The sequence below is a fragment of the Capricornis sumatraensis genome, chromosome 23 (assembly GCF_032405125.1).
Source record: "Capricornis sumatraensis isolate serow.1 chromosome 23, serow.2, whole genome shotgun sequence".
Classification (NCBI taxonomy): domain Eukaryota; kingdom Metazoa; phylum Chordata; class Mammalia; order Artiodactyla; family Bovidae; genus Capricornis; species Capricornis sumatraensis.
Genome location: NC_091091.1, coordinates 35,016,562 through 35,304,919, shown reverse-complemented (window position 1 = coordinate 35,304,919; position 288,358 = coordinate 35,016,562). Strand labels below are relative to the sequence as shown.

Sequence of the window (288,358 nt, the reverse complement as noted above, 5' to 3'; positions counted from 1 at the left end):
AAGTGTGTGTTGTATATAGACAATGCGTAGTTTTCTACTGAAACACAAATTCATCTCTACACAATTTATGTAGGCTTGTCAGACTGGCTGAAAGGGCAGAGGGGCTGTCTCCATGGTAGGTGGGTGGTAAGGAGGAAGATGGGTAAGAGTCAGCCAAGGATAGACTGATGGTTTTTCTCAAAGTTTTGAAAAGGTCAAGATGCACACTGAGCTTTCTCTGCAGTCCTTTTGTGCTGGCCTGGCTCGACCCGCTAGAATAAGTCCATCCAGCTTGCCCTCCCAGGTCACAACCTGCGCTCTCTTTTTTTCTGTTTCAGTCATTAAAGTTTACCTGCCCCTTATTCCATTTCCTGAGACCCCCCACAACCCGCCAAGCTACACTTTGTTCTCTTAGGTAGTCTGAATATTTTTACAGGGGCCTGTCTTTATCATTGTGTGTCCCTCCTGGCATAGCTGTCCCCTGTCCGATGGGGCTCTGGCCCTCTTCTGAGCCGGCCTCCCCTGGGTATCCCTGCCCTTTGGATCTGTCACTTTGTCTTCCTCCCTCAAATCCGGTCAGACGCTTAGAAAGGACTGAATAAGAAAATCTCATTAGGGTGCATTTTCATAATTACCGCATCCCTGGGGCTACGCACTGTGATAGCTGCTCAAAAGCTTAGGTGGCTCAATAGCTTAGGTAGGAGTTCATGGTCTGCTGGAGAGACAGCCGTGTAAATACTCATTATGGTACAGTGCGCTCAGTGCGATGGCGAGGTATGTGCGTCGCAAGCTATGATTACAGAAGGAGAGGTTAGCTCAGCTTGAGCTGGGTCTGAAGCACCAGCGAGATTTTGCTGGGGGAAAAGGACTAACCCAGGAGCTGCCCCCCGCCTCCCCCGCCTCTCCTGGCCAGCCATGTGGAAGGCCACTCTTCCCCTCCGCTCTTTGGGCTCTGCATCTGCCCAGGCAAGGACAAAGTGTCTTTGGCACCAGTGGGATTCCAGTAAGCAGAATCATCTGGGGTAAAAGAAATGCCAGGAACGCAAAATTTCCTCTTCCACTTGTGCCTTAGAGTGTGTGCGCATTCAGTCACTGTGTCCGACTCTTTGAGACTCTATTGACTATAGCCCGCCAGGCTTCTCTGTCCATGGGATTTCCCAGGGAAGAATACTGGAGTGGGTTACCATTTCCTCCTCCAGGGGATCTTCCCAACCCAGGGATCAAACTCACGTCTGCTGCATGTCCTGCTTTGGCAGGTGGGTTCTTTACCACTGTGCCACTTGGGAGGCCCTAACGTGTGTGTGCCTGTGTGTAAATATGAGTTGGAAACTGGGAGTAAATGACAACTATTTTTAAAATTTCTTAATTAGGCTATTGGATAGATTTAGAAGTTTAGATCTCTGGAATTTTATAACACACACACAAATGTGACTAAACCTTGAGATCTGATTTTAAGGTTTAAAATGATCCTCTAAGAGCACTTAGTTACCCTCCAGGCCCACCTGCCTATTCCTCAAGGACGCCCTTCAGACTGATCTATCTGCATAAAGCTGGGGGCCATCTCTGGGCATCTGCTTAGAAGTAAGTGCTCAGTGGGGCCCCACCGGCTGGAAGGAGTCCACAAGCCATCCTCCCAAGAATGTAAAAGAGCTTATTTCTGAGGTCCAGGAGATTTTCCTGTGCTGCCTTCAGTCCTGAGAAGTGAAGGTCTGTGAGGGAGTCCCTGCTAACTAAGGAAGCTGTCCCAGAAGGGATCAAGCCAGGAACGTGTTTGGAAAAGAGCACAGTTAATCCCCATTACCACCAAATCAGACCTGGAACAGCTACTTGATCTATTAATAAACAGTGTGGCCACCCTCCTTATCTTAGCCGAGCACAATTTCCCATCACTTTGCAGAGCAACCTCTTTTAGAGTAACTGACATTCAGTGGGAGCCAGATTTATCGGGCGGGCTGACCCTGGCTCAGAGTAGGGATTCGGGTCTCAGACATTCTGTGTTTGAGTTTTAGCTACTGCTGGGAAGGGTTTTCATTGAGGCACACTGTTAATTGTCCTTGTTGGTTTGCTTATATGGCTGGAGTTGTGAAGATTGAAAGTAAACAGTAGGCAAATGCCCGAGAAGGGGTGGGAGGGATGATGTTTCATGGTTCATGTTGTATGGAAAGTAGATTTGGTTTCTTTTAATATTGAAGTTTTCATGCTTGCTGTTTTTCATTTGAGTTTTCCCTGGTCTTGCTATATCCATAAGGACCCTGGGAGAAAGGAGATAAATGAGGAACTTTCAGGTAGATAAGTACTGTGATTCAAAGGCTGCTGGAAGCCATTCTTTCCTAAAGATGTCTCTGCATTCTTGCTCACTGAACAGAGAGCCCTTTGAGGTTCCAAGAAGCCCTATGAAAACATGTTACTAAAGAAAGGTCTTTCTTCATGGTGCAGTTTATAGGATTAATTATTGAGAATTATTCTAAAGGAATGGAAGAAAAAGCAGGTATGTTTGATTACAGAATGGAGATTCTGAAAACATCTAACCATCGGAAAGTGATTTGTTCAGAGAGGCCACCAGAAGGCCCAGAGTTCAGCCAGAGCAGCCAGCCCAATGGCTTTTCAGAAGATAAGAGTCTAACAGACACAAATATCTCTTTTCTGTTTCTTCTGGCTTTCCATACCACACACACTCTGATACAAGGATGGACATCTTTATTGCTGCCGTACCTAGAATTATCCTGTGAGCCTGACACCAGTGATGAGAAGACCACTAATCTCTCACAATCCTCCAAGCAGGAGTGAGGTCAGTGGCCTTGACAGGTCACTTCACCCAGGGCTCTGAAGATGGGAGTGAAGGGTAAGGGCAGGACTGGGCTTCAAGCTCGAGCCTCGTATGGCCCTTTCACTATCTCAGTGACCTTGGGCAATGTCCTGCAGCTCATATGAAAGCAGAGATTTTTCTTCTCAGGGTTATTAAGGTTCAGCTGAGATCACTGATGTAAACTGCCCTGTACAGTATCTTGGGCATTGTAGGTAATCAAAAAATGTTTACTGGACTTTTTAATGGAGAGAGCCTATGTATGTAGTTAATTTTCAGCCCCTGTGAAATTATAGTAAACATAAATCCTGCCATTTAAAGCAAGGAAATCAATGTTCTTTGAGAGGGAGGGGTAGAATCTATTGGCTTCTCATTATGTTTCCTACTTTTCATTATATTCCAGACTTTTCTTGCCGAGTTTGCTACCTGCTGGCTGGTCATTATTATATAGTATACACATGTGAACAAAAAATTCAAGCAGCATGTGAGGATATTCAATGAAATGAGCTTCCTGTGACCCCACTTACACTCTGCAGAGGTAGCCAATGTTGTTTCTTTCATCTCCTTCCACAAATTTTTCTTGCACGTACATGCCTATGCATCTTGTTTACTCATATGAGAGCAACCCAGACACACTCTTCTACACCTTGTTTTTTCAATAACTTGACATCACATAATATTGGTTAACACAGAGCTAGATTATTTGGAAGATCATGGGCAAAATGGGAGGAGAGCTGGTGATTCCAGACCAAGAGTGTGTTTGGTTTAAGAATCTAGGACTTGAGCACCTTTAAAGCTGCAAGGGATTTAATTATATTCCTTTGGCTTCTTGTCTGTTCCCCCTGGAGGACCTTCTGGGTTAATTATGGGTCCCAGGGACACTTGGCAGGCAGGCTGCTACATCGCTGTTCCACAGAGGTAATTAATCATCCAGCCCGAACCAGGAGAGAATGCTTCATCTCGTGTCCTCATTACCAAGAGCTTCAGGAGAAGGAAAATTTTCTTACAAAATGGAGCCACATGTGATTTCTTTTAGAATCATATAGCAGGTGATAATAAAGGTGTTTCCATATTGCGTTTCCTATTGTAAAATAGGAGAAAGGAGTATGTGTGATGTATGTGTGTGTGTGTTGAGGGTGGGGCGTAAGTCACTTGACTCTTTGGGGTCATCTGTTGATAATTTCGGAGAAGGCAATGGCACCCCACTCCAGTCCTCTTGCCTGGAAAATCCCATGGATGGAGGAGCCTGGAAGGCTGCAGTCCATGGAGTCGCTGAGGGTCAGACATGACTGAGTGACTTCACTTTCACTTTTTACTTTCATGCATTGGAGAAGGAAACAGCAACCCACTCCAGTGTTCTTGCCTGGAGAATCCCAGGGACGGGGGAGCCTGGTGGGCTGCCATCTATGGGGTCGCAGAGAGTCAAACACGACTGAAGTGACTTAGCAGCAGCAGTTGATAATTTGGAAGTTTTATTCAAAGGGATACTATGTGTCTACTTATTTCCCTTCTTTCCATTGTCCTGCCTTCTTTAAATACTGTAAAATTCTAGTTAGAAGTCAGTTCTTTACACCTTAAACTTATACAGTGCTGTGTGTTGATTATATCTCAATAAAACTGGAAGGAAAAAAATCCTAGTTTGAAGATTTATTTATGGTATCTGTTTCAGTGGTACTCAACTGGAGGCAGTTTTGTTCTCCAGGGAACATTTGGCAATGTCTGAAGATATTTTTAAACAATTTATTTTTATTCTTGGTTGCACTGGGTCTTTGTTGCTGTGTGTGGACTTTCCTAGTTGCCATGAGTTGGGGGATAGTCTCTGGTTGCTATGCTTGGGCTTCTCATTGCAGTGGCCTCTCTTTTAGAGAGCATGGGCTACAGTTGCCCGAGGCACGTGAAATCTTCCCAGATCAGGGATCAAACCTATGTCCCTTGCCTTGGCAGGCAGATTCTTACCCACTCTACCACTTGGGAGTCCTGAAGACATTTTTGGTTGTCACAGCTCAGGGGCAGATGCTGCTGGCATTCAGGAGGCAGAGTCCAGGGATGTTTGTTGCTTTACATCCTACAAGGCATAGGCATCCCTACGACAAAAGAATTATTGTACTCCAAATGTCAGTGATGTTGAGGTTGAGGAATTCTAGCTGATTCATCTAGAGTCCAGCACACTCTCTGCAGGATATCAATTTTCTTGTTTTTGTATATTTCTTAGGACCTCAAACATCCTTCCAGCTGTTAGATTCTCAGACTTTCTTCAGATCAGTAGATAAAAGTATCCACACGGAACAGTTCACTTGCTCCTAACAAACACTAATGGCAAGAATTAACCCACTGGTCAAGGTATTCATAGATGAGGCCTCTCACTTGCCGTAGTGTCCCCAACCCCAGCGTCCTACTCCGCAGTAGTAGGAGTTCAGCAGACAGCTGTTGAATGGATGAGATTCTGTGATGCTTTGGCATTAGCTGGTGAGCTTGCAGCAGTGATGTGAGCAGAAATCTGGTACCAGCATATACTTTGCTTCATGGTAACTGTGACTACCATGACAGCTCCATGTCCACATGGCAGCTTTCCTTAACGAAGCTCCCCATTTCCCCTGTATTTTCCTGCTGCATCTGTGACGAGCAGTTCCAAGCAGTGCAAGCCATGACAGGAGAAATTTATATGTATCTGGCATCTGCAGAAGCAGCTAGTGTGTAATGAACTCAGCCTTGGAGATCTGCATAAAGACCACTCAGGCAGAGGATCATTTGTTCTTGGAGCTTTAAGGGACTTAATTTTACCTTGGATTCCCAAATCATTGACATGATTGAAATAGGAGGATTGCTGGTGTGGCAAGTTTACATGACCTTAATAGCATGTATGTTCAAGATGAAGTCCGTCAATAGGAAGACAAGTGATTATACTTAAGAAAACATCCCTTATAAGTTTAGGAGGTGGTGGTCCCTACATAAGAAACTCAGAAAAATATATTTACATTGACTTTGTTTCTTTTTTCTTTGGGGTGCTGTGGGGAAGTGTTTTCTTCTTTCTTTCTCTCTACTAATTTTGGACCCCTATCTATGGCAAACCATACTCTAACTAAAGAGTATCAGCTGGAGCTGGAGAAATAATTTTAATTCTGGGCATAAATGATGGAAGGATCACTTTCTTTATGTGGAGGGACATGGCAGATGATGACGAAAGAGTCTATGTTTTCTCCACTTGCTGCGTGCTAAGTTGCTTCAGTCCTGTCCGACCCTTTGCAACCCAATGGACTGTAGCCCGCCAGGCTCCTCTGTCCAAGGGATTCCCCAGGCAAGAATACTAGAGTGGGTTGCCATGCCCTCCTCCAGGGGATCTTCCCGACCCTAGGATCTACCCTGCATCTCTTATGTCTCCTCCATTGGCAGGTGGGTTCTTTACCACTAGCGCCACCTGGGAAGCCCTTTCTCTGTTTATTGGAGAGCTGTTCTCCTGGTCTGGAGGACTTCAGCAGACAACCTAAGGCAGGAAAGAGTGACTCCAGGGGTGGATGTAACTGCTTTATCCTTACACCACCTTTTTGTAGAAATCCTTGATTGTTCTGGTTGGTAAGTAGAGGGAGAAATAGGAACTTTTGTGACCTGGCTCCATGATGGCGGCTCCATATCACGATGGGAGTCGAATGTGACTGCTCTGTCCTGTGTACCTAACTCTTAAGACGAATGTCAAGGGCAATCTATAACATGCTCATTGTATTTATGCTTTTTTCCACATTGTATTGAGTTGGTCAAAAAGTTGGTTTGGGTTTTTCCATGACATCTTATGGGGAAATCTGAACTAATTTTTTGATCAATGCAATATCTCTGTTCACATTTTCCTTTTTCTTAGTATGCAAATGAAAGAATTCAGAAGTCTATTTGGTTGAAAATTGAAATTTATTGTTCAGAAGAAATGTTTTCTTTTGGATGGGTGAACTTCAATTTTAACCTTAAGTAGCCCCCAAACTCCAGGATTTAAATCTGTTATTCATAGGGAACTCTGCTCAATGTGATGTGGCAGCCTGGATGGGAGGGGCATTTGGGGAGAATGGATGCATGTGTATGTATGGGTGAGGCCCTTTGCTGACCACCTGAAACTATCACAACATTGTTAATTGGCTATACTCCAATACAAAATAAAGCGTTTAATAAAAATAAACAGTACTGTAGGTTTCTTCTAGAAAGGAAAGGCCACGGTGAGAGCTGAGGTCAGGAAGGACCCCTCTGCACTTTGTCCTCCTTGGAGGACTGACTTGTGTGTGAGCACTGGGTGGTTTTACCCACTGTGCTAAGTGAAAGAAGAGCAAGTCAGCCTCAAGGTTAGCCTGGGTCGCTTATCAGGGAGGAGGTGTTATGAGGAAATACGTGTCTTTTCAGGAATGTAACTTGGTTTTTATTTTGTTTTACTAAATGTGTTCTTACTAGGAAAAAAGCAGAAGATTCCTGAATTCCCAGGCTTGTCCCTTTCTTGCAGCTGATTTTTGCTGGGAAAGAATTGAAGGAAGAGGGTTGAATACTAATCCTAGGTGTGTTTGTGAAAACTAATGGTGTTTGGCTAGCTAATTAGGAGGAAAGGGCAATGCTCCCTAAGTAGAGCAACTAAGATGCCTGGAATTTTCTTTCTTGGCTCTCTCTCCCAACTCCCTTGGCCCTCAGCCTGTCTGGGAAATCTTTTTGCCTTTTTTCCCCTGCATCAAATAAGAAAGTCCATGCTTCCATTAAAGCTAGTAAGTTTATTAAGAACAATATTATATTAAACACAAGTAACTTTTCAAAGTGTTGAAAGTTTAGATGTGCTATCAGCTTTGGGCTTTGTGATTTTCTTTTCTTTTCCTTCTTTATTTAAGAATATGCAAAAGTCGATGTTGAAATAACTTCTGCCCTCATGGCATTAAAAGGGAATAGAAAAGGAGGTGGGAGAAGGAAGAAGAGAAAGAGAATACGAAGTGTTTTTTTTTGAAAAATATGAAGTTTTTTTTTTGATCAGAAGGATGACAATACTTCTATATATATTATAAAGACATAATGTGGGGTCAGTTTATTTACTTATTGCAGTGAATGGATAATTATCTTAAGGCTTTTCCTTAGTTTTCTTATTTTTTGAAAATGAGAAACTTTTATTTTAAAATGATTCACAAACTATGTTGGTATTGAGTTTAGCAGTTCCCTAACAGTTTACACGTTCTCTCACCCTAAGACCCAGAATCCTATTCCGAGAGAAATAAGAATATACGTCCAAGTTTACAATACCATAAATAGATAGCCAATGGGAATTTGCTGTATGACCCAGGGAACTCAAACAGGGGCTCTGTGACAGGCTGAAGGATGGGGTGGGGAGGAAGATGGGAGGGAGGGGACGTGGGTGTATCTAATGACTATTGATATATGACAGAAAAACACAAAATTCTGTAAAGCAGTTATCCTTCAATTAAAAAATTAAAAAAAGAATATATGTCCAACAGAAGATTTGCATGTAAATATCTGTAGCTGCTTTATTCAAAATAACCCCACAATGTAAACAATCTAACCGTCAACATGTGAGTGGACACATTGTTGTATTTCTAAAACATAGAATTCTACTGAGTGTTATAACAAAATATACTGGTACACTCAGGAAGGGAAATGAATCTCCTGCTGTGCAACAGAGTTCTTTAGTTTTCTGAATCTGTAAATAGTTTACATGAAATAATCTGTTCTGGACTTGTGTGCAAGCTTCAGCAAAACAAAACAAACCAACCCATTCTGAGCGTGTGTGATCCCAAGATAGAAGAGGGGTCGTTTACAGCCTTCTGTGGCTCTGCCTTCTTGGTTACAGTCGAAGGACAGCTCAGCATGAGCCATGCCTGGATGCGTTCAGGTCTGACTTAGGGATCTTTCGGTAACATTAGTCACAAGGACGTCAACCCTCCAGAGTTTCCAAAGCTTTTTCAAGTGCAGCTTTCCACTTGAGGTGTCAGGAGCACTGGTTTCTTCCAATGCTGGCGGTTGACAGTCCATTTTTGAAAGGCTTCATGTGACTGGAGACCCAGAAGTGTTATAGCACAAAGAGCCCCAGGCTCCATGTCCACAGACCTGCATTGTAGGCTCAGGTTGATTAGTTGTCTCGTCTGCAGTAAGTCATTTTTGCTGTTATTGTTGTTCAGTCACTAAGTTGTGTTTGACCCTTTGCCACCCCAAGGACTGCAGCACGCCAGGCTTCCCTGTCCTCCACTGTCTCCTGGAGTTTGTTCAGACTCATGTCCATTGAGTCCATGACGCTATCTAACCATCTCGTCCTCTGCTCTCCCCCTCTCCTTTTGCCTTCAATCTTTCCCAGCATCAGGGTCTTTTCCAATGAGTCAGCTCTTCACATCAGCTGGCCAAGGTGTTGGAGCCTTAGCATCAACCCTTCCAATGAATATTCAGGGTTGATTTCCTTTAGGACTGACTGGTCACCAATTAACTTACTTCCGTGAACTTTAGTTTTTCCTTATCTGTAAAGTGAGATGTGAAGTCGGAGGTTCCAAATGGCTGATTTCACCATCTAGATGAAGCTAATTAAAAAACCAGCTCCAGCCCTGTGATGAATAAACAGGAAGAGAAGGCACTCAATCCCAGATAAATAGCATCAGAGGGGGCCACTTCAGAGGATGCTGTTTGGGGAAGAATGTTCCAGAAAGTAAAATGTTGGTGAGGTCTAATATATTTATTGAGATTCGTCTCTAGGTGTTTTTGGGAGAGGATTTTCGAGTTCAAGTCCATGTGTAGGCCCCATGCACACAGCGCCTTCAGAATGCAGTTAACACAGAGTAGGTCCAAGTCAGTATTTCCTTTTGGTCTCGATTGAGCCGCTTTTAAGCTGTCACTCCGTCCACTGTGCGTGTTTTTTAAGTACAAAGACACGTTTTCTGTAACAGTGATATTTATTACTTACTCTCTTTGCACTGAGAGAAAGATGAGTGTGAATTCCTCACTTCTTTTTATTATTCTTTTATCGAAAGGAGGAAGTTTTCTTAAAAGCTGCCCCTTAAAGGGAAGCAATCTTGTTGAATGAAGCTGGCTGAAAGTTGTTTAGTGTTACCAAAAAAAGACTAACACAAATGAAAAGGCTGCACTTTAAGTAAATGCCAGTGGTAGGAAATGTGGGGTTAGGAGCCTTGTAATCCCCTTCATTGGGTAAGAAAAACATTGAGGTTTGGCTTCTTGACAAGGCCTGTTTTCTATTTTCCCTGTCCCTTCATCTTGTGCTTAGTGTTTATTTCTTTGGATGTGTGGTTTACTGCCAGATCATTATTGTGTACTTAAAAATTACTGTCCCTTGGGGACCTAGTTGCTTCCTAACAGAATAACAGTTTTGTAACATCTCCCAAAATACAGGGATTTTAGTGGGATCTTGGGCTTTCCATACGAAGGGGATTAGCCTGTATGACTGGGCTGTCCAAAAGATTCACTCAGGTTTTTCTGTACCATCTTATGCAAAAATCTAAATGAATTTTTTGGCCAACGCAATAGTTCCGGAATGGAAACCTGCCCTTCTGCCGTTCTTGGCAAGTAACGCGTGTGCCCCAGAAAGAGGCCAGCACGATAGGAATTGACTTCCTGCTTCCCAGGCATTTTCTTATACCAGTGTCCCCTCTTCCTTAGTAAATCTTGAGTCTTTCCAGGTTGCTCAGTGGTAATGACTCCTCCTGCCAATGCAGGAGATTTGGGTTCAATCCTTGGGTTGAGAAGATCCGCTGGAGGAGGAAAAGGCAACCCACTCGACTATTCTTGTCTGGGAAATCCCATGGACAGAGGAGTCTGGCAGGCTATAGTCTATGGGGTCGCGAAAGAGTCAGACACAACCTAGAGAAAAACGAACAAAACCCCATATAATATCAATGACAATTTTGTTGAGCAGATCCAACTTAGCCCTGAGAAGCCCCAAATATTCCTGTATCATTGACCAGCCCCTACCAGCTTGTTCCAGGTATTGCTAAGACTTCACACTAGTGGCATCTGAGTGTGAGCTGTCATCTACTTAACTTTTATCCACTTAGCATGTGTGTCTTAGCCATGTGTTGACAGTAAACTGGAAAACTCAACCAAGAGAGCCAGCATGGCACTGGGGAGCCTGGCAAACAGAAGGTAGCTTTGGCTAAATGTAGCCAGTCTGAGTGTAGCCCATAATACACGGCAGTCTTTCTGTTTCTTAATTTCCTATCTTATGCATTTATTATGTTGGTTTTGGGCTTCCCAAGTGGCACTAGCAGTAAAGAACACGCCTGCGAATGAAAGAGACAGAAGAGACATGAGTTCAGTCCCTGGATTGGGAAGATGCCCTGGAGAAGTGTACGGCACACATGCCAGTATTCTTGCCCGGAGAATCCCATGGACAGATGAGCCTGTGAGGCTACAGGGGGTCTCAAAGAGTCAGACACGACTGAAGCGACTTAGCACGTGTGCATGGTGGGTTTGAAAACCACTGTATACCTCTATGCTGTAATTTTTAGGTCTTATGAAGGAACCACTGTAACTTTTAACTATAGCATAAGTACGCTTTGTAATGAGATTTTTCTTTTCATTCTCAAGGACACACTGAAAATCTTCCTGATGTTCCTTGGACTCCAGTCTCTCTACCCTTTGCTCTTGTTCTGTGCTCTAGGCTCACCTCTATAACTGCATCAGTGATTCATTTGACTTCTGCTTGGAGTTGGGTCCAGCCTGTGAGGGGCTCTGGCAGGGCATCTGAGAGTGGGAGGAGAGTGTGGTTGGGGTTTGTTCCCCTGACTCCTTCCCTGCCAGGTCACCATTGGCTGGCTGTCCCTCTATTAATGGCATGAGCACCTGCCAGGTAGCCCTCCCCATTCAGCTAACCACTTCAGATTCTAGTATCTCCTCTACTCCTCACCTCTGTTGGCCGAAGATAAGTAATAATAGCTCTACAGCTAGCTAGCCTCATGTGGTGCATGTTCTTTGCAGATTTACCTAAACCCTTCCCACACCTTTGTAAATACCCACTTTGCTCAATTCTTTTCGAATGATCCAGTCTGAATATTCCACCTGTTTCCTGCCAAGACCCTGCCTTTCCTGATCCTAAGAGTGGTATGTGTAACTGTGAAACTCGAGTCTACCCTAAGCTTTCCTTGTGGCTTCTTCAGTGGTTCCAACATTCAGTTCAGTTCAGTCGCTCAGTTATGTCCGACTCTTTGCAACCCCATGAATTGCAGCACACCAGGCCTCCCTGTTGCAACATCATCACCATGTAAATTGAACATTAAAAGATAGGGAATATACCCAGTTCCTATAAAAATCCATTATATATCAACAGAAGAGCTCATGGTAAGTTGAAATGGAGTGACTGCAAGCAAGACAATCAGCAAAAGAAAATTTTGCAAAACTCTCAGTGAAACCAATTTCTAAGGAGAGGCTGGACAGCAGTATTCATTGCCTTGCTTGTGACAGCTGGAAGTAAGGTGACTTCTGTTACAAGTTGTTCTCGTGGCAAGTGAACACATGGTGCCTTGTGGCAGAAAGAGATACCTTCTAGAGACGACAGACACCAAATGAAATAGGAATAGCTTGATATTATCATAATCATTGGCTGGCCTTTTTCAGACCTACTTTCCTGCAAGTATGAGCTCATAGATCAACTTTAAGTGGGACATGTCAGAATGTCTTTAGAATTTTAAGGAATGAGTGAAAGGTGAGCAAATATTTCAGAGGCTCACTTATTCTAGTGAAATAGTGGAATTCAGATACTTGGTATGCAAATGGGGACCCACATATTTCTTTCTGGAAAGCCAAAGTGTGTATTCTGTCAAGATCGCACATTAATACAATTCTGATAGTTGACAAAGCTCTGTAAGTGACTCCACTTCTGGATGGATATGTTGGCAGTTGAACCAGTGAGAGGAATGGACAGGAAGTCCAGTGGGTATCCTTGACCTGGGTCAACAGGCAGTTCTTGCTCAAGTAAATGTGTGTGTGTGTATGTGTGTGCGTGTGTGTGTCCCCGTGTATGTGTGAGTGCACATGGTAAGGATGGCAGTATGTCTAGTTACTTTTTGCTAAGGTTTTATGGAACCTGAAGATTGCATTATTTTAGGAGTCCTCCTTAGGTAAAATAATGAAAAATTTGACTACAAACTTAGGTATAAAGATGAATGTTTAGGAAGAGAAAACAAATCACAAGAAATGTCAAATTTCTTTCCTAAAAGTAACAGATATCAAATATCATGCAATACAGAGCAAAAGGCAGTTAAGTAGTAAGCAGCAGACAAGTTTTCCAATATAATTAACAAAAGTGGATTTACCATGAAGTGAATGACACTTAAGCTACAAAGTGATATAACTTTGTAATACTTCTCTCCCTACATTGTAGATGGCATACTCTTTGATTGCTTCTTCACTTAACAACAATTTTATAATATTTTCTGTATAGGGAAAAGAAAAATGCTTTTTCTTTTTAGCATACCTTATTAAAATTTAATTTTTGTATTGCTAGCAGGAATACATGAAACAAGCAATTTTGCACAGTTATACTTGCTGCTATAGTTTTGGGCCTATAAATACCAGAATTTTGATCATTTTGATTTCACATAGTGTCTACTTGAAAATGTATGGTGCATTTGTAATTATATCTGTTTCATTATCAAGTATATTTATGGTAGGAGAGAACTTTGGTGTTGATGAGAACTGAATCTCTGCTTCTGATTTTACATGTCTGGTGGTTGGAAGGTTTTTTCCATAGACCTTTGTGCATTTGAAATCTTGTTTCTCCTCTAGTGGCCGCATAATTCTTGTGTTGGATGCTGTGAGACACATTCTTATCACATGACCTCTGGTCTCATGTCTTTATGTCATGACACTGAGTCAGTGTTGTACGTGATAGGAGTGTCCATGGTAGTCAATTTTACACTGCCGTGACAGCTAGCAATAATGTAACAATACACAGAGGTGACTGTGAACCCCATCAATATATTCCACAAAGCCCCAAACTAAATGTTGACTAACTCAACTTCTCCTTAGCCAGATTCTTAAAATATACTCTGTACCACTTCAACACTGACCTGCAAGAAGGGAAGTCAAAATGAAAAGAAGAGAGTCTTCAAGGATTCTGATTGAAATATCTTCGTGTGTGTATGTGTGTGTGCGTGCACACCCATGTGCAGAAATTTAACAGACTTATGGCCAAAAATATGAGGGTTCTTCCCAGGACTTTGAAAGGTCCCTGCAAGTGAGAGTCTTTGTAGCTTAAGTGTCATTCGCCTCATGGTAAATCCATGTTTTGTTAATTGGAAAACTTGTCTGCTGCCTCACTCAGGCATTAAGACACTGACGCTGGATTTTGTCGCTAACTAGAGGAGACTTTTAGGATGGGTAGATTTTATTCCTTTATTTTGTTCCTTCCTTTGTTCCTTCCCCCTTCCCTCTTTCCATTCCTCCCCACCTTTCTTCAAATGTTGAGGGAGACTAAGTACTTCTTTTTAAAATTAACTCATTCACTTTTGTTTCATACTTTCCACTTTTTCCTCTACTCTTTCTTGACCTCCTCCATCTCCAGAAATACAGTATTTATTTTCATGTGCATTGCTGCTGCCTCTAATTACCAGTTGCATGTGGTTTTGGGGTCCCGTGAAAGGAGGGTCTCTCCATATTGCCTTGACAAGGAGCTATTTGTGGCAGAAGGTACCTGCAGAGAGGACATGACAGGTAGGAGAAAGCACTTTCAGGGTAATGCTCCCTGTTAGACCAAGAAGTTTTGTGATGGCTTCAGAGGGTATAGCTACTTGACGGTCACGTGACAGTCCTGGGCCAGTGCCTGTTGGGGTGGTTTTGTTTCAGAATGTGTGCCAATAGTTGGACCACTTTATCTAGAGATAGCTCAGCCTGCACTTTACCCTTGCATCCTTCTTGCGGTGGTTCCTCTATTAAAATGCTGTTTTCCATATGGTTAAGAAGCTTTTAATCAGATTTCCCATCACCAAGACTTTTGAGTTGTCCATATTTTGCCTTCACCGCTTTCTGATGATAAAAGACCTGCCACCAAAATGGGCTTTGAAAAGTAGCGATTAGCAAAATAGTTTAGTGAAACAGTGAAAACTCTGTGGGATATTATGGCCTCTGACTGCACTGTCCAGATGGTAGCCACTAACTGCACATGGCTCTTGAGCTCTGTTGAAGGGGTAGTATGTTGGGCTAAATACATTTTGATATATTGGTTTAAATAAAATAATTATCACAGTTAATTTCACTTGTTTCCTTTTACATTTAAAAATAATTTTACTTATTTATTTATTTTTGGGTCTGCTGGGTCTTTGTTGCTGCATGGGCTTTCTTTAGTTGCAGAGAGTGAGGGCTGTTCTCCAGCAGTGGTGTGCAGACTTCTCCCTGCCATGGCTTCTCATGTAGCAGAGTATGGACTCCAGGGCACGCAGGCTTCAGTCGTTGCCGTTCCTGGGTTTTAGAGAGCAGGCTCAGTAGATGTGGTGCCCAGGCTTAATTGCTCTGTGGCATTCGGGATCTTCCTGCACCAGGGATTGAACCCATGTCTCCTGAATTGACAGGCGGATTCTTTACCACTGAGCCACCCGGGAAGCCCCTTTTACTTTTGTAACGTAGTTACTGAACAAATTTAAATGACTCATGTGGTTCGCACTGTATTTCTACTGACAGTGCTGCTCTCTAATAGGCCATTCTGTGTGACTGAGAATTTATTACTGGTCCCTTACCGACTTATTGGAAGTCCGGGGAGAGGTTGTTTTGGCTTCCCACAGGATTGGGCAGGGTTTTTAATTTTTTTTAAGCTGAACTAAACTCTGAAACATAATGAATCAGAGGAGTAGGCCATTCTCTTTATAGTAATTGAGTTAATAGGATAACGAAACCCCCTTGGGGAACGTAGCAAGTTAAACAACAAAGCAAGTTCTCTGCTTTTCACAAAATATTTCCCCCAAAGGTTATCTCTTATAACCTTACCTTTCCCTATCGTAACTGAGCAACTGTGCTGGGTGTCTCTAGCCTCAAGCTTCATCACATTGGCGTTTAGAAAGAGAATAGTTTTTCCCTCCTTTAGATGACAAGCCACACTTCGTGTACTCCTCCTGTGAAAAGGATCCCTTGGGATCTGTCACTGCCTGTTGTTTGCGGCTCCAGCATATTGGAACATGCATTGACTTGTCAACTTTTCACCAGTAAACATTTGTGGTGATAATAACTCATAGTTAGGATTATCCACTGATAAGGGTGTACCAGAAAACTCTGACAATCATTTGGTACTGATGCTACTAATACAATGCAGTTTATGTAACTTGGATGACAGAGTGAATCTTGGAAAGAGAACAGATCTCTTCTTTCCTAGAAGTGTCTTATGCCTAAATCAATTCAGTTCCCGAAGTTTTCCTAACCCTTTGAATTTGCTGAACTTACTTTTATGTCATTTTCCATCCCCTTATCTAATTATAGATTGTTATTTTGTACGTAGTAGATACTCAACAGATTTTGGTTGATTGATTTTCAGATTCTGAGGGTGACATCAAGAAGGAGTGTAGTCTTGTACTTTGAATTTGACTTGGTGATTTTTAAATGGATCCAATTCTTCATGGTAAGAATGATGACTGTCTTTTATTAGAGGTTTCAGGGTAATACCCAATGAAATGTATTAACAAATAATTTGATCCGCACCCCCATCCGTCTACCCACAACCCGGCCCTTGCACTGAAGATTTCTGCACATAAAACATCTCATAACATTTCAAACTTCGTGTTACACTTGCTGGTGTTAAGGTTCCCTGCATAAATTACAACGATGTCTTAAACAATTGTTTTTGGAAGATGCAGTGGCTTCACATCTGCTTTATCTTGGCACTAAGTCTTAAAGGGGTTGCTTTTGTTCCTGTGCCTATCTTGTACCCAGACTTTCTCATCCAGAGTCTGAGTAAACTTTTGTTGAAAGACTTCTTCCATTTTCTTTCTGTCTGTCTTCTGTATTTGCTTTCCCCAAACCATCTCTAGTTCGCCCCCTTTTCCATTATCCTTATTCAACAGGTTCAACCTCTGCAAAAAAGAAAAGTTTTTTTTTTTTTAAAGAATATTTCCTCCCATTTCAGCTATTCAAAATCTGTCTTACCCTCTTAATATATACCCTTCCTGGTGGTGACCCATCCCCTCAGGGACCCGGGGCATTAACATCTGACTTTGGAATATAAGATGATGTCCAGCATCATCTTATATTCCACTTGTTGGCTTTGCATCCTAATTTGCATGCTCAGTTGCTCAGTCATGTCAGACTCTTTGTGACCCCATGGACGGTAGCCCACCAGGCTCCTCTGTCCATGGAAATCTCCAAGCAAGAATACTGGAGGGGGTTGCCATTTCCTTCTCCAGGGGATCTTCCTGACCCAGAGATCGAACCTGCGTCTCCTGTGGTTCCCCTGCAGGTGGATTTTTTACCACTGAGCCACCAGGGAAGTCCCTAATTTAAAGTCAATTTATTTACCAACAAATTGCGTTCATTTTATTTTATAGCTTATGTGGTAACTGCTTTAAACACAGCTCAGACTGGTTGGCTCTAGTCAAATCAGAATTCTGCCTGTCTTGTTTTAGCATTTTAAAAAATTCCCCATGTTCTTACCTAGAAGTCTTAAGCATGCGCACACCTACCCCTTTATCTGCAGTGGTGTAAGTACGTCTCTCCCTGGAGGTCATGGCATGAACCAGATACTTCTCAGCTGATTCTGAGCTGCTTCTGCACGTGTTTAGTTTAAGAACTAGACCTGACACTAATTACAAAGAAAGGCAATATCAAACTTTTGTTTCTTATTGCCTCGCTTGTTTAAGTATTTCATTTTGTTTAAAGTATTTTGGTGAGGATACAAATTTTTGGCACAATTACCCAGTTTTTTAAAAAAGTCTTAAGACTGGTATACAGGAAAGGAATTACAAAGCAGCTTTTCCACTTCAGCAGATGAACTATTCATGAGTGTGTCTTTGAGAACCAGAATTCACTGAAATTGGACTTGACTCCTTATTAGGGTCAATGATCCACTAAATCGTTATCCTTGGAAACAATCTGTGGATTCTCTTTGTGGAAATAGCCTTTAACAAAGTGTACTTTCACATTCCCAGGCATGCCAGAAAAAAAAGACACTGGCCCCCACTCAGGAAGGGAGAGACTGATTTGCCCTGCTTGTTAAGTTACTTTTTTTTCTTTTCAGAATGACCAAAGGGAGGCTTTGCCTATGAATCACTTTATTGAAAATGGTATGAAAAATAAATGAGCTAGAAGCAATTTAAAGGAAAGCCTGAAACTGGGCATTAGGACAGCTCTGCCAATTTCATGCATTGGAGAAGGAAATAGTAACCCACTCCAGTGTTCTTGCCTAGAGAATCCCAGGGACGGGGGAGCCTGGTGGGCTGCCATCTATGGGGTCACACAGAGTTGGACACGACTGAAGCGACTTAGCAGCAGCAGAGGCAGCCTATAGGTAATGCATAATCTAAATTCTAGTTTAGTAGCTGGCCAAAGCACATTCACAGATAATCCCCGTTCATGAAAATATTCTACTGAGAAGAACTCTAAGGTACTTTTTTGCAGTTTATGTTGCCATGATTTAAGCTCTTGTTACTCCAAGGTACTCCAGAGATGCAATGTTAGAAGCGATAGAGTATGTGTGGCGGGGAGAAGCAGGGAAGGAGAGAGAAATTGTTTAAACCACTGAGTAACTACAAAAGCCAAACCACAGAAATGCCAAGTACAGGTGGCATTTGGCAGCCTGAATGTAGGCTCACAGATAGAATTCATGTCTTTCAAAAGTTGGTCCCAGATCCCCTGGGGAGGGGAATGGCAACCCATTCCAGTGTTTTTCCTTGGAGAATCCCATGGACAGAGGAGCCTGGCGGGCTACAATTCATGGAGTTGCACAGAGTTGGACATGACTGTGCATACACATATGCATTCATTGCTAATTTTAGAAAAATACAAAACTACAGTGAAGTATCACTCTCACAGATCCAAAAAAAAAAAAAAAAGTTGGTCCTTGCTGATGCTAACCACACCAAGAAGACATTTGTGTCTCATGGGAGCAAAAGTCAAATATTTTTTAATGGCATTCCTGGGCAAGTAAGTGTACACTGTGCTTACTATTTCTACAAAGAAAATCCACAGATTTCTCTAGGGGTAAAGATTTAGCGGGTACACTGACTCTAAAAAGGAGTCAAGCTCACTCTAGTGAAAAGGTGAGCAACTCTTGTGCAAGAACTGGCTCTCCAGCAGAGGGCAGCACTGGACACGCCCCTCTGCTTGGCACCTCTGCGCTCTGTTCTAAAGAGTGAACTGATAAAACCCCTTTAATTCAATACTTTATTCTCACAGTTCAGTTCAGTTCAGTCACTCAGTCGTGTCTGACTCTTTGCAACCCCGTGGACTCTAGCACCTCAGGCCTCCCTGTCTATCACCAACTCTGAGAGCTTGCTCAAACTCATGTCCATCGAGTCGGTGATGTCATCCAACCATCTCATCCTCTGTTGTTCCCTTCTCCTCCTGCCTTCAATCTTTTCCAGCATCAGGGTCTTTTCCAATGAGTCAGTTCTTCACATCAGGTGGCCAAAGTATTAGCCAAAGTATGAAGTTTCAGCTTCAGCATCAGTCCTTCCAATGAGTGTTCAGGACTGATCTCCTCTAGGATGGACTGGTTGGATCTCCTTGCAGTCCAAGGGACTCTCAAGAGTCTTCTCCAACACTACAGTTCAAAAGCATTAATTCTTCAGCGCTCAGCTTTCTTTATAGTCCAACTCTCACATCCATACATGACTACTGGAAAAACCATAGGTTTGACTAGACAGACCTTTGTTGGGAAAGTAATGTCTCTGCTTTTTAATATGCTTTCTAGGTTGGTTTAGAGTGCTTCCCTGGTGGCTCAGACGGTAAAGCATCTGCCTGCAATGCCGGAGACCCAGGTTCGATTCCTGGGTCAGGAGGATCCCCTGGAGAGGGAAATGGCAATCCACTCCAGCACTCTTGCCTGGAAAATCCCACGGACGGAGGAGCCTGATAGGCTATAGTTCATGGGGTCGCAAAGAGTCGGACATGACTGAGTGACTTCACTTTCACTTTTCACTTTCACTAGGTTGGTCATAGCTTTTTTCCCAAGGAGCAAGCGTCTTTCAATTTCATTGCTGCAGTCACCATCTGCAGTGATTTTGGAGCCCCCAAAATAAAGTCTACTCTCACAGTACATAATGTAAATTAAGATCAAACTCAACCAGCACTTATAGCATGTATAATGTGTAAGGCACAGACCAGGTACTTTGGAGTCAAAAAAGATGATTAAACCCTAAATGGCATAGGCGTTTCAAAGGACAGTTTCTTGCAGTCTTTAAGCTTGAGAGACAGACAGCGTATACTGGGATCCTGAGGCTGCCATTGTAGGTGATGGAACCTCAGGGAAAGTTTTTTCATCTTGATTAGTCCTTGGTTTCTCATCTGTAAAATGGGTACAATAATACCTGCCACTTCATCCACTACTAGTTAAAACACAGACCTACTGGAAGACACATATATAGACAAGCAATTCTGGAAGGCAAAGCAGTTAGACAACTTGCTGTAGCAGCAGAAGGTAGTGTGATAAATGTAGTCAGGGATTGGACTGAAGGGATAGCTTCAAGGGAGAAGTGGTCTTTAAGCTGAGCATTGAAGGCAAGTAAAATTCTTGTGATCATTGGGTGGAAAGTGTGTCTGTGAGGGAGGGAGTATGAAGGATGAACAGAAGGAGCATAGATCATTTTGTTTTATTTCTAAGTTTGTAAACTCATAATACTGTATTTCACAAAGGCTATTCTGCGGATAACTATTGTTTCATTCAGTATAAATTATATATAATATAGTTTCTCTGTTAGTGTTTACAAATATCTAAATTAGTTTATTTAGCTACTCCTGAAATCCATATATTTAAAAGCAATGGTATCTATATAATTTCTATTAAAAAAATCAAGAAATAATTAAATATTATTTTTAAGAACAAATGGCTTAAGAGTTGCTAAATGCCTGGTAAGTGAAAGTGAATTTTAATTGGTAGAGTTGACTTCTTATTTATATGAAAACTTCTAGGGATATTAAATGTTGTATCATTATGAAGTGTTTTTATTCTTACTCATATGTTGTTTAATGTATAGTCATGATAGACTTTTGGGTAAAGATAAGAAACGTAGAAAACATTGATGATAAAATACAAGTGAATCACTTTTGTAATTAACACCTATTTAAATTCTGCAAAGTCTGTGATCTTTACCATGTTCATGCATTTCACTCATCTAAGTAAAATTCTGCTGTAAATCACTGGACTACCTATGTTTCAAAAGTCAATGTTTGAGAAGGATAATTAATTAATGATTATCTGCAATTTATTTTTTTGCTTACTAGCAGTAAAGATTTTCCTCACTTATAACATGGTATTTAGAGAGAAAAGCTTGGAAATAACAGGCTGAAATCTTTCTAGCTTACCATTAAAGAATAAATTAATAATAAAATAATAAAAGTAGTAAAAGTTGAATGTTTAAGTTTAAATATTAGAATTCTAAGCATCTACCTGATCATGTTGCCATATACAAAGTTAAAATTCATTGTACCTTTGTTCCTCAGCATGTTTTTGAAGATTTCCATAATAAAAAAATTTAACAAAATAGTATAATGAACCTCACATGTCCATCACCCAGTTTCAGTTAGCAACACTCTGCCATTGTTGTTTGATCTAAATTTCCACCCCCTGTATTATTGTTTTAGTTACTTTTTAAAGGTGTAATTGGCATACATTGAAATATGGAGATCTTACCTCTAAGATTTTTTAAAATGGATATATCCGTGTAATTCCTATCACAATACTGAACATTTCCACATCCCCAGGTATTCTTGTGTCTTCTGTCAGTGATTTTCTTACCCCTAAACAACCATAGTTCTAAATAGGTTTGCCCCTTCTGGCACTTCATGTAAAGGATTTGTACTCTTTTTGTATAGAGCATTTTTTGCTCAGTATAAGGTCTATATGATTCACGCATGTCCTTGTATGTAGAAGCAGTCATTCCATTTTACTGCTAAATATAGTATTCCACTATACAGCTATACCACAATTTGTTTATTCATGCTATCAATGGAGATTTGATTTTTTTATATGACTTTTCACTAATATGATTAAATCTTCTATGAAAATACTCCAAAAAGTCTTTTGTGGATTTTTTTTTTTTTTCATTTCCTTTGAATAAGGATCTACATGTGGAATTGCTGGGCCAAGGGGAGGTGTATGTTTAACTTTATCAGAAAATGACAACCCTTTTCCTGCAGTTGTTGTACCACGTTATATTCTCACTAGCAACCTATTAGAGTTTCGGATGTTTTATGTCATCAACATTTAGTATTTTAAATGTATTTGGTAAAGAGGCCTCTTATTGTGATTTTAGTTTGCATTTCCCTGATAACTAATTATTTGAGAACTTTTTTCATGTGCTTAATGGGTATTTGCATATCTTTCTTTGTGAAGTGCCAGTCAGGTTTTTTCCCCCCCCCACTATTAAATTGTGTTGTCTCCTTACTGAGTTGCAGTACTTTCTAAAAATATCTTCTGAATACAAGTTCTTTGTCTACTTTATGTTTCACAAGTGTTTTTTCCCCTAGCCTGAGATTTGCCTGTTTATTTTAACAGTCCCTTCTAATGAGCAGAATTTTTAATTTCAATGAAGTTTAATTTATCAATTGTTATGGTTTGTGTTTTTTTTTTTTTTTGTATCCTATCTATTCAAGAAATCTTTGCCTAATGCAAGGGAAGAAAAGTACTCTATGTTTTCTCTTAAAAGCTTTATAGGTTTGGATTTAGGTTTACATCTGCCATTCAACTCAAAATAAACTTGTGTGAACTGTGAGGGAGGGATTGAGGTTTAATTTTTTCCCACATGGATAGCCAATTGTTCCAGTTGTTGAGAAGTCTCCTTTCCTGGTTGCATTGCCTTGGGACCTTTGTAGAAAATCTATTGATCATTTAAGTTTTACATTTACAATTTTATTTGTCAGTTATACCTCAGTAAAGCTGGAAAAAGAAAAAAAATGCATTAACTTGGTAGGATTCTTTGGTAGAATTAAGAATATAATCACTAAAATAAAATTTTGCTTCAGTACACTACCACAAGCAGTATTTTTGACATTGATTCAACCAAGATATAAAGCAGTTTCATTACTATTAGGATTTCTTGTATTGCCCTTTTATAACAGATATAACTGTTTTTTAAAGTTTATTTTTTACTTCTAATGAGTACTACTATAATTCTAAATAATGTGCTGTGCTTAGTCGCTCAGTCATGTCTGACTCTTTGTGACCCCATGGACTGTAGCCCACCAGGCTCTTCTGTCCATGGGGATTCTCCAGGCAAGAATACTAGAGTGGGTTGCCATGCCCTCCTCTAGGGGATCTTCCCAACCTGGGGATCACACCCAGGTCTCCTGCATTGCAGGTCGACTCTTTCCTGTCTGAGCCATAATCCTGAGTAATATGTTAGCATTTGCATTTCTTTCAACAATGTCTCTTAAACTAGGAACCTTATTACTCACATCTAGAGTTTTATCAGTTTTAATTCTACTGTTGATTGTCATTATAACTCTAAATTATATACTGCTATATTTTATCTGAGTTTAGATACTATCTCCTGACTCCTTATGATGTAAAAGAAGGAAATTCCCAGTCCTTCACCTCACTTTTCTTCTCTTACCCACTTTTTCTGCCTTCTCACTACTCTCCTCTATACCTTACTTTTACATTGTCAAGGTTTATAATATTGTAAACCTTCTAACTTTCAGGCATTCCTGTTTACTATAGGTTGATTTTGAATTCTGAAAAACCAATAGAAAGCATTTATAACAATGAAATTATATAAATATTCTTCACTGCAAAGCAAGTATGTGATTGGACCTGTAGAGAAGGAATTCTTTGGGGCACTAATTCTGTTTTTTTGGAGAAGACTCTTGAGAGTCCCTTGGACTGCAAGGAGATCCAACCAGTCCATTCTGAAGGAGATCAACCCTGGGATTTCTTTGGAAGGAATGATGCTAAAGCTGAAACTCCAGTACTTTGGCCACCTCATGAGAAGAGTTGACTCATTGGAAAAGACTCTGATGCTGAGAGGGATTGGGGGCAGGGGGAGAAGGGGACAACAGAGGATGAGATGGCTGGATGGCATCACTGACTTGATGGACGTGAGTCTGAGTGAACTCCGGGAGATGGTGATGAACAGGGAGGCCTGGCGTGCTGCGATTCATGGGGTCGCAAAGAGTCGGACACAACTGAGCGACTGAACTGAACTGAACTGAATTCTGTTTTGCTCTAAGAGGATGTTCAAGGATCATCAAAGGCTCCTTTTCCATAATCTTTTTTTTGCGCAAACTTATGATACTTTAGTTGCACCTTGATTTTCTGTTTTATTCTTGCTAAGTGAAATGAATATCATCACTAAAATTCTCCATTTTCTTGATTACACTAACTTGTTGAATGAGATTTACTTTCTTGGAGGTGTTTTCCTGGACTCCTGACCATGTTCTAACCATGTTTCTAGACCTATTGCAAAGCTGTCATTGTAGGATTCCATTCCCTCCCCTGGCCTACCAACACCACCATCATTTTATTCTTAAACGAATTCTACATTTTCTTGAAACCTATAGTTTTATGTTTGAGGATACATTTTTCCTTTGGAGTCAAACTTCTTTTCAGTTAGGATCCGTGGGAGGTAAATGGGATCCTTGCATATCTAAAAATGCCTTATTTTGCCCACGTGCTTGATTGACCTGGTATATATATGCAGATTCAAAGCCACGTTTTCCCCAAAACTTTAAAGATTTTTGTTCCACTGTCTTCTGAAATTCAGAATGTCTGCCAAGTCTGATGGCAGCTTGAGTCCTTATCCTTTCTTGGTAACCTGATTTGGACTCTGATAGCTCTAAAAGCATCTTCTTTATATCTTCAGAGGTTTGAAATTCTACCGAGATATGTCTCGTTATTTATCTTCCTCATCCTGTTCAGAACCTGGTTTGCCCATGCAATATGAAGACCTTGTGTCTTTCTTTGGGTCTGGGGAATTTTTTTGTATTATTTTTTCCCCTCTTGTCTGTATTATCTTTCTGAGATTTCTATTAAGTGAATACTGGGCATCCTTCATCTCTCTTAATTCTTCTTTCATATTTTCAATCTCCCTTATATTTTGTTCTATGTTCTTGGAAATCTTCTGAAAGTTTTCTCCTCGCCTGCCTATTGAATTTCTTTTCATTGTCACAATCATTTTTAATTTCCCCAAATTCTCTTTTTTTTTTTCCAATTGCTCCTTTAATCTTTTCCCATTTTTATTTTATGGATACAGTGTGTTCTCAAATACCTCAGAGGATATGAATTGGATTTGAATTTTTATTTAGGTCCTCGTCTGTTGTATGAATTATTTATATTCTCTAGAATCATGTGGTTATATTTTCATCTTGGTGCTATTTTGTGCCGTGCATTTTCCTCAAATGTCTAGTGAATCTTAGTTGTTTCTTCATAGGTATTAATAAATTAATAGAGGGTTAATAAGGAAATTTCTATTTGGGAATTAATTTTTCCCTGTTTTTTCTTGCTGGTGTCATTTTCTTCTCTAGTTTCATATTCTGCATTGCCTCTGTGCAAGAGATCTCTACAATATAGTCTTCAATACATTTAGTAATATACTGATCTAACATAACGTTTACTTTCAAGTCCGTATCATATACCAAATGAAATGGCATATCAACCTTTTAAAACCCCTAGAAAGAGTATGGAATTTTACATCAACATGGAAAGGTTTTCAGATCTAAGTTTAAAAATTAATAATGTCAGGAATTGCTGAATTACTAAAATTGAAAATTAGGGCCGTCTACATGAATGAGGTTTATTAGACTGACGATGTGTGGGTTTTCATTTTCATAGCAAATGGCACTCTCACTTTCAGCCTTGTTCTGTTCCTAGGGTATCATGGTTTAGACGCTCAGGAACTTGATGTCTGATTCGTTGTTTGGAGCGTTCACACACGCCCTGTGTGAAGCCTGCGCCTCCTGGCGTGTTCGCTCTGTGCTTCCCTCCCTCCCTCCCACTCTCTGGCATTTCCTGGTACTGCCTCGGAGGGCTGAGTGGGCTGGCCGGGGCTGGCTCTCGCCTCCGGGCGGTCCTGCTGCACAGGACAGCTGTCTGGGAAGTCCAGTGCCAGCTCCCAGGACTCAGCACCTCACTGCTCAGGAGCATGTGCCTCTGGGCACAAGAGGCCTCGCAGGCGGCCAGATTCCAGTTCTTTCCAGTTTGAACATTTTAGCACTGTAGTCATTGTTCATGTCCCTGACTCAGGCCAGTTTTAGAAGTACCATTTAAATTTTGTTAAAAAGCCACCTCAGAGTGACCTCACCTGAACTCGTGATTAGGGGGGCAGGGAAGAACCTAGGCTGTGTAGACTGAAAAGAAACGGTCTCGTCTGCAAATCCCTCCTCTTCAGTTTCCCTCCAGAGTGGTCTGGGTCACGGGTGTGAAAGATTCAGATTATTGCAGATTCTTGCTTCTTATTGAACCCAAACTGGATGAGAAGGCCTCAGCCCAGCTCTAGGGCTTAATGACAGTGGAGGAAAAGATCTATTCATGATCAGCTGTGAACTGAATTGTGTTCTCCCCATATTCATACTGTGACGCCCTACCCTCACCCCCCACATGACCTCAGAATGTAAGTGAATTTGGAGATAGCGCCTTTGAAGATGTCATTAGGGACTTCTCTGGTGGTTAGGAATCCCCCTGCCAATATAGGAGACACAGGTTCAATTCGTGGTCCTGGAAGGTCTCACATGCGGTGGGGCAGCTAAGCCCGTGCACCACTACTGAAGCCTGCGCTCTAGAGCCTGGGAGCTGTAGTAAGAGAAGGCACCGCAATAAGAATCCCATGTGCTACAGCTAGGGAGTCATCCCTGCTCGCTTGCTGCAACTAGAGAGAACCCTCAGTTCAGTTCAGTTCAATTCAGTGGCTAAGTCGTGTCCAACTCTTTGCAACCCCATGGACTGCAGCACACCAGGCTTCCCTGTCCTTCAGTATCTCCTGGAGCTTGCTCAAACTCATGTCCATTGTGTTGGTGATGCCATCCAACCATCTCATCCTCTGTCATCCCCTTCTCCTGCCTTCAATCTTTCCCACCATTAGGGTCTTTTCCAATGAGTCAGTTCAATGAGAGAGCCTTCACAAAGCAACAAAGACCAGTGCAGCAGCAAAAAAAAAAAAAGATGTCATTAAATTAAAATGAGGTTGTTAAGGTGGGCCCTCATCTAATATGACTGGTGTCCTTATAAGAAGAGGACATTGGGACACAGAGAAAGAGAGAAAGACACACACAAGACATATGCACACACAGCTAACCCTGTGGGGGCACAGCAAGAAGGTGGCTGGCTGCAGGCAAAGGAGAGAGGCCTCAAAAGCCAAACCTTGAGCTTGAACTTCCAGCCTCCAGAACCATGGGAAAATAAATCTCTGTTGAAGTCACCCTAGTCTGATATTTTTTTTGTGACAGCTCTCAGAAACTAATACAGAATGTTTAGTCAATAAATCCTGATTCTTTCCCTGCTGCCCTCAGGGCCAGAGGAAGCAGGAATTCACTGGGGCCTGGGTAAGTGGTCCTGATCACTCGATTCTGAACCTGTGTATTTAACTTTATGACACGACTGCTGTCTAAGAACGGTTTTGACTAGACTTGCTGAATTCTGAACTCTTTGGTATATCAAACTTGGATGGAGACCTGGTGAAAGAAATCAGAGAGACTGTAATTAGGAGAGTTTCACAGGTGTGCAAGAGTAACACTGTGTAGGATGTTAGCTGAGATGTGCTGATAAGGGCTTAGTTGACACAAGCTGCAGCAATACAAATCTGGATGTGCTGGTTTGCCAAAGAGGCTGACACCCCAGTAAGACCTTGACTTCAGATATTAAAATTGGAAGTTCCTTGGTTCTACTGTACAGAGCTTCACATATGGAAACCTTTCTTTAAATTTTATTTATTTCCCCCTCTCTCTTCAATGCCATTATATTATTGTTGGCATTTCTAGCAGCAGAATTCTTTAATCTGAAAAACTAGAATCCTGATGGACCTCGTTCTGACCTAAGTTTCAGGCTGTGGATTTTACATCATGCATTCACCCTCTCTGTGTCTCAGTTTTCTTTACCTAAAAAGAGAGATAATTACAGCTCCCCACTTCACTTGATTATGATATTCTAGGCATCAATTTTGAGAAAGAGAGTAAATTTCAGAAAGACCTTTTCCCCCATTCAACTTGGACAAGAGAAAGTGATGTAGCCTCTTTGAACCTCAGTTTCCTCATCTATAAAATGGGCACAGTAATACTTAAAAGAGTATTGTGAGTATTCACTGAGAACATTCAGAAACCACCTTGTGTTAATCCTTGCATATTTTAAGAGCTCAATAAGTGTTAGCCATTGATGATGACTTGATGATGACGTTACTAACAAGAGGTGATTTCACTGCTCTGATGTGCTCCTGACATATTATTATTCTGGCTCATGAAAGGAGCATCTACCTTAACACTTAGGTTGGTTGAAACTGTCTAACATGGGAGGTATAGGATTTAAGAGAAGGTATGGGCTTCCCTGGTGGCTCATTCATGAAAGAAGCTGCCTGCAATGTGGGAGACCTGGGTTCGATCCCTGGGTTGGGAAGATCTCCTGGAAAGGGAATAGCTACCCACTCCGGTATTCTTGCCTGGAGAATTCCATGGACAGAGGAGCCTGGCAGGCTATAGTCAGTGGGGTCGCAAAAGAGTTGGACATAACTGAGCAACTAACACTTTCACTTTTCACGTGGAGATATAACTGTAGAATGAGGTCTTATTCCTTTAACCTACAAGTGCTAAAACCTCAGTATGTGCCATAAAGTAGCCTTTCTCTAACTTTAACATGCACATAAATTCCCTAGAGATCTCGTTAGAAGGCAGATTCTAATCCAGTAAGTGGGAGCGGAGCTGGATGTTGAGATAGATTCTGCATTTCTAACCAGTTCCCAGGTGATGGCGAGGCTGCCGCTCCAGGTCAGGTTTGAGCAGAAAAACAGTGGAATCACCCCAATCTGTCAATTCCAATTCCAATTATTTTATCAACCAATTATTATTTTCTATTGCTTTACATTAAAATTCAGAACAATTTCATTTTTAATCTTAAATTGGCAGGGCTCACAAGGGCCTCTGTACCAAGACCTGTTTCAGGGAATGCTTTGTCTAGTGATTTAATTCGCCATTTGATATAAAATGAATATAGGGCAAGTTGACCTGCTGGAGCTTATCTATCAGAGGGAATACATGTGGCTACGACATCTGTGATAAAGCTGACACAATTCCTCTATGAGGTTGCTTCCCATTGCTAATGTTAGTACTTTCAGTGTGGGAAGAAACGCTCAAGGAGTGTGCATGACATCTGTATTTTGTATAATTTATCAGGTGGCCACATTTTAAGAACTATGTGATGCTTGTCCGAAAAGGGAAGAAACAGGATCATTTTCTGTAGCCACAACTGTGAGGTACAGTGACTTGTATTAATATTATTAAATTACTGATTTTTCTTTCCTGAAAACACATTTGACCATCACTTCTGGGGAAGCTGTAACGGTGGTCAAATCTCACGTCTTTTTCAAGATGGAAGAAGAAACTGAGTTACCCTAACTTTACCAAGTGGTCATTATTGGGTTTATTTTATGCTTTTTGTAAAGGAAATAATCCCTTTTCACTCATTGTGACTTTTGTCCTTTGGGAAGCGGGAATGACTCCGAAGTTCTGATGACTTCAGTGTGCTTCCCTAATTTAAAGCCATGTCGGAGGGGCTCCATCCCCAACTCCTCGGTCAAGTTGAATTAACCCCAAGCTGGAGCACTGGAAACTGCTCTTTGCAAATATTACTGTTACCATTTAGAAATATGTACACTACCTAACTTTTCTTTTGAGAAAAAACTATCCACCTATAAAAAAGAAAAATTGCCTTGACAAAAACAGTTCTGGTTTGACTAATCATTTTGTTTCTTTAAGTGATGAGTGTATGCAAGGTGGACCCTTGATGAGCCAACATTGTACTGTGGATACATATCTATGTTTATGCGCTGTTAGAACAGAAGGCACTGTATATAGAAATGTTGCTTTGAAGCAATATTTGCAAAACATGCAAACTTCTGTATCTGTATTTGGAAAAATAAAACAGGTTTTTGTTGCTAAAAAAAAAAAAAGAAAAAAATTGGCAGGGCTCCTCTTTCCCATCCCTGGCCTTGCTAACACTTACTTTTTTAAAAAAAACAAAAAACAAAATGAGAGTAACAACAGTGACAATGACTAATGTTTATATGGAGGTTACTATATACACCAGGAACTGTTTACTGAAATTCTTACGACACCTCATAGGGTAGGTGCTTTAATTATCTCCATTTTATAGGTGAGAAAGCTGGGGTACATATAGGTAAGATAATCTGTTTCGATACTTACCTAGTGCATGACAACTAGGATTATTTTAGGAGTCTATTTAAATACTGGAGAAGGGAATGGCAACCCACTCCAGTATCCTTGCCTGGAGAATGCCACGGACTGAGAAGCCCATGGCAGGCTATAGTCCATGGGCTCAAAACAGAGTCAGACACGGCTGAGTAACGAAAGATGTAATGTAATGTTATTTGAAGGATTCCTTTGTAAATCAGAGGCTCTAGAGATAGCCGGCATCGTTCAGTCTAATTCATCAGTTTTTGTTGCTCACACTATAGTTTCATCACATTTTACAAAAAGTGGAGCCCACCTTCCTGGAGCCAGTGACGGTGATATTTATCCAGGATGCACTCCCAGGCTGACTGCAGAGGCTGTTATCCTGATGAGTACTAGAGCGGCCCTGGGGCTGGACCCCACGCAGTGAGCTCAGCTGTAGCTGGCTAAGTAACAAGATTTTAAGAATGAAGATCACAGCAAGCCGGATGGATCCTGCTTCCATCCTAATTTGAGGGTAAATTCAAATTTTATCAAGCAAACATTGTTTTCTATGGATTTGCACTCAACTTCAGAAAGGTTTTATTTTTCATCTTAAATTAACAGGGCTCTGGCTGCTTTCCTGTCCCTGGCCTCTCAGTTTAGTATTTTTAAAATGTTGAGAACAAGAGTAAGATCACTACTTCATCTGTGAGCCTGCCGCCAGAACTGCGGGCAGTTCCCGGAAGAGTGGTAACAAACAGACCCGGGCACGTTCCTGAATGAGGACAGGGATGTGTCTGTTAGGAGCTGTGCGCTCTGCAGTCTGGGGACAGTGCTTACTCTGGAGAATGTGACTCAGAGCCCATGGTTGCCCGTAACCCTGGCTGGGCCAGTCACTGATTCTGCAACCTGGGATCAGTCCTAGATTTTCATGGTCTTTTTTTACCTCCTTCCTAACGTGAAAGAAATGGACAGAATGGGAATTTTTCAAAGCATATGTTTTTAGCTATGAAATCCTTTTTCAAACAAAAGTTCGTCTGGAAGCCCAGGAAATAAATTAGATGAGCTGAAATTTCTCTGGTGGAAGTTGGGGCAGAGCCAGAGTCAGCCCTATGTTTTCTAATCCCTCACCAGTCCCCAAGAAGCCTCATTATTAAAGCTACTGGACTAATGATGATCTGCAGGCTCCCTCTAGCTTCCGTACTGTCTGTCCCTGTGTTCTCAGGGGAACAGGGCTTGGAGTATCAGAAGGCTACCATTGGGGAGAGGCATTTGACGGCTAAAGGCAATTTTGTCGTTGACCCCAATGGTTGATTACTGTGTTACTGTGCAGTCTCCTAGTTGTGTCCAACTCTTTGCGACCCCATGGACTACAACACGCCAGGCCTCTGTCCCTCACCATCTGCCAAAGTTTGCCCAAGTTCATGTCCATTACATTGGTGATGCCATCAGCCATCTCATTCTTAAAGTGGAAGTGGCTGGTTATTAGGAAACCTAGAAAGGTTTAAGTAGGCATCCTCAGTGTTATTTTGAAAGATTTAAATGCATTTTTTTTTTTTTTTTGCTCTGTCATTAAACATACCTTAAACTAGACTTATCCTCTTTCCTTTGGAACAGAGGAGAAAGATTTTTGTTTTCTTTTGGTTTTTGATATTTGACTAGGTTTATAGTGGTGTGAGGTGTGATGTATGTAGTTAGAGACTAGTCCAGCTCCCTTTGCCAAAGTAAACAAATGATTTTAGAAGAGATGAAAATTGAAAGTGGGCAGAAACAAACCATTAAGATTTTCGAATGTCGATGGGAGGACTTCCTTGGTGGCCCAATGGTTAAGACTTTGCCTTTCAATACAGGGAGTGTGGATTCAATCCCTGGCTAGGGAGCTATGATCCCACATGACTCTTGGCCAAAACACGAAAACAGAGAACAGAAGCATAAAACAGTAAAAAATACAATAAAGACTTTAAAAATAGTCTCCATCAAAGAAAATCTTAAAAAAAAAAAAAAGTCAATAGAAAAGCCTTTGGAATTATTGGCTTCCATGAGACCATACATAAATGATCGCTTTCCTTAAAGATTAGATATGAATGCTTTGCTGTCAGTGAATTGTTAACTAGACAGGGAAGTACAGAATGTTAAGTTGAATTTAGAGTTTCCCAAATTATACTGGAGATTTGAATCAGAGACAGTGGTTTGAAGTATTATTCTCATTCTCTTTAAAATGTGGCATATTCTCTTCTCACCAACTTTGAATAAAGCTTCCAAAGAGAATACAGCTTTCAAACTGGTTGCTAGTGGTACACCCTGAAAGATGCAGGTGGGACAGATGATGTGGTAACATCTCCAGGGCAAGTATTCTAGGTGTTTATCCATTTTCCTACCCTCTAACAACAAAAAATCCCGTATAAAATGTAGCCGGCTGTGTATAGCACAGTCAGTAAATAGCCTTCTTTCTCTAGAGGTGAAGCTGCAAGTGGAATGTTTTGCCATCACAATGGTCATATGTCACTTGTGAGACAAATGATAATTAACGTGAAAATTATAAAAATCCAGACTATGGTCAATCATGATTTAACTTAATGTTTGGTGCTCCTATAATGAGACAAAAGTAGAATCTCCTCATTTTGCAGTAATTTTTTTTTTTTCATTTTAGACTGTATCATTGCAACTTTTTCAAAGGCACAGAAAGACTGGAATCCCCCAGTTCCTGCAGTTTATTTGTATCAAACGAGACAGAAAAGAGAAATGCCTAGTATTTTGGCAGAGAGTAAGGAATATTTTTTAATCCCCTCTAGGCAAGGCAATGGCACCCCACTCCAGTACTCTCGCCTGGAAAATCCCATGGGTGGAAGAGCCTGGTAGGCTACAGTCCGTGGGGTTGTGGAGAGTCAGACACGACTGAGTGACTTCATTTTCACTTTTCACTTTCATGCATTGGAGAAAGAAATGGCAACCCACTCCAGTATTCTTGCCTGGAGAATCCCAGGGACCGAGGAGCCTGGTGGGCTGCCATCTATGGGGTCGCACAGAGTCGGACACGACTGACGCGACTTAGCAGCAGCAGCAGCAGCAGCAGGCTAGCCCCATAGGCTGGGTGAGACTGAGAGTGAGGGCAGATGAATAGACAAAAGTGGGAGAGGAGGGAAATAGCAAATCCATGGCTGTGCGCTTCTTGGCTGTGGAAAAGGCGGTGTAGAAAGTGTCTGATGACAACCACTAAGCACATTCTGCTTTGAGTTAGTTCCTCTTTATTTGAAAAGGTTCACACAAACAACATTGATACTGCTTAATTACACAGAGTGATGTGGATAAGGCTCAAGGATATTGCGGTTTAGCCTCTTGATCGCACCTCACTCTAACACAGTAATGAACAGGTGGACCTGAGTTCAAGTCCCTGTCCCCCTGACCACAAGCTGCAACTTTGAGAAAAATTGCTTTCTCTCTAGGCATAGTCTTTGCATATGTTAAAGAAAGGCTGATAATACCCTTCTTCCCAGCACTTACCTACTAAGGCTGTTATGAGGAAACACAACACTTAAGAATGCTTATCTTAGTCCCTGGTACAGAGTAACTGCTTGAAAAACATTAGTCCAGTATTAGTCCCATTTGGGAGCGCTGGTAGCAAATATTAAGGGTCAGCATCCAGCAGTGATGAGGATAACGTTGAATTCAGGTGATGGGTTCCCATGTACCAGCTACCCTATTTCCATCCAGCTTATTGTTTGATGTGGGGAGTCCAGTTTTTTGAAATTTCATTTAAAGTCCTTTTTGGCAAGTATTGGCCAAAAAAGAGGAAAGGAAAAGAAAGAAAAAAATGAAGGAAGAAGGAAGAAAGAAAAAGAAAAGAAAAAGAGTTGATAGAAATGTTGGGTGGCCCTGTTATCTCTTAACTTTTCTGATGTAGATAGAGCAGGTATTATTCGCCCATTGAACAGATTTAGAAGTTAGTTTGGTGACTGGCCTAGGATCACTGGTGAGTTACAATAGGGCCAGAACAAGAAAGGAGTTGGGTCTATCACAGACTTAAATGAACTTAGGGTTGCTGGATGGAAGGATGGGGAAAAGAGACAGTTAAGGAGTTTGGGATGGACCTGTAAAAATGGATAACCAACAAGGATCTACTTACAGCACGTGAAACTCTGTTCAGTGCTGTGTGGCAGCCTAGATGAGAGGGGAGGTTGGGCGAGAATGGATTTATGTGTATGTATGGCTGAATGCCCGCGCTGTTCACCTAATGTTATTAATTGGCTATAACCTAATACAAAATAAAAAGTTAAGAAGTGGGGTCTAAAGTAAGTGTCAGATGGCAACTCCAATATGAGCGTGGAACACTGTTGTACACAGTGGGCATGAGGTTGGGGAAGCAGTTTGCCATGATGGTGGTCCCTTCACTGCAGCCTTTGCAGAGACAGGTACTAGCCACTGACTAGGTCTCTTTGTGAAGGAGACGAATAGTGAAGAACCTCATGAAAACATCATGTGATTCAGAAAAACGACTCTTCTGAAATCAATCTCCGTATAGTCTTCAGTATTTAGGCTTTTGCAAAAAGCAGTAGCAGACTTCAATGTATTCTTACTTTTTATATTGCTAAATTTATGTTTTGGATTACCCCTACCATTGTCTCAGGCATGGAGATGGCCTTGACACCTTTGATTAAATGATTTGCCTGAACTGTTTAATATTCTTGAGGAAGTTTTAGCATCCTGGCCATGTTCTCTGACTCAGACTGCTTGTGTCCAGGTCCAAGCTGCATCGCTTATTAGTGGAATGACCTTGGGCAATTTCTTTAACTTCTCTCTGTGGCAGCTGCCTCATCTTTCTGAGGGAGATGGTAATGGTACCTGCCCCAGAGGGTTATTAGAACTCAATGAGAGATTCTTTGCTCAATACATGCAGAGAGTGAGCCCCATGTAAATGTCAGCTGTGAATTATAATAAGGCTGTTCTATTTGCAGTTTATGAAGCTGAGATACATCACATCCATATGTTATGGGCATTGTTATTATCTTAGTAAAGTCTATAAAACTTCATTTCCAGTCACAAAAATAATGACATGGGATCCACTTGGAAATCATCGGCAGAAACTGGCTCGAGTAGCACAGAGATCATTGTATGCCAGAAAGACCATACAAATCCGGATGAAGCCACCATCAGATTGCTTTCTGTTTAAGTGGTGGTGAACTACAAGTTCTTTTAGTTCTTTGGGTTTTTTTTTTTTTTTTTTGCATTTGCCAAATGAAATTTGGTTCCGCCTTTAAAGTCAAAGCTGTCCAAGAAAGGTCACAAAGTGAGGATCACACTTTCACTCCGGAACCCTTCTGCAGAAACTTAGAATCAGGCTGTGCACAACTGAAAAGGAAAAATAGGTTAGAATACCTCAGAGCGGTTTCCCATGTACATTTCCCCACACAAGAGGTTCTAACTCAGACCACGTCCAAGTTCAGTTCAAAACATAAGTGGTAGCATGGACTTTCCAAACTCAGTAAACGAAGTGACCGTGTCTCCCCCAGTAAGTGCAGCGTTCTCCATTGTCCTCGTAGACACAGCCTGGCGCCAGTGCCGCTTCAGCAAGAAACTTCGGCCAACTCCTTACACCCTGCCGGTCCCAGCTCTGTGGGAAGTTGGGTTACGGTGGGTTGCACCATTGCCCCTGCCCCCTTGAAATCCACCCCAGAAACTACGGCTTCGGAGGAACCTCCCTGACACCCTGAAGGTCTTCGTGTTGAGCTTCCTCTCCTCAGCCCACATCATCCACCTGGAACTGGTCTTGGGTTCAGAGGAGATGTTGTCAAAGAAGGACTTGGACGTGTTGTAGTAGCAGCGGGGCCCCAAGTGGTCCTCCTCAGCAGTGGCCTCTTCACTCTGGGTCACCACGTCCAGGTCCTTCTCTTCCCCTTTCTCAGCTTTGTCATCTTGAAAATTCAGTTTCTTTTTAAATTCCTTGTCCAGCTCTTCTCGGCTGAACTGGGCATTTGCCCTCTCAAAATCAAAGTCGCCTTCAAACTTGATTGTGTTTTCCTTGATGTTAGTTGGACAGCTTTGCCCTCTGGAGCGGTTCCTTGTTCGTCTGTTCCCTGAGCGCCTCCTCTGAGGTCTTCTGTTCTCTGTTGTTCACCGGCCGTTGAGTTTGCACAGCTGCCTCTGAGCTATATCGGTGGCGGCCTTGCTGCTGGTGGGGCTGGGCGCCTGTTGAGCTGCATGCCCACGGTGCCCTCGCCAGGTAACAGCTTCCTAGAGTTCAAGTTATCAAGAGATCCAGTCTGGACGGCCTGCTCCACCATGGGGCTCTTGCCAACTAAGACAGACGGAAATCTGGCTCCTAAACCGAAGGAGGCCAGCATACTGCTGGCTAAGCAGGGAGCTGCCCACCAGCTGGCTGTAGGGTGGCTTCCCTCGGAAGGGGCTGTAAGGCACCTGGAAGGAGGAGCCCAACCCAAGCCCAGGGAAGATCGAAGGACAGCAGGATCCTGAGGGAGTGTGTGCTGAGCTTTCGGAGGTTCACACACAGTAATATCTTTGACATCACTTCCCCGGAAGATGATGCACTCATAAATCTCCTCTCCAGGGGGGTGGCAGGCCTATCTGTGGGACGGTCTTCAGTACCAAAGTTCCTCGCTTTGGCGAGCGCCGTGGTGGCATTGTCCCAGTCAATGGTGTAGAGGATGCCCTTGTAGCGGATCTGTGCCTTGGAGATGATGCTGATCTTGCTGCCCAGGTTCGGGGTGCCCGAGGAGCCGCTCATGGCGGTGGTCACCTGGCCGGGCCCGGCCCACTTGCCTTTGCATGGTGGCCTCGTCACCCTCTCCTCGCGGCCTCGATGCCGCCTTACTGGCACTCGAGGGCCTGCCTGGGGACCAGGGGGCCTCTTTTAGTTCTTGACATTGTTCTTTCTCATGGAGTCACGTAGCTGAGCTTGGGTTGGGGCAATTATCTGGGCGTATAACCAAATAACATTGGAACACAAGTTCAAGGGAAATGACAAATCAGTTTTAACTTTTTTCTTCCTGTGCTTTTCTCATTAGGGTCTAGAGGGGTCTTCTTCCTTATTGAATATGACCTTTTGAGAAATTTAGTTTCCATCTTTCCCAATAGAATCATTCTTCTTAGGGAATTAAATTTGCTTCAAGTTTCTGCCTCTTCTGCTCAGTTTAAAAGACGAGGCCAGGGCCCTGTGGGTGTTTTGTTATTGATGTCTGCTATTTTTTACTCTCAGCTCTGTCGTTAAATTGTATTATGGTAGGCGGCATCTCCTAGGCCCGGTCTTTTAACATCATTTGCCTTAAGATGTGTTATTTGCCTAGGAACACGCAGTATCTATGTTGCAAGCTTAGCATCACTGGGGACCAGACTTGCAAACAGAACCAGGCACTGAGGCCTATGGTAGCCACCCAGATAACAGGACTGCACGTTGCTGGTCAGAATTCTCCTCCTTGTACATTCTGTGTGGCCTTGGCAAGTTTCTGAATTCCTCTGGCTCTAAGATTGCTCTTTGATCTCTACATTCCTTGCTAGCCTTCTGCTTCATTAGTACAGTTCCCAAACTCAGTTTTGTGGTCAGTTAATCTTTGTGTTGGGGTTGGACATTCTCTCATCGAATAAATTTAGAAAATGCATCTTACTTTATTTTTCTCTCAAAGAGTTACAAGGCACACATGCTTATCAAGGTCTCTGAGAAGCTCCCTGTTGAACAATGCTTAATGAAGCATTTCTCAAATATAGGTGAATATGTAATTTTTTTCTTGATTAATTTTGGTTTCCTGGGAAGACTTCTGAAGAGCATCATTTGGGAAAGATTTCTGCTGCAGCTTTCTCAGGTGATTAGTTATGTAAGGTAAAGAACACAGAGCAGTGTCTCTGATTTTAGAATGACAGTGTAAGTGTAACATTGCCTTTTAATTGGAAGATAGTTGTGTAAACAGTTTTTAAGCAATAGGTGTCTGCATTCTGATAAACTGCCAGAGTATCTCTGTTCAGCTAACAGAAGTCAAATTTGGAGGCCCACAACCAGGAAGGAACTACTTTATTGGTTAACTCTTCAAAAAGTCAAAGTTTCCAGGTCGAATCATGTCCCATCCCCTCTTGGGGCTGTCCTGCCTTATAAAAGGCAGGGAAACCAGGCAAGTAGCTACAATCCTGTTTTAGCCTCAGAAAAGTGCTACAGCACTACACGTGGCTTCTTTTCCTCCCTTTCATTTAAAATCAGTTAGGGATTATAATATGAGATTTCAAAGAAATAGGAAAAACTAGCTTTCATTAGAATTGAAATGAAAACTAATGAGAAAAAAAATGCAGCTATAAAAGACTTCTGTTCTATCCTTATGGTAACAATCCTGAAACACTAACACAAAAAGCATTAGGGCTAAACTCCGAAATCAGTCACGAGCATGCTGGGCATTAGGCGTAATCAGAAGATTTCAGTAAATGCAACTGGCCTTTTGGCAGCAGCTAACATATGACAGCTCTGCAAATGCCAAGCATTTTATCAACGAGTGGTCCAGTTGTGATCTTTTGCCTGGCGCCTGGTGCTTTGGCCAAGTCAGGAGGATGTTATCAGGGGTACAGAGTTCCAGGCAGTGGCCTGGACTCGAGGAAGGGAGGGTGGGGTGACCCCAGAGTATGGCCCAAAGCCATTTCAAAACAAATCAAAAAACCCACCTAGACAGAGAAGAAAGTAAGCTGAGAATGTTCAATTAATCAAGCTTTATATTTAAACAATGTGATCATGTAGTCTTTCCTTTTCATTGGGTAGATTATGTGCCTTATGTTAAATTACTATTTCAGAATGGGTGCTGGAGTTTGTGTCTCTTGCGGGAATTAAATGATCTGTTCTCACATTTAAAACAATTATGCCAGTTTCCTTCTACATCTTAGCCTATAAATGCATCTGATGCTGGGGATATTTGTCCTAAGTATCTTTTCCCATTTAAACTGTCTTCATAACATTTCTAATTTGCAAAAGCCTTGGTGTTCAAAAATAATTGGGAGAAACATTGGACTGTGGGTGATGGGTAATCCAGCCCTGCATCAGGGCATTACTGACTACTAAAGGAAAAAAATGCCTCTTTCCTGAACCTTACCGGATGGGGCCATTGTTTTCAGACAGACTTTACCTAATACAAAAGGACTCAAAGTCCATGACTGGCCTCAGACCAGCATTTTGTCTGGGAACAACATTCAAAGCCATGATGAACAACCAGGCTGATAGTAAAAGGAGCCTCCCCAAGTTGGAGTATTTTTGTTAAATCCTAGTACAAAAAAAAAAGTACTAAAAGCCCATCTGGTGAGATGATAATTCATTAAGTGAAAAGAGGAGCAGAAGGCTTGGGAAAATCGATCTTTTTCTTTCTTTGTCTCCTGTGTTTGAGTTATTGTGCAATCACAGTGATATAAATCTGGATTCAGAGTGGCGGAAAACCCGTGGAACGTTCCGGGCATGTTTTAATAGTGTCTTTGCAGCAAGGATGGTGTTCTGCATCTGTGATGTCCGTGAACTGATGTGCTGTTTGGAGTGGTCTTTAGAATTAGCACAGGAGACAGAGTGGGGAGGGTCAGGAGATGAGGACTCTGTGCTGGAGGAAGGAGCTAGACTCCAGGAAACTCCTCATTCTTCCTGAGCTGCTGTGACACACCCTCGGGGTGGCACACCCTCCCTGGAGTCCAGCTCAGCCCACAGACTCGTGGAAGGAGAACCAGGGCCCAGGCCTCCCCTTTGAGGAGTGGATGCAGCGCTTCCGCGTGTCAGCCACCTCGGGAAGAAAAGCTGAAGCCTTAGAGCTTTGTGCACGTGGCCTGGGAACCCACTGAGCTCATGGACCCACATCACATCCTCGAAGACCACCGAGGTTTGGCTGTCTTTTTCATAAACTTGGCATGTGAGCTGTCTGGGGTAGGCTGTGCATTTAAAGATGACGAGAGCTGCGGGGACTTTTCCATTGGTTAAAATAGTTTGTGCACTTGTTATATTAACCCTTGAGGTTAATACAAACACATGCTTGTATAATATGCATATGTTATAGACTAACATGCTTATGTGCTGAGCTAAGCTGGTTCAGTCATGTCCGACTCTTTGCAACCCTAGGGACTATAGCCCTCCAGGCTCCTCTGTCCATGAGATTCTCCAGATAAGATTAGTGGAGCGGGTTGCCATTTCCTTGATCTTCCTGACCCAGGGATTGAACCTGAGTCTCTCATGTCTCCTGCATTGGCAGGCAGGTTTCTTACCACCGCAGGTGGGTTCTTCACCACTATTGAAGCAAATTTATAAATAGTATTCTTTACTACTCTTTAAACATTTACAAATATCATTAGATGGGATTTTAAAAAATGGATATGACTTATGTAGCAGGAGTCCAGCTCCATTAAGTCAAATTTGGGTGGGTTGGTCTGTTGGAGCACATTGGGGGTCCCGAGTGACTGTGAGTGAGACTCTGTGACCTGCATTTCTGCTTATGTATTCTTTTCCTCATATCCCCCATCTCCATGCCAGTATATCTGTGTGAACATAGCTTTGAGGTGAATTCCCCCATCTCCTTATGCTATGTTGTTTTTGTCTGCGTAGATTGGGTACATCAGACACTTTGTTTGAGCTAGGTGTTGGCTTAAAAATATTCACAACCTAAAAGCTGAGAGTTTTGTTTTATTCAATGGAAATTTTTAAGACTTCAATACCAGGAGACAGCATCTCAAGTAACCCTGAGAGAACTTCTCTGAGGAGGCAAGAGGAAGAACCAAGTTACATAGAAGTTTTGCAACAAAAAGCAGGTAGTCTGAACGTGAAAAACTGTTGCTAATTAAAGAAAACTAGATATCCCAGCTTAAGGAATTTAGCACATTTATTTGTATGGGAAGGTACAAGAGTCTGAAATCATTCCTTTCATGTGCACCTCAGCTATCTGGAACCAGTAGCCTATGTTTTTCACAACCTGAGCTCCCTTGGGGCTCACCATAGGGAGTGGCTGCAGTCTGATGGCTTCTAGATGGCAGGTATTCTCCTTCCTGAGTGCCCTTTGGGCTCACCAACTCACATTGGAGGGCTATAATCACTGATGACTGTGACATCCTCATTTACTGATGTGGCAGGAAATATTCCATTTTCACAGGGATGCTGTCCCTAGGATGCTTCCCCTACAGTTGTGCTGTATGTGACAGTTGGTACCCTGGGGAGAATGGCTTCAGGAGGGACCCAGCTCCCCTGCTTAGCATCCCCAGGGACCCACAGCCAACGCCACAGCTTCCGAGGCATCCCAAGGTGATCTTTCTGGCTGCTGTATTGAAACCAGCAGACCATATCAAGTCATGCTGATTCTTTTGATACTAGACCTTAGAGCAAGTGATCGTAACTTCTTTTGGTTTCTGGAGAGAGGACTATCAGGTAATCAATCCCATGTAAGGCAGAAATGCTGTGTACCTCCCACCTCTACTTTGGAAGACTCTGCTCTTCTCTGTTTACCAGGACCTCCGGTGAGCTCGAGTTTGCCTTTCTGTAGGACTAGGGAGCCAAGGCATGCACCACTTCACATGTGCACACTCGCCGAGAGGTACAAAGGAATTGAATGTTGGCATGCTCTGTAACTGATGAATAATTCATGAGGGCTTTCTGTGCCATAAGATTTCCTCCTGTAAATGAACATTATTTTGAAAGACAATACTGACTGAAAAATCTGGAAATGTGGCATCATGTTCTTTAATGATCTGCCTTCAACATTTACTGGGAAGGCAGAAGTTGACAAACATCCAAATAATTAAACTGAAAGCTGACAGTGGCCCTGGGTGGGCAGGAAGCCAGCAACTTAGTCACAGCTTCTTCCCCAGTTCATTCTAAAGTGTGACATCACCTGATGTTTACAGAAGGCCTCTGGATTCTTTGATACTCTCTGGGCTTTCTTTGAAGATAGAATCTGAATGTTAATGATAACACTGTACATATTAATTAGCATTAACAGAGTACTGATATTTAGAGTTGGAAACTATGATTCGATGGCTTTTCTTAACTGAAACGGGTTTTAGAGATAAAACTAGACTGTCTCAAGATGTCTATATTTCTCTATTTGAATAAATTTGAAACCTTCTGTTTTCCTTGCACTGTAAAAAGGGTAGGTTTTAATTTTGATTTCCAGGAAAGATAAGGAAGGTTTTGGAAAATCTTACATGACAGAGAGATTATAAACAGAGTAAGTTTATAGCAGAGTAAGTCATGTCAGATTATATTTTTAGTGGTCACCAGAAAGAAAAAGAAAATTTTCTTTTCAAAGAATTTCATTTTTTCTTTTTTCAATTTTTCCTGCTCCCCTCCTTTCCATGGTATATTTTTAATGCATTTGGAATCTTTCCACTTGCTACTGGCTGGAATCTATGGAGAGTGTATCCCCAGAACCCTCAACAGTTGACTTGAATCTCAGTTATAATTAAATTGGAAGTTGACAAATTATTCTGAGGCTTAAAAAGAGGCACACATTATGTTCCTAACAAGGAGTTTCACTACTCTGCTTTGTTTTAAAAGTACTCTCCATAGAGAATATTGACAATATTTTTAGTGACTCTTTTTAAAAATAGAAGGGTGTTTTGAAAGGATATCTAATAAACGTGTTTGACTATGCTTAAATTTGGTATTTTACCTGGTAGCTGGGTTCTGATGCTTTAAAACAACCAGGTTTTAAGCTCCTCATCCATCCCTCTGTAATGAGTGCATCACCCTGGTCTCTCCTGGAACATCTTGAAAGCATTAGCTACTTAGAGGACTGTTGATATAAGACTTTGATACAGCGATTTACTATCTTCTACACTAAAGGATATGCTGAGAGCTAGTGTTTGCATACAATTAACAGTCATTTAGGCATCTGAGCCACCCAGCCTCTCTTTTATATTAAAATCTGACTGCTGACACATACTTCTCCATCACTAACATACTTCAAAGGTTGGGGTGAGCGTAAGGATATTAATTCAGAATATTGAGATTTAACAAGACAGCTCTAAATGCAATGCATTTCCAAAAAGGGGGAGGGAAACGCAGTGTGTTGACTGGTGCTCCTTTTAGATTCCCTGTGAGACAGTGGAGTGCTGGGCAGGTTTTACTGCGTCAAGTGAAAAAGTGAAAGTGTTAGTCACTCCGTTGTATTCCACTCTTTGCGACCCCCATGGACTATAGCCCACCAGGCTTCTCTGTCCATGAAATTCTCCAGCAAGAATACTGGAGTGGGTAGCCATTCCCTTCTCCAGGGTATCTTCCCAACCCAAGGATTGAACCCAGCCTCCTGCATTGCAGGCAGACTCTACCATTTGAGCCGACAGGGAAGCCCATTTTCTGCTTTAAGAGGTAATCAATAGCTGCCATAATGAATGAGCTCTGTCTGGTCGCTAGCCAGTGGGTCTATTAGAGCATGACATTGCCAGAGATGTGCCCGAGCAGTAGGAGCAGGCCCAGGAGCTCTGAGTGTTGTTTGTATAAAGCTCTCAGTGACAAACAGGGCCCTGAGGATTCCTGTCTGAGTCCCACCTCCCCCACAGTCACTGTTGACAGGCTCCCTGGGCTTGTGATCACACCTCATACTTCAAAGATCTGAGTGGAATAGAAACTCCCTGAGCCTGGTATTACTTTTCTTTATAATACTTTGCAGGGGACCCATACCCCACGTGAGGCATGAATGGAAGTGGCAGAAATACAAGGTGAAGTGGGGCACACAGTGCTCCTGGGAAAATCTCAAGGTGTTAGCAGAGTGGTATTATTTAGTGGAAACACATCGCTATGGATTATTTTTATATTGTTTTTTAATTGTAAAGTATTTATTCATTTGTATTTTTAATTTTTGGCCATGCCCTGTTGGGATGGGGGACCTTAGTTCCCCACCCAGGGATTGAACCTGTGCCCTCTACATTGGGAGCTTGGAGTCTTGCCACTGGACCACCAGGAAAGTCCCTCCATGGACTCTTTTTAAATGGTCCCTTTGGTCTCTTTTTCATATATACTGTGTAGTTCAAATGCACATACAGATTGATGGATTTCATTAGTCGCTTCACTTTGGAGGCTCCTGGCCTCACCCATGTCTTCACTTTCTTTTTTTGGCTTTAAAGGCACTCTCACCATAACAGTCTGCCTCTAATTGGCAGTTTCATCAGGTAGGATCTGCAGATATGTCATAGAGCCCTCTCCTGGCTTGGCATCAGAGTGGCCCGTTAACCTTCTGTTTGTCATCATTAATTTACTAGGCATCTTTCAGCAGGTGGCAGGCACTGTGCTAGGTATTGTTCAGAACAAATCTCTGTCATTTAGAATTTGTAGTCTTGGAAGTACCCCTGGCAGGTGTGTGCCAAAGATGTGCTGGGCAGCTAACCAGCATGAAAAGTTAGTAAGGACCAGGGCCAGGTAGAATATCAGTATTGGACTATAAAAATGTAAGAAGATGTAGTTACCTAAGGGATGTAAATTAGGGTAGCCAGTATGAAAAACAGCATGGAGGGTCCTTAAAAAACTAAAAATACCACTACCATATGATCCAGCAATCCCACTTCTGAGCATATATCTGGAAATGATGAAAAACTCTAATTTGAAAAGATACTGGCACCCCAGTGTTCATAGCAGCACTATTTACAGTTGCCAAAACCTGGAAGCAACCTAAGTGTCCATCAATAGATAAAAGGATAAAAAAGACAGAGAATGAGATGGTTGGATGGCATCACTGACTCGATGGACGTGAGTTTGAGCAAGCTCTGGGAGTTGGTGATGGGCAGGGAAGCCTGGCGTACTGCAGTCCATGGAGTCACAAAGAGTCAGACACAACTGAGTGACTGAACTGATACACACACACACACACATACACAATGAAGTGTTACTCGGTCATTAAAAAGAATGAAGTTTTGCCGTTTGCATTGATATGAGTGAACCTAGAGATTATCATGGGCTTCCTAATTGGTGCAGTGGTGAAAAACCTGCCTGCCATTATAGGAGATGCAAGAGACTCAGGTTCAATCCCTGAGTCTGGAAGATCTGCTGGAGTAGGAAATGGCAACCCACTCTAGCCTTCTTGCCTGGAAAATTCTATGGACAGAGGAGCCTGGTGGGCTACAGTCCACGGGGTCACAAAGAGTAGGACGTGACTAAGCATAAAAGCAGATATTATCATACTAAGTGAAATAAGTCAGAAAGAGAAAGACGAATACCATATGATGTCACTGATAAAAAATGATGCAGAATGAATTTGTTTACAAAACAAAAACCTACTCACAGACATAGAAAACAAACTTATGGTTACCAAAGAGGGAAGCGTAGGCAGGGACAAATTAGGAATATGAGATTAACATATACACACTACTATATATAAAGTAGATAAACAACAAGGATTTACTGTATAGCACAGGGAACTATTTTCATTATCTTAACCTGTAATTGAAAAAATCTGAAGAAATATATATTTGTAAGTGAATCACTTTGCTGTACACCTGGAAGTAACATATCTTTATAAATCAAGTATATTTCAATTTTTTAAAAAAGAAGATGTAGTCACCTAAAGTGGTTAGGATGGTAGCCAGGAAAGCCCCCAGGGGCTCCTTGGGATATAAATGACCCCACTGATTTCATCAGGGCGCAATCTGACCACAGGTCACCTCTCACCTTGACTCCAGCATTGGATCAGTATGGCTCTGGTCCTCAGGAATCATCTTTACCCCCCACTCCTCACTGCCAGGGCCCCAAGGATTGGGGATTTATTTTCCTCTTGCTAAAATGGCTATTCTTTGGTGAATTTCAGAGTTATTTTTTCCTAATGTAAATATATGATTTGGGACCTGTAAAAGGAAACTGTGTTCCTTCTGGACACAACGTTAAGTTCTTGAGCTCTAGAAACAGTGAGATTTTGTTCACATCATGGCTTTGATACCTACTAGCCAAGTAACCATGGGAAAGTGTCTGCATTTCTCCAAACCTCAGTTTCCGCATCTATAAAATGGAGCTAATAGGGCAACCTGCTTTATGAGATTGTGAGATTAAATGAGGATGTTTATAAAACCCAAGGCATGGTGTCTAATTTGTAATAATGAATGGGTTCTAGCATTAGCAATTATGGCACCAACTGAGTAATTCAGCTGCTTCCAAATTATTTTTATTGTTAAATAGTGCTTTGAAATCCATAGGCCTTGATTCTAGTTTGGTTATTTTATTTTTATGTGTGTGTTTTATTTATTTTAAATTATACAAACATACAAGCGTAAGCTTTCACTGTCAAAATTTCAAATACTTTATGAAAGACAAACCTAGGCGGTAACTACTATTATCAGTTTTATTTATTCATTTTATTTTCACCAAGGTAGTGCATATTTCTAGTTTTGAAAGTCAAATAGTATCTTCTGTCAAGAATGGGAGACAAAGGAGTAAGAGGCAAAGATTCTGGAGTTTTTCTGGCCTGATTTCCTAATGTGATCAAAACTGACATTTCTATTAACAGAATGTGGCTCTTTGAAGTGGGATTTTTGACTGTCTTATTTTTCATCTTTATTGGTGAGGGCCAGTCTCCTGCAGAGAGAAGAAATGGAGGGGGTGTAGATGATGACTCTTTGCCATAAAGACATCATCCCATCTTCCTGTTCACGTCATCTTGTTCATCTCATCCTCATCCTTTATCCCGGCCTTCAGTGGCACTTGGTACCTCCAGCACCAGCCTTTCCTGGATTGCCCCCAGAGTTGTCCCCACTGCAGGCTAAGTTTCAGCTTCTCCTCCTTCTTTTCTTATGTCATCCATTCACTTTCCAGCTTCCAAACTGGAAGCTTCCAAACTGGAAGCTTCCAAACATCTGTCTGCTGATGTCGCTCCTCTCTTGTTCTTCCTGGGGTTCTGTGAAGGCACAGAGATAAACACATGTTCCCAGAACCATGTTGAACCAGAAGCTCAAAGTTTCTGTAGATTTTCCCACTCAGTTAATATCTTGTACTCTAATTATCTCACATATATTTAATCTTCTTGAAGAGAATTATGAGTTCATTGGTATTAGAACTGTGATTTTTATATCTTTCAGAAATCTCAGTAATGAATACATGGTGTGTGCTCACTAAATTCTTTTAATTGAGATAACACTGATATATAACACTGTACAAGTTTCACATGTGCAATATTACAATTTGACTTCCAAATACACTATAGTATGGTGTATATGTGTGTGTGCTTAGTCACATCCAGCTCTTTGCAGCCCCATGGACTGTAGCCTGCCAGGCTCCTCTGTCCATGGGATTTTACAGACCATAGTACTGGAGTGGGTTGCCATTCCCTTCTCCAGGGGATCTTCCCAACCCAGGGATCAAACTCGCGTCTCTTCCATTTCTAGCATTGACAGACATATTCTCTGCCACCAGCACCGCCATATCTCATCTTTTTTATTCATTCATCTGTTGATGGGCACTTAGGTTGTTTCATATCTTGGCTATTAAAATAATCCTGCAATAAACATAGGGATGCATATATCATTTTGAATTAGTATTTTTATATTTCTGGAAAATGCCCAGAAGTGGAATAGTTTTGATTGTATGATAATTCTATTTTTAATTTTTTGAGAAATCTCCATTCTATTTTCCATAGTGGCTGTACCAATTCACATTCCTATCAACAGTGTATGAAGATTTCCTTTTCTCAGCAGTCTCTCCAACACTTATTATTTCTTGTCTTTTGATAGTAGCCCTTCTAATGAGTGTAAATTGATGTCTCCTTCTGGTTTTGATTTGTATTTCCCTGATGTTAGCGATTCATTTTCCTGTTGGCCATTTATATGTCTTCTTTGGAAAAATGTCTATCCAGATCCTCTTTATTTTTTAATCCATTTGTTTGTTTTTGTTGTTGAGTTGCATGAGTTCTTTATAGTCACTAAATTCTGGTTGAGTAGTTGATTGCTTTTCATATTTGGCTAAAAAATGACATCATATATACTACCATTATTAGTGTGGTCCCATGAAAACCATGCCACTAAAAATATTGCAACTTTTTCTTTTTTGCTTTTAAGATTCCAAGGAATAATAAGTAGCTGTAAGTGTGATCAGACAGAATACTCTTGTATCAATTATCTATTGTTGCTTCATAAGCCATTCCAAAATTTGGAAACTTCAAGCGGTAATCATCCATCATTTTCCATGAGTCTGCAGGGTTGGCAGGGGGTCAGCTCTTTCTGCTGAATCAGGGGGTAATTTGGCAGGCCAACATGTTTGGAGGTAGCTCTGCTCTGTGCATTGCTCATCCTCCTCTTGGGACCAGCAGACTATCCCAGTCATGCCCTCATCACACTGAAGCAGAAGGACAAAGAGCAAATAGAGACATGCTTGACCTCTTTGAACCTAAGCTCAGAAACAGCACGTGGTTGCTTTTGTCCTCTTTATTCTGTAGGCCAGAGCAAGCTACATGGTCAAAGTGGGAGGGCACTGCAAAATAACATGGTAAAAGGCAACACAAGGGAGGAAGATAAATTAGGGCCCCTGAGGCAACCTATCTGGCCTTCTAGGCAGTAGCAGCAGCTCTGGCATGAATGGACACTTATTGAGACTCACAGAAATAAAAGTCTTATGTCCAGCTAACCTTGCCAGGCTTTCATTTGGATTTAAGGAAAGAGAATTCTAACCCTCAAGGACTTTACTAGCCATACTTGAGAAAATGATCTACAGATGGAATTAATGAATGAAGTGGGTATAGAGCAAAAAGCTAAGCAATGGAAGATTTTAACACTTTGTATGTGACTAGCCTAAAGCAAACTTTTGCTGTGGAGGATAAGATAGTAAATATTTTAGCTTTTGTCAGCTGAGTGATCTCTGTTGCAGCCATTCAACTATAGTTACAACACAGAAATAGCTATAGACAATACGCAAATGGATAGACATGACTGTGTCCCAGCAAATCTGTATTTATAATACAAAACCAGACTTCAGGCATTAGTTTAAAGACCACTGGACTGGAATATTGAAAGAAATAAGAAAGGATCAGTTGTGGAAGACTTGTTGAAAAAGGAGTAATAGTGAAGATTAATTTAGCTCAACAAAATTTGTTTTTAATATGAAGTAAGAAAAAACTTATAGTCATTCAACAGGTAGATTTTCAGTTCAGTTCAGTTCAGTTCAGTCGCTCAGTAGTGTCTGACTCTTTGTGACCCCATGGACTGCAACACGTGAGGTTTCCCTGTCCATCACCAACTCCTAGAGCTTGCTCAAACTCAGGTCCATTGAGTAGGTGATGCCATCCAACCATCTCATCCTCTGTCATCCCCTTCTCCTCCCACCTTCAATCTTTCCCAGCCTCAGGGTCTTTTCCAATGAGTCACTTCTTCGCATCAGGTGGCCAAAGTATTGAAGTTTTAGCTTCAGCATCAGTCTTTCCAACGAATATTCAGGACCGATTTCCTTTAGGATTGATTGGTTTGATCTCCTTGTAGTCCAAGGGACTCTCAAGAGTCTTCTCCAACACCGCAGTTCAAAAGCATCAATTCTTCAGCGCTCAGCTTTCTTTATAGTCCAACTCTCACATCCATACATGACTACTGGAAAAACCATAGCTTTGACTAGATGGACCTTTGTTTGCAGAGTAATGTCTCTGCTTTTTAATATGCTGTCTAGGTTTGTCATAGCTTTTCTTCCAAGGAGCAAGTGTCTTTTTTCTTCCAAGAAGCAAGTAAGGTAGATTTTACCACAGGTTAATGTGGTCCAGTCAGAATGAGAACTCATCACTCTTTAATAGTATTTCTTGCTACAAATGATTTCTGCTTCTGAATGCCTATTTGAAAACATGTTTATTAAGAATGTTAATATTTTTGTTTCGTTGGTGGATGAGGAAGAAAGCATTTGAAAATAAAATGAAATAACTAATTAAAGTGATTTGATTTTATGCCACTAAAAAAGTTGCGTTTGACTAATGTGACCTAGATTTGTATAAAGGAACCAGAGGGATTGATATGAATGATTTATTTTTAACTTTTAAGAAACAGTTTGCAGGAACTTTCCAGGTAGTCCAGTGGCTAAGACACAGAACTCCCAAAGCAGGGGGCCTGGGTTTGATCCCTGGTCAAGGAACTAGATCCCACATGTCACGACTAAGTGTTTGCAAGCCACAACCAAGACCCAGCACAACCAAATAAATAAATAATTAAAATAAAAATAAAGGTTTTTTTTTTAAAGGAAACAATATGCAGGATTCAAGTGGATATTTTTCCACCTCAATTGTATTTCACTTAGATTTTCCTTAGCAATCATTATGCTCCCCTCATATTTGAAGATAGAAAAAAGCCCAGAATACTATTAGAAAATAAAGATTTTTTTTGCTTAGAATCTTTAATACCTGTTTATTCATTTACCATTAGTATTTATGACTATTGTACCTGAGGGTAGCATAAAATTAAAACAAATTCCTGGTAGGTTTTAAGAACATCATTTGAAGTCCCCTGAGTTTCTTGGAAAAATGCAATTTTTCCCAGGTAGCATAATCATATAAATCCACTCTCACTGTTATTTATTATTATCTCACATTGCCCTGTTTTAATTGGAGTATGATTTCTTTATAATATTGTGCTAGTTTCTGCTGTGTGGTGGTGTGAATCGGTTATATGTATACATATATCTGCTCCCTCTGGAAACTCCCACCCTCCCATCCCACCCCTCTAGGTCATCACAGAGCACTTAGCTAGGCTCCCTGTGTTATACAGCAGCTTCCCACTAGCTATCTGTTTTACACATGGTAGTATATATATGGCAATGCTACTCTCAATTTGTCTCACCCTCACCTTCCCACAGTGTGTCCGTGAGTCCAGACTCTACCTCCGCATTTATATTTCTGCCCTACAAATTGGTCCAACAGTACCATTTTCCTAGATTCCATATATATGCATTAATATGCAATATTTGTTTTTCTCTTTCTGACTTCACTCTCTGTGATAGACTCCAGGTTCATCCACATCACTACAACTGACTCAATTCCCTTCCTTTTTATGGCTGAGTAATATTTCAGTATATATATGTACCACATTTTCTTTGGCCATTCCTTGTCAGTGGACATCTAGGTTGCTTCCATGCCCTGCCTGTTGTAAATAGTGCTTCAGTGAAAACTGGAGTACATGTGTCTTTCTGAATTATAGTTTTCTCAGGGTATAGCCCAGCAGTGGGATTTCTGGGTCTTACATTGTCTTTTAATTTGTTATATCCTTTACATTTTCTTGAGATGTTCTCTTTTCTCTGGTTAATTTCCTTTCTTACTGTTGTTTTCACACACACACAGAGAGGCACAGATCTAGACCTTGATCTTGGAGGTGGTTACATGGACACATGAAAAAATTCACTAACTGAGCCGAATGCTTGAAATTTGTGAATGTTACTCATGTAAGACAAATGTCAGTTAAAATGTTAACATTAAAAATCATAGTAATAGATTTGAATAACATGGGGGGAAGTTTTGATAAGCCAAAGTTATAAATTGTATATGAAATATGATCTGGCATAAATTCATAGGAAGAAAATTGAAAGAAAGTATACTGAAGAATAAGTGATTTCCAAATGGTAAAACTGTGTTAGTAATAGTTTTCAGTGTCTGTCTTCCAAAGTTTCTCTAATGAAGTATATTCCTTCTATAACAGAAAAGTTGAAGTGGTAAAAAGTATAACTAAGGAGATATTTGAGATAACTTGAACTTCGATCATGAATCCGTTTTGATATGTTGGGAAGGAAAATAGCCATTTAGAGACAGGCAAATTCAGGAGTTGTAGGCTTAGAGGAAGCTTCATGGAGAAGACCTCAGAGGGGCTGAGACAGCATTTAGGGAAGGTCACAGTGGGAAGCAAGAGTGGGGTGGACAGCTGACCTTGCGTGATGTTGCCTTTGGCCTGTGTTCCTCAGTCTGTGTTGGCTGACTGTGTTTCTGTCCTCTTCATGGATTCTGTGGTGGCTCAGCTGGTAAAGAATCCACCTTCTATGCGGGAGACCTGGGCTTGATCCCTGGGTTGGGACGATCCCCTGGAGAAGGGAAAGGCTACCCACTCCCGTATTCTGGCCTGGGGACACAACTGAGCAACTTTCACTTTCATGCTTTCAAGTGTATAATTGCTTTATTTTTAACGCTTAACATGTTGATCTTTTAAGCCATCATTTGTAATTCTTATTCCTAAAAAGCTCATTTCCTATCCTTTATAGTCTTCCGGCATTACCGTTTGCTCTGTTTTCTATCTTGAGACTTCCTGCCCTTCCCCACCCTCCCCTCCCCTCTGCTTCTCCATGTGCCAATGTGAGTTTAAAAATTGTGCCAAGGCATTCTCTCCTCTGGAAAAAATAAATAAATAAAAGAACCCCTGAAACACACGCACACACACACACACACACACACACACACACACACACACACACACAGCTCCAAATGATCCATCTGCTGAAGACATCCGCCACTCGCTTCATCCTGGTGTAGGCTATTTTTGTTTGCTATGTCTTGCAAGTTCCTATATTGAAATCTTTTAAAGAGCACTTTGGTTTCCATCAAAAAATGAAAAACAAACAAACCAAAAAACCTATTGCCAGGCTGGGTGCAAAGAAATGCTCGATAAGTGCTGATATAATTGCCTTTTTACAGATCATGGTTTATGCCACGTGTAGGTTTTTCCATGCACATTTTTACTGATGGGTACACATTTATAATCAGGAAGTCCATTGTAGAAGGAGTCATATTCTTTACAATCCAATGTTTTTCTGAATCTGTTCTCTGTATCTTCTTACGTGAGTTTAATTACTACATTTTCAAATTCTCCCTGATGAATTGAATGATGGAGTGAAATGTTTTGTAAGTACTTTTTTTAAAACTGCTTCTCTTCTTTTCTTGGCAGGGTAAGCAATAGCATTATGCTCTTACTGGAAATTTTAGTCAATAAAATGTATGTGACTTTAATTAGAATGCTGGGAAGTACTGCTGAGTTGAATCATTTAGTTAATGCAATGAGCTGAGAGGTTTTGAGCATTTATGTGCAGAGGGTCAGTCTCAGTAAGTTGAATATATATGGGTAATTTTAATATTTTTCCCAGGTAACTTCCATATAGTATTCATTTTAAGGTCCAATGTTCATAAATATCTGTGAAGCGTCTCCCCTGAAACAGACACAGAAATGAGAGAGACCACTTTTGCTCTCAAGGAGTTCACGGTCCAATGAGTTCTTTCATCTTTCATTCATTTCCATGGCCTCAACCCTCACTTTGGTGGATGCTGCCAAAGCCACATCTCTGGCTTTGACTTCTCCCCTGGGAGCCACAGCAGCATGCCCAGTTTCCTACTGGTCACCACTCCATGGATGCTCTGATGACATCTTAAACTCATTACCTCTGAAATTAGTTCATTATCACCTTTTCTACCCAAACTCATTCTCTTCCCCATGTCTCTTTTCTCAATGGCTCGACTTTTTTCCAGTCACTCAAGTTCTAATCTTCGGGGCTTCTAACCAAACCTCTGACATGACAGAGTTACTTCCCCCATACTAAGCATCCACCTCCTTTTATTCTGGTCACTTGTCCATTGGAGTCACTGCCTGTGAACAACGCCCATGCTCAGAGTGACTGGGTGTATGAATCCATGCAAGAGAGCAGTGGCTCAGGGGACACCCTATATTTGTGGGAAGATCGCAGGACGATCTTGTTTTCCTTATCTCAGCCTAGACTGGGTCCTTTCCCTTCCCTTTGTTCTCCTAAATGCTCATGCGTAATTGACTACTTCCCCGTTCCCACTTCTCTTTCTGATTCAGTATTTACAGAGACAGGTAGCTCTTCCAATAGATTCTCTCCCTCAAGCACTGCCCTTTCCAATTTGGCATAGCCTGTAGTTCTCCCATCCTCTAATACCATCCACTTAGGTGGCCCCTGGATCATGGCCTGCCCCAATCAGTGACATGATATCAACACGAGTATGTTGTAAGACTCCAAAAGTAAGTTTTGCATTGCTTTCCATTTCCAAAAGTTCATGAACTGGTGTTTACTGTGGGATAATAGGGGCTTCCCAGGTGGCACTGCTGCTGCTGCTGCTGCTAAGTCACTTCAGTCGTGTCCAACTCTGTGCGACCCCATAGACGGCAGCCCACCAGCCTCCCCCGTCCCTGGGATTCTCTAGGCAAGAACACTGGAGTGGGTTGCCATTTCCTTCGCCTGCCAATGCAAGAGACATAAGAGATGTGGGTTCGATCCCTGGATGGGGAAGATGCCCTGGAGGAAGGTATGCAACTCACTGCAGTATTCTTGCCTGGAGAATCCCATGGACAGAGGAGCCTGGTGGGCTACAGTCCATAGGGTTGCAGAGTTGGACACGACTGAAGCAACTAAGCAGACATAGCATCCTGGGATAATAATGTCAGATGATGATTTATAGCATGCTGGAGAGAAGCTGTGATTTTTGCAGTGGGGGAAATGTGAGAGGCAAAATGTAATGGGGAAACAGGGATGAATCTCAAAAACATGCTGATGCAAAAGAAGCTGGGGGAAAAAGGGTACATACTGGATAGTTGTATTTATATGAAGCTCTAGAATGAGAAAAGTGGTGACAGAAAGCAGAACAGTGGTTGTTCTGATGCCGGGGTGGAGAGTGACTGGGGCAGAGCACAGGGGATTTTCTGAAGAGATGGATGAGTTCTCTATCTTGACAGAGATATGAGTTACAAGGGCAAAAGCATTTGTCAGAACTCATTGATCTATACTTTTTACTGTAGATAAATCTTAATTTCATGAAAGAAACAAAAAATTAAGGGGAAAAATATAGAGTAAAATGCATAGTAGTATGCTGTTGCTGCTGCTGCTAAGTCGCTTCAGTTGTGTCCGACTCTGTGTGACCCCATAGACGGCAGCCCACTAGGCTCCTCTGTCTCTGGGATTCTCCAAGCAAGAACACTGGAGTATGCTACTAGTGATTAAAGATAAATAAATATGTAATGTAGGTATAAAGAAAGCAATGTAAGAGAAAAGTCACGCTCTTGCATTTGTGGCAAGGAAAAAGTGTGGTCAGATTTGCTCTGAAAGTACTGCTGTTGGCATCATACACTGAGTACTCTGAAGATAATGGCTGTTTTGTGGTGGTTCATAACAGAAATTCCATAATTAAAATCTAGTTCTGCAAACAAGAAAGTATGAATCTGGTACGTGAAAACTTCCAGTGCTTCTAAAAGTTTTCTGCCCCATTGCCTTCCTCTGGTACCTGAAATCAATCTCAACTGTTACTGTTTGGTTTAAGTTTGGTGAGTAGGAGGGTTTACATCATAGGCTTGTAATAACTAATACATAGATCCCAGACTGGTAACCATAGGCCACCACAGGCCTGTGAACATGTGCTATTTTTTTTTCTCTTTTTTGGTTGTGGCAGAGATATACAGATAAGTTTTTTTTTTGTAATTACTTGCAAATGTTTGAAATTGGGAGAGTTCACATAAAAATCTGAACACCTGGCAATCCTTGGCTGGCATTCTAAAACAGCAGTAATTGCCTGGATCTGAGTGGTGGCTCCTTCTTTAGGTAGATAACGTACTTTACACACAAGTGTTGTTACAAGTATCACAAGTATAATATCTCAGGACCAACCTACTGCCTCAATTGTTGTTTTAATGTCTATTTTCAGTCCTGTAAGTGTTTGAATATGTAGCCTTTGAATTAACGTGTATAGATCCCCTCCTAAGTATAAGAGACTACTACAGGCTTTAGCAGATACACAAGGGAGATACTATTATTATATCCATTTTACACACAAGGCAACCAAGGTTTAAATAAGTGAAGAACTTACCTGAGGTTGCCCAGCAGAAGCAGCAGAGCCAGGATCTGAGTGAGGTTTTCTTAATCCAGAGGCCATGCATTTACCCATCACGTTGTTCTCCTTTGTTTATTTTTAGCTTTGGTTTCATCCATTATTTAGTACCTACCTCTGGTTGAGTTCTTGTACATTTCCTTATGATTTGTTTTCAGAGTAACCCCTGGTCTCCAAACTCTTGATTCTGCATCCTTAGCAGTGAAAAAAACTTACCAGTTTATGTCTATTATTTACTAATAAATAATACTCTTTTGATCTATGTTAATAGCATATATAGTCTAAAGCATATATATTTTTAAAATGTTAAAAAGTAAGATGTTGTGTGTATATTTATATAGAGAGAATTTTCTTTTTACACCACAATAAATTATCTCTTAGGCATTGCCTACCCTGTTTTGACCAGTACCTGAAACAATGCCTGGACCATGATTCTGCCTGAAGACATCTCTCATGTCAGAAACTCCCAATTTTGTATCCAGTGAATTGTCCCTTCTAGATAAAGGGTGCGGTAGATAGTCACCACATCAGTCCAGATTATGGAGAGAACAAAATTCTCCTTTGTTAGAAAAAGCTATCCGTCTGTAGCCACTGTGCTCTAAAACCTTTTATAGCCCTGAACTTTAAAATAGCCAATGGCATCTTTCATTGCTATTACGGTCTCAGACTGGCCTTTGAGCAGCATGGGTTCTTTTCAGACCTCTAATAGCAACTGTGAGTTTAATCTCAAGAAGTGGAATTCCCCTCCCAGGTCTCAGTTTGTCAGTCTGAGCTGTGGGGGTTCCTTGGCGAGCTTGCCGTCCTCGGCCCTCATGGGACTGCTGCCGTGATTAACAAAACTGTGGTTAAAAAGGACTTGGAGAAAAGCAAGTGCTGAGAGAGGCAGTGCAGGAACGAGTCAGGGAGAAGTGCATTTGTGGGTGTGTTCTAGGAGCTTTCTTAGAGTTCTGCCATTAAAGAATGGCAGTGAGCAGGGCTTGGCAGATAGGTCTGTGCCAGCCATGTTACTTCTCTGAATAAAGCTGTTTATATGTGGATGGGTAGGTTCTACCTTCTAAGACCCTTCTTGTGTTCCCTGAACTTCTTTCCATCAACTTGTGTGACTTGAATAAAGCTTTTCTCTGGAGCATTCTATTTGGATTGTTCTTTTCTGTCTCATTCTAATCCCCTTCTTTTTTTCTTAATTTTGATCTTTGTATTTTGTATTGGGATATATGTGATTAACAATGTAGTGATAGTTTTAGGTTAATAGTGAAGAGACTCAGCCATACATATAAATGTATTCATTGTCCTCTAAACCCTCCTTCCATCCAGGCTGCCACATAACATCAAGCAGAGTTCCATATGCTATACAGTAGGTCCTTGTTGGTGATCCATTTTAAATATAGCAGCGTATGCATGTCCACCCCCAGCTCCCTTAACTGTCCCTTCCCCCCAGAAGCCATAAGTTGGTTTCAGATCGAACATCGCATTCTCCAGAATCCCAAAGCACCAGGCTGACTCAATCTTTCTTTCCCAAGCACTTTCATAACCTCAGAGCATGGCTTTGAGTGCATGATGAGTGAACAGGCTTGACACACACGCCCTGTGGACTCCCTAGAGGGAAAGCCTTTTTGTGTGTATAACTGTTGGGAATGTAACAGAAATGCATAAAGTTGTCCATGTAAACTCTGAACCATAAATCACTTCTCTTTCTGAAACACATTCTTTTAAGACAGAAAATTGAAAGGTACTGCTAACCGCATTTCAAATCTCTAAACCAAATCCCTCCTCCATCTTTTATTTCGCTAACTATATTGGCTCAGGAAGATTTCCTGGAGAATGGAATGACAACCCACTCCAGTATTTTTGCCTGGAGAATCCCATGGACAGAGGAGCCTGGTGGCCTCCACAGTCCATGGGGTTGCAAAGAATCGGACACGAATGAGCAACTAAAACAACTTTCATTTTGTCACATACACTGGGGTGGATTTACCGAGTAGCAGGAGAGTTTGGCATATACATACCCATGTCGCCTGCTAATTTACGTGCTCTCTGAAGGCCCCTGTGGTATTCATCGTTAAGGCAACTAACACCTGGCGTGTCCTATTGGTGGCACTCAGTACATGTTTGTGGAATGAAGATCGCTGCCTTAAACAAAGGATGCAGGAAAGCCTGATGCTGCTTTGCACCAGCAGGCCTCCTGTTATAGTCCTTATGTGTCTCATGTCTGTCTTGTGACCATAAACTCCAGGGAGTTCCTCTTGGAAGTCAAAGTTGAAGTCCAGAGGTGAATGATCTTTAGAAAAAATCTGGTGAGCAAGAGGCACTGATTACAACATAGTCAGGAAATAGACTGTTCGGGAGAAATAGATTGACAGTTTCTAGTAACTTGACAGTGAACATGAGGTTTGCCAGAGTGAGTCGGAGCTACTCTGTGTCGAGATGGATGAATTATGAATACTTCAAACCATGCCGCTGGATCACTCCCCTCTGCAGCTTTCCTCCTGGGAGGGCCCTGGCGGGGAAGCAGAAACAGGCAGGCACCGCACACCTGCTCCAGGGCCAGCACCTCCGTTAGTGGAGCTGCAGGGAAGTGCTGACAGTGAGGTTTCTCGTTCCTATGCTCGGCTATTTATCCCACCGGCAAGGACAGCCTGTCTCCTAATGACCAATCACTGGGACAGCTGCCTCTCAGGCACGTGCCTGTCACCTAGTGCGTCCCAGTCCAGTGGCACTTAGGTAAGCCTTGACCAGCAGGAAAATAACCATATCCTGCATCCACACATGTGGAAACAGAAGTTCTCAGACCACTAAAGAGCTTACTAATGACCATGGTGTGTTTCATCCTAGATATCTGCCTTCTATCCAAGTATGGTATACTTGTATGTCACAGGGATTTCTTATCAAGAATTGTCCAGTTCTATTTATAGGATCCCGAGCAGCTAGTGGGACTGACGGTAAGAACCTGCCTGCCAATGCGAGAGATGTAAGAGACGCAGGTTCAGTCCCTGGGTTTGATCCCCTGGAGAAGGAAATGGTGACCCACTCCAATATTCTTGCCTGGAAAATCCCATGGACAAAGGAGCCTGGCAGGCTACAGTCCACGGAGTTGCAAAGAGTCAGACACGACTAAGCAACTAAGCATGCATGGAGCAGCTAGTATGTGTAGAGTCCTATGTGAAGGAAACAGGATGACCGAGGCAAGACTCCTGCCATCCAGAAGCTTAGCAGCTAACAGGAATAAGACAGTCTACAGGTAATTGTGTTATAGAGCAGGGTATAAAAAAATGCCACAGTAGAGCTGCTTTTGAAGCAAAGACAGGAAGAAATTGATTCTAGCTGGTGGAATTTGGGAAACCTTGATGGAGAAGGTAGCAGTTGAGCTGCATTTTTAAGCACAGGTGGATTTTCAGAAAGATCAGGTGGGAGAAGGTTGAGATATGCCAGGAAAAGAGAAGAAGCACAGAAATAGTTAAAGGTTGGGGAGGATGAGGTGTATTTAGAAGTTTTGGCAATTGAAGGAGACTCCAGCCTGGTGGGCTGGGATCTGTGGTCACTAATGTAGTGCTCTGGTTCTATGAAACAGATGCGTGTGGCAGCCATATGGGCTTTGAGCTCCGGGGATGCGTGTGACCCTTCCCAAGCCGATCCCCATCTGTGGCTGCTTCCGTGAAGGCATTCCAAGCCTGCCTCTCATGGCTGTTTGGAAATCTTGTCTATGAAGTGTATTGTCAGAGGGTAATCTGAGACACTTGCTGTCTGTTAAACTAATTATGCTTCGGTCTGCAGAGTGCCCTGGTGCTCTCAATCCTGAATGCTCAGCAGATTTGATGTAGTATCTGAATTATTAATGGACACGATATGGGAGAGGGGGCTTGGCTGCGTGTTCCGTTTTGAGCAGGTCTCGGACGGGTGGCATTACGGGAAGAGAGGCAGCTGCTTGCAGAGTGATGGACAAAGCAGGTCTTCCAGAGGAGCCCTACCCAGACAGGAGCCTGTGCCAGTATGCTCAGAAAATCACGGCCTGCTTTGGAGGGATGGGTAAGACCCCTTAGGCATGGGGCTTTGTGGAGGCGATGCACAGGGTTGACATTGCCCGCCAGCAGGAGAACTGAACTTAAGACTTGATGGTAGCAGGGAACAGGTATAGCTGCTGGAGCGAGAGACCCTCCAGTGGGTCGAGACATCACCGTCTAGAAGTTCGATGGTGCCCCTTCTTCTGAGTACTCCCACTTAAAACACTGCTGTTTGTCTACTTACTCTGTTCTGCTCAGCAGCAAAGACCATCCTGAAGACTGTGAGCTTCTGCAGGTGTTTTAAGTGGATTTGCTGAGCTCTTGTGTTTGCTCACTTCTGATTAAAACAAAATCCCAAACTGAAAAGCAAGCGATCTCCTTGACACTGATGAAACTGCAGACTGTAAATTCATTGTAAAACTAAATCCCATAAAAATTAGCATTTAAAAAATTTTTATTGGAGTAGAGTTGCTTTACAATATTGTGTTAATTTATGCTATACAGCAAAGTGAATCAGCTACATGTTCACATATATCCTCTCTGCTTTGGATTTCCTTCCCGATGTAATTTTCTCTCTTAAAAATTTTTTTTTCTTATCCAAAAGCAGATAAATTTTACCAGATGATTTAAAGGTGGAGGAGGGACATTTGTCTGGAAAAATATAAAGACTTAAATCATTACATGGAATAAAGTCAGAATTCATTTGCACAAAATTGCTGCAGGGATTAACCTGTGACTGGTGAATTAAGAGTAGTGAAGGCATCTGTCCTCTAAGCACTGTGTAACCCCCAAAGTGCTTGGCTCTGAGGTTGGGGTTCATCTCACTATTGAGGGTCTACAGTGTGTAAAGGCAGAATGCCCAGGGTCTCTCAGGGCTGAGTTGAAGCTCTTGGTTAATTTTGCCACTGACAGTTTCTTTTCATTGCTTATCATAGAAGAAGAGCTTGTTTAGATGCAATGAAACTGTTGCTAGCAGTGTTAGGAATGCCTATCTGATAGGATATGCAGGGCACCCAAACAAATTAGGCATTTGTAGTTAGCATTAGCTTCGAAGTGTAGTGCCTTGTGATGCCTTCTTTTATAACCACATGAACTACCCCAGAAACCACTCCACTCCTTTGTAAATGCTGTGACTGTAATTTGACATGAACTGTGGCAAGAGGCTGATGTTGGTACAGCAGTGGACGACACAGGTCCACTGGTGCTTCTTTAAGGATCTTCTCTATACTGTGTTTTCAAGGCTGTCAGGTGGTTCCACTGAAAAAAATATTTTTAATACTGGAGGTGTGGCCTCTGCTGGGTGTTTACAATGAGCTACATGGAAGAGGTTAAGCTAAGAACTCTAGGCACTGTACAAAGCAGAATGTAGCTCCTGGGTGCCCACTGTCATAGCTGGCCCCAACCCCCAAGCAGCCAGTATCTGAATTCTTCTCTCTCCACCACCTGAAAAATAAGTCAGCATCTCACATTTACATGTAATCAGACTGTCTTTATGAGCAAACCAACCTCTGGTATTCTCATCAGCCTTCTTTATGATTCATCCTGATCTAAAATTCATTAAGTAGATAAAACTTCTTATATATAATCCTTTTATTGAAGAAGAATTTAATTTTTTCCCTTGTATAGTCTATCAGAACATAGCCACTTTTTAACTACATATATACATCCATAAACTTGTCCGAAAATTTAGGAGTGGCCTGACTAGATTCTGCTGGTATAACAGCTAAGCACTGAGATGGAGTCAGTGCTACAGGATTCGTCTTAGTGGGCAATGGTTGACAAATTTAGGGAACAAGAAGGCAGGACAGCTTTGTTATAGAATAGTTATACTTTTGGCATAGAAAGATGCTGGATTTAAAAAATAATAATAATCTGTCTAAAGCCTATGTTTGTGAATCATTAGTATATCCTAGAGCCTATGTTTTGAGTGACTATGTCTGGCTTCTCTATATAAGCATGCATATATGTTTCACAAATGGACCATGTGAACAAACATGTAAGCAGATAGATCTTCTCAGGTTCTCAGTTTGCAAAGAGCAGTCCTATAGGAAACTAACCATAGGAAGAAGGAATTAATGGTTTAGGGCAGAGGTTCTGACACTAGTATGAACATAAAAGAACCTAGTAAGTCTACAGGGCCTCAGGCATCTGTGTTTTAAACAGATTGGTTTAGGAGCCACACTTTGGAAACATTTGATAAAATATCTTAATTGTACAGCCTAAGGCTCTTTGAAATAAACAAGAAATAGAACACATACAGCGTGTTTGTTGTTGTCATTTAGTCACTCAGTCGTGTCTGACTCTTTGTGACCCCAGGCACTGTAACCCTCCAGGCTCCCCTGTCCATGGGATTCTCCAGGCAAGAATACTGGAGTGGGTTGCCATTTCCTCCTCCAGGGGATCTTCCCAACTCAGGGATCGAACCCAGGTCTTGTGTATTGCAGGTGGATTCTTTACTGTCTGAGCCTCCAGGGAAGCCCAAGAATACTGGAATGGGTAGCCAGCCACTTCCTTCTCCAGGGGATCTTCCCAACCCAGGGATTGAATCCACGTCTCCTGCATTACAGGTGGATTCTTTACCACTGAGCCAGCAGGGAAGCACACCCTGTTTTACTTACTTTGAATGCTGTTTTTAGAGGAAGAACCTGGAAGGATTTTTTTCTGGGGGCAATGTTAATATAGAACTTAATTCTCCAAATTTAAGAAGAGAAATTTCACCATGTGACTACAGTACCAGAAGCTTCCACACTTCCACCCTCTGTATCTCTGGCCCTATCTGGATGCCTCTGGGGCAGTCTATCTCTATTTTCACTGTGCTTCCCATTGGCTTAGAATCATTCTAGCAAATTTGAATTCTCTGGTTCTTGAACTCTGTTGCCAAATCCTGCATTAAAGATTGTTATTCAGTTGCTAAGTTGTGTCCAGCTTTTTGAGATCCCATGGACTGCAGCACGCCAGGCTCCTCTATCCTCCACTGTCTCCTGGAGTTTGCTCTCATTCATATCCATTGAGTTGATGATGTTATCTAACCATCTCACCCTCTGCCGCCCCCTTCTCCATTTCAGTCTTTCCCAGCATCAGGAGCTTTTCCAATGAGTCAGTTCTCTGCATCAGGTAGCCAAAGTATCGGAATTTCAGCTTCAGCATCAGTCTTTCCAATGAATATTCAGGGTTGATTTCCTTTAGGATTGACTGGTTTGATCTCCTTGCTGTCCAAGGGACTCACAGAGCCTTCTCCAGTATCACAATTCAAAAACATCAGTTCTTTAGCACTCAGCCTTCTTTATGGTCCAATTCTCACATCCGTACATAACTACTGGAAAAACCGTAGCTTTGAGTATATGGACCTTTGTCAGCAAAGTAATGTCTCTGCTATTTATTATACTGTCTATGTTTGTCATAGGTTTCCTTCCAAGGAGCAAGCGTCTTTTAATTTTGTGGCTGCAGTCACCATCTGCTGTGTGATTTTGGAGCCCCAGAAAATAAAATCTGTCAATGCTTCCACTTTTTCCTTATATCTTTGCCATGAAGTGATGGGTACAGATGCCATGATCTTTTTTCTTTTATGCTGAGTTTTAAGTCAGCTTTTTCACTCTCCTCAATAAAAGAAGCAAATAATTCTTTTCTCTCCTTCATCCCTCTGTAGCTTTATGGAAAGACCTGATGCCTATAATAGAAACAGTTATAGCTTAGGATTCAGACCTGACTCCATCCTGGATGTGCTGTGTTGTCCTGGGAAAGCCAGTTAGCATCCCCAAGGCTTACCTTCTGCACCTTAAAATTAAAGGGCTAGAGAAGTTCCCTGTTTCCTGAATGTTGGTCCTGATCTGGGGAACTTTGAGTAATACTGGGCCTTACCCCCAAAGAATCTCATTTAGAGGTCTGAGCTTGTGCCCCAGTCTCTGTATTTTTCAAAAGTTCTAGAGAAAATTCTTGCATGCAGTGATATTTGTGAACCATTGGAGTAGCTTATCTTTGAAGACCTTTCCAGCTCTATAATTCTATCCTATTTAAAGTGTGTAAGGGTTTTATTGAAAAGAAAGTGCTTTTAGAATATAATATCCCAATGACAGGAGAAGGAGTGTGGTTTTATTCATGCTGACTTGTGACTCTTGTGTGGTATTTCGGTCACATGTGCTTATTAACCCGACTGAGTGGATGTCAAGGGTAAATGCTCATTACCAGTCTTTGTACATTTGCTGCTTTGCACATCAGCAGGCTAATTGTGTGATGCTGCTGCGCGCTTATAACTTTATTAATTCATGCAGCCACCTTCATGGTAATTCTCTCTCATCATGTGATTCTGCTAGAGATTCTGCAGTAGCAGAAAACATGTGAAACAATGTTAAGAATATTACTACCATTGGATTAATGGAAGGAGCCTGAAGGATTTTCATGACACCAGGGGGAGGGGAGGAGTTTCCCAGTAGAAAATGAGAAGGATTATTTACGGTGGCCTGGAGCTAGCTTGGTTGTTAGTTGCAGCTGAAGAACTTTTCTTGAGCTCTCTCCTCCATGAGAGCTGAAACACGAGAGAACTTGGAATTATTATCACGAATTTTTTCTGATATGCCTTTTTTCATTCATATCAATAGATATGCCTTTTCACAGCACTCTTACCAGATGATATTGAATATCCTAGGAATGTCTGTGGGTGAATCCTTTTTGCTACTGAAGCTCTGTCCTTTCTCTTGCTCTGGATATTAATCTGATTTTTAACTATTCATTCATGTCTCAGACTAAAATAGTCTTGAGTTCCTAGTAGTCATCTTTTTTTTTTAACCTGATCATCTGTATATACAGAGCAGTATCTAAGCCCTTGAAGGTAATCACTTAAATACATCTTCCTTAATCTTCTTTGCTGGGCAGTGAGAGGAAAAAAATACAATAAGGAGTCAGAAGAGTTGTGGAGAAGCACAGCTTCTTGGGAGCCCGGTATCTATTTCTCATTTCTTTGCAATTTGTGCCGAGATGCCTTGCTTCCTTGGTTTAAAGGCCCTGGGGAAATTGTGCAACTCGGGGAAAGGCAAAGCCACCTCATCTGAGAAAACCAGCACCAGGGGCTCGTGCAAAAGGAGACTGGTTGTCGAGGATGTGAGTTTCCCTGGGAGCCCCTACCCCGCTCACAGGCGGGCCACTCTCACTCACTTGTTGTATCTACATCCTGACGTCTACTGCACGTTTGAGCACTTGTTGAGCAACCTTGATCCTCTTGGTAAGTAAAAGAGCCCACTCTGGACATGGCTTTGTGTTTTGTGATTGGCATAAGTAGTAAAGTACTGTCTAGAACCATTCTTCCATTATGTATTCTTCAAAGAAACACTATCCTGGATATAGAATGAATGGGGTGAGGGTGGGAGGAATGGAGGATGTAACAGAAGTACAGTCATGGATCTAAATTCTGAGAGTATCTTTGTCCATGATTTTACGATCTCAGTAACAAATATGTCTCTCCAAATTTGGTAGTTTGTTGTAGTTCAGTCACTCAGTCCTGTCCGGCTCTTTGTGACCCCATGAACTGCAGCACGCCAGGCTTCCCTGTCCTTCACTAGCTCCCGGAATTTGCTCAAACTCATGTCCATTGAGTCAGCGATGCCCTCCAACCATCTCATCCTCTGTCGTCCCCTTCTCCTCCTGCCCTCAATCTTTCCCAGCATCAGGGTCTTTTCCAGTGAGGCAGCTCTTTGTACTCTTTGTACTAATAACCATCTCTAACAGGAAGTGTGATGGAAAAGAGGGCTTCCCAGGTGGCACAGTGGTAAAGAATACACCTGCCAAGGTAGGAGATGTGAGAGATGTGGGTTCGATCCCTTGGGTTGGGAAGATCCCCTGGAGTAGGAAATGGTAACCTGCTCCAGTATTCTTGCCTGGAAAATTCCACGGACAGGGGAGACTGGCAGGCTAGAGTCCATGGAGTTGCAAAGAGTTGGAAAAAAAAGATCTCTATTCATATAATATAGGATGAATGGAAAAGAAATAGTCAAGGCAACAGATTACTACTAGTGAAAAAGGACCTAAGTGAAGTTGAAATCTAAATTGTGTTAACTGCCTTAGGTATACTTATGTAATTTGTAAAATAAAATAAAATAAAAATGAAAAAAAAATAATAAAAAAAAATAAAAAGAAAAGAAAAAGAAAGGATGTAAAATGTTGAGACAACTTGTTGAGGCTTCTTTCAGTGAAGCTTATTAAAAGTGGTCACTTATCTATCGGCATGGGAAAGAAGTTGAGAGAGCCCAGTCTGAGGATAAGAGTTATTACACTTAAGAGTTCTCAGACTTGGAAATTATGATTTCTTTATTGAGAAGATGACACTGACCCAACTGCTCACTCCTTGTCAAAATCAGTACTAGAATTCATACAGGAAGTAGAAGGCTATTAGACATGGTCCCTATAAACATGTGAAGATGACCCCAAAGAGCAAGAAAACAGAATATATACCAGATAATTCTTTGCTATAGAGGATGGTACAATTGGATTAAGGCTAGGTCAGGGAAGGGCGTTAACTTATAGTAGGGTGTTCTGTTTTCAATTAATTTTTGAACAGCTTTATTGAGATATTGAGATGCTTTATTGAGATTCTTGTTCCTTGGAAGGAAAGCTGTGACAAACGTAGACAGTGTATTAAAAAGCAGAGGCATCACTTTGCTGACAAAGGTCTATCTAGTCAAAGCTATGGTTTTTCCAGTAGTCATGTATGGATGTGAGGGTTGAACTATAAAGAAGACTGAGCACTGAGGAATTGATGCTTTTGAACTGCAGTGCTGGATAAGACTATTGAGAGTCCCTTGGACTGCAAGGAAATCAAACCAGTCAATCCTAAAGGAAATCAGTCCTGAATATTCACTGGAAGGACTGATGCTGAAGCTGAAGCTCCAGTACTTGGGCCACCTGATGCGAAGAACTGACTCATTGGAAAAGACCCTGATGCTGGGAAAGATTGCGGGCAGGAGGAGAAGGGGATGACAGAGGATGAGATGGTTGGATGGCATCATTGACTCAATGGACACGAGTTTGAGTAAACTCCTGGAGATAGTGAGGGACAGGGAAGCCTGGTGTGCTGCAGTCCATGGGGTTGCAAAGAGTCAGACACGATTGAGTGACTGAACAACAACAAATTAAGATACAATTCATACATCATGCAAATCACCGAGAGGCTGGCTAGGAGATCCGTGCTAAGGCAGGACAGGATACTGGTCTGACAGATGCTGACAGCTCTTTGACACTCTCACTCTTAAACAGTCTTCATTTCACTACTCCAGGCTCATCCTTTTCAGGGGAGCAAGGAGTAGGGATAGGGAAACCATGACTTCTGCCCTCAGGCCTCTTACAAGCCACTCTAAGAGAAGCTGGTTCAGAGCCAGCTGACCACGCATATTGCAGTAGTTTAGGGCTCCTCTCTTAAATATTGGATTCCCGTGCTGGTGGATACCTAAAGTCCCTTTATTGAGTTAAAAAAGTTAATTCATCAATTAGGGGTAAAAAGAAAACATGTAGCTTTCCTCTGGAACTAACAGTTATGAATGAATTTGGTGCTTCTGTTCAGTGACTCTACTAAAAGAGATTCAAATTAAATGTTTCTGGAATGAGCTATTGATGCTCATGAAAGAGATAAGGTCTGGCAGTAGAGAAGGCAGGAAGTCAGGAGGAGACCAGGTAACCTGTGGCTAAAGGAGAGTGTGCTGGACAATGGCTTGTCAGTAGTTTCAATCACAGGGGAACAAGAGAATAGACAGTATCAAAGAGAGCCTGGGTAAAGGAGAATGTAACCTTCTCTAGGGTACTGGTATCTTATTGGGGGCAGATATAAGGAAATCTGGGGAATTCGTTCAGTGTGTGGCTTTGGGATTGGACATTTCAGAATTTGAGTTCCAACTCTTCAACTTATTCAGTGTATTGTTTTTGGGAAATTAATGTCTCCAAGTGACAATTTCCCCATCTGTAAGGTATGCAGAAGAATGCACACTTCACATGATTTGCTATGAGCAGGTCCATCCCCAGAGCATATGCGTTCCTGGGCAAATAGTTTTTGTGGAGATCCTGTTTAAATAAAGAGTTTGAGTCACTCCGAGTCAATGTGTCAGCAGTCCAACCCTGCTCAATCACGGTTAAAAAACACCATGCCAGCCTCAGAGAGTGATTGTTCACCAGATTCCCCTCCTGGAATTGAGCTGACTCCAGGGCCCTGGCTGACTAGAGTGCCTCTAGGCATCTGGTCAACCCCCTGCACGGCATGGGAGGGACACAGAGGAACATCAGAGAGAGCTCCAAAGAGGAGGCTGGACTGCCCTGCCTAGATAGCACTGCTGGCTCCAGCCAAGGCACCAGAAGAGATTTAGATATATTTTTCCTCCTATGTCTTTATTTTTTTTTTAAAAAAAAACCTTTTTATTTTGTATTGGGATATGTGTGTGCACGTGCATTGAGTCATGTCCAGCTCTTTGCGACCCCATGGACTGTAGCCCACCAGGCTCCTCTGTCCATGGAACTTGCCAGGCAAGAATATTGGAGGGAGTTGCTATTTCCTTCTCCAGGGTATCTTCCCAATGTAGGGATCACACCCCTGTCTTTTGCGTCTCCTAAATTGGCAGGCAGGTTCTTTACCAGCTGAGCTACCAGGGAAGCGCCTGTATTGGGATACAGCCAATTAACAATGCAGTGATAGTTTCAGGTGAACAGCGAAGGGACTAAACCATACATATACATTCATATATTCTCTCCCAAATTGCTCTCCCGTCCAGGTTGCCACATAACGTTGAGCAGAGTTCCATGTGCTCTACGGTAGGTTCTTTCTGGTTATCCATTTTTAATGTAGCAGTGTGTACTTGTCTGTCCCAAGCTCCCTAACTATGCCTTTCCTCCATCTTTCCCCCCAACCCACCGACCATAAGTTCATTCTCTAGGGACTTAGTTTTTTTTAAAACATAAGGATGTTTAGTGTTACTATAACAATAATTCCAGTTCCAGTGTTGGTTCTGCAGCTTCATGATGGGGACTTAGACATTTTTGAGGAAGGTAAGGTTTAGGGCCAGGACCTGTGCTTGCCTGAGTCTAAGGGTAGCACTGATTATAAGGATTAAATGAGAACATGCACATCAGAGGTGTTTGCTATAGTGATGCACACAAGCACCCATTAAATTTTAACTATAATAAAAGTACAACGAAATCATTCATTATTTTGAAAGCAATGATTTTTATTGTTTGTCTTCCATGACTGTAAACCAATAGGAGTCCAGTTTCCAGGGCCGCTGGGGCGCAGGAGGATACACACGGCACAGAAAGTGGGGTTCCCAGGAAGCCACTATGTGAATTTGAAGTATCCTGTTTAGGACAGGTGCTTGAAGGAAGCCCCTCCTCCTGAAGGCATCTGTGTTCCTGTGTAAGCAAAGCCCCACAGTGCTCAGGGGCAGCTCCTGGCAGGATACTCAGGGATATTTGGCAGAGGCCTCCTGCAGCTGCCAGAAGGACCTCAAGATGCCGCAACTTCCTGTTTTTGTCTGGTACTCACTCCTGTTTTGAGCTGTGCAGGGCTCCACCTATATGTCTCTCTCCTTTGTCATGCTCAAAACAACCCCTGGAAGTCACTAGAGAAGGAACTGTTTTCCCCATTTCAGAACAGGAAAGGAATTGGCAAGAAACTGGATGTGTAGACAAAGCAAATAGAGAAGTGAATGTAAAAAATAGCTTCTGCGTGTGGATCTGATTGTTATCTCTGATCATGGATGCCATACCACTAGAACCAGGGTCATTCATTGAGGGCCTGCTGTGTGTCCAACATCGTGCCAAGAGCTTTATAACCTTTCCCATTTAACATTCTTAAAAACTCAACAAAGCAAGTACTACTTTCCTTTTCATTTTACAGATAAGGAGAGTGAGGCATATGCAGTTAAGAAACGTGCTAAAAGTCACATAGGTACTAAGTGAAAGCTAGATTTGGACTCAGGTTGGCCTGACACCCAAGTTCATGGTCTTAAACCATGATACTGTAAGGCCTCAATCCGGGAGCTTAAGGTCAGGTCATCCATAGAAATTGCTCATCTTTGGCACACTTTAATTTTGTAAATAATAGTGCTGATGAAGTACTTTAATAACTCAGATCTGAAGATTCTCTTATCAAATAAATTGTTTTTTCAAGGAAAATTAGCAAACATTTCTTTTTCCTAGTTCATGATTACAAGCTCTCTGTATGGGGTTTTCTCATCACCTTCCAGTAGAAACTTAGAGTAAGTTTCTGAATGTGTGTTTCTCTGACCTCCTGAGCTTTTGGGTCCACTACAAATGAAAGAGGCATATTTGGCGCAATTACCTTCTCAGCAAACAAACAAGAAAAGACTGGCACTGTTATCAAAAGCCCTAAGGTTATAATGAAAGGATTCAATGATTATGTTGTCAGCTGAGTCTACATCCCAAAGCAGAAAGTTCTGGACTGAATACCAGTGACCAAAACAGAACTGACAGTCCCCTCCCTGGTAAAGCAGTTCATATCCCCTAAAGTAGAAGGTGAGTTTGCTCTGGTTCAGGGACCTGCTGTGTCCCCCCCTATTATCTTCTGTAGCCCTCCTAGGTCTGTCTTCATTTGTAATGGTCTGTCTCCCTAAGGGGCTTCCCTTGTGGCTCAGCTGGCAAAGAATCTGCCTGCAATGCAGGAGACCTGGGTTCAATCCCTGGGTTGGGAAGATCCCCTGGAGAAGGGAAAGGCTACCCACTCCAGTATTCTGAGATTTACTGTGTCACTGAGAGAACATCATACGTGATTAATACATTGTTGTTTCCTGTTTTGTTATATGTTCATGGCATGTAACTCATGTGGTTCTCTAACTTTCAAGTCCCTTCTCATCCCATTTGCTGTCATCAGTCCCATCCCCGTGGGTCAGACATTGATGTCAAAGGGCCAGGGAAAGGTCTTGGGCACTGTCAAAGGCTAAAAAGGGACTTTGTTGTCCACTGTTTGAGGAGCGTTATCTCCCAAAGCTCCATGGGGCTTTCCTATTGCATCTTCCTGGTGTTATTGAGATACTGTGTTGGAAAAATGTTTTAAATACTTGGCAGACTCAGACTCAATGGTGAAGACCCCTACCCCACCTTAAATCGGAGAGCGGTGTTTGACTTCTGGCCATAAAAAATGTTTCCCAGAAGCTGTGACAAGGAGCAATATCTGGTTCCTCCCATCAGCCCTGCTGTCCTCGCTGCCAGCTGCATGAGTGGCTGTCTGGACGCAAAGCAGTGACAGGCATCCGGCGTTGGCAAGGCGATGCCCTCAGCCATGGTCTTCGTTCCTCCACCACACCCGGCCACCAGGGCCTCATCGTTTGTTGAGGGGAAGTGGTTCCCTAGTCTCTTGAGGTGGGAAATGATAATGAGTGGTTTCTTCTAAATCTTGGGAGGGCATGGAAGGAGAGATTTGGTTTTCAGCTGTTTAATATGTGGTAAATCATTAAACAGGTCTTCCCAGTGGCTCAGCGGTGAAGAGTCTGTCTGTAATGCCAGGGCTGCAGGAGTTCCGTCTGTAATGCAGGTTTGATCCCTGGGTTGGGAAGATCCCCTGGAGGAGGAAATGACAATCCACTCCAGTATTCTTGCCTGGAGGATCCCATGGGCAGAGGAGGCTGGCAGGCGACACAGTCCATGGGGTTGCAAAGAGTCGGACTTGACTGAAGCGACTTAGCATGCATGCAAAGCATTAGACAGCCAGCATGTTTCCATTGATTTATAGTTATCTATAACCCCTGTTAACTTCCCAAGCTCCTGTTCCATTAGTTTAATCATATTTCCCAGAATCAGAATTTCAAGCCCTTGACGGTCAGACCCTGCCTTTCTACCATGTTCAACCATTACCCCACCCCAACAACACTCACAGCACATTCTGTCACAGATGTCTCAAGGGCCTTTTCACCTTGGGTCTCACTGTGTTATGTTCGGCTGCCTGGTGTAGCCTTCCTTGTTCCTCTGACTCTCAGGTGGAGTTTGCGTTAAGCTTTTCCTCCTCTGGGCAGGCTTGTCTTACCTCTTGCCTCATCCTCTCTGTGATATACAGTATCCCATGCATGAACTCTGTGAGAACTCTGTTAGAGCTGCCTGTTTATAGGCCTGTCTTATTTAGTACACTGTGAGGTCCTCTCTGAGAGTGTGGAGGGAGCCACATTTCAATTTTTACTCTATGATAGTAGCTGGCATGGAAAAAGACTGTAAGTGTATGAGTAAAGGAATAAATTGATGCTTGTAGAAATCAAATCACTACGTTAGAATACAGTGGGCTTAAAATTATCCCCTCCCTTCAAGTAGCCAAGGTTGGAAGAAGCAGTTTGGTGCAGTGACCGCAAGTTCTGCGGCTGCGGGGTCAGGCTAACCATTCATTTTAGATGTTGTGACTTAGACGCAATACTTCATGTTTCTGAGCCTTAGTTTTATCACTTGTCAAATGTGGATAATACTACCATATGGCTATAATGGTGTGAGGACTGAAATAAAATAGAAATATGAAAGAAGAGGATAAACTAGCATTAGTAGCTTCTCAAGAACTTTTCCCCTCTTTCCTCTTCTCTCCTGCTCAAATGTGGGAGAAGCAAAAGAAATTCTTAGGTAATAAATGCAATTAGTTTTCCAAGCAAGGCAAGATAACCTGGACCTGGGAGTGGCCAGGGAAATATAAAGTAGGATTTGAGCTGCAAAATAGAAAAGACATACCCAGAGTATGAGCAGAAAGAAAATATTCCAGTGAAATGAGATTGAAAAGAAAAACGAAGACATTTTTCACTTCATTCATGGCCTCTGTCTGCTTGGTCTAGCCTTAATGTTTTGATGTGTTTCTTTGTTTTTATTTATTTAGTTTTTGGGTCTAGGAAAATGGATGAGTAATTTATTTTCACAGGAAGATGTTCCCATCTAATTTGCTTCCTTGAGTAACTGAATATGCTGAAATGCCCCCATTAGTTTTAATTATATGTACTTAAAAACTGATTTTATTTGAAGTCAGAAAATAAGGGAATCTGTTTTATTGTTTAGCATTCAGATATTTTTTCCTGGCTTAAAATTTTTTTTTGATTCTTCCTAAGAGTGGCCTACCTTCATAGAAATCCTTGATTAAGCATCATTTGATCCCAGTGAATCTGGGGTATGACCCAGTGCTTTACATTATAGATGCCTGTTACCTTGGTAAATCAGCCATGAATCTGGAATGGCCCTTGGATGCGTGATGAAGGCAGTCAATAGGAAGGCAGCTGCATAGTCTGCTTACTATTCTTGATGTAGCAGGAGAGTGGTGATTTCTTTCTGTGCTTCCAGAAGGTTCCACACTCAATATGTTGGAGAAATCCTCTGTAGAAGCAGAACTCATGGGCCCTTCAAACTAATATGTGAGAACTCTAGAAGGACTATGGTATGCCTTAGAATTCGAGATGTTTCCTAAATATGGAAATATAATTTTGACGTCAACATCTTCCTACCGGGAGTGGGAAACTGAGGTCCAGAGAAGTAAAATGACTTTTGCCAGTTCTGTTAGATAAGTTAGTGGTAGAATTACATAAAGAACTGTCCTTCTTTCTCTCTGCTTAACACTACAACAGAGAAGACCAATGGGTTATCAAAACTTGTTTTAGTTTAGTTTGAGATTCACCTCATGTGAAACTTTCCTTTGAATCTTCTCAAGATGTCCCTTCTTTGGGGAATATCACACAAATGCCCATTTATGGAAAAGTATTTACACCTTTATGCACTCCTGTGCTTGGCAACCCACTCCAGTATCCTTGTCTGGGAAATCCCATGGGCAGAGGAGCCTGGCATGCTACAACCCATGGGGTCACAAAGAATTGTACACGACTTAGCACTGAACGACAACAGTAACATAATGCTTGGTTATATCTATCTGTCTGCGTATCTCTCTTTGCCAAGTAGTAAGGTTCTTATTTGCAAGAAAATTGTTTTAACAGGCTTTGTTTCTCTAGTATATATTATATGCTGTGCTTGGTGAATAAACATATTTCATACATTGAAAAAATTGATATAATTCACATGCCATAAAAATATACCATTATATCATGTACAATTCTGTGGGTTTTAGTGTATTCACAAAGTTGTGCAAACATCAGTTCAGTTCAGTTCAGTCACTCAGTCATGTCCGACTCTTTGCGACCCCATGAATCGCAACATGCCAGGCCTCCCTGTCCATCACCAACTCCCGGAGTTCACTCAGACTCACGTCCATCAAGTCAGTGATGCCATCCAGCCATCTCATCCTCTGTCGTCCCCTTCTCCTCCTGCCCCCAATCCCTCCCAGCATCAGAGTCTTTTCCAGTGAGTCAACTCTTCGCATGAGGTGGCCAAAGTACTGGAGTTTCAGCTTTAGCATCATTCCTTCCAAAGAAATCCCAGGGCTGATCTCCTTCAGAATGGACTGGTTGGATCTTGCAGTCCAAGGGACTCTCAAGAGTCTTCTCCAACACCACAGTTCAAAAGCATCAATTCTTCGGTGTTCAGCTTTCTTTACAGTCCAACTCTTACATCCATACATGACCACTGGAAAAGCCATAGCCTTGACTAGTCGGACCTTTGTTGGCAAAGTAATGCCTCTGCTTTTCAATATGCTACCTAGGTTGGTCATAACTTTTCTTCCAAGGAGTAAGCATCTTTTAATTTCATGGCTGCAGTCACTATCTGCAGTGATTTGGGAGCCCCAAAAATAAAGTCTGACACTGTTTTCACTGTTTCCCCATCTATTTCCCATGAAGTGATGGGACCAGATGCCATGATCTTCATTTTCTGAATGTTGAGCTTTAAGCCAACTTTTTCACTCTCCACTTTCACTTTCATCAAGAGGCTTTTTAGCTCCTCTTCACTTTCTGCCATAAGGGTAGTGTCATCTTCATAACTGAGGTGATTGATAATTCTCCTGGCAATCTTGATTCAAGCTTGTGCTTCTTCCAGCCCAGCATTTCTCATGATGTACTCTGCATATAAGTTAAATAAGCAGGGTGACAATATACAGCCTTGACGTACTCCTTTTCTTATTTGGAACCAGTCTGTTGTTCCATGTCCAGTTCTAACTGTTGCTTCCTGACCTGCATGTAGGTTTCTCAAGAGGCAGGTTAGGTTGTCTGGTATTCCCATCTCTTTCAGAATTTTCCACAGTTTATTGTGATCCACACAAAGGCTTTGGCATAGTCAATAAAGCAGAAATAGATGTTTTTCTGGAACTCTCTTGCTTTTCCCATGATCCAGCGGATGTTGGCAATTTGATCTCTGGTTCCTCTGCCTTTTCTAAAAACATCACCAGCATCTAATTCCAGAGCATGTTCATCACCCCCCAAAATGACCCTGTAACCATTAGCAGTCACCCCTGTTACCAACACTCCCCAGCCCTTGGGGACTCCTGGTCTATGTTCTGTCTCTGTGGATTTGCCTATTCTGGACATTTCCTATAATTGGAATTACACAGCAAGTGACCTTTTGTATGTGGCTGCTTTCACTTAGCATAATGTTTTCACAGTTCATTGGTGTTATAGCATGTATCACTACTTCATTCCTTTTTTATGGATGAGCAGTATCCCATTGTATGCATATACCAGTGTATTTATTCATCAGCTGATGGACATTTGGGTTGCTTCTGCTCTACGCTATTAAGAATAATGCTGGTATGAACACATGTTTACAACTTTTTGTATGGACAAAAGACATATGTTTTTCATTTTCTTGGAATACCTAAGAGTGGGGTTGCTGGGTCATATGTTATCGCTATTTTTGTTGTTGTTGTTGTTTGTTTGTTTTGGCCATGTCATGCAGCATGCAGGATCTTAGTTTCCTGACCAGGGATCAAACCCGCGCAGCCTGCATTGGGAGCAGAGAGTCTTAACAACTGGACCGCCAGAGAAGTCCCTGTTAACTCTGTGTTTAACTTTTTGAGGAACTGTCAGACTGTTTTCCCCAGTGGGAAAACACTATTTTGCATTAAAATTGCCCTTAATATAATTTAAAATTAAGTCAGAATTTTTCCCCAAATATGAAATAACCAATTTTCTCTAAAGTGAAAAATCTCATTTTTACATTCATACCTGTTTGTACCCTGTACCTTAATCTTCAAAACCTTGTATATCCCTACAATTTTTTAAATGTTTCCTTATGCATTTGGCTGCTCTGGGTCTTAATTGTGGCATGCACAATCTTTAGTTATGTCATAGGAACTGCCAGTTGCTGCACGTGGGACCTAGCTTCTTGATCAGGGATAGAATTCTGGTCCCCCTGCATTGGGAGCACAGAGTCTTAGCCACTGGGCCACCAGGTAAGTTCCCATCCCTGTAACGCAAAGGTCTGCAAACACATTACGTAAAGGAAGGTAGGCTCTTTACTCGATGACATTAGTTAGCTGGTTTTGTTATTCCTCTGCAGGTGCCTTAGGATAGCCTCCGAATTTTGTTTGGTTGCTGTTAAAAGATCTTTCCTCATCCAAGTTCTGTAGCCATAGATAGCAACCGAAATGAATCAGAGGATGTCAGAGATGTTCTGACTCACAATGCCCAGAAGAATCCCATTCACAGAGGTTTGCATGTGGTACAGTGGAAAGGGAGAATTCTCATGACACAAAAGAGGCCCCAGGGATAAAGACGGGAAGAAAATTAAAATGAAATAGTTATTAAATTAAAATAGTTAGAGCCACTGCCAGCAACCAGCTTTCTCCCTTTCTGCCTGGCCCGCCCCAGATCATGCTGTCAGGTCATTGTGACATCACTAGAATGTTCTAGGCTAGTTAGCATTTGCTCTTTGTGCAGGACAGTTCCCAGTTCTGCTTCCTATCACTCTTTTCCCCGAAGTGCTATCACGTGACCCTAGTATGCAACTGCATAGTTTCATCTGTTACCTTTTCCTTGGGCCAGACTTGTCCTCGAAGCAACACTCCAATTCTGTAACCACTTGGTGGCTAGCCCTGTTGCAGGGGTACTGGCTACTTAATAAATAACTGCCCTGTTGTTGAGGTCACCTATTGCTGCAATATTATCATTTGTAGAAATACTATGTGATGTTACTTTTTTTAGTAATACTTCACTTGAACTTGAACTTGCATAGATCATGGTTCAGTTGGTCTATTTTAAGAGTTTAAAGAGGACGCAGGTAGGTACTTTCAACAAATTTCTTGGTTTCCTCTTTTGTCTGGATACCAGGAGTAGTCCGGTTCATTTTCTATCCGTAGCAACTGGTGAGAAGATGCAGAGCTCAATCAGCTTTCTGTAACTCCTCCTGTATTTTGGGAGGACCGTGTTCTATGAATACTTGAAACTTTCTCTATCTTTTTAGCTAAATGGCAAGCATTTTTCAAAATTTTATAGCATTTTCTCAGTATTTCTGATTCCCATCCCTTTCTACCTCCTTTTAAAGTTATTTCAGTACCTGCGCTACTTGTCTTACTAGATTGTAAGCTCAATGAGGGCTTAATCTAGGCATCTTTGATTTATATATCACTGTCAACTTTATGAAGCTTTATGAAGTTTTGTGTATTGTAGATGTTCAGTAAATATTTTTAGCATAATTAGTGAATCAGTGGCAATTTCTTTTCATTCTTCACTGAATGTTGCCCACTTTGCCTTCAATTGTATGATGATATGACTGTTTTTATAGCTTCCTTACTTTTTTCCATGTGTAAATTTAATAGTCAATGAAAGTGAAAGTCAGTCGTATCCGACTCTTTGCGACCCCGTGGACTATACAGTCCATAGAATTCTCCAGGCCAGATGACTGGAGAGGGTAGCCTTTCCTTTCTCCAGGGGATCTTCCCAACCTGGGGATTGAACCCCGGTCTCCAGCACTGCAGGCAGATTCTTTACCAGCTGAGCCACAAGGGAAGCCCAGTAGTCAATGAAGCATGTTGGCAAATGCTCAGCACTCTTAGTATGTTTTATTCAGGAAGGGGAAAATATATTGTGGGATCCAGATCCAATACCAAGGGAAATTTAAATTCTAAATATTTCCCTTCCTGTCCTCCCTCCCATCTCCCCAAACCCCAACAAATCCTATGCATATGCAGAGTGTTTCTATTTTGCTGGGGGATGGTGAGAGGGGAGGAAAGGAATAAAACTACCTTCTATACTGCTTTCAGAAATACAGCCAACGTGGCATATGGTGCATAGTACTAGCACAGTCTTTGGTGGAATGGTAGTGGTAGCAATGTGAAACTATTTAAATTTTTAAAATGAAAGCCCAAGTATATATGGAAATACAGTGGAATAATATTAGAAAATGACTCATTCCTATAGAACTTGATAAATTTCATAAATCACATCCTTCCCCCTAAATTTTAACTGCAGGCTTAAAAGGCACTTAGGGGCCTATTGATTTATGAGGCAGTTCTTAGTTCTGATCCCTGTGACCAGAATTAATCCAAGTAGCCTTGTTTACATATTTAAAGGAAGACGCACTTGAGCACAGTGTGTGTGCATATAAATTCATCGTGTTTGTACAAAACATGATCTAATTAATCACTGGTTCTCTTGAGAAAAAAATCATGCATTCTGTCTGATAGGCAAATTTGGTCTCTTCAGGGTATTGTTCTAGAATCTGTCTCTACCATCTAAAGCAAAGGACTAGAAAGTAATCAGTGGATCAAGACTAATTTTTCTCTCTTTTTATGCATAAAAGTACAGATAACCTAGATTCTCTTTTGTGTTGAAACTCTCCCCACTCCAATCAGACCTGGAGACAAGGATTCAAGGACAAATCATATATTTGAAAGATGATCCCAGGAAGCAATAACAGGGGAGTGAAGCCAGAGAAAGGTGAATATCAAGCTAGTTACCAGTGTGGGCAGCCAAGACTTAATTGATTGGGAACTCTGGTAGACAGTGCAGATATACCCCAGGGATATCCTAGCCAAGGGACAAGGAAGCTAGGGTATTTGTCTACCATCTTCCCATCAGGAAAGCTGCTTCCAGGGGCGTTAACTCACTGCGATGTTTCCAGGAACCAGGTTTGACTTTTAGAAGTGAATGCCAAGGAGACCCCAACATTCAAAAGAAGGAGGAATCAGGGACTTCCCTGGTGGTCCAGTGGTTAAGACTTTGCCTTCCAATGCAAGGGGTGCAGGTTTGATCCCTGATCAGGGAGCTAAGATCCTATATGCCTTGCGGCCCAAACACCAAAACATAAAACAGAAACAGTTTTGTAACAAATTCAATAGAGACTTTAAAAATGGTCCCAATAAAAAATAAAAGGAGGAGGAATGCATATGTGTAAGAACATAGGGAGGACTCATAGGAACCCAGAAAGTGCTGAGCAGGCAGGCCTCGGGAAGCATAGCATTCTAGGCTGCCCCAGGACCGTCATTTCAGTCCCAGTCTCTTCCCTAGCCATTGGCTTCCTCTTTAACTCCTCAGGATTTTGGTATCTGCGTGTCTCTGGGAAGCTTATTGCTGCTTGGTCTTACTTGATCTTTTAATACAATACTGGCTCCTGCCTGGGACTTACTCTGAGTTTAGATCCTCAGAAGTGAAAACCTAATTGACCCAGATCCTCTTTCTCAAGATAAGATATACCTTGCAAGTGCTTGGCCAGCTGAGGTGTGGGTCCCCCTGGTTCATCCAGTGTCCACTTGTGATCCAGTGAGCCACGGCCAAGGCATGAAGTCATATTGCCCAGTGCCCACTCAAAAGAGGGACAGACAAGGAATGGTGAGGGCAAGTAGCCCCAAGGCGCCTCTATCTGTGGGGTTTTCCGGGCAAGAATGCTGGATTGGGTTGCCATTTCCTCCTCCAGGGGAATCTTCCCAACTCAGAGATTGAACCCACATCTCTTGCATCTCCTGCATTGGTAGGTGGATTCTTTACCATTGTGCCATCTGGGAAGCCCTTCCATTAAAAGTTCTACAACATAAAGTTTTTTTCCATTATTCCACAGACTCTTTCTCACCTTGTCAAAGTGTTTTATATTCTATCTATCATCTCACCTGCTAGTAAAGTAATGCTCAAAATTCTCCAAGCCAGGCTTCAGCAATATGTGAACCGTGAACTTCCTGATGTTCAAGCTGGTTTTAGAAAAGCCAGAAGAACCAGAGATCAAATTGCCAACATCTGCTGGATCATGGAAAAAGCAAGAGAGTTCCAGAAAAACATCTATTTCTGCTTTATTGACTATGCCAAAGCCTTTGATTGTGTGGATCACAATAAACTGTGGAAAATTCTGAAAGAGATGGGAATACCAGACCACCTAACCTGCCTCTTGAGAAATCTGTATGCAGGTCAGGAAGCAACAGTTAGAACTGGACATGGAACAACAGACTGGTTCCAAATAGGAAAAGGAGTACGTCAAGGCTGTGTATTGTCACCCTGCTTATTTACTTATATGCAGAGTACATCATGAGAAACACTGGACTGGAAGAAGCACAAGCTGGAATCAAGATTGCCAGGAGAAATATCAGTCACCTCAGATATGCAGATGACACCACCTTTATGGCAGAGAGTGAAGAGGAGCTAAAAAGCCTCTGGATGAAAGTGAAAGAGGAGAGTGAAAAAGTTGGCTTAAAGCTCAACATTCAGAAAACGAAGATCATGGCATCTGGTCCCATCACTTCATGGGAAATAGATGGGGAAACAGTGGAAACAGTGTCAGACTTTATTTTTGGGGGCTCCAAAATCACTGCAGATGGTGACTGCAGCCATGAAATTAAAAGATGCTTACTCCTTGGAAGAAAAGTTATGACCAATCTAGATAGTATATTTAAAAGCAGAGGCATTACTTTGCCAACTAAGGTCCATCTAGTCAAGGCTATGGTTTTTCCTGTGGTCATGTATGGATGTGAGAGTTGGACTGTGAAGAAGGCTGAGCGCCGAAGAATTGACGCATTTGAACTGTGGTGTTGGAGAAGACTCTTGAGAGTCCCTTGGATTGCAAGGAGATCCAACCAGTCCATTCTGAAGGAGATCAGCCCTGGGATTTCTTTGGAAGGAATGATGCTAAAGCTGAAACTCCAGTACTTTGGCCACCTCATGCGAAGAGCTGACTCATTGGAAAAGACTCTGATGCTGGGAGGGACTGGGGGCAGGAGGAGAAGGGGACGACAGAGGATGAGATGGCTGGATGGCATTACAGACTCGATGGACGCGAGTCTGAGTGAACTCTGGGAGTTGGTGATGGACAGGGAGGCCTGGCATGCTGCGATTCACGGTGTCGCAAAGAGTCGGACACGACTGAGCGACTGAACTAAACTGAACTGAACTGAATGTTGTCCTAAATAAAGTAAAATTTTACATTGTTGACATGAAGTTTGACCTTTGGTGTTTAAGCTATGCCCTGCTCATATTGAATGCAAATATAAGAGGACTGAACTCATTTGTGGAATCACTGAAATTGCACAATTTATATTTCATAGATTGTAGAGGCATATGCATTTCAATCTTTCCAGAAGTGTGGGAACTTTGCACTCGACTAGCTCAACTGCTTTTATTTTACTTTTTGGATGCATGCACATTCTAGGGCATGCTAGGTGGCAACCCACCCTAGTATTCTCGCTTGGAAAATCCCATGGACAGAGAAACCTGGCAGGCTATAGTCCATGGGGTCACATAGAATAGGACATGACCGAGCAACTGAGCATGCACGCAGAAATGCTATTCCTTGAAGATGATCAGAGAGGGTGGATGATGGAACTGCATCCTAAAAGACTTGAGAATGTGGATCTGAGTACAACATCTTTCCCTGTCCAGCCAAAGATGAGCCCAACAGGCCAAGATGATGCCATTCACATGCAGACCGTATCATAAGAAGTCCAAAAGCCAATGAAGGATAAAATATCAGGAAAGAAGATCATTTTATAGAGGCAAAATGCAACATCATTTTCTTCTAGAAATGCCAAAGAAGTTGATAGACATTGAGTGCATCTTGACTAAAAAAATGTTTGTGTTTGTGTGTGTGTGTGTGTGTGTAGCTGGGCATAGGGAAAGGGTGACTCTTGTGTGACCTGTGGAAACGAAGACCCAACAAAACAAAGGGAGAGCCCATGGCTTTGGAGTCTGACAAACCTGTTTCCTCAAGTGTAAAGAAAATATTATTTTATCCAGTTGTTAGGAGGATTAAATGAGGTGATAAATGACTGTAAAGAGACCAGAATGGTGGCTGACACATAATAAGCTCCCTGTAAATGGCAACAAAAGTGGTAATTAACTTACAGCTGACTCACACTGTTGTACAGCAGAAACTAACACAACATTGTAAAGCAATTATACACCAATAAAAAATGAAGTTGTAAAAAAAGGAAGAAAAGAAAATTAGTACGAAGTAAGCTTGGCATAGATAACAGTTTCTTGGGGGTTGAGTTTGGGAATTACTATAATTTAACCCCAATAATAAATGTGTTAAAAGAGGGGAAAAGGTGGTACTTAGGAGTAGTTATAAAGGAGATTTCATAAAATGCTACCTGGTTAAGTTCCTTTCAACTTGTTTCTCCCAAAGTGAATTACTGGTTTGCATCTTGGCCATTACTTTCAAGCAGCCACTAAATTGATTTATGTATGCGACTGAATTTACTTTTAATTTACTTGAATGAGATTTCAAAATCAGTCTTTTTGATATGAAAATGAACACTTAGCCAGCATTCTGACCTGCCGTGGTAAGTCAGTGACATATGTGTCTTAGAATTTATCAAATGTCGTATGCCTACTTTGTGACTATCACTGTATGTATTCAGATGTTCACGTGCGATCTCGTCCCTCAGAGAGCCCAGCTTTTGCAAAAATAGACACATAAATGCTTCACTGCAGTGTCATCATATTTGGAGCACTAATGACACACGTGTGCAAATGATCACACAAATGTCATACGTGCGCAATGCTCAGTCTCTCAGTCGTGTCCAACTATTTGTAACCCCAGGGACTATAGTCTGCCAGACTCCCCTATCCATGGAATTTTCCAGGCAAGAATACTAGAGTGGGTTGTCATTTCCTACTCCAGTGGATCTTTGAGACCCAGGGGTCAAAGCTACATCCCCTGCGTTGGCAGGTGGGCTCTTTACCATTGTGCCACCTGGGAAGCCGCACTGGTGACATGAAGTACCAGAAAGAAGAGGGTGTTGCTAGGAAATGCATCCCAGCTTCAGATGATAGTAAATAACCATTTTTCTTTCCCAGTACTGTATTTCTACCTGGAACATATTAGGGAAAAAGAAAAAGCTAATAATATTGGATTGGCCAAGAAGTTTATTTTGGTTTTTCCAGAAGTAGGTATGGAAAGCCCAAACAAACTTTTTGGCCAACTCACTAGTAAATTGTTTGGGGGAAAAAGAGGCTTTTTCCCAAGTACTTCAGGGCTATTTCTGTACTTCTTGTGAGCTTCTCATGTGCCTGAAATTAGGCTAAAATCCATGAAACTCTCTGTACTCTCAAAAGATCCTTTGAATTCCAGTAATCATTTCCGGTACACTTGTAGGAAACTGACTGATTTTTACATTCCCGCTGCAGTTAATATCTATAGTGGATTATTTATGGAAAGTTTTAAATATGCTTCCCTGGTGGATCAGATGCTAAAAAATCTGCCTGCAATGCAGGAGACCTGGGTTCGATCCCTAGATTGGGAAGATCTCCTGGAGAAGGAAATGGCAATCCACTCCAGTATTCTTGCTTGGAGAATCCCGTGGACAGAGAAGCCTGGTAGGCTACAGTCCATGGGGTTGCAAAGAGTCAGACACAACTGAGTGACTAACATGCATTAGTGATTTTTCTTAAGCTGCAATCTGTTGCTTAGATTCACACTCAGAATTGACTTCTGAGAAAGACCACAAAGAAGTTTAGGATACAAATGTAAATTATTTTACTTGAAGAACTCATGGAAAAGAACTTTACTGGGCACCAATTCTGTGAGATTCACCTGGAAAAAATCCTAAGAATTCTCCATTGAAGACGTAAGAGCAGGATCAAGAGGGACCAGACATTTAGGAATTTGTGTCAGACTGCAGGAAACTTTGGAATCGTCACTACCAATAAATTTTCATGAAGATTACAGCGAATGTCATGACAGTTATTATTGCAGCCCACCGAGAAGATGGGCGTTGTTTTTAAGATGGGGCAGCGTGGGCTATAGCTATGTTTGTGAATTACATGTTCAGTCACTTTCAGTGATACAGGCCAGTGTGCTAAGCCAGTCAGTGGTCCTTCATTACTTAAGGAGCTGGTGGTGCAGCTTAAGTCTTAACCAGAAAATCTGAATCTTCAGACCTTGGATGGGAGCAGGTGTATGCATTTAAAGCACCCCTAGTGTTTTTCTCCCTGGAGGTCTGCAGACTGTGCTCTCAGGAGTGTGGAAAAGTATGAAACAAACACTCACAGTGTCATTGTGGACATCAAGCCATTATTATGGGAGGATAAGTCAATCCCAAATTATTTGCGCCACTCAAAAAGCTATTTGTGTGACTGTCATTTTATTCTATTTTGGGGGGAAATATTTGTTGTTGTTGGGTAGTTAAATTGTGTCCAACTCTTTGTGACCCCCTGATTGCAGCATGCTAGACTTCCCTGTTCTTCATATCCCGTGGAGTTTGCTCAAACTCATGTCCATGGAATCGGTGTTGCCACCCAACCATCTCATCCTCTGTTGCCCCCTTCTCTTCCTGCCCTCAATCTTTCTCAACATCAAAGTCTTTTCCAATGAGTCGACTCTTTCTTAAAACAATGAATAAACATAGGCACAAATGGGCACAATCTGGTAAACACTGGACATGCCACACCAACACAATCCAATTTGTAGGAAGGAGGCAGTATGATTGGACACACATCATGGCAGACTTTGAAATGTACCCACGGTCTTTTGAACCTAATCTGTAAAGAAATAGGTAGCTCAGGTCTGAGGCTCTCATCACATCCCTTCAAAGGCTCAGATTCCTTACCGTGGCCTTCTGAACCTTCCATGACCTGCCACTGAGGCCTTAGCTTGAGGCTCTCCCTAATCCTTGTGAACACTGGTCTTGATACCTTCTTGCCCTGTGACTCCGCTTGGAATGATCTTCCCCGCTTTGTTCATTTGGCAGCCCTGTCTTGCCCCTTCATTCCTCCTAGAAGCCACTGCTGACTCCCCCCAGATTGGGCTCAGCACTGCCCTGCGTCCTGTGTACCGGCTTCTGTCTTAGCACCTTCCTAATCATGTTGAGTCCTTGTGCATGAGCATCTGCTTCACCCGATGGTAAGCAACCCCTGAGGAGTGGTTTTCCTGCTATGGTACAGCCAGCCCTGGACCTGCGGTACCATCGATGCCCCATAAATGTCTGCAGTGAGATTGGTAGATGGAAACATTAAGTAGAAAGCAAATAACAAACTCATTCTCAAGTTTTCTTTCAGCCAGATGCTGCTAACAAGAATTTTGAGCACTCTTTTGCCAATGAGTCCAAAGCTTTTGAGGGGGTATCTGGAAGCCTGGGCTCCTGGGGACCACAATGGAGGGGTCTGGAAATTCCTGCCTTGTGGATGCATAAGCCACAGGAAACCCATGACTCTGTAGAGAAGAGAGCAGTGAGGGCGTGGACTCCATCCAGTTGCTTCTTTTCTAGTCTTCACATTTCCCTCTTATTTGGCATGGGCTTCCCAGGTGGTGCCAGTGGTTAAGAAACCTCCTGTCCATACAGGAGACGTAAGAGATGTGGGTTCGATCCCTGGATTGGAAAGATCCCCTGGAGAAGGAAATGGCAACCTGCTCCAGCATTCTTGCCTGGAGAGTCCCTACAACAGAAGAGCCTGGTGGGCTACAGTCCATGGCATTGCAAAGAGGCAGACGCAACGGAATGGACAGCATACAGGCAGGCACCGTGGAAGTGATGTGTACTCTTGAATTTTTGCCAAGAGTGCCTGTGTGCTCACAAAGCTTTTCTCTCCGACAAAATGGTTTCTGTCCTTTGGCCACTTGTGGACAACCCTGCCTTCATTTTGTGAGTGAATGACAAGGCAGCAGTAAGTCAGTTTGAGAGAATAAAACAACAGATGAACCCACGGGTTGGTGTCTATATTATGAAGTCTTATCTCATCTGAGTGGAATGAGATTGAGATAAGTTCTTTGGAAATCTTCTCTAGAAATGATAATAAAAAGTCCTGTCGTCTTATGAGCTGTACAGTTTTTAACCTTTTTCATTTATTTTGCTGCACTTCTTGTAGCTTGAACTAACTATCAAGCACAAAATACTTGCTTCTGTTCTCAAAGCTCTTAACTATTTGGCCCTGAGGCAAGGAGACAAAAACAATTTGGTTTTACTCTGCCACATTCCAAAATAACTGTAGTAATATCCTCTTTGGTTATCTTAAAAGTATAGCGTGGAGGCTTTTATCCCAAAGTAGCAGTGTCTGACTGTTGCGGGGGGGTGGGGGGGGGACCTTAGCTATATGACTGTTATTTAGCAACTAAATGCTGGTGACTCATTCACTTTGACTGTGGTACAGGAAAATTCTTTCCATGGAAAACACAAGAACGGAGGGGGGCAGAAATCTCTCTGAACCACTGTGTAGTATTTTCCTTTGGAAAAGGCTTCTCTGAAAATGAATAGGCACCAGCTGTTACTCTGCTGGCTTGGTCCCCAAAGCTCCTGGAGAGTCTTCCTCAACTGGGCTTTCTGAGCAGTTCATCCACAAAGGTATACAGGTAGGCTCAGAGCCGCAATAAGGGATCAGTTTCGTTAATAAACTAAAATCTTGGGATTAAAAACGGTCACCTGAATAAAAGAGGAATTGAACTCACTGGATTCATTGTACCTGGAATATTTATATGATGATTTGGTTTGGACCAGAAACCTAATGGTGTTTTTACTGTCGCATTCCATTAGGAAGAGAGGGAGATAAATAGAGAGTTCTGTTCCCTTAGCTTTGCACCGAAAACATGAACGCCTTGGGGAGAAGCACCTCAGTGAGGTGCTAATCTCTTTATGCAGCCAAAATATAATAACATAAGTTCACCTGCGAGGCTCACAGCGCCAAACTAATTCTAGCTCGCTGAGTTTCATTTTGCTTGTCAGCATCTCCTCGAGGGTTCTGGGGGGGTTAGGGGTGGGGGAAGGAGACTGTGCGATGCTGGCTGTGAACATTTGGGGGGTTGAAAGAGCTTCTCTTCCTGCTCCTGAGCCCTGCCCAGCCCTGAGGTCGCACTGCTCTCATGCTAGGCTCTTCTTTATGAATGGAGGTTAGAGAAGCCGCTTAAAGGCTCTTCAGCGCTTACTCTCCAGCTGGCCTCTGACTTAGGAAAAACATGACCCTGTGGGGCTGCGATGGGGGTAGGGAGGGCTGTGGGAAAAGTTTGTGTCATAGGAAAGATGACCCAGGGGTTGGAGGGGCCTTTGCCCTTTCTTATAGGCGGAGATGCCCAGGCTTTAAATAGTAAAGCCCTGAATCACAGATGTAGGAATGTCAGCCGCTTGAGCTCTGCCACTGTAAGCCGGCAGAAAACCAGCCCCGCCCGGTGTCATCTCAGCTCTAAACAAGCTCGGAGGCTACGATGAGGCAGGTTGCCTGACTTCATTCTTTTCTGTTACCGCGGCTCTCTTAGACCCAACACGGTACAATATTTGCAGTAAAACAGTCTAATCCTGGCCTGTTCTGGTTCTGAAGGATGCGTGGTCCATCTGCTGTTCTCCCAGAGCAGCAGCATCTGCCTTTGTGTCGCTTGCTCATCACCTCTCTCCCACACCGTGGGGAGCCTGTGAACGATCTGGGTTTGGGAGACAGGTGCTGGAAAGGGGTGGGTAGGCGGCTTGGTGACTCCACCCACTGGAAGTCACCTGCTCCCTGCAGACAGACCTGTGCTTCTGCGGGTCAGAAATTGAAAGCCAGGATCAGGGTTAGCCTGGTGAGGGATGTGGATGTGACTGTTTTCCCTTTGCTTTGTGGGCTGGGAGGGCTCCTCCCTGACACGTAGGGAACCAAAGGGGCTTGTCTAGAAAATGCTAAAGAATTGCGGAGAAGGGGAAAGTCAGAACCCTACCTAACAGGATAAGTCAGATTTTTACTTTGATCCTGGATGAGGGACTGAAGCCTGAAAAAAGCCTCTTCCCAGGCTCCCTTCTCATTGTCCCAGTCTGTTCCCCTCTTCTCTCACCACCCTCCACCCACCCCCGCCCTGTTTCAGGTAAAGAGGGACGAGGGAAGTCAAACATCATTATTCATTTTTCATTATCACTGAGCCTCCAGGACCTTAAAAGTTGAAGGAAATGAACTGGAAGTCGTCATTTGCATTATTTTTCTACTGAGGCTAATTTTATTGATTCAGTTGGTCTGAGAGAAGCTGAATCTGAGATAGCAGCAGTTATAGGAAACTAATAAGCTACCAATCGACTAGTTTGACTTACTGGAACAGTCCCTGGCTGCCCCTCGCCGGCCCACCCACCCCCTCCTGGCAATCATTTATCAGACCCCGGGAGCGGGCCGGGGCTCGGGGATCGTTTTGATGCCGGTTCTGCCGGCGCGAGGAATGCTACGTGGTGTCAGTGACCAGAGCTTAGGACACTGGAATTTTGCATTTGTTACAGCAGCAGCTGTAGCGAGTGGCTGCGCCGGCCGAAGGGCAGCGTCCCCGAGCAGGGCGCGGCCACCACTTGGCGGCGATCGCTGGGGCGGCACCCGAGCTCGGCCCTCGAGATGGGGGCGGGATTTTAGAAAGAAGCCCGGACTCGGCGAGTGGATGGCCGGGCGCTTTCTCGCAGCCTCTGCAGCAGCCGATCTGTCTGCCCAGCGGCGCTCCCACTCCTAGACTTTGTTCCTGTTTCCTCCCGCGCTGCTCGCCAAAGGCATCGGTTACCATGGTGAAAGAGAAAGGTAATTATTAATATCGATCCCTGTGCATGGCTGCAGAAGTTGCACTGGTGCTGCAGGGCTGGGCCACCTGATGGGGGACGATCAATGGAAAGCCAGGCAGACATGTTCTGGGTGTGAGACTCTGTATTGTGAAGTCCGGGTTTGCGTAGAGCAGAGACTTACTTCATTAAGAACCTTTCATTTAACCACGGCGCGTCCCAAGAGCATTCCTATTTCTGGAGTGTTTGCACAGCCGAGCTCCCAGGGCGTGTGTCTCTTTTGATTGCTATTGCATTTGGAATTTTTGGTTGTGTTTGAGACTTGTCTTCCTGCCTTCATCCTAGCCTTCACTCTTCCTCGCTCACCCCCACCCTAATCAATAAATTAATGAAGATGTGTAATGAAAGGGCCCTTCTACCAGGTCTAGGCTGTGTTGGGACCTGCCCAAGCTTAGCTCAAAGTTCCAAGCGGTCCGTCTTTAAGGTTCCAGGTGTGCCTCTCTAATAACCTGTCATTTCAGCAGCATTCCTAATCACTCCTCCAAACACCTTAAAAGATGGGTTACATGTCAAGGGCGGCAAATCGTGTCTTAAGAATGTGAAAAGGGAGAGGATGGTCACGCTTTGCACAGGTGTACCGTATTTATGCTCTGGGCGTGGTCCGAAATGGAAGTTAAACTTTTCAGAATTGAATTGTTATTTAACTTATTCACTTGTCTGGGAAATGTAAAAGAGCACAGCAATGTTTGATTTTAGTTATCCAAGTAATATATAAATATGTCTTATGTTAAGAAAATGCAGTGTCACAGGAGATTAGAGACTGAAAAATGAAATCTCCTTGCCCTTGCCTGGTTCACTTTCATTTCCCCTTTTCTCTTGAGGCAAAATTGTTAATAGTGTATCCTTCAAGAACTTATAGAAGGAATAAGATAGATAGATAGAAGTATTAAAAAAGGATCATTCTCTGATCATTTTTTTCGTGACTCGATTTTTTTCTGTTAATAATATGTCTTCGGGACTTTTTACTACATGATTTGAGAGTGTGAGTAACCACCACTGAATTTTGCATTTTGGTAAGCTTGGATGTATTCTGCCACATTTCCTGACTGTGGACATACTTTTCTCCATAAACACAGATGTCTGCTCTTTGGGCGCTGTCTTCAACATTTCCGTGATTTATCTTTGTCTACTTTCTCTTAAAGCCCCTACAGGGAATAAAGGTGAGGTGAATGCGCTGAACTCAAGCTGATCCCTATTGTTGGAAACTCAATTCAGGTTTATTATACTAGTGGATGAACGGAGGAATAGGATCATGACAGCTAACCATGTTAGGGCCGCACCTCAGCACAAAGAGAAACAGCTTCTGGTCAGTCCATTCTGCTCCTATGTATCTTTCATAAATCGCAGGGTTTAGCTTTGGTTTTACACCGACTCAGGGGTAATCGAATGAAATGATTTAGTGAGAATAAAAGTGCTCCTAATAATATTTCCTCTCTTTTGGGGGTGCTACCAGGAACCCTTAATAAAGACTTTGACATTTAATCAAGGTCAGGTCGCTTCATTTTTACCTCCCCCACAGCTGAAACAAACTGACTCTGATCTCTACTGCTAATGGTTTCGAGTTTGTTTCCCCAATATGAGTAATTTATGAGCAATGGGAAAGGGGCTTGCAAAGGTCACTTCCCAATTCTATCCCCCAGGGGCCCATGGAAGCCCTGGATTTGCTGTTCGCGGTGAATGTTTTATAGGGCAGTAGTCCCCAAATAGCAACTCTTCTTAAGTCATTAGAGACTTCCCAAAGCTTGGATTGCCTGGGCTCACGTTTGCTTTACAAGTCAGTAACCACTTTCTGACTAGAACATTTTGGACAGGCCACCGAGAGGTCACATACTAGTATTATCTAAGCCCTTAGCCACTGATTAAAGGCTGTTCCTTTTCTATTTTGAGGTCCATGTCAGTCTCCACTTCTGCGTCCCAGCTCCCTGATTGCATTGACCTCAGTCAACAGCAGGGAAAGGCAGGGTTTTTGGTGGGTATACAAGGGCTTCAGTGGAAAGAAAGGAATTTCATTAAAGCTTCTAAAGCCAGAAGGGCACAGGAGCGCTTGCAGTCCAGGCATTCATCCTAGACCTGAGAAAACTGGGCTTCAGAAAGGGTTAGTAAATTGCTCAAAATCACACAGCAGGTAAGTGGACTAAGTTCAGGTTTATTAGACTAGTGGGTGGATGGAGAACATAGAGGAGACTCATCCTCTGTGTTCCATCACAGGAGGACATGGCTCAGTGTCTGCATTTATCACCCCCTGGCTCCATCACTAGACAGTGAACCTCTCAGAAGCAGCCCTGTGTCTCTGCCTTTAATTTTTCAGTTCATAGCTTGACACCTGCACATCATAGATTCTCAGAGTTGAAGCAGGTTGGCCCGTTGTCAGAGCTAGATCTGGAACCTGTGGCCTCCTGACCCGGAGACTTTTCCAGTACGCTCTGCTTCCTCTTGCTTCCAGAGAGTTCCAGCTTCTTCCTTCCTCTTGGGGCAGACACGAATCAGCCGGGAGCGAGTGTGTGTCATGGTAGCAACCATCCTGAGGAACACGGGAAGTCTTCTGAAGGGGTGACATAGGTGCCCCGTTGCTCATCACTTGGAGATGGTTTAGGTCACGCTGGTCTGTGCTTCCATTTTCTCTCTTGGGTAAAGTTTCCATGACACTGACAGAAAGAAAGCCTGCTGGCAGATCACAGGTCTGCAAGTGTGGAATGACCTTGGCCGACTGACTTTGACCCTCATTCTCTTTTGTTCTCCCAACCAGGCACCCACCCACTTCCAGTCCCAGACCCTTATTGATCTGGGAATCTTCATGAAATAGTTGTTTCTCTGATGCATTCAAGGGCATCTTAACCTTGCTGTGTCCTGTAACAAAGAAGCAGGAGAGGTTTTTGTGGGTTTATCAGTCAATATCTGTCTTCCTGAATACACTTTCATCTACCTAAGCTCCAGTGGCCTAGTCTACTCATTAAAAACTTTAATTCTTGCTTATGTGTGTCCTAGTGCAAGTTTTAAAAATAAACATGAAAAAAAAAATAAACATGAAGGGGATTTATTATTTCTTAGTGTCAGAGGAAACAAGTATAAGCAAATATTAGAGATTAAGTTGTGTAAACACTCATTTGTTTAAATAATAAGGGAGCTTAGGGTTTGGAAATGGTTTGATCCTTCATGTAAGAAGGATAGAAATTCTGCAGTGAGGGAAGCACATTACAGAAAACAATTCTACAGCTGAGCACATCAATTTTTGTTTGTTGTGTTTCCCGGAAGTTTTCTGCCACTGTTGGATGACCCAACTTGCTTTCAAGGTAGTGAAAAGTGAAAGCGTTAGTTGCTCAGTTGTGTCCAACTCTTTGTGACCCCAAGGACTGTAGCCCACCAGGCTCCTCCATCCATGGAATTCTCCAGGCAGGAACACTGGAGTGGGTTGCCATTTCCTTCTCTGGGAGATCTTCCCAACCCAGGGATTGAACCCATATCTCCTGCATTGTAAGCAGATTCTTTACCATCTGAGCCACCAGGGAAGCTCTTTTAAGTAGAGCAGGACCCAGTGAAACTCATTCTAATTCATCCTTGATGGAGAGATGTTTACCATCCTCCTGACATTCCAGTGTATGGGATGCACACACGCACACACACACACACAATATGGGACACACACACTCACAGAGTATGGGACACAGACACACACACATGGGGCAATCTTGTTTCTTAGCAGCTTCTAAGAACAGTGGTATGCTGGGTCCAAATGTGTCCTACAGACGGGCACCAAAGTAATCCTCGTAGGATGCTGATTTCATCATATTTCCAGGTGAAAAACCTAAATGAGTGACAAGGTAAATTTCAAGACTTCCTGCTAATCATTGAGGATTGTCTCCAAGTCCTTAAATAATCTCCTCCCTACCCTTGTCTAAGCCAAACTTGTTTTATTTTTAATATTATTATTAAACCTGCCAGTTACTGAATGGCAGGCTTTGCATTGACACCTTTACATATATCACCTCTAATCTTTGAGCCCATCAGGGTCAGTGGCACTCCTCCCCTTTAGTAAATGTGAAAGAGGAGGTTCATGGGAGTTTAGCCACTTGCCAGAAATCACTTAGCCAAAAAGTAGAAGAGCTGATTTTCTACCCAGGCCGTTATGGCTGCAGAATCTGCACTAATTGTACCTATGCTCCAACCACCCCCTCCCGCAATTTTTCCCATTTGAATAATCATGGATATATTTTCCATCTCCATCATGGTGTCATTCTGCCCCTCCTGCCCAGTGAGAAATACATATTGTCTCCTTTTGCACATTTGCCCATGACCTAACTCAAGTTCTGCTTCCTTACAATGGCTTTCAAAGGCCCATCCCTTCTGTAAATTCTTCTCGAATTACTCTGAGCACCTAAGTCAACACCAGAGAAATTAAACAACAATCTATCACTTGTACGACTTAAGAAAGAGTGTCCGTCTCTCCCTCAGGAGTTTCTGACTTCATATAAGAGTGTCCGTCTCTCGCTCAGGAGTTGCTTACTTCATATACCATCTTATGAAACAAGCTTTAGTGTTGCCAAGTGTCGCTGCCTCTAACGGTGTCTGTCCTTCCACCCCATCCCCCTCCTCCCAAACACCCACACCCACACAAACACTCCCCACTCAAGAGCGTGCACACAGCCTAATGTAATCGAAACCCTTTTCTGTTCCATCCTCGGGGAAGTCTGAGAACAGATTGCTCTCTGCAGTGTGATAATTCATCATCCATTCAAGTCACCTTCCAGGCCCCCTGTTGGTATAGACTAGCTCCTCCTAGATTAGGTTTCCCAACCCTGCTTCCCAGGTGGATGTTTCATATCCTACCCTGACCTGCTCTTGAAACTGTCTAGGTTGTTCCTTTTTCCTTAACTTGAAAAGCCCTAAATTTTTCAAGGGGATGCCAATGGCAAGAACATTTCCTAAGTAAAGTCTAAAGGGAAACTATTGATTTAAAGAGACACCACAATGCTACAAGCTTCAGAATACATTGTCTGGATTAGCGACTTACACACACATCTCAGTTGTGAAGTTTGCATCTTTAGAGGGAGCGGAGACCCAGTTTTCTCTCCATATTCCACTGGAGAGGGGAAAAAAACCCAAGTGTGAATTTCTCTTACTGTTTTATAAATGAAATAGTACTACTCTCACCAGGAAGTATGACTCTGCCCCACTGGTCTTCAGGACCAAAGGGCTGTCTAGATGGTGGGATTTCTAAGGCTAAGGGAAAGAACTTCACATTTTAAAAAATTACAACAAATCCTTGCCCTCTGCCACCTACTCATTAATGTCTAAAGAAATGCTTATCCAGAGAGAGACGAAAAAGACCTCATTTCCACAATTAGAGTTAAGGCTGACTATGGAAAGACATCTGAGAGAAGGAATGAAGTGAAGTGAGTCACTCAGTCATGTCCGACTCTGCAACCCCATGGACCATACAGTCCATGAAGTTCTCCAGGCCAGAATACTGGAGTGGGTAGCCTTTCCCTTATCCAGAAAGAAGGAATACCTTGACTTAAATTTACCCAGAGCTCTTGAGAGCAATCTTCAGCTGATTGGGCCACTTAGAAGTGATCCTGCCTCTTGCTTCTCTGATGACCTGGTCAGGTGACCAGGGTGGATGAAACAACCAGTACTGCTTCACAGAAACTCTCTTTAAAAGAACAAGAAATTAGCTTTCCAAAGTCCTGCAGAAAAGATGTCCTAAGTGAGACCCAGCCCGCTAAAAGCAAAATCTTGGCACTGATTCTCTGTGAGGAGGGGGCCCCTTGATATCATCATCATATTCACTGCCCCTGGGAGGCAAGCAGGAGGGTCCTCATACTGCTGGCATCTCATATGCCAAAGCCAAAACACTGAGGGTTTTCCTGAGCCAGCATTAGAGCAGCAGAAGACTTTTCAGAAGGTTCAGTGATGGGTGAGTGGTGCAGGATTTCTTCCCATTGTGGTTGAGCCTGCTCTGGGCACACCACAGTAGAAACCAGCCCAGCTTCCTATTTCATTGTGTGTTGGTCTGATGGTGACTCATACCGAGAGGTATGTTTATCCCAAACTGGCAGGAGCTGTGTATTCAAGGGCAAATTTTGTTAGCAGTGGGGGAGGGTGAATATTTGTAGGCATGACCTCTTTTCTCTGAAGCATTGAGTTTGTGTTCACACTGAAATGATTAACGCTATTATGGTCCAGTGTGCCCTGGGGGCACCAGGGCTGAGTTTCTGTGTTCCACTGCAATCAAACAGGCTGAGTTTTTTGAATACTTAGACTTAACCGTGAAGATGCTGGCTTTCTTAAGCTTTCAGAGAAATTACTGTCTAGGGCAGTGGTTCTCAAGTGTTAGCAGACATCAGGGCCACCTGGAGTTTGGTCAGAGAGGGGATTTCTGGACCCTGGTCCCAGTGTTCTAATTTAGTAAATCTGAGGAAGGGCCTGAGGCTTTGCATTTCTAGCAGTTCCCAAGTGATATTGGTGCTCATGGTTCAGGGACCATACTTGGACACTATCACGGTTTCTTGTCCGTAAAATGATCAGCATTCTAGGCAGAGAAGAGAGAACTTTTATATAAGTAGCCTCTCTGCTCCCTCTTGTCAGTTTCATCTTGTTTATAATGCAGATGGCAAAGTCAAGAGCATCGTTTTCATTTTGACTCTCTTGCAGCATAGGATGAAGCTTCGGTTCATAAAATGGAAACCTTCTGTGAGACTTGAGTGATCAGGAGACTGCTATCAGTATATGACACTGGATGTGCAGGGGGTGGGCAGGGTGGGAGCGGGGGGAAGTTACAGGGCACCTTTTCCTGGGAGTGAGTTGGGGCTCAGCTTGGCTTGGGGGAGTCAAGGCACAAATGTGCCATTCTATAACCATCGCTCCCAATTCTGAAGGGTTCTTTGAGCATTTTTACTGGGGTTCATAGACCTCTTTGGAATCCTTTGGTTAGAGACAGTTTCAGGAGCTATTTTGCCTCACAAGAGCTGCAACCATTTAGTTTCTGAGGAGCTAAAATGTGTTATTAAAACCTCAAGCAGTTTTAATAGAGACCATTGCATTGTCTATATTCTGTTGTTGTTGAATCACAGATTGTTCAACAATCTGTATTCACAGTGCTATTTGAAACACTGTGAGGGGAGAAATTTAAGAAAAAATAAAAGAAGCAGAGAATGGTAGAAAAAGATAGCAAGGTTATTTCACACTGGAGTATCTGGAGGGACACGGGAGAGAGGCTACACCCCTCAGAAAAATGGCCGGTGGGCTCCCTGGTCTGTGGAGGGTCCTCTAAGTGGCATGTGGGGCTAGATGAGTGTTGCGGGATTGCTGTGCACCACGTCGGGGAGCCCTGTCTGGACAGCTGCTGGGGAACAGTTTTAGGGCTGACTGGTGGGAATGGTATCTGCTGGACTAGGTTCAGTGATGCTGTTCCTGCTCAGCTAGAAGATATTGTCAGTCCTGCCGTGTGTGAAGCGCCCAGCCTGAAGCAGTGAGCCATAGCAACCAGTGTCTTGAACGCATCACAAATTTATAAAGGTCTACTCTGCAAGGCATTTCGAGGGTAATCTAATACATGGAAAAGGTCCTGCCTTCAGCAGGTTAATGAAATCCCTGTGGTGGGAGGGGTGATGATTGAAAATAAAAGCAACGCAGGGCGATCAGAAGGAGTATAAATGGTATTCTGCTGAGGTTCGAAGGAAGAGTTAGTATTTCAAATGATTCAGAAAAGTCTTTACAGAAAAGGGAGCATTTAAGATTGGCCTTGAAGGGTTCTGTTAATTTCTTCCTGTTAGGAATGGTGTTTAATTCAGTTCAAACCTATTATACAGTGTCTGCTCCATGGTAAGTATTCAGTGAATGTTGAATGAACTGAAAAGTGGATGAAGGATGTGTATGGGTAGAGAGATGGGTATTCTTAAGTGTTTATTCAGAGCCTAATAAGAGATGAGCAATCTGGGTACAGAAACAAAATGCAATTCTTGACCTAAAAGCACTCACATTCTAACAAGGAACATAAACACAAAAATACATAATTATGATACAGTGTGAAATGTATGCAACAAAGAACTCTTTAATGTGGGACTGCAGTGCTGCTGCTGCTGCTGCTAAGTCGCTTCAGTTGTGGCCGACTCTGTGTGACCCCATAGACGGCAGCCCACCAGGCTCCCCTGTCCCTGGGATACTCCAGGCAAGAACACTGGAGTGGGTTGCCATTTCCTTCTCCAATGCATGAAAGTGAAATGTGAAAGTGAAATCACTCAGTCGTGTCCGACTCTTAGTGACCCCATGAACTGCAGCTCACCAGGCTCCTCCATCCATGGGATTTTCCAGGACTGCAGTGCAGGTGGCTGGTTAATTCTCCTGGAAGGTCATGGCAGACTAGGCTTTGAAGGATGAACAGGAGTGCAACAAATGAATAAAGGGGAAATGAGAGAAGGGTTTCCAATTGGCAAAACAGAAGCAGTGAAGGAGATGCAGCCAGCCGAGTTTGGCAGGAACTACCATTAGTCACGAGGTGCTGCAGTAGCCATGGGGAAGGGTAAATGGAGGGCTCTGCAGGTCAGGTTGAGTTGAGGATGGATAGAACCAGAGGCTGTACATTGAGATGCCTCTAAGAATCAGGCAGATAACCTAGATGAGTGGAGATGGGGACAGACAGGACAGCAGGGCCTTCTCTACAGGAAAAACCACCCTATTGCTCTATCCTGGTTCACACAAAACTAGGAACAGAGGGATGTGGGCTACGGGGCCAGACCTTCCAGTTTCCAAGGGTGACTAGAAATAGGGGTTTTTATGTAAGAATCTCCAGATGCTTAATTTGGCAAATGATTCAACTTTCTCTTCAAAAATTCTTCATGTAGGCCAAACAAAACATATCTGTGGGCAAGACTCAGCCAAAGGACCTTCTGATTGTGGTCTGATTGTGGTCTGTGCTCACCAAGCCTACCCACAATAAGAAACACATTTTCACACAAAAAGACTAAAGACTTGTGCCCTTACAACATAGATGGCTAATGAAAGAGTCATGTGAAGCAATACTCAACCTTTACTCTCTGCTCTTTTCTAGTCTCTTCAATTTTTTTTATTATGTGGTTCAGTGGTAAAGAATCCACCTGCCAGTGCAGGAGACTTAAGAGATCTGGGTTCAGTCATTGGCTTGGGAAGATCCCCTGGAGGAGGAAATGGCAACCCACTCTAGTATTCTTGCCCGGGAAATCTCATGGACAGAGGAGCCTGGCGGGCTACAGTCCACGGGGCTGCAAAGCATCAGACCCGACTGAGCTACTAAGCACACAAGTTGGTCATGATTCATTTTGATTCATTGGGTCAAGACCTGAAATTTGAAAACCATTGGTTTAGAACATCTTCATCAAACTACTGTTAGATAAGAACAGAATAAGGTACTTTTAGGGACAAGCATGTTTCCATTCTTGACACTTAAAATAGTGCTTAACAGATTACCTTGAATTTCTTCACTTACAACTAGAAACATTTTGACAGAATGATTTCAGAATCTTTTGGTCATTTTATCCTAAACAGAAGTTGACAAGAATTTGGTGTCATCTTCTGGGGTGCTTGATACAATTAAGAACAGACCTAGCTATTAAATTCAGAGAAAATGCTACGTGGTTGAAGTTCAGCAGAAAGTCCAAAGGAAGCCTCCATTCAGGCCTCATTAGCATCTAAACCTGATATTTCTGGAATGAGTTTTTCATTTAGAAGAATTTCCCCCTATGATTCCACATCACCTCTCTTCTGTGACCATGCTCACCTGGTCGCCTTGCTTGTACATCACAGCCAGGGAGAGGAGAACAAGTTCAGAAGTTGGGCAGTCTGTGAGGTATCATGTCACCCGTTATCAATGCAGCAGCTATTCCCCTCCATTGGTTGGACATCATGTGTTTATATAGCATATGGCAGAAAGTGAAGAGGAACTAAAAAGCCTCTTGATGAAAGTGAAAGAGGAGAGTGAAAAAGTTGGCTTAAAGCTCAACATTCAGAAAACGAAGATCATGGCATCTGGTCCCATTATTTCATGGCAAATAGATGGGGAAACAGTGGAAACAGTGTCAGACTTTATTTTGGGGGGCTCCAAAATCACTGCAGATGGTGATTGCAGCCATGAAATTAAAAGACGCTTACTCCTTGGAAGGAAAGTTATGACCAACCTAGACAGCATATTAAAAAGCAGAGATATTACTTTGCCAACAAAGGTCCGTCTAGTCAAGGCTATGGTTTTTCCAATAGTCATGTATGGATGTGAGAGTTGGACTGTGAAGAGAGCTGAGCACTGAAGAATTAATGCTTTTGAACTGTGGTGTTGGAGAAGACTCTTGAGAGTCCCTTGGACTGCAAGGAGGTCTAACTAGTCTATCCTAAAGGAGATCAGTCCTGAGTGTTCATTGAAAGGACTGATGCTAAAGCTGAAACTCCAATACTTTGGCCACCTCATGCGAAGAGTTGAGTCATTGGAAAAGACTCTGATGCTGGGAGGGATTTGGGGCAGGAGGAGAAGGGGAAGACAGAGGATGAGATGGCTGGATGGCAACACCGACTCGATGGACATGAGTTTGAGTAAACTCCGGGAGTTGGTGATGGACAGGGAGGCCTGGCGTGCTGCGATTCATAGGGTCACAAAGTGTTGGACACGACTGAGCGACTGAACTGAACTGAACTGATGGACCTATCAGAACATCTCAAGAAGCATTAAAATGTAGGGGCTTTGGAGAGAGACCACCTCTCTCTTGGGGCTTCCCATTTGGTGATAGTGGTAAAAAAAAAAAAAAAAAAAGAAAAAGAAAAAATCCACCTGCCAATGCAAGATACGTAAGAGATGTGGGTTTGATCCTTGGGTCAGGAAGATCCCCTGGATGAGGGCATGACAACCCATTCTAGTATTCTTGCCTGGAGAATCCCATGGACAAAGGAGCCTGGGGGGCTACAGTCCATAGGGTCTCAAAGAGTCAGACATGACTGAACGACTTAGCACACATGCACCCCTCTCTTGGAATATCTGAGAGGTGATCTGTCATTGCAAGGCTACTGTGCAGCAGGAAAGGGATGGTCATCCTTTGAATTCCGAGTGTGTCTGCCATCACTCCTATCTTGAGTCAGAGGCATTCCTGCAAGATGCAACAGGACTCAAAAAGAGCTCAGACTATGAAACAAGAGTGCAAGAGAGGCTCCTCGCCATTGAAAGGAGCAGCCATGATGGAGAGACCCCTAGGGAAAGGTCGTGCTTACTATAAAAGCCCCAGGACCACAGGGAGGCAGCACGGATATGATAGCTTTGCAAGACAGGTAGAAAAAAGGCAGCTGACAAACATGAATGAAACAAGCAAGGCCAGAGAGAGAGCAGCAGTCTGCTAGGCCAGAGAGTATCCAATACAATATTACCTGTGCAGTGCCAGACCATTAGGAGCAGGTTTGAAGATGAGATGGGAAGTCCCCTTGTTTTTACAGGACCTCTGTGTTGCTTCCCTGCATTCTCATCCTCACATGGGCAAGCGGCCCTCTCTGGAGTCGTGCAGCTCATGGCCTGCACATCTTCCTTCCCCAGAGGCAGTGATGCTAGGGAACGAATGCTGGGGTTGATAATCAGTTGAATCACGACTCCCCACTTTCCAGAGGATGTAGAGCCAAGCTCTTCACCTGAGTGAGATTCTGTTTCTTTCTTCAGTGAAAATAGCAGAGAACACCCACTTTTCTCTCCGAGTGTGGAGGTTTGATAAGTTATCTGAGAAGTTTGAGCACTGCAAAGAATTATTGGTTAGATCTGCAAAAGAAAAAAAAAATTTCACGATGGATTGTTCATCAGAAACTAGGCTAGTATGAGCTATATGCTCAGTCACTCAGTCATGTCTGATTCTTTGAGACCCTATGGACTGTAGCCCGCCAGGCTGCACTGTCCATGGGATTTTTCAGGCAAGAATATTGGAATGGGTTGCCATTTCCTTCTCCAGGGGATATTCCTGACCCAGAGATCAAACCCACATCTTCTGTGTCTCTTGCACTGCAGGCAGATTCTTTACCCATGGAAATGATGAAATCTAGAAGGAAAAAAAAAGGTACAAGAAAGACACTGTATTCACAGATTGCACTGCAAGTTCTAATACAATGACAATTACATTCTCAACGTGTAAGCAATGATCACAGTTAATTGAAAATGTGGTTCTGCCATATTAGTAAGAACAAGATGTTAATAAGTACTGGCTAAGTTAGTATAAGAATGTAGCAATAAGAATAACAGTAAGACTTTCTTAAGACCAAGAAGTGTAGTGATGAAGTCCAAGAAAAACACCTAAGGTTGAACATACTCTCTTATGGTGGGCGCGGAGGGGTTGGGAGGAGCGGTGAGGCAGGCAGTTGCCATCATGCAGTCTCTGTGCTTGTTATGCATATAAGCCTTCTTAATGTCTTAAACTTCGGTAAAAGCAAAACATATGGGAGGAAACTCATACTACCCATCTCATATCTTTACTGTCAAGATTCATTTCAATGAGATAATGTGGAAAAAACACAGAAATGTTAATTGAAGATCAGTTGTTCAGAGGAGAGTGAAAAAGTTGGCTTAAAGCTCAACATTCAGAAAACGAAGAGCATGGCAACTGATCCCATTGCTTCATGGCAAATAGGTGGGGAAACAGTGGAAACAGTGGCTGACTTTATTTTTGGGGGCTCCAAAATCACTGCAGATGGTGATTGCAGCCATGAAATTAAAAGACGCTTACTCCTTGGAAGAAAAGTTATGACCAACCTAGACAGCATATTAAAAAGCAGAGACATTACTTTGCCAACAAAGGTCTGTCTAGTCAAGGCTATGTTTTTTCCAGTGGTCATGTATGGATGTGAGAGTTGGACTGTGAAGAAAGCTGAGTGCCGAAGAATTGATGCTTTTGAACTGTGGTGTTGGAGAAGACTCTTGAGAGTCCCTTGGACTGCAAGGAGATCCAGCCAGTCCATCCTAAAGGAGATCAGTCCTGAGTGTTCATTGGAAGAACTGATGTTGAAGCTGAAGCTCCAATACTTTGTCCACCTGATGCGAAGAACTGACTCATTGGAAAAAACCCTGATGCTGGGAGGGATTGGGGGCAGGAGGAGAAGGGGATGACAGAGGATGAGATGGTTGGATGGCATCACTGACTCAATAGATACGGGTTTGGGTGGACTCTGGGAGTTGGTGATGGACAGGGAGGCCTGGCATGCTGCAGTTCATGGGGTCGCAAAGAGTTGGACACAACTGAGTGACTGAACTGAACTGACTGATCTGTAGAGAATAGTAGGGTAGGTGCATACCCCAGAGCCAGAGGGAATGGCCCAATATTCCTTGCAAAGAAAAATAAACCTAAAATGTAGGCAATGAGAACTAAACTTGTAGCTGAGTGGAGAAGCAGTCAAACTGGGGTTTTTAGGAGACACAAGTTTGGACCTGAACTGGTAAAGCCCTTCCCTGTATATGTTCATCTCTTTCTCATTTGTCCCTTGCAGTACAATTGCTCCATTTACCTTGAGAACTTTGTAAGATTATCCTCAAAGCCTTCGAGATATTATAAGCTTGCCTGGAAGCAGCAGACTGTTTCCTGGAGTCTGCAGCCAGACTGCCCAGGGTTCGGATCTCAACTCTACTGTTACTAATTGTGTGACCTGGAGCAAGTCACTGAATCCTTGCCCGCTCCCTCATGCCTCGGTTTCCTCATCAAAAGATAATGATATCAGTAGTACCAACTTCATAGGATTGTTGTGAGGATTGAATCAGTTAATATTTATATTAAATATTAAAGGAATATATATAATATATATATTAATATATAATTAATGTGTATTAAATAATAAAGGAATGCCCAGGGGGACTTCCTTGTGGTCCAGTGGTTGGGACTTCACTTTTCAGTGCAGGGTGTTTGGGTTTGATCCCTGGTTGGGGAACTAAGATATCACATGCCTCACAGCCAAAAAATAGAAAAAGAAAACAGAAGAAATACTGTAACAAATTCAGTAAAGACTTAAAAACTGGTCCACATCAAAAAGTCTTAAAATAATGCCTGGACCCTAACAAGTGAAAGTGTTAGTCGCTCAGTGATGTCCGACTCTTTGCAACCCCATAGACTGTAGCCCCCCAGGCTCCTCTGTCCATGGAATTCTCCAGGCAAGAATACTGGGGTGGGTTGCCACTTCATACTACAGAGGATCTACCTAACCCATGAATCAAACCCAGGTCTCCCGCATTGCAGACAGATTCTTTACCATCTAAGCCACCAGGGAAGCCCACAGCAAGAGCTCAGTAATTGCTTGCTCTTGCTGCCATGATTATTATTATCCTTCTGGACTGAGTGAAATTGTGTGTGAAGGGGCCAGTGTGTTCCCTGGGATGGAGTTCAGTGATCAGATTAGTTTGAGGGTGCAGGCAAGTGAACAAAGCTGGATGGGTGAGTTGAGGAACCACCCATTCCTGCTGAGCAGTCTCTTCGAAGTTCACCTCAAGCAGAGCAAGAATTTGTAACTCTTTGTCATGAGACCCTGCTCAGGACCACACGAGTGGCTTCCCGCGGCTACTGTCCTGGGATAAAACATCACTAGGGACCTCTCCCAGTTGGGTTCTTGAGCCCCAAACCCTCTGGGCAAGCGAGCGGCCGATCCTAGTTCATCTTCACCCTGTGGAAGGAAACAAGATGTCTGATAATAATTTGGTGCAGGAATGTGTGGATTTTGTAAGAACAGTTGTTCTAAAAAGTTTGAGGCTCTAAGCCAGGTGTGCCCAGGATTCTTGCCAAGGAAGCTGTCCACCCACTCTGCAGCAGCTCGTGCTGGCTCCTCCCATCATCATGCTGTGTCATGTTGTGCTCTGGGGACAGTGCCCTTGTTTAGCTTTTCCAAGGCTCTGATGCCACCTCTGCTTCTGCCTCAGGTCAGTTCAACTGGAAATTGCGCTCCTTTGTGTGGTTCTCATTCAGAGAGAAGGTCGGCCACCGTGGGTTTGCAACTGGCCCACCAGTAAGCTCATTCCTTCAGCTTTTTTTTTTTCTTATGTCATTAGTTGGGTTTATTGACATCTTCAAAATTACCTAATTGATAGAGACTGTTGGCAAACCCAAGGCATTTAACCAACTTTCTATGTCACCCAAAGGCTGTTACTATGGAAAAGAGACAGAAAACCAGGCTAGTGTTAAGTGAAAGAACCCACTGAACCCACATTTATAGAGCACAGACCTTGTGTCAGGAACTCTGCCAGACCCTGGGGATGCAGTGACATAACCTCGTAACAGAGGACAGAAAAAAAGGAAAGAATGAGAATGGATAGATGGTGCTAAGTATAAAGCAAGTAAACAGCGTTGGGCGGAGTAGACAGACTGATTCGACTTGGGTGGTCCCAGGAGAGTTCTCAGAAGGATGGCATGGGAGCTGCTTTAGGATGAGACCGGAAGAGGAGGAGCCAGTCTGCAAATACCTGGGGGATGAGCCCCTTCTGGGAAAGGAGAGGACAGGTGGAGACCTTGAAGGAGCAGGAACTGGAGCTTGGGGAGCAGTGTGAAGAGGGCATGAGAAGGACCAGACTGGTGGGAGGGCTCTGTGGGCTACCCTAGGGCGTCCTGGATAATGTAGCGGAAGCTGCCTGGAGGCCTTAGTTGGTGGTATGATCTGCTTGAATTATGCCCTTAAAAGATCGCTCTCGTTGCTCTGTAGCAAAAGAATTGAATACATGAGGCAAAAGCCCACACTGTTGGAAGACATAGACTCTGTGCGTTCTTCCCAACTGTCCCCTAAACCCCTCGTAGCGCCCTGCTTGGTGAGGAACTAATTACTCAGACGTACATCCTCCTGTTTCTAGTTTTCTGGCCAATCTCCAGTGTTTACATACCCCTAGGCAAGTTGTGTTTGTGAAAACTCCCACATGAGATGTGAACTGGGTCTGATGGTATCTCATTCAATTTTTTTTTTTTTTCCCTTCTAATGGGCTCTTTCTCAAGAGGGCAGCAGAAATGAAGTGCTAATGAGGACGCTTGTCAGAGTGGGGATGTGTTGGTGGAAAACAAAGATATACTTTAGCGGGGAGGATTCCGTGCATCAGTAAGGGGTGGGTGTGTGGAGGGGTTGGAAAATCCTTGTTTGTGCATGTTCAGTTTTTCCTTCTGATTGCTGTGCTAATGTTGAGAAGCTGAGACTAACAGAGGCAAGTCAGACCTGCTATTTAAAATAGATAGAGAAAGAAAATAGATTGGTGGTTGTCCAGGTTTGAACAGGGAAGGGGCTTCCCAGGTGGCGATACTGGTAAAGAACCTGCCTGCCAGGGCAGTAGACATAAGAGACACGGGTTCCATCCCGGGGTCAGAAAGATTCCCTGGAGAAGGGCATGGCAACCCACTCCAGTGTTAATTCCTGGAGAATCCCATGGACAGAGGAGCCTGGCAGGCTACAGTCATAGCGTCACAAATGTCAGACTTAGCACACGTGCACAAGCAGAGTAGGGGTGGGGGTGTGACTGCTGATGGGTGTGGGGCCTCTTTTTGGGGTGATAAAAATGTACCCAAAAATACCAAAATTACGCCTTATGGTTATGGTCACATAATACTGTGAATATTCCTAAAGACATTGAGTTGTGCACTTAGATGGGTAGATTTTAGGATATGTGAATTATATGCTGTTAGATTTTAGGATATGTGAATTATATGCTGATAAAACAAAGTCTGCTATTTTGTTTTTATAAGTTAAACTGAAATGATGATCCAGAAAGTTATTAAGCGCACTGAATATTCACTGGGTGTTACCCAGCAGAAGAGCATGTGTCTGTTGCTAAAAGTCATAAAAGACAGCAGAGCTGGAAATTCAGCGTATTTGTGTTTCAGGTGGAGCACATGGTTATCTATTTATGATCAAGGACCTTAAACTCCAGCTCACCTTATTCCCTTACTGAAACACCATGGGAACCATCATGGCTTCCCTATGGGGCATACTCACTGTCTGTTGGGAAAAGTGCCAGGCACTTTACGGACATTAACTCATTTATCCTGACATTAACTCATTTATCCTCGTAAGAGTCTGAATAGAATTTATCCCCACTTTACAGATGAGGAAAGTAAGGCTTGGGGAAGAAAAGTAACTTGTTTCAAGACCACAGAGCTAAGAGGGGTGGAACCTGGATTCACATGAGGTCTGTCCGACCAGAATCCAGGTTGTGATCATCTCACGGCTAGAGGGACCCCTCCCTGAGAGCCATCATGTCATAGTGCATGGCTCCCAACTTGCCTGCACTGCGAGCTGCGAGATAGTCCTAACTCAGCAAGAAATAGGCCAGCTTACTCTGATACTTTCACCCATCTCAAGACCTCCTTCCTGGGGAGATGAGGAAGCCGCAGTCTGGTCCTTAGCTTCCCTGAAAGGATGTCCAGGATGAACTTTGTTCACTGTCTTCTATTCCATGTTGCCCTTTGCTCGCTATGTTTAAGCCAAACCAGGTGTCCTGATGGTCCCCAAACATACCCCAACCCACCCCTCCATTGTCTACGGTGCCTTACTCTTCCTTCCTACTCACTTAAATCCTGCCACCTACCCTTTTTAAAGGACCAGCTGAGAGGATACTTTCTGGTTTCTCTCTCAATTTATACTTTTATTGCAGCACATGATTTACTCTCTACCTTTTATTTCCATTCACATCCTTTCTCTTTCTCCATCTCTCTGTCTCCTTATCTGTCTGTCTCTCCTTTCCTCTACCTCCCTCCGCCTATCCTACCTGATTAAACTGTAAACTCTTTGAGACCAGTTTCTGGGATTTACATGAATGTCTTGGAAGAAGGGCTGTCACTTTCACCTTCCATTGCTTTTGCCCGTGAAGCCTCTGGGTCAGAAGGCTGCCCAACAAGCCATGGCTCTCCCACCTCCAGGCCTGGTTCCCACTCTCCCTCCCCTTAAAACCTCCTCCCTTGTCACTATTCACCTTCTGACCACACCATGGTCTCAAATTCCCTGAAACTTTCTCCAACTATTTGTCCCAGCCTACTGCATGCTTCTCTCTTCAGAAGTCCTCAGTCGTGTCCGACTCTTTGCAACCCCATAGACTATACAGTCCCTGAAATTCTCCAGGCCAGAATACTGGAGAGGGTTGCCATTCCCTTGTCCAGGGGATCTTCCCAACCCAGGGATCAAAGCCAGGTCTCCTGCACTGCAGGCGGATTCTTTACCAGCTGAGCCACCAGGGAAGCCCTCTGAAGTCCTAGCCTAGGACAGAAGGCTGTCCTAACCTCCCAGAACAGCATTTTCTCTCTGCATTGATCAGCTCCCCAGGGAGAGCTTGCTGTGTGCTCTGCACAGCACTGGGGAGGGCCTGGGTGGTCTGTCTCCACAGTTCCCTAGAAGGCCTGGGACAACACAGCACACACAGCGGCTCTCACGTGGTCATTATTTGTTGACTGTAGATAAGAAGTTATTTCCCAAGCATTGGAATTTAGGAGTTTTAATGGAGGTATCCATTTAATGTCTCTCTGTCCTCTCCCCTGGTCCCATGTTGAACTTCAAATATATTTCTTTCTTTCCCAGTGATAGATTTTACTAGGTCTGGGCTTTGCTAAACTTCAGGAAATAATCTCTTTTCTCCCACTCCTGTGGATGAACCCCTGAAGTTAAATGAGAGAATGATCAAACCACTCAGGGTCAGGTTCTCTGTCACCCGGGTGACTAGGAAAATACCTGGCAAGGTGGCAAGTATAGATTATGTGTGTTTGCCTTTTCTTGCAAAGGTAACACTGGGCAGAGTTGTGTCATACAGAAAGCCTGAACAAGTCAGAACTTCATTTCTGGAAGGAGCCTAAACACCTAAAGAGCAGTCCCAGCGTTCGTAAGGTCATGTCTGACTCTGCACGTTGGATGCGGTGAACTCAGGTCCTTTGCTTTCCTCCTCCCCTTGGGTGTGCAGACCCAGGAGACACCAAGGGAAAGGTGACGGTGTGTGTTTATTCACACAGAGCAGGAGTGGGAAGGCCACTTCAGAGAGGATTCGAATCTTGTTTCTGAAATTTACCGCCATGTGCATTGAAAGCATCATGTTGCTGCTTCCTAGCAGGTAAACCTCGGGCACAGTGCTGTGTTAGTGAATGTGTAACAGCAGACTCTGTGAGTAGGCACAGGGCAAAGCTCTGATTTGTTAAGTCTGCTGGGTTCTGGGGTGTAAATACCCTCCCCACGGCTGACTTCAAGCTGCTAAGATGAAGTCACTGAGCACACAGTTGCAGAGCCTTATGCAGCCAGCTCTCTGCAGCAGGCAGGAGCCAAACAGCTCACCATCCTTGGTGCTCAAGGGCTCATCGAGGTTAATCTAAGCATACGCACATTACCTACATTCATTAGTTTGTCTAAAATACTATTTTTCAAAAAAAAAAAACAACTATTTTTCTATTTGTGTTGGTCTCTGCCATCCATCAGCATGAATCAGCCACAGGTGTACATATGTCCCGTCCCTCTTGAACCTTCCTCCCACCTCCCACCCCGTCCCACCCCTCTAGGTTGTCATGGAGCACCAGTTAGAGTTCCCTGCTTCACCCAGCAAATTCCCGCTGGTGATCTGATTTGCATGTGGTAAGGTATATGTTTCCATGCTACTCTGTCAATCTGCCCCACCGTCCCCTTCCCCACTGTGTCCATAAGTCTGGTCTCTATGTGTGTGATTTTACTGCTGCCCTGCAAATAAGTTCATCAGGACCATCTTTCTAGATTCCATACATATCCATTAATATATGAAATTTGTTTTTCTCTTTCTGACTTACTTCACTCTGTATAATAGGCTCTAGGTTCATCCTCATTAGAACCGACTCAGATATGTTCCTTTTTATGGCTGAGTAATATTCTATATGTACAACAACTTCTTTATCCACTCATCTGTCAGTGGGCATCTAGGTTGCTTCCATGTTCCAGCTATTGTAAATAGTGCTACAGTGAACAATGGGGTACAAGTGCTTTTTCAATTAGGGTTTTCTCAGGATATATGCCCAGTAGTGGGAATGCTGGGTCACATGGTAGTTTTATTCCAATGAGTCAGTTCTTCGCATCAGGTGGACAAAGTATTGGAGCTTCAGCTTCAGCATGAGTCCTTCCAATGAACATTCAGGACTGATCTCCTTTAGGATGGACTGGCTGGATCTCCTTGCAGTCCAAGGGACTCTCAAGAGTCTTCTCCAACACCACAGTTCAAAAGCATTAATTCTTTGGCACTCAGCTTTCTTTATAGTCCAACTCTCATGGCCATACATGACTACTGGAAAAACCATAGCCTTGACTAGATGGACCTTTGTTGGCAAAGTAATGTCTCTGCTTTTTAATATGCTGTCAAGGTTGGTCATAACTTTTCTTCCAGGGAGTAAGCGTCTTTTAATTTCATGGCTGCAGTCACCATCTGCAGTGATTTTGGAGCCCCCAAAAATAAAGTCAGTCACTGTTTCCACTGTTTCCCCATATATTTGCCATGAAGCGATGGGACCAGATGCCATGATCTTAGTTTTCCAAATGTGAGCTTTAAGCCAACTTTTTCACTCTTCTCTTTCATTTTCATCAAGCGGCTCTTTAGTTCTTCTTCACTTTCTGTCATAAGGGTGGTGTCATCTGCATATCTGAGGTTATTGATATTTCTACCGGCAATCTTGATTCCAGCTTGTGTTTCACCCAGAAAGAAAGTAAAGTCGCTTAGTTGTGTCTGACTCTTTGCGACCCCATGGGCTTAGCCTATCAGGGTCCTCTGTCCATAGGATTCTCCAGGTAAGAATACCGGAGTGGGTTGCCATTTCTCCAGGGGATCTTCCCAACCCAGGGATCGAACCCGGGTCTCCTCCATTGCGGGTGGATGCTTTACCATTTGAGCCACCAGGGAAGCCCTTTTCCTATTTGGAACCAGTCTGTTGTTCCATGTCCAGTTCTAACTGTTGCTTTCTGACCTGCATACAAATTTCTCAAGAGGCAGGTCAGGTGGTCTGGGTATTCCCATCTCTTTCAAAATTTTCCACAGTGTATTGTGATCCACACAGTCAAAGGCTTTGGCATAGTCAATAAAGCAGAAATAGATGTTTTACTGGAACTCTCTTGCTTTTTCCATGATCCAGCGGATGTTGGCAATTTGATCTCTGGCTCCTCTGCCTTTTCTAAAGCCAGTTTGAACATCTGGAAGTTCATGGTTCATGTATTGCTGAAGCCTGGCTTGGAGAATTTTGAGCATTACTTTACAAGTGTGTGAAATGAGTGCAATTGTGCGGTAGTTTGAGCATTCTTTGGCATTGCCTTTCTTTGAGATTGGAATGAAAACTGACCTTTTCCAGTCCTGTGGCCACTGCTGAGTTTTCCAAATTTGCTGGCCTATTGAGTGCAGCACTTTCACAGCATCATCTTTTAGGATTTGAAATAGCTCAACTGAATTCCATCACCTCCACTAGCTTTGATCGTAGTGATACTTCCTAAGCCCCACTTGACTTCACATTCCAGGATGTCTGGCTCTAGGTGAGTGATCACACCATCGTGATTATTTGGGTCATGAAGATCTTTTTCAAACAGTTCTTCTGTGTATTCTTGCTACCTCTTCTTAATATCTTCTGTTAGGTCCATACCATTTCTGTCCTTTATCGAGCCCATCTTTGCATGAAATGTTCCCTTGTTATCTCTAATTTTCTTGAAGAGATCTCTAGTCTTTCCCATTCTGTTGTTTTCCTCTATTTCTTTGCATTGATCACTGAGGAAGACTTTCTTATCTCTCCTTGCTATTCTTTGGAACTCTGCATTCAAATGGGAATATCTTTCCTTTTCTCCTTTGCTTTTTGCTTCTCTTCTTTTCACAGCTATTTGTAAGGCCTCCTCAGACAACCATTTTACCTTTTTGCATTTCTTTTTCTTGTGGATGGTCTTGATCCCTGTCTCCTGTACAATGTCACAAACCTCATTCCATAGTTCATCAGGCACTCTGTCTATCAGATCTAATCCCTTGAATCTATTTCTCACATCCACTGTATAATCATAAGGGATTTTATTTTGGTCATACCTGAATGGTCTAGTGGTTTTCCCTACTTTCTTCTTCCCTACTTTCTTCTTCAGTGGCTGTTAAAATACTGTTTAACTAATTAGTAATTCTGAGTGCACTAATAAGTAGAAGTAACCAAAAATCAAAAAGGCAAACACAGCTGGGAAGCATCCTGGTCCTGAATCAACTTCTTGGTTCTTTGTTTTTTAAACCCCTCTTAAGTGTCTGGATTTGGAATTAGCAGGAGAAGGCCATGGTGGTTTCAGGCCTAAAGTTAACCCCCATCCCAGGGCCCAAGGCCTAAATGCTGATAGCCTATGACCCTCAGTCTTCACCTGAGTACCCTCAATGGCCCAAGGGGGGCCAGCATCCATCCCAATCTCAGAGTCAGCACAAAGGTGGCTCTTCCAGCAGTCCAGAAAGATGTGGTGTTCTCGCAGCAGGCTTCAGGCTGAAGTCACAGCCTAATCTTTCAATTTGATCCATTTCTAAATGGAATTGCTGCTACGGGGACAATATGAGAGCCCTGGGTGACCTTAAAAGGCTGTATCACATTTCAGCAGGGAATTTTATTATACTTCAGAAATTCCTGCTCATAGGGATTGGTGACTGCCTGTCCCGACATTCAGCTGACTCGGGCATCAATGTGTCAGGCCGGCGCTGTAGGGGCTCCCATGAGAAGCTGACCTCAGGTCTCCATTTCCACCCTGTGAGGTATTCTTAAGCCCTTTTGTGTGGCCTCGGGGCAGTGGAGGCACATGGCAGGAGATTGGGAGTCTCCTAACTCCTAACCCAAGGTCCTTTCTAGAGGAGAGGTGGGGCTTTATACCCATGACTGTGCTTCGAAGTTAAATCACTCAGTGCTGTCAGAGATGGACTAGGAGAGGTCAAAGAAGGGTGTTGCCTCGGTGAGTCATCTCAACCAAAAGGTGTGTCGAGGGAGTCAGTCTTTTAGAAGCGAGGATAAGACACCCAAGCTGATGTTAAACCCCTTCTAAAATTAACCTGTGTATGTAAAAGGCAGGGGTAGCATGGCAGGGTAGAAGCATCCTATGATCTACACAGAGGAAGTTTCCTAGCTGAATTTTTATTATCCTAGCACCTCTTTGCCTTGGGGGAATCAGATTAACTGGATTAGAGCCTGGGCTGTTTCTATAATCAGGATCCCAGCTGCCCCATGGCTGACGGTGTCTTTTATGTTGGGAGGAATAGCAGAGGCCTATGGCATTGGCTCAGAAAAGAAATGTCAGATACTGGGACCTCTTACAAATGGAAAGCCCAAAGTGGCAGAAAGTTAGAGCTGTCTGACTGCTTGCTGGGAGTGTTTGTGCTAAGGCAGCCCTGTGCTTTGTGCCAAATAATAATCCTGATTACCAGACTAACGTGGTGGGAGAAAATTAGGTCATGGAAGCCAATTCAAGAGAAGGATCATTTGGGGTGACTAACGACACAGTAACAGTGGGTAGCTTCCTGTAACTACCACTTGCCACAGCAGGAAATGGACTTTTAGGTAAACTGTGAATTAAGCACTCTATGCATTTATTTAAACTCTTGAGTTTCTTGATTCCTAGGCTCAATAATAGTGCCACTCTAGCATAAAGAAAGGGAGTAGGAGGCGGAGAGAAGTGGTAGGAGGGGGAGAATACATCTGCGTGACACGTGTTTACAGTTAAGTGGGAACTAGGGTAGAAGGGCTTCCCTGGTGGCTCAGTGGTAAAAAAAATCCACCTGCCAAAGCAGGAGATGCAGGTTCGATCCCTGGGTCAGGAAGATCCCCTGGAAGGAAATGGCAACCTACTACGGTATTCTTGCCTGGGGAATACCATGAGCAGAGGAGCCTGGTGGGCTACAGTCCATGGGGTCACAAAAGAGTCGGATACGACTAGTGGCTCAGATGGTAAAGCGTCTGCCTGCAATGCAGGAGACCTTGGTTCGATCCCTGGGTCAGGAAGATCCCCTGGAGAAGGAAATGGCAACCCACTCCAGTACTCTTGCCTGGAAAGTTTCATGGACCGAGGAGCCTGGTAGGCTACAGTCCATGGGGTCGCAAAGAGTCGGACACAACTAAGCAACTTCATTTCACAGCTTAGTGACTAAACAGCAGCAATGCAGTAGAAGCTTAGAAAGTATTCTTAGTAGTAAAGCCGTCTCTCTGAAATGTAGACTCCCAGGAGAACAGGATTCCTGTCTTTAGGCAGAAACCAAGGTTACCAGCGGAATATCATTGTGTGATTGCAAATCCAGACTAGTCCTAACCAGAGACAATTTTCCAGCCCAGACCTCTGCTCAGAGCGGAAGCTGCAGGCAGTGTCCTCCCGAAGTCGGGTTGCTTTTCCTCCGTCTGTTCCCCTTCCCCTGCAAGTGTTCTTTTCCCGTAAATCACTGCAGCCTGGAGTAACTTTTGGTATTTGAAGTGCTATTTCCCATCTGCTTATTTACTAGCAGGTGTTACCTTTGGGATTCTCATGCAGCTGGGTATTCAGCATTTCTCAACTGTGTAATCAGAATCTAATACATCACACTAGCGTGGTTTCCGTCTAGGCTGCACAAGACTTTCCTGTGGAAACCCCCTACTCAGTGCTTCAGAGCCTGGGCTTTGGAGTCAGAAGACTTCCTCGCTGTGTGATCTTGAACAAGGTTTTGAACTCCTTGCTTTGGTATTCTGCTCTGCAAAACAGGAATAATGAAATAACTCCCCCCAAAAGACAGTTGTAAGATTATCTGTGATTGCCGGGATAAAACAGTTATGACAGGGCCTTGGACATGGTAAGTGTTCAATAAATTGTTCTTGTTGTAATAATAGAATAATGTTACAGAGTGACCTTGAGATGTCATATGTTCAGGAGTCTCTAGCTTCATGGGGGAGGTACCTCAGTAGTGGTATTGAATGGTAACCCTGTTTTCCCTGATCTAAAAATTGAACTGAGGAGCACAGAGAGAACAACTCAGGTTATTTGATATCAGAAGAATCCCAGAAATCTGGAGAAATTGAACCCTGAGCCTGGGATTTTATAGGGTCAGGACTGATGCATTGTGAAACAAAAGCAAATACAAAATAAGAGACAATTAAGTGCTGCACGACCATGCAGGTATTTAGTGCTTTAGGACTTGGAGGAGGAGGAGATATTTTATGAATATGAACTGCAGTGATAGCTTCAGATAAGAGCCAGGCTGTGGACCAGGCCTTGTGTGTCAGGTTGGATTTGAGTGGATGAGGAGTTGGTCAGTCATTCAGTCATGTCCGATTCTTTGTGACCGCACGGACTGCAGCACACCAGGCTTCCCTGTCCATCACCATCTCCTGAAGCTTGCTCAAATTCATGTCCATTGAGTCGGTGATGCCTTCCAGCCATCGCATCCTCTGTTGTCCCCTTCTCCTCCTGCCTTCAGTCTTTCTCAGCATCAGGGTCTTTTCTAATGAGTCAGCTTTTCACATCAGGTGGCCAAAGTATTGGAGCTTCAGCATCAGTTCTTTCAATGAATAGTCATGACTGGTTTGATCTCCTTGCTGTCCAAGGGACTCTCAAGATTCTTCTCCAACACCACAGTTCAAAAGCATTAATTCTTCAGTGAGCAGCTTTCTTTATGGTCCAACTCTCATGTCCATATATGACTACTGGAAAAACCATAGCTTTGACTAGATGGACCTTTGTTGGCAAAGTAATGTCTCTGCTTTTTAATATGCTGTCAAGGTTGGTCATAACTTTTCTTCCAAGGAGCAAGCAAATGAGGAAAGGAGAAGTTATTCTAAGTGAGGCATATGACACGAGTGAAGGCAAGGAAGATGAAGATCAGGAAGTAGTCAGGAGGCCTCATTAAAGGAGACTTTGTATATTCATACGAATGGACATCAGAGGACTTTAGTGTTCATCTTTCAGGTTAGCCTGAGCTCAGAACCAATCAATACAGTGAGAAGTACTTAACAAATGTAGTCCCTTCTTAAATATCTAAATAGCTATCATGGGTCATGTTATTGAAGATCTCTGAAATAGTACCAGGAACTTTAGATTTGATAGATTGGGACTAAGAGAAATAATGGAAGTTATTTTGTTTTTATTTTAATAAATCTTATTTTTAGAACAGTCTTAGACTTACAGAAAATTTGAGAAAATAATAGTTTCCATATACTAGTTTTCCATGTGAGTAACATCTTGCATTAACATAATTCTTTTGTAATAGTTAATGAACCAAGAATGACACGTTGTTAATAACTTAAGTCTGTATTTTATTTGTATTTTCTTGTTTTTTTTCTGATGTCTTTTTCCTGTTCTGGGATTCCATCCAGGACACCATACTGCATTTAGTCATCGTATCATTTTCAGCTCCTCCTGGCTGCGACAATGTGACTTTCCTTCTTGTTTCTGATGATCTTGACGATTGTGAAGAGTACTAATCAGGTTTTTGTGCAAAGTCCCTCACTTCAGGGATTTTCTCATGATTAGACTAGGGTTATGAAGTTTATGGGAGAGAAGGTCATGGGGGCAAAGTGCCAGTTGTCATCACATCATATCGGAGGTACATACTCTCAACATGATGTTGATTGTTGATGTCGACTTTGATCTCCCAGGTGAGGTAGTGCTTGTCAGATTTGTTCACTGTAAAGGTTCTCTCCCACCCCTCTTGCATACTGTCCCCTCTGGAATGAAGTCACCAAGCACAGCCTGAGCTTAAGGAGTGGGGAGTGATGTCCACCTCTTTGAGTGACCTACACTTCCAAGGCCACGTTGAAGAAGAAAGAGCCAAGCTGCTGGGAACCCTCAGCAATCTTGAGAAAGGGGCTGAAGTTTGGATTTATGTGGTGAGCAAAAGGATGACTAAAGGATGGGAGGGTGGACAGAATTTCATGGGAGATGAGTTGAGGGGGTGGGATCAGGATACTGAGAGGTTCCAAGCATCAGTGATTAGGGGCTTGTTAGGGCGTAAAGAGCACTGCATTGGTTTATTGCCAACTCTCTGTTTCATGGCTGTGTCACCTTGGGTGAATCATTTTGTCCCTCTGAGTCTCAGTCTGCCTGTTTTAAAAATGGGCTTGACTGTTACTGCTCTTCCTACCTCATAAGGCTCTTGTGAGAGTGACTTGAGATAATGCAGATGGAAGGGTTTTGAAAACCATCAAGCCTGATATGGTTTCAAAGGCTGGTGGAGAGACTGATGGTGCTAATGAGAGGGAAGGGCACTTGGGAGGGGGATATATTACCTGGGAGACTCTGAATAGTTCAAATCAGTTCAGTTCAGCTGCTCAGTCGTGTCCAACTCTTTGCAACCCCATGGATTGCAGCATGCCAGACTTCCCTGTCCATCACCAGCTCCTGAAGCTTGCTCAAACTCATGTCAGTTGAGTTGATGATGCCTTCCAAACATCTTATCCTCTGTTACTCCCTTCTCCTTCTGTCTTCAATTTTTCCCAGCATTGGGGTCTTTTCTAATGAGTCAGCATCATGTGCCCAAAGTATTGAAGCTTCAGCTTTAGCATCAATCCTTCCAATGAATATTCATGACTGATTTCCTTTAGGATTGACTGGTTAGATCTCCTTGCAGTCCAAGGGACTCTCAAGAGTCTTCTCCAACACCACAGTTCAAAAGCGTCAATTCTTCAGTGCTCAGCTTTCTTAATGGTCCAACTCTGACATCCATACAGGACTACTGGAAAAACCATAGCTTTGACCATACATACCTTTGTGGGCAAAGTAAAAGGGTATCTTTTATTGGTGGGATCCGACATTCTCCTGTCGATCACTTTTCAGCAGTTAGTTGCAATTTTGGAGTTCTCGCAGGAAAAGATGAGCACACATCCTTCTACACCATCTTGACAGATGTGAATAGTTCATATCAGTTCAGTTCAGTTGCTCAGTCGTGTCCGACTCTTTGCGACCCCATGAATCGCAGCACGCCAGGCCTCCCTGTCCATCACCAACTCCCGGAGTTCACTCAGATTCACGTCCATCGAGTCCATGATGCCATCCAGCCATCTCATCCTCAGTCGTCCCCTTCTCCTCCTGCCCCCAATCCCTCCCAGCATCAAAGCCTGGGGCAATTATAATGCATTAGAATTAGAATTAGAATTAGAATTAGAATGCTGTCATATAGGCTCATGATAGTCACCCACTAAAGAGATATTTATTTCCAATATGCTTTCTCAGATGTTCTGATTCTAGTGGTCTAGTTTCATGGTCTGTCCCCTAGATAGGAGGAACTTAGATGAGGTGAAGCTGGTTCTGAATATTAGGAAGGACTCCAGCTAATCATTTTAGCTTTCCTCTTATGGCCATAATTTCCTGTTTGATGACACTGAAGGTGACAGTTTTCCTTAGTGATCTCCACTTCCTGTCCCAGTCTCATTGCCTGTAATCTCCAGTAGGCATTTCCAAAGTAACACACCCTAATGGAACTGTGGTTCCTGTTCTGTGCTAGAGTCTCAGGGATAAGGCTAACCGGCTTCGCTTGACTGTGAGAGGCAGTGTGAAACTTACGTTAGGTTTGCAATAGGCTGCCTTAACTGAGTCTCCAGAATCCCTCCAAACCTGAGTGGAGGAATCCCTTTACCTTTTCAGGCAAACAGACTCTTGGTTCTTCATACACATTTCCTCACTGTTAAGGAGATATGCAACCGTGCTTCAGGTTTTCCATTGTATTATTCTTATTGTAGCAACAACTGATGAGCCATGGAAAATTTTAACCATGTCTGCCCAAATGCCAGGATGGACCACTGACTACTTGGTACAGTAGAAAGATTTGGGAAGTCTGAGTGCTAAGTGTACCTCTGCTGATAATTCAGGGCTGACTTTGGGCAAGGAATGTAAGCTCTTGGCTCCTCATTTTCTCTATCAGTAGAATAAGGAGGGACCACCCAGGCTCTGAAAGTTGAAGCAATCAAGGAAAAAGTAGGAACAGGGCCAGCTGGCAAATAAGAGGAGTACAGAATTAATGTAATTTTTATATTGCAGCTGACTCAGCATATTTCAAAAATGTAGACTTGAGCCAAAGAACATACATTTGGTATTAACCATACTGCCAAAGAAGTTATGTAAAGCCTCTTTATTGGGCTTGAAAAAGGAGAGACATTCTTCTCTCTATCCTGATTTGGGTTGGCATGAAATCAATACTGAGTCTCCTTTGGTCTTGGATTCTGTCCTCTAACAAGCAAAGCCCATTTCTTCACAAGTAGGTGGTTCTGCGATGTGTCTGCCTAGGCTGATGTGGGATGGAACAGTAAGTTAAATGAGAAAGTCTCCACTCATCTCTGGGTGAAAACAGAGGTCATCTCTGGGCATGGAGGATTTCGCAGTGTAATATATATTTCCAAAGGGAAATGCTTGCAAATGCAGATGCTGATCCCAGTTCTGACTTCATGACTGGTGCCAGCCTTTGCCCTGGCACCTTTGTTGAGACAAAGGGGAGAGCCAAGAAGTGAAATGATATTTTCCTTCCCCCATCATTACTCAGCAAGCATCGCCAGCTTGCTTAGTTATAAAAAAAAATCAAGTGTCAAGAGAAACTGCAACGCATTCTTCCTCATGGTCAAGAGATCCACTGTGTTCTAATATTGTTTTTGAGATGGATGGTCTTGTGGGTTAATTTTTTCCACTCTAACTCTACTCTGTAACTTGCCTCACAATATTGTCTGAATTCTATGGGGCCAATCGTTCTTAAACTGTAGTGTGTAGAAGCACCTGAGGAGCTTACTAAAATGATAGGTCTCCTGACTTTAATCCCTAGTTCAGTGGGGTTGAGGAATCTGCATTTTTATTTTTATTTATTTTTTTAACTTTTTATTTTGTATTGGTAATAGCTGATTAACAATGTTGTGATAGTTTCACGTGGGCAGCAAAGGCACTCAGCCACACATATACATGTATACATTCTTCCCCAGACTCCCCTCCCATCCCAGCTGTCACATAACATTGAGCAGAATTCCCTGTGCCTTTGGTAGGACCTTGTTGTCATAGTCACTAAATGTGTCTGACTCTTTTGAGACCTCATGGACTGTAACCCACCAGGCTCCTCTGTCCATGGGATTTCCCAGGCAAGAATACTGGAGTGGGTTGCCAGTTCCTTCTCCAAGGGATCTTCCTAACTCAGGAATGGAACCTGAGTCTCCTGCATTGCAGGTGGATTCTTTACCATTGAGCCACCTGGGAGGCAGGACTTTATACATTATCCATTTAAAATATAGCAGTGTGTACATGTCCGTCCCAAACTATCCCTTTCCCCCATCCTTCCCCGCTGGGAATCATAAGTTGGTTACTTTAAGGAAAATAAGTCTGTGAGTCATTTGTATCATTTCTTTTTAGATTCCACATGCAAGGGATGTCATACGTTATTTCTCTTTCTCTGTCTGACTTCTTTCACTTAATATGATAATCTCCAGTCCATTCATGATGCTGCATATGGCATTATTTCACTCTTTCTAATGGCCGAGTAATATTCCACTGTGTATATGTACCACGTCTTTAACCATTCATCTGTTGATTGACATGGGTTGTTTCCCTGTCCCACCTATTGTAAATAGCGCTGCAACGAACACTGGGGTGCATGGAGGAATCTGCACTTTTAATACATGACTTGGGGGATTCTGTTAAAGGGGATCGCAGCACTATCCTGAGGATCACCATCTGGGTACCATGCCCAGCTAGCAATATTTTACCACACACAATGTATAAGCCTTTACAAGCCAAGTCCTAGTTGTGGCTTTGAAATAGCTCTTGAGCCCACCTAAATAAATTATTGCCCAACTTGCAGCAATCATTGCTGGGCTTATAATAATTTCTGATTTAGACAAATGGCCCAGGAAGAACATGAGCTCAGGAGTCAGAAAGGCCTGGGTGTAGATATTTGAGCCTCCACTTACTGTTCTTTGAGCAGGCTGCTCAGCTTCTCTGAGGCTTGGTTTCCTCATCTGTCAAATGGTAACAGTATTACCCACCTTACTGAGAGAGGGGTGGTGAGGATGGAATAAAATGACTTATGTGTAAGCACCTTGCCAACAGGGGAGCCTGGAACTTAGAGACAGATGCTAAATAAATATTATTTTCCGCCATTCGTACTGGAAGCAAGAATTTGAAACAAACACATGGAAAACCTTGCATAAAGCAGACAGTGTTATGGGAAACTTTTTTTTAATGCCCAGATCAATCAATTTTTGGCCTTATTGCACATCACTTTAGAAGTCAGTGGTTGTTTAGAGATCTTGGAAGCCTGTCCCTTCTTAATTCCTTCAGGCAGTACTGACTTCTGTTGTGAATATAGGTTTCCGAGAGAGATCCCAGCAGGCCGATAGGCAAATGCAGGAGTATCATGATGTTGCCACCTTTGCCAAACACTTCAGGGTCCAGTGCAGAAAATTCAGACCAGGTGTTGAACCTGAAACTACAGCTGCTCCTAGTCTTAGTCTCACAAGAAGAACCTTGTTCCTGCGAAGCTAGCTAGTAATGGACTATTTGGACTGTCTTGCTCAAGCTCTTTCCAGGCGAAATGTGAACGTTACAATGGTCCGAGAGAAACAGTGAACTATTATACTTGGCGTGTTACAGAGAGCTTCTTGCTGGGAGGTGATTTCGAAGTTCAGTTTCAGCAATACCTGCCCACACCTCCCTCTCTCACCACGTCCAACCCGGTTTTACTGTTTGAAAAAAAAAGTGACCTTTGTTCTTTGTGTTGGTTGATTACTTTTAGGCTCACTGTTCTTATCCCCTATCACACTCATGTCGGTACTTATGCAATACGTTTTTACATATCGCATGATTCCTCCTTCTGAGGACCCAGATCAGAAAAGGAATTTAATAGCAAAAAATGCCTCTCTGCATTCTCTGGCTGAACAAACTACAAGTTCAGTGAAGACCCTTGGGTAGCCTCAAGTCACAGGTGGCCTTTTGGTGTCTTCTCTCTTGGTCCTTTGTCAGGGGAGCCTGTAATCCTATCCTGGGGTGGGGCGGTCATAATAACTTCCATTCTCTGAAGGCCACACTCTGTAAACTGAAAGAATAACCCCTGTAAACCCCATCATATGATTGTAGAGCCTGGAAAGAGCCTCAGATCCAATCCCCCTTATTTCACAGGAAAGGAGTCTGAGGTTCAGAGACATTCACATAGTTTCTAACTGATTTTTTCTTTAATGACTACCTGCAGTGTGTATCCCGGGAACCGTGCACATGATGTGTACTAAGTCGCTTTAGTCATGTTCAACTCTTTGTGACCCCGTGGACTTTAGGTCACCAGGCTCCTCTGTCCATGAGATTTTTCAGGCAAGAATACTGGAGTGGGTTGCCACTTCCTTCTCCAGCACACACAATGGGAGGCTCATGATAGACCTCCAACAGGTTCAATGAGCTGCCAAATGAAGATGAGGAATGACTGTCTGGTAGACGAGGAACTAGCCAGCGCCTGCTAAGAAGGAAATAAATGTTGGCTGAGCCCCTTTAGTGCACGAGTGCTCTGCTATGTTCTGAGGAGCTGGGGGAAGGGAAGAGGCGTCCCAGTGGGGAGAAACAATATATGAACTTTATTAATAACTAGTCCTCATTCTCAGGGAACTTACAGTCTGCAGTGAACTCCTGGCTAAAAGGCATTTTCTAAATCAAGATAGGCACATATCACACCATATTGAACCAAGCAAGATTATGCACTTAATGACTCAAAAATTTAATACATAGTCCTTGAGATGTTTGGGAAGAAGAGAGAAGAGTGCTGGCTCCCAGAGAAATAAGCACAGTATTTTCCCCAACAGTGGACTGTTGCACAACTCTCTTTTTGCTTTGTGTATCCCCATGATTATGACATGATGACAGGGGCTCCATTGGTGCTTATTGAATCAATATGTGGCTCATTTGATACTAAAATTATGGGCATATTTATGCCCACCTACAATGACTCCTTTTATAGGAGTGCTTTCTACTCACATGGATCTTTCCCTGTTTTTCTTTCAGTGGCCCACCCTCAAGACCCTCACCACCCGTCAGAGAAGCCTGTCATTCACTGCCATAAATGTGGAGAGCCGTGCAAAGGGGAAGTGCTTCGGGTCCAGACCAAGCATTTCCACATCAAATGTTTCACTTGCAAAGGTAAGGCACCTCTGGCTTCCCGGCAATGTGGCATGTCACGGTCGAAGCTTGTCTTGGAGGCAGCCCCGTCTCCCTAACTCCATACCCGTTGATAATTGAATGTGCTCCCAAGTCCTGAAGTTGTTCGCCTTCTCTAATTCAGGAATAGATTGAAGTTAAGGGGAATACTGGGCTTCCCCGGCCCCAAGACCAGGGGTACACAGGCCTTTGGGTGTTCACTGAGATTCCTCATCCTGAGAGGGAAGACTAACTGTGAAAGAGCAATGAAGTTTTGTGTTTTGTGCTTTATAGTTCTTTAAAAAAACTGGGAAAAAATTAAATATTATTGAAGTACATTTGATTGCCTGGAAAATTCCATGGACAGGGGAGCCTGGCAGACTACAGTCCAGGGGGTTGCAAAAGAGTTCGACATGACTTCGTGACTGAGACACACACATGACACGGCATGTTGTTGTTGTTTAGTTGCTAAGTTGTGTATGACTCTTTGTGACTCCATGGACTGCAGCAGGTCAGGTCTCTGTCCTTCACCATATCCCAGAGTCTGCTCACAGTCATGTCCATTGAATTGGTGATGCTATCCAGCCATCTCATCCTCTGTCACCCCCTTCTCCTCCTGCCTTCAATCTTGCCCAGCATCGGTGTCTTTTCCAATGAGTCAGTTCTTTCCATCAGGGGGCCAAAGTATTGGAGTTTCAGCTTCACATCAGTCCTTCCAATGAATATTCAGGACTGATTTCTTCTAGAATTGACTGGTTTGATCTCCTTGCTGTCCGAGGAACTCTCAAGGATCCCTTTTAGACATGACATGGTTGATTTACAACGTGATGTTAATATCTGCTGTACAGCTAAATGATTCAGTTATATCTTATTTGTCATATTCTTTTCCATTCCGGTTTATCACAGGATATTGAGTATAGTTCCCTGTGCTATACGGTAGGACCCCTTTATTTATCTGTCCTTTATGTTTCTTTTCAACTGTGATGAGGACTCCAGCTTTAAAGTAATCAGGTCCCAAAGCCCTTGAATGGGACCAGAGGTGACTTTGCACAATTAGAAAGAAAGCCCTAAGATACAAATGCCTGTGGAAATAAAAAGAAGAGATGGACTCTTTTGGATTTTGAAAGAGGAGGAAGAAAGAGGACACTGAACATCTTACAGGACAGCTAGATAAGTATGAAGGTGGGAAAGGGTTGCAGTGGAGGAATTAGAGTTCACAGCACAAACCAGTAAACTGTCCAGGACTTCATATGTTTAGCTGTAGCAAGATCAGGATTGGTGAGCAGGAGTTTTGTTGGTGAATGTCTGTTACTTCCTAAGATGTCTGGCATCTTGGAATCTAATGGTCCAAGAGTTATATATCCAATTTGTAAATGTTAATGGAATACATACTCCATGTGTCAAGGAACTCGTGGGGGTATTTGAAGAGATACATACTGGCTCAGATGGTAAAGAATCTACCTGCAATGCAGGAGACCTGGGTTCAGTCCTTGGGTCAGGAAGATCCTCTGGAGTAGGAAATGGCAACCCACTCAGGTATTCTTGCCTGGAAAATCCCAGGGACAGAGGAGCCTGGTGGGTTACAGTCCATGGGGTCTCAAAGAGTCAAACACGACTGAGCAACTGAGCACATTCACACAGGATACTGAATAATAAATGCTGTGATGGAGAGAAATACAGGGTGTAGACTGGAGGCAGGCAGATAGATCCAGAAAGGGGGTGGATATAATGGTAGTCCAGGTGGAAATAATGTAAGGAACATAGAACCAAGTGTGGTAGGGACTCGGGGACAGATTTAAGAGACATTAAACCAGCTTAACCTTAACCTTACCTTAACCGAAGTCATTTAACCTTAACCCAGTTAAAGCTGCTAGGATTTTAAGACTGATTGGATGTGAGGAATGAAGAAAGATCCAAAGTTCCAGCTGGACTGCCTGGGTAAACATAAGGGTGCCACCAAATAAGAAAATATAGGAGCGCTAGATAGGCTATTGGGCTTCCCTGGTGGCTCAGAGGTTAAAGCGTCTGCCTGGAATGCGGGAGACCAGGGTTCAATCCCTGGGTTGGGAAGATCCCCTGGAGAAGGAAATAGCAACCCACTCCAGTACCCTTGCCTGGAGAATTCCATGGAGGGAAGAGCCTGGTAGGCTACAGTCCATGGGGTCGCAGAGTCGGACACGACTGAGCAACTTCACTTCACTTCAGATAGGCTATTATGGGGGGTGGGGAAGGAGTTCAGTTTAGATAATACATTGAGGCTGAGCATACGTGATCCATACAACGTCTCGTAGGCTTAGCACTCAAGAGACACTGGTCTGTGCTGGGAAGAAGGATTGAAAGTGTTTGGCGTCCAGATAATGGCTAAAGCTATATGATTGTGTGTGGAATTCCCCTGGGAAAGGACAGGAACTGAGTAATAACAAAGCCAGCATCTGAAGGAAGTAGAAACTGATTTCCATTTGTAACCTTGGAAAATGTACCCATCTGGTAATGAGATGAGAAAAGTGGTTTAATTACTGGGTGGATTCTATAATTAAAAGAAAAGGAGATCCCCAAAGCTTCTGCTATTTAAAGAATTTATAATAACTCGGTGGAGATAAAAAATGGCTGCAGGCTTCTGATGGAGCTGTTTTTGTCTCTAGTACTCAGCAGCTTTGTTTTTCACTGTTGCCTATTAGCAGCAACCATTCCACTAACTTAAAGGAGGTTGTTTTTTTTTTAATGCTATATGTTCATTCAGATGTTGTTTCAGTGATATGACCATTTTTTAATGTACCACCTTGTCTATATCATGATTGTAACACATACTCTATAAGAGAATAAGAAATTATTAAGTAGTAAAAATTTGATCTTTAATAATTATGTATTTAATATTCAATAATTGATATATTTAAGTTAATTATGATTATATGGTTTATCTTATTGATACATTATATTGTTCATTATAGTTATTGTTGTCTACCTTGAGCATTTTTTTCAGGGTAATGCCTTAGATCCATGTTTCTATCAGAATGTCCTAGAGCATTTAGAAAAGACCAGGGACCAGAGGATTGAGAAGGGCTGCCTAGCCAAATATTCTGTTTTCATTAAGCCTTTCCTGGACTATCCTGTATAAGATGTCAGCTTCTCTAGATATCACATCTCTTTCCACTGGATCTTTTTTCCTTAACATATATTATTATTTAGCATATTGTATTCATGCGTCTCCCTCCTCCACGAGAGAGTAAGCTCCCCTTGAGGGCAGGGATTTTTGTCTGTCTTGTTTATCACTGTGTACCTGGTACCTAAGACAATGCCTGATGCATTAGGTGCTCAATAAGGTGAAAGATGACTGCACAAACGAGTGAACGGTAGCCATGTATTTCTTTGGAACGTGAATATTTGTAAGTGCTTCTAATGGCATAGCTAGCCACCAAGATTTATCAAGTGCTTACTATGATATATACCCTCACATGCTTACTAGACAGCAACATTATCGCTGAAAAGAGTGTAAATAAAGCTGTCATTGATTACAGAGCGAGGCGTCTCTGCCTGGCAGATGGAACAGATAAGAGAACCTGTGCTAAAAGCTACTGTCAGGCAGCACTTGGGTGGGATATCACTGCTGTTTAGACCCTTATGCCAGTTTAGATCCTTAGCTTTCACTTAGCCCACTAGATACAACCCACTGCATGTGGGTTATTTGGGGTTCAGGTGGACATTGATAAAGCTCTAGTAAAATGGAGACAGTTACTTATATTCCCTAAGTGCTGAGCTCCGGCTTTTAACATCTATTTAGAGACTCTGACTCATTTGGAAATTGAGTAGAAGGCAGAATAAACAGGATGCAAGAAAATGAGTCTGATACAAACGTACTCCCTTCTCACAGCAAATGAGAAACCACTTTGATGTCATCTTTTGCTGATAAAAGAATAATCCTGTATAGCTTATCTTTTGAATTTTGTGCCATGTTAAAGTGTTACCTAGTTAAATAAATATAATTTATATTTTTAAAAAAATATTTAAGATTTTGAATTCCAGAGTGAAATAGGATAAGGACTCAGAAATTCTTCAAAATATGCTGCTTCGCAGTTTTGACTTTTGTTGGGAGATGATTATCCATGGGTTTCGCATTAGTGTGGGCACTTTTTGTTCTGCATTATCTTTCAAGGATGTTTGTATAGTGAATATTCTCAAAAGACAGAGACAGCATTTCCCTCCGGACTAGAGGATGGATTTGTTTGCTGTCTGGTATAATAAAGATAATATCTGCCTCTGGAACAAAGGTTGGATTGATTTGTTCACAGCTCATTATGAAAGACTGGGGTTTTCTAAGCTTTAGGGTCCTTTTGTTGTTGTTTAGTTGCTCAGTCGTGTCTGACTCATTGTGACGCCATGGACTGCAGCACACCAGACTTCCCCGTCCTTCCCTATCTCCCACAGTTTGCTTAAGCTCATGTCCATCGAGTCAATGATGCCATCCAACCATCTCACCCTCTGTCACCCTCTTTTCCTCATGCCCTCAGTCTTCCCCATCATCAGGATCATTTCCAAGGAGTGAACTCTTCGAATCAAGTGGCCAAGTATTGGAGCTTCAGCATTAGGCCTTCCAATGAATATTCAGAACTGATTTCCTTTAGGATGGACTGTTTGCATCTCTTTGAAGTCCAAGGGACTCTTCAAGAATCTTCTCCAGCACCACAGTTCAAAAGCATCAATTCTTCAGCACTCAGCCTTCTTTATAGTCCAACTCTCACATCCATACATGACTACTGGAAAAACCATAGCTTTGACTAGACGGACCTTTGTCAGCAAAATAATGTCTCTGCTTTTTAATATGCTGCCTAGGTTTGTCCTAGCTTTTCTTCCAAGTTGCAACTGTCTTTTAATTTCATGGCTGCAATCACCATCCACAGTGATTTTGAGGCCCCCCAAAGTAAAGTCAGCAGTGGCCACAGGACTGGAAAAGGTCAGTTTTCATTCCAATCCCAAAGAAAGGCAATGCCAAAGAATGCTCAAACTACTGCAAAATTGTACTCATCTCACATACTAGTAAAGTAATGCTCAAAATTCTTCAAGCCAGACTTCAGCAATACGTGAACCGTGAACTTCCTGATGTTCAAGCTGATTTTAGAAAAGGCAGAGGAACAAGAGATCAAATTGCCAACATCCACTAGATCATGGAAAAAGCAAGAGAGTTCCAGAAAAACATCTATTTCTGCTTTATTGACTATGCCAAAGCCTTTGACTGTGTGGATCACAATACCCTGTGGAAAATTTTGAAAGAGATGGGAATACCAGACCACCTGACCTGCTGCTTGAGAAATCTGTATGCAGGTCAGGAAGCAACAGTTAGAACTGGACATGGAACAACAGACCGGTTCCAAATAGGAAAAGGAGTACGTCAAGGCTGTGTATTGTCACCCTGCTTATTTATCTTATATGCAGAGTACATCATGAGAAACGCTGGACTGGAAGAAACACAAGCTAGAATCAAGCTTGCCGGGAGAAATATCAAATAACCTCACATATGCAGATGACACCACCCTTATGGCAGAAAGTGAAGAGGAACTAAAAAGCCTCTTGATGAAAGTAAAAGTGGAGAGTGAAAAAGTTGGCTTAAAGCTCAACATTCAGAAAACGAAGATCATGGCATCTGGTCCCATCACTTCATGGGAAATAGATGGGGAAACAGTAGAAACAGTGTCAGACTTTATTTTTTTGGGCTCCAAAATCACCGCAGATGGTGATTGCAGCCATGAAATTAAAAGACGCTTACTCCTTGGAAGGCAAGTTATGACCAACCTAGATAGCATATTCAAAGGCAGAGATTACTTGCCGACTAAGGTCCATCTAGTCAAGGTTATGGTTTTTCCAGTAGTCATGTATGGATGTGAGAGTTGGACTGTGAAGAAGGCTGAGTGCTGAAGAATTGATGCTTTTGAACTGCGGTGTTGGAGAAGACTCTTGAGAGTCCCTTGGACTGCAAGGAGATCCAACCAGTCCATTCTGAAGGAGATCGACCCTGGGATTTCTTTGGAAGGAATGATGCTAAAGCTGAAACTCCAATACTTTGGCCACCTCATGCAAAGAGTTGACTCATTGGAAAAGACTCTGATGCTGGGAGGGATTGGGGGCAGGAGGAGAAGGGGACGACAGAGGATGAGATGACTGGATGGCATCACTGACTCGATGGACATGAGTCTGAGTGAACTCCGGGAGTTGGTGATGGACAGGGAGGCCTGGCGTGGTGCAGTTCATGGGGTCACAATGAGTCGGACACGACTGAGCAACTGAACTGAACTGAAAGTAAAGTCTGTCACTGTTTCCATTGTTTCCCCATCCATTTGCCATGAAGTGATAGGACGAGATGCCATGATCTAACTTTTCTGAATGTTGAGTTTTAAGCCAACTTTTTCACTCTCCTCTTTCACTTTCATCAAGAGGCTCTTTAGTTCCTCTTTCCTTTCTGTCCCTCTTACCACCACAAGGGTGGTTTCATCTACATATCTGAGGTTGTTGATATTTCTCTCGGGGCAATCTTGATTCCAGCTTGTGTTTTGTCCAGTCCAGTGTTTCTCATGATGTACTCTGCATATAATTTAAATAAGCAGGGTGACAATATACAGCCTTGATATACTCCTTTCCCTATTTGGAACTAGTTTGTTGTTTCATATCCAGTTTTAGCTGTTGTTTCTTGACCTGCATACAGGTTTCTCAGGAGGCAGATAAGGTGGTCTGGTATTCCCATCTCTTTAAGAATTTTCCACAGTTTGTTGTGATCCACACAGTGAAAGGCTTTAACGTAGTCAGGGTCCTTGCTGGGACACAAACCCACTGCACGTGGAGCATCCTGGTGACCTGCTTCTCTTGCCTCTGAGCAATGTGGCATGGTCATGAGGAATGCATAACAAATATGCAGCTCATGTTGCCTGCCCTGAGTCAAAAAGTCTTTTGCTCTGACCCAGGAGTTTCATGTCTTCTGCCAGCGTCCATGAAACCAGGGCAGGCTAACTTTCCAGCTTGCAGGTAAAATCTCAAATTTTTTATAGTTCTTGAGAATTCTGAGTTTCATGTCCGTGAAAGCTTTTTTTTTAAATATATTTTAAAAAATTTTATTTTTGTCTTCCTTGGGTCTTGGTTGCTGGGTGTGTGCTCTTTCTCTAATTGGGACTAGTGGGGGCTACTCTCTGGTTGTGGCCCTAGGGCTTCTCACTGAGGTGGCTTCTCTTTTTGTGGCTTGAGGGCTCTAGAGCTTGGACTCGGTAGCTCTGGCACACGGGCTTAGTTGCCCCGTGACATGCAGGATCCTTCCAGACCAGGTATTGAACCTGTGTCCCCTGCTCGATGGGCAGATTCTCAACCATTAGACCACCAGGGAAGTCCAATGATAGCTTATATTTCGAGAAAGGAAATGCTGAGTTTCACCTAGCTTAATGAAGGAAGAGCACATCTTCTAAGAAAAATGATTTATTTAGCAAAGGTTATGGGAATGTTTATATCATAGAGGAGGGGAGAAAACTGAAATGTTCCTCAATCATTTTTAAAGCAAGCATTGAACCTATCCTATTGCTGGTTCTTTTCACATCCTGACCCTGAAACCTTGAAGTGCCACATGCTCAGACCTCATCTGTGTGTCTGCTTTCTAGTGATTTCATCCAGTCTCACGGTTTAGAAGTAACATCTGTGCCCTGAAAATGACCAACTCCAAAGTTCTGCCCTGTGGTTCAAACTGGTGTCTTCAAAAGCCTTCTCAGCATCTCCGGTTGGCCTCTCAAACCTAACTAGTAATGGATTATTTGGTTACTAGCACCATCCCCATTCCTTCTCCAGTCTTTTCGTTTCAGCCGTTGTCAAGACCTTCCTCCCAGTTGCGTGCATGCTAAGTTGCTTCAGTCCTGTCCAATTCTTTGTGACTTTATGGACTGTAGCCTGCCAGGCTCCTCTGTCCATGGGGATTCTCCAGGCAAGACTACTGGAGTGGGTTGCCATGCCCTCCTCCAGGGGATCTTCCCAGTTGCTTAGGCTGAGAACTTTAGAGTGATTTTGACTTCTGTTTTTCTTTCACATGGCACAAATATTCCACCAACAAATCCCTTCAGCCCTATCTTCATAGTATATAAAAAATCTGGCCATTTACACCATCCCAAAGATAATGCTCCTGCTCCAAGCTGCCACCACATCTTGCCTGGATTAATAATGGTGTCAGGCCTCCTGGCATCTGCTTTTACCCCTACTGCAGATTGTTCTTAATGCAGTAGCCAAGGTGATCTTTAAAAATAAAGCCAGATCCTGTCACCTTTTCCAAAGAATTCCTTCATCTTTCAGAATGAAGTCCAAAAGCCTTAATGTGACCCCCAAAGCCCCTCCCCATCGTTACTCCTTGTCCTCATCTCCTACCACTTTCTCTCTGGCTCACTCTGCTGAGTGACCCTGGCCTGCTTGATCATTCTTAAACCGAGCATTGAACAACCTCCAGACCTTTCCACTTACTGTTTCTTTTGCTTGAGGAGCTTTTCATCTAGGTATGTGCCTGGTGTCCTCCCCCACTTACCTGGGATCTCTTCTCAAATGTCGCGTATCATTGAGATCATCTTTGGCACTATCTGTCATGTATAGATGTGTGTATGTATATCTGTGTGTTTACGTATATATATGTTTATATACAGTTTAAGTTATGTAGTGTTTATTTGTGGCCTGTCTCCCTCTGCTAGGCACCAACAGGGTTTGTATAGCAGCCTTTAGACAAAAACCTAGCTTACATTAAGCACTCAATAATAATTGTTGAAAGAGTGAATGAAATGTTTATCACTGATTGATACTAATTACAGATTATTATTTCCAAATTATTAAATCTGGGTCACCCAGATTTGACTTCAATCAATGTCTTTTTAAGTGTGGGAAGGAGAAAATTATTTTTGGTTCTCAGGCACAGCATTTCTCTCATACAGTGAAGAACTATTCTTTCTTCATTCCTTTTGCAACCTTCTAATTTCATGAAGCGGAAGATCTTTATAACAAAGAGAGAATAGCTGTCAGCCCCAGGGCCTTGTTCAGGAAATGATATCAAAGCTCAAATTGAATTGCATTATTTAATTATTTACTTCTATAGATACTTTATATAGAGGGGAAGTGGCCCTCCTGGAAGTTTTGATTTATGGTTTTTGCCTTTGAAAATAATTATAGTTGTTAAGAGAGAGCTGATTTTTTTTTTAAAGGCATGGGCTTATCTGGTGGCTCAGTGGTAAAGAATTGGATGCCAATGCAGGAGATGCAGGTTCTATGCCTGAGTCAGGAAGATCCCCTGGAAAAGGAAATGGCAACCCACTCCAGTATTCTTGCCTGGGGAATCTCATGGACAGAAAGGGCCTGGCAGGCTACAATCTATGGGGTTGAGCAACCAAACAACAATTGCCATCATCACCTAAATCCTTCTGGAACATTGTTTTATCACAAGAGTCGGACATGACTGTGACTAAATAACAACAAAGGAAACAAAATAGATAGTTCAAAAACTACGACAAAAAAAAAAAATAGTGAAGGTGGTAACATGAGTGAAATTGGAAAAGTTTGGGAAACACTGATTCTGGTAGTGGGCTTGGATTGCATCTGAAGTGATAGGGATGTTTTTAGTGTGGTCTTGGGACTCAAATGTTATACCATATTATAATCATGCCATTTACTAAATAAGAAAAACTTGTTCAGTCACTAAGTCATGTCCAACTCTTTGCAACCTCATAGACTGCAGCACGCCAGGCTTCTCTGTCCTTTGCGATCTCCTGGAGTTTGCTCAAATTCATGTCCATTGAGTTGATGATGTTGTCTAACCATCTCATCCTGTCACTCCCTTCTTCTTTTGCCTTCAAGAAGAAAAACTGCACTTAGGTAAATGTAGTTCAACTTTTAAACTTCTATGGTGAGATTTGCCTGCCACTAATTAGATTCAGTTAGTAAATTTTGGTTGCAGTTTGAAAAGTATCCTGTAAGAATTGACTCTACCTTGGTCATTTCTTTTTCTTTGATTTAATCTGAGAGGGAATTTGATAGTGTCTAGAAAGGTACTGGGCTTCCTTGGTGGCTCAGACAGTAAAGAATCTGCCTGCAATGCAAGAGACCTGAGTTCAATCTCTGAGTTGAGAAGATCCCCTGGAGGATAGCATGGCAACCCAGTCCAGTATTCTTGCCTGGAGATCCCCATGGACAGAGGAGCCTCTCGGGCTACAGTCCTTGGGGTCTCAAAGAGTCAGACATAACTGAGCGACTAACCACACACACTAAAGTGGTATTATCTACTGAGTGAAAGCTAGAGGGAAAAAGTAGGATTCCTTTTGGAATTCTTCCTTGGTTGATAAGATCAACCAATTCCCAAATGAGATAAGTACCCTGAAACCTTCTAATCCACCTTAAACCCAGGCAGAGAGATTTGAGTCATCTTTCTCCATGATGGAAGTGACATTTGTGAGGTGACATTCTGGCATTGGCATTCAAATTTGTCCTTAGCCTTTCCCTGTAGGTCCCCACTGGGTTCCCATCATCTGCCTCAAATAGCTGTGCAGGGCAACTGAGTGGGTCCTACTTTCCCTCCAGGAAAGAGTGTTTACAGTGGACCTAAGAGCCAGTAATTGCTTTTCTGCTGTGCCTGGAAGCTTCTAAAACTCGGAGATTCTCTTTATTCATTGAACCTTTAGTGAGAAGTAGGGAGAATCTCCTATGATGTATTAATTATCAGGAGATATGTGTATAGTACGCAGCTACCTGGAGAGGCATTAAACTTATAAAAGCATTTAGGGCAGAGTTGATTAAGTGTGGTCCAAGAAGCACCTACCAGAGTAGCTCTGATGCTGGTGAATGATTCCGTTTCCTGGTCTCACCCCGGTCTCCCTGATCAGCATGTTGGTGATCAGGGTCTAGCATTTTCAACCAGCTCACCAAATTTGATGACCACTGCTGTGTTACACATGGGCTTGGAATTGGGGGTGTGATGATGGGCGGGGGCAGGAGTATATTAGTAGCCTGTTGGGAACCATCCAGATAAGGATTCTCTGGTCATGGTCTTTCACAGCCGATGAGGTTCCCAGGAATTGGGCTTTTCTTTAGAGCAGCTTCATTAAATATAGAATTTAGGTAGGAAGTGCTCCACTAAAAAGTAGATATAAAATTTTATGTTCTAAACATACCTGACTAGTAATATGGAGATGGAAAAAGTCATGATATTGAGATATGTCTTAGAAATTCTGAATGGGGCAAAAGAAGCAAGGGTCTAGAATTCCCTGTTGCACAGTTTGTCAGCATCCACAAGTGCAAAGCAGAAGACTGAAGTCAAATGATTATGAATGATGAAAACCCTGGCTAGCCTATAGGGTGTACTATAAATTCTGAGGATAAATGGTAACATTTGTTTATTCAACAAATATTTGTGGGGGGCGTGCCGCAAAAAGAGAGAGGCCGTGGAACTTCCCTCAGCAAGGCGGAGGGGTCCTGAGGAGAGGTGAACCTGCTGTCCGCCAACCCAGCCCCCCCCCCGGCAAGCGAGAGACAATCAGACGCGACAGGGGTTCTGTCTGAGCAGTTCCGCTTTATTGTTGTAAGCTCTTGGTTTATAAAGGCAAGCAGGGGGGTTTTTGCAAGGGAATTTACATAGTTCTACCAATCAAGTTAAAGGTCAAATTACCACGCGCTTACATCATGACAGGGGTCTATGGTGATCATGCGTTGTCCACGGAAATCAAGAGGGCCAGTCAAAAATTTTGACAAACAATATAGACCACGCCTTCACTCCTTCCTGCAGGCGCCATCTTGGCTTCTAACCGCAATGCGTGTGTTTTCTTTAAGCCCAAGCTTAGCATGTTACTCTTATGACCATAGCGGTTTCTCCGCTTGGGGCCCCACAAATATTTTTTTTCAAGTGCCATGGTGCTCAAGAATAAGTCATACACAATCAAGCTATATGTATAAGTTAGAGATGATCTCTGCCTTCATAGAGATATATCATAGACTGTTTGCTTGTGTTCCCCCCAAATTCATATTTTGAAACCTAATCCCTAATGGTATTAGGAAATATGGCCTTTGGAAGGTGATATTAAAGGACTAGAGTGCCTGATCAACTATGGACGGAGGTTCGTGACATTGTACAGGAGACAGGGATCAAGACGATCCCCATGGAAAAGAAATGCAAAAAAGCAAAATGGCTATCTGAGGAGGCCTTACAAATAGCTGTGAAAAGAAGAGAAGCAAAAGCAAAGGAGAAAAGGAAAGATATAAGCATCTGAATGCAGAGTTCCAAAGAATAGCAAGGAGAGATAAGAAAGCCTTCCTCTGCAATCAATGCAAAGAAATAGAGGAAAACAACAGAATGGGAAAGACTAGAGATCTCTTCAAGAAAATTAGAGATACTAAGGTAACATTTCATGCAAAGATGGACTTGATAAAGGACAGAAATGGTATGAACCTAACAGAAGCAGAAGATATTAAGAAGAGGTGGCAAGAATACACAGAACTGTACAAAAAAGATCTTCACAACCCAGATAATCAAGATGGTGTGATCACTCACCTAGAGCCAGACATCCTGGAATGTGAAGTCAAGTGGGCCTTAGAAAGCATCACTATGAACAAAGCTAGTGGAGGTGATGGAATTCTAGTTGAGCTATTTCAGATCCTGAAAGATGATGCTGTGAAAGTGCTGCACTCAATATGCCAGCAAACTTGGAAAACTCAGCAGTGGCCACAGGACTGGAAAAGGTTAGTTTTCATTCCAATCTCAAAGAAAGGCAATGCCAAAGAATGCTCAAATTACCACACAATTGCTCTCATCTCACATGCTAGTAAAGTAATGCTCAAAATTCTCCAAGCCAGGCTTCAACAATACGTGAAACGTGAACTTCAGATGTTCAAGCTGGTTTTAAAAAAGTCAGAGGAACCAGAGATCAAATTGCCAACATCTGCTAGATCATGGAAAAAGCAAGAGAGTTCCAGAAAAACATCTATTTCTGCTTTATTGACTATGCCAAAGCCTTTGACTGTGTGGATCACATTAAACTGTGGAAAATTCTTCAAGAGATGGGAATACCAGACCACCTGACCTGCCTCTTGAGAAACCTATATGCAGGTCAGGAAGCAACAGTTAGAACTGGACATGGAACAACAGACTGGTTCCAAATAGGAAAAGGAGTACGTCAAGGCTGTATATTGTCACCCTGCTTATTTAACTTATATGTAGAGTACCTCAAGAGAAATGCTGGACTGGAAGAAGCACAAGTTGGAATCGAGATTGCTGAGAGAAATATCAATAACCTCAGATATGCAGATGACACCACCGTTATGGCAGAGAGTGAAGAGGAACTAAAAGCCTCTTGATGAAAGTGAAAGAGGAGAGTGAAAAAGTTGGCTTAAAGATCAACATTCAGAAAACAAAGATCATGGCATTTGGTCCCATCACTTCATGGGAAATAGATGGGGAAACAGTGGAAACAGTGTCAGACTTTATTTTGGGGGGCTCCAAAATCACTGCAGATGGTGACTGTAGCCATGAAATTAAAAGACGCCAACTCCTTGGAAGGCAAGTTATGACCAACCTAGATAGCATATTGAAAAGCAGAGATATTACTTTGCCAACAATGGTCCGTCTAGTCAAGGCTATGGTTTTTCCAGTGGTCATGTATGGATGTGAGAGTTGGACTGTGAAGAAAGCTGAGCACTGAAGAATTGATCCTTTTGAACTGTGGTGTTGGAGAAGACTCTTGAGAGTCCCTTGGACTGCAAGGAGATCCAACCAGTCCATTCTAAAGGAGACCAGTACCGGGTGTTCATTGGAAGGACTGATGCTAAAGTTGAAACTCCAGTACTTTGGCCACCTCATGCGAAGAGTTGAGTCACTGGAAAAGACTCTGATGCTGGGAGGGATTGGGGGCATGAGGAGAAGGGGACGACAGAGGATGAGATGACTGGATGGCATCACTGACTCGATGGACATGAGTTTGAGTGAACTCTGGGAGTTGGTGATGGGACAGGGAGGCCTGTGATTCATGGGGTGCTGTGATTCATGGGGTCGCAAAGAGTCGGACACGACTGAGCAACTGAAGCGAACTGATGTCATGAGGGTGGAGGCCTTGTGAATGGGGTTAGTGCCTTTTTAAGAGACCCCAAAAGCTCCTTCATCCCTTGTGCCACGAGAACCCAGTGAGAAGACTGCTGTCTGAACCAAGAAGCAGGCTCTCACCAGACACTGAATCAGCTGGCAACTTCACCTTAGACTTCACAATCTCTAGAACTGTGAAAAATAAATTTCTATTGTTTATAAACCACCCAGTCTGTGGTATTTTGTTACAGCAGCCTGAAGGCATTAAGACAGGATATTAATCAGACACTGAAATAATCATAAAACTATGACTTACCAACTGTCATTGGTGCAATACAGAGAAAATAAAAAGATCAGCCCCAGTGAAAATAAGCTTGTAACAGAAGGATCTCTCAGTGTGTTTGTGGTGGGGAGATGGACAGGTGGTCAGGAAATGATTCCCTACCCCACCTCCACCTCTCTGGGAAGGGAGGGCAGCTCAAACTTCTCTTCTAGTCTGTAAAGGATGAAAATATAATAACTACTTAATTTCTCCTTGTACGAAAAGTCAACTAAATGGACTTCATTATTCTTAAGAGCAGATTTGAATTCTTTTCTTACTAAAAGTCACTTAATGTTTTTGCATAAATCAACCTGGGAATATGGACAATTGATGACCTTCAAATGTTTACCATGTGAAATGTTGATAGAGCATCTGTCATCTCTCCATTCACCATGGTGGGCTGTGGAGGCTGGAAAGATATGTGTTTATAACGTGGTATCTACCCCTGAAGAGCATGTGGTCTGCTGGCAAGCATGTGCTTACAGGAGGAGCCACGGCTAGTAGCAGGACAGGTGTAGGTGAGTGGTCCAGAGCACAGGTGCAGCGAGTCTGAGGCTGTAGAGAACACGTAGAGCTGAATGGCCTGGGGATGTTACCAAGAAGGGGGCAAGGTATGATAAAGCACAGATGCTCAATAAAAACATCATAAATCTTCCCAGGACTGAAAAGAGAATGCTAGTTGTGGTCAGGGGTCGGGGCTGCCTTATTCAAAGCGGTAGAGACAGGGATGTAGCTGGAGTTGACACTGGCCTTCATTTGGGCAGGCAAGTTTCCTGCCAGAAATGAGTGGAGCGGTAACATTCCTATTGTCATTTGAAAGATGGCATTTTAAACATTGATTAGAGTAACTATTTCATTTCAAAAATGGAACTAGAGTTATATGTTATTCATAGCCACATAGTTTTAGAAAGATTTCTGAACATTAGATAATGTCTGTGGAAGTTTAAAAAAATCAGATCATGTGAGCTCATCTCTCCAAATAGCATTGGCAGAAATCCTTGTACAGAATTATGTCTTAATAGAGACTGTTGCCACTTTGCAATGTGAGTCTTAACCATGTGTTAGACTGTAATAGTTAGAGGGTGTCAAAAATGCTATCTTTTGATAGCTTCTAAAAGTCCATTATCCTCTGTAACGTTCAATGCATGAAGGTAGCCCATGAATATCAAAATTATTTTTCATGTTTATCTAAAACTATTAGAAAATTCAGGTTACAGCTTCTACTTATGCCAATGAATTACAATGTACCTTTCAAGAATTAAAGATTGGGTTCAGTGAAAGGGCTTGGGAAAAAGCATACCAGTTTTGTCATCCTAGGGTTTATAGAATGTTTACCAGATCAGGACATTCTACATAGAATATGTGTATTTATAAAATGCAAAGATTTTGTGGAGTAAAGTGAATGAAAATTGAGGGGTGGGTGAATTGAATATACAGATTAAGAGTTTTCTGTGTTTAGGTAGTTTTTTTAAAGTAAAATTGTATTATATAATGTATATGCTATAAGAACTAACTCTTTATGTTTATATCTTATTTCCAAAATGGAACTTAAGGTGTTGGTAAAATAATAAATTTGATGCTTTTTTTCATTGCCCTGTAATCCCTGTGATTTGATGTAGGTGTACAGGTCAGGAAAGTCACATTATCACCTTGTCTATATTCAAAAGGATAAGTCCCCTTCTGTCCTAAATGGGAAAGTCATTTATTCTACCATAAATAGCTTCCCTGGTGGCTCAAACGGTAAAAAACAAACAAAAACAAACAAACAAACAAAAACACAAAACTGCCTGAAATGCAGGAGATCCAGGTTCAATGCCTTGGTCGGGAAGATCCCCTGGAGAAGAGCATGGCAACCCACTCCAGTATTCTTGCCTGGGGAACTCTGTGGACAGAGGAGCCTGGCAGGCTACAGTCCATGGGGTTGCAAAGAGTCAGACATGCAAAGAGCAACTAATATCTCACCTCACCTGCCATAAATATTTTAAATCATAGATGTAAGATAGTGTCTTTCAGGAGCTTGTTCTCATTTGTAATCACCTCTATAGTGATAGCTATAAGCTTATCTAACCTACATCTCTTGATACATGTAAAGCAAACGTTCCCCATTTCTCCTTTAGATGGAAAAGAGCTGATTATTTATTTCCTTAAAATAACCTGCCATACACTTAAAGGCCATTATTACCCTGCCCTGTTTTTCTTTGGTATAATCCCAATTCCATCTACTTTTTTCCCCACTCAGATGTTCTCTCTTAGAGACAGGATTACTCTTATTGCTACCCTGTAATCTCATTCTAGTTTCCTGTCATGCACCTCAAATCATGGAGCACTTAACCAGTTGCAGTCTTATTCTCTGTGATCAAGACCTTTTTGATTATTACTGAGCACAAAGCAGAGCATAGTCTGACCCTACACTTGCGAATTAAAATGATCTCTAGAGTTGTTGAGTTGTAGTCAATTTCAATTGTGAAGGAAGAGTCTCAGGAGACTGAAGAAGTTGAGAGAGGGTGGAGTTGCTACCTTGGCACCGCTATCTTGATGCCACCTAGGTACTTTCAGAAGCAAAGGCAGGATTACTGGCTCTCTTTATTCTGTGCCAGAACAACTTGGCTCCACCCACACAGTCCGGATGCCAGCCTGGTTTAAAGCGCTATGAATAGGTGGAAAGGGACAATAATAAGTTTCCATCTTTCTAAGTATCGTGATAAGAAGTGGGTTTTGCCTTCAATAAGTTTGTGATTGAGATAAGGAGAAAATCCTGGTGGCAGTTTAAAGTAACACAGATTAAGAATCAAATGTTAATCATTGTTCAGAGCCTTGAGAAAGCAGAGCCAGACAGGACTGGAAGAAGCCAGCAGCTTCATCACAAGGTAGAACCTGAGTGGGGCCAGGGAGGCTGGTTGGGGTTGTCAAGGGCATTGGCAGGAGGTGGGAGGAGGTGTCTATCAGGCATGGGGGGAGGATCAGTTTGGCTGGAATAAAGCACTGATGGTCAGGAAGAGTCAGATGAATGTTTGGTAGATGCCAGAACCTTCAATGCAAGATCAAAGTGTTTTCAGAGTGAAGGAGGGCGTTTACCATGTTAATTTAGAGGATGTGAGCAGGATAGATTGAGTGGGAGAAGCCAGATGCTAATTACTTATTGTGGTTGCTGGTAAAAATAGCAATGCATCCTTACCTTTTTATATTTCCTAGAGGGTCAGCTTATAGGCACACAGAACTCTCACTGAGGCTGAGTCCTTGGGGTCTGGGAGCTTGTAAAAGGCAAAGATTCATTCCCCCCAACTTTTTCTGGGGACTGAAACAGGGAAAGGGAAAGGACAGAATATACCTGAAAATTTACCTGTGGGCCCAGAATTCCAATGGGTGGCTTACTTGAGGTAGTTTTACCCGGGATAAGCAAGGCCCTATTAAATCTGGCCAGCCTTTCATTTCTTCCTTGTGTACATTTTCAGCATTTATACATGGTACTTCCTGCTTATTAAGTAATCTATGCTATCAGAGAAGACTTTGATACTTGTTTTGTGTTACGGACCCAAACAAAAACAAAATAATACATTGAGTGAGAGGTATTATTCTGGATGATGTCTTTGTTACTTGAGCTGGTTATAATTAATGTCATTTGCACATGAATTTCTATGATAAGCATTAAAAATAAACTTACTATGTAGTTGAAGATTTTATTTATAAAAGAGGGTCCTATTGATTCCTTTTCAATCAAATCTCTTTTGTTATTATTGTAAATTCAAGCTCTGAATTAATACCACACCTCAAATGCCTGACCTTGGGGTCTCATTTTGTCATTTAGTTGGACTCCTAACTTTTTTCCCAGGAAAATCATAGATTTTGAGGCACATTTAGAAATGAGCGTGAAAAGCTCTTTAAATATGTTTTGAGGCTTAGTATTTGCTTCCAGGATGATGCATTAGCTAATAGTTATTTTTGGTGAAAGCTGCCCCCTCTCATTATTGTTTATGAGTCTCTGTTCAGCTATTTTGAGCTCTGGGCTACAGCATGTCATACTTTGGAGCTACAGTGCATGGTACTTTCAAACACACTGCTCTGGATTTCAGGGCAAAGTCTGATTCAGTGAGATCCCACACTGTAAGGTAGCATTGGAGGTGGCTTGACAGGATGCTATGTCAAAGTCTGCCTTTGGATTTTCTATGAAGAAAGGGTTTGAGGAGATGAATAGAATAACATCTTAGGTGAAATAATCTATTTTAAAAATTTAGCTTGAGTAGAAGATGGAGGAAGAGTGTGGTGCAAATCCACCCATGAGGAGTTTGAGAATTCCGTACCCTATGTCTATCCCACCCCCCTGCTCCTGCACAGGGCAGCCTAGGAGGAGGCAGTGCTGGCCCAGGGGAGGCAGAGCAGGGTTTTCACCTGTAAAGTAGAACTTCTAGAGCACAGAGCCCTTTTAGATTGTGGAGAAAGGGAACCTCTGTACACTGTTGATGGGAATGTAAATTGTGTGACTACTATGGAAAATAATATGGAGATTCCTCAAAAAATTAACAATAGATCTACCATACAATCCAGTAATCCTATTCCTGGGTATTTATCTGAAGAAACCAACACATTAATTAGAAAAGATACATGAACTCATAACTGAATTACTTTGCTGTATAGCAATAATTAATACAGTGTTGTAAATCAACTATACTTCAATTAAAAAAAGAAAAGATACATGTACCCTTTTCATTGCAGCAGCACTTACAGTAGCCAAGATATAGAAGTAACCTAAATGCCCATTAATAGATAAATGGGTAAGGAAGGTGTGGTACATAGATGTACAGTGGAATATTACTTGGCCATAAAAAGACTGAAATCTTGCCATTTGTGACAATGTGGATGGACTTTGAGAGCATTATGCAAAGCAAAATAAGTCAGAGAAAACAAATATTGTATGACTCCACTTTTACATGGAATCTAAAAACAAAACAAATGAACAAATAGCAGATAACAAAACAAACAGTCATAAATAGATACAGAGAACAAACAGGTGGTTGCTAGTGGGGAGGGTTGAAGGGGAAAAGATAAATAGGTGAAGGAGACTGAGTTACAAACTTTCAGTTGCAAAATAAATGAGTCACCAGTATGAAATGTACAGTGTGGGGAATATAGTCAAAAATTATGTAATATGTTTGTGTGGTGACAGATTGTAACTAGACTTATTGTGATGATTGTTTTGAAATGTATAGAAATATCGAATCACAGTGTTGTGTACCAGGAACTAAGATAGTGTTGTAAGTCTGTTGTGCTTCAGAAACAAACACATTCATAGAGAAAGAGATGAGGTTTGTGATTACCAGAGGGGAGGGAAGGGGTGGGGGGGAATTGGACGAAGGCACTCGAAAGGTACAGCCTCTCAGATATAAGACAAATATTAGTGATGCAATGTACGTGCGTGCATGCACGCTCAGTTACTAAGTCATGTCCAACTCTGTGTGACCTCATGGAATATAGCCCACCAAGCTCCTCTGTCCATGGGATTTCCCAGGCAAGAATGCTGGAGTGGGTTGCCATTTCCTTCTCCAGGGGATCTTCCCGATCCAGGGATCAAACCCACATCTCCTGCATTAGCAGGTGGATCTTTACTGCTGAATAACAAGGGAAGCCCAGTGATGTAATATAACATGATAAATATAATCAACATGGCAGTGTGTTGTATATGAAAGTTGTTAAAAGAGTAAAGAGTTCTCATCGCAAGAAAAAAATGTCTTTCTTTAGTTTTATATCTATATAAGAGATAGGATGTTCACTAAACTTATTGTGATAGACATTTCATGATGTATGTCAGTCAAATCACTATGCTGTACACCTTAAACTTATATGGTGGAGTGTGTGAATTGTATCAATGTAACTGAAAGAAAAAATGAAAAATAGATAATGTAAAAAATAAGAAAGAAGAGAGAGAGAGAGGGAAGGGGGGAGGAAGGAAGGCAGGGGCAGAAAGCACATGGTCCTTAATCCCTGAAATGAGCGGGTGAAACCCAGGTCCTGCCATGCAGGGCCTCCACTTCCCTGGGGCAGATTCAGAAGAGCTGTGATGAGCTGACGGGCTGGCAAAGTGCCAAACCACAAAGCCAGCGCCTGCCCTAGAAAAGGCAAGAAAGAACCCACCTTAGGCTCCTGGCCCCCAGCAAGAATTCTTAACGTTGCTCAAAGCTAAATTGAAAGTGTTGATTTGACATCCCTCCCTCTCTCATTCTGATGAATTCATTAAAACGACAATGAGACCAGCAGAGATGCCCAATCTCCTGATCTAGATGAAGAAGATGTCTCGTGTTTCACCTCCAAGCAACCTTTGGTCGGAGTTTGAAGTATTACCTATGCTCCTAAATTTCTGGCAGTACGAACTAGCTGACAGATGGAATGTCTCTGAAATGAGTTTTGTTGCAACCTAAAACGTAACTTCTGTTTTTAGAAAGTTGAAGAAATAATTGCTACTACAACCCTATTCGTGCCACTAAAATACGACACTGTTTTCCCCCTTAATCTGACACCTCCGTGCTTGGTGCGCTTCCTGTTCTGTGGTATTTTTACAACACAGGCAAGCTCCTGTTAAGTTTTTTTTTTTTTTTTTAACATATAAGATTTTAAAATGTGCTGTTATTAATTTCACAACTTTTATATTAAATTGCTTTGATGTACATGTTCCTACTTAACTAGTTACTGGTATTCATTGCTATGTAGAGAATGAATTCAAGAGTGTAACTTTTACAAGGCCTATGACTGTTTGTGGCTGTGCTTTAGTGATAACAGAGGAGGCAAGATTCAGGCAGGCCTTGAGTGGGACATGTGTTAAATAATTGATCATCAAGAAGAAAGCAATTAATTCTCTTTCACTGGCAGCCCTTTTTTTTTTTGTAATGAAAGGAATCTATTCTTTTCCCTGGGCATATGCTAACTTTTAATCAAAGGAGAGACAAATAGAGATCCAAAGGTAAAAACCTAAAGATAGCCTACTGAAGTTCGACCTAATTGGGATTGTGTGGTCATTTGAATGGGAAGTTTTGAAGTTTTGCTTTGTGCCACCAGTTAAAAGTATTTGCTAAGTCATTGATATAAACAGATTGAACTATAAAAACTTTTTTTTAACAGTGACTTCTATTTTTAAACTCTAGTTAAAAAAAATTTTTTTTTAATTTATTTTTGGCCATGCTGGGTCATCACTGCTGCGTGGGCTAATAGTTGAGGTGCTCAGGTTTCTCATTGGAGTGTCTTCTCTTGTTGAGGAGCGCGGGCTCTAGGGCGTGCAGGCTTTAGCAGCTGAGGTTCCCAGTCTCAACAGTTGAGGCACATGGGCTTAGTTGCTCCTCAGCATGTGGAATCCTCCTGGATCAGGGATCGAATCCATGTCTCTTGCATTAGCAGGAGAATTCTTTACCACTGAGCCACCAGGGAAGCACCCCTCCCACCTTTAAAAATTTTTATATAATTTACCTTTAGATATTTTTGGTTAATTTTTGGTTTTCATTTTCGGTTAATGACACTTTGTGAACGTGTAATTTTCAAAAAGTTAAATATATGACTCTCACACCAATATAGAACGAAGATTAACCAGAGGTTTAGTCAACTCCCACCAGGGAAGTCCAATGAGGGAACTAGTAGAATGTAAAGCCAGCTCAAAGGAGAACCAGAGGAATGGGCTTAAAGGTGTTCAAGAACGGATGTCAGGGACTTCTCTAGCGATCCAGTGATTAAAGATCTGTGCTTCCAATGCAGGGTACGTGGGTTCGATCCCTGGGGGAACTAAGATCCCATATGCCGCGCAGTGAGGCCAAAGGAGAAAAGAAAAAGAGGATGTAGGATAAGGCGCCCGGGTTAAATATAAAACTGATTAGCCGTCTACCAGGGAACGGGATCGTAAACCTGGACCGAAATCATCTGCACATCTACTGGACAAGAACCTACAAGTCAGAGTTAACTTTCAAAGTCTGGGCTTTTAATTAGCAGTAAAATGAAAGTGAAAGTCACTCAGTCATGTCCGACTCTTTTCGACCCCATGGACTATACAGTCCATGAAATTCTCCAGGCCAGGATACTGGAGTGGGTAGCCTCTCCCTCCTCCAGGGGATCTTTCCAACCCACGGATTGAACCCAGGTAAAGATCTTGTCAAACACAGATCCAGTGCCTTGGGTCATGAAATAATTCTGTGTGAGCTGTTAAAATTCCAGCATGACACTGGAGAAGCTGCTTCTTTCCTTCACCTTTTGGACATGTTTTTGATAATTTTTCTTCAGTTCAGTTCAGTTGCTCAGTCGTGTCCAACTCTTTGCAACCTCATGAATTGCAGCACGCCAGGCCTCCCTGTCCATCACCAACTCCCAGAGTTCACTCAGACTCGCGTCCATCAAGTCCGTGATGCCATCCAGCCATCTCATCCTCTGTTGTCCCCTTCTCCTCCTGCCCCCAATCCCTCCCAGCATCAGAGTCTTTTCCAGTGAGTCAACTCTTCTCATGAGGTGGCCAAAGTACTGGAGTTTCAGCTTTAGCATCATTCCTTCCAAAGAAATCCCAGGGCTGATCTCCTTCAGAATGGACCGGTTGGATCTCCTTGCAGTCCAAAGGACTCTCAAGAGTCTTCTCCAACACCACAGTTCAAAAGCATGAATTCTTCGGCGCTCAGCCTTCTTCACAGTCCAACTCTCACATCCATACATGACCACTGGAAAAACCATAGCCTTGACTAGACGGACCTTAGTTGGCAAAGTAATGTCTCTGCTTTTTGAATTTTTCTTAGCATATTATAAAGTGAGTTTCTCCTTATATGGGACACCAAGGGCAGTCAAAATCATAGAGATAGAAGCTAGAGTGGCAGTTTCCAGGGGACTGGGGGAGGGAGGGAGAATAGGGAGTTACTGTTCTATGGATCTAGAGTTTCAGTTTTGCAGGATGAAAGGTGTCCTGTGGATACATGGGGATGATGGCTACACAGCTAGGTGAATGTGCTGAATCTCACTTGAACTGTATACTTAAAAATGGTTAAGATGGTCCATTCTATGTTATGTGTGTTTAGCAAAATTAAATAATTTTTAAAAGTGAGCTGACACATAGGTATGTGAATAAAAAGTGAATAGTTATTCATCCTGCTGAGATAACCCATTAACAATCCTATGTTTGTGTTAACTCACTTTTCCTTGTTTGTAAAAACATAAGTAGACTTTTGAAAAATGGTATAGTTGAAGTTCTTTGTGAAATTTTCTCTTTTAACAATATATCATGGACAGACCTCTAGGTTACAGATATTGATCTGACCTATTACAAAAAAAAAAGTCTCCACAGACTGGATATATCATAATTTATCCAACTCCTGCTCTACTGATGGAAAGTTGAGTTATTCCCAGGTTTGTTTGTTTCTTTTTTTTCTGCCAGTACAAATACTGTTATAATAAAACTGTTTTTGTACAAGAGATACTAAAGGCCAGGATCTGAGTAGAGGTGGTAAGAAGGCAGAGGAGGGGATGGATCAAACAAATGTTTTCTTGGGAAAACACATTGGATTTAGTCACCAGTTGAAAATTTGGGTTTAAGAGTGGGAGAATGCATAGCGCTACCATTTTATTGGAAGAGGGACTAGTGGAACGTTTTAGAAGAGATGGCAGAGAAGCTGAGAGAATAGAGTTCATTTGGATGATGCTGTGTTCAGATAAGTGTGCTGTCTGTGCCCAGGTTGGGGAAGATGTCACACAGACATTGATTTGAGAATCCTTTGCGGTCATAGTTGAAGCTCTAAGAGTGGATGAGATCTGTTTCCAAAGTGCGTGTGCGTGCTAAGTCACTTAAGCTGCGTCCCACTCTTGGTGACGCCACGGACTGTAGCCCTCCAGGCTCCTCTGTCCTTGGGATTCTCTAGGCAAGAGTACTGGAGTGGGTTGCCGTGCCCTCCTCCAGGGGGTCTTCCCGACACAGGGATCGAACTTGCGTCTCTTGTGTCCTGCGTTGGCAGGCGGGTTCCTTACCACTAGCGCCACCTGGGAAGCCGTGTTTCCACGGAGGCCTTATATTTTAGAGGAAGAAGGTGATGTCCATGGGAGTTACGTGCCTGTAAGGGTGTGCCCAAGGAGACCGAGAAGGTGTGAGGAGGAGAAGGAGGGGGAGGGACAGGCGAGTACACCTGGAGAAGTGAGAGGGAAAGGTAGGAGATTACCTCCCAACTAGTCCATTCTTCGGAAATGTAGTGTGTTGTTAAGTACTTTCAGGTCTGAGCAGCATAGACCTTCCCTCCCACTACTCGCTGTGTATGCCTTTCATGCCCCTTGCCTCTGTGAGTCTGTTTTCAAATGCTAGTTTCCTTGGGTATAAACCACCAGAAACAATGGTACAGTTTGGTAAGCACATTTGAGCCACTGCCTTGAATTTAAGGACCAAGCCAAATCAAACTGCAAAGGGCGCAGTTTCATTGCAGTTTGGCATCTCTCAACAGTAATTACAAAATCACTTTTAAGGCTATATTATGTTCACACAAACTAAGACTTTATTATTAAAGGAGAGCATATGTCAATTTCACAAAAGCATGTGAACTAGAGAGCCTGGAAAGATACCCTAAGGAAGCGGTGAGTACAGGGATTTCTAAAACATTTAGAATTAGCTTTGAAGCCATCCCTACAAGATGAGCCTGTTGCCACCAGAGCTTCTTATAAAGGATCTGTGAACTTTTACATTCTGTCTACCTTAGGGGGTCGGAGGAGAAACTGAAGGAAATTATTAGCAGTCCAAATGCATTATTTTGTCACCTGTCATGGTTTTGACAAAGAGTTTGAAAGAGCAACTAAGTCATTGGAACTACTTCATGCCACTAAGGAGTGAAATAGGTAGGAGTCTATTTGACTCCAAATTTGAAGTGGATTCAGTTTAATTAAAAAATTGGTTCCCAGCCTTACATTAAATTCCATGGTTAGAGGTTTCTACAAATCAAAAGGAGTAAAGCTGAAGACTCTTACCCATAAAGTGCCTTGTCGTCTTGTGTGAAACTTAAAAAATACATAGAAAAATACTGAAGAAAAATCTCTGAGGTGTCCTGTGCCCCTCAGGGTTGTGTTTATTGTTGTTGAAGGAATTTGCAGTTAGAGCGAGGTTAGTCCCAACTTCAGTTGCCTTGACCCACAGGACTCATTTTGTAGGAAAAGGCAGGAATGGAAACAGTGGGGGCACTGGCAAGTTAGGGAGGCTGCAGGTGGTAAACAAGCTGGTTTCCAGGTAATGTGATCACAGTAGAGTTTGTATGGTCATTTTCAGCACGATGGACTCAGGCCATCATCTTGGGTTACTTGATGATAAACTTCAAAGAAGAAGGTCATAACTGTAGAGTGTGGACTTAGACAGATGACCCCACAGTGGAAAGCTCGTTGTAGCTTCCGTGTTGCCTTGAATATCTTCAGTAGTTGCAGTTAGTAGAGACTGCGAGCTGGGGTGGGAGTGTAAGCTTCTATCCGAATCCATCAAAATCTTACTGTGCTCAACACTAGTTGCTTTTATGGGTCATGGGAACTTACCAGAGGAACCCTGGATATGTTCTAGCAGGTCCTTAGGAAAACTATTTAGTGACTGAATTCAGTTCATCCTTACCCCAGCTAAAAGCCTATTCCAGCTGCTGGCAGGAATAATCAAGATGAATCCTGGATTCTTTGCCTAAGGATCTGAATTGTATAGGAGTCAACCAACCCTGGGAATACAGAGGTTAAGAACAGAGATTTCCAGCTTTGGTGTTACTTCCCGGTCATTTGTCAATGGAAAGTCTTTACTCCCAGGAGCCGCCTTTGGCTTTATTTTTGGGCAAGCTGCTGAGTCCTGCTCTGGTCTTGTCTGAACATGCAGACCTGGCGTTTCAGGACCTACTTTTTCACACCATCTGCATGCTCCACAGCTGCGCAGGTTTGAAAGAGGTGCCAAAATCCAGACACGGCAAAGCAGCCTCTTTTGCATGTGCTGAGGTCCGGAATGACAGTTTTATCTTGGACATGGTCCCTTTTCTTTCCTCTGTGGCTTGTTCATTTTTATCTCTCTCTTTAATATATAAATAATGGACTTATCCTATTTGCTGCACCAAGAGAAATTTAAATGCCTGAATGTTTTACGACTATGGGAAAGTATTTCCAGAGTGTGAAAAAATAGACACTGGACATTTCAGCTCCTGCTTTTGGTAGAGTGGGAATTTATTACTCAGCTCAGTAATAGTTTAGGCCAAACCAAGCAGTTGTGTGGGCAAGCAGTGTCTATCTTTCCTCAATAGCACTGCCAGAGACAGTTTTGTTCCTATTAGAGACAGCGTGACCCAAAGGTATCTTTCCATCAAAGACTGATTATCTCTGAATCTTAGCTGTATCGCAAAGACTGTTGAGACCTAGCCAATGGATTTTACTTGCATGAGATATTGCATAGCTCCCGAAGGGAAGGGAAACAAAGGGGGAGGGAGGCAAGAGAGAACTTGGAGCCCAACAATAAATAGCTCTTTGTACCAGTCTTCCCCACCCCGAACCCCATACTGCTGAGATCATAGAGTAAGTTAGCAGCATGTGGTAGAAGGCGATGCTGCCCAGTAGCTTGGCAGCTTGTGACCAGATGTGAACTTGTCTGTCCACAGTGTGCGGCTGTGACCTGGCCCAAGGGGGCTTCTTCATAAAGAACGGGGAGTATCTCTGCACCCTGGACTACCAGAGGATGTATGGCACACGATGCCATGGCTGCGGGGAGTTCGTGGAAGGAGAGGTGGTGACCGCCCTGGGCAAGACCTACCATCCCAACTGCTTTGCCTGCACGATCTGCAAGTAGGTGTGGCTTCCACCAACAGGGAAGTGTTGGATTCTGCTATCAGAGCTTGGAATGTGCGCTTTGGTCTTGAGTTGTACTTAGTCTTAAAACATTTTTCCTTTAAAAAATTATATTTACTGATGTATAGTTGATTTATAATGTTGTGTTAATTTCAGGTAAACAGCAAAATGTTTCAGTTATATCTCTATATATTATAAATATTATTTATCTGGTGGCTCCGGTGGTAAAGAATCTGCCTGCGATGCGGGAGACCCAGGTTCAATCCCTGGGTCAGGAAGATGCCCTGGAGAAGGAAATGGCAACCCACTACAGTATTCTTGCCTGGAGAATTCCATGGACTGAGAAGCCTGGCAGGCTAGACTACATACAGTCCATGGGGTCACAAAGAGTTGGACATGACTGAATGACTAACATACTTTCTTCATATATTTATATATATAATATATGTATTATTTATGTTGTACATATATACTATATTTATTAATTATATTATATGCATTATTTTTCATGTTCTCTTCCATTATAGATTATTATAAGATATTGAATATAGTTCCCTGTGGTGTACAGTAAAATCTTTATGTTTATCTATTTTATAATACAGTAGTTTATATCTGCTAATTGCAAACTCCTAATTTATCCTTCCCCTCTCCTTTCCCCTTTGATAACCATGTTTGTTCTGTATGTGTCTGAGCCTATTTCTGTTTTTGTAAATAAATTCATTTGCATCATTTTTTTTAGATTCTACATATAAGTGATATCATATATTTCTCTGTATATATTTTTTCCAATGAATCTTTAGATGTTTTTGTTTTCACACTGTTTTATCAGGCTTAGTTAAAAAGTCATTTAGTTAGGAAACTTTATATGGAATGTCCTCCACTAAATAGTGTGACTGATCTTAAGTGGCTGGGAGCCGAATCTGAAAGCAGCTCCAGGTCTTGAGACATTTTGAGCAGTGGAAACATGGGAGGAGATGGCATAAATACTTGGAAAGATGAAGCTTCTTTGGAAGTATCAGCTCTTACATGTGTGGGTGTGGGTGTGTAAAATTATCTCATTTGCTCTATAGCCAGGGAGAGCTAACAGTGTCAAGGATCAAATTAGACCTGTTTTGTAAATAAAGTTTTATTGGAACACAGCCATGCCCATTTGTTTATATATCGTCTATGACTGCTTCCAAGTGACAGTGGTAGAGTAGTTGAGATAGAAACCTTATGATCTGCACAGTCTAAAAAAATATTACAGTCTGATCTTTCAGGGGGAAAAGCTGTCAACCCCTCCTCTCTTGGCACCTATCATCAGTCAAGGTTAAATCATTATTGCACAAAGCAGCTTGATTAAAATGGTCAATCAGAGAAAAGAGGGAATTTAACTAGTTGACCCATACTGATCGAGTAATTCCATGCCTTTTGGTATGATGTTGATCATATGTGTTCAATTTTGCTATGCCTTTGTAAAAACTGTAGTTCAGTTCATTTTATTTTCCAGTATTTCCTGTTTTTAGGCCAGAGAAATGTAAACTCTAGAAGGGTAAATTTGATTTTATACAATTAATTAACTGGATAATACTCATTGGATGAATCATAATAAGATTTAGATGAAATATACATAATCAAATTATTTTAGTAACTTTTTGTAGCTATTAGGTCATTTCTCAATTATGTATTTTTAAGTCATAATTTTAAAATTCTGGGTTAATGAGCTGAATTTTTTCTCTATTTAATCAACAGCAAAGTTTCCTTTTGACCTCTCCCTATTCAGGCTGCCGCCCACAGTCTGGCTGAGAACCCTGGGCTGGCATTCGGGAAGCCCTGTTTCTGATCCTCTTTCCTGGGCTGGTTTGAGACCTCTGTGAGCTAACTCTTCCACGGCAGTTGTCTTGTCTGTAAGATGAGAGGCTGTGAACTAGATAATAGTGATTCCCCAAACCTGGGTGGTCACTGGAATCCCCAAGGGAGGGTCTCTTTTGTTCTTTTCTTAATTGGAGGATAATTGCTTTACAGTGTTACATTGGTTTGTGTCATACAGCAACTCAAATCTGGCCGAAGTATACATATGTCCCCTCCCTCTTAAACCTCCCTCCTACCCCTCAACTTCAGCTGACCCCACCCCTCTAGGTTGTTACAGATGACCAGGTTGGAGCTTAGGAAGGGTCTTTTTAAAAATAGCTGTTTCTATGTATTAACACAAGAAGCTCAGTGGGGTGCCCTGTGACAGCCTAGAGGGGTGGGATGAGGCGTGGGTGGGGGAGGTACAAGAGGGAGGGCACATATGTATGCATGCTTCTGGCTGATTCACGTGATTGTGTGGCAGAAGCCAGCACAAAATCATGAAGCAATTATCCTACAGTTAAAAAATTTTTTAAAAGTTTAGAAGGCCCTGGCCCAGGTAAACTCTAAGAGCCTTCCTGATCTTGGCCCTGAGAGATCATTGCTTCAGGTTGGTAACAATGGACAAACATTCATCAGCCATAGCCCTGTCTCTGGAGGTTTGAGCCAACAGAGAGGTGCCTGCTACTGGTGGTCTAAGCTGCTGGTGCTGCCTAATGACACCAATTCTTCCTGCTTGGGAGGCCACCTTTACAGCTTACAATTACGTTCATGTAGAAATTAATCTAACCCTTTCAACAATTCTGTGAGGTCAATCAGCAATTCCTATTCCTACTGATGAGTGACTTTGAGAACCAGAGTCTAAGGGATTTTCCCAGTCCTTCACATCACAAAGCCAATATTTGAACTCACATGTTCAGACTCTAAATCCAATTCTCTTTCTATCACAAACATTCATGCAAATAACAGAAGGAAGTGAACCCATGTAGGCGGAGCACTTAGGAAAATAAAAGGGATCATTTATGAAATAACAGAATTCAAAATTCAGAGCACCTTGCCCCTTGTTGAGAACTGACTCTGGTTTGTTCCATGGTGGATCTGTGTGGGGTTCAAGTCTATAAATATAAGCCTAAATCAGAGACAGGGTCTGGACTAGCATGAGGCCAGGGAGGTGCCTGGGCGCACACTTTAAAGGGGGTGCTCACTCCCAGGTCATGCGGTCCTCCTGCGAGTGGGGACCTCCTTAAATGCTGTATCCTGAGTTCCTCGCTGGCCTCCTTCTGGCCCTGGCCCTGATCAGAGGCAAAGAAACTGTGCTTATTATGTCAACAGACCCTTCACTTCCTGATGGCCTTGTTACAGAGGAGGCTGGAGGTTCGTTTGGCTTTAAATGATGAGTGTGAATTGATAGGCTGGCTGGCACCCACCAGAGTGTGACCTTGATTGTTGAAGAGACAGCAAGTTCTGGGTTGGTGGACACCATCCACCCATGCCTGTGGCATGTTTCTCCCTAGTTGGTCAATCCATGCAAGTCACTTACCCTCTCTGGGCTTCATCTGAGCAATGGAAAATAACATGGAACCAGGAGACCACCTCAACCCAGCACTTCTAAAATTTGGGGGTGTGACTTAAAACTCTCCTCGAGAACTGGCACCAAGCACATTTATGGAGTTGTTTTAAACCCAGATTTACTACCAACTGTTAGGTGATGAAGGGCAACTTAAAGTGCCTGTGAACATAAAATTAATGTCCAGAAGCCTGAATTTCCTTCTGACTCAGATGGGTGAGGATGTTTGGCTTATTAATTTTAAATTTCCTAATTGACAGAATCACACATATGAAAATTCATGTTGAAGATCATTGGCAAATTGGCCAATGGCAAGTGAGCAGGCATGGAAACTGTCATATGGCTATTAATTAATGACTTACTTTTTTAAAGCTATCTGCCTGCTGGGAGGAGAAGAAACATAACATACCTGCAGAAGGCAATGTTTTTGAAAAAGTGTGCTGTTATTTATTGATGAATGTCTAATGTGAAAGGAAATAATCTCTGAAAGGAAGCAAATACTAATTTTTAAACAGATATGATAGCACAGTTGGTAAAGAATCCGCCTGCAATGCAGGAGACCCCAGTTTGAATCCTGGGTTGGGAAGATCCCCTGGAGAAGGGAAAGGCTACCCACTCCAGTATTCTGGCCTGGAGAATTCCATGGACTGTATAGTCTATGGGGTCACAAAGAGTCGGACAAGACTGAGTGACTTTCACTTTCACTAATGTGAAAGGAAATAATATCTGAAAGGAAGTGAATACTAATTTTTAAACAGATATTTACAGCATTTTCATATTTAATCCAGGTTTATAAGGGACTGAGTCCCTAGCAATCAATGTGAGGTATTCATTTTGCTCATTGAACTACAATGTCTAATTCAGCATCATTATCATTTAGGTCTAGGGAATGTGAAGAGTTAATGTTTGCCCTGTATGACCAGTTCTCTTGGAGGCGCCTTAAGCTTGAATAGGAATTCATGACATTTCAACCATTTCTTCATGGTAGTATTTCAATTTGGAAGTGGAAAATTTTACTATGTGTGCCCTGCTGGATGGCTTGCTGGAACGTCCCTCCACTAAGCAGTGGAGGTAAATGGTTTCATTTACTATCTGGTTGCCTGTAGAAGCTGTGCACTCTTTCCTCTTAAAATGAGGCACTTTTGTTTGTTTGGACTGGATCCAGCTGGCCGGCTTGGTTCAGACTGCATTTCAGACGTTTTGGCTGGTGCTCCTCCAAGTAATGAATTGGCACTGGAGGGCAGCAAAGCAGAAGGGGTGAGGGAAAGGGATGAAGTTGCCGCAATAACCTTGAGGGCAATGTCTTTCCAGGCGCCCGTTTCCACCCGGAGACCGAGTCACGTTCAATGGGAGAGACTGCCTTTGCCAGCTCTGCGCGCAGCCGATGTCTTCTAGCCCTAAAGAAGCCTCCTGCTCTGGCAGTAAGTGCCCCAGCCACGTGTTGACATGAATTCCTTCATTCCTCAAAGGCAGCTTAGGGAGGTACCTTCCTTGCTGAGAAACTCTGGTAGCCTATTTAAGGCATTTTCATTGTAAAATGTGATGTGTGGAGAAGCCTTCACTAAAGGCAAGGCAGAGAGAGGTGTCTCCCTTCTTTCAAAAGAAAAGCAAGAGAATTGGACATTCAACTGTGCATTTTGATGGTAAATGAAGGAAAAAGAATTATAACGTGTTACATCAGAAGTGCCCCTCTCTGGGCCTGGAGGTTAAACTGTGAGCGCATTTAGTGATGATGTGACTGATATTGCTGTGTGTTAAAAAGTTATCCCCACTGTGCCTTGGGCGAATGTGGTGGTTTATGCTTACTCTTAGATTATTCCTTGCTATCCTCAACTATTCCTTATTCCCTTGGAGGATTTTTTTTCTTTTTTTCTTAATTATTTATTTATTTATAGTAAGTCCTTGTTGGTTATGTATTTTTTTTATTTTTTGGATCAAACCCACTCCCCCAGGGTTGGAAGGTGGAGTCTTAACCACTGGACTGCTGGGGAAATCTCCCGCCTGGAGGGTTTCTGACATTTATTCATCAAATGGATAATTTTCTGAGCACCTACAATTCATGTTGTTTGCACTGGAGATATAGAGGGAATAAAACATACTCAACATCCTTAGGAAGTTTATTTTTTAGTGGGGTAGATAGATAATAAATGGAGGTACAAATATATCTAATATGCACAGAAGATTAACACAGGGAGAAAAAGCAGGGCAATGGGTCTATGTTTGTATGGGGCAATCTGAGAAACCTCTCTTGTTACCTAAGGATAGATCTGAAGAAATATGGGGACAAGCTGTCCATACACCATGGGATTTGTGATTTTTTATGACAAGGGCTTGTCTGACCTATAGGAGTCCAAAGAAAACCAACTTCCCTCCAAATAAAAGCAGTGGCCAATTGAAGTATTTCTTCTAGTAAATAACATTGAGTAGGTCACTTCACGATGAACTGAGAGGGATTCTGAACTCAGAGCACCAAGCTCTCCTTCCCACTCCTTCCTGGGGCATTAGGACATGGACTGAAGGTTTGCCTCCGTTTCTGTGAATTGTGCCCATCCTTGGAGAACACATGCCTTGAAGCCCTGCCAGTCTCAGCACCTAAGAATGAGATAAACCTCTTCTGCTCTGGAGGAATTTTGTGTCATTAATAACAGCGATTCCAAATCTTCCTGTTAGAAGATTTATACCTGCTAAAAATAAGAATGTTATGACCCAAAAGTATTTGCATAGAAATTGGATTTTGACCATTGGGAAGAAAGAAAGAAAGAAATGTATTAATGCATCTTATTCAGTACACATGATCAGATCCTTAGCATGTGGATTTATCTGCCCTCTTGTTAAATAACAGCAGCCTGGGTAGGATAAGGGCTACCGCACAGAGCACAATCCTAGACCACTAAGAGAGTCCCAGGTCCTTCACTCTTCTTACTTACTCTGCCCTATGAAGGTCATCGGGAAGGTGACCTGGGGTGAGAACAGGCACCCCGACCCCCTTGATTAAGATGGCTTGCTTTGAAAGTATGTTACCGTAAACATTGAAGGAATTCTTCAGTATAGTTAAGGAAAAGAGGATTGGGACTTTCCTGGGAGTGCAGTGGTCAACACCACCTTCTAATGCAGGGGCTACAGGTTCAATCCTTGGTCAGGGAGCTAAGATTCCACATGGCTCTTGGCCAAGAATCTAAACATCAAAACAAACCATATTGTAACAAATTCAATAAAGGCTTTAAAAATGGTCCACATTGGGAAAAAAAAAAAAACTTAGAAAAGCAAAGAAAAAGAAAGTTGTATGAGTCCCAGGATCGGATGACAGCTATAACAGAGGATCATATCCCTAGGCTTAGAATAGGAATGACTGTCCTCAGATTCTGTGCAGCCCTTTAGTCCAGCTGTATTTCTTGATAGGTGAGGAAATTCGGGCCCAAAGTCACACAAGTTACCCAATCATAGGTAGCTTGTTAGAGCCAGGTCTCCTGACTCCTGGCTTGGGGCTGTCTTTGTTTCATCCAAGACTCCTCTTTGTTTGGTTTAAGAAATAGAACCAAGATATTTTTGAAGGCTTTTGGTCTTTTTCCTTCATGTAATTTTTGGGAACATATTTCTAATCATAACTCCACCAAAATGGTTATTCTGATTTTTATTAAACATTGTTTTGCTTTACCTATGTTTTCTTTTATGTGAATAGTCATTATGCACATAAAAAGGCAATTAACATGAATCTGCCACGCATACAAATTATTGGTCCAAATCCTTTTTTTTTTATTTTTTTATTTTTTCTCTTTTGCTCTCAATGGATGAAATCCTTTTCTCTGTGCTGCTCTTTCGGTCAGAACATTTTTATTTTCAACAAGTACTCGTCTATTTAGATAAGTACTCAAATAGCATTTCTGGAACATGTGGGTGTGAGTATCTGTCAAAAACAGAACTCTTATATATGGATACACACATGCAAAATACCCAAAGGAGACAGGCACACAAATACAAGAGCAAGGGAATTTTCAGCAAGTTTCTAAAATTCATTGGAACATAATTACAAAACACTTGTTTGTTCTTCGCAATTCTTTAAGAAATGCCTTATATTTTAAAACTATCCTGATTTTACTTTGATTCTTATTTTTTTTTTAAATTTCTTAACTTGGCAAAGCTAAAGGAAAGCAAAAAAGAAAAGAAAAGAAAAGAAACCCTTCTTTGATACGTTTACAGTGGTGATGAAATTAGAGAGCCAAGGTCTTCTTTTTCCTTTGAAATGTTTTTTCAAAAATGTTTGCACTTCTGAACTGAAATTTTATTTCACATTCTGTGGCTGGTTTTCCATCGTCACTGAATAGGAGGCAAAGACAGTGAGAGAGGGAGAGAAGAAGTAAAGAGTGATCAACAGAAGACAAGTGAATAATGTGATGAGAATTTACACAAAACAGCCTCCATCTGGGCTTACTCTGTAGACGTGCAGGGGCTGCCATGTCTGTATTGCTCTGATTTAGGGAGAACTCCCAGTGGGATGCCTATGATATCTTGTGCACCCTGCTTGGTGCTTCCTTCCACATTATAATAATTCTTCTCACTTTTATATTTATGTTATTGTCTTCTTCAAACTTTCACATAGTACTCATCTGATCAGGCATTGCGTAGCTGGTCTACAAATTTGAACTTATTTAATTCTCATGACTACCCTAAAGGGTGGCACTATCTATCTCCTTTTCACAGATGAAGAAACAAGGGCGACAGTTCAATTCACTCGCTCAGTCGTGTCTGACTCTTTGCAACCCCATGGACTGCAGCATGCCAGGCCTCCCTGTCCATCACCAACTTCCAGAGTTTACTCAAACTCATGTCCATTGAGTCAGTGATGCCATCCAACCATCTCATCCTCTGTCGTCCCCTTCTCCCACCTTCAGTCTTCCCCAGCATCAGGGTCTTTTCAAATGAGTCAGTTCTTCACATCAGGTGGACAAAGTATTGGAGTTTCAGCTTCAGCATCAGTCCTTCCAGTGAATATTCAGGACTGATTTCCTTTAGGATGGACTGGTTGGATCTTCTTGCAGTCCAAGGGACTTTCAAGAGTCTTCTCCAATACCACAGTTCAAAAGCATCAATTCTTCAGTGTTCAGCCTTCTTTATGGTCCAGCTCTCACATCCATACATGACTACTGGAAAAACCATAGCTTTGACTAGATGGACTTTTATCAGCAAAGTAATGTCTCAGCTTTTTACTATGCTGTCTAGGTTGGTCATAACTTTTCTTCCAAAGAGTAAGTGTCTTTTAATTTCATGGCTTCAGTCACCATCTGCAGTGATTTGAGAGCCCCCCAAAATGAAATCTCTCACTGTTTCCACTGTTTCCCCATCTATTTGCCATGAAGTGATGGGACCAGATGCTGTGATCTTAGTTTTATGAATTTTGAGTTTTAAGCCAACTTTTTCACTCTCCTCCTCTTTCACTTTCATCAAGAGGCTTTTTAGTTCCTCTTCCCTTTCTGCCATAAGGGTAGTGTCATCTGCATATCTGAGGTTATTGATATTTCTCCCAGCAATCTTGATTTCAGCTTGTGCTTCATCCAGCCCAGCATTTCTCATGATGTACTCTACATATAAGTTAAATAAGCAGGGTGACAGTATACAGCCTTGATGTACTCCTTTCCTGATTTGGAACTAGTCTGTTGTTTCATGTCCATTTCTAACTGTTGCTTCCTGACCTGCATACAGGTTTCTCAAGAGGCAGTTCAGGTGGTATGGTATTCCCATCTCTTTCAGAATTTTCCACAGTTTATTGTGGTCCACATAGTCAAGGGCTTTGGCATAGTCAATAAAGCAGAAATAGATGTTTTTCTGGAACTCTCTTGCTTTTTCGATGATCCGGCGGATGTTGGCAATTTGATCTGTGGTTCCTCTGCCTTTTCTAAATTCAGCTTGAACATCTGGAAGTTCATGGTTCACACACTGTTGAAGCCTGGCTTGGAGAATGTTGAGCATTAGTTTGCTAGTGTGTAAGGTGGGTGCAATTGTGCAGTAGTTTGAGCTTTCTTTGGCATTGCCTGTCTTTGGGATTGGAATGAAACTGACCTTTTCCAGTCCTGTGGCTACTGCTGAGCTTTCCAATTTTGCAGCACTTTCACAGCATCATCTTTTAGGATTTAAAATAGCTCAACTGGAATTCCATCACCTCCCCTAGCTTTGTTCGTAGTGATGCTTCCTAACGCCCACTCGACTTCACACTCCAGGATGTCTGGCTCTAGGTGAATGATCACACCATGGTGATTATCTGGGTCATGAAGATCTTTTTTGTACAGTTCTTCTGTATATTCTTGCCACCTCTTCTTAATATCTTCTGCTTCTGTTAGGTTCATACCATTTCTGTCCTTTATCGAGCCCATCTTTGCATGAAGTGTTCCCTTGGTATCTCTAATTTTCTTGAAGAGATCTCTAGTCTTTCCCATTCAATTGTTTTCTTCTATTTCTTTGCGTTGATCACTGAGGAAGGCTTTCTTATCTCTCCTTACTATTCTTTGGAACTCTGCATTCAAATGGGTATGTCTTTCCTTTTCTCCTTTGCCTTTCACTTCTTTTCTTTTCACAGCTATTTGTAAGGCCTCCTCAGACAACCATTTTGCCTTTTTGCATTTCTTTTCCATGGGGATGGTCTTGATCCCTGTCTTCTGTACAATGTCAGGAACCTCCATCCATAGTTCTTTAGGGACTCTGTCTATCAGATCTACTGCTTTGAATCTATTTCACACATCCACTGTATAATTGTAAGGGATTTGATTTAGGTCATACATCAATGGTCTAGTGATTTTCCCCACTTTCTTCAATTTAAGTCTGAATTTGGCAATGAGGAGTTCATGATCTGAGCCATAGTCAGCTCCCAGTCTTTTTTTTTGCTGAATGTTAGAGCTTCTCCATCTTTGGCTGTAAGGAATATAATCAATTTTATTTTGGTATTGACCGTCTGGTAATGCCCGTGTGTAGAGTCTTCTCTTGTGTTGTTGGAAGAGGGTGTTTGCTATGACCAGTACGTTCTCTTGGCAAAACTCTATTAGCCTTGGCCCTGCTTCACTCTGTCCTCCAAGGCCAAATTTGCCTGTTACTCCAGGTATTTCTTGACTTCCTACTTTTGCATTCCAGTCCCCTATAATGAAAAGGACATATTTTTTGGGTGTTAGTTCTAGAAGGTCTTGTAGGTCTTCATAGAACCGTTCAACTTCAGCTTCTTCAGAGGTTAAATAATTTGCCCAAGATCACAGTGGTGATGCTGGGATATGAACCCAGGCTCCAGATGCCACGTTACCATCCCTGATATTTATCTCCCAGTGTGGTATCTCTTTGACTTCCGAAGATGAGGTGCTGAGCTTTGGAGCAGTGATCTGACTTGTCTGCAGATTTACCCAAGTGTCTGGCTCCAAAGGCTATGCACTTTCTGTGTGCCACAGTTGCCCCCCTGGTGTAGCAACGTTTGGTGAATGAAAACCATCAGGACGTGATTCATAGAAACACACTACCTTCGTTGAAAGAGGATTGCCCTTGAATTAGTTAAAACTTTTGCTTCATACAATCTAATGCAATAAGCAACCAACATTATATATCATGGAGATAACAGTAAACGTTGCCTCACAGGGTTATGATGACCGTTCGTTAGACTGCTTTTACTATTAAGGAAAAAATCAGTTGCCCATGTCTAGCTGATTCATGCTTTAGAAATGGAAATGTATGTCCAGAGAGCATGACACTCTTCCAGAAGGTTATTGACATTCCTGTAAAGCCTAACTCCACTCCATTTTTCCTGTATCTGCCAGTGACTGAGGGACAGGTTCTCATGGGTTAAGGAGCCATGTGAGGGAGAGTCGACGTGTGACACTCTAGAGGGCAGGGAATTGGGTCTGGATGTTGCTTCTTGCACAGCTCTGGTCTATTTCAGGCATCTGAGCAGAAGTGGGTTGCTGTCTACAATCACCCTTTCCATTTCAGAGGGTGTCTGACTAGTGTCTGATTGTGTGTGGGTTTGGCAGATTGATGCGATGAACACCCACACACATATACATCCAAAGCCATCTTCCTCCCCTTTACCCACCCTGTACAGCACTGTCATTGTTCCAATTGCAGTTGGAACCCCCACAGGTATTAGAGCAATGGTCCACTTGGACTGAATTGAAATCTTTTCAGATAAACAGTCATGCACATGTTTTCAAAGGGGAGGATGAATTTTTCAATTATTTTACTTTTCTATTTGGTGCAATAGCTTTTAATAGTTGCACTATAATTTTTCTTCTATCTATGTTCTTTCTCAAAAAAGCATCTGTGGGTTGAGCGGGCTTGTCTGCTGAGACTGTAGGTGGAGTGGTGATGATCTGATGCTGGCGCCTGACTGCCTGGGTCACGCTCTGGCTCTAGTCATCTCCTTACGTCTCCATCCTTCAGGCTCTCGTTTGTAAAATGGGATGGTGATAGGGACCTACCTTGTGTGATTAAATAAGTAAACAGATAAAAGTACTGAATACTTATAAAACAAGAACTTACTAGTTAGGCAATGCATGAATTTTTGTGTAGGACAGTCTCAATTTTTTGTGACTGTGCTTTTTTTTCACTCTGGTGTTCACAGTGGCTGGCTTTTCTGTTCATCTGATATTTTCTACCAATATGTAAAGCCAGTGAAGGCAGGAACACATGCATACAAGCAGTCCATGGATCGTTGGATTTTGACTCATGGTGATATGTCTTACGGCAGAGTCTCCAAAACAGATCAGCCCCCCTTCCTTGAGACACGTTATTGCTGGAGGGAGGATGGCAGAGGAGGCTTGGCAGGGCACTGCTAAAGGTTCTGAACAGATTGATAGTGTTTGTGTTTATCCCAGTTCTACAATGCTGTGTGACCTTGAGAACTCAGTCTCTACCTGCATTTCTTTGTCTATAAAATAGGAAACAATAATGGTTCCTTTCTCATTGGGTTGCTGTGGGGATTTATATAAGTGAAAGTACTTAAAAGATGCATGACACCTAATAAGCTCATCCAGATGTTGACCATTGTTCCTGAAGGAAGTTACGAGACTAGAACATGAGCTTAGAGATAATTTAGAATCGGAAAGGAACAGAAAGAGAGTGCATAACCTAACAGCTTAGAATGTGGCCTCTGTATTCCAGAGCCTGGCTTTGACTCCTGGTCCTGTCTTCTCCTAGACATGGAGTCAGGGGCAAGTTACTGGATGTCTCAGAACCTTCAGGTTTGCATCTGAAACGTAGATAATAGTTACTCTTAAGGGTTGTTATGAGAATTAAATAAGATGCTACAGGGGTGAACAGTCTTAATATGGGGAGGGTACTTATTAAAACAGCACCTGGGGGACCCAGACAAAGACTTTGTTCTTCCACCTTCTGAGAAGAGAAGTTGGAAAGTTAGAGTGAGGGGACTAGGCCTCTGTAGGCCTGGAGGAGCTTGGCAATGTGGAGCTTGGCTTAGCCTGGAGGGTGACCAGAGGAAAGCAATGTTCCAGAAAGATTAAGGTGGTGATGGCAATTGTTGTTTAGTCACTCAGTTGTTCCCAACTCTTCTGTGACCCCATAGGCTGTAGCCTGCCAGGCTCCTTTGTCTATGGGATTTTCCAGTCAAGATTACCAAAGTGAGTTACCGTTTCCTTCTCCAGGGCATCTTCTTGACCCAAGGATCAAACCCATGTCTCCAAGCCTCCTCCTGCATTGCAGATGGATTTTTTACCGCTAAGCCACTAGGGAAGCTCTAGTGATGGCAATGGTGGTGTGCAAAATCAGTGATTTGGCATCAGTGAGCTGAGGACACCATTGACTGTGGTGGTGGCTATGAGAAAAGATGAGAAAGATGAAAGAAAAGATGATGTCAAAGAAAGATATGGATGTTACTCATTTATTCAATGAACATTTCTTTGCACACCCATTGTGTTTCAGGCACCAGCCAAATTCTTCATTACACAGCCAGCGTCATGTATTAGTATGATATATTTGTCACAGTTTAGAAATCAACACTGATGTGTGGTCCATTGCCTTTTAACTATTTAGATGTGTGCCCACCTCCACCACCAAGATAATGAACTCATTAAAGATAAGGACCCTGCTGTGTTTCTCTTTTATACAAGGTCTAGCACATAAAGCCCTGGACAAATATTCTGGAAATTGAATCAAAGCCCAACTTAATGTCTCAACAGAGCTAATAACAATCTTCTCTTTTAGAATGGGTTTAAATATTCATTGTAAAACAATACAAATATTACAGAAAAGTACAAAAAAGGAGATTAAAAATCACCTGAAACCCCATCACAGTGAGATCACCTCTATTAACATTTTGGTGGACATGCTTCTGGATTTAGCTCCAAGTGCTATAGACGCATGTATAATTTCTAATAAATTCTTCCCATAGCATTTTGTTCATGTGTCTTCTTGTCAAAAATCATTTGTCCTTTTGAGTGTCTCACACACAAGGCCGAAAACTTTGAACTTGCTTAGGCCCCTGGCTACAGGGGCAGCTCACGTGTGTCCTGGCCAAAACAGTGCTGTGCACTTCTACTGAGGCAGTTATTACTATATAGCCCAACTGGTTCTTTGTACGTTTATCTCTCCAGCCAGATTATGAGCTACCTAACAACAAAGACTGTTGGTTTTATTTTGTTTTTTTCTTTTGTCCCTATGAATAGCACTGTGCATGTAGCAAGCACATGAATGTTCATTTAGTGGGTAAATTGATGCCATCCCAGGAGAGCATTTGAGACAGTAAATCTCAGCTCCCAGGTCCAGAATGCTGAGTTCTGCATGCTACTTGAATGATGATGGTGAGATGGCTCTTGTGGTTTTGTAAAAATTACACTGTACAGCTTGGGTGCATGAGGACAAGGTGTATTGGCAGATTTAAACATTCATCTTCTCATCTTGTTTACAAATTTTTCCTCTTATTTTATAAAAGGGAAAGGAGTTATTGCTTTAGATAATTTGGCTGATGAAGGCATCATGTGTTTGTTTGTTTGTTTTTTAAGTAGAAGTGTCAGGGGATATATTTCCCAACTTTGAGTGTGAGGTTGAGACAGGCCTCACCTCTCTGGGAGCTGAGGGTGCCAGCCCATGGCCTCAAGGGACACAGTCTAACCTGGCATGGAAGTTCCAATGTTGCTCTATTGGGTGTGGATTGTATTACTGAGAGTTTGCCATTTACATAGTAGCCAGAGATTCATTGCAGAAGGACAAGGTATGTTGCAAAACAGAGCATTAATGTTTAGATTTTTCAGACTGAAATCTCTTAGAATTAGGAGTCAGACATAAAGATCCCAGAGTGACATTATATTTTCACTTAACCAGAACCTGGATTATCTCAGTTGCAAGAAAAGAAGAAAAGTTCCTGGCTTATAGGAAACGGGTCCAACTCAGGACAAAAAGTGAACATGGGTACAAAAAATGTTTCAGGGGTTGGAAAGTTACTGGTATTGTGTTATTTGCTATTTTCATTTCATTAGATATGACTTTTATGTAATAAGACCCACATCTTCTGACAGCTCATCAATAAAACTAGAATTTTAATGATTGGAAGAATGGTTATTCCCCAGTTTAACTTTTCAGCAGCAGTAATGATTGAGCTGTTCAAAGGATTGTTGTGTATAGCTATAGTTGTATATTCCAATAGTCTGTTCTCAGAAGGATACTGATAAATTACTCTTAATACTTTTCTCCAGAAGAGAGGCAAGAGTCGCAGGGAGATGCAGAAGGGAGGGAATTATTTTTATTGTATGAAAAAAAATTAATCATGTGTATATACTACCTGTTTAAAACAAAAGCACCTCAAAAATAGCATAATAATAAATTTAAAAACTAAAACCCTCATTCCAGACTGAAGCCTCCTTGCAGTTTGCCCTTGCTGTGACCCTCAGTTGTGTGTGTATTAAGTGACTAGTCACATGATGAAAGGACTGAAACTGACCCCTTCTTTTCTTCTTCCTATCTTTGGAATAGAGTCAATGAGCTGATGTTGGCTAATGAATACTGGATCTGAGAAACTGACGTAAAACTCAAGTATGATTTCCTCTTTGGCAAGAGCCCAGTATGCTGGCTGACCATAGCCAGTTAAAGATTTATCATGAACCTCCTCACTGGGTTAAAGTTCACAGCTTAATTAAGTGCAAAGATAAAACTTGTTGGTACAGATTTTTTTAAATTGAAATTCATAAATTAACCATTTTAAAGCAATGTTAAGTACATTCACAACATCGTCCAACCATCACCTCTATATAGTTCCAAAACATTATCATCACCCCAAAAGAAAACTCCGTACCCATTAAACAGTTACGCCATATTCACCCCTTCTTCTAGCCCCTGCTGCTGCGGCTGCTAAGTCACTTCAGTCATGTCCGACTCTGTGCGACCCCATACACAGCAGCCCACCAGGCTCCCCTGTCCCTGGGATTCTCCAGGCAAGAACACTGGAGTGGGTTGCCATTTCCTTCTCCAATGCATGAAAGTGAAAAGTGAAAGAGAAGTTGCGTAGTCATGTCCAACTCTTCACAACCCCATGGACTGCAGCCTACCAGGCTCCTCCATCCATGGGATTTTCCAGGCAAGAGTACTGGAGTGGGGTGCCATTGCCCTCCCAGGAAGTACCAATCTGCTTTCTATTTCTATTTACCTATTCTGGACATTTCATATAAATGGAATCATACACGTGTGGCTTTTTGTATTCTGACCCAGGGATCAAACCTGTGTTTTCTTGTATCTCCTGCGTAGGCAGGTGGATTCGTTTCCACTAGTGCCACCTAGGATACCAAGGGAACTTTTCATGCAAAGATGGGCACAATAAAGGACAGAAATGGTATGGACCTAACAGAAGCAGAGGATATTAGGAAGAGGTGGCAAGAATACACAGAAGAACTATACAAAAAAGATCTTCATGACCCAGATAGTCACTATGGTGTGATCATTCACCTAGAGCTAGACATCCTGAAGTGGGATGTCAAGAGGGCCTTAGGAAGCATCACTATGAAAAAAGCTAGTGGAGGTAAATTCCAGTTGAGCTATTTCAAATCCTGAAAGATGATGCTGTGAAAGTGCTGCATTCAGTAGGCCAGCAAATTTGGAAAACTCAGCAGTGGCCACAGGACTGGGAAAGGTCAGTTTTCATTCCAATCCCAAAGAAAGGCAATGCCAAAGAATGCTCAAACTACTGCACAATTGCACTCATCTCACACACTAGCAAAGTAATGCTCAACATTCTCCAAGCCAGGCTTCAGCAATATGTGAACTTCCAGATGTCCAAGCTGGATTTAGAAAAGGCAGAGGAACCAGAGATCAAATTGCCAACATCTACTGGATCATGGAAAAAGCAAGAGAGTTCCAGAAAAACATCTATTTCTGCTTTATTAACTATGCCAAAGCCTTTGACTATGTGGGTCACAACAAATTGTGGAAAATTCTTGAAGAGATGGGAATACCAGACTACTTGAGCTGCCTCCTGAGAAATCTGTATGCAGGTCAGAAAGTAACAGTTAGAACTGGACATGAAACAACAGACTGGTTCCAAATCAGGAAAGGAGTACATCAAGGCTGTATACTGTCACCCTGCTTATTTAACTTATATGCAGAGTATATCATGAGAAACGCTGGGCTGGATGAAGCACAAGCTGAAATCAAGATTGCTGGGAGAAATATCAATAACCTCAGATATGGAGATGATACCACCCCTTATGGCAGAAAGCAAAGAAGAACTAAAGAGCCTCTTGATGAAAGTGAAAGAGGAGAGTAAAAAAGTTGGCTTAAAACTCAAAATTCATAAAACTAAGATCATGGCATCTGGTCCCATCACTTCATGGCAAATAGATGGGGAAACATTAGAAACAGTGAGAGACTTTATTTTGGGGGGGGCTCCAAAATCACTGCAGATGGTGACTGCAGCCATGAAATTAAAAGATGCTTGCTCCTTGGAAGAAAAGTTATGACCAACCTTGACAGCATATTAAAAAGCTGAGACATTACTTTGCCAACAAAGGTCCATCTAGTCAAAGTTATGGTTTTTCCATTAGTCATGTATGGATGTGAGAGTTGGACCATAAAGAAAGCTGAGTGCCAAAAAATTGATGCTTTTGAACTGTGGTGTTGGAGAAGACTCTGGAGTATACCTTGGACTGCAAGAAGATACAACCAGTCCATCCTCAAGGAAATCAGTCCTGAATATTCATTGGAAGGATTGATGCTGAAACTGAAGCTCCAATACTTTGTCCACCTGATGTGAAGAACTGACTCATTTGGAAAGACCCTGATGCTGGGAAAGATTGAAGGCAGGAGAAGGGGACGACAGAAGATGAGATAGTTGGATGGCATCACTGACTCTGTGGACATAAGTTTGAATAAACACTGGGAGTTGGTGATAGACAGGGAGGCCTGGCAAGCTGTAGTCTATGGGGTTGCAAAGAGCTGGATGCAATTGAGCAACTGAACTGAACTGAACTGAACTGATCTGAAGCGCCACCTAGGAAGTCCTGAGATACTTTAAAAGGAGGAAAGATGGGCTCGATTGCTGAATACTACTAGGTAATAGAGGTCTCAGAAAATAGCTGTTCCCGGGCCTGCCTACAGCTTTCTCAATGAGGCTGATAATGTGCTGCTGCTGTGGCCCATGAAAACTTGCTTGTTGTGCAGTATTGTTTTCCCAAGACAACAAGAACCTTCACCTAAAATAGTAGGTCAGAGGCTGCTCTGGCTTGTGACGTTTCCATCATGGCCATCAAGATAGCAAAGGAAGCAACTGACCTAAGCGAGGTCATGGGTGACTGTGCAAAGTTTGGTTCAAGGTTACATATTCAGGCAATGCATAATGTTTTAAAGTAATTCTGCCTTGTTTTTAGTGAATTTGAGAATGTAAATTATTTAGAGCCATGGCAAATACACTGTACCAATGTATTTGAATATAAATAAATATGAATATTCCAATCCACCCCTCAGCCCCAACCAGTATTTTCTTATGACCCCATGAATTACTTTTTGGCCAGTGCAGTATAGAATTTCAGAAGTGAAAAAGTACTTTAAAAATGAATTCCTTTTTTTTTTTTATGTGGGCCCTTTTAAAAATCTTTATTGAATGTGTTACAATATTGCTTCTGTTTTTATGTTTTGGTTTAAGGCATGCAGGATCTTAGCTTCCCAGCCAGGGACTGACCTGATTCCCTTCCACTGGGAGGTGAAATCTTAACCACTGGACCACCAGGGAAGTCCCAGAAAGTAATCCGTAAAAGTGCTTCATATGAATGTATTTGCATTTTGCCCTCTATGTGTCCTTCCTTTTGGTGACCTCATACCCATGGTATTTGCCGTGAGATGCTAGGAAAGAAAACTGCCGATTCGTGTCAGTGACTTGACATGGACTGCAGCCAGTCAATAGTTGCTAACTCATAGATGTCTGGTTGGAACCTGACAACACTGAACAGGACAGGTGAAGTTCAGAGGTCAGCATTTAACAGTGTCTGCTTGCTAGATGGATGCTCTTATTGCTGTTAAATGATGTGGTCTTTTTAATCAAAGGAAGGTTTTCAAATGCCCAAATTCCAAATCCCTTATACCTTAAAGATGCTAAAATTGTAAGCCAAGTCTTATCAAGAAAATAGCATTAAAAAGTCTGGATTTTTTTTTTTTTTAAATTCATAGGCTACAAAAAAGGGCCAGGCTGGTAACATAGGAACATGTGGTCAGATGTGTGAGGACAGATGGCAGTTGACATTTTGACCCTAGGAAAGGATGGAAACCTTGGCAAAATAAAAATATCTGTCCTGTATAAAGCAGGCAGCCACTACGTGCCTCCCACAGTTATTCCCATGGAGGGATCCACATGTCAGAGGCTCATCAGATGTGTTGAAAGCTTGTGTCAAAGGCAGCTTGTTAACCTCACAGCATCTGACCTATGTTTGGGTCACTCTGCTCTTGTCTCCAGTTTCTCTCTTTTTTGGAGAGAATGACTGGTCTCTGGCATTCTGCATATTCACCATTTTATCACACAGGGTCACGGGAAATCCACATCTTGTAGGAGCCATTGAATGACAAGATACAATGTCATTAAACTCAGGAGTCACATTAGCCAAGCCCCAGAACTTAAATCAGGGGATTTTGCTTGTTTGTTCTCCTTAAAGCGCCTTATACTGACTCCTGGCCAGGGATAAAGTGCTCCTATTTAACAGTCTATTAAAAAGACACCACTTGAATATTTTATAGGGTTTCCAAAGTCTTATCTGCTATCTATTAATAATGACCTAAATCTGAAATAATTTGGTGTCTATTTATTCTTCATCCACGTGTATGGCCATGAACTTATGTGGTCGTCTCTAGTTGACAACTAGAGTTTTTTTTATTATCATTTTTAAAGACGGATTCCAGGGAAAACTTAAATTTTCTGGAACTTAAATAGGCAACAGTATCAATCCTGAAATGTGAGTTTTTAATTCTTAATTTTAAAGACTACAATAGAGGAAGGAAATACTCTGAACTGACTTAAAATCTCTATTGACATAACTTCTCAGCATCTCAGCAAACATCAGTTAAATGAGTAAAGTCTCTCTCTAGCCCCTTCGATGATCTACATTTGTTTTTGTTGTTCAGTCATTCAGTCGTGTCTGACTCTTTGTGACCCCATGGACTGCAGCACACCAGGCTTCCCTGTCCTTTGCCATCTCCCGGAGTTTGCTCAAACTCATGTCCATTAAGTCAGTGATGCCATCCAACCATCTCATCCTCTATCAATCCTTCTCCTCCTGCCCCCTTTTCCTGCCATCAATTTTTCCCAGCATCACGGTCTTTACAGTTTACATTGTTTGCACAATAATTCTCTATACCCACAAGTGAAACCATGCTTCAGCTCCATGGTGGATGTTTTTGCCAGTTGACAGCAAAAGAGGCAATAACCAGGGGAACAAATGCACGATTAGAACTTTAAGCCCAGAAAATCCCTGTAAGCTGTGAAGGCCTGGGTTCATGTTCAAGAGCATTTGAGAATAAAGATTTCCACTCTGCAGTTAATGGGGCACTCTCTATCTGTGTGACCTTGTGCAAAGCATTGGCCCACCCCGGGCCTTACTTTCCTGTGTGCAAAATGAAACTTTTGCATCAAATGTCTTCAAAGTCTCTCTGGATCTCAGATGTCCTGTGAACTGTGAAATGTGGATAACCACTGTCCTTCCAGGTTAGTGGAAGGCCTAAGGGAGGACTTAGGCAAAGTATGCAAGATCTTTTAAAAGTTAAGGGCTGAATAATAACTAAATAAATAAAAAGTAAAAGTGTAGGGGTGAACAATAATAACAACAATAGTAACGTTAATGGAAAGGTGATGACTGTGGAATCAGAGAAACCAAAATGCCTTTTCTAGAGGCTCACAGTGGGTCTTGGTTATTTGGTTTTTGTTTGTTTTTTTACTTCTTGAACCTTTTACTTTGTGTTGGGGTATAGCTGATTAACAATGTTGTGGTAGTTTCAGGTGGACATTGAGGGGACTCAGCCGTACATATACATGTATCCACTCTCCCCCAAACTCCTGGCACACCCAGCCTGCCACATAACAGTGAGCAGAGTTTCACATGGTATACGGTAGGTCCTTGTTGATTACCCATTTTAAATATGGCAGATTATACATGTCTATCCCAAGCTCCCTAACCATCCCTTCATCCCATCCCTCCCACCCGCAACCATAAGGTCATTCTCTATGTCATTGAGTCTCTCTGTTTTGTAAGTAAGTTCATTTGTATCATTTCCTTTTAGATTCCCCAGTGGAAGGGATGTCATAGGATATTTCTCCTTCTCTATCTAACTTACTTCAGTTATTTGTTAAGGGAAAGAGGCAATGTTGGTTTTATGAGGTTACTGCAGGTGTGAGGATAGGCTTGGATTGTTTACTGTATGCCCAACACCATGCTTGCGGATTACACATGTTCTGTCCACCCTCACAACAGCCCCAGAAGGTAAGTTCTGTTCATCTGCCTGTTTTGCAAATCAAGAAGCTGAAGCCCAAATTACCTAGCTTGCGCAGGGTCCCTTGGTTCTGTGTCAGAGCTGGAATTTGACCCCAGGTCTCTTTGTCCAGAAGTTCTTCACCCCTGTGTGTTGCACAATCCGCATGTAGAACGGTCAGAACACTCGTGGGACAAAACAATGGTCTTATTTTTTGTTGTTGCTACTTTTATTATCCTCTACCAGAGCTCTCTTTCTCACCCTTAATAATATCCTAGGCAGTTCCATAGCTTTCTGCTCACTTTCAGCTCTTAAAAGTCCAGTACAGTCAAAGCCTTTATTCTCACATCCATATCAGATCTGTACCCTTTTCCCAGTTCAGATCAGATCCAAATAGGAGACCTGCAGTAAGGAGGGGGTACAGCCTCTTCTGCCCCTTTTTATTACCTCCTTCCTGTTCTGCTTGTGGTTCCTTGAGGGTCCAGGCAGAGGGGAGGGAAATGACAGGTACAGGGGACAAGATGTTATACTGGCATTGTCATACTGACTTTCAGCTAACACTGGCTGGAGACATTAAAAAAAAATTATATATATATATATATATATGTATAGGGCCCATTTTTAATTCCTTGACAGAAGTGTGCAATTTCTGGCTAATCTTTTTCAACAAACCCCCTCCAACCTTCCCAGCCTCAGGCCCTACTCCTCATGCATGCTAAGTCACTTCAGTCGTGTCTGACTCTTTTCGACCTTATGGACTGCAGCCTGCCAGCCTCCTCCATCCGTGGGACTCTCCAGGCAAGAATGCTGGAGTGGGTTGCCATGCCCTTCTCCAGGGGATCTTCCCCAGTCGGGGATCAAACCTACATCTCTTATGTCTCCTGCACCGTCAGGCAGGTTCTTTACCACTAGCACCACCTGGGAAGCCCCTGCTCCTCATAGCCTCTTTCTAATGAAATCTCCCATGCTCAGCAGGTAGCTTTCCCAGGTGGGTTCATTCATGATGCTTGGATGTGGGCCCCAGCCAGAGGACACACGGGCATCCTCAGTGAGCCAAACAGTGGCCATGCCCACCTCTCTGCCTTCTGTCCTCCTTCACCTGCCTTCAGGAAGGCGTCCAGCCAGCTTCCTAATTTCCAGATCTTCCAGACTCCCACAGGCTGCAGACTGTTCACGAACATCACCAAGCCCCAGGACAGTCCAGTAAGTTTGTCCCAAGACTCTAACATCAAGCTTCTCATGGACCCACAGCAGCACCAGGGCCTGAGCTCCTCCATTTAGTGAACATCTAGGTGGGGAGCAGGGAGCCAGTCCCCCCTTCTCCCAGGGTCCTTTAATTCCTCTCACAATATAGGGGAGCCAACACCCATGCCTGCTGTGTAGACAGCTCCCAACCCACTCTCCTCTCTGCTTTTTTGGAAAAATTTTTTTAAAGGATGCTAGAAATGTTAATAAGATAATTTCAGATGTGGGGAGGCAGTAGGGGTTGAGTCATCAGGTAGATTCTACAATCCTTTGCTAAGTCCAGCCAGGGTACTGCTAGCAACCTGCTCTAGGAGATGGAATATTTATCATCATTTTCAGCTCTAAAACAATAGCCAAAATTTTCAAGACTGGGGAAAGCCCCATTCCATATTCTAGAAGCTTTAGTCCCAGACAGGTAGCCACTGTGAGTAGCAGCTTCCACCTCCACTGATGGTTCTGGGCTTGACAGAAGCCTGGGAAGGTGGGAATGATCAGGAATTCAGGTCCCATGATATCCCTTTTCTGTAGTTTCATTCTTCAGCCTTCTGTTCCTAGAGCCATCTTCACAGAGTAAGACATCTTTTTAGCTCTTACCCTTCCCAAACAGGAGACTCTAGGAAGGCTGAAATTATTCTCACAAAGAACATAGGTATCTAGGCTGACAGGACTTTAAAGCCAGCCCAACTGATGACACCTTTCTTAGCTTGGGAACCTTCCAGAGAGCCATTTGTCACCTTTTTCATCTTAAATACTCTTGAAGCCCAGGTGTCCATGGCCCTATGCCAAGTGAAGACAGACAGGATCCCTATTCTCAAGGATATTTATTGACTTTGAACAAAATGGTGTAAATATGAAGCCAGGTGTGTACTTGGATGTTCGTTTAACTTGGACGGAAGTAGCCAAATCCCTATTTTTCTCTTGGCTTCTGGTGCCAAGAATGAAATGCTTCAGGCAAAGTGTTTAAGGTGATTATGTTGTTCAGTCGCTCAGTTTTGTCTGACTCTTTGCAACCCCATGGACTGCAGCATGCCAGGCTTCCCTGTCCATCACCAACTCTCGGAGCTTGCTCAAACTCATGTCCATTGAGTCGATGATGCCATCCGACCGTCTCATCCTCTGTCATCCCCTTCTTATTATAGCTTTCTTCTGTTTTCACACTTGGCCATTGTTTATCCCCAGGGGAGGACCAGCAAGTTGCTGGAGGGTTTGATTTCCTTGACGTTGCCTCATATTCACCTACTTCTGACTTTGGCAATAATTCCAGTGCCAATCAACCGACTTTCTATATTTATCAGCAGCTGCTCCAGTGACGTGCAAACAATTTTCTCAACAGCTGAAAAACATGAAGATAGAGAGGAGGACATTTTGTTCTTTATAAAAGAGCTTGGTTGGAATGAGCATAGGAAGCATGAACCATCAGCATGAATCTTTTTATCTCTGCATCTTTTCTATTTTCCCCAGCGTGATGTCAGGTTTAAGGAGAGAATACAGTTTTGTCCAAAGAGGAACGAATGTGTAACCTCTGTGGAGTACACTAGAATATTCTGAGTCAGCTGGGCCAGTGTTCTGGGCCAGAAGGCCGTCTTTGTTGATTTGCTTAATTTACATCTTGTGGTTTGGGATGAAGGAGGCTCATCCCCAACCTCTCCTTCCAGCCCAGTTTCACCAGATGGCTGGCTCTTAGGTAGTCACATTTGGTAAATGCTTCTCTATGAAACATGATCAAGATCAACTGTAGATGGGATTTGCCCAGGGGTCCAGTGGTTAAGAATCTGCCTTGCAATGCAGGGGACTCAGGTTCGATCCCTGGTCAGGGAAATAAGATCCCACATGCCTTGGAGCAACTAAGCCTGTACACCACAACTACTGAGATCCCACATACTACAGCTAAGACTCAACACAGCCAAATAAATAAATATATTCAAAAAATATCAGCTGTAGAATATGTGCCCTCCCCAGGGCACTGCAGGGCATGGAGGATCTGAGAGAGTCAGGACATCATCTGTGAGGTCAGAGGCTTCCAAATGGCAGGCACTTTGACCCCATTGCTGTTCAGTCTCTGCATCATGACTGACTCTGCAACCCCATGGAATGCAGCACACCAGGCTTCCCTATCCTTCACTACCTCCCAGAGTTTGCTCTAACTCATGTCCTCTAGTCGGGATGCCATCCAGCCATCTCATCCTCTGTCATCCCCTTCTCCTCCTGCCCCCAATCCCTCCCAGCATCAGAGTTTTTCCAATGAGTCAACTCTTCGCATGAGGTGGCCAAAGTACTGGAGTTTCAGCTTTAGCATCATTCCTTCCAAAGAAATCCCAGGGCGGATCTCTTTCAGAATGGACTGGTTGGATCTCCTTGCAGTCCAAGGGACTCTTGAGAGTCTTCTCCAACACCACAGTTCAAAAGCATCAACTCTTCGGCACTCAGCATTCTTCACAGTCCAACTTTCACATCCATACATGACCACTGGAAAAACCATAGCCTTGACTAGACGGACCTTAGTCGGCAAAGTAATGTCTCTGAAAAAGTGAAAGGCAGTCAAGAAACCTGGTTTCTAGTCCTAGCTCAGACCCTATCAAGGAAAGGAGAACTATGTGGAACAACCAACAGGTACCAAGTGTTCTAAGTCATATGAAGCACTTCACAATACAGAGTGTTTCTTCTTCCTCCCAGCAACCTGAGAAGTGGGTCTGCACTTCAGAGATGAAGAAATGAGGATTCAGAGAGAGTAACTTTTCCTAGTTAGTGCCCAAGTCTTCCTAATTCTAAAGCCTGCCCTGTGGCTGTCTCCCCACCTTTGATCTCCTAGGACCCCAGTGTTGCGAAGGGGGAGATATGAACAGCCCCGCCTACCTCCCTGAGCTCCTCTGCTGTAGAAATGAAAAGCCATCTCTAAAGTTTATTTTCTACTTGAAAAAATTCAACCAACCGGCATCTTGCATATTATTTTAAATCTTTACTGCCACCTAGTGGGCATAATCTAATCAGAAAAATGAAAAAAATTTTCAGTTCACTTAATAAAACCTACCAATTCATCTTATATTCATCTTGTGCTGTTATCTTTTAGAAATTGCATTGAGCAAATATCATGGTCTTCCATTTTTAGCTTTATAGTAAACTACCAGATGTGTGATTCCCTCTGAAAGCAGTTTGGTGAGATGCTGGACATCATGTAAATCCCAGCTTAAAAACAAAAAAATTCATGCTTTGTGACCATATAATATACACTAGCTTATAATGGGCTATACTTACAGAAATTCTAAACTTCAGTATTCATAACTTGTATAGTATACTTTTAACTTTTTAAATATTTATTTGCTCAATTCTTTTTACGTTCTCATGATTTAGAAAAATGAGCTTATGTTGTACATACTGTTTTACAGCTTGTTTTTTTATCCAGTCTATTTTGGACTTCTTTCCATGTCTGCACACAAATCTACCTTATTCTTTTTAACAGTGTGTAGTATCCCATTAATGACTATCCTTAACAATAATTTAACCACTTTCTCATTAATGTCCACATGTTGTTTTCAGTTTCATTGTTACAAAAATGCAGTAGGGGGTGAATATATATTTTTCAGGGGATAGAACACATACATTCACATGCACATCCTTTTCAAAATTTATTTGCAGAGTGAAATTTTAGCCATGAGATTGCTGGATCTAAAGGTTATGTAAATACCGAGTGCCCAAAGGTCACCAGAAACACATCTGTAGTCAAAAAATAAAAGTCAAGTGTACTTAAACCTCAGCAAGGAAGAAAACCACGATAATTGTGAGCCACTGCTGGGGGACATTTGGAGGAATCTTTATGGGACTTGAGCTTGTGCCGGGTACTATAGGAAAGTTTTTCTAGAAGAAGAGAGAATTCAAGTTGGGCTAGAAATGTCATCATTAGTACAGGAGCAGCAGCCACAGATGTGGTCAGAAGAGGGGGCTATTGAATCACTTTGTGTACTGAGGGGACTTGTCTGCACATTTCTTTATTCTCTGAATGATTTTTGTGATCAATTGGGGATATCAGTGGCAACCTGCCAGCAATGCTTTCTTTCCCTTTCTCAGGTACATTGATTTTAAGTGTCTCTATTTGGAGAAGGCAATGGCACCCCACTCCAGTACTCTTGCCTGGAAAATTCCATGGACGGAGGAGCCTGGTAGGCTGCAGTCCATGGGGTCACTAAGAGTTGGACATGACTGAGCGACTTCACTTTCACTTTTCACTTTCATGCATTGGAGAAGGAAACGGCAACCCGCTCCAGTGTTCTTGCCTGGAGAATCCCAGGGACGGTGGAGCCTGGTGGGCTGCCATCTATGGGGTCGCACAGAGTCGGACACGACTGAAGCGACTTAGCAGCAGCAGCAGACATTTAAATTGCTTTCCAGAAAGGTTGCCCAGTTTACATGCAAGCCTCAGAGATAATGCATGCTCAGTGGATTGGTTCAAGACCACCACAGTAAGGCAAATACAGCAGTTAAATGAGCCACACAAATTGTTTGCTTTCCCAGTGCATAATGAAAGTTATATTTACTCTATGCTGTAGTCTGCTGAGTGTGCAATAGCATTATGTCTAAAACAGCAATGATTGTACCTAAATTAGAAAATATTGCTGAAAAAATGCTACCATCTGAGCCTTCAGTGAGTCATAGTAGTAACATCAAATATGACTGATCACAGATCACCATAACAGATAAAATAATAATGAAAAAGTTTGAAAAATTGGGAGAATACCAAAATGTGACACAGAGACATGAAGTTAGCAAAGGTTTTTGAAAAGATGATGCCAATAGACTTGATCGAGGTAGCATTGCCACAAATCTTGAATTTGTTTTAAAAAAAAAGTATTATCTTCGAAGCACAATAAAATGGTGTATGCCTATACATTCTTCTGGGTTCTTTTAAATACTCAGCTTCCCTAATAATGATGTATCTAATAACCAGAATAACAGCAACTATAATAATAGCAAACTTTCATAGAGACCTGAGTCCTTTATTCCATTGAATCCTCATCAGAGAACTTGAGACAGGCACTAATAACATCCTGGCTTTCATATGAGGATCCCAAGGCTTAGAAAAGGGGGGAACTAGGCTGGGTCACGTGGTTAGCCAACAGCGAGCTGGGGTTCAGAACCAGGGTGTCCCATTCCAGGGCCTACATTCTTTACTGTGAAGAAATACCTTCTTTATCTTCTTCACAGGATCCTGCCACGGAGAATTTAAAGCTGAGGAATTAAGAGCCACTGAATTAATGATCACAAATTTTGGACAGTCTGGTTTTAGGGTGATAAGGAAGTAGAGTCCTGTTTACAAAAATGAGACTTATGGGCATTGCTCCAGAAGTCGCATATATAGTATTAAGGGAGGCAGCCAGCATGGGAGGGGGAGGGGGAGGGGGAGCTGGTACTTAGCTACTCACAGGTGCCCTCAATTAATAAAGGCTGAGGAGGGCCTTCTTAAAATCACAGCCAAGACGCTATAATTAAGTATTCTCTGGGCCAGCTGGAGCTCAGAGGCTGTTTAAATCACCCCCAAGGAAATAAACAGATGAAGGACATCCAGGCCCTTGGATCTGCTGAGGCTCATGATGTTCCCGCTCTAAGGGAGGATGGGGGGTCTGCGAGCCCTCTGGGCGAGAACGCGGAATGAAATGGCGCTTAAGTAAATAGTTATTGAGTATGTGGTGGGTGCATGCTGGGGATCAAAGGGGGTCCACCTGCTTGGATTAGCAAAACTATGGATTTAACAAACGTGGAGTAAGGGCCGGCGGCTGCTCTTTTCCAGATTGCGCTGGCTGCGGACGAGACATCAAGAATGGACAGGCCCTGCTGGCGCTGGAAAAGCAGTGGCACTTGGGTTGCTTTAAGTGCAAGTCCTGCGGGAAAGTCCTCACCGGCGAGTACATCAGCAAGTAAGCCTGGGGCGCAGGCGTGGATGGATCCTTCAGCAGGGGTGGGGCATCATGGGCTGCCCTGCGCTCGTGGAATACACCCTAGCCCAGCCCAGCCCATCAGACATAATGAAAGACCTTCACATTCCACAATCCATATAAACTTTTTGCTATGAAACTTTGGAAAGGAATTTTATTCTTCTGTTGTTGCCTGCTATAAATTTAATGAAATGTTCATCATTGCCTAATGTAACAATTAACGAAGCTGACATAATGGTAGGCTATATGTTGCAACCAGTTAAGCATTTAGTAATTTTACTTTCGCTAATCCCCCCCACCCCCGTCATTTCCCCATTGAAACTACTGATGGTAAACCTTTATCCTCCTTCCAGGTCTCAGCCATGTCTGCTGGCCCTCCCCTGCCCCCATCCCCCCAAAAAGAAACTCAGCGTCCAGGCACAGAGCCCATTAGGACCACTCTAGAGTAGGTTCCTTAGAGTCAGAGGCTGGTGTACAGAAGAGTTAGAGCAGGTGACGTTTTGAGGGTTTTGTTTAATGTGACCTTGAATAGCTAGTTACAGTGGTTACCTTTTAAATTGAGGAAAGAATGAGCATGGGGTGGGGGGAGGGCCTAGAGGCAGTAAGGGAAAATTTTCCCCTATCCACTTTTAAAAATGTTCTCCAACCAGCATCTATTAAAAAATTTTTTTAATGAATTTAATGTATGAATATACACAGTGAAACTAAGTAAGTAGCTTGAGCCCCACCCCCTTGAAATCTAATTCTCCAGATCTGAGGTAAAGCAAACCCTGGTATTCGGGAGGCAGAAACTACACAGGTGATTCTGAGGCACAGCCAAAGAGAACTGCTCCGCCTTTAACACTGACGCCTGTGCAGAGCTAGGTAACTGGGCTGTCTGGAGACGTTTTAACTCTCCCATGCAATGGCACACCTAGAACATGATATTTTAACTGTGTCATGAGGTAAATGAGGGGCTTCCCAGGTGGTGCTAGTGGTAAAGAACCCGCCTGCCAATGCAGGAGACGTGAGAGATGCAGGTTTGATCCCTGGGTGGGGAAGATCCCCTGGAGGAGGGAATGGCAACCCACTCCAGTGTTCTTGCCTGGAGAATCCCATGGACAGAGGAGCCTGGTGGGCCTCAGTCCATAGGGTCGCAAAGAGTTGGACACGACTGAAGCAACTTAGCACGCATGCAACAGGTAAATGAAGGCAGTTTCAGGAGGATGGTTGAGAGCCCCTGGGCCCCCAGGCTCCCTCAGGGCCAAGGAGAAGGCGTCTCTGCGCTCTTAGGAGGCTCTGGTGTGTGAATCAAGGAGGTGTGGGGGAGGAGACAAGGAAGAGGAGCACGGGACTACAGCTGAAGCCCGCCACCTGGTGCTGCAAGAGAGGGACGCCTTGGTTTTGCTAGTGAGGTCTGAGGCAGTCAAGGAATGCACAGCGACAGCCATTTGGCTGTTACTCCCGTGTGGCCTGGAGGACCTCAGCACTCTCGCTGGAGAGTTTGCTCTTGTGGGTTTTGACCCTCCCCCACCAGGGCTCCTGCAGGCATGTGAATGGTAGTTGAGCGAGAAAAAACTTCTGCTCCCCTTCTGTGCAACTGGGCGGAGAGAGATGGGGTCTGGGCGTCTTTCCTGCCCTCGGAAGCTGAGCTGTCTTTGTCCTGCAGGGATGGTGCTCCATATTGTGAAAAGGACTACCAGGGGCTCTTCGGGGTAAAATGTGAAGCCTGCCACCAGTTCATCACAGGGAAAGTCCTGGAGGTAAGTGACACACGGGCGCCCCTCAGAACCACCGCCGTGGTCCTCAAGGCTCTCGGAAACACACAAGGGTCTCTTTTTCCATCTTTTTCTCACGTGCGGAGGAAAGAAAGTAGAGAATGTCTGTGTAACACTGTCTTCTCAGGCAGTGTCTACTTCATGCTGGAAACCGGAAGGATAGAGAACATGAGGGAAAAAAAGAATGAAAAAGAGTCTAGAGGAATTATGTAGGAGGAATGGTTATATTAAACTGTTCTTTTATTTAGAAGTTAGAAAAGAGGAAATGAAGACTGTGTTCGAGCCACATGTGTCTGTGTGTACAAATGTGTGTATAAGTAAGTGAGTAAGTGTTAGTTGCTCAGTCATGCCCGACTCTTTGCAACGCCATGGACTGCAGCCCACCAGTCTCCTCTGTCCATGAGATTTTCCAGGCAAGGATACTGGAGTGGGTTGCCATTTCCTTTTCCAGGGGATCTTCCCAACCCAGGGATCAAACCCGGGTTTCCTGCACTGCAGGCAGATTCTTTACCAACTGAGCTACAATATGTGCCCGCATATCTGTGTGTGCACATATGTGTGTGCTCACGTCTGTACACATGGGAGCATACAGACTCAGGGAGCAGAGGCTCTGAATGGAAGTTAAGAAAGTCGTTAGAGGTGAGGGTGTAGGCTTCCTCACACTTAGAAAACCACATCCTGTGTGACCCAGAACGTCCTGTGGCCTAGGCTGACAGAAGCCTGTCAAGTTCAGGTGTGACTGCCTCGCACTGGGAAGCTTGGTTCCTGCTTTTTCAGCAGTTGCCCCGCCAGCTTCTGCCTCTGGGCGGAACTGAGCTCCTGAGTTGGCGCCATCAGTAGACTTGGGGCCAGAGGTCAGAGAGTCACTGCCCGCCTGCCCACAAGCCTGCGAGATATTAACCCACTCTTAGGGAAAAAGTAAGGGCTTCCCAGGTAGCTTCCCAGGTGGCTCAGTGGTAAAGAATCCGCCTGCTAGTGCAGGAGATACAAGAGACCTGGGTTCGACCCCTGGGTCAGGAAGATCCCCTGCAGCAGGAAATGGCAACCCACTCCAGTATTCTTGCCTAGAGAATTCCATGGACAGAGGATCCTGGAGGGCTACAGTCCACAGGGTCACAAAGAGCTGGACACCACTGAGTGCACACACACACACAGGAAAAGTAAACATTGCCTCACACCCACCCCAAGTCTCAGGGTGAGGATGTGTGCTGAGCAGAGGTGGGTCAGGACGCCCAATAGGGTCCTGGGAACATGACCGGGCAACTTGTCACATTGCTTCTGTAGACACCAGGTCACTATATCCACATCACCACATTCAAATTTCCCAGCAGGGTGTGGTCCAGGGACCCAGGACATGAATCTGAGTGGCCCCTGAGGTGTCCCTGGGCATCTTCTGTGGGTGTAGTCTTCCTAATCCCACAGCAAGCCCCGTGATGCCTTCCTGCCCGTGAAATGCAGGACAGGGGGCAGTGCTGGCTCTGTGCTGGACCTAGTCCAGCTAATTAGATTTGAGATGCAGGTTGTCAGTGCAATTCCTGACCCAGAGGAACAGTGTTTCAGGAAGAGGAAACTGCAGTGGCAGAGGCTCAGCAGCAAGGACAAGTACAGCATACCCAAGAAACCAAGTCATTTGGGCAGGACTGTGGGTGAGAGAGAGGATGCTGGAGGAAGGGAGGGGCCCAAGTGTGAGGACCTCAGAAATCAGTCAGGAGTTTGGCTTTACCTTGAGGATGGTGGGAAGTATTGAAGTGATTGTAGCTGGAACATCATGTGATAGGATCAGACTGCAGTGTGAAGAATGGGAGGGAGTCCTCAAATGAGTGTGACCCGCTGTTCACAGCAGCTCTGCTCACACCAGGCAGAAGGGAAAGCAACCCACGAGTACATGGATGGATGGATAAACACAGTGTAGTATTTAGAGACAGTAGCCTGTCCCCCAGCCTTAGGAAGGAATTCTGACATGTGCTACAGCATGCATGTACCTTGAAAACATCATGCCAAGTGGTAGAAGCGATCACAGAAGACTGCATACTATGTGATTCTATTTACATGAAATATCCGGAATAGATGGATCCATAGAGAAAGCAGTTACCTGGACTTGAGTGCAGGGAGAGAGTGGGGAGTAACTGCTTATTGGTTCCCACTTAGGGTGATGAATCTGCTTCAGAAGTAGAGGAAGTGGTTGCACAACCTTGTGAATATCCTAGGCGTCATGGAGTAGTTCCCTTTAAAATGGTGTATCTGGTGTTATGTGAATTTCACCTCAAATGCAAAACATTAATGGATGTAAATGGAGTTGGGGGGCAGACAGGGAGGGCAGGTAGAGGAGAGCTTTGGACAGCAAACAGTGGTGCCGCTGGCTGGAGTGACACCTGAGAAGTGGACCCCCACCACCCACACACAGTTGGGGTAAGGGGGATTTCTCATGGCCCTTCCAATAAGGCTTTTATTGCGAGTCCCAGGATACTTCAAGGCTAGGTTTGGGGCCCAAGGTCATGCACATCCTTAGGAAAGCTACTGGAGAAGATGGATGTGACGCGTCCAGAGTGTCGCTTGAAATCCAGCCATCTCATCCCCAGACAAGTGCAGTGGTCCTTGTCTGTCCTCTTAATCTGTCCCTCGTCCCTCCACAGAGCAAGGAGCCCTGCGAGGGACTCAACAGCATTTCCTTTGAGCTTCCCAAGTTTTATCTGCTACATGGGACTGAAATAAACCTGTTGAGGTGGGAGCAGTTAGGAAATTTCATTTTAAAACAGCAGGAGGATGGGGTTTAGACTTACTGGAGTAATCCATGCATGAAAAAACCAAATCACTATGCTGTACTCCTGAAACTAATATAATATTGTATGTTGATCCTAATTCAGTAACAAATAAATAAAACACTAGAACTATTTCCCAGATGTTTGGCTATAGCTAAAGGGGCAGGAAGACAGTGAATGCCGCCCCCAGCTTGGAGCCCCCACATTTGTAGACAGCATGGATGGAGGCAGCTCTCTCCTCAGGCCACAAGTGGGACTGTGGGCCCCCCCCCCCAAAAAAAAAGAGTTGGGGAGACAAAAGGACTGAGGAGGGCAGGATGTTGATTACCTTCAGATTTAGTTCAACTGCTGTGGGAAGGAATCTCTAAAAGAAAACTGGATCCAAGAACGTGCCGTGTTGAAGACACATCTGCTCACTCTGCTTTTTCCCTGGAGGCCGAGTACTTCGATGCTGGTAGGGGCTGTGAGGGCCCCTTACCACGTTGGCTTCAGGCCTCCGTGAGGGCCAATGGTGGGGGTGAGACCTTGCACCCTTTCCACACAGACCCACAGAGGTGGGGCTTCTGGGAGCAGTTTGCAGCGGGGTTCCAGGCAGAGTCAAGACCCACCCAGTGGGCGTGCTGTCCCTCTCAGATGGGTGTGTGATCTAGAAAATCGTCCTGCGCTGTGAGCACGCCGACATGTGACAGCTCATGAGTCAGCCTGGCCCAGCTCCCAGCAGAAAACCCTGAGCTCCTCCCTCCACCTTTATTCTCTGATCCACCGTAGGTGCAGCAGGATGGGTCTGATTTGTTGTAAATACTATAATCCTGGTTTTGGTTTGGGTATTCCCCATTTTTAAAATTACAGTGCAATCCACATAATATACCAGGAGCAGGAAATGGCAACCCACTCCAGTATTCTTGCCTGCAGATTCCCATGCAGAGGAGCCTGGTGGACTGCAGTCCATGGAGTCACAGAGAGTTGGACACACCTGAGCACACACCACGTAACATAAAATGTAACATCTTAACCATGCTTCAGAGTACAGGTCCGTGTATTACATAGACTTATGATGTTGTGAAACCGTCACCAGCATCCAGCTCCGTAGCCCTTTATGTCTTATAAAACTGAAGTCTGTGCTTATTAAACTGTAACTGCCCATCCACCTCTCCCCACAGCACTTGGCAGTGACCGTTCTACTTTGTCTCTATGAATTCGACTACTCTTGAGTATCTCATGTAAATGGAATCATACAGTATTGTGGGGTCTTGTTTGTTCGTTTGATTTTGCAATGGCCCTTTTACACTTGGGCTTCCCTGGTGGCTCAGCTGGTAAAGAATCCACCTGCAAATGTGGGAGACCTGGGTTTGATCCCTGGGTTGGGAAGATCTCCTGGAGAAGGGAACAGCTACCCACTCCAGTATTCTGGCCTGGAGAATTCCATGAACTGTATAGTCCATGGGGGTCACAAAGAGTCGGACACGACTGAGAGACTTTCACTTTTCACTCTCGCTTTTTCACTTCGTATGATGTCTGCAAGTTTCATCCATGTGGTAGTGTGTGACAGTTTCTTCTTCTTTTTGTAGGCTGAATAATATTCCATTGTATGGACATACCACATTTTGCCTTTCCAGTCTGTGATGTTTGGTTTTGTTGTTGCTGTTGTTTCTGATTGATTTTACCCGTAGAGATTGTGAATGTATTGTGAGTTCCCCGTGTCTTCTGTAACGGTGGTGGCTTAGAACCACAGAAACTTTCTCTCACAGTTCTGGGGCCAGAAGTCCACAACTGAAGTGTTGGCAGGGCTCCCTTCCAAGGCTCTAGGGGAGGATCTTTCTTTGCCTCTTCCAGACTCTGGTGGCTGTGGCTACATAACCCTGACCTCTGCCTTGGTCTGCACAGAGCCTTCCCCTCTGTGCCCTCTCTTTGCTCTGTGTCAAACCTCCTCTGCCTTCCTCTTAGAAGGTCCCTTGTCATTAGCTTTAAGGTTCATCAGCATCCCAGGTGGCACTGGTGATAAAGAACCCATCTGCCAATGCAGGAGACGTGAGAGATGCGGGTTTGATCCCTGGGTCGGGAGGATCCCCTGGAGGAGGGCATGGCAACCCACTCCAGTATTCTTGCCTGGAGAGTTCCGTGGGCAGAGGAGCCTGGCGGGCTATAGTCCATAGGGTCACAAAGAGTCAGACATGACTGAAGAGACTTCACACCCACAGGATCTTCCAAGATGATCCCTTCATCCCAGGATCCTTAGCTTAATTACATCTGCAAAGCCCCTTTTTTCAGACATGCCAAGGTTCCAGAGATTTTGTGTGGATATATCTTTGGTGGGAGGGAGGGGGGCACCATTTCAGTCAACATGGAAACTGACACAAGTCTCGTCCCAGTGAGGGCTGAAGCTCTGATGTGGTTCTAATGGAACCCTCACTGAGCATCAGAGATGTCCTGAGACCGCTTCTCTGGACGCGTTTCATCCGAGATGCCACCAGACACCTGAAGGAGCTTTAAGAAGGAGAAAAGGTCCCGGAACAGGGATCAAGGCGCTCCGGGCTCAGCTATGTCAGCAACTCCTGAGGAATCTGGGACAGGTCATGTAGCCTCTTTGAGACCATCTTCATGTATAGGTAAAAGGACTTCCGGACATAGAAGTGTGGAAGGTGAAGGAAGAGGACCTGCCCCATGGCTGCCCCTTCCCCCTCCTGTTCTGAAATTCTGTCTCCCTCTGTTACTGGTTTTTCTTTGGAATGTAATTGTTTGACAACGCTATGTCAGTTTCAGCTGTATGTTTACATGTATCTGCTCCATCCTGAGCCTCCCTCCCACCTCCTGCTTGTACCCCTCTAGGTCATCAGAGCACCGAGCACTATAGCGCCCTGTGCTGCACAGCAGCTTCCCACTAACTGTCTGTCCTGCACGTGGTCGTGTGTATATGACAATGCTACTCTCTCAATTCATCACACCATCTCTGTCCCCCACCGTATCCACGAGTCCATTATCTATGTCTGTGTCTCCGTTCCTGGCCTGCAGATAGGTTCATCAGTACCGTTTTTCTAGATTCCATATATGTGCATTAGTATGATATTTGTTTTTCTCTTTCTGACTTATTTCACGCTGTGTGACAGACTCTAGGTCTATCCGTGTCTCCACAAATCACCCTATTTGATTCCTTTGTGATAGCTGAGTAATATTCCATTGTATACATGTAAGACATCTCCTTTGCCCATTCCTCTGTTGATGGATATTTAGGTTACTTCCCTGTCCTGGCTATTGTAAATAGTGCTGCTATGAACACTGGGGTACATGTGTCTTTTTGAATTATGGTTTTCTCATGTGCCCAGTAGTGGGATTGCTGGGATAAACCCTTCCCAGGATGCGGGCTTGAGGGGATGGGGAGGAGAGCCTTCATGTGTTTTAATGAAAAGGGCTTCAGTGACAGGAAATCACGGATCTACTTTTGGTTCTGGAATTCACAGCTGTGTGACCTTGGGCAAATCAATTTCTTCGAACCTTGATTTTTTCTTTAATATACAAATGTTGAAATATATATGTAAATCCAAGACTTGGGGCACTTGACCTCTAAATTTCCTTTGGTTCTAAGGATCTGAATTCTATAATTCTCCTTGTCTTAGATATAGTCTTGGATCTGAGGGGTCAGAGCCAACAGGTTTTTTTTTCTGGAGAGATTTTCTAGAACACTCAGCACATAGCATACACTCAAACTGTAGTTTTCTCATTAGCTTGCTTTCAGTTCTGTTTTTGAGGGTCATCTTGGTATAAGTGGCACATCTTTTAGAGCTCATGCTAATTAACCTATAAATTCAGGCGCGTTCTGAAAATGGTTACAACCTGCCTCCTAACAAAGAAGTCCAAAAGCAGATTTGCATGAGATACAGGCAACAGCTTGCTATCTCCATCTCCATTTCTAAAGTCTTCTCAGAAGCAACCTTCCTCCTGGTCCTTACTTCCCTTCCCTACACCCACCCTGCTCACTTCTGCTTTAGCAGTCCAGAGGTAACAGGACTCGGCGTGAGCCTTCAGACTTAGCTCACAGATGTCAGTAGACATTAGGGGCATCCCTTTGGTGTGAATTTCCTTCCATCTTTCTGTTGGATGGTCCTAGGAGATCTCTGACCCTGACAAACTTCATTTCCTGGGTTCAGGTTGTTACCTGCCAACTTTTCCAAGAAAGAAAGCAACAACAAAATCATTGCAAAATGAATGCAATTCAGAAAAAAAAAAAAGCGAATGTCAAACTGGACACAGAAGTCTGGAGGGTAAAGGGAAAGAGCCTGTCCACCCCCTCCCTGTCCAGGGCTGTTCCATCTGCAGACCGAGGGTGGTCTTGAGTTCTCTTAGTCTGTCTGTCCTTTTGCACAACTCCCTCCCCCAGGGAGCTCAGTGTTTACCAAGCTCTCTCACATTCCTTCAAGACCAGTGCTCTCTGGATTGGCTGGCTCTGCAGACAGGGCCACCCTGAGCAGGCACCTGGCCATCTGCACCGAAGCCTCCTGTGTGCTCAGACCCCAGAGACAAAAGGAAAGTGGTGTGTCTGCATTCTTCCCAGGAGAGGAGGGCAGGGCTCCGAGTCTCTCCCTGGCCTTCTTCCTCAGGCACCACACCCAGGAAATCAGTCCTCCTGTCTTTCCAGAAGGGCTGGTGGCCCACATTGTGCTGGGGTGGGGTGTCTACTATGCCGCTGTGCTCTCCTGGGAAGAATGTGTGACAGGGTCTGTTACAATTCGAATGTCTCACAATGTAAGAGACCCTGACACGCGGCCCGTGGCCAATCCTTAGTGCCTTTCCATCCCTACCCACAGGCAGCACTGTCTTTATCTGTTAACTTGGAAGTGACGGATGAAAGGACAGGACTTAGGCTGGCTTTAGACCCTTCCTGCTGGATCCCCTGCAGTGTAGCAAATGTACGCACCACGTGATTCAGCAAATCCTTTCCCTTGATTCTCTGAAGGGTTAAAAATGGTGGCTTTGTTTTATCTTGTTTTGTTTTTACTTTGTTTACTTTTCAATTAAAACTCCTTTTTCATAAAGCCCAAGGACAAATGTTTATGATGTTCCTGTAGAACTAATTCACATTACAAACTGGAGGTCCCATCTGCTTCCTTCCTTTTGCTGTATTTTAAGCATGCTCTGAAATGAGTAGTTCTTGGTCTGGGCTTACTTGTTATCTAATGAGAGGAAACATAAGCTCTTGCAGGGCACTTGCATGGCAGACGGTCTTTTTGTCACCATCGAACATATAATTTGCAAAGACAGACTGAACGGTGAAGTCCCTCCTTTCCTGTTCTGTGCATGTCCTTAAATGCAAGCAAGACTAATAAACCATGTTCAGGCAGAAAACTAATTGCATTCTTCTCATTGCTACTGTGGCCCCAGGAATTTGTACCTCCTTCCCCTTTATTGTGAACCCAAATATTTTTCTGGATCACGGAAGGGAAAAGAATCAAGTAATGTTAGAAGTTTTGAGTCAGATGGTCTCTTCCCTGGTGAAGAATGAACCACCACAATAGCGGGCTTTTGCATAATAAAAATATTTAACATCTACAAGTGATCTCATAAATATTTGATCCTCACAATAGGCCTGTAAAGTGATGAAAGCAGTTACTACTGACCTCCATCTACAGATGAGGCTGCTGCGCTAGAGACCTGGAGGCTGACTGGTAACTGAACCATGATTAGAAGTCTCAGTTCTCAGAAGATAGAAACACATATGTACATACGTGCACACCCACATATGCACACGTACACACACACTGATTCATGATCCACGTGGCAGTAATCATTGCAGAGAACAAGTAACTAAACTGCCTCCTGAAATAACTTACAGAAGGACCAATATTTACCATTCCTGGTGAGATGAGGAAAATCTATCTGATGAGTAGCCTTGTTGTATCTATTTTCAGGGCAGTAAACATTTGCTGCTTCTTTGGTTTCCTTTATTCCTGTGTAAAATGTTGCCGAAGGTCAGGGACCCTGTGCACAGAGTAGGTGCCATTTCTGCATAGTCATGCCTCATTCTGTCTTGCCCTCTTTACTCAGCTGGAGGCTCCACAAGGGCACCTGACTTGGGCCATGGAGACAATTGTAGGTGGATGGTGCTGTCTCAGGCGAGGGGACACATTTTGTTTACATAGCTCTGGTTGAGGATGCCCCAGAGCTCCATGGAGAGTCAAGAACAGCTTTGAGGCCATTCCAATACAGGCACACATTGGTCACTTTTCCTAATTTAAAATAGAACTTAACAATAAACTTCAGAAATGGCTTCATCTTAAATATGAGATAAGCAAGGTATGCTATATTCATACAATGGAATATTATTTAGCAATAAAAAAGAACAAGGTCCTGATTACCTGCTACAGAATGGACGAACCTTGAAAATATCCTAAGTGAAAGAAGCTAGTCACAAAAGATCACCAATTAGATGATTCCTAGAATGGACAGATCTGTAGAGACAGAAAGTCTACTGGTTGTTGCCTGGGTCTGGCGGGAGAAGGAAATGACGGTCAGTGGGTATGGAGTTTTGTTTGGAGCTGATGAAATGTTCTTAAGTTAGATAGCAGTGATGGTTGTACAAGTCTGTGAATCAATCAGTACTAAAAACTACTGAATAGTACACTTTTTTCTAAAAAGGTGAATTTTATGGATATCTCAGGGTAGGTAGGTAGGTAAGTAGACAGATATACATACACATATGTCTGTCCATCTATGCAGAGATATACAAGGTGATAGAGAGTTGGAATCCAGTATTTCTCAGTTTCCATATCTGTAAGATGAGGCTGCTAATTGCTACCTCATAGAGCTGCAGCATTTGAAAATAAAGGCATGAAAATCTGTAGCATAATTAGTAGCCAGGTTAGTCCCTTCTCCTTTCTCTCTCTCCTTCCTTCCAGTCTTTGATAGTTTCACTTATTAGAAAGTGGGTAAAGCACAAGAATGGGCTTCCCCGGTGGCTCAGACAGTAAAGAATCTGCCTGCAATGCAAGAGACCCAGGTTCAGTTCCAGGGTCAGGAAGATCCCCTGGAGAAGGGAATAACTACCCGAATGGCTACCCACTCCAGTATTCTTGCCTAGAGAATCACATGGACAGAGGAGCCTGGCTGGCTACAGTCCATAGGGTCGCAAAGAGTCAGATACCGCTGAAGCGACTTAGCACATGTGCATGGAAGGGACAAGAACAGAGATTCAAGTCAATAAATGTCTTCGTGCCAGAGTGTCTGTGAACCTCTTTCCTTTGTGGGCTTTAAACTTTCATTCCCTCGCATGCTCATAGGTTGTCGTTGCACAGAACTGTGCCCTTGATCATAGTGTGTGACCTGATTAACATATAATCTCCCCAGCGTGGGAAAGGAAACTCAAGTTTAAGTTGGAAGTATGGTTTATGACGCATTGGTCACAATATCTTATTTGCAGATAATAACCTGGTGCTAATATTTGATTCCCTGCATCATTAATAGATTAGGAATCAGCCCAGGAGAGCACAAGAAGCACGCTGACATGACAAATGGTTGGAGGAAAATTTCTCTGATTCACCCAAAGTTATCCACTTTGTCCTACATTAATGATAAGAGGAAATATGTTGCCAGGGTAACAGAAGACTGTTCACAGGCAGTAAAGGTTCGATATTTATTTTTAAAAGTCACCCCATTTCTGCCAGCACAAATGGAAGGGCTTTCTTCTCCGGAAATGACATTTTGAAAAGAGTTTGTGTTTTGAGTTAAAAAGATGTTTTGTTTTTCAGTGTTATTCCACTTCAGAGAGTTTAGCTTCTTGCTGGTGAAGTGTGGGGGTGGGGTGACAGTCGGGGAACGTGACTCTTCCTGAGAAATCAGCAAGAAGTACTGAGCATGTGCTGGTGGCCCTGCCTTAGGGGCCGCAGAAGATGTGAGATTCAGGACTCATTCTCAGATAGATAAGTCATACCTTTCTAAAAGTAATAGGGTGTCTGAGCCCAAAATTAGAAATCAGGGTCCAGGGCACCCCTAGGGCCCATGAATACCCAAAGCTATTGCAGCATCTTTAGTCTGAGGGCAATTCTTAATGGTGGTATTGAGTTTTAGAAATAGCTAAGACCTGCTGTATAGCACAGGGAACTCAGCTGGGTGCTCTGAGATGACCTAGATGGGTGGGCTTGGGGAGTGGGAGAAGGAGGTCTAAGAAGGAGGGGATAGATGTATACATATAGCTGAGTCACTTCATTGTGCAGCAGAAACTAATAACATTGTAAAGCAATTATACTCCAATTAAAAAAAAAAAGCTAGAACCCAACAGCAGAGAGGCAGCCTGCCTAGACAGGTGGCCAGCAAGTTCAGTGATGGGATGGGTCTCTGGGCTGGCCACTGTTCTGGGCACAGATGTGATGACCCCTCAGAGTTGTCCATTCTCCTCGCCAGGACCCAGCACATCCTGAGCTGCAGAAGGCTTATGTGTCTGTGTTCTCATGGACTCAGAGCACCTGTCCTTCTTCTTCCTGCTGATCCCCACCTGTTGCCATCCCTGGCTCTGTTCATATCTCCTTCACCACGATAAACCTAAAAAGGAAGACTATACCCCTTCTTCTGGAGAAGGCACTGGCACCCCACTCCAGTACTCTTGCCTGGAAAATCCCACGGACGGACGAGCCTAGTAGGCTGCAGTCCATGGGGTCACTAAGAGTCGGACAACTGAGCGACTTCACTTTCACGTTTCACTTTCATGCATTGGAGAAGGAAATGGCAACCCACTCCAGTGTTCTTGCCTGGAGAATCCCAGGGACGGGGGAGCCTGGTGGGCTGCCATCTGTGGGGTCGCACAGAGTTGGACACGACTGAAGCGACTTAGCAGCAGCAGCATACCCCTTCTTCTAAGGGATCGATTCCAGGGTGCTTCACCTGCCCTGCACTGGGAACGTCAGTGAATTCCAGGGTAATTGTCATGACCTTTTCTTGGCGGAACAGAAAGAGAGTTCAATCTTTGACAACGTATCTCAGTACACAAGATAACTAGGGGCCCACAGTTGTGTGAGGGCCTAGTAAGAGGCACACATCATAAATGACCGGGAGTTTAAAAGAGATTCTTGTCAATTGTTAGAAGTCAGCTTTGGATCTTGAGGAACGAGAAGGTACAGGCAGGTGAGAGCGAGCAGTTTATCTCCATTTGCTTTTGTGACTGACGTCTTGGGTCACTTTTTTCCTACCTTGTTTGTTTCTTTTATTTTCATGTTACCATTTGGTTTAATTGCATCCTTATTGTGTGCCATTCTCCACTTCAAATCATTTTTGTAATCAGGGTGTAAGCTTGAGAAATTAAAATACTATATCTTTTCCATCGGTGACTAGTGTTATTTTAATTTAATTATGAAGTACATTGACTTTTGTGGGTTCATCTGAATCCATTTCTCCATCTGAAAGGTCATCCCCATTAGAAAATACCTGTAACCCTCTTGGATCTGCCCACCTGGCTGATGGTAGATGGGCTTTCTATGCCCAGATCAAGCCCCTCTCCTGAAATCCAGGTTTTGTCTCTAGGGGATGTGGGGTAGGGGTGGGGAGGATTGTGACAGCCCTTCAGGTCTCAAGAAATGACCTCTAGCTTGTGGATTCATGAAAACTCAGACAAAAGGTGGTATACTGAGTTACCTTGGCTCTATTGTGTCCTTATATTTTGTCCACTTAGTCTCTTGAAGCAAATGTACAGCTGGAGGTGGGGAATGGTTAGATACCGAGACATGGAACTATTGGAGCTTCCCTGGTGGTCCAGTGCCTAAGACTCTGCTCTCCAGGTACAGGGGGTCTGGGCTCAATCTCTGGTCAGGGAACTAGATCCCACATGCTGCAACTAAGTATCCTGGGTACTTGCAACTAAGACCCCGAGCAGCTATAGAGAGAGAGAGAAAGAGGAAGGGAAAGAGAGGGAGAGAGAGAAAGAAGCGTGGCGCCGTCTTCAGGTCACTAGGACAACTTCCGTTCTCTCTAGGTGAGGATGTGAGACAGTCCACGTGGTCCAGGAGATGGAGAGTGCTCCAGGGGAGATGGGCGCCTTGAGTCCCCTTGGCCCAGGCAGTGATGCTGCCCTTCTGCCTGTCCTACTAGGAACAGGCTTCCTCCCCTCTTGTTTTCCACCTGAATATGCTTTCTTCCTGGACCTCACGGCTTCCTGTCTTGTGAGGGATGCTGTGCCAGTTCCAGCAGATGGACCTGCTTGGAGTTTGCCAGGAGTGACAGTGAGGGCTGGTGCCTCTCCAGCCTGGAGGAAGTGAACTGGTTCACTAATCCCTTTCCCAAAAGGACACTTTGGACTGGCCCTGCAAATGAAAACTGCTTATAAACCACCTAAAAATTTTCATGGCCCTGCAGGTAAACGCAAAGCTGCAGGCATCTTGGAAACATAGGATGAGGAATTCTAGAGCTTGAAGTGGCTTTAGGTGAGGTGAGAGAGGGAAGTGTGGTTAGTAGAAAGAACTGCCACTGCCACACACACCAGGATTTGATTACAGTACCTACATTCAGAGCCGAGCAATGGGTAGCCAGTTGCTTAAACTCTCTGAGCCTCAGCATGCTCATATTGTAAAATATGGATAATCTTTACCTCTTAAAGGCTTAAATCAGATTATAAATGAGTCACCACTGTCTAACATACAATTTTTTCTTGTTTTTTTCCTTTATAAAGAAACACCTTTTTGTAAAAGCCTAGTACATTAAATTGGGCTTCCCTGTGGCTCAGATGGTAGAGAATCTGCCTGCAGTGCAGGCAACCCGGGTTCGAACCCTGGGTCAGGAAAATCCCCTAGAGAAGGAAATGGCAACCCACTCCAGTATCCTTGCCTGGAGAATCCCATGGTCAGAGGAGCCTGGTAGGCTACAGTCCATGGGGTCGCAAAGAGCCGGACACGACTGAGCGATTCACACACACAGTACATTAAATTAGCTCATAACTTCCTGTCTGAATGGATTCAGGCTCACCCCTATCGTTTACTCTCTGATGGAGTTAAGTCTGTGATCATTTAAGATGCACAAGTTGATACTCATGCTGATGCTTTCTTTTGAAATTTTCTTAGATCACTTAACTGTTGACATCTACATGCCCATAAATTCAACCTGCCATTGTTTTAGCAAGTATTTTGTATTCCTTTTTAACACTGGAATGCATTTCCATTTCCTACTCCATTTAAAGCATCTAGCAGCTATGACATAAAGATTTGTTGATGAATGCTTGTTTTTCCCGTTGTTAATTTTTGTCGTGGCCTTCATGTACTCTTTGGGCCTAAATTCCTCACCATCTCACTAATTACCCGTTTCTTTTCCCTCACGTGGGAAAGCAATGCCCACAGCCTTTCTCCTGTCAGTGTTGGTGGTTATGTCCACCTGAGTGTGGTCTGTAGACTCCTGGAGGTCTTGTCTTTTCTGTGTAACTGCTCTGTATGATGCCCAGCCCATCTGCCTAGATGGGGCCCTACACAGCATCTGGGATGACGAGGAAGAGGCATCTTGGCCTCTGCAGCTGTAAGTGCTCCAATATCAGCTCCTTTATATAAACTGAGTCCCTTTGGAACATATGTTAACCAACTGCCGCTTTGATTAGCACCACGTTTGTTTACATCCCTTACAGTTCACCCTGGTGAAGTGATTCAACCATCTTTGGTAAATTCGCAGAGTTGTGCAACCATCATCACAGTCCAGTCTTAGGACATTTCCATCCAGCAGACCCCTCTGTTCACCTTTCAGTTCTTTACTCTTCACTTTCTTTCCCACAATCACATCCATGCGAATGTAGATTAGTCCGATTGACAGGAAAGGCACCTCATTATTGCTCATTAAGGGCTACCCAATCAGGCAGGCTTCTTGAAACTTTTGAGTCCATCTGCTGGTGATTTGGGACCCTTTTCAATTGGAAATTTGCTTGGTAAATTTGCAGATGAACCATCCTCTTCCTCTTCATCCTGGAAGATGTAGAGATGGCTAAAGAAATAAAGTCTGAAAGAGGAGCTGATACTCCAAATGTGGGAGAGTAGACGAGGATTAAGTCTGGAGGGCAGTGATCCCAGTTCTTAGGTTTCAGTATTTCTAGCCCTGTGCCTGGGGGGCTGGCTGGGTTTCCCTTTTTCCTTTGTAAGGAAGGACTCCTTCCCTCCTCTGACAGACAGTGACTGCCTACTAATATCCCAAACAAGAGGCGATGTTCTGAAATCACCTGGATATCTTGTTTAAAGTATGGATGACCAGACCTCACCCAGTGATTCTAGGGGTCCAAGCTCGGGCTGGAAATCTGCATGTTACCATGCTCTGGTGATTCTGGTAGGGCCAGGGGGCTACAGATCAAACTTACAGAAACTGGCCTGACAAGGGTGTGGAGAAAGCACATTCCTGCAGGCTTCTTGGAAGGAAAATGCACTAGAAATTTAGCTAATCCCCTGTAGTTATTATAATGTGTAACCCAGTAGCTTCCTCTTCATTTTAGAAGCACTGTTTTATTGCTGAAATCTTTACATTTCTTCAGCAATGTTTGGGATTGTTTCCAAACAAATTTAGATTCCACACAAGTCTTTTTATTAGCTGATCTTTACGAGCAAATAATCTCTATGAAAAATTCCCCTAAATCACTTAAGTCTTGTTAAAAATGAGAAGAGTCGTAACAGAGTCTTGCCTTACTCCTAAGGAAAGGCTTCAGAAAAGGGACTGGGCTAGCCTGGTAGAAGGCTTCGGGCTCCATCTGTTCCTTTACACATATGCAGAGCTGGGTTCACTTGGGATTTCTGTAGGTTTAGTGGACAGTGAGGTAAGGTGTGTAAAGTACCTGGAATGTAGGTACTAATAATTCTTGCGGCAATGGGGAACACAAGATGAAATGTACCAACAACATGAATCATGGAAACTTGATACGCGAAGTTTGGGGGCGGGGATCACATTTCTCTGAAAAAATGTGAACAGTCTGAAATACAAAAATTCTGAATAACAAGTGGAAACCAAAATCAAGTTTCACTGTGTTTTATTAGACTTGTGTAAAGCGTGCCATAGAGTGTGTCTCTGATGCAGTGACTTAGGAGAGGAGGCTCTTTGATGGCTGTGTATCTTTCCATCCTCTCAAATCTAAGAAAGAAACTTAAAAAGCACAATACTCTAGTTTCAGTGCAAGCCTCTGCCTCGGGGACAATCACTGTCAGATCAGTGGTGCAGACAAGTATGGGTGAATGTGTAGAAATGGTACTTTCCCCACCTGCAGTTAAAGAAAGAAAGAAAACCTACCCCCCTCCTTTTTCAGACACATGGACTGGTCCGTTAGTGGTGGCTGTGTGTGTTTAACTAGTTAAGTACACCAGGAGAGGGAGGGTGGGAACGCCTGCCCTAGTCAGTTCTTTTTTCCGGTGTGCGTCTCCGGAGACACACAGGTTTCGTTAGTCTCGCTTCAGAGGGGAGCTTGCTCCTGTCCCCCAGGCGGGCAGGGAGCCCCGGTCTCGCGGGCTGAGATCTGCCGTTTACAAGCCTCTTGACAGTGTTGTGGGTTTGAAGCCCAGAGGAGTTCCCTTCTCCGAACAGCCAGGAACCAAGTAGAAGAAAAGGAGCCTGGGCTTAAGGTAAAGCGACATTGCTGGAGGTGTCCTTGGCTTTGCAGGGCAGACATGAAATGCCCGGCTTCCTGGGCGACATCGGAAACCCCCAGGGTCCTCCAGATGGGATGGGCAGGATGCTGGCCCTAGAGACCACTTGCACTGGTTGGAAGGACATTTTGCTTAAACTTTTTGCTTGTGATGCAAAATAAACTACGGAGCTTAAAAAAAAAAAATCTAGTAATAAAGAGCAGGAAAAGGCGGGTTATTTGAATGAGAGGAATAGTTTATTGACCATTTAAACAATGTTTGTGTTTTTTCAGGCTGCTACCCCCAAGGTAAGAAAGGAGAGTGTGGTTTCCAGAGGGTTTTGTTTGATTGTAATTGTAGAGCTCCATGAAATTTCTATTTGAGATGAAAGAATTTAAGAATCATAGAGGATTCGGTGGTCAAAGGAGTGAGAGGACTTGAGTCAATTTATCTGTTACTATAGATGTGTATTATTTGTTTTCTTTAAGAAATTTCTCATGAATGCATATGAGGAAGTAAAACATTTGGGTATTATTCACATTTTGTTACAGGTTGAAAGAGCCTGATTGTGGTCTCTCTTTACCATCTTTGGGCAGGAAATGTTAGAAATCTAGAGATTCTTGCCTTTTTCTAATGCAAACAGTTTTTCTGAAAACCTAGTTATTAATCAAACCATGCTCCAAAGTTTATTTTTGAGAAAAAAAAAAGATGTTTTAAAGTGCTCAAGAAGAAAGGAGACAAGAAAAATCTTCTTAACCATGAAAGAAATAGATTTATGATTTGGGAAAGGTTAAAAAAAAAAAGTGAGTCTAGCCAAAAAGTCAGCAGGAGTGGGGTTGCCATGGCAGCCTCGTCTATCCCTTAACTGGGATTGGGGATTTAAGCGAAAATTGAGCCTGTTTTCTCTGAGACAGTCTCAGGAGGTATGTTAAGAGGATGTGAAGTTATTTAGATTATCCAAACAGGTTCTGACAAGTAAGTGAAAATAACTAATTAAAATACTGTTGCCGTTCTACAATGGATCAAAAGGCTTGTTGAGTCATGATGGACTTACGGAAGAGGTGAATTTGCCACAGCTCATTGGTATAAATTATTCTGAGAAGGCTGTTTAAGACTAAGTGTGAGGCCTGGCCCAGCCTCTCTGAAGCAAGATGAGAATGCCCATTTCAACCTAGTGTTTTCAGGTGGGTTCCTACAGCGTTTTCCTGTGCCGCTGAGTTTAACCCTTGTATCAGTGGCTTATCCGACTGGTTCAGGGAATATCATATCATGACAGCAGAGGTCTGCAAGATTTCCCCTCCAAATAAATAGTAGTTAATTTAAAAGGATTGTTGTTGTTCAGTTGCTAAGTCGTGTCCGACTCTGTGACCCCATGGGCTGTAGCCCACCAGGCTCCCCTGTCCATGGGATTCTCCAGGCAAGAATATTGGAGTGAGTTGCCATTTCCTCCTTCAGGGGATGTTCCCGACCCAGGAATTGAACCCATGCATCCTGCATTGGCAGGTGGGTTCATTACCACTGAGCCACCAGGGAAGCCTAATTTATGGAAAAGTCCAAAATACTCAGGACTCACACACCAGCTGTCTAGAGGGACGATCATGATTTTGCCCCCTATGTACCAGCTTTCTCAAGTCAGCACCGCTGACATGTTGGATAGGATGATTCTTTGTTGTGGGGAAGAGTCCAGTGTTTAGCAGCGTCCCTGGTACCCATGATGGTAGCAATTCCCTCCCCAGCTCAGCAACTGAAAATGTCTTCAGACATTGTCAAATGTTCTGTGCAGGGCAAAATCACCCCCTAGTTGAGAACCATTAAGTAACCACTTTTGAGACCCACTGGGAGGACCATGACAGGGAGGCGTGACCCCAGGGGAGGGTGTTTATCAAAAGAACAGGAACAGAACAAATATTTTGTCCTGCATTTTGGTCTTTGTTTTCTTTTTGTTTGAGGTCACATCCTGGGCTGGGTCAGGGAGCTGAGGTAAGCACTTTTCTGGGTATACATCCTTCTGCTCCCAGCCTCTCCCTTTGTGGGCCTTATTTTTTTTAATTTATTTATTTTTAATTGAAGGATAATTGCTTTACAATATTGTGTTGGTTTCTGCTATACATCAACATGAATCAGCCATAGGGGCCATAGTCCATGGGATTGCAAAGAGTCAGACATGACTGAGCAACTAACACACGCATAAACTCCAGAACTTTGGCCACCTCATGCAAAGAGCTGACTCACTGGAAAAGACCCTGATGCTGGGAAAGACTGAAGGCAGGAGGAGAAGGGAGTGACAGAGGATGAGATGGTTGGATGGCATCACTGATTCAAAGGACAGGAGTTTGAGCAAGCTCCGGGAGATGGTGAAGGACAGGGAAGCCTGGCATGCTGCAGTTCATGGGGTCGCAGAGTGGGACACAACTTAGCAACTAAACAACAACAAAAATACGTATGTCTGATGCAATTCCTGATCAAACTTCTCTAAAAGTGCATCCCAGGAATGCACTATTAAAAAAAAAGAAGAACCTCATAGCACATTTTATAAGGCAAATAATTACCCAGAACTTATCAGGTCTGTAAATACAGGTCTTTTTGATATGTGAGCTTTGTGTAAATCTGGTCACACCTATTTGGTGTTTCTTCTGGAGCCTGTAATGCTTCCTTTTCTTTTGTTCTTCCCACCCTGACCCAGCGAGTCTCAAACTTCATGGTTGTCTGAGACTTGGGTCTCATTTTGTCAATGAACTAAAAGTCACAGCCTTTTTCCAATTCACTGATAACAAAAAAGTCAATGGCTGGAACATTTTCCATTTAAAAGTTTTCTTACACCTTTTGCATATGCTGTTGTTTATTTGCTCTCAGAAGTTAACAGATTACAAAAATGAATGAAATTGTAACAAATACTGGGACAAAACAAAATAGCCAGTTTTGCTTAGTTTTACTTTACTTTTTTGGTGGACTTCTGCTCCAATTATAGCTTTAAATTTTATAAGTATACCTTTATAATCTTATTAAACAGCTTTGATACACAAGTGATAATGTCACATTTTTGTTGGCATTACTCGAAGAACATCATGAGATGCTCTAAACACCATAGTACATTACAGGGTAGCTGCCGCAGGCCGCTCTGGGAGAGAACCTCCCCCGTAGTCCCCCCATTTGGGGTAAGGGTGGAGCCTGACATTGGTTGAGCTTATCAGGAAACACCTCTGCTTGTTGGAGTCATTCTTGGTGATGGGGTTGGAATGGCCCATGGTGTTTTCTGCGTTTCATTATAAAACAAAAGCTTCATTTATCTCTACCTGGAGGTACCTATGTAATCAACACCTTGTGCTGTCTTGAAAGCATTTCCTTATTTGAAAAATCCACCCCCTCATTCACTAGACCTAAGATCTGTGAATGCAGAGAACACTAGTATTTAGGCCCGTTTTATCACCAGGATGTATTGACAGAACAGTGCCTACCAATGTTGTCTGCTCAGTAGATGATAAATAAACAAGTGAATGTCAGTGATTCTCCTGAAAAGACCACCTGCGAGCTTGGTCTGCAAAAAACTCGTGTGTCTACACCCTGGGTCCTGTCCGTGTAGTCTGTTCTGTGTACTTTTTTTTTAAGAGGAGAAATCCGGTCCCCATCCAAGCAGCCTTTACTGTTTGAAGGACTACCAGGAAGTCTTTTAAGGATTTAGAAAAAGTGGTTCTGGGGGTTGTAAAGATAAAGGGGAGAACTTTATAAATTTTTCTTCATGAAGCCCAGAAATTAGACTTCTGCTCTGATATTCAAAGCCCTACGTGCTAAAGTTGTCTCGTGGTTTCAGTAAGAGAAAGAGTTTACTATCCCTAGCACTTGATCCAAAGGCAATGCATTGCCATTCTCTTTGTTTTCAAGAAAATTATCCAGTCAAATGAGCATGTAGATCAGAAATGAAAAAAAAAAAAAAGAGCGTTATATGCTCTATGTGTTGGAGCATGAAGTCTTAGAGAGTTAGAAATATCTATTGGAAAGTCAGATGCTGCTGCTTAAAAGAGCCAACGTTTCTTGAATTAGCTATCAGGCTGTGGGGTGTCCAGGTGAGGCAAATAACTTGAAATGTGCCTGGAATATGCAGGATGTAAGGATACAATGGTGATAGGTAAAAGAGCCCAAGATATTCTTAATACTGAGATTCAGGGACTGTCCCCAGCTTCATTTTCTTTCCTTTTTTAACTTTTTATTTTATATCGGAGTATTGCTGATTAACAATGTTGTGATAGTTTCAGATGCACAGCAGAGAGACTCAGCCATGCATACACATGTATCCATTTTTCCTTTCCCTTCCTGGCTACCACATAATATTGCCCAGCTCCCTTTTCTAAAGCAGAACCTCTGGTATGCGTCTATATGGGCAAGAATGAGTCTAACCACTGTCTTAAGCTGCCCAGGCTTAAATTGTGACCTTTCAGGGAGGGGGCCCGAACAAAAGAGAAAACAAACCTCACTGCTTTTCTTGTTCACCAAGTCCAGAATGTCTTTGACAAATACATGTCTGTGTCCTTCTCAGCATTGCTGGTTCACACGGAGGTCATTTTTGGCTCATAAACATTAGATGAAGCAGAAATGCTTGCTTACGCTTCAGACTGCTTTTATCTCTCCCTCCTGCTAGATAATAATTGTGTTGGTTTGTCTTGGGGCTCCGCAGCTGCCTCCTTGCATCCGTGCTTATATCCGTATACCTTGTCCAAATAAACACACTTGAAAAGGTAGAGAAGTGTGTTTTGAACAGTTTAAAACATCCTCTAACAGAGAGTTTTAGCCCAGTGTTCTGCTTTGTTTTGGCACCTTGTTTAGGATGCAAAGTGTATCTGGTTCTGGCAACAGATTAAAGGTGTCAGATTCTTATATAACTAAGTTTAGGGCCAAAGGACTGGGCCGGGTCAGGGTGGTGGTGGTGGTGCAGATTTCCAGTCTCTCTTTGTGTTTTTTAAAGAGTTTTACAGCATAAGGAAAAAAATATGTGCCTGAGTGGAGTTTTTGTTTTGACTTTTAACCTCAGAACTGTAAAACCTTATCTTGGCTTAGGCAGCCCTCTGCAATTAAGGTCTTGCTCCCTTGCTCACCTACATCTCTTCCCCCATTCACTCCAGCTCACTAGCTTGCTTTCTGTCCCTTAGGCACTCTCTCCTGCCGTCTCAGAGTCTTTGTACTCCCTGTTTCCTCTGCCTGGAATATTCTTCCCCAGGGTTATCTTGTAGCCCTGGCCCTGCATGGCACTTTCCCCACCGTGATCTGAAATTCTTCTTTGTATACATGTCATTGTCTGTCACCCGTGGCTAGATGGTGTTGCCATGTTTCCAGCGCCTAAAATAGGATCTGCAATTGGATCTACAAACAGAAACAGATGCACAGACATAGGAAACAAACTTAAAGTTACCAGAGGGGAAAGGGAAGGGGAGGGGTACATTAAGAGCTTGGGATTAACAGATACACCCTACCTTATATAAAACAGATAAACACCGAGGTCCTACTGTATAGCACAGGGCATGCATGGTCAGTCACTCAGTCATGTCCTACTCTTTGTGACCCCATAAACGGTAGCCCACGAGGCTCCTCTGTCCATGGGTTCTCTAGGCAAGAATACTGGAATGGGTTGCCATTTCCTCCTCCAGGGCATCTTCCCGACCGAGGGATCGAACCTGTGTCTCCTATATTGGCAGGTACATTCTTTATCACTGAGCAACCTGGGAAGCCCATAGCACAGGGAAATAGATTCAATATCTTGTAATAACCTATAATCCTATAATGGAAAAGAATCTGAAGAAGAACGGCGCTAGTGGTAAAGAACCTGCCTGCCAGTGCAGGAGACATAAAAGACATGGTTCAGTCTCTGGGTTGAGAGGATCCCCCGGAGGAGGGCATGGCAACCCACTGCAGTATTCTTGCCTGGAGAATCCCACGGACGGAGGAACCTGGTGGGCTACAGTCCACAGGGTCGCAGAGTCAGACACGACTGAAGCGACTTTAGCACAGCAATCACTTTGCTGTATACCAGAGGTTAACACAAGAATGTCAATCAACTATACTTCGATAAAGTAAAATGAAATGGTATCTCGTGGAAGGTAGGTAGATGCTTGGTAAATGGATGGTGGATGGCTGGATGGATGAATGCATGAGGAGCAAGGAAGGGAGGCATTGGGGGCTATCTGCTTAGTAATCTCTTACTCCCTTTAAATCTAACTGAGTGTTCCCCTTCTGTGTGCCCCCTGGCTCCCGAGCACCCTCCTGACCTGCCATATTATACCAACAGTGTCACCTTCTTTTGGAATTAGCCACCTTTCATGCACGCACACTTCTGCAGGGTAAGCATTGGGGCAGGAATATCTAATAAATGGTAGTGTGGGCTGTAGTTATTGAAGGTTCTTACTGCCTTTGCACTTTATAAACATTTCTCAGTAAAGTCCTTTCATCAGTGTGCATTGCTGTGTAATAACTCTCACCTTTGTATTTCATAAAAGGAAACTGAGGCTCAGAGCGGCCACCCAGTGGCATACAAATGGTTACTCGCAGAGCCCAGGTTTGAATCCAGGATGTCTGTCTCCAAAACGCAGATTCTATGGCCTTTGTCTCCTCCTCAGGTGTCTGGCGCCTAACTCACAGGCCTGCCATCAGCTTTTGCCAAATGAATGAAACCTAAGACCTCACCCCACATACTCCCTCTGTTTCTTATTCTTTGAGCTCATAAACATTATTTATAGCATACTATAAACATTATTTGGAGAAGGCAATGGCACCCCACTCCAGTATTCTTGCCTGGAAAATCCCACGGACAGAGGAGCCTGGTTTATGATATTACTTGCAATATTATATAAATATTATAAAAATGAGTCTATAAGCTCATCTCTAAGGACAACCAGCTTGTATATCTTAAGTCATTTATTTTTTTTTTTAACAGACAAGGCTTAATGATTCTTTAAACTCTCATTTTTTTCATGTAAGCAAATCCATTAGTAAAAAGCTCAGCTATTGTTGAGTCACCCAAATGAACTTTAACCAAGGTGGTTCCTGGGCAGCCCTAGGAATCAGTTTCCCTGACTTCAGCTCCCAGTGTTACTTTGATTTTCCTTAAAGCATAAAGCGTCTACTAAAAAAAATATCACCATAGCAGCCATACGTAAACATTTTAAGAGAAAGACTAGGCAAAAGCCTAAAATTGTAAAATGTGTCAGCCTTTCTTCCATATTTTCGGCATAAGCAAGTGGTGGTGTTAGTGGTTTAGTTGCTAAGTTGTGTCTAATTCTTGCGACCTCATGGACTGTAGCCTTCCAGGTTCCTCTGTCCATGGAATTCTCCAGGCAAGAATACTGGAGTGGGCTGCAATTGCTTCTCCAAGGGATCTTCCCAACCCAGGGCTCGAACCCAGGTCTCCTGCATTGCAGGCGGTCTCTTGCATTTCAGGTGGATTCTTTACCAACTGAGCCACCAGGGAAGCCTTAACCAAGTGGAGGGGAAGGCAATTAGAAGCACTTGGTTACATTAAAAATATGGAAGAATGGTTGCCACCAGTCTTTTTGGTTGACTACAGGATGTTTTGTTGCTGAAGTTGAAAGCCAAGATCAGAAGCCTTTGCTGACACATAAATGTAATTCTCTAAGCCCATTCTAAGATGATAAACTGCTGAGTTTTCATAGAGTTGATGTGGAAATAGATTACTGCACTCATGCCCAGAGTGTTCACATCTGTGGTGTGCCTGGTAATGTGAGTGTTCAGGTGGGAACTTGGCAGCCTGTATTGGGTGCAAGTCCCTCATCGTCTGGCCTCTTCAACTTTCTAGCATGCGACAAGCCCTGATGACAACTCTAACAGGGCAGAGCCTGCAGCCTTGTCAGGCTGGTCTGTCAAACCTTTCCTTGGCACATAACCAAGTTTCACCCAGACTTGAGGCCAACGCAGCTGGTTCCCATTTTCCTTGATGGGAGGATAATCAGGAAGATGGTGTCCATGTGCTATGTATTGATGTGATACATCAAAAGTCTGGCCAGCACTGGGGATGAGACCACTGAGAGGTGCCCTGTTGTGAACCCCAACATGGGACCCGGCTTCTCCATTCATCACAGCCACTCCTGGCCCTTTAACCATCCCTGAGCAAAACCAGAGTTGTGTTTGACTTTTTAACACAACTCTCAAGCCCCGTAATGGTCTTGGGTGTGCTCATAATAACTGTGTCTCGTGGCTTGAATTTGACTTTGCAATGAGAGTATTGGAAAGGAATTTCTGACTGAGATCACATATACTATTCCAGCCCAGAGCCATTTGGTAATTGGGGCCTTGCCTAATCTGAACTCACACTAACATGGGCTGCCTCGTAGTTGGCTTGTTCTTGGACCTAGCCTGGCACCAGTCAGAAAGATTTCTTCTCTACCTGCTTCTCTGTGTTAAAGGTAGTTCCTGCTCAAGACTCCTAGAAATATCATGGCAGAAAAGTGCCATAGATTTGATCTGGTCTGGTCTTCTTAATGTTAAGGACATTGAGACCTAGAAAACACAAGAAGGCTGTGTGGCTCTGACAAAGAACCCATTCCAGGTATGCTGCTGCTAAATCGCTGTAGTCATGGCTGCCTCTTTGCAACCGTATGGACCATAGCCCATGAGGCTCCTCTGTCCATGGGATTCTCCAGGCAAGAAAACTGGAGAGGGTCGCCATGCTCTTCTCCAGGGGATCTTCCCCACTCAGGGATCAAACCCGCATCTCTTGCATCTCCTGCGTTGGCAAGCAGGTTCTTTGCCACTAGTGCCACCTGGGAAGCCTCATCCCAGGTATGGTGGCTGGTGATCCCAAACATTCTTCGCCTGTGGACTCATCACTCCAATCTTTACCAGTCTTCCCATGGCCTTCCTCTTTGTGTCTCTGGATCTGTTTCCCCTTCTCTTTTCTTTTAAGGACTTGTCATTGGGTTTAGGGCCCACCTCAATCCAGGACAACCTCATCCCAAGATCCTTACCTTAATTCTATCTGCAAAAACTGCTATTCCAAGCACAGTTACATTCTGAAGACACACTTTGTCGGGGTCTCAGTCTAGCTCACTCTACGTCCTCTGTCTAAGCATCAGTCTTCTTCCTTCTCAGGTTTTCCCTTCTGCCTCCTCCTTGTCATAATCAGCAGCCCTGCTCTTTTGAGGAGAACCTTGGCAGCCCCAGGAATGGCATCTGTTGAGAGTTCTTTGCACATCTAAGATGAGTCGTAGAAATCACAGAACTGCAAGGCTTCTAGGAATTTTCTTGCCGACTTCAGCAAAATAAGAGGCTAATGAGAAAAGTGTTTGCATATCTGATACTTTAATTGAAAAGGAAGCAGAAGGGAAATGCTCTTTTGTAATCCCCAAAGGTTTTCAGTTCTATTGGTGCCAGCTGAATGGCGGCCTTGCCCTGAGATTAACCAGCTCTGAGAGTTAGAGTTTCAAACTTTGACTGCACCTAGCATGAGATCCAGATTACCAACACCATCTATTTGTATACTTTTTTGGAAGAAAGTTGTATTAATGCAAAACTAAAGGACTGTGGCTGCGTAGGCCATATGTTTTGAATAGTTTGAGGAAACAGCACTTATTTGTGCTGCTCAAGGCATTTGAATACAAAAAGGTCTTAATTTCTAAAACTGAAAAGTAAGGCCAGTCCATTTGACAATTAGAGACAGCACCTTGGGTCACAAGTGACAGAAACTCACCTCAAACCAGTGGTACTGGTGCCCTAAGGCAGTGGTCACCAAGTACTGCAAAGTGGGGGGTTTTAAAACAGCTGAAGTTTAGTCTCTCAGAGTTCTGGAGGCTAGAAGTCTGCAGTCAAGGTGTTGGCAGGGCCAGGCGCTCTCTGAGACCTCTGAGAAGGGTCCTTTTGCCTGGTCCAGATTCTGGGAGCCCCAGGCACTCCCTTGGCTTGGCTGTGGTTAGTAGTTTAGTCACTAAGTCATGTCTAGGTCTTTCAGTCCCACCAGGCTCCTCTGTACATGGGATTTTCCAAGCAAGACTGCTGGAGTGAGGCTGCCATTTCCTTCTCCAGGGGATCTTCCCAACCTAGGGATTAAACTTGCATCTCCTGCATTGCAGGCAGATTCTTTACCACTGAGCCATTGGGAATGGGCAGCATAATTGCAGTCTCTGCCTCCTTGTGACCTGGCATATTAAATGGGTGTGTTTTCCTTTCCTCATCTCATGAGAACACCAGCCATCCAGGATTAAGAGCCAACCTAGCTCTGGTCTGACCTCATTTTAACTAATTACATCTGCAACAACCTCGTTTCCAAATCGGAACACATTCAGAGATGTTGAGGATCAGAATTGTAACATATCTTCTTAGGGGACACAATTCAACCTCTAACACCAGCTGAAGCAGGACAGGGCTAACAGGATCAGGCTCACTGGGGCTGGAGGGACCGAAGTGGGGCCTTGGATGCAGTTGGTATGCTCTGGGCTGTCGGCTTGTCTCTGAGGATGTGTTTATGCTCACCAGCCTCCTCTCCCTGCATAAACAGGGCACAGCTGCAGGGGCATCTCAGCCTCAGTGGAAGAAGACTTTTCTCTCCCCTGCTCACATCAGGAAATCCTGGGGAAGGTGCCAGTGCCATGGCGTGGTCACCTGTCCAGGCTGGATCGTTCGCCGTGGCCAGTGGCCGGTCATGTGACTGCACTCGGGGAGGGTGAGGCTCCCCAGAGTGGGGTGGCCTTGACACACTCACTAGGGGACCATGAGTGTGGAGTAGCCTCAGCCACGTGTTACTCTTAAATGACTCTGGTCTGGCCTTGGTATCGATGACACCTCATGCACGAGTTTGCTCTTTTTCATCCACTGCGTGGTCGTCTGGACTAACCCACTTTCAGGTCCTGGGCAATGTTCTCAGATGTGCTTGAGATTTTTCGTTTCTCTGAAAGGCCAGTGTGTTTGCATTCAGGCAAAAAGCACTTGGAGACTCTTGATTGAATCTTCAGTCCCTAAGAATGTGTTGGCGGGAGCTATCGAGGACAAGTGCTTGGTGCTTCTTATTTTAGCTTTCAAACTAATGCTTTTTAACTTCTAAACAGGATCACACTAGTGTTGTTGCTGCTGTTCAGTCACTAAGTCTTGTCCAACTCTTTGTGACCCCACGAGCTGCAGCACGCCAGGCTCCTCTGCCCTTCACTATCTCCCAGAATTTGCTTAAATTCACTAATGTATAAACAATTTTAAACTCCACTAAATGGCCCAAGGGAAGCCTGTTTCCTGTACTTTGAATGCCTTTTTCTACGTGTTTTTATGCAGTCTCTGCTGGGAAGGTAGGATTCTAGTTCAACTATAAAAATAATTCAAGGGAATGACTGCATAAATTATCCAAACAGCTCATAATTCAAAATGTCTGTTTCATGTCTTAATTACGTTTGCTTCTAACTAACATTGGAAAATAACTGTCTATTCTCTGAGTCTACTGTGTAGCATAGAGCAAACCACTTGAGATAATTAATCTGCAGATGCTCTGAGAAGAGATACCCATACAGCCTAGAGGCCAGGCACAGTATCATCATTTGAGGGCTATTGACTCAGAGGGTAAAGCGTCTGCCTGCAATGCAGGAGACCCGGGTTCGATCCCTGGGTCGGGAAGATCCCCTGGAGAAGGAAATGGCAACCCGCTCCAGTACTCTTGCCTGGAGAATCCCATGAACAGAGGAGCTTGGTGGTCTATAGTCCACGGGGTCGCAAAGAGTCGGACACGACTGAGCAACTTCACTTCACGTCACTTCAGTGTTTGAAAGAGGGCTTCCCTGGTGGCTCAGACAGTAAAGAATCTGCCTGCAATGCAGGAGATTCGGTGTTTGAAAACTTTTCAGGCCTTGTGATGACGTGTTCAAGAATCTTTCTGTCTTGGAAATTTGAAACATGACCTAAACTTGGCAGATCTCAGTAGCCAACTAGATTCTGACTAGACTCTGCCATGGTATGAATCCCTGCCATCTCTTTGGTAAAGGATATATTTTTGGTAGCGTTGAGTTCTTCACCTTTTGTGAAAAAAATCACTTATGTCTGCATCCTCTGAACTAGACAGGAATGCTAAGAACCATTTAGCTGTTCTTTCATTTCTGGTTAATGAGGGCCACCCTTTGCTCTCACCAGTCACCAGAATTAGTGAGGGACTTTACATTCACATTGACTAAGCCCACGAGTGCTACAGGCTGAGTTGGAATTTTATTGGTGATCATTACTTTAGGAAGAGGTGAACGAAAGCAAGTTGACCCGGTGAAATTGCTGTGATGTAGTATAAGCCAGCTCTGGATAAACTGAGTGTGAAATCATTACTGTCGGATGTTGCCTGCCACTGCCTTTGTGTGTGTGTGTGTGTGTGTGATAATTATTTTTGCTTGATTTAAGAGGTGGTAGACTCCTGGCTGTCACTGAAATAAAGCTAATTTCTTCCTGTTCTGAGCCATTGTGTCACATGGTTGGGATGTTTGAAACACATTTTCTAAGATCACTGCTTTTCTGCTGTGAAGAACCAATATTCTTGTCTCTTCTCGTTCTATTCCCTCTTTGATTTTTGTTCTCTAAATTTATCCCATCTATCAGTTAAATGTATAAGAGGTAAGAAATGAACTTTCAGCTGATCATTATGTTGGATTGGCCAAAAAGTTCTTTTGGGGTTGTCCGAAAGATGCTGTGGAAAGGCCCGAATGAACTTTTTGGCCAACCCAGTACACGGCCATTACATAGAAAAGTAACTCAAGGTAAAGAAACGTCTAGTTCTCCGGGTTTGCTTTTGTGTGTTGGGGAAATTGGCAGGTGAATGGAGTGGTCCAGGTGGATATGTTCTTGGCTACAATGTGAGTGATGGGAAAAGTCTTGAGTGTTGGTACATGTAAAAATGAAAAGGAGATTCTGCTTGTCTTTCTAATCTCCATTTACAGGGCCATTTTCAGTGACATCTTCTCTGACTCCTTGAATCATTGTTAACCACTGTCCCCTCCCTTTGATCCTGGGGCAGTCTTTGATTGAGTGAATGTTTCTTGAGCACTTACTATTTGCACAAACTGGGCGTGCAGAAATGACCAAGGCTGCTGCCTAAAAGCTCTTGGCCTCATGCAGGCAGGCCTCTGGCCCTGGAAGACACAGCCTGGCATCACTTTATACCAGGTGATCTACACATGTGCATTACATTGGGGCGGAACAGATTTCCTTTCTCCATGAACTAATTTGGGCCTGCTTTAGGCATAGGAGAAAACAGCATTTTGTTCTGGCTCCGGCCTTTAATAGACTCATTATTTTTGGAATAAGTACCCCTGCAAGGTTTACAAACCTAAGTCATCTTGTGCTCATCATGGCTGGCCTGCAGCAAGGAAGTGAGAGCAGCTTTCCTGCCTGAGTTGGACAGAAGGCTGTTGGCTTGTCTTGGATGGGGCATGCCTGGACCAGTCTGTCCAGGAGGATGCTGAGAGCGCATCTGTGCACCTGAGTTAGCTTGTTGATAAGGAAGTGATGCCACCGTATTCCCCTTGGAGAGAGTGGCAGAGGGACAACTGTTTGGTCCCTTAGGAAAGGGAGGCCTTTAAACTTTATGATACTGGAGAATCTAGACAGTTGGTTTTTCTGTTGAAAGTTGGGAGTATTTTTTGCAGGTAACTTATTTGTTTTATACTGAAAGAGGTAGAATTCCTCTTTGCCAGGAAATGCAAAATTTCAGAAAACAGGACTCTTCTAGAAGGAGATGAAGGATTAAAAAAGAATTTTAAAAAGGAAAACACAGCTTCAGTTCAGTTCAGTTGCTCAGTCACGTCTGACTCTTTGTGACCCCGTGAATCGCAGGACTCCAGGCTTCCCTGTCCATCACCAACTCCCGGAGTTCACCCAAACTCATGTGCATCGAGTCAGTGATGCCATCCAGCCATCTCATCCTCTGTCATCCCCTTCTCCTCCTGCCCCTAATCCCTCCCAGCATCAGGGTCTTTTCCAATGAGTCAACTCTTTGCATGAGGTGGCCAAAGTATTGGAGTTTCAGCCTCAGCATCAGTCCTTCCAATGAAAACTCAGGACTGATCTCCTTTAGGATGGACTAGTTGGATCTCCTTGCAGTCCAAGGGACTCTTAAGAATCTTCTCCAACACCACAGTTCAAAAGCATTAATTCTTCAGCGCTCAGCATTTTTAGCCATGACTAGACAGACCTTTGTTGGCAAAGTAATATCTCTGCTTTTGAATATGCTATCTAGGTTGGTCATAACTTTCCTTCCGAGGAGAAAGTGTCTTTTAATTTCATGGCTGCAATCACCATCTGCAGTGATTTTGGAGCCCTGCAAAATATAAAGTGACACTGTTTCCATTGTTCCCCCATCTATTTCCCATGAAGTGATGGGACCAGATGCCATGATCTTCGTTTTCTGAATGTTGAGCTTTAAGCCAACTTTTTCACTCTCCTCTTTCACTTTCATCAAGAGGCTTTTTAGTTCCTCTTCACTTTCTGCCATAAGGGTGGTGTCATCTGCATATCTGAGGTTATTGATATTTCTCCTGGCAATCTTGATTCCAGCTGTGCTTCTTCCAGCCCAGTGTTTCTCATGATGTACTCTGGGATAGAATAAAATCCTAATGTAAATTTGCTCTCAGAAATGTATTCTGTCATTGTTCTACAGCATTATCATTTTTCTCAGCACTATACTTACTAAGATATTTTGGGTCTACTAGTTTGATGTATAATTCATTCTTTAAACGAGAATTTAGCATTTAATGCTTATACTTACTAGCTGATTATATAATTATCATTATAATATGCAATAATAAGAGATACAGTCCCTGCTTTTGCAAAATCTAAAAGTGGAAGTTCAAAAACACATAAATATCTACAAACTTGAGGCACTACATGAATGGGATAAGTAAATGCTATTTATTTAAGAGTACAGATGAGGCCTGGGTCCTACCAAATCAAAATGATAAGAAAAGATCCCTAGAGAAGGCAGCTTTTGGCTCAGTGCTTGGAGCATTGGTGTGTTTTTTTTTTTTTTTTAATATAAAACAGACTATTTTTATGAAAAATACCTATCTGCTCAACACCTCTGAGACTCTGGAATACAAAAATGAGTAAGATAGTGTTCTTTCTTCTGAGAAATGAAAAGTGTAGTGGGAAAACTTGCTGAGTAAACAGCAGTTATTTCTTGCTTTGGATAAATGGTGCTTACTTTATATCAACATTTAAGGAGTATATGTTTGGAACAAGAAATAAATGCAAGTCAAAGGGAATGAATGCCTGAGTCTGGGCAGTTGGAAAAGACTCACTCTAGTTTATCAGTTCTCAGTCTGGGCTACAGTGGAGGATCACAAGGGGAGCCGGTTAAAACTGCTGGCTCCCCAGCCCTCTCAGACCTACTCCTCCCCTCTCTGCAGGGGCCCCTATGATTTTTTAAAGCTGAACAGGTAGGTTGAGACCAGAAAGTGGAGGCTGTTGAATGCCAGGGGTAGGAATTCAACTTTCATCAGTGCTGTTCAGTTCGGTTCAGTCGCTCAGTCGTGTCCGACTCTTTGTGACCCCATGGACTACAGCACGCCAGGCCTCCCTGTCCATCACCAGCTCCCAGAGTTTACTCAAACTCATCTCCATTGTGTTAGTGATACCATCCAACCATCTCATCCTCTGTCCCCTTCTCCTCCCGCCTTCAATTTTTCCCAGCATCAGGGTCTTTTCGAGTGAGTCAGCTCTTCGTATCAGGTGGCCAAAGTATTAGAGTTTCAGCTTCAACATCAGTCCTTCCAATGAACACTCAGGACCGATCTCTTTTAGGATGGACCGGTTGGATCTCCTTTCATCAGTAGGTAATGGGATGACTTTAAAGACTTCTTGTCCAGGGAGGACTGTGATCTACGTGGTGTTCAGTAAAAATGCACCTGGCATTTAAACATCCTTCGCTCGTAAAGGACCTCTGATCCAGCTGCTCAGTGGTGAGGAAGGGGAACTGACCAGCATTTCTCTGTAGTGTGGCCACTTTGCTTAGGCAGCTGGGCTTTTCCTGTCTGTCTGTCCGTCTGGCTGTTATCAAAGGAGCCAGCTGGCTGTGACTGAGTTCAGTGGGCTTTGCTAAGGAGCACTTGGATGACTCGACCTCAGAACTGGGGAAAAGTACAGGCTTAACATCGGCTCAGGTTGCACAGTCTAATACTTTGAAGGTTAGAGCTGTGTGACCGCACAGAATCACTTTGATGACTGTGGCTCAGGCTGTCATTTGGGTCCCAGCGTCCAGCCCCGTCAAGGTCGCTGGCTCCCCTCTGACAGGACCCTCTGTGACCTGACATGGTGGGTGGGAGGGGTGGCAGGTACAACTGGCAGGGGACCCAGCACCACCTGCTTATCCTGCCTCCGGCCTCGAGGCTTGCCCTTCTAGAGAAATCCAAAGGACCAGGGACGAGGCAGGCACCCACCCAGGGTGTAGAGTGTGGAATGTGAATTGTATTTCTCTCTGCAGGATACAGGAACATTTTGGTTGTCATCCAAGGGCAAGAGCTTTGCTTGAAATGGATTTTGATTTGGGTCTTGTTAAACCCGGGCTCCTGCGTGCTTTCATACACCTCCCCCTCCATCTTAGAATTTAATTTGCCCTCTGTTTCTTTCTCCTACTGACTGTTAGCCCTGATACTCAGTGATGGCCAGAGCACCCCTCCCCTCCACTCTCAGGGAAATGGTAAGAGGCTGGGCCCTACAGATTCTGGGCTGAAAGGCTTGGTTGTTTGTTAAAGGAGGTAAAGTCCAGCCACAGTGGGAGAGGAAATCAGACAAGGATGTTTTTAAAAGCAAGCTGTGTTTTTCTGACTGCTCTGGTATTGGTTCCCACCCTGACGACTTCTCTAACCCTGGGGAAGAAAAAATATTTTTAGTCTGATAGTGGGCTGTAGGCAACCCAGAGCTGACCCATCTCTAAAAGAGGTGATAACTCAGAGCCATGGTTTTAGTGGAAGTAACTTATTAGGATCACCCAAGACCCCAAAGCAAGGAAAGGGCTATGTACAAGGCCCTGTGTCTTTTCTGACTCTTGTGAAGTCCTTTATGAGTTACATTCAGCTAGAAATATTAAGGAAGGAAAAAGAATGAGATGGGATGGAGAAATGTTTGTAATTGCTGGAGAAGGGTAAAACTCACAGAACTGGAATTTTCTTTAGAGATAGCAACTTGATGAAGAAAAGCAGCTGACAAACTAGAATCTTATGGAGTTGGAAGACATTTCCTATACACTGTATAACAAGCTTAAATATTTTAAATTTAAAAAGCCCTGCTTTCTATATGTTTCCTACAAGTTACAAAGTCATTGCTAAGGTAATAAATAAAGGGGAGCTGCGTGGTCTTTCCTATTCCCTCTCTCCTGAGCATGCACTTGTGCTATTTGGCCATCAGGACATGTATTGATCGTTGCTTTCCCTGGAGCATCAGGCAGTGACGAGACCCTTGGATTGCTGTTATTGTGCATTTCTGACTCCAGCATGCTCTTGGGTTGGTAAGGAGACCAGGAATGAGATCATGAGCAATAAGAAACCGTAAGTGTTTGCCCTTGCACAAGAGATAATTATCCAATTGGGAGTAACTTTCAAGAATGTTGAACTTGACAGCAAACATTTATCTCCTGGTGTTAAGAAAGGAAAAGATGTCAAACCTTTGACCTTGACTATAGGATGGTGTCTGTATTCAAAAAACAGGTTGCATTAAAGCAGAAACATGAAGAGTTTCTTATTGTCCTTCCCTGGAGTTATGCTAATAGTTGTTACCGTCTGCAAAGCAACAGCTGACCTGGCATTCTACTCAATATTTGCAGGAATATCTCTTTGGATTCCCAGAGTCTGTCTTTCTCGGGTCCATGGCATAGAGTCAGCTGGGGTTTTGCAACCTAGTTCGTTGTTTCCCTGTATCATATTACTCAAGGTGAATTTATTGTAATTAACATCTCTTTTACCTACATAACAGTCCTGTACACTAGGCAGAATCAGTGCTTTTCCACCATTTTAACATTCTAGAACATACAAGCCTTTTCAGAAAGTGCATAGGATTGGGGGACATGAACAGTTAGGTCCCAGTGCATCCAATCATTCTGAAAGTTCAGTGGAGGGTTCAACTGAACAGATTTCTCAAAGATCCACCTTTCACCAGGCCTGACATTGGACATTCAGGAACTGGGGCAACCCAATGTCTAAAACAAGCCAATGGACCCTACCCAACTGACTTCTGATGAAACCCCAGGAATGGAAGATCCTTTTCTTACCTACAGTTTCTACAATTATTGCCCAAAGTGAGTTATTGTTGTACAGGAGATAGTCTTCAAAGATTCCCTTGGATCTTTCCTGGGTGGTTAGCTGCTGTACTCCCACATGAGAATTTATGGAAGAAGGAAAGACAATGCTTATTTTTTAAGCTGTCCAAGTCACCAAAGTAATTTCCACTCTTTCTGACCCTTGACATGTACCTGGATGTGGTGGAAAGGGAGAATGGACTTAATTAAAACTCTAGATTGAACCCTAGCTCTATAACCTTGAAGACTTTTCTTAGCCCATAGATAGGCAGAAGTGTGCCCCCAAATCACTGGGCGGATTAAATGGGAAGGGACTAACATTCAATTACAAAACAAATGCAAAATATAACAGTAAAAACAGTTGATATGAAATGTTTAAGCTCAATCACGAGAGGAAAAGTGAAATCTTTTAGTGGCCACCAAAGTTTTCAACTTTCCAATCCCAATTCTTTTTTGACCTTTTCCAGTGGACCTTGGTCCTAACTAGAAGTCACTTTTGAAGCTTCATGACAAAGACTTATGCAGAGAGATCCAGGCAGAGTCCGCCATCGCCTGCTGATTCTGAGTCAATTTCAGAATTAAACATGAGGACTATTTGCATTTCATCCACGTCTCTCCATCAGTTCAAAGGATTCTACCAACAGAAAGATGAGGATAAAAGGAGAATTGGGTATTTTTCAGTGGCACTCTGGAGGTCCCAGAATAATGGATACCTGATGAGATTATACTGCAGAGCTTTTACTGAGAAACCGTTTTATTAAAAAAAAAAAAAATCACTTCACAGAGGTTAGAAAAACACTTTGGGAATCTAGTCAGTAAAGCGCTCTTAATTTGATTCTTCTTATTTAATTCCTTCAAATTCCTCTCAGATTAAAATTGTAATAAAAGGCAAAAGCCATTTGGGTTAACTGTTTGGCAGGCCTCAAGCTGAACATAAACGTACCCAATGACCTTGTCATATATCTACTTTTATGTATACGTACAACTGAAATGTGTATGTAATTCACTAAAAGTCATAGGAATTTTCACAGCAACACAGTTCAAAACAGCCAACATTTAAATGCTACCAGCATGTTCATCAAGAGTGGAATGGATAGGAAATTCCCTGGTGGTCCAATAGTTAGGACCCTGTGCTTTCACCGCCAAGGGCCTGCATTCGAGCCGTGGTTGGGGAACTGAGATCCCACAAGCCACATGGTGTGGCCAAAAAAAAAGGAATGGAATGGATAATAAGATGTAGTGTAATTACCCAAAGGAATGCTGTGCAGTTGTGAGACGTGGTGAAGTACAAGTACACACAGCATTGTGAATAATTCTCGTGGTGCTGATTAAGAGAAAAGTGAAAGCTTTAGTCGCTCAGTCGTGTCCAACTCCTTGCAACCACCCTGGACTGTAACCTGCCAGGCTTCTCTGTCCATGGGATTCTCCAGGCAAGAATACTGAAATGGGTTGCCATTTCCTTCTCCAGGGGATCTTCCTGACCCAAGGATCGAAACTGGGTCACCCCATTTATGTAAACTTCAAAGAGAGGTAAAAGTTAGAAGTTGGCGTAGCGATGAGAATTCAGTGGCTGGAAGAAGGCATCGAGGGGCTTGTGGGTACAGATAACGTTCTCTTACCTGGTTTGGGTGCTAGTTACAGGTTGTGTTGCATTTATGACAGTTCATTGAGCTGGAAATTCAGTGTGCTTTTCTCAGTATATGTTCTATGTCAACAAAGAAGTATACTTAAGAAAAGTACAGTGTACCTCTTTCCTGCTCCAAAGAAGGAGGGAAGAAGGTGCATTCAGGACTTTCTGCCTACCTTGTAAGGGAGAACGTTGTGATACAACGTGTAAAATGCTTGGTATTTTTGCTGACAAAAGCCAAACTGTAGGTGAACCTGTAATGAGACAAACCAAACACCTGGTCAGGGAATGCCAAGTTCAGCTAATATCTGAGGAAATTCAACCCCAAACCCTTGGGTCCCTGGCTACCCTCTAAACTGCATTGTATTCCTTAATAACTTTTCAGAGAGACTAGCGAGATGACGTTAATCCATGCTGCTTGGATCAGTCAGTTCCTGGTTTTAAGGAAGTACATTGAGTACCGGGGACACGTGACATGGCTATTACTGGGTTTGAAAATGACGGGCAGGCTGGAACTGCCAGGGCTGCTTCACAAGGGTTTAGGATCACACTGTCCGTGCCACGAAGATCACCTATGTCAAGAAATAACTTTGGGAGAGTTGTCTTTGAAGGACTTGGTGTTATTTGTGGTTTGGGGTTTTTGTTTTGTTTTATAACATTTGAGCACACAATTTGAATAGTGGTGGGAGGGATCGTGAGAGTAAAATTTTTGTTAAGATCTTAAATGGTGTAGTCTTCTTGAGCCTTAGCAAACTGTAAAATATGAAGACTTTGATTTGGTACAATAAGACTTTATTTGTATTCTTAAAGAAAAAGCTGAAAGATGATGCTGTACAGTTATAGGAAATACGCCTCTTTAGAGTTGATCTCAGTGAGGGTCTCCGCTCATGAATGGAGCTGCTAAGCGGTGGGGGAGGCTGGAGGGCCTGGTGGTGGTGAGTGCAGTCTGGGCTTGGACAGACCAGAGTTCAGACTACGATTCCAGCCCTTGCCAACTGAGTAACCTTGGGTGGGTGATTGATCTTCCAAAGCTTTAACTTCCTCATCTGTTAAATGGACATAATACCTACCTCGCTGGATTGCAGGGAGAGTCAGGTGGGATGTGGTTTGCTTAGCATAGTGTCTGGAAACAAGTAAATACCGACATGACAGCTGGGGCACAGAAGTTCACCACCTAATTCTCTTTTGGCCATAATCATTCAGGAAACAGTTGTTCATCCATCTAGAGGTTTGGGGATAAGGGCTTCTGTTGGCCTGTTAATTCACCTGACATTCCTAGAGAACTTGCTCTATGGAAAGCAAGAGAGATCCTAGCGTTCTGATGGCGTGGGTGTAGACCACATCTATAAAAGGATGTCGAATCTAACGTGAAAGAGAAGCAGCAAGCTCCCCTGCACGGGGAACCAGATACTTCCTTTGGTATGAACTGAACTTGCCTTTGGGCTTCCCCAGTGGCTCAGTGGTAAAGAATGGGTCTACAATGCCGCAGGAGGTGTGGGTTTGATCCCTGGGGTGGAAAGATCCCCTGGAACAGGGCCTGACCACCCACTCCAGTATTCTTGCCTGGAAAATCCCATGGACACAGGAGCCTAGTGGGCTACAGTCCATGGGGTCACAAAGAATCGGACACAACTGAAGTGACTTAGGACATACACACATTTAATTTTCATAACAATCCTCCACGGCAGGTTTTCTTATACCAGTTTTTTACAGATGGAGAAATAAATCCCCAAAAGAGCCCAAGGCCACACTGTTTACAAAGTTGCAATGCAGACCCTGGGTTCTCTGGGCTCCAGAGCCCATCTCCTTCCACTCCATGGTGGGCAGTGGGATGGGACAGCCAGCCCCGCCATAACAACAGGAGGCAACGTTAAACGCATGGGGCAGTCCAAGCCCAGGGCTGCAGGAATACCAGGGAGAAGAGGTCAGTTTCAAATGCGGAGATCCTTGCGTTTCCGATTTATGTTTTGCCTTCAGTGTTGTTATTTGCTCTGCCTTGAAATTTGGCAAAATTTCTACAACACATGTTAACAAAACAGTCTCAGTCATCTTGACCAACTTTTTGTGTCATACTTGAGTTATTTTTCTAGTTGCCTAGGATTTCTGAAACGAGAAGCAGTGTTATCTGTGATGTGGTGATACTGGTACAAGAGAATTGAACCTGTGTCCACGGACCTGGGATGTTTCCTAGTTGTGACACTTAGCTGTGTGCCCTTGGTTTTGGCACAGCAAGTCATTTGGCCTCTGAGCCTAGGTTTCATCACTATAAAATAAGAACGATGTCACCTACTTCAAAAGTTCAGAGAAAACTGCAATTAAATACTGTGCATGAAAGCACATAACCAAAGAACCAAGCCTGAGAGATTCCTAGTAGTGACACTAAGGTTAATGTCATAGCCCAGGTTTTTATTCCGACTTCTCGTGAGTTCCTGGACAAGTTACTCAGTCTCTCTGCAATTCTGTCTTATACAGAATAATAGTGATCCCGCTGAAGAAAGAGAAATGATTTGATTAGCACATTAGACAATTGTTTTCTTATCCTTCTGAAAATGTTCAATCCTTTGGACAACTGCTATCAGTTCAATACTGCACACATATGCAGGTATATTTTGTTCTGCAAAAAAAAAAAAAAATCTTTATTTTTCAATAACTTTCCAAAGGAATCTGTGCCCCCAGCAAAGGAATGAGTGCACTCACGCCTTGAGGTAAATAGTGGGTCTTCCCGTTAGGTCTTTCCCCAACCCATCAATGTTTTCTTGTTTTTTAATTGTCCTGTCTCTTTATTCTTTATTAAAGAATAGTTTACATACCATAAAATTCACCCATTGTGAGGATACAGTTTATTTTTATTACATTTAAGCGCTTGTGCAGCCATGACCACAATGCAGTTTTACCACTTTGTCATCACCTCAGTTTGACTTTGCAGTCAGCCTTGCTCGGTCTTATTCCATCCCCCTTCCCAGCAAGCACCAGACTACTTTGTGCCTCTTTCCTTTTGCCTTTTCTGGAAACTTCGTAGAACATGGAATCATGCAATATGTAGTCTTCCACGTCTGGCTTCTTTCCCTGGACATCGTGTTATTGAGGGTCATCTGTGTTGTTGTATGTATCAGCGGTTTGTTTCTTTTCATTAAAAGCAGTAACTTTGCAGTATTCTCTTTTGTGAATGTTCCGCATTTTGTTTATCTGTTTAGCTGAGAGTCATTTGGATTATTTCCAGTTTGGGATTGTTATGAAGAACACTGCTGTGAACTTTTGCACATAAGAATTTGTGTGGACCTAAGTTACCGTTTCTTTTAGTTGGAAACCTAGGGGTGGAAGTTCTGGATCACTTGGTAGATTTACGTTCAGCTGTTTGAGAAACTGCCAAAGAGGTTTCCAGAGTAGCTGCACCACTTTTCATTCTCACCTGCCATCGATGAGGATTCCCCTTTCTTCATGTTCTCCTAACATATGCTATGGAAAAGTCTTTCTCATGATAGCCATTGCTTTTTAGTTGGCTCATTGCATTGTAGTATTTCATTGAAGCTTTAATTTTATTAGCTTGACTGACGATGTTTAAAATATTTTCATGTGTCATACTCATAACTTCTTTGGTGAAGTCTGGTTTAAATCTTTTGCCCACTTTTTAACTGAGTTGTGCAGCCTCTTATTACTGCACTCTAGTAGTTCTTTATATATTCTGGATGCTGTTCCTTTTTTAGAAATATGATTTGCAGAAATTTTTTCCAGTCTGTGGCAGGTCTTTCCATTTTCTTGATGTCTTTTGAAGAGAAAAAGGTTTTAATCTTGACAACATCTGATTTATAATTATGCTTTCATATAACGTCTAAGAAATCTTTGCCTGACCTGCAGTCACAAAGATTTTATGTTTTTTTCTAGTAGTTTTATAGTTTAGCTTTTATATGTAGGTCTGTAATCCACTAAACATTAATTTTTGTGTATGGTGTAAGGTAGGGATCTGATGGACATATATATTCAGTTGTCTCATCAGTATTTATTAAAAGAAAACATCCCTTCTCTATCTATGATACTTTATTGGAAATCAGTTGACCATAAATGTGTGGGTTTACTTTGGGATTGTCTCTCCCATTACATTGACTTTTATGTCTATCTCAGTGCTGATACCATGCCATTTTGATTACTTATAGCTTTATAAGTTTTGAAAGCAGGTAGTTTAAGTCCTCTACTATTATCCTATTCTTTATCCAACATTGTTAACTCTCCAAGGTCCTTTGCATTGCCATGTACGTTTTAGGATCAGCTTCCCAATGTACAAATAATCTGGCTGGGATTTTGGTAGCGATTACACTGATCCTGTTGATCAGTTTAAAGAGGCTGGTTAGGTCTTACAGGAATATACTGTACTGTATATTGTACTGTTAAACTGCAAAGGCTACTTAGAAATTTTTGTACTGAGTTTCTTAGAAGGAGATAGTTCAGTTCAGTTCAGTTCATTCACTTGATTGTGTCCAACTCTTTGAGATCCCATAGACCTCAGTATACCAGGCTTCTCTGTCCATCCAGCCCCCAGAGCTTACTCAAACACATATCCATCGAATCAGTGATGCCATCCAACCATGTCATCCTTGGTCGTCCACTTCTCCTCCTGCCGTCAGTCTTACCCAGCATCAAGGTCTTTTCCAATGAGTCAGTTCTTGGCATCAGGTGGCCAAAGTATTGGAGATTTAGCTTCAGTATCAGTCCTTCCAATGAATATTCAGGACTGATTTCCTTTAGGATTGACTGATCTTCTTGAAGGAGATAAGCTCCTTGAAGGAGATATCTAGAAGGAGATAAAGACAGCAGCAATCACTTGCAAAAGGCCAGTATGCGTTTCCACTGGAATATTGCAGCCCTTTTTATCCTTTTATATTCTGAGCTGGTCAAAGGGAACCAGAGCGTTGGAGTGCACTTGTGGATGTCTCTTCACACCATTTTGCGATCTTTTCTGGGGAACCCTCCCCCTGATAGTTGGAGCAGGGGCCACTGTTGGGGTTGGGGTTGGTGAGGGAGTGGGGCAGCAGACGCTAGTCCCTGCACAGCCTGGCTTTGCAGACTTATGGAGAGCCCTCTGGGCTTTGTGCAAGCTGCCTGGGCAGACTGATTTATTCATCTTTGCCCAGGATCCAAACTTTGGGCCAAGGCACACCCTCATTATCCTGCCCAATTAGAATGCTGAATCAGGAAAAACAGCCTTCCGGAACAGGTGAGTGGTAACTTCGAGATCAAGCTAGTCCGGTTGCATTGGAAACCTCTCCCACTTCAAGGGAAAAAGCAGCAAATGCAAAGAAGGCTGAGTCAGCCCCACCTTGCCTTTCTTCAGGAGCAATACCAGGAACTAGTGTGGTTCTGCCTCTCTCCCCGCCCATACAGCTGCCAGGGAAGCAACGTCCTTGTTGCTACCTTTGGCTTCCTCATCTACCATGAGGTTTCCCCAGTTCATGGTGATCTGCATAGACTTAAGTCAGCGCTTACAAAATGAAAGAAGCTGATCTCTGTGCCCCACCCTAGGGCCATTGAACCCATTTTTAAAAGTCTCTTGGGTGTTGCTTATGTGCAGTAAAGTTAGAAAACCCCTGATCTAGGCCAACACACTGACCTCCAAACGTTTGTGTGTCCTTAAATCTGAAAGCATCATCAACCAGAGCCGTGTGTGCAACAGTCTCAGGGGCTTCCCAAGTGGCGCTGGGGATAAAGAACCTGCCTGCCACTGCAGGAGCTGTAAGAGACACAGGTTTGATCCCTGGGTCAGGAAGATTCCCTGGAGGAGGAAATGGCAACTCACTCCAGGATTCTTGCCTGGAGAATCCCATGGACAGAGGAGGCCGGTGGGCTACAGTCCATAGCGTCACAAAGAGTCAGGCAAAACTGAAGTGACTTAGCATGCAGGGACAGAAAAGCAATTTGTTTCTTTTTGGGGGTATTTTGAACACCATCTCTGAATCAAGTTAGATCTTTTTTAAAACGGTCTACCACCCTAGACCTTGATAGTTTAACTTCCCCTGTGAAAATGACTTCATTCAGTGGCCTTTAGTCTGCACCCTCCATTTTTCTCAAGGCTTTATAGAAGAAAAACTGCTTGGATGTTTCCAGCCATCAGTGAAATCAGTGTGGAAGTTGCTTAGCTGCTCCAGAACTGAGGTTCCCCCTGTGAGTATCCCTTTGGGGCTTTTTGGAGGCAGTTTATGCAAGAGGAGGCCTGGAGTCAGTCAGTCAGGACTCACAGCCCAGCTCTGCTTTGTGGAAGCACTGGGAGCTTTGGAGAAATTGTTTGCTCTGAGTTTTCATTTCTCTGAGCGTTTCATTGTTCGAAGAACACGGTTGTAAAAGAACACGTCCCTCACAGGGCTGTGTGAGACCTGTCACTCAGAGCAAGCCCTATGGAACCACAGCCCATGGTTGAGGTTCACAGCCTGTGGCTAATTTAGAATCAGGAAACCTTGCCTCTCTAGTGACAATTGTATGTGGTCATTTTTTAACCCAGTGAGACCAAAGTGGCCCATTTTCTCTTTTGTCCTCATCTACTGAGAAACTCGCTTCACAGCGAACAAGTTGGCCTGAGAGTGAAACCTTTTGATTTTTCTTTTCCTCTGAGGCTTTTGTTTCATTGTTTTCAGATCACAGCCTTCTCGATAAGCATCCGGAAGTCCTTTGGGGAAGGAGGTGTGGTCTGAGCTATAAATGGCTGAAGGCTGACTTCAGGGACCCTGTTCCATATCTCCTGAGCTGTATCAGGAGTAAAGTACTACAAGAGAAATGGTGGGGGGTAAAGGCGGAGAGAGAAACTGAAAAGGACAGTTAGCCATCCCAGAGCTAAGAGAATTATCTGTCAAGGATGGGGTCTGTAATCGCAGTTGTCTTTTCTGCCCACAGTGGTCTGTTATCCCAGCACAGGGCTTAGGGTACCAGAACTCCTCCTGGCTTTTAGAACTATGGGGTCTTTGGTTCATTTCCAATCTCTGCCATCAAGAAGGTCCTTTCTCTACCCAAATTGCTTTTTTTGTCAACACTGCCATGTAAGCTTGGAGAGGGGTGGGATTTTACACAGAATCATAGAATCTTACAGCGGGGTGGGACTTGAAATTGTCTAGTCCAGGGTCGCACAGAGTTGGATACGACTGAAGTGACTTAGCAGCAGCAGCAGCCCTTCACTTTCTACAAAGCGAGGGCCAGGGCCTTGGAGACGGTAAATAGTGACATAATGGAGGTCTCGTGAATAAGAAATAAAGAAATGATATCCCAGTCTCCTGATTCGGAATCTTGTAGCCCTTTTCCTGCACCCAGTGTCCACAAGGAGCTCAGAGCTCCTTTCTCCTCTTCCAGATAGTAAGTTTCACAAATTTGGTGCCTTGCACCAAATTCTGCCTTGTAGCAGATGGTGTTTCCCCAGATGGAATTCTCGCCTATATGATAAAGTTTATACTTCAATTTAGAGATCAATTAAACAGAAATAATAACCGCAGAAGCGTGACTTAATCAGCGCTATTAAAGGCAAGCAGTTTCTAGCACTTTGTGTATGCAGGTGCTTTTATAAAACTCAACTAGAGTTAAGTGCCAGTCCGAATGTAGAGTTTTTAATGTATGCGTTTTGAATGTGTGACAATAAATAAGGTTGTAGGTTTTTAAGTAGCAAGGTACAGAGATGGATGAAAAGTCACCATTCGCCACAGGACTGTAGGAAGTCCCAAAGACACATCTGGTCTGTCAGGCTGGGGCAGAGCTGGAGTTGCAGGATGTTGAGTCTGGGGTCAGATACTTGGTAAGCATCATTTATGGAGTCACCTGTCACAGCAAAGCCGACACTGCTTGAAAAGTTTGCAATCAACAGCCTCCTCTCCACTTGAATTGTGGGCTCCTCTTCATTCTTCCATGGGCGCTGTTTAGTCTCATTTTGCTCATTATCTGAAATACTTTTCCTTCTTCTAAAAATGACTCTAATTTAAATGCTTTGGATTCAGCTACATCCGTTTTTTTTTTTTTTTTTTTTTGGTTACTTTGCATATAACCCTGTCTGTGTTCAGCTCTGGTACTTTTCCTGGCCCTGCACACAGGGCTTGTCTGAGAACTGCCATGTAAGAAGAAGTGAAACACATGCGGGGTTGGGGGGCTCCCTTATCTCAAGCCCTCGACCCTGTGCCCTTCCCCCACCACCCCCAGGCCTGCACTGTGGCACAGACAGACTTTTGAACAGCTGTGCAACTGCCCTTCGATTCTGGCTCACTGTATTTCCTGACATGTTCAGCATCTGGGGATGAAGCAAGTACACAGGTCAAGACCGATGCCCCTGGAGTTATACTGGCAGTGTTTCTCAGCAGTGCTTTTACTAATGATTTGCAGAGCAGAGCCCTGCCACAGGGGCCCTGCCCGAACCTCCCACCCATCTTGTGTGACAATTCATGTAATAGCTACTCACCTGTGCCTGTCCTTGGGCAAGGGTGGCATCCAGAGAGCCTTTTACCAGCATCCCAGACCAAGCTAGTAAGCCTTCTTTATGTGGATGGTCCTAGAACCACCTCTGTTCAGAAGCTCATTATGTCGTTTTCCTATTATTGGTTTATGCAGTGCATCACAGCATCGTCAATGTCATTCGATCGTTCACCCTGGCATCCCTGTGAGGTGGGTACAGCCGTGAGGTACCATATGGAGATTAGCTATGATCCTGGTTAGGGACTCACGCTCCAGAGTCAGACCACCTGGGTTCGCACCCTGGCCCTACCACTTTCTAGTTGTGTGACCGGGGACAAGTTTACTAAACCTCTCCAAGCCTCAGCTTCCTTATCTGGAGAGTGGGGAGTAATAACCTCAGTAGGTTCTTGTGAAACGAATGCCTGAATGTTTATGAAGTATGGAGAACAGCGACTGACACCGAGTCATCACAATAAAAATGTTCCCTTTTACTGTCCCTGTCGCTATCAACTCCATCATCTCTACAACATATTTTCCAAGAGTCTGTGGTTTGCCCAAGATCACGTAACGACTCCAGGAGACAATGGACTTTTTTCTTCTTCGTTTTTATTTCCTTATTACACAGTAACATAAAAACAAATTCTTGTAAAAGATCAAAGCAGTACAGAAACACATAAAGGAAGTTGTTAGGTTCCCACCTCTACTCTTTCCTCTTTCTCCACAAGGAGCCACAGAAAACTAATTGGCGTGCATTCGCCCCACCTTCTCTCTGGGCAGGACACACACATAGAAAATCAATATAAATATATATATAAAATGTGTGTGTGTGTGTCTTCTTAGGCTTAAACAATAGTAACTGTGCCTGACTTATAGGACTGGTGGTCAGTGTTGGCGAGAGTGGGGCATGCCAGGAAATACACTAGTCCTCTCTCATCGGCTTCATGAGATAAATGCTACCTTCATAGGACCACACAGTGCTGAAACTGCATTTCAATCCAGTCAGGCTTACCCAGTATCTCCACACTTTTGACCACAGCTGTATGTGGCCGTATCATAGGTATTGTGTTTCTGTTTGAGTTTTTTCTCTTCTTAGTTTGAACTCTTTCCATGTAAGTATATGTAGGTTTACTTCATCCTTTTAATGGCTATATATGAGTCAATATTTTGTTTCACCGCTTTCTTATCTAGGCTTCTGTTTCCTTGTTCTTTGCCGTTATAAATAATCCCACACCACATATCCTTAATACTTTTGGACACAGGTGTGAGAATTTCTGTAGAGTGGCTTTTACACGTGGAATTGTTCATCAGGGAGTAGTGTGCACACATTAAATTTAAGTAAGTGTTGCTTTCCAAAAGGAATTTTGCTCACTGACAGTATGTGAGAAGGCCTGTTTCACACTAATCTTTTTTTAATCGAATTATTTATTTATTTTTGGCTCCACTAGGGTTTTGTTGCTACGCTCAGACTTTCTCTAGTCGCAGCGAGTGTGGGCTGCTCCCTAGTGGGGTGCACAGGCTTTTCATCGCGGCGGCTTCCCTCGCTGCAGAGCGCAGTCTCTAGAGCGCATGGGCTTAGTTGCCCCATAGCATGTGCAGTCTTCTCAGCCCAGGGATTGAACCCGTGTCCCCTGCATTGGCAGGTGGATTCGTAACCACTGGACCACCAGTGAGGTCCCTCACTTAGTCTTCTTTTTATCTTTGCCAATTTGTTGAAGAAAAATACTCTTTTTCTAAATGGTGTTTCCATGATTCCTGATGGGGTTGAGCTAATTCTTTATTTTTAGGGTAATCTATATTTCCTCCAGAAATTGCCTTTTGCCTATATTGCCATTTAGTTTTCATTGTAGATGCTTGTTGTATATTTTGGATAATAATCTTTTACATTTTTCTGCATTTTTGTCTTCTGTGTAAACTTGTAAAAGTTGCCTGTCAGTTTACATAAAAGAAACTCCTGTTCGTATTTTGATTGAGAATTTGTTGCATTCAGAGGTTCATTTTACATAATTTGGCAACTTCACGGTATTTATTTTTTCCTGCCATAAATACCATATGCCTCTATTTAAGTCTTTCATGCCTATCAGTTAAATTCAACTGTTTTCCTTGTGTAGATCTTGCACTGAAATATTTATTTACAAATGGGGACCTGTTTTCTCATCACCTAGACTTAATTTGTATTGTTAACGAATAGAAAAACTATTGGTTTTTACATATGTGTTAAATTTTTATCTAGCTACTCGACTGAACTCTTTTATTTGTGACCTTTGTACTTATTTCTTGTTCTTGATCTATCACATTGGCTAGGAAACACAGTAAAGAAAAACACTGGTGAAAGTGTACATCTCTGCCTGCTTCCTATCTTTAATGAGAATGTCTCTAACATTGCAGCACTAAATATGGTGGGTCCAGTTTATCAGCGTGCAGAAATTTCTATTGCTAGCTTACTGAGGGGTGTGCCTTTCACTGCAGACTACACCAGACTCCTGTCAAGGGGTCTTAGTTGTCTCCTCTACATTTTCCTTGAGAATTCAGAGATTGTCCTCACTGCCTGGGACCTCCCAGCATTAATCTCCCAGCTGACTCAACAGTGTTTAGCACTGAGTAATATTTGCCCTCTTCCTCCCTTCACTCACATGGGACCCTGGCTGGCCCAAGGCAAAGAGCCACTTTGTGTTAACATATCCTATACCCTTCCCCCCTACCCCCCAGATAAATAAATAATGCTGTATGGATAAGAACAAAATTCCACTTCTGGAATTTTCTGGCAGGCACCACTGAAAAGAATTCATTCCTGGCTTCTAGTTTTAAATAACTTCCACTTTTTTTCCCCACTGGGTTATCTTGAGTAGCTGACCACCATTTCACACTCCAGTGGCCAAGTGGTTTCCTAGTTCATACAGGAGGGTGTGAGAAAGGAATCACCACCTGACCTGACTTCCTGTGGCGATTTCACGCAGGCACAGGGTGAAGCCACTTCTAACTCTAGGCTCTCAGCACTGCCTTGCTCACAGTTAATGCAAAAGAAGTGTTTTCACGGTTGACTGATGACAAGATTTAATTGCAGAGTACATTTGATAATTTTTAGGTGGTGAGACTTTCTGCTAAACTATGAGCGAAAGGATTTCATTTTGTCAGGCGTGTATTTGGAGCATGACTCTAATGTGACTTGGCACCTGTCTAGAGAATTGTCCCTGTGTCCAGTGACATTTCGCTTTGGGGAAGTCAGCACCTGCTATGATGGCATCTGTCTTATTTAAGAAAGTGACAAGTCCATGAATAATGCAGAGCTGCCTCAATAAAATGCCTTCTTCAGAAAACAATTAAAATGAGACATTGGCAGAAGATTACTATAAGCAGCAGAGAGGCAAGTTAGGGCTCTTTCCGAAATTAAAAAGCAGTGGATGATACCTTTTACTATGGTTTTCTCATCTTGATGTAAGCTGGGCAGATTATATTCTTTTCACACTGTTTAGCTAGAAAAGGACCTGCTAAATAGGATCCTTTCTTTCTATTGCTTTAATACAAACCAACATTGGCCTCCAACATCAATTTGGATGTTAATGTTTTTGAGGTGAACTTTTTGGGGAGATGGAGCAGACTCATGTCAGGCACGTGGTGTGTAATTGGCAACTATCCAGGACAGCCTAAGCCAAGAGACAGCTGGGTGCCAGAAACCCCAAGAGGCAAGGCAGCCCCACGTGGCAGACACGAGCACTGATCTTTGAGCCCCTCGTGGGGCCGATGCCATCGGCTTCAGCTTCTAGGGCTATTGGTATGAGAAGTTTGGTCAGTCAGGCAATTATCTTTCCCACCTTTAGCTTTTTTCTCTTTTCCTCAAATTGCCATGTGCAGAGAAGAGGCGGGGACAGTACCCAGCAATAGACTGAACATTTCCCACCTCTTCTCTTGCAGGCGGGTGACAAGCATTACCACCCGAGTTGTGCACGATGCAGCAAGTGCACCCAGATGTTCACAGAAGGAGAGGAAATGTATCTTCAAGGTAAGGTGGTCTGGAGAGTGCAATAACCTCTCCTCCCCGCCCCCGGGGAGAGAAAACCGGGCTATGCTTGTTTGTTTTTAAGACAAGGAGGCATTTCATTAGCTGCAAGGCTACCCAGATCCCAAATGAATGTAGCCAAATGTGACCTCATCAGTTAGTATTAATCAGCCAACCAATTGACATGCTGGCAGTGAGCCCCTGAGGCTGTTAACAAATGAGTAGATTGCTTATGGATGAATGGATTGAACTTGATGCCATGGAGATAAGGCAAGAGGAAAGATCAGCTAGGCCTCCTCCCACCCAACCCCCAGGAATATGCTTGGGAAACAAAAGATCAAAAGAGGAAATGAATGTCTAGAAATGTTACATACTGGATGGTTATAATACTTGGTTTTTTCTCACTTTACTATCCTGGGAGAAGGATTTAGGGGGGCCTCCCAGTATGCTCTTATCCAGGCTTTTAGGAAGAAGAAAATCTCATATTTGGTGAATTACATCACAGATGTACTTCATCCCATGAAGATGAGATCGCTGTCATAGTGAACGAGAGAAGGCCAGAGAGTGAGAGTAAACACACCCAAAGTTCCTGATAGAGAAATTGAGAAGTTTCTGATGCCAAGGAAGTACTCATTACCAGAGGGCCATTCAATTTTTTTTTAATGAAAATAATTTTGAGAAATTTTCCCTATGTACAGCTATGATTAGCTTTTATCTCCTCTAAAATTCTGAAGCTTTTCAGAGAGTTTTGGGGAAGGATTCTCCTCTAGTCAAACAGTACCATCTGTGCAAGCATTTTACTATTTTTAGCAGGAAAGAGTCATTAAATAGACAAGGGCTGATCAGTAAAATTAGCAAGAATATAAGAGCTATTGCTTGTTCAGTTTGCTAATTACTGGTTCTCATTGGCCTTTGCATGTCATTTCTTCATCTCTGCATGTAACACTATGTGTAGTTTTAATGAATGGTTTGCTTTGCTCTTGATTTTTGTTTTTATGAAACTAAGAAAAATCTCCAGAAACGATTCTTGAGTATTAGATCAAAGCTCTGGCTGCTCTCCCCTTAAAGAACGCTAGCTGTGTGAGAAATTGACAACCCAGACATCCTTTTTAGCTTTAGAATGATTTCTCTGAAAAAATTACAGTGGAAAATCTCACTGAATTTTAAAGAGCCTGATGAAGGCAAGTGACAAGCCCCAAATCTGTAGTCTCATATGGGCTTTGTATGACACGTTTCCCCCCCAGGACAAACTGTGAATCCTTGAGAGCAATAGACAGGTGTCACTTTACATGTTCAGCATGGAGCAGATTTATTCTTTAGTTGGTCTCCAGGCTCTGTTTTAGATCCGAATGTGTCAGTTACAGCACTCATCATCAAAGACCCAAGAGTGGTCATCACCCCAAGAGTGTCTGCTAAGAACTGAGACTCAGGGCTCTGGGCTCACCTCTGTGTGTTCACATAGTTCTGCAAGCCGAGTGAAGAGGGTGATTTCAGGCTGTGCACAAGTACAGCACGTTCATACTATAGATAAACAACCCTGGTAATCTGGGCTATGTGCCGAATTTGAGCATCGTAAAGCTCTCCTGGAGCTGGGCTTTGGTGTTCTTGCCTGTGCTCCCGGCGCATCCTTGAACAGGGAGCAGTTTCATCTTCCCCAGCATCTCATGTTCTCTCTGGCTTGCATTCCCTGTGTGTCTGACCTCTGGAGGACAGTTCAATGCCTTGTGCACCCCTAGGATTCTGGGCCAGGATGTCCACTCAGTAGAACCTCGACAGTGCACCCTGCTCCTGCTTCCAGCCCTGCTGCCCACCCTACCTCCCCCCGGCTCTCCACATTAAGAGGATTTCCGTGCTTTGAAGCCAGCCTCAGAGTAAAAGCCAGTGCTGAAGGGACTATGTGTCTGTCTGGCTTTGGTTTGATTTTTTGGTCCTGGGTTAAGCGAGATAGAAATGACTGCTAAATAGGGATTAAAGTATTATTCTGATATAAAATGTATTTACACTGTCATCAATTTAATAGTATTTTTAGCTCAGTGGTGTAAAATAATTCAAGAGTTATTTTAATTTGATAGCTTTTCAGGAGAGAAAGAGTTCAACAGTGAAATGTAAAACATAAAATATTCATACAGAGACTCATATTAAGTTTATATCATTGACATTGTCCTGCGCAGACAACCTCATGACTCTTTTAAAAACAATTTAAATGTAGCCAGAATAAATTTACAAATTTAGGCAAAAAAAACTGCTTTCAACTTAGTAACTATTTGCTTAAGTCTTTTTAAGTCCCTCTTCAAATTCTTCCACCATTCCCACATTTAAACATATTCTTGCATGAACATAGGACTTACATATAGACCTTAGCCATGAATTACATACATTGTATACCTAGGCAAAAAAAAAAAAAATTGCATAGGCAGGCATTGAAATCTTATAAGAAAAGAGCTTTCTGTTGGATATAAGTGTTTTGCTTAGTTCTGTGATATTGGTACCATCTAAGAAAGCACCTTAAATTCCTATATAGTGAGTCATTGACCGAGGACCAGAAAACAACACTTAAATAATAACTTCACTAGTTTAAAAGTGGAGACCTTTTTAAAGTTAACTAAAAGGTTAAAAGTTAAAGGAAAACGTGTGGATTTGTAATGTAAGTTTCAAACTTTCTGCTAGTTGGATTGATTTCCTGTGTCTATGTAGGTAAGTGTATAATTGAAGCAACAAAAAAAATTTGGTGAGTTTTGCTTCTGGATATAGATGATCTGGTTTGACTTTATTGCTCTCATCTAAATTGCTTGGTTGTTTTGATGTTATGTAAACATGGCTTATGGCTTATATTTCTGAAATTAAAAGTAGATATTGGGAAGTACACAGACGTTACTTTTAAAGAAAAATGAAAGTGAAAAATGGAACTTAGTTGCTCAATACGGACTCTTTGTGACCCCATGGACTGTAGCCTGCCAGGTTCCTCTGCCCATGGAATTCTCCAGGTACTGGAGTGGGTAGCCTGACCTTCTCCAGGGGATCTTCCCAACCCAGGGTTTGAACCCTGGTCTACCACATTGCAGGAAGATTCTTTACCATCTGAGCCACCAGGGAAGTCCCCAAAGGATAATGATAGCATTTGAAAAAAAAAAAACACTGCCCAGTTGAGAACTAAATGTCTCTTTCATCAAAACACTCTTGTGCCAAATGAGTGGTCTCTGTGGTCTAGGATTATAACTGTTATAGAACAAGCTCAGACTAGATGCAGAAAACTCACCTGGAATTTGAGCTATCATGATTCACTTGGGCACAGGGCCTCTCTCAGAAGTTCTGTATAATAGGACTGTGGCTGCTTTCCATTTCCTTCATTCTTAGACGTGCGTTGTCTTTCCAGGTTCTACCGTTTGGCATCCCGACTGTAAGCAATCGACCAAGACTGAGGAAAAGCTGCGGGTAAGGAAGGCTTTGGCCCTGTGATGCCAGACGTACTTGCTGTCCATTGTGTCTACGGTCACTGATTCTTGGGACTGCACTTTGGGTGAAATTGCTTCTTAGGACTTTTCTCCCCCTTCTATCACAGACCAAGTAGAAAGGCCATTTGGCCAGAAAAAGAGGTTTCCTCCTACCTGCCATTGGCGGTGATTCTTGTTTCAAATGCTTGTGTTAGACAAGATAAGCCTTGCTTCATGAATCAGGTTCTTAGGAAAGCATTCAAGGGGAAAAGTCAAGTTCTGGGTCCAACATCTGGTGACCCCCTCACCAGAATTTTTTTGTACTTCATCCATCACATCACTCAATCCAAACTCTGCAGCCATTGCTCAGCTCTTGCTACATTTGATTGGCCTCTCAAATCCAAGTTCACCAAGTAGCCTCCATCTCCAAAAGCTGATGATATGTTAGATAAAAAACCTTTGGGGAAAATCATGATGAGCTCAGACGAGTCAGTGGGAATAAATGTTCTTGGTTGTTTTTGTAACTGAAACCTTAGGTAGCATCTAAATATTTTCAAAACTCCCTGGAACATGGATCACATGGAGGATAGACTCTATCTCTCACCTGTTTTTCCTTTCTTTCCTTTGGTTTTTTAGCATTTCTCTCAATTCTAAAGCCTCCTCTTGATCTTACTCTGTTCTCAGATCACCACCAGGAGACAATATTCTACCTGTTTCAGAAGCAAAGAGCTGTACACAGTTGCAAGGCCATGAACATGATCTGTTTCTTACTCAGATGCCCCCCATTTTTCACTTGGGCTGTGAAGTATTTTTCAGAGCAGTAATCAGGCTAGACCCCAGTCCACAGTCCCTCCATTTAACTACCTTAGTGGTCTGCTTTGAAATAGCTGGACTACACCACCTGGTGTTTCAGGGAAAAGAATGGCCCAAATTTATTTTGGAAGCCATGCTATAGATGAGATAGTTAGGTAGCATGACCAACTCAATGGACATGAGTTTGAGCAAGCTGAGGGAGATAGTGAAAGACAGGGAAGCCTGGTATGCTGCAATTCATGGGGTCGCAAAGAGTCAGGCACAACTTAGCAACTGAACAACAATATTCTAGAATGTGGAATCATTTCTTCCTGATCTGCTGTTAGCAGGCACAAGAAGCTGTATATATGATCCCCAGCAGTCACACAGCTGCTACATCAGTGTGGCCTGATCACTAACATGTCATTTGTGAAGGAGTGACTTGGCTTCAGAGAAATGATTATCAGGACCCCCGCCTTTTTTTTTTGGCCTTCCACCCCTGGGAATGACAGCTCTTATTTTCCTTTTTCAATATCTTTTCTTTATTCTCAGTGAAGCTCTTGTCTGCTAGAAGCTCTGCTTTTGTCTTTTCAACTGACATCTGTGAGATCAGATGGAGATATTTTGTCATTTGCATCATTTAGAAACTTGCCCCTTGCCTGTGACCCTGAATAAAAACGGATGTCTTAAAATTCAGTTAATATGAGCAGACTTTAAGTGGAGGGGGAAAAATCACTTTTTCTCAAAATAATGGAGTAAAGACCAGACAAACTGGAGAGATGTTCACCAATATTAGGATGATTTGCGGAGAAGGCAATGGCACCCCGCTCCAGTACTCTTGCCTGGAAAATCCCACGGATGGAGGAGCCTGGTGGGCTGCAGTCCATGGGGTCGCTAAGAGTCGGACACGACTAAGCGACTTCACTTTCACTTTTCACTTTCATGCATTGGAGAAGGAAATGGCAACCCACTCCAGTGTTGTTGCCTGGAGAGTCCCAGGGATGGGGGAGCCTGGTGGGCTGCCATCTATGGGGTCGCAGAGAGTCAGACACGACTGAAGTGACTTAGCAGGAGCAGCAGGATGATTTGATCCCTGTTTTGACATAGAACTTCAGCCTAAGCGTGTGTACCTAACCCTGTCATCTGTCAGTCAGACAGGTGCACACTGGAAGTTGCCAGACTCTGGGATTTTTGATGACTCATGGCTGCTTTGAAGTGGGTTATCGTTATAAAATACTAGCACCTTAAAGATAGTACTTATTGTCACTTTAATCATGTCGCTTTACGTCCGAGCCACCAAGAGTCATGCACTTTGATCACAGGAATACAGGATTCACTGTATCACTTGTAGATGCCATCCCCAAAGCACCCTAGTAGCTAGTGGCCTGCACTGCCTTTACAGTGTTGCCCTCAGTTGTTGAAGAATCATTTTTATTTCATCCCTGACGAAGTCTTCTGGGAGACAGAAGAATGCTAACGAGGCCAGACTGAATGGAATGTGTCCTTTCTCTGTAAGGATTGCTTGAGTTTGCAGACTGTGCTACTAAAATGGTTTCCAAAAAATCAACCCTCTTAATCTTGATGGAACTCTTTGGATAAGGTTATGAAAACAACTAGTGAGATACTTCCACTCATTCTGGCCAAGAGGAGCTGTAGTTTTTTCTCCCTTTAGTGAAACTTTTTTCTCTTAAAGCTAGTGTTTACCACTTGGGAGGTCGGGCCAGCCCCCAGCTCACTCACCAAGTAGTAAGGATGATGTACCTCTAAAGAGATGAGGTTCTGACGCACCCCAAGTGGGGTGCATGTTGACGCTGGTGGGATTTAAAAGAGGCTAGATTTTGAAGGCGCAACTCTTGTACTCTCCTAAGGGTGTGTCTATGGAGGACAGCCTTGAGCCAGGATTTTCAGGCCTTTTTCCCGGTGTCACATCAGTTCAGTTACCATAGCAAAATGAAAATGTTTTAAGGATCTTTCAACAACCCCACTGAGTAATCCGCATTCTCCAGATTTCAAGAACTTGTGGGGTGTTTGTAATAACAGACTCTCAAGAACATCTGTCAGTGGCTTCACTGGCTTCTAACTCTTCATATGTAAGAATATTTCAGCCAAAATAAATGGAAAGGAATGATGGGGAGGGGGGAAGGTTGGAACATAGGTAAATATACTGTAATGTAAAGACTGGTTAGGGAATTCCTTGGAAGTCCCATTGTTAGGACTCAGCACTTTTACTGCTGAAGGCATGGATTTAATCACAGGTCGGAGAACTAAGGTCCCATAAGCCACGATGGGTGGCGAAAAAAAAGAAAATGAAGACTAGTTACTATGCTTTAAACATGGACCTTAAACACACACACACACCCCGACTAAAGTGATTCCACTTCGTTGTTGTTACTTAGCTGCTCAGTCATGTCCAACTCTTTGTGACCCCATGCACTGTAGCCCACCAGGCTCCTCTGTCCATGGGATTTTCCAGGCAAGAATACTGGAGTGGGCTGCCATTTCCTCTTCCCAGGGGACCTTCCCGACCCAGTTTCCTGCATTGGCAGGGGCGTTCTGTACCACTGAGCCACCGGGGAAAGCCTGATGTCACTTATCACTTATCCGATTAGTTTTCCTGAAGGTTTTTTGCTGATAGTGTTTCTGAGTCGAGGCTCTTTCTTTCTTCATTCTTCCCTTTTTCATGTTTCACGACAGCCACCAAACGTCCGTCGATCTCCGTCTGATTTCTTTTACCCCAAAAGTCTGATTCGACGCACAGGACGGTCCCCGTGTCTGCAGGTTGGCACCGTGTCTGAGCTGAGGCTCGGGGCCTGCTGTGCTGGGGGCCCCAGGCTTCTGTCGCTTTCCCTCCCCTTGCTGCTTTCCGCACATAACTTCTGGGCTCCCATAGAGGCAGATGCTTTTGCTCACCCCACAGAGTGCATCTCACATTCTGATTCCGGCTGTTTCCTACTCTAGACAATGTTTTCTTTTAGAGTGGTGGCTAAAGCATTGTCTTCAGGACAGCGAGCACCCTGGAAACCACTGTTTTGGTCCTGTACTCACACATTTGTTCGCTGAACAAATATTTGCCAAGTACCCAGGTACAGTAAGGAAGAAAAGACAGGTACATGATTATTAACAGATATTGAAACATATCACAGCATATGGATCTTAAAGATCAAGGCAGGTCAGGTGAGGGAAAGGAGCTCAAGGGGTGCTTCCTGGGAGAAGTGGTCTTTGAGTTGAGTTTTGGAGGCTGGATGGGATTTGAACACATAGAGATGATGAGAAAGGGGTGGGCCTGACGAAAAGAGCAACAGAAGCGTGGAGCTGGGAAAATGCAGTACTTGGGGAAGGAGAAGTTTGGCTCGAGGAAGGAGTGGCAGAGTGGAAAAGGGAACAAATAAGACGAGCTACGGCTTTGCAGAGGCAAGAAACTGACCTATGCTCTCAATGGCTCTCCTTAAGAATCCCTGCCAATCCTTTCCATCCTACAGATGGAAAGACTGAGACCCTCACAGTGAACTAACTTCCCCAGAGTTCTCCCAGTGGTAAGCGGAAGAGCTAAGATTGGAGCTCGGATCTCTCTGAGCCGGTAATTCCTGTTCTTTCCACTGTCCTACAAGGGGAGAGTGAGAGAGAGATCTGGGAAGACACAAAGAGGAGAGCCTGAAATACTGGCCAAGTCTGATGGTGCCCAAGGAAGAGACAGGGTGTAAGAGCGGCACCAGCTTTCCAGAGCATCCTCTGGAACCTGGGAGAGTCTTCAGCCAGCTCTCCAGATGAGCAGTGAGGCAGGAAGGAGACTGTGTTCCCTGCACACGCTTGATCTTCTTTCGGGGTTTCTTAGCATCAGTTGAAACTTTGGCTTTCCATGGCCCCAGCTCTGTCCAGATGAAACCCATTGTGTAGCTCTGTTGACACTCAGGGTTGCGACACAGCTTTTTAGTCTGGGCCCGATGCCTGTGCCTGTTCTCTGCGTCTGCCAGAACTGCACGATGGCCCAGGAGAGTGTGGGCTTGGCTCCTTTCATTAAAGCTGTACCTGTTTTCTTTAAATGATTTGAAAGATAGTTAGAAGTACAGAGTTTCAGAGGGGAAAGAAACCTTTTAGACATCAACCCCTGAAAGGTGTTGCAGGTCAAAAGGAGCAACACTTAAATGTAGATTTCAGGCCCTGAGTGATTGGCCCATGAAGCTGGGTTACATTCAACTTATATTTTTCATATAATCTTCATCTATCTTAAACCTTTGGCTCCAATAGCAGAGTTTCACATACAGTTAACGTATAGGGTCATGAATCCAGAGGAACAGCCAGAAATTATTCCCATTGCAAGTGAGTTCTTAGAATTAGTACCTACTTGGCAAGAAATTGCTTTTTCAATAGCTTTTGGTTTTTCCCCTGAAAGTATGCTTTATAACTCAAATAGTGTTTTATTTTATTAGCCTGAGGCTATTGCCAAGTGATTCACTTTCATGACTTTAAGAAAAATACCATCAACTGTGAAATTTTTAGGTCTTCTCCAGACCCTTAAATTTAAGAGATGTGTGGTATCTTGAGAACTGGTTGGCTGGAGAAGAGAGAGCAAAAAGAAGAAAAGAGAGAAAGAGGTCTATTTTGGAAAACCTTCTCTCTTCCTACCCTGTTGTTAAGCATGGATATCTAATTCCCATTATCGAACCTTAAATATCAGTAAAGTTAACTGAACCCTGTCACAGAAAGGTATAAATCACTTGGGGCCTGGCTGAGAAAATGGGCCATTTGACAAGCTCTTGCTTCACCCATTGGCCATCATGCCTTATCAAAACCCTTGACAAGCCTGAAAATGCCAAAGCAATTCTCAAGCCACACAGATACTTTGATCTTTTAAATACTGTTGACTACGCAGCAGTTCATTTCACCAGATAATATCAAGCACCTTTAGTGTTAGATAAACTGTACCCCTTGCAGGGACTTTCAGCACTTCATGCCCTAGAAATAAGCCTGGTTTTATTGTGGAGGAAGGTCATTTTATTTTTCATTTTTTGAAATCTTCTCTTATTTCCTCTTGCTGAATTACAGGTAAAAGAAAATGGTGAGGAAAAAAATTACCAATTTGGCCAAAAGTTCATCCCAGTTTTTCTGCAAGATGTTATGGAAAAAAACCCAAACAAACTTTTTGGCCAGTCCAATAGAATGACCTAAGAAAAATATATTCCGGTTTCGCTTACTTGGAAGAGTTTTATAAGGAAAGCAAATTTTGTTTACAGGGAAAGGTCGGTAATTCATTATAAACAAACCACACAATATTTCCAGGACCAAGTTTGTAGTAATCTGGAGTGGATCACTTGCTTTCATTCTAAAAAGGGGCTTCTGTGCTGTGCCTTTGGAGGCTAAAGCATGAATGGCTGCCATCCAAAATGGGCATGAGTTTTTTTTCCTCTTCTGAAACTAACACTCACTGTGTTATAATGTATGCACTTGCGGACCCATAATATACCAAACAAATACTGTGTGTCTGTTTCTGTAAAGGAGCCAATTAGAGGCTGTAAGTATATCTAGAATAAGGAAATTATGCTATTGGTTACTGTATTATTAATGTTGCCACCAGACATACCACTTTATTCCCAGCTTTCTCTCTGTTCAGATATTTTATTCTTTTTGGTGTGTCTTTACAATTCATCAGAATGTATAGGTGTTAAGATTTATCCTGCACAATGAGGACTCTTGGCCATAGTAAAGGCTAATGGCAGTTGCACACTTGGTTCTGGAGAAGATACTGTGCCTTCACTACTCAGGGCACGGGTTGGATCCCAGCAGGGAACTAAGATCCTGCAAGCTGGTGGTGCAGCCAAAACTAAACCAAAAATAAAAGCAAAAACAAAAAAACCGAAAGGATTTCCTCTTTTGACTTAGCAGTGAATACTTAATATATGTTAAGCTTTTTTAAAGTATTCCTTCTTCTGCAGCTGTTATCACCTCCTTGTCTGGTGAACTTCGACAAAAACCCAAGGCAGGTACTGTCAGCCTTAGCAGCACTTCGTATAAGGTGTCAACTACCTTATATGAGTAGCGGTCCCGTAGGCACTCATACGACCTCTCTGACCTGGGATCCAGTTGCCTGTAGTTCTCTCCCATCTTAGAGCGTGGCTTAGGGCGAATGCAGCATAGATGAACATAGCTGTTACTCCCCAGCTCCTGCAGGGTGAGGGGAGGTCTGCGGGAAGAGGGCTCTCCAGCTCTCTGCTTCTAAGAAGGGACCAGGTGTGTGGGGCAGCCCACAATTGGAAATAAGCGAAAATGTCATTTCTCTGGTTAATTTCCAGGCAAAGCTCCGGTAAGTGTTTTTAATGATAAACATTTAAAGATGGATGAGGGCTGGGGAGTTTCTCCAGTGTAATTTCATCCTGTGATTGTGCCTTCTGAAGTGTAGAGCAGGTGGGCAAAGTCAAGGGGTAAGGGAAATAGCAAGTGAAATGTAGTTAGAGAGTTTTTTAAAAGTTTTATACAGAAAACAAAAAGATGTGCATTTTTCAAGCATCTACTCTTAGCAATCAAATGTCCTTTTTTCTCGTTGAAATGAACTACTAGTCTGGTGAGACCTCTCTTTGTTGATTTATTTCCTTCCTTTGAGGGAAAATAAAAAGCTTTTTTGAAACTGAAAGTAGGTATGTGAAGGTGTGCTGGAGAAATAAATGTAAATTTAGACACTTTCTTTATGAAAGAGTTTTTCTTGCATAAGCCACATACAACTAGAAGGTTCTTACTGAAGGATCCTTTTCACTTGTTGCCAAAATGAGGATTAAAGGTTAATCTGTTGGCAAAGTCCTTTGAAAGATCACAGACTGTTTATAATCCTTCTTATATCTACCTTGCTTTTCCCATGCTTTCCTCTACCTTCCCCACCCCCCAAAGATGGCATCAAAAGAAAAAACTGAATTTTTCCAACTGTGCTTTCAAGTTGTTTTTTTCTGTAAGGCATGAAGGAAAAAGTGAGAATAAGTAGATTGCATCTGCTTTAACAACTTCATCACAGGTCTATAGGTTTGGTTTTTTTCCCTCTGTAGAACAGAAGTGGGAAGACCTTTGGGGATAAATATTTGGAATTATCTTCATTTATAATATAGGCAACAGGGTAATTGTGTCTATCATAGCTCTCATAGAGAATTCCAGAGACAAAGCCTGTTGACTCATTTGGGTTCTTGATTTAATTCAGTGAATCACTGTTGTGAACTTGGTTGTCTGAATGGGATGAAACAGTAATTTAGATGAAATAATTGCATGTAAAGATCATCTGTAGAAATATGGATTATCTATAACTTTGTTACCACCTGAAGAGGTGACACTAGAATTAAGTTAATGATAAAGAAGAAACTCTCAGTGGAATTTGAAAGAGGGAAAACATGTCAGTAAGCTGTTGCTTTTGAGGTTAAGATGAGCCTTAATTTTGAGTGTGTGGATATGAGCTGTCATGTCAGAAGACAGCTCTATGCCTTTTGATGTTGAAGGCCATCAAACAATTAGCAAGTTGTGTATTAATTAGGAGGGAAACACAGCTAGAAGAAAAGGGGAACTTCAGTGATAAACAAGATGCTCATTTAAAATTCAGCATGTTTCTTTTCTTTCTTGTTTAAAATTACTCTCAAATTACATTTGCATTCAGGTCTTAAACCATTTGGGTTTCTTTTGTCATATGATGTAATATTAGGAATTGGCTCTTTTTAAATTAACACTTTAAAACACAGAGAAAATAAAATGCAACCTGTTTAGAAGTCTAGATGTTTAGAATTGAAATGTAAAATTCTAAATATTTAAGATTCAAACTCAAAAATAATAGTCCCACTTTTAGGAGTAACTTTTTTTTTATCTTCACAAGAGAGAGACTGCTAACCTCTGCTGGTTGAGCAAATACCCCAGTGTGGGAAGCCATTAGGAACTGTGGCGTAAGTGGACCATCCCTGTGCACCATTTATCTTGGAGCACAGTTCACGAGGGCGCAGACCAGGAGTTATCCTGGCAGATCAGACAGGCTTGAGCAAGCTCTCTGCTATCCATCATGGAAGGGTGATAGTAACTAGGGCCTAGACGCCAGCTGGAGAAGTCGTTATCTTGGGAGGGTAAAGATTCGTTCCATGGAGTTCTCAAGAAAGGGAAGGACATTTGTCAGCTCTGGGTGGGACCACTGCCCCATCCACTGAGACAGTTAACTTACCTGAGTTCTGATGGGAAGGTCTCCAAGGGTGAGAACTCGAGGGAAGTCTGGTCAGTGGAGCTCACATCCAAAATGACTGTCCAGTCATGAGGCGCAGAACAGAGTGAGTCCTGCCCTTCATTATTTGAGACGCTGGCAAAGAACTCCAGTCTCATGACAGCTGGCCAGAAAATGCTGGGTCTTCGTCATGTGCGGAGCAAGGTGCTTGAAGCTTTGTATGTATTGTTTCATTTATCGCTAGGAAAGAGGTGTTGTATGTACCCTTTCCTCCATTCTATATGTAGATAAATTGAAGCGTAAGGAAGTAAAAGGGAAAACAATGAAAGAGTGAGAAAGAGAAGGAAAGGGAAGAAAAGACACTCATGTCATGTCACACAACCAATAGCGCCAATATATGCATCAAGGTATTAGACTCCAAAGCCAGCCTTTTAACCCCCCTAGATTATGCAATACAGAGCTGTATTTTATCCCATTATTTCATTTTAAACAGGAAAACAAATTAGGACCACTATAAGAAAACAGGCAAGCAAGGGCGTAACTCAACCCATAAGCAAGATTCTGTGGAAGTAAAATTGACAGTAAGTTAGGAGGTCAGAATGAGGCTAAAACAAACAGTGGCAAAGGCAGTGAAAGACAGCAAGTTCTGAACGTCCAGCACGTTGTACCTGTTTCTGAAATACACTAAGTGGTCTGAAGATACACTGGGCACAGTGATCTCAAAAGAGAGCCAGAGCAGTGGTGGGTTTGTTGAAGGTTGGCTCGACTTCAAAAACTGACTGTGAAACTCTCAAGTCTTTAGTTTGCAGTCAGAGAAGCCAGGGCAGCTGGATGCAAATCGGAGGTGACTCCAATCTGAAAACAGTGGAACTGGAGAAGAATTTTTGGATGTTAATACCTTTAGCCCAACAATGTTAAAACAGTAAATGACTAAGATAAATGCTTCAGAGAAAGCCTGTGTCACTCACAGCCTGCTCAGTCCTGTGAAGAACGAAGAGAGAGAGAGAATGAGCTGGGGACAGGCTGGTTCAGCCGAGTATTTCTCCATCTCTGGAAGGGAGCACTCAGGGGCCTTTCCTGACCCCTGTGCGCCTTCTTCCCCAGCTGCAGTCCTATCAGTGTGCACAGTACATCAGGGAATGAAACACTTCAGAGCCACCCCCAGGTCCGTTGTTACAGGAAACACGCAAAGGGTACCTGACCCACATTTTGGCAGAAATAAGGACAAGGAATGTGGGAGAGACCCCAAAGCTCAGCGAGCACTTTGGCTATTCACACAGCATCCTCACGGCTTGTTAATGAAAACAAGCTGTTGTCATAGCAACACCAGCAACCCCAAACATCTGACTCTCCTGGGGAACACCCTCTCCCACCCCAGCCCAACAGCGAACTATTACAGGCTTCTTAGAAGCTTCTAAGTGGCAGTCAAAACATTTTCAGTTAGCAGGCACTCTCTCCTGCTGGTTCATCTCCATATTTTTCTTCTACTTTCACCTCATTTGTCCCAAAGTCATGGTGATGAAAAGTAAATGGCTACACTTGCCCTCCAATGTGGGCAGAAAATTTAGTGCGGGGATTAAGAGCTCAAGCTCTGCCTTTAAAGCATCTAGTTTCAAATCCTGACCCTTGCCCACCTGTGCGACTTTCCCGTCATTTAGAAAAAGGCATAAATGTTAGCAGAATGTTAGCAGATGTTAGCAGAATCTCCTTCCTGGGGTTATTGAGAAGATTAAATGAGAGCATACCTGGGGAGTGCTCAGCACAGGGCCTGCCACAGAGTAAGTGGGGAAGAAATGTTCAGTACTGCTAACCTCATGTTGTTGCCTAAGAGGCTTCATTACTGTATTGACTTTGGCAAATGTTCGATCCTGGCAACTTGAAGCTGAAGGACTGCCTGTAGTGAATAATTGCCTTCTCTGTCCATGGAATTCTCCAGGCAAGAATACTGGAATGGGTTGCCATTTTCTTCTCCAGGGGATCTTCCCAACCCAGGGATTGAACCTGAGTCCCTTGCATGGCAGGCAGTTTCTTTACCACTGAGCCACCGGGAAGCCCAGTTATCCCACAGAGAGGGTTACTGGCTCAGCTTTCTGAAGTGGTCGCATCTCTTTTTATAGGAAGGCTGCACTTTGGTGGTGTCCTTTGTATGTTTTGATTGGTAAATTGATCCAGGAGCTGGATTTTGGGAGTCCTGTTATTACGTGAATCCTTTCTTTTGTAACATATTCAGATGTGGGGATTCTATCATCTTGAGATAGTCCTGTGATTGTAAAATTGTCACTCGAGAAGGAAAGTGCTTGTACAAGGAGGGAGGGCCAGAAGGGTCGAGCCTGGCTCACCTCCACTGTGCCCTGCCCACTTTCTCCACCCCCTGCCACCCTTTTGTCTCAGAGATGTCAGGGACCCTGGTGAGAATGACTGATCCCACCCCTCCAGTGGATTCTTACTGTCAAAGCAGGTCCAAGCACTGCCTGCCTCAAGGTGACCAGGCGGGCTTGCTTTCCTTGTTTCAGATGTGAGGTCCATAGTGATATAATATCCTGGTTTTTAGAGGGGATTGTAGGGACTCAGTTATATTCACATCAGGATACCGAAATATCAGCAGAAACAGTATTCCTAACAGATCTATAAATCATCCTCTCCAAGAAATAACTGCATGGAAGGGAGAAGCCTTCCAAGACCAGGCCTTTGGTGTCTTTGCAGAGCTTTCCAGAACATACCAAGCAGGGGTGGGGGGCCGTTAATCCCAGTTCATGCATTTTCCCCCCTTTTCTGTCACCATCCCTCCCTCTCAGGGTTCTCTAAGTCTGCGTTACAAAGTCCACTTTATACTTTCCCTGGTGGCCGACCACGGACCTTAACCCAGTGACCTTCCATGTGGTTAAGCTCAAATCATGTAATTAACATGAGTCAAGTATCCACAAACTGAGTAGTTGTTTGCAAATAATAAATTCTGATTCCCCCAACAAATATTTATGCCTACTCTGTACCTGTGCAAAACAGTGGGCACGTACAGTGGTAAGAAAAGAAGCCCTCTGAGGGCAGAGGTCATAACAATGAGCGAGATCGACATGGTGATGAAACCAACAAGTACAGCATTATTCATTTCATTCATGAAGAGAAAACAGGATTAATGCCATGAGAGAAAACAGCAAGATCACCAACTCCGGAGGAAGAGAACAGGCAAGGCTTCTTTGAGGAGGTGATATTTAAGCCAAGACTGAAGGAGGAAGAAAAGCACAAGTGGAACGGGGGATAAGGGCACGCTTCTCAGGTCGAGGAAGCAGCAAGGATAAGAATCCTGGGGCAGTGACATGTTCCTGTCCTGTGAGTGACGATGGGCAGTAAGAGATACAGGAAAGGCAGGCCGGGCCGAGATCCCGAGGCCCTGGGAGCGGTGACTCCATTCTTTGCAGATGCTGACAACAGAAAGGGTAGTAACCGTTCAGACTGTATTCTTCACAGATCTCTGTGGTGCCTAGTGGATTTGGAGGTGAGGCCATGGCCGGAGTCCAGGCGAGCACGGGTGGTGACTGCATGGTGCTAGGATGGTGGCCGTGGAGATGGAATGTGCTCAATGGTGTTGTCGGGGACAAGGAGAAAGAAGAAGCCCCCAAGTGCACTTTCAAGGCTGACAGCACAGTTCGTTCTCGTTGACCTTTCTTCCTTGGTTATATTTTCCCTTATTCAGAAAAGTTACAAGTCTTTCTCTTTTTAGTCAGCTTAAGTCTTTAGGCAAGTGTAGGGACTTCAGCCAGTCGTGATTAGGAAGCCACAATCTGAACTCTTACATGTCACTCTTTCTTTTACAGCCTACCAGGACTTCCTCCGAAAGCATTTACTCTCGACCAGGCTCCAGCATCCCTGGATCCCCGGGTCATACTATCTATGTAAGTATCCGCTTCTGGAAGAGATACTTCCAGGCCAGGTAAGGTAGCAGATGGTAAGTGTGGACTGGATAATCTGAAAGGGAATAATTCAAAATGCTTTCTATTTCTGTTATGAGATCCAATTTTCATTCTTGTAGATCAGCCATCTCAATCCCATTTTCCTCCAGACGATCGAATGTTTCTGTGGATGTGACCATCAGTATAGAGTGACTGAGTAGATAACCCTATAAAATGCAGTAATGTGATACAGGACTTGAAAAATTATTGCACCTAACTTGCATATAGATATTTGGAGATTAATTATATGTTTTATAATTCCAGTACTGAGTGTCCTTAAATTCTGCCACAAAGGTCTTTAAATATTTAGTTTATTAAATATGCAGTTCTTGTTTTTAGCCATCTGGGAGGATTTTTTGACCATCTGTTTGAGCTTTCCCTTCTCTGTCATAAATTTAGGAAATCCCGAAGGTTTGCATTCTTCTCTATTTGATGAATTCTACTTAGACTTTTTCCCAAGCTTTTGGTGACTTTTTTTGAAAACATGAATATCTGGTATAAATGGGCAACTTTATTTTTAAAATTTATTAACATATAGTTGATGTACAATGTTGTATCTATTTCTATTGTATAGTAAAATAATTTAGTTATACATATGTACACATATTACTTTTCATATTCTTTGCCATTATTTCACAGGATGTTGAATATAGTTTCCTATACCATACAGTAAGACTCTTGTTTATCCATTCTACATAAGAAATTTTGCATCTGTTAGTCTCAAACTCCTAATTCTTCCCACCCCAATCTCCCTCCCTCTAGGCAATCACAATTCTGTTCTCCATGTCTGTGAGTCTTAAACAGGCAACTTTATAAACAGTGACCATGCTGAGCAAAGTATTTTGGGATTTGTTTATTTTTAAGATTTTAACTCTTTAAATAAGACGTGAGACGCACTAACCACAGTTCCTCAAACATAAGATGGCAGAATGATTTTTCTTTCTGTTTAACTTTGGCAGGCAAAAGTGGACAATGAAATCCTGGATTACAAGGATTTAGCAGCCATTCCCAAGGTCAAGGCAATTTATGACATTGAACGTCCAGATCTTATTACCTATGAGCCTTTCTACTCTTCGGGCTATGATGACAAACAGGAGAGGCAGAGCCTGGGAGAGGTAATAAATTCCCAGAAGTTGTGACTGGCACAACTTCTTTCTCTTTTGCCACCTGTATAAGAACTACTGATTGGAATCAAGATGAGTCAGAGAGTCCTCCTCATTGCCCACTGTTTGCAGGCTTCTGTAACAGGTGCTTTAGGTAGTCAGAAGCCTATTGGACCATCCCCTCCCCGTGGGAGGTGTGGAGAGGTGGGAAGCAGACCAACCATAGCAAACAACAGTGCAGGAGGAGTGAGTGTCAGGACTAAGCTGGAGGGAAGAGGAGCTGACTTGCTGGGAAGGGAGCCGAAACTGGGGAGAGTCTGTGAGCAGAGGCTTTGAGGGGAAGGGTCCTCTGGGGTGGGGGGGAGCCTTGGGGCGAGCTGAAATATATTCATGGGGATCATGAGGAGAGAGAGCACACCCCCTAAATTTTGACAACTGTGTCTTCCAGCATCGTAAGATAATTAGTATAGGCAAGAAAAGAATGCATAGGGTCGCAGTACAGCACAGTGGTATGAGATGGGCTTCTGGAATCAAGTTACCTGGGCTTAACCCAGGGACTCCACTCATTAGTTATGTGACTTTGACCGTGAGACACCCTTTATAATCCTAACTTCTTTGTCTGTAAAGCAGATAATGACAGAATCTATGTATATACGTACATATGTGTGTATATATTTACATATATATATCTTTAATTTTTTAAATTTTTCTAGTCTGGGTTTGTATTCCAGAGCATAGCTCCTGGGTGAAACGATCCCTAGGGTGGGAAGTGGTGTCTGTTTTCATGTAGTGCCACCTAGTGGTCACATTGCTGTAACTGCATCTGCAGCCTTTGACGTGCAGGTTGATTGATCGATTGGCTTGGGAGGTTCAGTTGCCTTTGCGGGGTAGAGTTTCACAGAGGATAAGGGGCAAAGGAAGGTTCCTGAACAGAGTGCATAGAAGCTGGTCCTACAGGAAGTGAGTGAGATTTGCCTAATGTTCAAGCCTTACAAGCAAGGGGAGGCGAGTTGCTTTATGGTGTTATGGGCCCAGATGTTTGAGCTTTGAAGTGAACATTTCTGTGTTTGGAACCAGACTCTGATATTTACTCTCCATATGACTTTGGGAAAATTGCATATTTCCATCTCCTTATCTGTAGACTCAAGATAATAGGGACACGTACCGTAGAGGTTTTCCGTAAGGATTAAGTGAAATATTTAGATTCTGACACATAATAAGTACTCAACAATAACCTAGAATGATGGCCTGCTGGTTTCTCTGAGCATAGAGTCTGGACTAGGTGGCTGCCTTCCCATCAGAAATCAGATGTGTTCATGAACTCGTCTCCAAGCCATGAAGCTTGCAGCTTAGAAAAGTTTGCAAGCTGTTTTGTTATCCTTTCGATCATTAGCACTTCCATAGAATCCATATACTGCCGTTTTAGAAACACTGGAGAAGTAAGCTTGAAGTTCTGTGTAGCCATCTGTGCCTCCAGAAAGCAGATCAGACCAGACCATGGGGCTCGAGGAAGTCTGGAGTACAGATGGCTAGCAACTTCTTGTACACTTGGGAAAGAAGGGCAAATTTTGAAACTGAGAAATCCGCCACTGGCGGATTCTGGCTGTGTTCTTCAGAACACTTCATTTGCATTTCATTTCTATTTGAAAGCTTTTTTGCATTTTTAATTGTGAACATTTCATTCATTCATTTAGGAAATATTCATTGGGTACCTAATATGTGCCAGGAGCTGCTCCAGTCGCTGGGAACACTTAGTTGTAAATGAATGGATTTCTTGCCCTCATGGAGCTTGCAGTGGAAAGTGGGAGACATATAATAGACAGACAGATACAGAACATAATATCACAGGGTGATATTGCTTTGACGGAAAATGAAGCAGAGTAAGGAGAAAGTACACGGGGGTTGGGGGGTGCTGGGTTGCTGCTTTAAGTGGGAGGATCACAGAAGGTACTGGGTGGTAATGCATTTGAGCAGAGGCCTCACTGAAGATGGGGAGTGAGCCCTGCAGGTGTCTGAATGGAGAGCACTGCTGGCAGAGGACACAGCAAGTGCAAAGGCCCTGAGGTGAGAGAGTGCTTGGCCTGCTGGCTGCCTCGAGGAATCCTAGAAAGACGGAAGCCAGAAGGTGAATGGTGATGAGGTCGACAAGGCCTCCTGGGGAAGATGCCACCGAGGCAGTCACCATAACATATTACGTGATCACTTACTGTGGTTATAACTTAGTCAGCAACTGTGCTTACCAAATTCTGTTTCAGTAGACACTGTAACTCATGGTGGTAAACCATGAATATAGAGGGAAATAGTTCCAATTTCTCTAACTTAATTACCTAGAAGCATTACAGCATATTTGTCAAAACCCATGGTTATCAGGCAGACACGTGCGTCCCAGCCCCCCAAGGGCTTTGTCATTGTGTACCTGTCTGAGCCCCACTCTCAGGAGATGGAGGACAGGCAAGGGTGCTGCCATGTGTGGTTTGAATAACGTTTCCAGATGATTCTGATAAGTAACTCTAATTAAAGCGAGTTAACATGTGACTTTCTCTTTTATTCTTCCAGTCTCCAAGGACTCTCTCTCCTACTCCATCAGCGGAAGTAAGTGCCATTTTTGAAAATTTAAATGGGTGGAATTGCAGAATTACTTGGACCTTTCCTAGACTCACATTTTTGCAAAAGGACATTAAACGAACAGAAAAACTGCGTGAGATTATGGTGAATGTAGGAATCCTTAGTGTAAGATACGACTGTAAGACGCAGAAGCACATTTCTTTTTAAATGGAGACAAGGAAATTAAGCCAGTTGTACATTGCACCTCTGAATAGCAGGAAAGTGTTTGCAGGGAGTAGAGCCATCTGTCCCTATGTTGGGCTCTTTCTCATCAACCATAATTAATTGATTGGATTCCCAACCTACTAGATTATCTGAAATGGCCAACCGTGGCCATGGTGTTTCTATCAGCAGAGCCATCTTCATGGAAGACCAGCCCTCTTAGTCTAAAATCAATAGTCTTACCTCCCTTCTCAGGGTAGACAGACCATATAGTGGCTTTTATCAAGTCCACCAGCCTGTCTGTTCCCTTGGGAATAACCTCCTGAGTGTGTGGATCACATAGAGTGGTCAGTGATTGTTCCATAGTAAGCTATGGGTCCCGTGTCAACCCAAACATGCTCTTCCCTTCTGTAGCATCCAACACCAAAGACACAGCTCCCAAATGATTTTTACTCCCAACCCATTTTATTAAACATTCTTCAGGAAGCTGGTGATTTTGATTTAGAAAATGAAGCAACACCTTCACACTATAGCCCTGGTCCCAGAAATTCTTGGTTTTGCCCTCATCCACATTGACTTACCTGCATGATTACCAGAAGCCTTAGAGTACTTCCTATTGTTCCTGTGTAATTTTTCTCTTGGAGGGTAGCTTTAAACTAGCAGCCTAAGCTCAGACCAACTCAAATCTGAGCATGGTCCAGCACCCAGGTCCACCCCAGCACTTCTTTCATGTAAGCTGTTAGAGATAATAATAAAGGGATTGTTTGTTCCAGCATCCTTCTTATTATTCTGCATTTCTTTATGCATCTAGTGAGCAAACTCCTCAGGGGTTAGGTCTACCCCCATCTACGAGTAATAATAATAATAAATAAAATCAGTAGTCTTGTCTTAAAGTCAAGTAACTTTCTGGATAGTCTATATAAAACTGGACTGGGGTAATCACTGTAATTTGAGATGGTACAATCTCTGTAGTATTGTGATGGTTTATACTGAGTGCTATGAATAATTTCTATGGGCATTTATAACTGAAGTGATGAAGCAGTCATTTCTGTAATTGACCACTTGCAAGATTGAGGCACACTACTGCAGCAATTTTGTTTTGTTGTTGTTTCAATTTATTGTCAGAGCCAACTAGGATCAAACCAAAGCTTTTTTGCCTCTTGCATTTCATATACCTATGGTAATTGAGATTTCAAGTCATTTTTGTGCATTTTTTCAAACTTTTATTTTTACTGTGCTAGTAAAAACTTTACAGGACAGCAAACTCCTAAAGTGTAAAACATTCCGTGTACTCATCTAATTCTTATACAGTTTTATGTTATGGTTGTGTGTGTGATTTTTTTTGAATTTTATACGTACAGTATTCTTTAGATTTGGACATGGTGTGATGCTACTGTATTCCATTAAATTGATATGCCATAGCTTAAGTGTACCCCCCATTTGTTGAGCACATAATACAAAACTTTGTCTTTATAAATGGTGACATTATAAATATCTGAGGAAATTTTTCTACTTAAAGATCATTAAAGTATTTTTAGGATTTGCCTCTTAGAGATAGAATTATTGGATTTGAGGCCACCACAAGCTTATTCTCCAGGAAAATCAACTTAGAATGTCCCCAGATCAACATCATAGATGGTATGAGTCGGTGGTTGGATCCAGGGGTGAGATTAGAGTCAGGAGGCTGTTTCTGAAACAGGTTCCGCCTGTACGAGCTACACACCTGCCCACAGGTCTCTTAGCTGCATGGAACCTTCTGGAACAGCCTGCATTTATGGAGAAGGGAGGGAACACCACGTGTTCTTCCTTCCTTCTGATGCAGGTCTAATGATACAACCTATGTGAATGCACTTTGTAAAACTGAAAAGCATCATATAAACATGGTCGTTGGAATTATTCCCTCTTTTCCCAGACCTCTGTCAACATTGGAGTTTATCACTTTAACATCTTAAAATCTTGGTAAAGGCAAGGACTACAGGTTTTGAACAAAAGGCGTTACCCCTGGCGTGTTCGTTTGCGTACCTACTTAAGGGACGTGCCCCTAAAATATATACAGGAGCGGGCCGATGCGATAGTTCCTGGGGGACTTGGGTGCAGCTCGACTTCACTTGAGCCTGACAACAGCCTGCCTGTGGGTTGTGCGCCCACTGTCTCACACTTTCTTCCAGGGGTACCCGGATGGGCGGGACCGGATGATCCACCGGTCCACAAGCCAGGGCTCCATCAACTCCCCGGTGTACAGCCGCCACAGCTACACTCCAACCACATCCCGCTCTCCTCAGCATTTTCACAGACCCGGTAAGGGCACCTATTCCTGGATTCACTCCGGGTAACCCTCTGTGTTTCTGTGTGATTGTTTTCCCACCACTGGTAGTGTATTTAAAACTGACTGCCTGCCGAATCTACCTTCCCTTCTCCCAGAAAAAAAAAATCAAAAACTCCTATCCCGAGTGCAGTTTGTGTTATTTCTTTTCTTAAAAAAAAAGACACATTTTATGATTATATTTATTATGATTTACTGAATCGTTACATTTTGACAGCAGACAGCAAAAAGTAAAGGAATTTATATTTTTAAGACTTGAAGATAATCTCAGCACGTTGAGACTTAAAATGGAGATCTCCGAAAGAAAATATGGTGATGTGCCCTTTAGGCTTACCAGCATTATCTAAAATCCAGCGTCAGTCATTTATGGATGGGTTTGTTATGTTTCTCCAGGCACATGGTGTTACTGTGGGTGCTTGGCTAAGAACCCACTAGAAGGAAGTCTCATACGTAGGCATGGGCTGTATTTGGTCAATTTTAAGGTGCCTTCCAACCTAAAAGTTTGAATCAGACTTGGAAAATATAAAAGCACTAGAGATGAGCTATGATGGAGACTATTGAGAGTAATGATCTTCATTCGACCTTTGTCTCTGCAAAATGTAGCCCTTTTTCACATTAGAGGGTGTCTCCTATGTGGAAGTAGAAAAAGAATAATCTTATCACAGAAGACAGATAAATAAATTCACAGAAGAAATACATTCACCAAGGAAGATCTTGGCTTTTTAAACAAATTTGGTGATGACGCATGTCTACAAAGACTTCATTTTAAGCCTCTTGCTTTTGTGCAGGCTCATAAGCCCATTCATATGGGAATTTATTTTATAAAATAAAACCAAAGGAATGAACCAAATGTAAAAAGGCTGCAATCTTCTCTTTAAAGCCAGAAATTTAGTGCTTGTAGAGGATTAAATTTTTACTCTTGGGTCCTTCAATAGTATATAATTTTCTCTAGGCTCCTAAACATTTTCTCAGTATTTGTTGAATTCCATTAAAGGAAAATTTTCAGGAAAGGAATTCCTTTTATTTGTCATATACATTTATATCCATTTTAGGGCTTCCCCGGTGGCTCAGAGGTTAAAGCGTCTGCCTGGAATGTGGGAGACCCGGGTTCGATCCCTGGGTCAGGAAGATCCCCTGGAGAAGGAAATGGCAACCCACTCCAGTACTCTTGCCTGGAGAATCCCATAGAGGGAGGAGCCTGGTAGGCTACAGTCCATGGGGTCGCAAAGAGTCAGACACGGCTAAGCGACTTCACTTCCACTTTTATATCTATTTTATTCCTGGGTTTGGATTTAAGTCCTTATCTGCCTGGGTAATGAGAAATCCTTTATGCCACCATCCCTACGTGTGGGTATACCCTAAGGTCACTGAGGCTACAGCCGTGACCTTGTCAGAATGACATGGGGTTGCCAGGAAACTGTCCAAGAGACCACTGGATAGCCAGGGAGTAGTCAGTCAGGGACTTGGTTTCCCAAAAAGGCCATGTCCTCACCGGGCAGTAGAAAGTGTTCCTGTGTTCCCGTCGTAGTTCTGAGGCCAAGAACCTTCAGAACATTTTGTGCGTCCTAAGCACCTCTTCTCCCCCTCCATGATGTGTTATGGGCCTGTGTGATGCCAGTTATTAAGATTATTTTTTCAAGGCGGGGGCTCTGCTAGCACAGTCATGGTCAACACAAAGCACCTTGAAGTATCCAGTCCGTAAGTTCTAGATGCCAGAGAGTCATGCACGCCCCTCGGTCTGGTTTAGCTTAAAGGTCTGTAACTGAGTTTCCAGCTCATCAGTGCCTCCACTGCCCAGTTCTCGGCATCATAGGCAGTTCTTTGCCACCCAGGGGACACAGACAAGTACAAAGTAAAATTAAACTTCTAATAGGAGAAGTTTACCACTTCAACAGAAAAAAAAAAAAAAGAGAATCTGACCCTGACATATTGGTATTGGGTTGGCCAAAAAGTTCATTTGAGTTTGTCATCTTACGGTAAAACCCAAATGAACTTTTTTGGCCAGCCTAATAGTTCTTTGCAAGGTTCTTGGAACTTTCAAACATACATGTCAGAGGATTCTGTTAGGTGCCTTTTTAAAAACAGCCATGGTTGAGTCTAAGTGGCATGCCTGGTCCCGACTCAGCAGTCGCGGGTGTCATCCTGCCAGAATGTCTTGGTGGCCGTTCCCTCCCACTAAAACTATTTATCCTCGGAGAGTGATTCTGGACTGACCTGGACCCGTTGGCAGACTCTCCCCACTGTGCCTAACCCCTCGCAGGTGCCTTCTTAACCCCTTTTCCTTCCTCTGTTTTCAGACTCCTGATTAATGTTCTTTATTTTGTTTTTTTTTCCCTTTTCCCTCCCTTGGAACGATGGCGGCGTCCCTGCTCCTGTGTTAATTTCTGCTCTTCTTTTCTGTCTCCATCCTGCCCTGCCCCTGGTCCTTGCTGCACAGAGCTGCTGTCTCCTGGTGTGCAGAGGTCCTTCCTGCGCACCAGCAGCCTCAGCTCCGCCCACAGCGACTCCCGCCCCAACTCCCCATTCCGACACCACTTCCTTCCCCATGTGAAAGGTAAGGAGGCAGGCTTCTCCAGGCAGCACCCTGCAAAGCGGAGATTTATTAGCGCCCTGGGAAGGCTAATAAGGTGCATCTCCAAGAGTCAGCCCCCAGCTTTGGACCTCTCAGCATGCCTGCGTGCGTCATGACTTCACACCTGGCCATGTCTTAGAACTGGCATAGCATCTCTCCTTGGGAGAAATATGTCATTTCTAAGGGCCCTAGACGAAGTAACAGGAAGTACGTTGGAGACCTTGTCTCCTGCTTAGGAAAAAAAATATATTATTATTTTGCTTTTCTCTGTGTTAGAAGCAAAATATAATATATATCTGGGGAATTTTCCTGGTTTTAATATGTGATATGGCTCAGCAAAACCCAACGGTATTCAGCAACAAGGATTCCAAAGTTGTCCTCATGATGATAAGCCATGTAACCACTAAGATATTTGGACAGTACGAAAGACCTGGGGCCACGTAACTGAAATTTCTCTCCTTGAGCCAACTCTTAGGGTGATCTTCCTTTGACTTGTCCTGATGTCTGCATGATGGAGAAGAGGGGCTTTGCCTTCCGTTTTCTGTTCCTGCCCATCTCTGCCCTTCCCTCTGTGTCGTTCTCATTGTGCTTCGGTAGCAGTCCTCAATCGGAGTTCTCAGTTCTCCTTACTTGGTGGGGGAGCCAGGAGCCACAGAGGGATCATGAAGGGGCCATAATTTAAAATACGTCGGAGCTCCCAAAGGGAAGCTGACTTCTTCCATAGCCTTGATTTGAACCAAAGTAACTGAAGAGAATATTGAGTTAGCCAAAAAGTCCATTTGGATTTTTCATAAATGGTTATGGAAAAACCCAAACAAACTTTTTGGCCAACCCAAGAGCTGAAGGAGAGAGTTGCAGGCAAGCACAGATGTTGTCATGGATCTTAAGACAGACCTGAAGGATTCTAACCCTGAGCTCCAAGATCTCACATCACTAACACTTTCTCGAACAGCCTAAGTGTTGTGCTCTTTGACTGAATTTTGTTTGCAGTCTACCCAACCTTTTTACTCATCTGGATTTTCAGGACTCAGTTGTTCAGTCAGTTCAGTTCAGTCGCTCAGTCATGTCCAACTCTGCACCTCCATGGACTGCAGCACGCCAGGCTTCCCTGTCATCACCAGCTCCAGGAGCTTGCTCAAACTCATGTCCATCAAGTCAGGTGATGCCATCCAACCATCTCATCCTCTCTTGTCCCCTTCTCCTCCTGCCTTCAATCTTTCCCAGCATCAGGGTCTTTTCAAACGAGTCAGTTCTTTGCATCAGATGGCCAAAGTATTGGAATTTGAGCTTCAGCATCCGTCCTTCCAATGAATACTCAGGACTGATTTCCTTTAGGATTGTCTGGTTTGATCTTGCAGTCCAGGGGACTCTCAAGAGTCTTCTCCATCACCACAGTTCAAAAGCACCAGTTGAGTTGAGTCCAACTCAGTTGAGTCCTAAAATAGAAATTTCCTGCCCCTATCAGTAAGCAGTTACTTTGTGAGCATGCTATTTTTTGCATTTTCTAGGCTGTGAAAATAACATTGCTGATATGCCTATTGAAGACACACACCACTTGCCTTTAGCAAAGACATCTGTCTTTTTCAGCAGGCCCAGCACTTTCTAAAATTCTTGACAGATTATTTGTGCCAGTTTTTCCCAGAGCGCAGAGGGCCTCATTCCTATTCTCCACCCTGAGCTCCTTTCAGGGGGTGTTGAAGGTCAGCAGCTGCAGCAGCTCATGGTTTAATCCTTGTAGAGGTAGATGGCAAGTGCCAGTTTGTAGTTGGCAAGGTGAAATGCCCTGGTGTATTATAGGCGGGTTTCATAGGTGGCACAGTGGTAAAACATTTGCCTGCCAATGCAGGAGACATGAGTTCAATCCCTGGGTCAGGAAGATCCCTTGGAGAAGGAAAAGGCAACCCATTCCAGTATTCCCACCTGAAAAATCCCCTGGTGGGCTACAGTCTACGTGGTCACAAAGAGTTGGTCGTGACTGAGCACGCACGCCTCCTCATAATGAGCACCCTGCTCTGTGCATCGGTGATTTCCCTCTCATCATGATGCTCTTTGAACACTTCCGGTTACATCACTCCTCACAGTATCCTGTGATTAAAGTAGCAGGCAGGAGGCATTGGGGTAGATGAACAGCTGAGGCCCTGGTTAAGTGACCCGGCCAAGGACCCGCAGCTCGGAGGTGACAGCACCAGGATTAGAGAGACCCCAAGCCTTCTCAACCTTCATTCCTATTAGAGGGATGTGTTTCAATATAAATATACTTGAAGAATAATTTTTAAAGCAAATTTTTACTTTCCATCCCTTTTTAACTAGAAAATTTCATTCTCCAGTTCAGTTCAGTTCAGTCACTCAGTCATGTCCGACTCTGCGACCCCATGAACCGCAGCACGCCAGGTCCATCGCCAACTCCTGGAGTCCACCCAAACCCATGTCCATTGAGTCAGTGATGCCATCCGACCATCTCATCCTCTGTCATCCCCTTCTCCTCCTGCCCTCAATCTTTCCCAGCATCAGGGTCTTTTCAAATGAGTCAGCTCTTCACATCAGGTGGCCAAAGTATTGGAGTTTCAGTTTCAACATCAGTCCTTCCAATGAACACCCCAGACTAATCTCCTTTAGGATGGACTGGTTGGATCTCCTTGCAGTTCAAGGGACTCTCAAGAGTCTTCTCCAACACCACAGTTCAAAAGCATCAATTCTTCTGCATTCAGCTTTCTTTATAGTCCAACTCTTACATCCATACATGACCACTGGAAAAACCATAACCTTGACTAGACAGACCTTTGTTGACAAAGTAATGTCTCGACTTTTTAATATGCTCTCTAGGTTGGTCATAACTTTTCTTCCAAGGAGTAAGCATCTTTTAATTTCATGCTGCAATTTCTTTCTTATGGAGGCTAAAACAGTTATTTGAGTCATTTAAATTACAAAATTAACAAATGTGTACTTCTCAATAGAAACACCAACTAGTTATTAAAATTACAGTACCTCAATGTGCCTAAATGATGCTTTATTAAAAATACAGATATGCAGTCTTTTCTGTTTTGTCAGAATTCAAAGTATGCAGTCAAATAGTATAGGTTTAAATCCTGAAAAGCCTTGGCTTGTCTCACACTTATACTTTAAAAATCTCTAATACTCTCTTTCCCATTTTCTTTTTACTGGATATATGTCTCCAGTTTGTTCAGATGAAATAGTTCATGTATTTCAGATATAAACTATGAAGTATATAACAGTATATGTTTAGCTATAAAAGCTTTTTGCTACACTGCAAAACCAATCATGCAGAATTTGTATATCAAAGATATTGCTTTAAAGTTTAGTCTAGTTGAATAGCTAAATGCAGATTCTCTAAGGAATTATGTCTTTCTTATTCTGAAACACATGTATCTACATGGAAGTCCTCTCTAGCACAGAGGAACTTAGGACCATGGAGAAACACATCTAAGATATCTTTAAAGGAGCAAAATCTCCCAAGGTTTTCCATGGCTCTTCATTTGAGCATTCACTCTGTATCTTGGAGCTTGTTTTGTAATCTCCAGGAAATTATTTTTGAAACAAATACAGACCAAGGAGCTGAGGACTCTAGGGTAGGTTGTCCGTCTCAGGAAGATGTAGCTGAAAGCAGGAGTCCTCTTGCCACTCTGGCAGCCATAAGCCCTCGTTCCACTGCCCTAGTTTAATTCTTAGCCCTTATTTCAGACTTAAGTGGCCCAGGCCCCCAGGGTCCACTGAGCTGAGGACGCCTGCGTGGGTGTAAGAGCTTAGATGCGCATCACCAGCTGTCTCTCTGTGTCATTGGCTTCCCCATCTACTTTCTGTAATGACCTTCTTGTTTCTCATTGTGTTTTTATTTCTGTTCTCTGACCTTCCTTGCAGTTTCATTTTATATCAGTATGTCATTGTTGGGCCATCTGGACAAGTGCTTGCCTATTTGGAGAAACTGTTTCACCTTGTTTGGGGCTTTGTGGGCTTCTCTTGTGGCTCAGCTGGTAAACAATCTGCCTGCAATGCTAGAGACCTGCGTTTAATCCCTGGGTTGGGAAGATCCCCTGGAAAAGGGAAAGGCTACCCACTCGAGTATTCTGGCCTGGAGAATTCCATGGACTGTATAGTTCATGGGGTGGTAAAGAGTCGGACACAACTGAGTGACTTTCACTTTCACTTGGGCTTTATACTGTTTGCAGAGTTTCTCTTTGAAATACTATTAGACATTACTTTCTGTGTCCATGAATCAGGCTTGCAAACAGGAGAGCTACATATATTAAATCTCATTGAGAGGAATCTTCCCTGTTTTGCCATAGATATGAGTTGCTATGATGCAAATATGTATTTGACACTTGCTGAAGGAAACCCTAACACTTCCTGAAGCTTTAGACAAGAAGCAGTAATCTTGAAACTCTGTCATGAAATTCTAGAAGCTGCCAATTTCTAAGGTCCCCTTGGCATTTATATTTTAGGACATAAGCACTTAGAGCTCAGAAGCTAAGTGGTACGCCAGCAAACTCCCGCAGCAGACACAAGCATTGCCATTTAGATTGACTTGTCTTAGGATTTGTCACTGAGGCTCTCAGTGTTCCAGAAAGAAGAATGAAAGTAGGACAGAGCATTTGAATTTGTTAAGCACGGTGGGAATCCTGCCAATGAATGATCTCTCAAGGACTGAAAAATTGACACATTAAACTAACATGGAAAGAGCTAAAAGTGAAGACCAGGAAAATATAAATCTATATACATGATAGCTCCTCATCCAAATAGCTAAGATCACTAACAACTTAACCAACACAAGGACTTATTTAAAGAACAAAATGGCTGAGTATGAGATATATATACTAATATTTTTAAACAGCGTTAACTCCAGGCTGATTGATATTGATGATGATACCTTCCATATATGATTATTTCATCTGATGCCCCATATATCCCTTACGCCTGAGTAATGAAATGCACACAAAAATAACCTTTTGGGGCCTTCACCATTTATTTCCATTCAGGATAGAGTGAAATGTTTTATCACTTACAGATTGAGTGTTTGATTTAGAAAAGGCCTCCTCTTGAGAATTTCTTTCTTTTAAAAATGCCAAAATTTTTAATGCCTTTCATCTTTTAAGGACTAGGAATTTGGTACCTAGCAATGTCATATACTTCAAGACCTTATTCCCAACAAGCCATGTGACATGTAGAAATCATACTGTTCAGGAGCACTTAGATGGCTGTGTTGCTGAGTATCTGTTTACCTAGCATGTTAAGATGTCATTATGGGAGGCTTTAAATGATTATAAAATTAAATCTACTTATAGAGACTTCAACATAGTAGTGTTTGTTTTTTTTTCTATCAACTAGAAAGGGCAGTGGTTGCTGAAGATATGCTGCCAGAAAAACCTCTGCCCCACTGGAGACAGCATTCAGCCAAAATTCACCCTTTGGGAATTTAGACAGTCAAACCATCGCTTTTGAGGGCTTCCCAGGTGGCACTGTGGTAAAGAATCCACCTGCCAATGCAGGAGACTCAAGAGACATGAGTTTGATCCCTGGGTTGAGAAGATCCCATGGAAAAGGAAATAGCAACTCACTCCAGTATTCCTGCCTGGAAAATCCCATGGTCAGGGGAGCCTGGTCAGCCACAGTCCAAGGGTTGCAAAAGAGTGACATGACTGAACACACACACACCCCATAGACTTTGAGAGCCGTCAGCCATAGAGGTTACGGGCTTCTACTTGCCAGCAGAGCATCTTAATAATAGAAAGACTTTTAATTCATGGGCAAATGCTAATTCTAATGACTTTAAATCTTGATGTCCCGTAAATGCATCTGTTTTTATGTGTGAATGACTCTGGCTATTAACTATCAGAACAAACTTAATCGAGTTTCATCTGTTTGGATATTATAACCAAAACCTGTGAGAACATATCCCCCAGAAAATTTGATGTTCTCCAGGTACAGGAAGGTTAGAGGTGCAGGATTAAGGGCAGAGAGCAATGTAGATTTAGAGCAGTAGCATCGGTGTTGAGGATATACAGAGTCTTCAAAAAAACACTCAAAGCAAGGAAGTTGAGTCTCTCTACATCTTCCTTTGAGAACAGCCCACAAGAATTATTCTGTTTTTCAGTTAGGGATTATTCTTGTGAGTAATTTCTAATGTGTGTAAGAGTAAAGGATTCTTCTGAAGTGGCACAATTCAGTTGGGGTTATTGAGGATCAACCCCAGGGAAACCTATTTAAAAAAAACAAAAAAGATGCTATTGTGATCCCACTGTTGTGCCCTAGCATCTGGCTGCCTTTAATTAAGAGAAAGATGGGGTTGACCCTGGAGTGGTACTCACTAAATTAGGTCATTCGTTGCTATAGAATTATTTAGTTGGTCTACTTCAGTCATTATTCACAGACATTTATTCAGCACTTAGTCTTGGCCAGGCATTGTGCTGAACACACCAATATGAAAGAGACCTAGTTCTGATTCAGCCTTAGGTTTAAAGCCAGATTTCCTACTAAACATAATATCCTTCCTTCCCTTGGGGCCTCTACCTGTGTTTTCCATACTCATTTTTTTCAGACAGGGTTATTTCTCCTTAGGAGAGTGATAGTAAATGAGATAACATTTTCTTTAAATGAACTTTTTAATATATCAGTAATTTGGGGTGAAGCTTCATAATTTTTAAAAGCTAATATCTGACTTTAGTAAAGACAGCATTATAATATATTGGGAACTAGATGGTAAACTGACTCTTGGGGAAAAAAACAGGGGCAAAAGTTTTAGAACATGATAATCAAAAACCTAGAATCTAAATTAGAGAGAGTAACAAATTCAGATCTCACATTTGGACTATCTTACTGCCCATTTGGTACAGATCTGTACTCTGGTTATCTAAAACTACACATTTTGAAAAACTAAAAAGCCTATTAAACATTATTCTGAAGCTGCAGCAGTTAACATCTCTCATGTGTTGCCGGCCAGATTTAAAACTAACTTACTTGAAGAAATTGGTTCTTGTACATCTAAAACTAATACACTGTTATATGTCAGTTATATCTGTTTTTTAAAATTTAAGATAAAAAAAAAGAAATTTATTCCTGCTCTATTTTCTGAAGATCTGTGATTTATTTAAAATTGTTAGCCTTAATTGATAGATAAATTGGACATTATCAAAATTTAAAACTTTTGTGCTTCAAAGGACACTATCAAGAGACCAAAAGACAACCACAGAATGAAAGAAATCATTTGCAGATTGTGTATCTGTTAAGAGACTTGTATCAGAATATGTGAAGAACCCTTACAACTCAATCATAAAAGTATTATATTGGCCAAAAAGTTCATTTGGGGGTTTTCCATAAAATCTTATGGGAAAAACTGAAATGATCTTTTTGGCCAACTCAATAATTATGGAGCTTCCCTGGTGGCTCAGATGGTAAAGAATCTGCCTGCAACATGGGAGATCTGGGTTCAGTCCCTAAGTTGGGAAGATCCCTTAGAGGAGGAAATGGCAATCCACTCCAGTATCCTTGCCTGGAGAATCCCCATGGACAGAGGATCTCTGTCCTCATAAACTGAGGACAGGTGGTGTCCTCAGTTTATGAGGTCACCGAGTAGGACACGACTGAGCAGCTAACACTTGACAATTATGTTACTAGTTCATTAACTTTTGATAGTCCTACATTTTTTGGTGTTTTCTTGGGATGGATGTTTGCTCAGTCATGTGGAAGGAAGACAGTAGGGTAAGAGCTGACCTCTTTCTGATTTTGCATAAGTCTCAGTTCACCCCTGCAGCTCTCATCAGAGAGAGTGGTGGTAGCTATGGAAGTGGGTCTCTATGCTTTTGCAGCCACGCCCAGCAGCCCCTTCCAGCCTCCTCTTCACTGCCCTCCCCCTCCAAGAACCCTGTGCTGCCCAGCCACAGGGGCCTGTCCTCTTGCTCCCATGCACTGCGACCCTTCCTTCCCCACGATGTTCCAGCTCCCTAGATTCTGGACCTTCTCACCCGTTTAGCCACCCACCCACCTAGTGACACAATCTCAATTCTAGCGTCTTTCCACAGCCTTTCTGAAAAATCAATGGCACCTTCATCTGAGTGCCTTGAAATTTTTGTATACCCCTGAGTCAGCACCTGTATGGCGTTACATATACTCATTTGTTGTAAGTCTGTCTCCTTAGGTAGACCCTGAGCCCTTTGCAGCCAGACACCACATCTCCTTCACCTTCTTAACTTCAGCTGAAGCTCATTGCCCAGCCACAGTAGGTGCTCAGTAAATGTCTTACCGATTGAACTGTTAGACTGGATGAAGCTTTGTCTTTAAGAGAAAGGTGGAGAAAGTGGTCCCAAAGTACCTGGAAGAAAGGGATCTGACTCTATTATGTACATTTCAAAGTGAGGCAACAGAAATGTAGGCTGCAGTAAAGGCACTTTGTGTTGCTCAGGGAAAGGACCGGACGACTACACAGGTTCCCAGTCTCAGCCTTCCATTCAAAGAAATAGATTCCGATTGCCAGCCTCTGCCATCATGCCTGGAAGTGATTGTATTTGGGTTTGCATATCCCACCCCTTTACATGCTTGGGATGTAACCATCTGATACTGACCCTAAATCATTAGCAAGTGACTTTCCATCCCCCTCAATGTACCTTCCATCTAATCAGTTCGCTGCCAGCTCACAGCCTTCAACCGCATGCCATTGGAATGATGCATCTAACCGCTAGCTGCTTTTAACCTAGTTCCACTTGAACTCGAGTCTCTCTTTTGGAAAAATTCAACCTTATTCCAGTCACCTTTGTGAGCCAAATTGATGAATTGAGTTTGTTGCTTTGATTTCTCCTTTTTGATGAACCTCCTTCCGGTTTGTTGTTTTGAATTTTTAGTATGCTTGCTTTGTTTTCTTTCTTGCTCTCCCTCCTCTCATTTTGTTTTCTCCATTCTTCTCATTGGAGGCAATGAGCCGTCCAGCGGCCGGAACTCCCCTCTCCCTTACCGGCCAGACAGCCGCCCTCTCACTCCAACTTACGCTCAGGCCCCTAAACATTTCCATGTTCCAGGTAGGAGCTGACACGGTCTGTGTCTTGGTGTCCTGTCACGGTGTAGAATGTAGCCTTGTCGCTTCTGTCTCGTCTCCATCTCTCATGCTCTGTTCATTGAGATGCACACAGCCGATAACCCCTAAATTGCAGTGTCTGATCTAGAGGGCCTTTCAGAAGCTGTGTATGGGAAATGCCAGGATTGTATTGAAAGTGTCAGTTTTCTCTAAAATTTTTAAAGTAGGGTGGGAGGCAGAAGGTGAAGGAAGGAGGGTTGAATCGCTTTATTTTGTTTTGACTAAAATTTTAATTTTAGCCTTGTATTGGAACCTTCTAAGCTACCACTCTGTGGCTTACTGTCATTGACTATCACGATGGCAATCGAGTTATCTTCTCATTGTAAAGACTGAACCACAGCATTCTTGAAAGTACTTTTATTTTATCTGTTTGTTTGTCTTCAGCGTGGAGATTCTTTCTATGGGCTTTTCAGAGAGCTATAAAATTGGGTCATTTGGAGGGTCTTTCTGCAGTGTATAATTAACTAACCCTCCATAGCCCACAGAGAGATCTTGCAATTTAGGCTTGGCACGCTAAGCTTTAGTGTCATGGTGCAAACAGTAATTTGCCGACAGGAACTGGAAAAGTCAGAACCCATATCAATATCTTCATGTTTCGGGTCAGCTCAATTTGTGAAGGCAAGATTGGCCATCAGAGGTCATGATATATTTTTCCATCAGAAGTACATTGCTTTGCTTCTTATAGCTACTGAAAGTAGTCTAATAAATGACTGCTATGTTAATGTTAGCACACATATTTGGAATCTGTATTAGTTTTTCTCTTTTGAGAAAAACTTAACAAACTTAAGAACTCAACAAACAAAGTTCAATAGGATTCATCCCACTGAGATACGACTGCCTTTTTAAAAAAGAAAGTTTCATCAAACCTTGAAAATTAGTGTTGTACGTTTGTGGCTTTTTCACAAGAATCCAGGACCCAAGGCTCTGGGGAAACCGTTTGAAACCTCCCGAGTATTTGCAAAGTGAAATGGTTGTACAATCAAATAGGGCTCTGTATAAAAATGTGAATAATATTTGGCATCTCTTTTCCTTTCCTTTTTTTTTTAATTTGGCCTATGCACATTAGGATTTTGTCCAACATCTTGTCAATACATCAGATTAGCCTTGCACGTAAAAACTGTTTCTGTGTTTTACAAAAAGGTACTCTTAATTTTACTTCATTGCTTTCCACTGTTCCACTCATTAGTTGAAAAGTAAATTGAGCTGCTAGTCTCTACTGGGAGCTCAATTTCTAGACAGTAGCAATTTGGGGATTTTCCTCAAACTGGTTATGTCTTCCTCACCATCACAGTATCTCTGCTGCTTGCATTTCTCCCCATTTTAACGCCACTCTTACTGAAGTGTGTATTTGAAATAAATGGCTCATGAGTGAGTGGCACCTTTCTATATCCTAAGATGTATTACAAAGGATTCCATGTCACATGTCTATAGTAATTCACTCATTTCTGTAATTTCTTCTTTAGTAACCTCAATCTTTGTAATACAAAAAAAGTCAACGTTCTGGGTTATTTTTGTTCAAGAGTCTTCAGTTCAGTTTGCCTCTGGGTTGATCTGTTTTTCCCATCGCTGAACAGGTTCCCATAATCACTCACCTTTGCTTTTCATTTCCACAGATCAAGGGATCAACATTTACCGAAAACCACCCATCTACAAACAGCATGGTAAAACCCACTTTCCTCCACGTAGCTTTTAAGTAGCAACGTCGGCTCAACTCTTTGCTGTCCTCTGAAACGCTCATCTGCTGTTGCTTTTGAGAATCAAACTGGGGTGTCCAGCATGTTATGCCTTTATGGTCTGCTAAGATGCAAATACTGTAAAATTGGTTTTCCTAGATAGAAAACACCGTGCTGTGCCTTTTTCTGAGCCCATCAACATGTATCATTTCACTCATACAGGAGGGGAAGTATGATCACACAGTCATTCACAAAACACTCTCACAAGACTTTTCTTTGTGGAGGGGTGGGCATCAAAGAACTTAACCAACCTCTCTGATAATTTTGATGAGCTTGCAGTTTAACTAATTAAAACGAGTGAACACTAGCTATGTAAAAAATTCAATTGACCAAGGGAACCCCCTGGTGTTCCAGTGGTTACGATTCCACGCTTCTGCTCCAGGGGGCATGGACTCAGTCCCTGGTCAGGGAACTAAGATCCCACAAGCTTCACAGCCAAAAAAAAAAAAGAGAGAGAGAAAATGAATTAATTAACTTGACCAAGCCCCCATCAGCCTGACTGTCCAGTTCCCCAGTTTCTGATGGGGCCTGCAGACATCTGCGCCCTGTGGTAGAGTGGACCAGCCTCACGCACAGGCCCTAGCCTTGGTCCCAGCTCATCACGTAAACCATTCCGAGATATCACAGATGAAATTTCTGTCCCTCAGTCTTCTCATCTGCAAAAGCCAGTGCATGAGGCCAGCTTGTCTCTGAAATTCTTGCAAACTAAGAACCACTGACGTGGCTCTAGAACTGTGTTTTCCTTTTCAGGGAATATAGAATTTTAAAACCCAGAAAATTGTATTACTCTTTGCAAGTCACTATTCCCTCCACCATTTTTAGGTCTCAATCTTCATGAATAGGTAGAAAACGAAGACTTTGGGTGATTTCAGAAAATTGTACCCAAATTGTGCCTGGAAATTTGAAGGCTGCCTTTAGAATCCAGTTGACATTAATGTATTCTGAAGGCTTAGGATGATATGAAAAGCAAATAAAGTTGAAATGCAAAGAGGAAAAAAAAAATTCAGGCCAGCATTATAGGGGAAAAAAGAGAAAGTAGGTATTGTAATGGCTGTAGGACTAGGTTTTTTTTTTTCTTCACTTGTGTTTTTCTTTTTTAGTTTACACCTTGTGCTTGCTTTTTTAAGTTTGTTAACATTGTTTTTGTTTGCTTTTTTATGGTTTAATGTCTTCTCACCCACTCATTAACATGTGAATGTTTACTGACTTCACCAATTCTAATGCGTAAGTACTGTTTGAAGTCTGGCTTTTTTTTTTTTAATTTAAGAATAAGATTCCCAGTTTGACTTATCAGAAACTATTTATTTAGAGACTTTTTCTTTAAATACTAAAATCTCTAAGACCCTGCCTCTCCAGACAAAAATAATCCAATAAGATTTAAAGAGATTGGATAATGTTAGGTTATTTATTTGGAAGGAATTGACTTCTTTTTGTGACATTGACTTTATTCTTTACTTTCTATCAGTCTATTGGAATTAAGAGTAACACAAGCAGAGGGGTACATCCAAAGGACTTTCTGCAAGAGAGCAGTTCTGTGTGATAGAAAAAGATGTCATACCATACCAAAAGCTGATGTCTGTGCTCTGTGCATTTCGAAAATGCTAGATTTAAATAAAGTCACACTTCTCATTCTTTAACACGCTAGCACCTATTATCCTTCTTTAAGAAGAGGATATACAAGGCAGTGTTTTCCAAGCTGATTTTATCTTTTTTTCCTCATAAGATTAGAGATTAAGAAAAACACTGTTCCATCCCTGATTGAGAATTTACCCCTTTTTTATACATGGCAACCTCGATCAAGTTATTTAACCAAAATGAGACTCAGAGGTTACTTTAAAAAAATGAGCAATCAGAGCTGAAAATTCCAAAGTTACTTCCAGATTTAAAAATCTATAAGCTCCAGGAGGGGGCCAAGTTGTATCTATGGTATATAAATACATATTATTAATATATTTAGACATGTTTAGTAACATCCCAGATCAGTTTGCAAAATTAGCCAGAGTCGGAGACTGACCATTTAGCCTGGCTTGTTTCTGTGATAACATTCAGGGCTCTAAGCCAGTGGCCTCTCCTGTAAGCACAGCCATGAAGCACACTGTGAGCTAATGCTGCTCCTAGTCTGACTTGGTTGTTTTAAAGTTGGATGACTCACTTGTATATGCAGACCCTTGAACAGAATGACCAAATGCGTATGGCAAACCTAAGTCTCAAGGCTAATTCCTGCAAACTGATAGTGAACTCTCCTGCTGCCATTTCACCTGGCACTCAAGGATGCATATATAATATCCAAGGATTAAAATGAACCGGATCAATATTTTTATGGCTAAGAAGCCACAAAGACCCAAAACCAACTCTCTTACAATTAACACCTACAGTCAATTGACAGTGTCATGCATTTTACTTACCTCTTTAATTTCAAATTACTAATTCAAGTTTCTAATTGCTCTAGAAGAGTATTGTCCAATGGAACATTCTGTGATGATGGGAAATGTTCTTTAATCATGCCGTCCAATACAGTGACCCCTAATCACAGGTTGATCACATAAAATGTGGCTAGTGTAGCTGAGGAACTGAATTTTAATTTTATTAATCATTTTGGTTTATTTAATTGCATTAATTTAAATGTAAATGGCCATGCGTAGCTCAAGCTAGTATTGGACGGCACAGCTCTAGAACAAGGTTTTTTCAGATGTAGAATAGATGTGGAGTGAAGTTTGCTTCTGGCAGAACACAAGGAAGATGAGTTGTCACCCAGGCACGGTTAGTGACTGGGCTATTGATAATGGTGATAAGCAGCTATCTGGAGTTGACACTTTGGCCAGAGCACAAGAAAGCGATGTCAGAGGGTTGTACCACTGTGGCCTTGCAGACTGAGAGCTAAGCTGCCCCTGATTCCCATCTAGATGCAGCTGCCTTGGCAGCCCAGAGCAAATCTTCGGAAGACATCATCAAGTTTTCCAAGTTCCCAGCAGCCCAGGCTCCAGACCCCAGCGAGATTCCAAAGATTGAGACGGACCACTGGCCCGGTCCCCCCTCACTTGCCGCCGTAGGTATGCCACTGTTGCAGCTAAGCCAAATGGACGGATTGCTAGGAGATTTCAAAATGAAATGCTTAAAAAATATGCAAGGAAATGTGTAAAGATTTTAAGAAAAGTATGACCAAGAGGTAGAAGAGTGAAAAGAACTAATGTAGTATTAAGATGTGTGCAGAATACTTCCAAGTTACAAAAACCCAACCACCAGAGCCTTACACTAACCAAACCCAACAAGGGGCAGAACTGGTCTAAAACATGTGTTTTGTGTGGACTCTCAGTGGTTGTTGTAAAATCAGTAACTCTTTTGAATGTAGTTGAATCAAAGCCTCCTGCCTTGAACTTTGTTCTCTACAGTTATAGTGAGTGAATTTACTGAGTGTCCACAGAAGCATGACTTCTTTGAATTAAATTTTAGACGATTTCTGGGTTATAATTAAAATTCTTAACAACCAGTCGTAACACTGAAGCACTTTCATTTTTCTTGCCTGATCACGTTCTCCATTACTAAGAAGGGCTGTTACGGAGTAGGTGTTCTGGAATATTGCTCATGCAAAGTTACATGATTTCACATCTGTCATTTCCATGACTTCTGTGCTAATGTCACATTTGAGCTGTTTCATTCTTTGCTTTGAACCGCACATTTATGCTTTAGAGTTGTGTCTCTGTCTTTACCGTTTTGTCATTAGTTACATCATTTGACCCTAAAGAATGGCATCGGCAAACTCAGAAGCTACTACTGAAAACTTAGTGAGTTAGCTTTACGAAGATATGACTATATTATCATATTTCTCTTGACAACCTAAAGGCCTTCAATTTTCCAAAACTCCCAAATTTTCCTCATCCTATTTTTTTTATCAAGTTATTTTTAGAATAACTTTTACAAGAAATATAAGTGGACTTTAAAGCAATGGATAGTTATAGAAATGGTTGAAGGAAAAATCTACCTCCTGGTTCATTATTCACGTGTATTTTATACATTATGTTGGCTTAAGATGTATCTATTGCTAGTTCTTGCAGACTTTTGCTAGTGTAGATTAAAGAGAGAAAATTCACATTGCCATTTAAAAACTGAAACAGTCAGCAGCTTTTTTTGTGCTAGTCCACATCCTTCAGGCAGTTCTTGGGGCTACTGAGATTCCTGGTTCAGTCATGTTGCTTAGTGGGGACATTAAACAGCTAAGCTTTGGGGAAGAATTAACATTTTATTGTTATCAACTGTCATCAGTAAATAGTTTAAAGCTCTTTGGGTTTCCAAAATGAAGAAAACTTCTGGTCCATTAATCAAAATGATGAAGACTGAAACTATTAAAGTTTATTTTGATTAGATTAGCAAGCTTTCCTGTTTCCTCCCACAGCCAGATTAATCCAGGCAACGAAGGAAAATAGCAATTATCTTGCTTTTCCAACTATTCAGACAGATGCCTCCTTTCTACCCCAGCTCCTTCTTTCCAGGAAACTTAAAATTTGTACATTATCTGCTATATTGTACTGAAATAAGTAACTTCATAGCTGCAGTACCCCTTTTTATGGATCCATTCTTATAAAACTTTTTTGGACCATTTTCCAAGAGACTGAAGGCAAGGAAACATTAGAGACCCATCCCTTAAAAGAAAAAAACAAAGCATGCTTCTTAATGAATTTATTGAAAGTAGAGGGCAGGGTGATAGTGTGGTGACAGACCTGAATATTCAGAAAAAGGGAAAATACAAGATTTTCAAACTCCTCACAAGGAAGTGACTATCTTGCCTATATGATGGTAGCTAGATGAATTTGGATTCCTCTGTGTTTGAACACTGACCCCAGGGACATCAAAATAATAACTGTCGATGCCCCTCCCACCTATTATGGACACTCTGGCCAGTGGCTAATGGGATGACTTAGACCCGATCCTAATCGCAAACCGAGTTCTAAGTGAGCAGATCAGATTTGTTGCCAGGCCAAAATTCGTACCTTACTGAATCACACATTGCACTGGCTTGTCAAATAGGGCTCCCTGTCTCAAGAAGCCAGTCAGGGGTGCTGAACTGGTGGCAGGCTCTTTTATTTTCCCCCTTGTGTTGTTCATGAACGCTGAGGACCACTGCTGACTTTGCTCACCTGACAAGTTGAGCACAGGTGCCCTAATCCCTGGAGACCCAAACCCCCTTCCCTGGGGCTAACGTGAGAAGTTATGTTTGCTGTGGAACTAGGAGCTGACGCCAGACGCAGATCTAGTGGCCGAGAGGAAGAGGATGAAGAGCTTCTGAGACGCCGGCAGCTTCAAGAGGAGCAACTAATGAAGGTCTGTCCCTTAAACGACTTTGCTGAAACCTTCAGTTCAGTTCAGTTCAGTTCTGCGGATCCTTGTTATGATGACTGTGGGTGAGCCACCAAGATGAGCAAGAGGTGGTCCCAGACCTCTTGCCGTCCGGTGGGAGAGACGAGATGGGCACGTAGTGACTTTAATAAAGGCAGAACATTTAGTGGGTTCTGGAAGAGAGCATGTGGAGGTTGGAGGTCAGATGGGCACAGAATAAATATTAGGGTTTCTTCAAGGAGAATGAGACTCCATGTGGGGCATGTGGGTATGGTACCTGTATTGAAAGGATGCTAAAAGGCTAGGCACAGCCCAAGTGTGCTTCAAGGCAGTACAATACCTTCCTTCCCTCAGGCAGGCTGTTCTGAAGGAACTCCATTGGAACAGAGCATTTCTCCAAGTCTTTCCTTGGACTCATACAACCTTGTGTGTATATCTGAGCCAGGAGAGAGAGAGAAAGTGGACTCTCACCAAAGCACCTTCATGATAGCCTCTGTCTCAGCATCCCAGAAGACCAAAGGAAGAATAGTCAACTGTAGCCAGGGGTTGGGGGAGCTGAGAAATTGTAAACTCCTATGATAAAGATTATTTTCCAAAGATACTTAATCATCTGGGGAATGCACATATACTAGCTGTATGGGGATACAAAGTTGCGTGTATTATGTGATCCCAGTTTTGTATGTTATGTGCATAGAAAAAGACTGCATGGGGTAGGTCAAAATGGTAATAGTGGTTATCCCTGGTGGATTATGGCCTGTTCTTTTTTCCTTCCAGATTTTCTAGAATCTGTACAATGAGCATGCATTATTTTTTCCCTATTTTTTAAAGACATCAGTATAATTTCTTTTTAAAGGCCGCTATCCCCAACCTTCCCTTCCCACGTCAAAAATATGTACACCCTCACACACTGCCTCTTGAGTTGCCCTGCTGGCACTTTGGGGGCGGGGAGAGGGGCAGAGAAAGGAGAACACTCTTCCAATGTGGAGCCTGGCTGAGGGCAACCGAGCCTTGACATTGAAGAGGCCAAGTGGGGTTCAAGGTCCAAAACCTGGCTGACTTTTGAGGGAACCCCCAGGCTTGGGGACACTATGCTTCAGGCCTTTTTAGAGTCAGGAACTTCTTGCAGGATCCACTAAAAAGAAACTGCATCTCCCTGAAAGTGACTGCAGGCTCCACTTTCATTTTTCTTTTCTCCACGAATAGCTCAACTCAGGCCTTGGCCAGTTGATCCTGAAAGAAGAGATGGAGAAGGAGAGGGAGAGCCGGGAGAGGGCCTCCCTGGCCGCCAGTCGCTATGATTCCCCCATCAACTCAGGTGAGCAGCGGACCCACTGCCTTCCCTGAGCCAGGAGCCGGCCACCTGCCTGTGGGGAAACTATCTTGACTGTTCCAGGGCTGCTCCGGCAAAGGAAGCATAACAATCCTTTGTCGTGGAATCTGTGTCGACTCAGCATAAGAGTCTGCCACGGCTCTTCCATAAGTGTGTTTCCTTCTTGCTAGAAATGGGGGGAACCCTTGGAGAGTGTCACGAACCAGGAGGGGTCAGGTTCCTTGTGCTGAGTCTACCTTCTAGAACATACATCCCTATCCATCTCAGAGGGAAGTGGCCAAAAGGAAGTTCTTATAGAGAACAGAATGCTTTTTTTTTTTTTTTTAATGTTTTTGTCCATACTCTGCAACATGCAGGATCTTAATTCCCTGACCAGGGATCAAACCCGTCTCCTGCCTTGGGAGTGCAGAGTCTCAACCACTGGAGTCCCAGAGAAGTCTGAGCACAGAATGCTTTCTAACTATAGAGAGCATGAACACTATTTTCTATATTTTCTAATATATTCAGTGTAAGAGCTGAAGGCTAACAGTGATTTTTTTGATAATTTTGAAAGAGATTACTCCTCTGCTGGGCTGAAATAGTCTATCAGTAATTTTCCCCTGCTTATACTTATCATAAGCCAAAGCTCTTTCAAGCTGTAAGATTTCTTCTCTCATGTTCTAAACTAGTGCATAATTTTCTCTCCTGAGGGTTCCTTTAAACATATGTTTAGTATTTTCCTATGCAAATACTTCTGCTAAATATTAACTTCATTTAATTGTCACAACATACCCAGAGGTACATGATATTATCATCCCCAATTTGTAGATCAGGAAACAAATTCAGGAAGTTTCAGTTACTCACTCAGTGTCGCATTGCTGAAAACTACAAAACTAAGATTAGGAGCCCAAGTGTTATAACCCCAGAGCCCACACTCTTAGCTAGAATGCCCTCCTCCCTCTCACAGATGCCTGACTGGTACTGATCTTAGATTAGGTAGTTTTCTAATCTTTAGAGTTAAGTGAAAGTGAAGTCGCTCAGTCATGTCCGACTCTTTGCGACCCCGTGGACTGTAGCCTTCCAGACTCCTCTGTCCATGGGATTTTCCAGGCAAAAATACTGGAGTGGATTGCCATTTCCTTCTCCAGCAGATCTTCCCGACCCAGGGATCGAACCCAGGTCTCCCGCATTGTAGACAGACACTTTACCGTCTGAGCCACCAGGGAAGTCCAATCTTTAGCGTAAATCCTTCCAGTTCTGCAGATCTGTTCTCTAAGAGTACATAGCACTGCATCTACATGGGTCAAGCAGTGAAGACCTTAAAAGATGGAATACCAGGCCGAAAGATGCAGTGGTGTTAAGTCACAGAGCCAGAATTCAAACCCCGGTCCGCTCCTTCCAAAACCCAGCAGTACGAGGCATCCGTGCTGCTGATCAGTGGGACACCTTTTTTCACAGGCCTTCCAGGAGTCTAGCAGTGGCTGGCCAGTAGATCCTGGTAACTTACATGTTGGCCTCCAGATCAGTTATCAGTGTCATACCAGCCAGGGCTTGGGTCTGTGCATCCCAGTAGCCCTGGGTTCAAATCATTGCTCAGATCTTTACAAGCGGAGCAACCTCGGGCAAGTACTTAACTTCTCTTGGTCCCTATTTCTTCTCCTGTAAAATGGAAATAATATCAGCATTATTAGGATTGTGTTGAGGAGTCAGAGATGAAGCATGCCAAGCATGTCTTTCTTCCCAACCCCTCCTTGATAATGTCACTGCCCACCCATTCCCTGTATCACCCAAAACTGGTGTGGTTTGTCAACATTTGAGCCCAATATGGTGCTTCTCAGGTAGGGTTAGTGTTAAAGACCCACCTGCTGATGCAGGAGACAGAAGGGATGAGGGTTTGTTTTTTTTTTTCCCTTGTCTAAATCCTCTGTTCTGCAGAGTAGAAGATACACTGGCAATTTCATGAAAGAATTACACTTCCAGTTCCTAACAATTGCTTTTATAAAATCTTTCTCTTATTCAGCTTCACATGTTCTATCGTCCAAAACCTCATCTCTCCCAGGCTATGGAAGAAATGGGCTTCACCGGGTAAGATTTCTCAGTGACTAATTTCTGAGTTTCTTCCCTCTTCAGTCCTGGTTGAAATGAATATATCTGAATATATCTAATATGATCTCAGGACTGGAATATAATGAAAATTGTAATCTCTCTGGTCTCCTGGTAAATCACTTTGAGTTACAGGCAAAATAAAATATTTCTTTTGAGAGAAAGGGAAATTGACTTTAGATAAAACAATAGCCTATACAGATTATTCTTTTTGATGGTTTATTAAGTTATTGGCCAATTTTAAGTATGTTTGGAACAACTTATGCATGTGAATCTATGTTTTCAACTTTGTATTTTATGAGATAAGTGTATCCCATGACAATTTAACATCTGAATTAAGATATGCTGTAAGGACAAAACATATCAGAAGTACAAAAACCTTCTTACAAGTATATCTCACCAATAGTTTTTATATTGATTGCATGTTAGAATGATAATATTTTGGAAGCCTTGGTTTCAGTAAAATATATTTTAAAAAAAAATAGCCTATAGAAGCTTGTGGGAAAACTGGATTGTGTGGCAAATTTCCACAATCAAGTAAAAAGTAATTACACACTGGAGCCACTATCTCTGCTGTAAAATGATACAGGAAAGTTTGTTGCAACCTCGCTCCCCATAAAGCATAGAACAAGTGTAATTGTGTAGCTCTGAGAATTGTGTAGCGGAGAAATGTGTTTTTATTTATCAGCAAGAGATACTTGCTTACAGAGAGTCTGAGCAGTAGCACTGAGTATACAACAAAACCCGAGGATTTCATCCAGCAACTCAACTTGGAAGGAATTTCTTAGGATTTTGTAAATCCTTTCTTCCTTTTCACCTGACCCCAAAATGAGTACTGTGAAGCGGATTTTCTCATGGTGTGTTTCCCCTCCTTTCAGCCTGTTTCTACAGACTTCGCTCAGTACAACAGCTACGGGGACGTCAGCGGGGGAGCGCGAGGTGAGGCCCCAGGGCGGGTGCCGCTGACCGCGACCCGGTGGGGTGGGGCCGTGCTGTCACAGGCACACTGGCCGGACTGTGTTACATCCTATAGTCAGATCACGTCTGTCCTCTGAGCCAGCATGTCAGTATCTCTAGCTGACATGAGACGGCACGAAGCAAGTTTGTAGGAAGGAATTCATTGGCCCTACTATGTGCTGAGCACTGGAAGTAAAGTGATAAGCAAGCCGTGGGTCTGTCTTCAGAATGCATGTGCCAGAGGCAGAGAAAGAGAAACTCTGAGATAAATGGTATGATTGGACATGCAAAGAAAAGGGAACCACATCTTCAGGGTGTCAGCTTCCACGAGAAACGGTATTTAAACTAAACTAAAACTGGGACAGGCATTTCCTGGCTTTAGGGAGCACCTGGGCAGTATGGGCAGAGACCCAGAGCTGGGGGAGAGCATGGCTCATGGGGGCACGTTTGGAGAATTGCAATTGGATGTAATCTGTGTTTATGCTTCTGTATTTTTCTGTGGTTCTGCCCCTTCTGAGAGTTTCTTTGTCTTTCCTTTCCAGACTACCAGGTATGGACCCCTGTCTTTCTCAAGTTGGCTACATGGGCAAAACAGCCTTTTTCCAATCCAGACGTGCTCTTCTGCTACTCCAGAGAAGAGTTTCTGTTGAGAAGACCCTGATTTTTGGTTGATCCATCTCATCATTAGTCCACAGATGTGAGAAGCCATGAGCAGCAGGCATGCCTGGCACCCAGATCAAGCCAGTCCTGCAGGCCTTGTGAACAGGGCATGAACCAGGCCAGATGGCAAGGACTCTCTCGCTCTGCCTTGAAGAGTCTTCTCCAGGGTGGAAGTGGCCCAGCGTTAAGGGTCCACACATGTACAGCTGTTTTTTCTTTTAATCATAACCAGTCACTCCTTGAGGCCCTCTCCTCCTCTTTGTGGTCACAAATGAAACCCCTGTCTTGGCCAATAGGAAAGAGTTGCTGTGTGTAGCTTTCCTTTTTCCCTTAGAACCTAAACCTAAAATGATGATGGAGAGTGAGAAAAGGGAAAAAGTGCAAAGAAAACTAAAATTTAAATTAAAAAAAAAGTCATAGACTTGGCGATTCTTTGATGTACCATATACTTTCATGCATGCAGTCTACATTCAGGGATTAGTGAATAGTTATTAAGCCAGGATCTTTCATCAACTGGATTATAAGAGGGCAGTATTCCCAGTATCCTTGTTTTTGTTCAGCAAGGAGCTCATTTTGAAAACTCCATGGTCATTAAGATGACACAGCTGTAAAATGGCGGTGAGGCTTTGAGACCCAGACAAGGAGGTCTGGGAGCCCGCTGAGCTCTTCCCCAGCTCCCTACACTGCCATGGGCTCCTCCTGAAACCTGCTTCTCTGTTGCAGACCCTCCCAGATGGCCACATGCCTGGAATGAGGATGGACCGGGGGGTCTCCATGCCCAACATGTTGGAACCAAAGGCAAGCGTGGCTCTTCTTCTCTTTCCTCTCACCTGGAGATGAAACTGGGACGTAACCCCCAAAAGACTTGATTTTCTATTTTTTCAGTGCTGAGACCCACCTGGCTCTGCCTAGTCCGTTAGTCAAGCTGTATCATAAAGCATCCTTCTGTCCCTTGGTTTTGTCTCACCAAGCCAGCAGGGTTAGACCCTCACTGGGTCTGGTGCTGTGTTCACAGTGAGGTGCCAGCGCTTCCCTCCTGTGACCTTGGTACCCACTCAGCCCCTGCCCTGAGCACAGCAAAGCCTACCCAGCACCACATGGAGCAGCTGCAGCCCACCCCAGATAAGATGACCAACATGTCCCAACTTGCCCAGGACTCTGCTGGTTATAGCACTGAAAGTCTTGCATCCTGGGATCCTCTGCAATCCCCAGCAAACTGGCATCACTGGTCGCCCCAGCTCTAGAACATTCTTTGACTCTAGAGGTGTCCAAGGGGTGTGCCCCCTGGTGACCATAACTGGGAGTTATTTCAGTATGTCACCCACTAAATCACCGCTGCTGGGGCTGCACGGCTCCCTGGTTTCATGAGCTGGTCATGGAACAAGATTGTTGAGCCCAGCAAAGATGTCCTGCCATATACAAACGTGTACCTGTCATTTCAATTCTCTTCTCATCTTTACCTTCATACCCAGTATATAGTAAGTGGGGTCCTTTCACTCAACCACGCCCTCCAGAGGCCCAGTGGCACAGAGACACCGGTGGGGATTGGGAATGTGTAAGAACCTGCCCCTGTCCACTGGAAACTCGAGCGAGGAACACCCATCACTCCAATGCTCTAATCATAGTGTCTTAGAAGCTCTGTCTTGGGAGTCCTAGGTTTTAGGTAGCTTCTGCTTGTTAATAAAAGGTACAGCTGTGTTCTAGAAGAGGTGTTTTTCTTTGCAGATATTTCCGTATGAAATGCTGATGGTGACCAACAGGGGGCGCAACAAAATCCTAAGAGATGTGGACAGAACCAGGCTGGAGGTAAAAAACAAAACTTGTCCCAGCTGTGTATTCCTGTGCATTTCCTGTGACTCTCCCCTAAGAATTGTTCCAGTTAAGGCAAAAATGAGAAAGGATCAACCCAGGTAAAACTAACTTTGGATGAAAACCCAGATTTCTATCTAGGAGATCAGCGTAAAAATGTTTGGTAAAATACAGAAGAACAGCCCAAGAAATGCAGTATCATTTTAGTCATTTTTCTTAGAAATTTGGGCTTCCCTGGTGGCTCAGCTGTAAAGAATCCACCTTCAGTGCAGGAGACCTGGGTTTGATCCTTGGGTTGGGAAGATCCCCTGGAGAAGGGAAAGGCTACCCACTCCAGTATTTGGGCCTGGAGAATTCCCTGGACTGTATGTATAGTCCATAGGGTTGCAAAGAGTTGGACACGACTGAGTGACTTTCATGTTCACTTTCCTTAGAAATGTAATGTTGCCAGAATTTAGTGGGCAATGTAGAATGGAGTCTCCACCACATTTCGGATACCCCTAAATCCTTATCTTTCCCTGAGCCTGAGTTGAGTCTGCTGAGATTAGGGAGGGAGCATTTGATACAGAGATGTGTACTAGACAAGTTTCTATCTTGACTGTTTCCACATTCCTGGATGAAGGCTAAGCAGGGTACACATACCTAAGCCGCCCTCCTTAGACATGGGAGACTCATCTTTGTACTTTTCCATCTGAATGGTTTTAATTAAGAAAAACTCTGGCTGCCAGTCTCATAAAGTATTGTTAATTTTCCCTGACAAAAGGCTGTACCTTTGTATGTGAGCTCAGGCTAGCACAGAGGAGAAAGGCTGGATCCACCAACCTAAGAGAACTTTTCTAGACAGCACCAGAGATTGAAGTCCATAGACCAGGGCCTCCCTGGTGGCTCAGCAGTAAAGAATCCGCCCGCAATGCAGGAGGTGCAACAGGGGCCATGGGTTTGATCCCTGAGTCGGGAAGATTCCCCTGGAGAAGGAAATGGCTACCCACTCCAGTATTCTTGCCTGGAAAACCCCATGGACAGAAGCGTCTGGCAGGTTACAGTCCCACAGTGGCACAGAGTCAGACATGACAGAGGACACACGTCTTCATTATCATTAGCCCAAGCATCCAGGTGAACTCCTGTTGCTGAGTCAGGAAAAAGCCCCCGGGCTCCCAAAGGACCACCCTGGCGGTCACTCTCTGACTTTCTTATTGCTGTGGTCCATTTTCTCCACATCTACTCAGTGTTCCAATGACCTGAAACAGAGTCGCCTCCAGCATAAAGAATTAGCTTTCCGTGCCCCATCAGCTTTCAGTGTTACGATAATCATCAATAGCATTCCACTAGCTCTTCTGGTTGGTAGGAGGGGTACCTCGCCTGACCCATCCAGGTAAGGAACTGCTAGGTCCAGTGCCTGCTAGGAAGCCTCAGAGATAAACTCCTCTTCCGTCACTCAGTCTTGCTCTTCAAAACAATTACTTGTTAACTGAAGAACAACTCTCGAGGCCACCCAGGTGGCCAGCAGGACTGACCAGTGCTCTTTTTTCCCATCACAGCGCCACTTAGCCCCAGAAGTGTTTCGGGAAATCTTTGGAATGTCCATCCAGGAGTTTGACAAGTTACCTCTTTGGAGACGCAACGACATGAAGAAAAAAGCAAAACTCTTCTGAGTCCCACACGTAGACAGCCATTAGGAGGACTGACCACGGCGGGGACACATAGGATGTTGAATTAAGGCCCAAACTTGATTGGAGCATTTGCAAACTACAGTCCCTCAGCAACAGCCAAAAGGGAAAAATCTGATTAAAACACCCATGAGCCAAATATGGGGCCAGCCCATGGCCAATCTCGCCCAGCAGCAGTGGGGTAGAAATGTCTGTGTTTCCACGCTCGACATTAGCGTTCACCTGTGACCTTTCCCCGTCACCTTGTGTCCACAACAGGAGCTACTTCTTTCATTTTCTTTCAACTGTTATCCAACAGTAGTGCGTCTGTATGAATAAGAGCCAGCAAGTGCCCTTAAGATGCCGCATGGGCAAGCAATTGTAATAATTCCAAAGTATGAATATATTTATCTTGTAGCGCCTTGGCTGAGAAGCAAGAGCCTGGGGGACAGGTCCATGTGGCAGCAGCCTTTGCCTCTTTCCTCACTGGCCTCCTGCAGTTGCCCAGGCCTCAGCAGGATGGACAGCAGGGTCGGGCTCCCCAGGAGCTCTGTTTCAATAGCCACCAAAGGCATTTTTAACAAGCTCCTTGTTCCCTACTGTTTGCTAGGACCCAACTTGGCAAGTTACTTAGCTGTTGCTAAAAAAAAAATTGAGAAAGAGAGGAAAAAGGAATGGATGAAAACTCTCCTTTAACCCTTTTCTGCTTCAGGAAGTGTGTTCCTCCCCACCAAGGACAAGAGCTGTCTCAGCGCCCAGCCCTCCACTCTCACAGAGAAAGGAAAGGGAAAGATTGTCTCCTGATTGGCCCAGTTGGATACTGTTAGATGAGTTTGGTCCAAAGGCCATAGCCCTCTTGACCAAAAAAAAAAAAAAAATCTGTGTCTTCCCAATGCAAGTTTCCCAACCCAGCTTCCTCTTCTTTCTATCCAGCATCCTATATATCACACCAAGCCCTCGATGATTTTGAGTTCTTTAAGGTCTTTTCAGTAGTAGGCTAAAGAAAGGCATGTTTTTCTCTTTGAAAGCTCTGAAACTCAAGGGCAATGGCCCCCAGCTAATTTAATTTGGTCTTTCCAGCTTTCTCGCCTAGCTCTGCTGACTTCCTGATATGTGTGTGTGTGTGTGTGTGTGTGTGTTTTCATGTTTTCACTCACCCATGACAGTTTGGGGAGTCTGCTTGTGCTTTTAAATTTCATTCCTGCTTGAAGGTTTGTCCCACTCAGCTGCAGTTTCTAGGGGACATTTGCACAGGTGCATGTGACTCAATGGTCAAGAGTGAGGCTAACTGCATCCTGGCCAGCAGGTCCATCATGGAAAGATGCTGGTGGTTAGAAGCTGGCATATTCCCTGACACATGTAGCTCAAGTCAGCATCAGACTGAAGACCGAGGCTTTGGATCAAGCTGGGAGGAGACAACAGCAGAGCATCCCACCAGAGTCCTCAAACTCAGCAACACAAGATTCACATTGGAGCCAAGGATTACACCCAAACTTGCATTTAAGACACCCACCATGGTTCCTGAAAGCCTCTGGCTGAGACTTGAAGGTGATGTCAGATACATGTAGGAGGTTGTCGCATTTATTTGTGTGCTTTGGAGGGCTGCTTAAGAATTTAAACTCGTATTTAAAGCCAAAGGAGAAAGCATAGGAGGTTGTCACATTAATTCTCATGCTTTGGGGGCTCTGTTTAAGAACTTGTAAACTCTATTTTAAAGCCAAAGGAGAGAACCTGTATATGCCACTAATTGTAAAAGCTCAGAAGTTCTTCCTGCTGGCGCCAAATATTAGAATGAGTTAGTAGCTGATACCAGTGGCAAAAAAGCAAGAATATTCTTTCTGACCTTGTGCTGGAGACCTAACTTGTGACACACTCTAGAGACTGGGTGTCTTAATGAACATGACAGTTGCTTTATTGTATTCTGTGCTCTTCCTGGAGGAATCTAAACCTGCCTGACCTTTGCTAGACATTGAATGTTTGAGGACTGTGTATGTGTGTGAAAGTGGGTTGGACCTACTGATGTATTTAGCAAATGGTTCTGGTGAGGCTGATGTGAGGAAACCAGCTCCTCCTTGGACTGAAGGCAGATCACAGCCCCTTCAGTTTCATCCCTTCATCTGTTTGGTTTGTTGCCTTTTGCTTCATTCAATACATCCAGTGGCCCATCTTCTCTCTAACCTCTCCTGCATGGGCAGCCCTCAGCACCTGTGTGTCCTGATCCTCGCTTCACTTTGGCAAAGTATGAATGTGGGGACCACAGTGTAGGCCCAGTGTTTCCCTGCCTTGACCAATGACAAAGATGGCCGAATGGATCCTAGGGCTCAGCTAGAGGAGAGAGATTTTCATGACGGAGATAAGAAGGACCCTCAGGGTTTTTCACTGGTGAATGAGTTAAAACCCACATACTTGCCGATCAAATGTCAGTGGAAGAAAAACCCCAATGATAGTTAAAGAACTGAGCCCTAAATTTGCCCCCACTAATGAAACTTTACTTTTCTTCTTACTTTTGAATTCAGTTCAGCATCCTCCTTGGGTGAGGGGAACGCTTCTTTGCATATCAAATGTATTAGCTAATTTAAACTATACCATGCAAAACTGCCTTTCCAGAAGTGCCGATGGCTTCCTGTCTGTAAGCAGAGCAGTGCTGCTCTCTGAAGTGGGGGCTCCCCAGCCCCGCTCCCCGGCAGAAAGCTCCAGGCGGAGTGATGGGTCACGGCACAACCTGGTTCTCCCAACTGCCAAATCAAATCAGTGGGCTACAACACCCTATCTGTTTCGTTGAACTGAGCTCAGCATGCTTGTCCCCAGAATGTCCGGGTCACTGCACAGGAAATCAGTGTTCTCTGCCTGAATCCCGCCCTGCATAAAAAATTCCAGTTCTTAACACTGTCAAATTAATGAGAATTGTTTACTCTAGGAAAAGGAAGTATATGCATGGCAAGCTTCCCTAGTACATACAGAAAGGGCTACATTTTTGAGCATTGGACTGACTGGTGATTCTTGAAGCATAGGCTGATTGCATGAAGAGGCCTCTATAGTTACATGAAAGTCAGCACTTCCTTTAGAGTTTCTTCCAGAAAAGCCAGGATACCATTTAGTCTTTGGGTGTGATTTATGTCAAGACACAAAGAGCATTTGGAAACTTGTCCATCTTGCTGGGCGTTTATCTCTCGGTTTGGGTTCGTTACTAAATGTTCTTAATGTGACTTCTTTAATCACAAAAGAGAAACTGCCTGTTCTTGGAAACCTTGAACAGAAAAGCTAGTGTCAATGGGTAGTAAGGTGCAAAGAAGAAAAATAGCTTCTCCCTGTCATGTCCTCAGTCTCCCCTCTTCTCCCAGTTCTGTTGTGTCCAAGCTGAGTTTCCTCTTCCAGGGTGAGGCTGGAACTACGCCTTTTTCAACTTCCATCCCCTCCATCTGTGATGTCAATCAGCTCCACTGGGAAAAGTCTCACTGGAAATGTTTCTTAAACTTTCACCCAATTTCTTTACACTTTAAAGCAAACACCTTTTTCTAAAGAACTGCTTCTCAGATGATTATATAAAATATATATGTTTTACAAGCTTAAAAATTCAAATTCACTTTTGACTAGATAGGTCTTTCTGAAAACTCTTTAAGGCAAACTTGGTGTTAGCGTTCTCCTGTGTATTGAGGGGCAGGGGACCCTCCTGTCTGTAGGCTCCCAGAGCCCTCTCTCTGACTGCCGGGAAAGATGGTGGAAGGAAGATGAACTTCGTGCCATCAACCCTTCTGTGTCCTCTGCAGGAAGCTCAGTTTTTACAAATCATCTTGTCTGTTTTTCCAGTCACTGTTTAATCTATACTTCCTAGGCCAGACTTGATTTTATCTGACTTATTAAGATTATTTCCCTTTGATAAAACAAGTGTTTGTCAGGATGCCCTAAAACTTACTCATTAGTACTCCCTTTTGAAGTACGATCTATTAAAAAAAACAGATTATTTCAGGCTTGAGATTTGTAATGACACCTTATAGTGCATTAAGGGAACTACCCAATTATGCTGTTTTTTTTTCTTTTTTGAAGGGTAACTGCTTTACAGAATTTTGTGGTTTTCTGTCATACATCAACAAGAACCAGCCATACGTACAACCATGTCTCCTCCCTCCCATTTACCCTCCCAATTATGTTTTAATGAAAGAAAGAGAAACTTTGGTATTAAAAAAAAAATCACTTTCTGTTTGCTGCCAAGAAGCAGTGTGGAGATGGTGACTGACACACTTTGCATGTGAATCTTTGTGTTTTTCATTTGGGACAAGTTTCATTTATGACAGACTCAAAAGGGGGAAGTGGTCAGTTTAAGCTGGAAAGCTTTCTAAACAATCTGCTTGTACACAGCAAAATTAAAGCCAATCTTTTCTGATGCTTAGTGTAATGGAGTGGCAATTGCTCTCATTAAATAAAATTCTTCCCCAAAGAGTCTCTCCCAACCCCTTAGTCGCTTTCTGAGCCCATTTGGCAAAGGTAGAGGAGAAGCCTGCATCCACTAACATTCAGAAAGGCAGGGAGCTACTTAGTGATTGTATATGTGTATGTTTCTTTACTCTTACGGAAGAGAAGTGTCCAAGGGATTGGTGTTCTTTTGGGGTGTTCTGTACAGACCTGTCCAGTAATAAACGTGTGATTTCTGTGAGTTGCCGACAATCCTGCATTGAAGCTTTTGCAGTTCTTTCATTTTGAAGTTGAGTTTAATGAATTTTTTTTTTTGCAAGTGTTGGAAGGCATACTGTTCTTCGTGCCTCCCCTCCCCTTCCAGAAATATGAAAGCAAATATTTGGAAGAACTGCTGTTTAAAAGATGTATCGTGTCCCCCGTGAAAGTGTGTGGGTGTCTGTCGGTGTCCCGAGTGCTGTGCGCCAGTGCGCAGAGGCGGGGGTGGCCCTGGGCCCGAGCTGCCACGCTTGTGATGCTGACCTGCTCCGCGCTCCTGTTGGAATCAGCACCTGCCTCCCCCCGCCGCTGTCTGGCCTCACGGTTATCCTCACATATTCCTCAGTGAATAAAGTGTGTGCTTTATTCGTTACTGCCTCCATGCTGTGTTTCCTTTCTGGTTTCCTTGCTCCCTTTAAAGGTCTGTCCCATTTGAAAAGTGCCAGAGGACTTCCCTGGTGACCCAGTGGTTAAGAATCCATCTACCAGTGCAGGGGACATGGGTTCAGTCCCTGGTCCGGGAAGATCTGACATGCCAGGACAACTAAGCCCATGCTCTGCAACAAGAGAAGCCACCGCGGTGGGAATCCGTCACACCACAGCTGGAAAGCAGCCCCTGTTTTGCTGCAACTAGAGAAAGCTAGTGCAGTGACAAAGACCCAGTGCAGCCATAAATAAACAAAAATTAAATATCCTTTGACCTAGAAATTTTTTTTTAAGTGCCATTCCAACTTCTTAAGACCCAAACAAAATCAGAATCCAAGTCCTGGAAGTGCAATTTTATCATCTAGGCAGGCAGGTTAGAGGGGAAAATGCATGAAATAGCAGTGGTATATTACAGGAATGTTTGCCCAATAACCCAGACCATATTGACCATGTCAAGAAAAAAAAAAAAAAAGGTAATAGAGCTGCTGCTCTGTGTTGGTCTAGCTGTTGTTTAGTTTTGTTTGCAACACAGAGCAGGAGTGGTCTCATCACTGAAGCAAGGCTGGGAATTTGAGGTTGGAGGACAAGCGCTTCCGTTCTGCCACCAGTTGACCACGTTGCTAAGAAGTTAGAGTGCAGTGGGAAGGAAACAGTCTTCAAAACATCTTTGACCTCCACTGCATTATCAAGGAAAATCTTCAGGATTTCGATTGTTATCTTCACTGCCAAGATTTGGGGCTTGCCGGAATACATAAGGATATATGTATACTCACAACGGCCTCTCTGACTATAGCCATCCTACTGTGTGTCTAACAAGCCTGGTGTCTTACTCCACGTGGGCTGCGGTAACAGACCACCAAACTCAGGGTGGCTTGAACAGCAGTGATTTCTCACCGTTGTGGAATCTGGAAGTTCAAGATCAAGGTGGTGGCTGATCCAGGGTCGGGCCAGGACCCTCTTGGTTTTGTAAACAGCCATCCTCTAGTTGCATCTTCACATGGTAAGAGCAGACAGGAAGTAATCTCTCTGACATCTCTTCTTAGAACTGATTCCACCAGGCGGGCTCCACCCTTGCGGTGGAATTACCTCCCAAAGGCCCTGCCTCCTAATACCATTCCCTTGGGTGTTAGGACTTCAGTCTAAGGGTTTGGGGAGCACACAAACATGCGGTCCCCAGTATATAACACAGACCCCAGGGATTCGCCTAGCATTCGTGTGAATCCTCACCTGGAAGCCGGAAATGGGTTATTCTCAAGGCAGTTGGCAGGTTAGTTGGCTACCATGGAAAACGGGTCAGGAGGCCTGGGCTCAGGGTCTGTGTTCTACTCACTATTGCCGCAGCTCACAGCCGCATCACCACTCCGGTTGGGTTGTGATTCCCACAGCCAGTGTCAATCTTGAGTCGAGATGATCTTGAGTGTCCTGTGGCATGGGCCGCCGTGGATCACCGCTGCATCTGAAGTTGACTCACTGATGGGTCACCCTTGCCTGTCCACAGCGGAGCTCAAGCTGGTGCTGGGAATCCTAGGCTTTTCCTGACTGGCCCTGGCCCCGCCCACTGCAGGTCACTCCGCCCATGACGCCCCGCCCACTGCTCGGCCACCCCTCCCACTTTGAATCTCGCCCTCCAGCTCTTCCAAAAGCACTGTGAGTTCTTTGAACACACCATGCCCTCTCCGCCTCTGCAGCTTTGCCACGGGCATGTCTTCTGTACGAGGTCCAGCTCTTCTAGGCGGTGGAGAGGCATGAGGACCTGGCCCCACGGACAGAAGGTAATGGCAGTATTGACTATCTGAAATTAGTTGCCCACAGCTCTTTGGAGTTACCGTGTGAGTTTCCCATGGGCTCCATTGGCCCTAAATCAAAGACCAGCCCGAGTTCACACCCTCTCTCGGAGCCTGCCTTGATGGGCCCAGCCCAACCTGCCCCAGTAAATTCTTTGCATGCCTATGGGTGAACATCACGTTTGGTGCTTTTCAACTGTTGCCTAATACTGCTAGTTTTGTCTGTGTTTCTGCTCTTCAGCTGAACTGCAGTGAGATGGTCTCCATATTGAGTGCTTTGTGTTAGCCGTCCGCTTAACTGGATCCCTCAGGACAGCCCCAGGAGCAGATGATTGTAGCTCCTCTGTAACAGGTGAGGAAACCAAAGCTCCAAGGCTAATTAAACATGCCTAATCGCTCAGGGAGCCGCAAAGCTGGGATTCTCCAGGTCTGTCCCACTGCGGATCCTGGGCTGCTTCTGGGTCTCACCACCTGTGACTTTCTGAAAGCAAGGACTACGTCCCCCACATTCCACATCTCTGGGGGCTGCACTGTGCAGAGGAGCCTCTCAGTGTGAGACTGGCCAGGCCCCTCCAGTACTCCCACCAAGGCACAGTTATACATGGTGCTTGAGGCTTCCCAGGTGGCCCTAGTGGTAAAGAACCCGCCTGCCAATGCAGGAGACATAAGAGTCGCTGGTTCGATCCCTGGGTCAGGAAGATCCCCTGGAGAAGAAAACGGCAACCCACTCCAGTATTCTTGCCTGGAAAATCCCATGGACAGAGGAGCCTGGTGGGCTACAGTCCACAGGGTCACACACAGTCGGACATGACTGAAGCGAAGCATTCTTTTTTTCTTTTCTGGGGGGTACTCAGTAGGCGTGTGTCTCAGCACCAGCCATTGAACCTCTTTAGGCCTCAGTTTGCTCATCTGCAAAGTTGATAAAAATAATAAGACCCATCAGAAGATCTTTGCTAAACATGACAACTTCTAAAAGAAAATGACAATTTTATTAATTCTGTAGTGTCAATTTCAAAGGCTTTTTGGAAGTGACATTGAAATCAATTGAAAATTCACTTCAACTTTTAAAAAGTATCATGTACATGAAATTAGTGTCTAATATTGAGCCTTGTATTCTAATCTTAACCTCAAATTAAAAAGTAAACAATCTGTTTTTGGTTTCTGTGTTTGTAAAAACAGTGAGTTGTTGCAGCAGCTACACTAAATAACAAAAATGTGTTCTTTCACAGTGAAGAAGAGCAGTGTTTCGTCGGTTGTGTCTGTGGCTTTTACTAAAGAAAGTTATAAATTCACAAAAAAAGATAGTTGCCAAATCCTAACACCCGTTGAGCACAGCACAGGCGCTAGCATGTCGTCACTGGTCAGGAAGCTTGAGTGATCTTCATTAAGGATAATTAGCCACTTAAACCTGAAGAATCCCCAAAGCTCCCTGAGCCTCAGTTTCCTCATGAGTAAAGGAGGAATGAATACCTTCTCTGGCTATCATATGGGGTTTGAAGCCAGATGAAGTAGACTGTTCAGAAACAGGAAAGTACTATGTTTACAGATGATATTGTGTAATGAGGGTTTCTGGCCCTTGGACAGGGTCTGCTATTATTTTGTTTTATTTCTATTGAAGTATGCTTACTTGACAATGTTACTAGTTTCAGGTGTACAGTAAAGCGATTCCGTTATGTGTACATTTATATCTTTTTTTTAGATTATTTTCTCTTATAGGTTATTACGAAATATTGAGTAGAGTTTCCTGTGGTGTACAATAGGTCGTTGTTGGGTATCCATTTTAGATATAGTAGTATGTATATGTTAATCCCAAACTCCTAATTTATCCCTCCTCCCCTTTACCCCTTGGTCTGAACTGAACTGAACTGAACCACAAGTTTGTTTTCTGTGTCTGGGGGTCTGTTTCCATTTTGTGTATCAGTTCATTTGCATCATTTTTTTTAGATTCCACATTATAAACAGTACCACAATATTTGTCTTTGGCTTAGTATGATAATCTCTAGGTCCATCCATGTTGCTGCAAATGGCATTATTTCACTCATTTCTGTGGCTAATATTCCATTATATAATAAAGAAATCATTTAAAAGTTGCAGTGTGTATATACACACACACTGCAATTTCTTATTTTAATATTTATTTACTGGCCGTGCTGGGTCTTTATTGCTGCTCAGGTTTTCTGTGGTGGCGGCGAGCAGGGGCTACTCTTCATTGCAATGTGCAGGCTTCTCCTTGTGGTGGTTTATTGTGTTGTGGAGCACAGGCTCTAGAAATGTGGTGTCTAGCAGTTGCAGCACGCAGGCTCTAGAGCTTGGGCTCGGTTGTGGCATACAGGCTTGGTTGCCCCGCAGTGTGTGGGATCTCCCCAGACCAGGACCAACCTCATGTCTCCTTCATTGGCAGGTGAATTCCTGACCACTGGACCACCAGGGAAGTCCTATACTGCAACTTCTTTATCCATTCGTCCATTCATGGACATTTAAGATGCTTTCGTATCCTGGCTGCTGTGAATAGTGCTGCTATGAACATTGCGATGCGTGCATCTCTTTTTAAATTCGGCTGCTCTGGGCATGTGGCATGTGGGATCTTCACTGTGGCATGTTGGTTCTTACTTGTGGCATTCAGGATCTAATTTCCAATCAGGGATCAACCAGAGCTCCCTACTTTGGGAGCTCAGAGTCTTAACTGCTAGAGCTCCAGGGAAGTCCCTATCTTTTTGAATTATAGTTTCCTCCAGATATATGCCCAGGAGTGGGACTGTAGAATCATATGGTAGCCCTATGTTTAGTTTCTTAAGGAACCTCCATACTGTTCCCCATGATAGCTGCACCGATTTACATTCCCACTAGCATTCTACTACTACTTTAAATAGTTTGATCGTTCAAGAATTTTAGTTTTTGTTCTGGGCTTTTTGTCATCTCTGGTCTTTATATGAATTCTCCAACATTAAAACAAGCCCACAATGTGTCTTATATGCTTCAATAACAGCACACTCTTTGTCCAGTAATCATTTAAGATTGAGAGCCCCTGAAGATGTGCTAGTTAATAGTAATGATAACATATTACATGGTACCATATTACATGGTAGTTGAGTGTGGACTATAGCATAAAACTCCCTGCGGTTGAGTTCCAGCTTCATTAATAATTAGCTGTGTGCTGCTGCTGCTGCCGCTGCTGCTAAGTCGCTTCAATCGTGTCCAGCTCTGTGCAACCCCATAGACGGCAGCCCACCAGGCTCCCCCGTCCCTGGGATTCTCCAGGCAAGAACACTGGAGTGGGTTGCCATTTCCTTCTCCAATGCATGAAAGTGAAAGGTGAAAGTGAAGTCGCTTAGTCGTGTCTGACCCTCAGCGACCCCATCGACTACAGCCAACCAGGCTCCTCCATTGATGGGATTTTCCAGGCAAGAGTACTGGAGTGGTGTGCCATTGCCTTCTCCGAATTAGCTGTGTAACTAGTGAAAATTTGCCTAACTTCTCTAAGCCTGAATTTTAATTTCTACAAAATAGGAATAATCATAGCAATTTGCTGTTCAGTCACTAAGTCATGTCCAATTCTTTGTGACCCCATGGATTGCAGCACTCCAGGCTTCCCTGTTCTTCACCATCTCCTGGACTTGCTCAAACTCATGTCCATTGAGGCAGTGATGCCATCCAACCATCTCATCTTCTGGCATCCCCTCCTGCCTTCAATAATAATAATACCTACCTCAAAAAGCTATTGTGAGAATCAAGTAGAATAGGACTGGGCATGATATGAAATGTTCACTCAAACATTAGCTTCTTTTTTTTTATTAATTAATTAATTTATTTGGCTGTGCTGGGTCTTAGTTGCAGCATGTGGAATCTTTGATCTTGTGTATTCAAGCTCTTAGTTACAGCATGTGAGATCTGGTTCCCTGACCAGGGATCTGTGCCCTCTGCAGTGGAAGCATGGAGTCTTAACCACGGGACCACCAGAGAAGTCACAAATATTAGCTTTTATTTATGAAGCTGCTGCCATGC

At 43.1% G+C, this 288,358-nt stretch overlaps 1 protein-coding gene and 1 pseudogene across 2 annotated transcripts; one reads left to right on the top strand and one right to left on the bottom strand.

Annotated features, from left to right (window-relative positions):
- Positions 1–35,833: 35,833 nt before the first annotated feature.
- LOC138070127 (protein LSM14 homolog B pseudogene) lies at positions 35,834–36,986 on the bottom strand (annotated as a pseudogene).
- Positions 36,987–64,964: 27,978 nt separating this feature from the next.
- Positions 64,965–282,472, top strand: ABLIM1 (actin binding LIM protein 1). Of its 2 annotated transcripts, XM_068961482.1 has the most exons (25): positions 64,965–65,173; positions 103,235–103,258; positions 118,258–118,268; positions 121,657–121,791; positions 148,754–148,937; positions 153,649–153,758; positions 177,275–177,401; positions 179,068–179,161; positions 227,666–227,753; positions 231,124–231,182; positions 243,956–244,033; positions 245,050–245,205; positions 247,750–247,785; positions 250,128–250,257; positions 261,770–261,874; positions 263,544–263,591; positions 266,573–266,713; positions 268,888–268,979; positions 270,198–270,309; positions 272,324–272,388; positions 273,285–273,345; positions 273,906–273,913; positions 274,747–274,821; positions 275,749–275,829; positions 277,371–282,472. In XM_068961482.1, the coding sequence occupies exons 1-25, from the start codon at positions 64,965–64,967 to the stop codon at positions 277,482–277,484; spliced, it is 2,343 nt and encodes a 780-aa protein (XP_068817583.1). In that variant the 3' UTR covers positions 277,485–282,472. The 2 variants fall into 2 exon arrangements, with proteins under 2 accessions (XP_068817583.1, XP_068817585.1); XM_068961484.1 differs by lacking the exons at positions 64,965–65,173; positions 103,235–103,258; positions 118,258–118,268 and adding exons at positions 88,614–88,738; positions 160,744–160,749 and having other exon boundaries at positions 266,567–266,713.
- The last annotated feature ends 5,886 nt before the right edge of the window (positions 282,473–288,358 follow it).

Bases quoted from the DNA above. Each gene is read 5' to 3' on its own strand.
- ABLIM1 (XM_068961482.1), top strand. From the start codon at position 64,965: ATGCCTTGCTTCCTTGGTTTAAAGGCCCTGGGGAAATTGTGCAACTCG. The intron at 148,938-153,648 runs GTAGGTGTGGCT...ATGTCTTTCCAG, and splicing joins TTTGCCTGCACGATCTGCAA to GCGCCCGTTTCCACCCGGAG. The intron at 272,389-273,284 runs GTAAGATTTCTC...CCCTCCTTTCAG, and splicing joins GAAGAAATGGGCTTCACCGG to CCTGTTTCTACAGACTTCGC.